Source organism: Misgurnus anguillicaudatus, chromosome 6 (genome assembly GCF_027580225.2).
Source record: "Misgurnus anguillicaudatus chromosome 6, ASM2758022v2, whole genome shotgun sequence".
In the NCBI taxonomy this organism is placed as follows: Eukaryota; Metazoa; Chordata; class Actinopteri; order Cypriniformes; family Cobitidae; genus Misgurnus; species Misgurnus anguillicaudatus.
Window position 1 is genome coordinate 7,564,093 of NC_073342.2, and position 266,361 is coordinate 7,830,453.

The 266,361-nt window shown below is 38.7% G+C and overlaps 18 protein-coding genes, 7 long non-coding RNA genes, 1 pseudogene and 5 gene segments (V, D, J or C); 15 read left to right on the top strand and 16 right to left on the bottom strand.

Moving 5' to 3' along the window:
• Positions 1-13,976: 13,976 nt before the first annotated feature.
• Positions 13,977-15,896, top strand: LOC129421197 (uncharacterized). Its single transcript, XR_012369937.1, has 3 exons — positions 13,977-14,043; positions 14,554-14,675; positions 14,834-15,896. It is a non-coding gene; the product is annotated as an uncharacterized lncRNA (long non-coding RNA).
• Positions 15,897-21,415: 5,519 nt separating this feature from the next.
• LOC129433508 (secretory phospholipase A2 receptor-like) lies at positions 21,416-24,507 on the bottom strand (annotated as a pseudogene).
• Positions 24,508-40,468: 15,961 nt separating this feature from the next.
• LOC129433515 (Ig kappa chain V region 3547-like) lies at positions 40,469-41,168 on the top strand. The segment is given in 2 exon segments: positions 40,469-40,691; positions 40,795-41,168. Coding segments are annotated over 2 exon segments (375 nt in total).
• Positions 41,169-41,991: 823 nt separating this feature from the next.
• On the bottom strand, positions 41,992-44,104 carry LOC141364427 (Ig lambda chain C region-like). The segment is given in 3 exon segments: positions 41,992-42,314; positions 43,631-43,682; positions 44,063-44,104. Coding segments are annotated over 3 exon segments (417 nt in total).
• Positions 44,105-44,209: 105 nt separating this feature from the next.
• LOC129433527 (Ig kappa chain V-III region PC 4050-like) lies at positions 44,210-44,684 on the top strand. The segment is given in 2 exon segments: positions 44,210-44,261; positions 44,365-44,684. Coding segments are annotated over 2 exon segments (372 nt in total).
• Positions 44,685-47,933: 3,249 nt separating this feature from the next.
• LOC129434453 (immunoglobulin kappa light chain-like) lies at positions 47,934-160,708 on the bottom strand. The gene is made up of 4 exons (XM_073868438.1): positions 160,660-160,708; positions 160,250-160,557; positions 49,699-49,750; positions 47,934-48,356 (listed from the first exon to the last, which is right to left on the bottom strand). Exons 1-4 carry the CDS (start codon positions 160,706-160,708, stop codon positions 48,034-48,036), a joined length of 732 nt encoding a protein of 243 aa, XP_073724539.1. The 3' UTR covers positions 47,934-48,033.
• LOC129433681 (Ig kappa chain V region 3547-like) lies at positions 59,029-59,745 on the top strand. The segment is given in 2 exon segments: positions 59,029-59,077; positions 59,181-59,745. Coding segments are annotated over 2 exon segments (372 nt in total).
• On the top strand, positions 80,232-81,297 carry LOC129433733 (uncharacterized). Its single transcript, XR_008640468.2, has 3 exons — positions 80,232-80,815; positions 80,913-81,099; positions 81,191-81,297. It is a non-coding gene; the product is annotated as an uncharacterized lncRNA (long non-coding RNA).
• Positions 97,948-101,137, top strand: LOC141364260 (uncharacterized). Its single transcript, XM_073868437.1, has 9 exons — positions 97,948-98,396; positions 99,074-99,175; positions 99,293-99,525; positions 99,602-99,780; positions 99,858-99,948; positions 100,037-100,384; positions 100,473-100,590; positions 100,703-100,794; positions 100,952-101,137. The coding sequence occupies exons 1-9, from the start codon at positions 98,147-98,149 to the stop codon at positions 101,129-101,131; spliced, it is 1,593 nt and encodes a 530-aa protein (XP_073724538.1). The 5' UTR covers positions 97,948-98,146; the 3' UTR covers positions 101,132-101,137.
• LOC141364261 (uncharacterized) lies at positions 108,253-110,819 on the bottom strand. Of its 2 annotated transcripts, none has more exons than XR_012369939.1 (5): positions 110,115-110,819; positions 109,753-109,808; positions 109,198-109,265; positions 108,487-108,530; positions 108,253-108,398 (listed from the first exon to the last, which is right to left on the bottom strand). It is a non-coding gene; the product is annotated as an uncharacterized lncRNA (long non-coding RNA). The 2 variants fall into 2 exon arrangements; XR_012369938.1 differs by having other exon boundaries at positions 109,908-110,819.
• LOC141364400 (uncharacterized) lies at positions 112,543-118,548 on the bottom strand. The gene is made up of 4 exons (XM_073869088.1): positions 118,059-118,548; positions 117,841-117,975; positions 113,879-114,041; positions 112,543-113,087 (listed from the first exon to the last, which is right to left on the bottom strand). The coding sequence occupies exons 1-4, from the start codon at positions 118,131-118,133 to the stop codon at positions 112,543-112,545; spliced, it is 918 nt and encodes a 305-aa protein (XP_073725189.1). The 5' UTR covers positions 118,134-118,548.
• On the top strand, positions 121,369-122,695 carry LOC141364263 (uncharacterized). Its single transcript, XR_012369941.1, has 3 exons — positions 121,369-121,887; positions 122,391-122,455; positions 122,584-122,695. It is a non-coding gene; the product is annotated as an uncharacterized lncRNA (long non-coding RNA).
• On the bottom strand, positions 132,800-133,777 carry LOC141364262 (uncharacterized). Its single transcript, XR_012369940.1, has 3 exons — positions 133,647-133,777; positions 133,328-133,534; positions 132,800-133,242 (listed from the first exon to the last, which is right to left on the bottom strand). It is a non-coding gene; the product is annotated as an uncharacterized lncRNA (long non-coding RNA).
• On the top strand, positions 152,543-156,900 carry LOC129413410 (uncharacterized). Of its 2 annotated transcripts, none has more exons than XR_008633928.2 (7): positions 152,543-152,668; positions 152,745-152,853; positions 153,548-153,602; positions 153,876-153,944; positions 154,085-154,122; positions 156,199-156,252; positions 156,589-156,900. It is a non-coding gene; the product is annotated as an uncharacterized lncRNA (long non-coding RNA). The 2 variants fall into 2 exon arrangements; XR_008633927.2 differs by having other exon boundaries at positions 152,785-152,853.
• Positions 160,709-172,172: 11,464 nt separating the features above from the next.
• LOC129433687 (histone H2B-like) lies at positions 172,173-172,637 on the bottom strand. The gene has a single exon (XM_073868259.1). The coding sequence runs from the start codon at positions 172,590-172,592 to the stop codon at positions 172,218-172,220; it is 375 nt and encodes a 124-aa protein (XP_073724360.1). The 5' UTR covers positions 172,593-172,637; the 3' UTR covers positions 172,173-172,217.
• A 2,667-nt stretch (positions 172,638-175,304) lies between these two features.
• Positions 175,305-175,616, bottom strand: LOC129433347 (histone H4). Its single transcript, XM_073869111.1, has one exon. It carries the CDS (start codon positions 175,614-175,616, stop codon positions 175,305-175,307), a length of 312 nt encoding a protein of 103 aa, XP_073725212.1.
• Positions 175,617-176,087: 471 nt separating this feature from the next.
• On the bottom strand, positions 176,088-176,821 carry LOC129433299 (histone H3). The gene has a single exon (XM_073868260.1). The coding sequence runs from the start codon at positions 176,799-176,801 to the stop codon at positions 176,391-176,393; it is 411 nt and encodes a 136-aa protein (XP_073724361.1). The 5' UTR covers positions 176,802-176,821; the 3' UTR covers positions 176,088-176,390.
• A 751-nt stretch (positions 176,822-177,572) lies between these two features.
• Positions 177,573-198,113, bottom strand: LOC129433320 (uncharacterized). Its single transcript, XM_055191920.2, has 2 exons — positions 197,713-198,113; positions 177,573-178,032 (listed from the first exon to the last, which is right to left on the bottom strand). Exons 1-2 carry the CDS (start codon positions 198,093-198,095, stop codon positions 177,621-177,623), a joined length of 795 nt encoding a protein of 264 aa, XP_055047895.2. The 5' UTR covers positions 198,096-198,113; the 3' UTR covers positions 177,573-177,620.
• LOC129433289 (histone H1-like) lies at positions 184,408-185,088 on the top strand. Its single transcript, XM_055191883.2, has one exon. The coding sequence runs from the start codon at positions 184,421-184,423 to the stop codon at positions 185,039-185,041; it is 621 nt and encodes a 206-aa protein (XP_055047858.2). The 5' UTR covers positions 184,408-184,420; the 3' UTR covers positions 185,042-185,088.
• LOC129433319 (histone H2A) lies at positions 185,776-186,219 on the top strand. The gene has a single exon (XM_055191918.2). It carries the CDS (start codon positions 185,786-185,788, stop codon positions 186,170-186,172), a length of 387 nt encoding a protein of 128 aa, XP_055047893.2. The 5' UTR covers positions 185,776-185,785; the 3' UTR covers positions 186,173-186,219.
• LOC141364265 (histone H3-like) lies at positions 187,094-187,833 on the top strand. Its single transcript, XM_073868440.1, has one exon. It carries the CDS (start codon positions 187,107-187,109, stop codon positions 187,515-187,517), a length of 411 nt encoding a protein of 136 aa, XP_073724541.1. The 5' UTR covers positions 187,094-187,106; the 3' UTR covers positions 187,518-187,833.
• LOC129433337 (histone H2B) lies at positions 189,464-189,910 on the top strand. Its single transcript, XM_073868442.1, has one exon. The coding sequence runs from the start codon at positions 189,490-189,492 to the stop codon at positions 189,862-189,864; it is 375 nt and encodes a 124-aa protein (XP_073724543.1). The 5' UTR covers positions 189,464-189,489; the 3' UTR covers positions 189,865-189,910.
• Positions 193,898-194,427, bottom strand: LOC141364266 (histone H2B-like). Its single transcript, XM_073868441.1, has one exon. The coding sequence runs from the start codon at positions 194,318-194,320 to the stop codon at positions 193,946-193,948; it is 375 nt and encodes a 124-aa protein (XP_073724542.1). The 5' UTR covers positions 194,321-194,427; the 3' UTR covers positions 193,898-193,945.
• On the bottom strand, positions 196,611-197,021 carry LOC141364159 (histone H3). Its single transcript, XM_073868261.1, has one exon. It carries the CDS (start codon positions 197,019-197,021, stop codon positions 196,611-196,613), a length of 411 nt encoding a protein of 136 aa, XP_073724362.1.
• A 601-nt stretch (positions 198,114-198,714) lies between the features above and the next one.
• Positions 198,715-199,364, bottom strand: LOC129433664 (histone H1-like). Its single transcript, XM_055192331.2, has one exon. It carries the CDS (start codon positions 199,327-199,329, stop codon positions 198,715-198,717), a length of 615 nt encoding a protein of 204 aa, XP_055048306.2. The 5' UTR covers positions 199,330-199,364.
• Positions 199,365-201,890: 2,526 nt separating this feature from the next.
• Positions 201,891-202,531, bottom strand: LOC141364160 (histone H2B-like). The gene has a single exon (XM_073868262.1). It carries the CDS (start codon positions 202,508-202,510, stop codon positions 202,136-202,138), a length of 375 nt encoding a protein of 124 aa, XP_073724363.1. The 5' UTR covers positions 202,511-202,531; the 3' UTR covers positions 201,891-202,135.
• An 850-nt stretch (positions 202,532-203,381) lies between these two features.
• LOC129433496 (histone H4-like) lies at positions 203,382-207,501 on the bottom strand. Its single transcript, XM_073869112.1, has 2 exons — positions 207,439-207,501; positions 203,382-203,702 (listed from the first exon to the last, which is right to left on the bottom strand). The coding sequence occupies exons 1-2, from the start codon at positions 207,499-207,501 to the stop codon at positions 203,382-203,384; spliced, it is 384 nt and encodes a 127-aa protein (XP_073725213.1).
• A 2,988-nt stretch (positions 207,502-210,489) lies between these two features.
• LOC129433693 (Ig kappa chain V-III region PC 3741/TEPC 111-like) lies at positions 210,490-210,953 on the top strand. The segment is given in 2 exon segments: positions 210,490-210,538; positions 210,643-210,953. Coding segments are annotated over 2 exon segments (360 nt in total).
• A 7,960-nt stretch (positions 210,954-218,913) lies between these two features.
• LOC129436744 (uncharacterized) lies at positions 218,914-222,822 on the top strand. The gene is made up of 5 exons (XR_012369942.1): positions 218,914-221,097; positions 221,393-221,485; positions 221,820-221,934; positions 222,420-222,652; positions 222,736-222,822. It is a non-coding gene; the product is annotated as an uncharacterized lncRNA (long non-coding RNA).
• Positions 222,823-223,434: 612 nt separating this feature from the next.
• On the top strand, positions 223,435-230,437 carry LOC141364268 (uncharacterized). Its single transcript, XM_073868445.1, has 9 exons — positions 223,435-223,622; positions 224,102-224,181; positions 224,265-224,399; positions 226,226-226,388; positions 227,176-227,683; positions 228,710-228,765; positions 229,420-229,487; positions 230,161-230,204; positions 230,292-230,437. Exons 2-9 carry the CDS (start codon positions 224,107-224,109, stop codon positions 230,356-230,358), a joined length of 1,116 nt encoding a protein of 371 aa, XP_073724546.1. The 5' UTR covers positions 223,435-223,622; positions 224,102-224,106; the 3' UTR covers positions 230,359-230,437.
• Positions 230,438-234,443: 4,006 nt separating this feature from the next.
• On the bottom strand, positions 234,444-241,304 carry LOC141364269 (uncharacterized). 2 transcript variants are annotated; one of them, XM_073868446.1, is made up of 17 exons: positions 241,211-241,304; positions 240,765-240,828; positions 240,439-240,586; positions 238,420-238,470; positions 237,860-238,240; positions 237,462-237,563; positions 237,112-237,344; positions 236,857-237,035; positions 236,686-236,776; positions 236,250-236,597; positions 236,044-236,161; positions 235,839-235,930; positions 235,567-235,681; positions 235,339-235,434; positions 235,068-235,235; positions 234,806-234,973; positions 234,444-234,700 (listed from the first exon to the last, which is right to left on the bottom strand). In XM_073868446.1, exons 1-17 carry the CDS (start codon positions 241,231-241,233, stop codon positions 234,492-234,494), a joined length of 2,586 nt encoding a protein of 861 aa, XP_073724547.1. In that variant the 5' UTR covers positions 241,234-241,304; the 3' UTR covers positions 234,444-234,491. The 2 variants fall into 2 exon arrangements, with proteins under 2 accessions (XP_073724547.1, XP_073724548.1); XM_073868447.1 differs by having other exon boundaries at positions 241,206-241,268.
• Between the last annotated feature and the right edge of the window lie 25,057 nt (positions 241,305-266,361).

Genomic DNA, 266,361 nt, shown 5'->3' on the forward strand with positions numbered 1-266,361 from the left:
AGAAATGTAAAGTCTAACTGAATGGTAGTGTTGCAACTACGTATGTTTTACGAATGGTAAATAAATGATGGTATATTGTAATGTGCTTAAAATGGTCCTGATAAGTATTGAAATTCTTGAGTAAAAACGTTGGCATGATTCAGTTATTGAAGGACACGTTTCATAGAGTTATACAGGTTATGCAAAGTAACTGACGTGTCTATGTAAAAATCACTAAGTTACAAATCACCAAATTTGTATCAGGTCATGCATACGGATTTAGCTTTTCATACTGATGCAAGTCACTTTTATTTTTACATAACATAATAAGTGTCACACTTTGTATGAACAAGATGTTTACAAGTCCAAATGACCGAATGTAGTGGTAACATTTCACACAAACGTTTATCACGAACTTTCTAAGAGCTGAAACCAGAACTTATCAAATAAGCAGGCTATAGATGGAAAGAAGGTGAAGAAAATTTAAAAGACCATGTTCAAATGTTTAAAGGTAGGTCGTGAAAAAAGTGAATGTTTTTTCAGGTGTACGAGGTGTCCCAGGAACTCGCATTGTTTTCAATCATCACCAAAGGTTATGATGTTGTCTAGATACAATAGAAAGTGTAGGCATGTGCCAAGACTCTTGTCGATCAGAAAGTCAGCAGCAATTTCAACAATTTCACGCACATTGATTTGGTCCTTCTTTGTCGCTACGGCAACACATACATCTATTACATATGCAGACATGAGGAGGATGTTAGCAATGTCAAACTCCTCCTCATCATCACATTCATACATAGCATCTAGGGCTTTTTTGATGAACACATTGATCGGTTCATCGGCGTTAACAGACACTTGAACCATCTTATCAAAAGATTTGTCCAGACTTTTCACGACATCCGTTTTTTTCTTGAGGTTGGTTACTCGCACGGCATCAGTTTCGCAGTAATTTTGCGGCAAGCACACATCAGCATTTGCAGATATTACAGCAATAAAAATATTAACAAGCTCACTCCTGCAGTGTTCTGAAAGCATTTCTTTAAAAACTGGAGGACCGCACACGTACGGCATCTTGCGTTTGTGATCACGCTCAAGTGACATTTGTTCTCTCCTTTCAAGAATCTGCAGCGTAGTAGACAACTTTACACGATGTATGTCCACAAGTCTCTCCTTGATTTTGTTAAGCTTCCGGTCGTGCTTGCACCGTCCTCAAAAATATCGTCTGCAACTCCTTGAATCCTGCACAGTTGAGCTATGCTGTGTTAAAAACTTTGCTTTAAACAATTTAATGGAGAATTCCTGAAAGTAGCCTTCAAATTTGCCGCTAAATGAACATGCCAGAGCGTCGTATCTGAGGTGTGAGAGCTCTAAGTTTCGGGCTCTGATTTGTAACCTAAAAATCCTGACCCGTCCCCTCTAAACACAGCAATTCACACGCCCCTCATCACATAGTCATCGGTGCGAGTTATGAAGCCATAGAATATTAAAGTGTTAGTGGGAAAGGTCTTTCCCCGTATTTTCTATATCATCCTCTCCGCTCTATGCACCCGTAGGAAAAGGAATTCTTGCTTCTTATGTGGAGCTCTGAAATTTTTCTTAACTTGTAAAACAGGTGAAATAAAATCAGTTTGATAATGTACACAGCTAATATGAGGGTTTTTAGTTTCAGCCCTTATAGTTATCTTTAAGCTGTTATTTTTTTATAAATGAATAAGATCTTACACTTTACATTAAATTGTGTCAACAACAACAAATAAAATGGTAAATAATATGTCTCACTATGTACTCTCTCTCCCAGTGCGATGGCTTAGATCGTAATGCATCTTGGAAACAGTAGCCAGTTAAAGGTGGTGTGTGTAGAATTTAGCGGTATCTAGTGGTGAGATTGTGAATTGCCACAGACAACTCACTCTTCAATTTTAAAACGCACATGGTAGCTGTCGCACGACAAACATGTCATCGTCTGAGACAACGTAGGGAAGAAACGTGCTCTTTAGACCAGTTTGTACGTTTAGGGCTACTGTAGAGATATGACGGTGACTTCCGTATAAGGGAACCCGCGGTGTATGGAGATGAAAATGGCTCGTTCTTAGGTAATAGAAACAATTCAGTTCATTATGTAAGGTCCTTATACACCACTGATAATATAGTTATGTATATTATTTAGCATTTTTGTCTTTTTTTAAAGTAGCACAATGCACCTTTAACATATACAGCGTTCGATTCGCCTTGTGAAAATGACTACATTTCCCATAATGCCCCTAGTGCACTAAAGGACACGGAAGTCACAATAATCAAACTGCCGGTGTAACATGATGGACTACGTGAGATCTTTGTTTTGCCTTGTGGAGCTGTATATAATAAAGCAAGGTATTTTTAATCTTAACTAACACATAGATTTCACTCGTTGTTCTACAACACTCGATTTACCAGATGGTTTGTTACTGTTTTCTGTGATGACATTTTTTGTTTTTATGGGGTAAGTGCTATTATATTCTCTGTCATTTAAAGGTAAACATAACGGTAAGCATGCCGGGTTTACAGTGAGCCAAGCAACATGTATAGGTAAGGGTTAAAAATCAACTAGATGTTGGAATCTTTAAAAAGTAAATTAATGCTCAGCCCCCCAAAAAGCTGACTGAAGTTCAGATGTTTTGAGTACAACACAATAAATCAACATTAGTTGGAAATGATAGCAAAGTGAATCTTTATACTGATTTATTATTCTTATATTATGGTGTAATAAAACCAACGTCGCTTTAAGAATATACCTAGTTGATTTTGTGCGGGTATTTCATATGTAAGGATCCTCAGTTAGCCTATGTCTTACTATTTTATTTGACTATTTTACAATAAAAAGTTTACTTGTGTTTTTATAAATTGAAGAAATCATGTACCTCGCTTTGTCACCACGGAAGAAGTACATGTTATTCTGGGTAAAGAGTAGTGTGAGTTTAATACACTTTATAAAAAAAAAAAAACACCGTTTACATAGCCGACAACTGATAACTGAGAACAACAGAGACAGAGAAATGAGTGCATCAAAGCATGTGATGAAGTTAGACTTTGTATGTTGTGTTCATTGAATGTATATAATTTGATTGTCTTGTATGGAGTAATTTGTCAAATATTATTAAATATTATATTAAATACAAAAGCACTAAAAGTTTAAGTGTTTTGGCTAAGGAGTGTGAGCATGTCTCAGGTACTTGTATTTTAGGTGCAATAATAAATACTAGACGAAAACTTGAGTTTTTGAGATTAAAATAAATGTAATTGATAAGTGCTTTATTCTTTAAGTTGATGAGTTCTTTCTGAAAGTCTGAAAACTATACTAAACCTAATATACTAATAACCTAAAGTTAAAAGTCTCAGTTTTTAGACAGGTAATGTTTTGTAATATGTGTCTTTTTGTCTTTACTTATGCTGTACTTATTAGTATGATGAAAGCAATGCAAGCTGCATTAATGCAGGCCCCTTGTATAAACACTGTCCTGCTATCGCAGGAGGACTGGACATGCTTTACGAGTTAAAAAACAAAATATCTCGGTCCTCACACGGGCACTGCCAAAACGATTTACGATTCGGAGTGGAAGCATCTCTCAGGAATGGAACTTCAAGGAAAGGACTACGATCTGTGTAAGTGGCAGAAGACCATATCTTTGTATTGAACAGTTTATTTGTAAAAACATAATTTCTGTTTTAAAAAATCAGGTCGTCTATACAAAATGCAGAATAGGACATTTAAAAATTACACATCAATTTTTACTCTCTAGAGAAAATCCTCCAAAATGTTCATCTTGGCGGAATTCATTGTTCTTTGTTCTTTTGGATTGTGTTTCGTCTGCCGCTGTGGGAGCCCTTTTTTATTATGTTGATACTTTTGAGCATGTTTTTTAATCTGTCGTATCCATACATAGTGCTAAGATTATTAGAGAAAGTTCATTTTAAACATCTTTTCTAATCTAACTTTATATAATTACACCTTATTCTCACCATGAATATAGCCTTATAAGCCAGGATGACGTTTAAAAGAAAAGAAAGAACACTTAATTTATTTGATCATTTCACATAAAAAATTGTGTTTAATGAAGCTAATCAATGAGAGGATTTCACAATATTTCAATGCCAGCATGGCAGATTATAACAATGTCACGCATTCTAAAATGGTGCATGTTAAAATTTCAATGCATGTTAAAAGTTAAAATTTTTCGGCGCCATGGCGAGATGATTCATGTCAATATGCCAATCACTCGCCGGAGTACTGAGCGAGCTGCACGGTGTATCCATGGTATCCATGTTTGTGATTTTCGTAACTGTGATTTTCCCGGCTTTTATTAGACATATCGGGGGCCCACCTTATATAAATTATGATGGGAGCATGGAATGTGTTTTAATGAAGACCACTTGTGTAAACACTGTTTTTATTGTTTTATCGTAGGAGGACATGATTTAACACGCCCCGGAGATAACCCCGGTCGTAAACATTATCGTAGGAGGACATGATTTAACGCACCCGGAGATAACCCCGGACATAAACATGTCAACGTGACGTGGGCGTACCGGTTAAAAGTTCAACGCGGCGTGGGCGGTCCGGTTAAAAGTTCAGCGCAGCGTGGGCGGTCGGTTCAAAAGTTCACGACGTGGGAGGTTCGGTTCAAAAGTTCACGACGTGGGAGGTCCGGTCAAAGGTTCACGACGTGGGAGGTCCGGTCAAAGGTCAGCCCCTCCCCGGAGGTCAAAGGTTCACGACGTGGGTGGTCCGGTCAAAGGTTAGCCCCTCCCCTAAGGTCAAAAGGTCACCCCCTCCCCTGAGGTCAAAAGGTCAGCCCCTCCCCTGAGGTCAAAAGGTCAGCCCCTCCCCTAAGGTCAAAGGGCACCATCAATCATTTTTGTGTGACAACATGTCCCTCATATTTACTACTCGTATCTATCAATTTCTGCTGTGTTAAAGCAGCTTCAAAATGGATGAATTTTATTATTATTGTATTACCGTTTAATTTTAACTGCTGATAATCACTCATATAGAGAAACATCAGTCAGCATCATTGACCACATTTGCTTAAACCCTCATAATGTGATTATAACGGGATTTTGGAAATAATGTGATTATACTTCATGTGTAAGATAAAAATAGGAATTATTACTCAGTCACAACTCCCATTCCCGTCCTGTGCCATCTGCATTCCAGTGCTTACTGATCAAAGACAGCTTCAGATGATCATACAACACAATAACACACAACACTGATCAGAAGTTCATCAGCACCTATGATGATAAATAAAAATTTTTTAACAACCATTCATCCAAACTGCTTATGCATATTGATGCCACACAGAGTCCAGGAGCTTAAAATTATTTTACCATATGGATCAGATTTTAGGTTTAATATCAAACTCATTTATTCTTTATTTGCTTTAAACCCCTCATTAAATAATGAAGCTGTTAAGAGCACAACATACACAGACTCCTTGACATCAAATGAGAATATAAGAGAGGAAATTATTTTTCTTTTGTTCTTGTAATTCAGTAGAAAACAGCACGACAGCAGATCTGATGATCTTTGAATAATTATGACTAGATGATGTTTGCAATGACAACATTTCTTTAATGAGTTCAGTGTTCATACCAATGACGAGAACAAAACTTCATACTTTATGAATTGTCTAGCACAATCCATTAGTAAACTATTCAATGTTAATGAGAATTCAAAAATGGTATGCAAATAACTTCATAACTGAATAATGCCTTCATTTAAGAGAAGTGAAACTGGTTTGTTTCAGTTCAGATGATTTAACAATCAAACAGTAACACTGGGAGTGTGAAGTGAAAATCACATTTACATTGTCAAGCAAAAATCCACCGAAACGCAAATTTATGAAAACAGTCTTTGAAAATTGTAAAAAGTTGGAAACGTCAATTGAAGCAGGGCATTCATGCCAGGTGCAAGTTTATATGACTTATTTTTGACCCTAAAGAAAAACAGAAGATTTGATCTTTTTGTAACTTGATGCGGTGGAGGATGAATGAAACATTCGATGGATGAATATAATCAACAAATAAACTTTAATTATAAACCAATAAACAGTAAATGCAAACACACACATAACATTTGACATTCGACCTCATACCACGCTACAGAGGTAATAGACTGCACATTCTTTTCCATGTATGTGGAATATTGTCAAAGTCATCATGCCTCACTAAAGTCATATCTCTGTGGAGGAACATCATGTAGAGGCCTGCATGCTAGCATACTTGAAGACTTCAACTCTACAGCTGGACAAGTTGAATTGCAAGTTCTGGGTTTGCTTGGTAAATTTCTGACTGGACCCTGGATGACCAAATTCTACACTGGTGCAGATGACCAAACTGATTACATTAAATGTATTGAAATTATCAAAGACACTGTGCAGAACCTGAAAGATCAACTATGCTCACCTGCTGAATTCATGACTTGCACAACAGACTTCTTTGGAAATCAGTTGAATGCTTCAGACAAAATCCTTGAGAAATTGCAACAACCACCAAAAGACACAGTCATGTTCACTCAAATGATGGAAAGCTGTCTGAGAGCAATAATTTAAGTACTTGAAAAACAGTATCTACATGGAGAGTGACGGAGAAAGTAAAACAAGAGACAGCCTCGGCAAGATCACATAACATGGATGGTGAAGAGCTGATGGGGATGTTTAGTGCGCTGAAGAAGAAACTTCAAATGCCACCATCTGCTACTTATCCTGTAAAATGTGAGAACGGCAAAACAACACTGTGGACTATTTGGACAGTTTAGACAAGGAGAAACAAGAGCTAGTCATCAGGAAAGCAGTGAAGCTGGGGGTCATACAAAGAAGAAAGAGAAGGAAGAAGCAAGGAGAGCTGTAAAAGGAATTGCACAAATGTCAAGCCACAAAAGAAAGGAAGAGAAGTGAACAAGAACGGAAAATGTTAAAGAAAAAGTTTGAAGAATTAAGTGTAGACAAGATCGAGGAAGCATTTCTAGAACTCCCAAAAGAAAAAAAATGAGCTTGATCAAGGAGTTGTTGTGTGGTAGAGGGGTGGGGCATTTATATGTCATGCGTGGGATTTGGGTGCTGGCAGGGTAATTTGTTAATGGGAAAACTCAAACTTTCCATGCTAAAAAAAAGAAATAGACTGTTGGGCCATGAGTGGAGAGGGGTATGAATTTGATGTACATGACACTGATGTGTCCATCCCTGCACTGTAAACCCGAATGCTCAAAGTAATTAATTCTATTTAGTACTGTTAACTTAAATCATTACAATTAGTTCAAATTAATTAACCTTGTTGAGTATTTAGAACTTTCAGATATTTATGAGTTTGTACAAATTAAACTTTTTAAGTTAGATGAATGCATGTTGTTTTTAATTTGCACTAACTGTCTCTTTAATGTACTCCAACTTAAAATCCCTCAGTTTAGAGATTTTGCGTCTGACGTCATCCGTGTTCACGTAAGCTGCTGGCGTTGAGTTCTTCTCCTCAAAAGATGATGGATCGGTCGCTTCATGGGGTGCTGTAAGTATCACCTCAATGTATCAATTCTAAAGGCCATTATGTTTACTTTTCATGTACATAATTGTGTTTAACAGTTAGATGTGATGTAGATATAATATTTTTAGATGCGTTGTCACATTGTTGCTGTCTTTTGTGAGTAATGGCATATTTGGCTAGGGAATTTAGTGACTGCAGTACTGGAAGATTCCAGTAGGGGGCGTTGACAGGTGACTAGGGTCAAGCACGCGTTCCTTTAGTATCATAGAACGTCTCGGTTACGGATGTAACCCTCGTTCCCTGAAGGAGGGAACGGAGACGTCACGTCGTGACCGACGAATTGGGAGCTCGCTTAGAGAGACCAATCTGCTTCGAATACTACTAAAACGCCAATGAACTTGGCATTGAGATATTTGCATAATGCTGGCGCCGCCCCGCCAGGTGCGTATATAAGGCGCACGTGCAAATAGGGAAATCAGCTTCTGTTCGCTGAGAAAGCCGGAAGGTGACCGGCCTAAACAGCAGGTGGCAGCACCTGTGGCGACGGGACGTGACGTCTCCGTTCCCTCCTTCAGGGAACGAGGGTTACATCCGTAACCGAGACGTTCCCTTTCAGTCGGTCACTACGACGTCACGTCGTGACCGACGAATTGGGAAACCCTACTAAAACGCCACTAGGGGCTGACCTCTTCCAGTGTCTGCTTAAAGCCCTCCGGTTCCACTTAAGGATAGGAGAATTAGGTTTCAAGGCAGAAGGCCGGGCACTAGATGTTCCTTTAACCCCACAGTAGTGCCAGCGACTGGGAAGCGCCCTAACTGAGCGGTATAGGGACGCTGCGGAAGCCACCGCCCCGTTAAGGGCTAATGGTGGACGTAGTCAACCGTAGTTGAGGTATAAATGACAGCCGTGGCTGTGTAAGCAAAGCAGTGCTCTGCTAAGGGAAACGTGGGCTGGTAGGATTAACCCCACGGAATAATACTCACAAAGGAACCCGTTGGGACACAATGTGGGGCCCTGGCCAAACACGTAGGTTCGTAAGAATACAACTAGTGAAAGGCTGACAGCCAATGCTCCGCAACAAAGGCTGTCAAGGCAGTGGAGAGAGCAAATCAAACCATTACGCATTTTTGCTCTGTTAGCCTTCCATACTGAAACTCAATTTGGAGCCTCAGTCGGAGGCTGCAAGCCGACTTGCGAGACTGCTCTCCGTGTCCTCCCTGGTGAGGACAGAACACGAGAGGATACAGGATCGGTACGAACATTGTAGAATCTAATGAACGTATTAGGTGTCGCCCAACCAGCAGCTCTACAGATGTCTGTTAGCGAGGAACCACGAGCTAATGACCAAGATGAGGCAACACTCCGAGTGGAGTGCGCTCTCAAATTAAAGGGGCAAGGAATGCCCTGCAAATTGTATGTCAGGGCGATAGTATCAACTATCCAATGAGACATCCTCTGCTTAGTGACAGCTTTCCCTTTCTGCTGGCCACCATAACAAACAAAGAGCTGGTCTGAGGTCCTGAAGCTTTGCGTGCGGTCCACGTAGAATCGCAGTGCGCGTACGGGGCACAACAAAGCCTCGGTTGGGTTTGCCTGCTCCAAAGGCAATGCTTGCAAGCTCACCACTTGATCTCTAAAGGGAGTAGTGGGAACTTTGGGCACGTAGCCTGGTCTGGGTCTCAAGGTCACGCTCGAGACAGAAGGACCAAACTGAAGGCACGAATCGTCAACAGAGAATGCATGTAAATCCCCTATTCTCTTCACCGAGGCCAATGCTAGTAGGGTCAGAGTCTTCATGGATAGAAGCTTCAGACTCGCAGACTGCAAAGGCTCGAACGGAGGACTCTGTAGCGCTTTCAGCACCATGGACAGGTCCCAGGGAGGAATAGAAGGAGGGCGCGAGGGGTTTAGCCTGCGAGCGCCTCTCAGGAATCTAATAACCAAATCATGCTGGCCCACTGATCTGCCGTTAATAAGTGAGTGATGCGCAGATATAGCGGCGATATCAACTTTAATAGTGGACGGTGACAGCCTACCATCTAACCTTTGTTGAAGATATAAAAGCACAATGTTAATAGGGCATTCTCTGGGGTCTTCGCGTTGCGAAGAGCACCAGGTGACGAAAAGGTTCCATTTTAACGCGTAAGCCCGTCTCGTGGACGGAGCTCGTGCCGCGTCAATAGTGTTAGATACCGCCTGGGGCAAATCACTTAAACCTTGCGCGCGCTCAACGACCAAACGTGGAGATTCCACAGGTCGGGGCGCGGGTGCCATAATGTGCCCCCTCCCTGAGAAAGAAGGTCCTTCCTCAGGGGAATCCGCCAGGGAGGGGCTGTCGCGAGGAGCATTAGTTCCGGAAACCAATTCCTGGTCGTCCAATATGGGGCGATCATTAAAAGGCTCTCCTCGTCCTGCCTGACTTTGCACAGTATCTGTGCTATTAAACTCACTGGGGGAAACGCATATTTGCGCATGCCCCGCGGCCAGCTGTGTGCCAACGCATCCACGCCGAGGCTGCCCTCGGTTAGTGAATAAAACAGGCGACAATGGGTATTGTTCGGTGACGCAAATAGGTCTATCTGCGCTCGACCGAATTTCCTCCAAATCAGCTGGACCGTCTGGGGGTGGAGTCGCCATTCGCCGGGGCGCGCCGCTCGGGAAAGCGCGTCTGCCGCTGTATTGAGCGAGCCCGGTATGTAAATGGCACGAAGGGACCTCAGATGCTTCTGACTCCAAAGGAGGAGACGACGAGCGAGATGCGACAGGTGACGAGAGCGCAAACCGCCTTGACGGTTGATATACGCTACGGTCGCAGTGTTGTCTGAGCGCACTAGTACATCCTTCCCTCGCAGCTCCTGAGCGAAGCGTACGAGTCCCAGATATACTGCCCATAACTCGCGGCAATTGATATGCCAATGCAACTGGGGTGCTGTCCACACCCCCGAAGCCGTGAGCTCGTCGTACGTGGCTCCCCAGCCCGTGTCGGAGGCATCTGTGTGCACAACAGCATGCCGGGAGACCTGTCTCATGGACACGCCGGCCCTGAGAAACGCGGGGTCTGACCACGGGGGGAATGTTATGCGACACGCAGGTGTAATGGTTACACGATGAATGCCAGCGCGCCACGCTCTCCTCGGGACTCGATCGTGAAGCCAACGCTGAAGCGGTCTCATATGGAGCAGCCCGAGCGGTGTCACGGCCGCTGCTGCTGCCATACGCCCCAGGAGTCTCTGAAATTGTTTCAGAGGGACCGCATTCTTCCCTCGGAATGAACCGAGGCAAGTCAGAATTGATTGGACGCGCTCTTCTGTTAAACGCGCCGATAAATCGATCGAGTCCAGTTCCATACCGAGAAAAGAGATCCTCTGCGTGGGGCAGAGTTTGCTCTTTTCCCAGTTGACCCGAAGACCCAAACGGGCGAGATGTTGAAGTGTTAGATCTCTGTGTTCGCACAGCGTCCGCCGAGAATGCGCTATTATAAGCCAATCGTCGAGGTAAGCCAGAATGCGAACACCGCTCTCTCTGAGGGGCTTTAACGCCGCCTCTACCACTTTCGTGAACACACGGGGAGAGAGAGACAGCCCGAACGGTAGTACTTTGTATTGGTATGCCCGCCCCTCGAACGCAAACCGGAGAAACGGTCGGTGACGAGGGAGAATGGACACATGAAAGTACGCGTCTTTCAGGTCTATCGCTGCAAACCAATCTTGGGGGCGTATTGCACTGAAAATTTGTTTCGGTGTAATCATCCTGAAAGACCTCTTCTGAAGAGATTTGTTCAGGACACGCAAATCCAAAATCGGTCGTAACCCGCCGCCTTTCTTGGGTACTATGAAATACGGGCTGTAAAAACCCGATCTCATCTCGGTAAGAGGGATCGGCTCGATCGCGTCCTTCGCCAGCAGGACTTCGACCTCTGCACGCAGTACATGTGCAACGGACGCTTTCACCGTGGTGAAACGTATGTCCGCAAATTTGGGAGTGTGCCGATTGAATTGAATTTCGTAACCGAGGCGGATCGTGCGTAAAACCCAACGAGACGGACTGGGAAGCTGAAGCCAAGCCCCCAGGGACCGTACGAGAGGAATTAACGGCACTACCGGTGTACCCGCGGCGGGGCAGCGAGGCGGGACAGGCGGGACTGCCGGTGCGTCTGCCGTGACAGCATAAGCATCTACAGTATGTGTGTGTGTGACACTGACCTGAGCCCGCTGAGGTAAACGGTCGTCCGGTCTCCTCAGCTGAGGACGCAGACTCCGAAGGGGTTGCTGGTGGTCCGGTCTCCGAAGGGGAGAGCTCGAACTCCTCAGAACACCCACTGGCGACAGAGGAGAGGGAGGAAGAGCATCTGACTGCCCGCTCACATCTCTCTCGATCCTCTGGAGACCTGGAGAAGGAATAGGAATGCACTCTTTTTGTGGTTTTGTGGGTGCCGGCTGAGAAGCCGGCGGAACAGAAACAAAACGAAACAAAAGATTCTCCACCCGGCCCTCTACCGGTGGAAGGAGCGGTGCCGTCACCGTCTCCCGTAGAGTGATCCCATCCAACTCCAGGTCGCCCGTCTCAGGGCCGCTTCGATTTCCGTTTGCCACGGGAAGCGGGTGGTGCGGGCGGGGCGGGCTGCCGACGGCTGTTCCCTCTCCGTGGTCTAGAAGACGTTCTAGCGGGGGGGGCGGAGGCAGCCGCCGGAGGGCGCCCTCGGCGAGGAGCAGACGGGGCCGCCGGCGCTGGGGGGCGAGATGCAGGTCGCTTGCGCCGGGGCATGATCTGAGCGATCGCTTCCGTCTGCTTCTGGGCGGCGGAGAACTGCTGGGCAAACGACTCCACCGACTCGCCGAACAGGCCTGCCTGGGATACGGGCGCATCCAAGAACTTGTTCTTTTCTGCATCCGTCATGTCAGCCAGACAGAGCCACAGATGGCGTTCCTGGACCACCATCGTGGACATCGCACGACCGATCGCCTGTGCCGTGACCTTCGTAGCACGGAGGGCCAGATCCGTAGCGGCCCGGAGCTCCGAAAGCACAGGCGAGTCGTGTCCTCCCTCGTGCAGATCTCTCAAGGCCTTGGCCTGGTGGACCTGCAGCAACGCCATAGCGTGCAGGGCTGAAGCCGCCTCTCCACATGCATGATAGGCAGCCCCCGTTAAACCGGAAGACTGTCTGCAAGCACGGGAGGGGAGGGCTGGGCGATCCTTCCAGGTGGAAGCGGTGGCCGGACACAATTGCATCACAACCGCCCGCTCCACGGGGGGGATTCCCGTATAGCCCTTAGCGGCTCCATCGGTGAGGGAGGTGAGGGGGGAGGGCTGAAACGGCCGTAAACGGGTAGAATACGGCGACCTCCAGGTCCTGGTCAGCTCCTCGTGCACCTCGGGGAAGAAAGGTACCGGCGGAGAGGGTTGTGAAACCCGGGCAGCTCCAAAGAACCAATCATCCAGGCGGGACGGCTCGGGCTGTGGGGGGTGAACCCACTCCAACCCGACGGTCTCCGCCGCTCGAGAGAGCACGGCCACCATCTCTGGATCGAAATCCGGCGTCACGACCCGTCCGGAAGGGGGGAGGACATCCAGATCCTCAGAGGTAGAGGGCCCACCCTCGGATGCTGCGGTCTCCGTGGACCCGGAGGGAGGCACGACAGATCCAACAGACATCGTAGAACACGACTCTGAAGTTTCCATCGGCGCATCAACCGGCTGTGGATGAGGAGGCTGAGAGGCAGAGGACGAATCCCCTGCCCGGTTCAGCACAGTGATGCGGAGATCATCCTTCGAGAGCTTCACAGCCGCACCGTGGCGGCGATCAGAGCTCGTCGGACGTGGGTTGCGTTTTTCCCGGAGGAAAGACAACCGTCTCCGCAAATCCACAAGGGACATGTTCTCGCAGTGAGAACACTTACCCCCAGCGAACGCTGCCTCAGCGTGCTCGATGCCCAAGCACGAAAGACAACGCTCGTGACCGTCCTTCGGACCCATATACTTCCCGCATCCAAGATCGCACGGACGAAAAGCCATCCTGAAAAGGACGCTAATGTCCGGATATACGAGAGAGTGGCTGCCTTTAACAAGGCACAAAGCTCTCTCGTATCACTCTTTTAGGGAAATTCACTCAGATGCTCAGTTGATGATGCGCACAGGGAAGGCAACGCACACACTAAACTCAAAACAAAAAAGATGCAGAGCCTGTGGAATACTGCGAAGCGTCCGCTGTGGTACTGCCAGTCCAACCAACTTCCGCAATCGATCCCAACAGAGTGAAGTAGCTTCTCAGTAGCAGATACTGCCGGCTTTCGAAGCGATAAAAAGCTGATTTCCCTATTTGCACGTGCGCCTTATATACGCACCTGGCGGGGCGGCGCCAGCATTATGCAAATATCTCAATGCCAAGTTCATTGGCGTTTTAGTAGTATTCGAAGCAGATTGGTCTCTCTAAGCGAGCTCCCAATTCGTCGGTCACGACGTGACGTCGTAGTGACCGACTGAAAGGGAACAATACACTGATCGAGGGAAACTCAGCGTGTTTCTTTGTCTCTATACCTGTTCCCTTATTGCAGGTAAAACCCCTAGAAAACCTATTATTTATTGCTTTAATGCTTCAGTGACTGTTGTGGGAATTATTATGAGTTTGTTTTATGCACTTTATTAGTTAAAAAGTAGCTAAACTGTGTTTAATGAAAAGTAGGTCACGCGTGGCGCACGTGAATCCCCCCCCCAATGTGACGATAACTTAATCGTGGTCAAAATGATTGTTTCTAATGATGTGTATATTAAGGTTATGGCAATGCAAGTTTTATATGTATTGATCAGGGTTTTTAAGTTTGGTCTAAAAGTAATAAACAGTGGTTAATGTGAATCGTTGTGCACATGGCAGTTTAACTCAATATCACGCAATGAGATGTAAATGAGACATATATGTATACTATTAATATGCATTATATTGCATTTGTCAATGTATGTGTTTTAATGAGAGAGAATTGTTGCGTTTGCTATCTGTTTATTTTTAGATCCTGCTTGCTATTACTGTTTGAATCATAGTGTTTAACCATGTAAATGTTTCTTTTCAGATTTCAAATAAGATGATAGACTGGGAGTGCAGGGTGTAAAAAGATTCATCGTTCAAGACTCCACCTCCTCAGACACCACACACTAGAACATAGACACTGCTCAAAAATAAGTCCACTTCCATGTATGTATCATGATTGCCCCTGCATGTTTCACACATTTAGTGAACTCAAAAGTCACCTGTGTAGAAGCCATGTAACGGATAATTCCTAATAAGTGATGTACTAAATTCTGGCAGCATCATTTTCATGTTCTTAATCTTTTTTGTTTCTGATTTTTTAGCTTGAAGATTCTGAAGTGCACATTGAGAAGGAGCCACTGGAGCAATATACGGTTGTGCGTTACAGCTCTAATGCCCAAATGCATAGTGACCCAGTGAATGTCTCTGTTGTTCTTGAGGACGAATTGGTCCACTCCCCACCCACAACCAACTTCCAGAGGCCTTTCTTGTCCTGTTTGGATTCCAGTATGCTTTTCACATACATATTCCAAAAGGACTTGCACAAACATTTGTATTTGTGCAAAAAACTTTTGCTTGGCATGGAAGGTGGGAAACTGTCTCCTAGCCTTCAAACCTTAAAGAACGAGTTGATGTGAAGCATAACTTGTACTACCTCAGCACACACAAAAGACAAAAAGAGTTACTTAAATGTTATCTTACTGATGTTACTTTGATTTTTTACTTATATCTTCTTAGTTCTTATTGACAAGTTATTGTATGAACAAACCGGTTCAGTTTAAGAAATTGTCATGTTTAATGCAACTGTGTGGTGTTAATATATAAAGTTGGCTGTTAAGCATTACTTGCTCATTTCTCATTTTATAAAATGCTGTTAAACAGTTTGAGCCTGTTAAAAGGTATGTTGTGTTGCTAAGAGAATTTAATTTTTGACTGAAAAATATTAAATGCTATTAAACAGTTATGTTACCTTGAACCCATTAAAAGGGTAACTTTACTTTTGTGGGTTGCTAAACAGACTTTAATTTTTGACTGCAGATTGTATCACATTTGTACATTTAAGAGAGATGTTTAATGCAACTGTCTCATGCTAGTTTAAATGTATGAAATGTGCTGTGGAGCAATCCTTTTGTGAAATAAATTGCCAAAATTTTATTACATATGTCATGTGTTTCTGTGAAATTGCTGAAGCATTTTGATAAAGATTTTAGAAGTTGATTTAACCTGATATAGAAAATAAATAATTTGCTTAGCAAGAACTCAAATAGAAAAGTATAGTAAATGACACATATGATTTGCAAGAACTAAAAATACACAAGTTTAGTAAATTAAATGTTTGAGTTGCAAGAACTCAAAATATAACTGTGTAGTAATTAAAATGTTTGATATGCAAAAACTCAAAATATAACTGTGTAGTAATTAAAATGTTTGATATGCAAAAACTCAAAATATAACTGTGTAGTAATTAAAATGTTTGATATGCAAAAACTCAAAATATAACTGTGTAGTAATTAAAATGTTTGATATGCAAAAACTCAAAATATAACTGTGTAGTAATTAAAATGTTTGATATGCAAAAACTCAAAATATAACTGTGTAGTAATTAAAATGTTTGTGTGAACTAACTTAGTACTTTCAGTTAGGTCCAATTAACATAAATGAGAACCAGAAACTCAAAACTTAGAAGTTCTGCATAATTAAAATCAGGATCATCAAAACTCTAAAGATTTGAGGCAACTGATTACCTCAAATTTTTTGAGTAATCCCAACTTATTCGGGTTTACAGTGTGCGATAGCAGCAGATGTCATCTTGGATGACTTGGTTGTACAATAGCCTGTTATCAACTCCAGTATATTTGTCATACCGATCATTAATTGTTATGAAAAAATAAGTATGAATGTATATTTGCATTTTAATGGTGTATAAATATGAATTCATAAAGTTGCCTTTGCTTGTATTGTGGGAATTTTTTATGAATATGAAAGAACGTTTATTAATTAGTTATTTTTAATTGTTTTCGGTGAGGTCTGATGTCCATTCCGATAAAACAGTAAATTTTCATGATTTAATTTGAAAGAACTATTAAAATTGTACCGTCTGTTAAAATTTCATTGTAAATATCTGATGAAATGAGAAAGTTACAAGAAAAAACATGTGAATAAATAGCTTACATTGACATCTATATATAAATTTTCCTTTTCATTTCTAATATTAAAATTATCATAACTTTCTCAATCCTCAACATATTTTTACAATCCATATATCTTTGTAAAGGGAAATGTCTGCTTTGTCTAGTCAAATTTTAAGCTTTGGGGTTTGAAAATTTTGTCATCATACCTACTCACAGCATTCCCACAGCTGTTCTGTTGCTCATGACGGTCAGGATTTCTCGTTTCTCAAACTGAGGGCTGCATCCTCGCATTTGCAGGCTGCATACGTCATAAAGACTGTCTTATTTCAGAAAAACTATCAACTATAAAGTTTACTATTATACTTAATTATTAGTAAATTGTTGTAATATGCATATGACCTTCGAATGCAATGACCAGTTTACTGAAATAAACCAGGCTTGGTGACGTATGCAGCCTGCATATGCGACCTCCAGAGGATGCAGCCTTCTGTTTGAGAAACGGCCGATGTTTGGATTTTGGGACAGAGAAAACTGTTTTGAGGATTCACAAACTGTTCACACTACACAGTACTCACACTACATTTTTTGGGAACTAACAGTACTTGAAGTTAAGTATGATTTGTCAGTACTCTTTCCACCCCTGGTGGCCAGTCTGCCAGAAAATGGCAAAAAGAAGAAAAGTTGTCCATTCAAGCAGGGTGCAAATTTGTATTTTCTGACCCTAAAGAAAAGATGATTTAATCTTAAATTCATCCGTTTTGGCTCATTCAATTAAAGCTCCACTGTGTAGAATTTTGAGTTAATTCTTAGCAAAAAGCCATCTGTTCTTTCAAAAGTATGTGCTCATTCATGTGTAATTACTACCACAAACTAATCAAAGTATTCTCGTAAGTGTAGAATCTGCTATTTAAAATACATACGGGCGAGTCGCTCGACTGGCTGAATCCATGTTGTGCCTCAATCTTTGAAATACATTAGCCGATGAGGGACATTCCTGAAATTCAAGCTCCGCCTTTCCCACTTTTAGACTACAGTCACGCTGACAATTATTCTTAGTTAAGGTTCTCTAAGCGAATTAACGCGTTTTAGACCATAAAACATTTTTTGTTACATACAGCAAACATCTCCTCACTCTCTGCTTGCTTCCTGTCCGCTGATCAAACTGTAAAAAACGCGATTTCTGTAGACAGCCCAGCCTCCACAAACTGCAATAATAACAAACTGGCCAAACCTACACCAGAAACCATAACAAAGTGTTCTAACCAATAAACACCAAGAAAGATTTGGGGGTTGGGTTTGGGCACGTTCATGAAAGCACGGAAGGGAGGTGGAGGGGGACGAGTTAACTACGCTCAGTTTGTTTGAAAACACATTTCAAAAATCAACACACAGATTCGCTTAGAGAACCTTTAATTGTAAATTGATGTAATATGCTTATGACCAGGCCCGTCGCGACAAGGCAAGCAAACTAAGCAATGCTTGGGGCCCCGGAATTTTCTGGGGCCCCAAGACAACGACTGGTTGAGAATAAATGCAATGACAAACTGTGCCCCTTTGATAGTCATTGTAGTAAAGTGCAATGACACTGTTATTATCGTAATCCCCCTCAAGGGGGCCCCCTCTCAGTACTAGTCGCTGACAACAGGCAGCCAGCAAACCACGTGATCTCTGCTGCCGCCGAAATACAAAACTTCGGCAGTCATCATGAAGCGGATTTATGCTTCTGGAAGCCAGAAAAGAAAAAACAAGATAGTGGTAAGTAATAATTTACATTGGATGAAATAGCTCTACTTGTCTTGTGCAAATGATGTAATTTTGCAGCAGGCAGGCAGTAGCAAAAATCTGTTTATGTTAGCTATACCTGCCTGATGGCAAATGCTGCTTGCGGAATATGGTTACATATACTGTAATATGTTTTTTAACGAGATAAGGAAGGCGCAGATCTGTTCCAAAATCGCTGATGAATTCCATGACGTTGCTGTAAGCTTTGTAATAATGAAAGTGCTAATGAAACAAACTATTGCACACCGTGATAATCTATTTAACAAAATAATGTATTTACCAAATGGGGTTAGGAAAACGACACGATAAATTCTGTGCATCAAACAAAGCTTGGGAAGTTTTTAAGCATTGGTAGTTGTGAAAGCAACCACATCCCTTATAAATATCAAAATATGGAAATGCTATTGCTAACATATCTTTTCGGTAACACTATATAATAACCATCATTAATAGATGGTAAATTGTTAGTTATTTAATCTTTAGTTATTGTCATTTAACTGTTAGCAAACCGATCGTTTTACTTAATAAATACTTTGTAAACCATCTATACGTTATTTACCAGAAAGAGGCAGAGGAACATTATTTTTTTATAGCTTATCTTAATGTGCTAGTGTCAGGATATACAGTAGTGACTGTATATGCAAATATGACATTAGTTACCAATGGATCTTAAACAGTTACTTTATTCTGTGTAGCAATGTTTACACTGTTACAAGTACAGTATCAGGACAACCCACATGTTTCACTGGTACTGTTTATTAACTATTTAACAAAGTATTATAGTCATTTGTTGCAACTTTGTCTATGTTTATGACAGTTTACAAACCAACTAAGTTAGTAACCCTTAACAAAGTGTTAGGAATATTTGGTCCGTCTATCTATGTAATGTTTATAGATGTTTTAAAAATGGTTTCTTAAAGATTTACAAGCATTTTTAATCATTACCCAATACCTAATATATTATATGATAGATATGTGTGTTACAATAAACTGTTAATTTACAGCACTACTAATAATTAGTCATTTAAATATAATTTCATTGTTTGTTAACAGTAAAAAGACTGTTTGCTAACAGCTAAATGACAATTAAAGATTAATTAACTATCAATTTACCATCTATTTATGATTGTTATTATAAAGTGTTACCATCTTTTCTTTCTCCCTCAAGGTGCTTTGCTTAAATTTCTCAGCGCGCAGGCTCTTCCTAAAGATACATCCACTGATGAAGGTAGAGTGAATTTCTCTCACTGAGCTGAGCTGTTTATAGTGACCTCTTTCAATATGCTAACAGTGAAATGGTGAAATGTACTTAACAGGTAATTTCAGATTTTTTTTTTCAATTATTTTCCCAGCTACGCCATCAACGTCATCTTCAGCATCAACAGATGCATCACTTCTCAGTGCTGATGTTTCCTCTATAGCACAAGGTACCACACGCTCTACAATTATAGCTGATATCATGCACAGCCCAGAGTTTAAACTGATAAGTGTGTGCTGTCATATTGTTAGAAAAAAACAGTGCAAATCACTATTGAATTCCCACCAAACTGTGTAAATAAACATTAAACCTTAAACTGTATGGCTATGCTGTGGTTCCTGTAGGCTTTGCGTGTGTGAGGGGGGCCTCCATGTCCATTTTGCTTGGGGCCCCCAAATTCCTTCAAACGGCCCTGCTTATGACTTGCTTATTTAAATCTAATGCCTGCTCATCATGAAAGCTCTTTACAAAATAATATCCCTCGGGGCTTTTGGTTCAAAGGCGTGCATGTTTGGAAAAATATTGATTGATTTTATATATTTACTTCAAATTTCTAAAGAGAGGAGTAATATTTATTCAATTTTTAGTCCAAACACGGAATAATATTAGCTGAAGTTGTTTTACTGATATTTCCAATAGTCTGTTCATAATTCATACGTGATTATATGATATTTTGTGTCAGTACACAGTGTCAGTACTACATTTATAAATGTTTTAATGTATAATATGCAATATTCGTGGGTCCTGAATCTGATAATGCCAAATGTCTTGTTACCAGTAAAAAGTAAGGGGGTGGGGGGGGGGGGCTCTAAGATTATCTTGTCCCAGGCCCAGCCAAGACTAGGTCAGCTGGCCTGCTGCTGCACGTTTGTGTCAAATCGAGATAATCGACTTCTAATATTTCAGCCCAGCATCGAAAGTTCCTGTTGAATTTTAGGTTTTGCTTCAGAAACTGCATTTTTTATTAATAGTGCCACATGGTGATTAACAGTAAAAATGACAAAAATGACCTCTTTGCAAAAGCAAAAACCACCAACAATCAAGAATGCATGATTGTATGATGTCATGGCTTTGCAATCAAAAAATGTTGTTATAATGGAAGTCAATGGGGCAAAAACAGCCACGAACAGTAAATGAGGGAGAAAAAAATTCTTATGCTGCACAAAAACTAACAATGTATCAGTGGGATGAAAAAAGATGTGGAGCACTGTTTGACGGCTAATATCTAACTCCTTATATCTTTCATTTACTGAATTACTGACACGTTTGCGAAATAAGTTAAGAAGTGCTAGCTTATTTTGTCCACTTTGAGTGTTGTTATTATTACAGTAATATCAGACAACAGTAAGATAGGTGGATCATACACAAGAAGGACATTACGTAGAAAAAAAATGACTTTAAGGATGCAGATCAAAAAGAAAACACTGGTCGTAGATAAGCTTGTTTTGAACTGATATTATCTAATACTATTTACATTAGTCAAACACATACAGGATGCAAACCAACCTTTATTTTATTTTACATAAAGGATATTTATTTTCAAACAGACATTTCTAAAGGAGATTACTGCAAAACACTGCAAAAAAGACAAGAACCTAAAGCCAAAAACGCAGAGATGGTAAAGCACACACATATCATCTGTTTCAGATATGTGATTATCTCATGTTATGAGAAATTAATTTCATTTTACTGATGTGAACTCATAAGAACATTATTAAACAAAATTACACATGCAAATGCTCTCTCTCAAATATATTTTACAAATTAATTTCCAATAATTCAGTAGTTACTAAAAGACAAAGAAAATAAATTGTAAACTAAAATGTGTCTGTATGCTATGGATTACCACAGAAAGTTATTTACCACTGAAACATTTTATTCCCAAAGATACTATATATAGTATAAAAAAACGTGGGTAATAAACCTTTAAATTGCCCCATTGCCAAACAATTCAAAACATGAAAACATATAAATAAATAAGGAAGATAATAGTTGTATATAACATTAAGTGACAGTTTCATGTGATTTCATTCTTCATATCTGGTGCAGAGGAAGTTGCGTAGTTCAGTTTGAGGAAGGCTGATCCAGCGCTGATCTCCTCCAGACTGAACTGCTCCAGATCTCACAGTGTCACAGCTCTTATCTACTGTACTGTTCACCCAATTCTGATAGCAAACCATCTGTCCATTCATCCAGAACCAAACGCCCAGAGCACAGGAGTGACGTAACCCCAACCACACCTCTGGAGTAGAGGCCTGTTTAACCAATCCTGACACCCAGCGCTGAATCTCCTCTGAATCAACCGAAACCAAATCCACGTGATTCTGTCTACAGTAACTCAGAGCATCAGACCAGCTCAGACTCTCATTGATCAATACCAGCTTATCTGAACACACAATAAACCACAATGACATCAGTCAAACACAAACATGAAGAAAAATACTGTGTATGAATCTGATTTAAATCTGATAATGAAGAAAGCTTTGACATTTTTACTCACTTTCATGACACACAAAAGTCTCAGAGTAACTGCAACGCACATCATTCCATTGACCCTGATTTTCTATTTGGACTTCTGTACACATTGAATAAGGACCACCATTGGGTTCACCAGTCATCCAGTATCTGAAGCCAGAGTTACTCTTATCTGACCACTCCCATGAGTCATTGAACAGACCGATCCAGACAGATATCTGACTGTCATTAATGATCTTCTGAATCTGTTCACTCTCATTCTGGTTCCTCACACTCACCAGATCAGTATGATTCTCTCTGCAGAAGATCTGAGAGTCATTCCACATTTTATTAGTAGTTTCATAGATGAATCCTTTGCTTGTCTCTTTTTAAGGAAGAAATAAAGAATATACATTATTTTCAATCATTGTTGCTACACTTAGAGTCAATCTTCAAACACACTTTTGTGTGTGGGGGGTTGGTATGTAGTTTACGGGGATAAGTGTATAATGACATGTAAACTGAACGTCTTAAGAAAGATACAAATGTGATGGTTGGGGTTAGGGACTGGGGTAGGTTAGAGAAATAGAATATACAGTTTGTACAGTATGAAGTTTATCAGGGTGTACAGTTTGTTTTACTAATTGAATTGAAAATGTGTGTGTTAACCATAAAGATAACTCTGCGGACCCTGTCCCGGGTCCAAAATGATTTATTATGACTTAATATAAAATATTCCTATATTTAGTGGTCTTTGATGAACCCAGTACCCTGAGATACTGTTTGAAAGCTTATAATCTCTACTTTCTGTATATATGCATCACTTTGACATATTTTACTGTAAGAAAGTTATTTACATTTGATTTACACTATCACCCCCCCCCCCCAATTTGCATATTATTTAATATTTGTATATTTCATTTTTTTCAAGTATGACAAACATGGGCAAGTCTTATATCAAATGAAAGCTCTCATTCTCAGGATTCTCATTTTTGTTCTATTATCATCACATATCCAACAATCGTCGAATGAATAATGAGGTAAAAAATCGTCTTTTGTAAACATACGTGAAACGTTAACGTGAACTGCCTCAGATAGCACAGATAGCCACAAATGCTACACCATCTTTTCTCTTAGGTCCTACTTTAAAAAAATAAGGTCCATTCACAGCATTTTCTTTGGTTGTGTGCATGAATAATCCCTTGTTATTTATTATATGTGCAAAACAAAACAAAAGTATTTTTATATGAAAAAATTTTTTCGCACCCTTCAGTAAAATAAGAATATCTTTTGAATGCGACATGCTAAAGAGATCATTCTTTTTTTTGGGGTGTTTATTGTCTGCTGCTGATAATAACCAGAACTATCTGCAGTCTGCTAGAGCACACAGAACCAGAGTTATTCACTTTCAAAGACAGTGTTTACAATACAAAAAAAAAAGAAAATTTGGTGTTTCATCATATGAAAAACAACCTAAATAACAATATTGGTCGCAAACAGCAGCTTTTTATGTAACTTCAAAGGGTTTTCTGTAAAATGATGGTGGAAATTGTATACAAAAAGGGTATTATTCCTCCCTTCAGTTGGAGTAAAATAACTTTTGCATAGATTATGATAGAGAAAAAAAATGTATTTTCCTCTGTAAGCTGACATTAGTGGGAATCAAACGAAACTGTCTGCAGGTTGCTGAAGCACTCAGGGCCAGAGTTATACACTTTTAAATACAGACTTTAAAAAAAATCAAAAACACAGGTGTAGTTTGTTGACGGTGACTCAAATGCAATTTCTCTTTCTTTACTGTCTGTTGTTGTTGTCATGAAAAGGTAACATATGATGCATGCTTTTATAGTGAAGGTTTGTTGTAAGGAGCTGCACTCACCATTGTAGCAGATGAAATCTGACTTCTGATCACAGTTCTGACGACACCATGTTCCATTTCTCATAAATACACAATTACCATCACCATTAATGCTACTGTTTATTACTAAGTTTGTATGGTTCACAGGGTCACCCATAGACCACTTCCATTTATATACACCTGTATTATTCAGTCCAGACAAGCACATTCTTGGTCACACTTTTATTCATCACACTTTTCTTTAGCTCATTCATGTCATTTATGTTGTCGACTGTGGCCAGATCTGTGTACTTCTCTCTGCAGTAACTTTGAGCTTCAGTCCAGGTCTTACTCAGGTCTATATAATGATAGCGGTGTTGAATACATTCAGATATTGAACAGAGAGCTATGAAAGAGAGAAATGGATTCTTTATTAAAACAGAGTCAAATCTTATTACATTTTAAACAAAATATAAACCACAAAAGCACATAATCACCAATAAGAAAAAGTCTGAAGTATAGCGTTTGTGCCATTTCTAAAGGATTAAACATATAAATAACTTGATTGATTTTTGAATTGTAAGGAACAAATTACTTTTACTTATTACATGGCTGTATAATTATACTTCATTCTGATTGGTCAGCCAGGACATTCTGAGTTTATTTATTCACCAACAACAATCACTAAACTGATAACAGATGCTCATCCAGGTACTGCGGGTCCTCTTGACTGGTATTAATTATATGATTTATCATGTAAACATAAACAAAAACCCTCCTAAAAAAATATATATATAATATTTAGCTCACATCACAAATTTGTAACTTACAGCCAAACAGAATATTAGTAAAAAATTTAAATAAAATTGAACCCTGATTACTCTGTTTAGTGTTTTATTTTAACAGTCAGTTTTTTGCCACAAATAAACAAAGTTTAGTAGTAGTACATTTTGAAAATATTTTAGCGAATAGATACAAAAATGTTATATTTAAATGTTTAATTTGATCATTTTTAAATGTCTCTAAAACTCTATCTGTTTGGTAACACTTTGCCGGTTTAAGTCTGATTATAAGTTATTGAACTGAACACTGAGATTAAATCACAATTAAACAGTATTGCATTAAAACTTCATCCCAGAGATACATCCCATTCCCACCCCAGTTACTCTTTCAGGCAGACGGTACACAGCCCTTAAAAATCAGCTTTTACCCAGTATGGCTATACAATCTTAAATGCCATGCAAGACTCATTGAAATCCTATAATTTGCATTCCCTATGAAATATTTACGTGGCGCCAAAGTGTAAATATCTGTGTATATACTTATCTTTTGTATTTTCCATTATGATTATTCTTATTATTATTGTATTGTGAGTGTGCACTCAATTTTATTGTACATCCCATTGTTAATGACAATATAGATTAAGGTTAAAAGTTTAATTTGAATAGGAATGAGAATGAAAGTTGTTCTTACTTTTGATGTTGTTGTGTTTCTCTCCTGAATCTGCTGTATCTCTGTCTGTATCTGTATATGTGATTATATGATATCTGCTCTTCAGCACATCACATCATTTGTTTATTTCTTTAGAAAGTTATTTTCATATTTCATTTCCTTATTTTTTGTGTATTGTCCACCTACCTTATTGTTATCTGTTGTTACTGTGAAAATAACAGCAGCCAAAGTGTAAAACAATGAGAGATCAGTTCTCACCTTATTTGCATATTGGTGTCAGCCAGGGTCAGTAAAATATAGTTAATAAAAGATAGATGAGGTTAATTCAGTGTATTTAATACATACATTTAAGGTGGGTTGCACCAACAAGGATTAGGCTTAAATCAAGGATGATTTGATCATTCTGTTGTACCAAACTTTATCTCTTGTTTAATTAAAAAAAAAAAATCAGGGCTACATTTTAATTCCCATTCTTATTCAGGTTTAAATTTTACAGTAAACCTAGATTATCTTTAATCCTGTTGATCCATTGCATTAAACTCTGATTTAAATCTCAATTGGGGATTAACTTTAAACTGAGCAAATGAGGAGGTTTAAATATACAAACATTTACAATTAAATTTGTTGCTAAATGATCAGAAACAGGTACCTTGTGTGTGGTGGCACGATTCAAAGATGTAGGCTATTTAGGCTTATTACAAATAAAATAGAGACATTTGGTGGCACGGTAACTTGGCTTGTCTGTTTTGAAGCGTCCAGTCCGGGATGTCGTCTTTATTTTACAGTCATTTAAAGAGTTCACACTTACAAATAAGTCAGATAGAATTAATGATATGCGTATTTGGCGTGCTGTCCGAGGAGAGGGCTCTGAGCTCGGCATTTGGCCCGAGCCCGGAGCACTCCTCAACAAAGAGAGGGCTCCGGGGTCTGTATTAGGCCCGAACCCAGAACAAACCCCCCCCCTATTTAGGTTAGAAAGTAACCAAGTAAGTGTGAGGAGACGGGGTGGTGGAGGGATGCTAAGAACTATCGAAGAACGTAGGTGAGTTGGCTGCATGTTTATATATACTTCCACTGATGCCGATCAGGTGGACGCCTGATTGCTGATTGTTGACAGCTGGTCGTAATTACTAGATCGATTGGCAGATTATTTGAACGTGCTCCTCTCTAACTTTGTTAATAAAACATCATTTAAAGAGTTCACACTTACAAATAAGTCAGATAGAATTAATGATATGCGTATTTGGCGTGCTGTCCGAGGAGAGGGCTCTGAGCTCGGCATTTGGCCCGAGCCCGGAGCACTCCTCAACAAAGAGAGGGCTCCGGGGTCTGTATTAGGCCCGAACCCAGAACACCCCCCAAAAATTGCAAACTAATGTCGGACAGCAGCCGGAGGTTGTATTGGTAGCCCCCCAAAAAACTTGCAGAAAGTGAAGTTGGAAAAATAAATTTTTTGTTGGAGGCAGAGCTCCTGCGGGAGCGGAGGAAACATCAGCGATGCAGCGGTAGAGAAATGATGTGAAATTAACCCCCCAAAAAAGTGAAGGGTAGGAGAAGGTATTTGCAAAATCGAGCGTGACTGTTCAACCGGGAGGGCTCTCGCAGCATCCGACGGGGCTTAATGCTCACAGCATCGGACGGGTAAGCCCCGCCAGCAGTTGAACAGGACACGCAGCGCGAGCGTGATTTGGGATCGAGTTTAGCCGTTCAACCGGGAGGGCTCTCGCAGCATCCGACGGGGCTTAATGCTCACAGCATCGGATGGGTAAGCCCCGCCAGCAGTTGAACAGGATGCACAGCGCGAGCATGATTTGGGATCGAGTTTAGCCGTTCGACCAGGAGGGCTCTCGCAGCTTCCGACGGAGCTAATGCTCACGGCATCGGATGGGTAAGCCCTGCCAGCAGTTGAACAGTAAGCTATTATGAACGGCACTAGCGTGATTGGGGATCGAGTTAAGCCGTTCGACCGGGAGGGCCCTCGCAGCATCCAACGGGAGCTTTGGAAGAAAATGCTCATGGCATCGGACGGATAGGCCCCGCCTGCAGTCGAAATGAGGGTGCCCACTGCATTCGGTCGGGAGGGTTCCACCAATGCTTCAAAGGGGGCTGGGACACGGGAAAAGCCCCTTGCCTCCTATTAATGGGGAACCCACGCCAACACGAATGGGAGCATCCGGCGACGTGCAAATCAGCACGAGTTGTGAGAATTAACGATTAATTGGTTAAGGCTTGTTACACGTGATGTGGAAGCGGCTGGATCTAAGCATGGGCCGGTAACCGTTTTCAAGGTATACTGACTGAGGTTTTAAAGGCTCGAGGTTTCAAAACCACTAACATTTCTGTGATACTATTTCTGAGGCATGAGGTGTGTTTATACAAAAATTATTAAATCATGTCATGTAATTGATTTGATGTTTACATTTAATATATATATATATATATATATATATATATATATATATATATATATATATATATATATATATATATATATATATTAGGCCTGGCAAACTCGACTCCTTTTAAGGATCCGGGTTATTGTGAGTCACTCACTAAAATGATCCGGGTTGTGTGAGTCACTTGAATCACTTGAGTCAGTATTGCTAAATCACCAAGGAAACTCAGTACAGACCCACTTGTAACCGGCTGATCCACGCGACTCGAGATTCTCCGAGCCGGAAACATTGCAGACTCGCAGACCATGGGACTCGCTCTACAGATCCACTAACCGGCTGATTCGCGTGGATCAGCCGGAGCCGGTTAGTGGATCTATAGAGGGACTGAAGTCTCCTCAAAAGCAAATCCACAACAAAAGCCTTTCACTTCTGAGATAACATGCTTATAGGTTTTAGGTTTGGTGTGTATGGTCGACCATTTAAAAAAATTGGCCAAATAATAATAGCATAATAATATAAAAAAAAAACTGTGTCCTGCTTATACAGCCCCCAGAGGCGGAGAGACAAATCGCGCTGATCAGCCGGTTACGGATCAGCCGGTTACGAGTTGAAAGATTCTCGAGTCAGAGCAGATCCGCGGGTCTCTTGAGTTTGCAATGTTTCCGGCTCTGAGTGAGAATCTCGGGTCAGTTCGCGGCTCGCATGGATCCGCAGGTCTCTCGAGTTTGCAATGTTTCCGGCTCTGAGTGAGAATCTCGGGTCAATTCGCGGATCCGCGGGTCTCTCGAGTTTGCAATGTTTCCGGCTCTGAGTGAGAATCTCGGGTCAGTTCGCGGCTCGCACGGATCCGCGGGTCTCTCGAGTTTGCAATGTTTCCGGCTCTGAGTGAGAATCTCGGGTCAATTCGCGGCTCGCGCGGATCCGCGGGTCTCTCGAGTTTGCAATGTTTCCGGCTCTGAGTGAGAATCTCAGGTCAGTTCTCGCGCAGATCAGCCGGTTACGAGTGGATCTGTAGTGCGAGCGAAGTCTCATCAGTAATGTTGAAAGAGGTTTGTGTGTGTGGTGGCGCTGTTTATGGTTTTACTTTGAATTGTAGTAGGACTCAACTGATCCGGGTAAATGACACTAGAGACTCGCGACTCATGAGTTAATTTAAAGATCCGGGTTAAAGATCCGAGTGAGTCGTGACTCAAACAGGTCTAATATATATATATTAAAGAATATTATAATTTAAGTGCTTTATTTTAACCTGGAATACACGTGTTGCTTAAAATAAAATGTATTGTCCAGTTGAAAAGTTGTTTGTATACACAGACATTTGAAAATAACATTTTAGTGTTGCTATGGCAATACCGCAACACTGAAATCGTGGTATTTTTGCTTGAGGTTATCATACTCTCAAAATCTCATACCGGCCCATGCCTAGCTGGATCTGTTGTAGATTTGAAAGTTTGATGACCAGCGGCCCAGGGTTTGAATTAGATTTTTGTGGAAGGCCTTTTTTTTTTTTACAGCTACGTCTATGCGGAAGGAATGGTTTGAAATAAGGGGGTCCACTGGGATGCCGGATTGAAGTAAAATAGATTGCCTGAATATTGTTGAGGATTTTAGTGGCTGCAGTAAATTTAGAAGCTGGGGGCCCTGTAGACATGAAACAGCGACCTTGATAAAACCGCCCTGAAACTTATTGAGGGAGCATTGTCGGTATACGATAGGATACACAGGGAGAGAAACCAGAATGGTGTAAAACAGACAGACCATTCAGTTATTTAAGGAAGGTCATCCATAACGGACCTCGTTGTGGCCTTAGCTGTTTAGGGAGATTTGATCTTCAAGCACGTAAATGATAACATAAGATAGAGGACATGCGGGATGAAAGGGTGGCCTTGCGGGATTATGCATAATACAACACAACGCATAATGTGGCCGAGTAGCGATAGCGGCTTGCATTTAGAACCATTTGGATTGTTTAAAAGTGTGGATGCGACCAGAATTATCCTGTCAATTTTATCTTTGGGTAGTGAGACTTGGAATTTTTACTGTTTAAAATGATGCCCAGAAATTCGATGGACATGGCTGGACCCCTGGTTTTATCTTGAGCGATTGGAATATCGAGCTCAGTGAAAACCCTTTGAATTGTGAGAAGGTCATATTAAGAAGTCATATTGCAGTTGAATGACGTAAGGAATTGCATAGTTGTTAAAGCGAATCCAGAAAATTGCTTATGGTAGCATATCAGAAGTCTTAGGCTGTTTTGCTACTAAAATACATTAACAGTGCCAACGTATGTAACTTTAAATGCAGGAGTGATGTCCACTTTGCCGGTTGAGCGTTGAACTGGCGTTTTTGATCAGTTATAACTTGGTCAATGCCATGATAGTGAAGAGAATTTCTTTGATGGCGTTTAACAGAAACCATGTCACTGCGATTTAAAATACAATCTGTATGAGATGACAGTAAATGCGTGTGCATATACTATAGCGCTTAGCCATTGTTGGGGACAAGTAGGGACGCTACTAACTTAACTACATGTTTTCTGTAGTTGGACGGTAGTTTAGATACTTTTAAAACGGTTTAGCTTTAGCAGTAGTGAAAAACATCTGCCAAGTAGCAGTGACCAAATGCAACATGTGTGTTGTGGTTCCACAATAACTTTTGCACTGAGTGCCGCAGTGTCTTTTGTAGTTCACAAATTTAGGTTGTTCATTACTGCTCTATTGTTACGTCACGCGGCTTTGCGGAGATCATCAGATAATTACGTACAGAAAGTGCAGAAGTAAAGTCGACAGTCATATTGTCCGTGGTAGAAGTGAGGCATGACGGCAGAACCTAAAGATGTAAAGATGAATTGCCCATGGCCATATTTGTTCAGGTTCATGTCTTTTTAAGAAACACAGTAAAGCAAACACGTTCGTAAGTAAATTGTGCAAACCAAAACATTTGTCTGTCTGCGTCAAAAACTTCAGGTAACTTAGCCTACATGCGAGTGAGTAATCACTGTTTTAAATTAATCCTTCCTGTTTAATACATGGTAACGTTGCATGTTTTAATAAACGCTGTTGAATATAACTGTCTATAGCAATACGATTGTCTATACATTTTAAGTTAAATGTTGACTTACATTTTGCCCATCGGTAATCTCTTCAATTCTAGGATAAACAGCACGGCAGCTTACTGTTGTCGAACATGTACTATTCGGAGTGCCCATGCTTATTTTAGCTTGTCGGATGCATCCGAAGGAAACTGTTCTGGATACAGTCTACCGGTGGCTTGGTAACCGTTGTATCAGTATGCGTGCTGTCAGGAATGTGCATACTCATTAACAACACGGTCTCAGTTCAGTGTAATGTTGAAGTAACTGGGAGCTGTAATGAAATGTCTTTATGGTAAATAGATTATGCAGTGGAATATTGTCTTATTTTGAGTCAGAGTGACTGTTAAGCACACCTGAAATCGAGTAACGTTAGATCATGCTGTTTGGAGACGCCATTGTTTTAAAAATGATTCAGTCCAATTTGGAGGAATGGTTCGACCTGTTCGCTTTAAACAAATCGTTCTCTTGAACTTAATCTTTTTAAGCAGGCATCATTAATTGTCACGAAAGGCTTTTTGTCTTTCAGCGTCACTGGGTTTAAACGCTGCTCGAGACTGGGCAATAAATACAGATGCTTTTTCGAAGCTTCAAATCAGTTACAGTAAATTAATTGTTTTGACAAAAAGATTCACCATTTCAACAAACTCGAAAAACACCTAAATATGGCGCCACCTGCTGGTGAAAACGTTGTAAAAGTGACGAGATTTTAGTCCAAACGTTTACACGTCATACACATCATTGCAAATATTTTCTAAAAATATGTTTAAGAAAAGATGTATTTAACTTAAGCAAAAACCCATAACTTTACTTGGTGGCTTAAAAAGATAATTAAAACGAACTCCCCTTTAATTATGCACATGTTGGTCATTAAATCTGTCTATAAAGCTGTCATGCGAAGCCGGGAGCGCACCAGGCTACCGCCACTTGACCGAGCCCGAGACTGCCTGAGGGAGGTGGCCTGAGCTCGATTGCAATAGAACTGTCTGTGGCACAGTCTGAGCGAACACAAGTATCTCGGAACCGATCGCGCAACCCGTCCGGGAAGCAAAGCAATCTGCGCATGCGCCTTGGTCGATGACATTGATCATAAGTTTTCACAACGCATGATCACCATGCCAACTGAGAAACTCTGCATTCAAAAACATATGCGCAGCCGTCGCTCCCCCGGCCTGCATGAGAACAAAAAACTTATTATACGAGCGCAATGGTGATGACGCGAGACTGCTCAAGTGAACCGGGGTTTGATTTACTCAAGTGACGGTAAAACCAGACCGATGCTGCGGGGGGCGCCGGTATTCAAATACGATCGCAGTCAGGATCGGACCGCAGCAAGCGAGCCTAGTACCCCAAGAAAAAAGCAGGTAGCGGAGGCAGCCTCACGCTTGTGGGGATAGGGTGGAAGAAGGGAGGTAAGGAAGAAAATAAGGCGTCCGGGCCTGTGACGGCAGCGGAGGCAGCCTCGCGCTACAGTCGGGCCACGGACAGAGGAGAGAATTATACAGATAGAGAAGCTTGTGCTGGCTGAGTCTGTGCCACTGATGGAGGCATGCTCACACAGAGTAAAGGAAGCTGTGGTGAGGGGTTCAGTGGAAATTTAGAGTTAATTCCCCTTTTTCCTTGTCATGGATTCAGCCGCTGCCAGGCCCTCCGGCCATGCTAAGAACTATCAAAGAACGTAGGTGAGTTGGCTGCATGTTTATATATGCTTCCACTGATGCCGATCAGGTGGACGCCTGATTGCTGATTGTTGACAGCTGGTCGTAATTACTAGATCGATTGGCAGATTATTTGAACGTGCTCCTCTCTAACTTTGTTAATAAAACATCATAACAAAGACATCTTTTGTAATTTCACGGAAAAGAGTCCAATTGCTCGAGAAAAACATTAAAGCACCAGTGACAGGTAACCAATATTTAATAATAATAATAATAATAATAATAATAATAATAATAATAATACGTTACATTTATATAGCGCTTTTCTGCAGCACTTAAAGCGCTTTACATATGAAAGGGGGATTCTCCTCAACCAGCACAAATGTGCAGCATCCACCTGGATAATGCGATGGCAGCCATATTGCACCAGAATGCCCAACACACACTAACTTATTAGTGGAGAGGAGACAGAGTGATATAACCAATTATTATATATGGGGATGATCAGTAGGTCAATGGGCAAGTTTGCCAGGACGCTGGGGCACACCCCTACTCTTTTTCGAATGACATCCTGGGATTTTTAACGACACAGAGAGTCAGGACCTCGGTTTAACATCTCATCCGAAAGACGGTGCTTTTTGACAGTATAGTGTCCCCATCACTATACTGGGGTGTTAGGACCCCCTGCTGGTCTCACTGACACTTCTACCAGCAGCAACCCGGTTTTCCCAGGTGGTCTCCCATCCAAGTACTGACCAGGCTCAGCCCTGCTTAGCTTCAGTGGGCAAGCTGTCTTGGGCTAAAGGGTGATATGGCTGCTGGCCACATCACCAGACCACATATCCAGCCACACTGCTCCATTAGTCAATACAATAGATTGTTTTAATGAAATGTCAAATAATTATTTCAAATGTATTAATTTATGATTTATTTAGAATTAACCCATTATATTACCGATATATGGTGGTGATTTATAATCATAAAATTACTTATGAGCTTTCCCAGCAAGCATTTCAACATTGATTCACCGTCGAATCAACAGCAAGGACAAGATTGAATCAACATTGAATTACCTTTTGATTTTGCAAATCTATTTATTGATTTTTAAGCATTTTATTAACCTTTTGCAACCATTTTAAAGGTGGGTCATATGCCTGCTGGGCTGTCTGCATAAACTGTTTATTTCCTTTTTTACTAACAATATCAATATTGTTGCTGTTTACTTACACCTGTATTCATGTCATAAATAATCACAATTCATAATGGAAGACACAATATACCACATGAAGGTTTAAATAAAGATTTCTTAATTTGTGTTTAAAATTAAGTAGTGCAACACAACTTGAATTAAAATAAAACTGGGATTAACAAACCCAAGATTTAGCTCTAAACTCTTAATATAACAAACTTATGCTAATGTATCTGGGATGTGTATGAAGAGCAAGCCTGGCATACCCAAAACTTCATTTTAGTTTTACATGTACTCTTTGTCTTTTCAATAATTCTTAAAATTAATTATGTAAATATACAAATATTTTTGTGCTATACAAATAATTATTATTGTATTTGAAAATTATTGTAATTAGAAAACACTTCTTCAGGTTGAAACTTTTAACATTACTCCTATTGTCTAATTTCTTGAGTATTGTATCACACATTTAAAGCCAAAAAATATGTTGTTTTAGCCAAAAACATACTTTTTACTCTGTGCTTTTTAATGTATTGTTTTCTCATTGTATTTTCCTATTTTCTTATCATTGTCCATTGGGGTTGGGGTTAGAATCACTTTCTGTTACATTTTTAGACATCCAAACCCCAACTCTACCCAGCACACATGTTGTTTGACTCAAACCAGGGGCGTAACTATCGGTAAGCAGGGTAAGCGTTGCTTACGGGTCCGGACCAATCAGGGGCCCGCCCGACTGGAAGAATTTGATTGACAGTCGGCGGGCCCTATCACATATTCGTAACTATCCGCTGTTCCCAGGCTTTCTCATGGGTTTTCAATAGGCTTGTTCGACTTCATGCGGCGCCACAAGAACCGGCAGCTGGATGACGTCAAAGTTCCGCGAAAGCGATTTAAAAGCAAACTCCTCCTTATGGTTTCGCGAATCACTCTCGCGGTAGTTTGACGTCACCCGGCTGTCAATTCTTATGGCGCATGAAGTCGAACAAGCCATCGCCCAATGAAATCAACGCTAGCGATAGAGCCCAACCAATCACAGCCCAGAGTTTTTGTGCACGTTTGAAATCGGCTGGTTTGTATCTTTTGGTTTCTTAGCACAAACAAGAAACGATAACACTTTAAATACCCAAACACTACACAAGACACCTAAAGCAAAGCACAGAGTGCAGCAATAAGTAAACACATGATTTTAAATGGTATGGATCGATCCTGCGTATGTAATGATTGAGCTGTGTTTTTGTCTGAAGTTTAGAGCTGCTGAGAACTGAAGCCCGGAAAATGCCGCTATAAATTATAATGTGGTTATAATGTAAGCCTATAGCCTATAATGTAAGTGAGCATCTTTTTTATGTATTTAGACCTAGATGTGTGTGTGTAGTCATAGCAGTGAGTAACAATATGTTATAACCCGCGTCCTGCGAGTGTCGAGCGTCGCCACGGTGCGGCTGTGAGGCTCTCAAAGGATGACCTCCGCATCAATGTGCTGAACCGGCCAGGGGATTCGTCCTCCGGCTCTCAGCCTCCTTGTCCACAGCCGGTAGAGGTTCCAATGGAGACTGCAGCGTCGTGTTCTGCGATGTCTGTAGAATCTGTTGTGCCTCCCTCCGGGTCCACAGCATCCGCAACATCCGAGGGTGGGCCCCCTCCGCAACATCCGAGGGTGGGCCCCCTCCCTCTGAAGTGGACCCCGATGTCCTTCCTCCTTCTGGTCGGGTTGCGACGCCGGAGTTCGATCCTGAGATGGTGGCCATGCTATCTCGAGCGGCGGAGACCATAGGGTTAGAGTGGGTTAACCCCCCTCAGCCCGAACCGTCCCGTCTGGATGATTGGTTCTTTGGAGCTGCCCGAGGTTCACAGCACTCTCCTACAGTGCCTTTCTTCCCCGAGGTGCATGAGGAGCTGACGAGAACTTGGAAGTCGCCGTTTTCTACCAGATTGCGGCCGTTTCCGCCCTCCCCCCTCACCTCCCTCACCAGCGGAGCCGCTAAGGATTATACAGGGTTCCCTCCCGTGGAGCGGGGGGTTGCGATGCAGCTGTGTCTGGCCACCACTCCCTCCTGGAAGGACCGCCCAACCCTCCCCTCCTGTGCTTGCAGACAGTCGTCCGGTTTAACGGGCGCTGCCCACCAGGCATGCGGAGAGGCGGCTTCAGCCCTGCACGCAATGGCGTTGCTGCAGGTTTGTCAAGCTAAGGCCTTGAGGGATCTGCACGTTAGAGGACACGAGTCGTCTGTCCTCTCGGAGCTCCGGGCTGCCACTGATCTGGCTTTCCGCGCTACGATGGTGACAGTGCAGGCAATTGGTCGTGCCATGTCCACGCTGGTGGTCCAAGAATGCCACCTATGGCTGTGTCTAGCGGACATGTCAGATGCGGAGAAAAACAAGTTCTTAGACGCTCCAGTGTCCCAGACCGGTCTCTTCGGCGAGTCGGTGGAGTCTTTCGCCCAGCAGTTCTCCGCCGCCCAGAAGCAGACGGAAGCGATCGCTCAGGCTTGGCTTCAGCTCCCCAGCCCGTCTCGTTGGGTTTTACGCACAGTCGGTTATGAAATACAATTCAACTGGCACACACCCAAATTCTCGGGCATTCGTTTCACCTCGGTGAAAGCGTCCGATGCACATGTACTGCATGCAGAAGTCGAAGTCCTGCTGGCGAAGGACGCGATTGAGCCGGTCCCTCCAACCGAGATGAGGTCAGGCTTTTACAGCCCATATTTCATAGTACCCAAAAAAGGCGGTGGTTTACAACCGATTTTGGATTTGCGCGTACTGAACAAATCTCTTCAGAAGAGATCTTTCAGGATGTTAACACCGAAGCAAATATTCAATTCAATTCGTCCCCAAGATTGGTTTGCAGCAATAGGCCTGAAATACTTTACTTTCATGTGTCCATTCTCCCTCGTCACAGGCCGTTTCTCCGCTTTGCGTTCAAGGGGCGGGCATATCAGTATAAAGTTTTACCATTCGGGCTGTCTCTCTCTCCCGTGTGTTCACGAAAGTAGTGGAAGCGGCGTTTAAGCCCCTGAGAGAGAGCTGTGTTCGCATATTGGCTTACCTCGACGATTGGCTTATAATAGCGAATTCTCGGTGGACCCTTTGCAAGCACAGAGACTTAACGCTTTGGCATCTCGTCCGTTTGCGTCTTCGGGTCAACTGGGAAAAGAGCAAACTCTGCCCCACGCAGAGGATCTCTTTTCTCAGGATGGAACTGGACTCGATTGATTTATCGGCGCGTTTAACAGAAGAGTGCATCCAGTAAATTCTGACTTGCCTCGGTTCATTTTGAGGGAAGAATGCGGTCCCGCTGAAACAATTTCAAAAGGCTCCGAGGGCATGTGGCAGCAGCCGCAGCTGTGACACCGCTCGGGCTGCTCCATATGAGACCGCTTCATGGTTGGCTTCATGATCAAGTCCCGAGGAGTGCGTGGCGCCGGCATCCATCGTCTAACCATTACACATGCGTATCGCCTAACATTCCCCCAGTGGTCAGACCCCGCGTTTCTCAGGGCCGGTGTGTCCATGAGACAGGTTTCTCTGCATTCTGTTGTCCACACAGATGCGTCCGACACAGGCTGGGGAGCCACGTACGACGGGCTTGCAGCTTCAGGGGTGTGGACAGCACCCCAGCTGCACTGGCATATCAATTGCTGCGAGTTGTGGGCTGTATATCTGGGACTTGTACACTTCGCTACGGAGCTGCGAGGGAAGAATGTACTAGTACGCTCCGACAACATTGCGACCATTGTGTATATCAACCGTCAAGGCGGTTTGCGCTCTCGTCACCTGTCGCATCTACATCGTCATCTCCTCCTTTGGAGTCAGATGCATCTGAGGTCCCTTCGTGCCATTAACATCCAAGGTTCGCTCAAAACAGCGGCAGATGCGCTTTCCCAAGCTGTGCGCCCCAGCGAATGGCGACTCCACCCCCAGACGGTTCAGCTAATTTGGAAGAAGTTCGGTCGTGCGCAGATAGATCTGTTTGCGTCGCCAGACAATACCCACTGTCGCCTATTCTATTCACTAAAGGAGGGCAGCCTCGGCGTGGATGCGTTGGCACACAGCTGGCCGCGGGAGATGCGCAAATAAGCATTCCCCCCAGTGAGCTTAATTGCACAGACGCTGTGCAAGGTCAGGCAGGACGAGAAGAGCCTTTTTCTGGTCGCACCTTACTGGACAACCAGGAATTGGTTTCCAGAACTGATGCTCCTCTCGACAGCCCCTCCCTGGCGGATTCCCCTGAGGAAGGACCTTCTTTCTCAGCGAGGGGGCACGTTATGGCACCCGCACCCCGACCTGTGGGATCTCCATGTATGGTCGTTGTTATGTGCGCGCAAGGTTTAGGTGATTTATCGCAAGCGGTATCTAACACCATCGCCGCAGCACAAGCGCCGTCCACAAGACAGGCTTACGCGCTTAAATGGAACCTATTCGTCACCTGGTGCTCTTCGCAACGCGAGGACCCCCGAGAATGCCCCATTAATATCGTGCATTCATATCTTCAACACCATTTGGAGCATAGGCTGTCACCCTCCACCATTAAAGTTGATATCGCCGCTATATCTGCTCCGTGCCCTCCCTCTATTCCTCCCTGGGACCTGTCCATGGTGCTGAAAGCTCTGCAGGGACCCCCGTTCGAACCTTTGCAGTCTGTGATCTTAAGTTTTTATCAATGAAAACTCTGACCCTGCTAGCATTGGCCTCCGTGAAGAGAGTAGGGCAGAGGTCCCCAACCACCGGGTCGCGACCCAGTACTGGGTCGTGGACAAGTTGCCACCGGGTCGCAAGAACGTCCCGAATTTTTTTTTTATAATAGCCACGTAATAGCTTAATCGGGTATTTTGTACTTTAAGTGCCGACTTCAAATAACATTGATCATTTCCACTTTTGTACAGAGCCTCTCTCTCTCTACCAACGCATCAGCGATCACATTGCTGTCATAGTTTGAGCATACAGTACTTCTAAAACACAATCGATCTAAGAATTGCGGAGGTATGACTTTATGAATCATTTGCAAATGTACGTCGCAATGATGTACATATGCGGAGACGTTCAACTGTGTGACAGGGCAAATGACTGAAAAGTAATTATTTTATTCTTCTTTAAAACAACTTCAGAATTATCCATCGATCGTAGCACTATGATCAAAATAAACTATTAGGCTAATAATATTTTAACGGCTACACTTTTAACGTAGGTTTGAAAGGAACCTAAACTTGTCAATCATCATTAATCATGGTAAACGTGAGTCTCCGTGCCTCTGTGCCCAGCCGAAATTCTTCTGGCATCTCTCCTCCTTCACTGCATTTTTCTTCTCTTCTGTTACTTGGAATTGGGTCTCAAGCCTGACCAAGATTCGAGCTGCCTTCGAGAACAGCAAGCCAAGTTCGTTTAGGTTCCATTAATTATTTAGACTAAATGGGCAGGCAAACTAGTAAAAACAATCAAAGTAAAAAACAATTCGCCAAAATATGGTTTTACACGTCTATAGAAAATATACTATAGCCTAAATAAAGCTTGTTAGGTTGTTATCTTTTCTTCCGTTTAAAACGTACATTTCGAAAAGGAGGATTTTCAGCACGTTTGAACAGCAACTCAGCGACCCCAACCCCCCCCCCCCCATCTCACCCCCCGGTCCGCGAAATATTTTTAAAGCTGAAACCGGTCCGTGGTGAAAAAAAGGTTGGAGACCCCTGGAGTAGGGGACCTACATGCATTCTCTGTTGACAATTCGTGTCTTCAGTTTGGTCCTGCTGTCTCGAGCGTAACACTCAGACCCAGACCAGGCTACGTGCACAAAGTTCCCACCACTCCCTTCAAAGATCAGGTGGTGAGCTTGCAAGCGCTGCCCCCGGAGGAGGCAGACCCAACCATGGCTTTGTTGTGGAGCTTGTGGACAAACAACAGACCTCAGAATAAAACATTACATAAGTGAATGTAGATAAGACAATGGATGTCCAGGTGTGATTCTGTATCCAAGTATCTGTGACACTTACATCAGATTACAATTCTGAAACCCAGTGGATCAGTAGGCATGAGATAGGACTGAATGTCATTGATCTAAACAAGTTTGATCTGTGATAGAGGAGTTCAGTAGAGATGTGTGAGATCTGAAAGTGTGAAGTTACACAGGTCTGAATGTGATGGAAACTGTTAGTAATGATCTGATGATGATGATGTGATGATGTTTGTTTGTGTACTGACACTATTGAGATTATGACAGTGCGTCTTGAAAAGGTTTAGTTGAAGGCTTGGGTCTCTGAAAACAAACATCTGAGACACACATAGGACAGATCATCTAAAATCAGTCAAAGTTTAATTCAGTGGTGGAAGCAGAATGGGACAGATGGGTGGGCATGAATTAAGTTGAGGTAGGCCTGAATCTTTGGGTGTCCCGAAATCAATAACGAATTTAGGGCTGGGTTTTCCGAAACCTTCTTAACGCTACGTCATTCTTATGTTACACTGTACCTTATCGCGGTGGTTTTCAAACTGGGGGCTGCGATCGGGGGCCCAGTTTTATAACATTTTATAAAATATATTTATTGCTCATGAATTCTGTGTAATTAAAACCTTAAAAAATAAGGATACTAACCAACAGCACAACTTTGTATAATTTAATGTTTTGTTTGATTATAATGTTAAGTTGGAGAACAGTTTGTTTGTCATAAATTTTCTTTGGGGGGCTGTGAATGAATGCACCATACACTGTGAAAAATGAAATGAAAAGGTCTGTTCAGGTAAACGATGTAAATGAAGTGAGAGTGAGTTTGCATTGTGTTGTCATGCTTCAGTGATGTGTGAGTGTTTATAGTGCTGTGAGTTTAACACTTCATGACTGAGATCAGAACAGAACAGAATCTTCATCATCACACAAACCAAAAGAACAACAATGACTTTCATCATCATCTTCATCTGGACACTTACAGTCTTTACTCAAGGTTTGTGTTGTAACATTTTTAACATCATCATTAATTCATTGAAGAGTGAAATATTGATGTGTTTCAGTGTTGTCTTATATTTCATTCTTGTTGTTTCTTTCAGTGTGTAGAGGACAGTACACTCTTACTCAGAGTCCATCAATAACAGTTCAACCAGGACAACAAGTTCAAATAAACTGTAAAGTCAGCAGTAATGTCTATTCAGATAGTTATGGGCCTCGACTCAGCTGGTACTTACAGAAACCTGGAGAAGCTCCTAAACTCCTCATATATCTTGCAACAAGCCGTCAGTCAGGAACTCCATCAAGATTCAGTGGCAGCGGATCAAACACAGATTTCACTTTGACCATCAGTGGAGTTCAGACTGAAGATTCAGGAGATTATTACTGTCAGAGTTATCACAGTAGTGGTGATGTGTTGACACAGTGATCAAGAGTGATACAAAAACCTCTGACAGTCAGACTGTACAGTGAATGAACTCATACACCTGACAGATACTGCAGATGATGATGCTGATAGTTTATTTCACTTACAGCTGATTTATTTTGTACTATAGTTTATTTAAATGAAAACTTTATAGATACTGATACATTTAATTATTTATTTATTTATTTATTCTGATAATTGTAAATCGTATCATTAATTAAAACAACTTCAACATGGATGATTTATATAATTATTGTCCTATAGTTTAATTTTACAATATTTAACTGATGCTGATTTATTTTTTACTATAGTTTATTTAAATGAAAACTTTATAGATACTGATACATTTAATTATTTATTTATTTATTTATTCTGATAATTGTAAATCGTATCATTAATTAAAACAACTTCAACATGGATGATTTATATAATTATTGTACTACAGTTTAATTTTACAACATTAAATGATGATAATCACTCATATAACATCAGTAAGAATCATTCATTCAACAACTGTAAGACAGATACTGAAGGAGTAACATGAGAATCAAACTAAACACACCAAACACTTCATGTTCAAGGTTCTTCATGCATTTCATTTGACTGACAGTTATGTAAATTTACTTCATCTGCAGGTGTTTTCATGCTTCATTGAGTCAGGTTTATTTATAAAATGTGAGCTTTCATATTCACAACAGACAAAATGAGTCAAAGACATAAAGATAGAATCTGATTTTATTTGATGAATTGTCACACAATCATGAGTGAATGAATAAAGCAGACATAGACTTGTGTTGTTTGTGAAAAGAGATGTGAGATGAGAGAGAGAAACACAGTTAGTCTTGATGTGAGACAGAGGAGAGAGTGAGTGGATCTACTGTGAACACTGATCTCTCCTCAATTCTCCAGTGACTTTATCACGCTGGTCTTTCTGTGTGAGCTCACAGCTGACTGAGATCACTGAGCTCCACTCCTGCTCAGAGAGAGTCAGACTGCTGCTCCAGCTGTACAGACCGTCCTTCTCCAGGAGAGCAACACTGCTGTACTGAGACCTGCTGCTGATCCCGTCCACCTTCCAGTTCAGACTCCAGTCTGAGGGGAAGCCCTTGTTGGCCACACACATCAGTGTTGCTGCTTGCTTTCTGGAAATCTCTTCACTGGACGGCGGCAGGACGCTCACTTTAGGGGGACTGTTGGCTGACAATCACATCAATAGTCAATAACTCACACAAGAATCTGTGTTAAACATAAAATATCTTGATAATAAATAATAAATATTTTGATTCATATAAATTTTCTCTTTTGAGGTAACAGCTCATGTTTACAGTGTTTGGCTTTAAATATTTGATTTCACTAAAATATTGTTTTTCAGGATTGAATGTTTTTTCTTGTAAACAATAATGATAACACTTTATTTTACAGTGCCTTACACATTAAATGTAATTGTTATAATAATAACAGTAAATTCTGCATAATTATATGCAACTAACCCTAAACCAAACCCGAATCCTGTACTAAGTAATTGTTGTTAATCATTATTACTTAGTACTTAAATGTTTAATTACACTGTAACAGTGACTTTGTAAAATAGTACAAATAACTGCAGTTATAACATATTTACAGTTTAATTATAATATGTAATATGTAAATAATATAAATATATTAAATCTAAATAATGTAAACATGTTGTACAGAATACAAGTTTGACATGTGCTTCTGTTAACACTTTTAACTTAAATTTTAGTTTTAGGTGAATATAAACGCATTCATATTACAGATAAAAAACAAAATATTTTAATTTGCCTAAATACACATGAACACATTTATAAACGAGTGCAGTTTAAAGAATTTACCTTACAGTTCACAATAAACTATTCATAAATATTAATGTTTTTGTAACTCAATTTACATTTGTTGCTCCATATAGTTAAAATCTCATAATAAACTCAATAATAAATTGAAGCTGCACTTTGTTAACAGAATGTTGAGTCTAAACAGGATAAGATTAGGGTCCAAATGAATGTTATAAAATTTGCAACAAATTTTGGAAACAGATTGAAAAATTTGACAAACTTTATGAACAAATGAATATTAGTCACACATTACATTATACCAAAACACTACAGTCAAAATTTTAAGGTAATCACAATATATTATTAATACGTAAATTATAATCAACAGCCTTTCGTGCATTAAAGGATTTTAACTGCACAACCGCCCAACGTGATGAGGAGTGCATTAAATCCTTTAATACATAGCAGGCCATTGATTTTAAGTTAAAACTAGTATTTCTCTTTACAGTGCAGTATTTGACTGAATGGCTACAAATATTTTCAGTTACTGTGCACTAAACAATTTTATTTTATACTTTCCAGCCAATCAGAATCAACAATTCCCACAGACCATGGAATAAACTTAAATAAAGTGAATTACATATATTCTGTAATATCTGATGTTTATATTTAGAAACAGTTATTTATTGTATTAAAATTATTATTGTATTATTTACTTACTGCCAACATCCAGTCTGGTGCCGCTGCCGAATGTGTACCACAGTGATACAAACTAATAGAGCGACTGTACAAAAACCTCTACACACTTGACTGAACACAAACTACAGCAGAATATACAAGACATCACACAACACAAACAACTATTGTCACAAATGCTAAGCACAAAACTATAAAATCTTTTCATGTTTGTTATCAATGTATTTTCTGCAGTTTTCACTCAATTTCTTTTAGTTTTCATTTTGTGTTGTGTGAACACTTTATAACTCTTCAACTGGCATACACACAAACCTGAAGCTTTAGACAAATTAATTCTGAACATTTTGGACATTTGTTTTTACTTTTATTCAAAACATATTTATATACAATTGCCTTATTCAGAATATTTCTTGCATGCAAGTCCACATTGAATAATGATAGTGTATTAGTCTGTACGAGCAGAAGTTTCCTGTCGTCTTCTTTGCATTGTGTTGTCATGCTTCAGTGATGTGTGAGTGTTTATAGTGCTGTGAGTTTAACACTTCATGACTGAGATCAGAACAGAACAGAATCTTCATCATCACACAAACCAAAAGAACAACAATGACTTTCATCATCATCATCTTCATCTGGACACTCACAGTCTTTACTCAAGGTTTGTGTTGTAACATTTTTATCATCATCATTAATTCATTGAAGAGTGAAATATTGATTTGTTTCAGTGTTGTCTTATATTTCATTCTTGTTGTATCTTTCAGTGTGTAGAGGACAGTACACTCTTACTCAGAGTCCATCAATAACAGTTCAACCAGGACAACAAGTTCAAATAAACTGTAAAGTCAGCAGTAGAGTGTATAATGGTAATGAGTTACACTGGTACTTACAGAAACCTGGAGAAGCTCCTAAACTCCTCATATATTGGGCCTCAAGCCGTCAGTCAGGAACTCCATCAAGATTCAGTGGCAGCGGATCAAACACAGATTTCACTTTGACCATCAGTGGAGTTCAGACTGAAGATTCAGGAGATTATTACTGTCAGAGTGCTCACTGTGCTAGTGGCTATGTGTTGACACAGTGATATAGAGTGATACAAAAACCTCTGTCAGTCAGACTCACAGTGACTGCACTCATACACCTGACAGTAGATGCAAAGTCAAAACTTTATGTAATGTGATTAATTACTTATGTACTTTTTATTTTTGTAATGCTTTATTCAAAAAAGTCGATGGGCCCTATCATACACCTGGCGCAATGCACAACGCAACTGTCTTTTGCTAGTTTTAACCCGGCGCAGTGATTATTTTCACGTTTAGCGCCACATTATTTAAATAGCATATGCATTTGCACCCAGTTGTGTGCCCATGGGTGTTCTGGTCTTAAAACGAGGTGTGTTCAAGCGCATTGTTGACGCATTACTATTTTGAGGCAACTAAAATAGACTATATTGAGCAACAAAAACCTGGTCTAAAGTCTTAAGTCAATGGTGCAATTTTAATTTTTGTTATTTAAAGAGCGCGTTCGTAATACGGGACGACAATGCGTGCTTGCTTATTACACACATGGATGCGTAGCCGAACACAATTAATTTTATAACATGAAAAATTAAAGGAATAAAATGTAAATGAGTATTATTGAGTCTCTTGGACATAAATGAGCACCAATTATGAGACATTAGAAGGCGTAAAGAGCTGCTTCACCTGCAGCCCGGTAAGTAATACATTTTTTTTCTTTAAACAACTGCAAATAATGCATGTATTTTTAAATGTTTTTTTAAATGCTACCCCACAGATTTATTGTATATGATGACTTTTTACCTGCGGATATGATGAGATGAGAAACATTTTTAAGTAATGCTTTAAAAAAATTCATGGTGCTGTCCGAGTGCTGAAACGGCTCTCCGCACATTTGTAAATTCTTTATCTCCTGTTTGTTACAAATAAAGTATTTTTAGAGCAAAAACCTTTTCTTACATACTGGTAAATTATATATTTTTTTTTTCTTGGCCCGCCACCACCCCCCCTCTTCGGAGGACAACTTTATTTTTTAATAAAGCAAATTATTTACACAATACATTATAATATAGACAATAGATTTTTATACAGTGCATTATTCGTCCTACCATAACCATTCAAGCAGTTTAGTGAAACCCTGGGTACATGGGGGGGGGGGGGGGATTGTAGCACCACATACCTAGTGTAACATGTAACATATACGACAAACAGATAACAGAGACAAGACAATTGACAGTTGCTACAAGAACATGTTATTGATGGTTGGTTGAGTATAATGATCTTGAGTAAGCTCTATACATTAATCTGAGGTTCACATTCGTTACTTTGAAAAGGGTTGGGGGAAAAAAAAAATGTTATGCATGAGCATGAATAGTGTGTTCCTATGAAAGACAATAAATAAACTTACATAACAGAAGATGGAAAATGGAGATATGTGAATGGTAATGTAAATGGTAATGTACGCGGCTTGTAGTTATGTTTTTGTGTTAAGAAATGTTAATAATGGGGACCAGATGTCTTCAAAAGCAGATATCTGCTTCCTTCTGTATGCATTATGTTTTTCGATTGAAATGTGTTCTGAAATTAAATTTATCCAATGATTGATGTTGCAAGATTTCTTGGATTTCCAGTTTTGAAGAACTACTTTCTTAGCGACAGCTAGAGAGATGAGCAATGGATTCCTGTATTTTTGTGAGATTTTGATTTCAGAGAGGTCGCCTATGAGACAGAGTTTTGGAGATAGTGGGATTCTGTGACTCAGGACAGTGGATAGTGTCTCAGTGACTGTAACCCAAAATGAATGAACTGGTTGGCATTGCCATATGGCGTGCAAATAGTCATCTATGCTGCCTGAAGTGCATTGTGAACAAATGTTGGTGTTGTGTAGGCCCATTTTGAACATTTTACTTTGGGTGATGTGAGTTCTGTGAATGACTTTATATTGTATAAGCTGCAGGTTTGTGTTATCGGTCATGAAAAATGTGTTCCTACAGATTTGTTCCCAGTACTCAGGGATTATGGTAAATTATTTTTTGATGATATTGGAGAGCCATACATTTACAGCAATTAAAAGCCTGCTTTTTTTACTTCCATGACTAAAAGAAAACGGGTTTTAAAGGTTTTAATAAAAAATAACAATTTCAATACAAGTGAAAAACAATACAATTGTTTAGCATTAACCTTAAACTGGGCGTCCTCTTCCTCCGCTTAGTTTTTCAGTTTACAAAGTCCGTCATCTAAATAAGGATTAGACATAACACCAGCGCAACTGGCTTTTAAAGGGGATGAGAGCTGAAACTCTCATTGGTTTATTGCACGTTACGCCCAAAACACACCCTTTTACTCATAAAAGAATAGGAACAACCCATTTAGACAATGCGCTGTGCGCTTTAGACCATGCGCTTAGATTGTTAAAATAGGTCCCATTATTTTACTGTTTAATTACTTAATTTATTTTATTGTATAATTCATAATATTTTTAAAACTTTTAATGTAGGAAATCAGTGTCATTGACCACATTTACATGCATCCTTATGATGTGATTATAATGGGATTTTGGCAATGTTGTGATTATAGTTTACCTCATGTTTAAGATTAAAAATTTAGTAATTTATTATTCTGTCACAACCTTCATTTCTGTCCTGTACCATTTGCATTCCTGTGCTCACTAATAGTGATCAAAGACTATTGGCAGAGTTGTTTATCCAGTACAGTAGGGGTTAAATGTGGTCTTCTGATTGTTCAGTTTGAAGCTATCATGTTTGGTTTCTTCTTCTTTCCCTCATCCTTCTTTGGTTTGTCTCCTTGATCTCTGCTCTTGGACTCGGCTCATTCTCTTTGCTCTTCTTCATTATGAGCTCTGGTGTTCAGGCCATTTGGACAAGATTTCAGTTCTCAATTGGTGACTCTCTTTCTTCTAAACTTTCTCTGTTCTCTATCCTATCAGGTAATATTTCAGACACATTAGAAACAGTTAGTTGTAGATGTATTATTTGCTATTTCATGCATTTATAGTGTAACCATATTAATTTGAATAATTTGAATCCAGTTTTGGTGCCAAAAACTTTTAATTGCATCTTAAATATTTCTTTAAAATGTTTCCTTCACTTCATGTTCAAGGTTCTTCATTTCATTTGACTGACAGTTATGTTAATGTACTTCATCTGCAGGTGTTTTCATGCTTCATTGAGTCAGGTTTATTTATAAAATATGAGCTTTCATATTCAAAACAGACAAAATGAGTCAAAGACATAAAGATAGAATCTGATTTTATTTGATGAATTGTCACACAATCATGAGTGAATGAATAAAGCAGACATAGACTTGTGTTGTTTGTGAAAAGAGATGTGAGATGAGAGAGAGAAACACAGTTAGTCTGTTAGTCTTGATGTGAGACAGAGGAGAGAGTGAGTGGATCTACTGTGAACACTGATCTCTCCTCAATTCTCCAGTGACTTTATCACGCTGGTCTTTCTGTGTGAGCTCACAGCTGACTGAGATCACTGAGCTCCACTCCTGCTCAGAGAGAGTCAGACTGCTGCTCCAGCTGTACAGACCGTCCTTCTCCAGGAGAGCAACACTGCTGTACTGAGACCTGCTGCTGATCCCGTCCACCTTCCAGTTCAGACTCCAGTCTGAGGGGAAGCCCTTGTTGGCCACACACATCAGTGTTGCTGCTTGCTTTGTGGAAATCTCTTCACTGGACGGCGGCAGGACGATCACTTTAGGGGGACTGATACCTGACAATCACATCAATAATCAATAACTCACACAAAAATCTGTGTTAAACATAAAATATCTTGATAATAAATAATAACTATTTGGTTCTCCTGAATAAGGTTATTTGATCATATGGCTGAATTATACGGCTAATATCATTTTTATCTTTTAAGATGAAAGTTCATATTCACATTATGGTGTTAAGTATTTTATGTCATTGAAATACTGTTTGTCAGGTTGAAATTATTAAACAATAATGATAACACTTTATTTTACAGTGCCTTACACATGTAATTCTTACAGTAAATTATGCATGATTACATTCAACTAACCCTAAACCAAACCCCAATCCTGTACTAAGTAAATGTTGTTAATCATTATTACTCAGTACTTAAATGTATAATTACACTGTAACAGTGACACAGTAAAATAAAGTAAAATTGTACAAATAACTGCAGTTATAACATATTTACAGTTTAATTATAATATGTAATATGTAAATAATATAAATATATAAAATCTAAATAATGTAAACATGTTGTACAGAATATACGTTTGACATGTGCTTCTGTAAACACTTTTTAACTTCATTCATATACAGATAAAACAACCAACATTTTTTTTTTATTTGATTAAATACACATGAACACATTTATAAACGAGTGCAGTTTAAAAAGTTTACCTTACAGTTCACCATAAACTATTAATAAATAATAATGTTTTTGTATCTCAATTTTTCCATTTGTTGTTTCCTTTAGTTAAAATCTCATAAAAAATTGAAGCTGTACTTTATTAACAAAATATTGAGTCTAAACAGAATAAGATTAGGTGTCGGGGTCCATATAAATATTACCAAATTTTGCAACAATTTTTTGAAACAGTTTGGAAAAGTTTTGGAAACTTTATGAACAAATGAATATTAGTCACACATTGCATTATACCAAAACACTACAGTCAAAATTATAAGGTGATCACAATATATTATTAATACGTAAGGGATAATCAACGGCCTGTTGTGCATTAAAGGATTTTAACTACACAACCGCCCGACGTGAAGAGGAGTGCAATAAATCCTTTAATACATAGCAGGTCATTGATTATCCCGCTTCTTCCAGGGTCATTTGTCAAGTTAAAGGTAAGTTAAAACTATTATTTCTCTTTACAGTGCAGTATTTGACCGAATGGCTAAAAATATTTTCAGTTACTAAACGATTTTATTTTATAATTTCCAGCCAATCAGAATCCCACAGATCATGGAATAAACTTAAATAAAGTGAATTACATTCATTGTTTCATACTTGATGTATATATTTAGAAACAGTTATTTACTGTATTAAAATTATTATTGTATTATTTACTTACTGCCAACATCCAGTCTGGTGCCGCTGCCGAATGTGTACCACAGTGATACAAACTAATAGAGCGACTGTACAAAAACCTCTACACACTTGACTGAACACAAACTACAGCAGAATATACAACACTAACATCACACAACACAAACAAATATTGTGAATATCTCTGAATGATTTTTATTTAAATAATAAACAAAAAACTATTTCAAAATCTTTTCATGTTTGTTGCTTGATCATTGTATTTTCTCCAGTTTTTGTGGACACTTTGTAACTCTTAAACATGCATACACATGCACTTTACACAAATTAATTTTGCACATTAATGTTTTACTTTTATTCAAAACTTTATAATTTCTTTATTGCTTAACATTTTAGTTTTTATTCAGAATATTTATTTTGTGCAAGTGTTACCCTCCTCAAGTCTGGTAAGCCTGAGGGAGTAAGTTGAATGTACCACACTGGCCAGCACTGTAAGGTAATAACAAGAGACACTGTGAAACCGGAGTACTGGCTGCAGTCATGGACAATGTTTAATTGACTCTCATAGAAATAGTGTTCATTAAAGTCAAATATAAAACACTTTACAAAACATGTGCATTTAAACAGTGACATAAATCACAAGTGCAAATGTCTTAATAAATGTGTTCAACATACTCCAAAATGTTAACTGTGAACATTTGCAGATCATTCAAAATGTATATCAAAATAAGAAAAACTTTGTTACAAAACCAACATTTAAATCATCATCATTTCAATGCATTAACAACATTAACATATTTCAATGAGAGTAGTTACATTTTAATCATAATCATTTTAATCTGAGTTTTTAACCAAATATCATATTGTTCACATCATAACAACATTCACAAGACTATGTTTTCATTTTCTAAACTGTCACAAATGAAGTTGCATTTTGTTTCACATTATCCTCGTGTTTTACATGTACGTCGCCATTTTGGCTCTGACTCACTCATGCTTACGCAGCCATTTTGGCTCGAGATACTTTCAGTTGCAAACGCCTTTTAAACTCACTCAAACTTTATCATCCGATAACAATCAACATTATAAACTCTTTTAAAACGTCCATGAACACTTTTCACATGTATATTTTATCATATTTCACTTTACATTCACCTATTCATACATCTTATGTCTAATACATAACCCAGTAATGCTCAATGTGTCTTAATAACAGTATTTCTCAGTCATCTAACAGAAATAAACACATACGTCTTTGAAGCACATTGTTTTACATTAGTGTAAACCAGTTTTTGAAACAGTTTTGCTCACCTGTAAGGTAATAACAAGAGACACTGTGAAACCGGAGTACTGGCTGCAGTCATGGACAATGTTTAATTGACTCTGACTCGCCCGGTTCATCACCTAGAAGCAATAGCGCTCAGCGCCCTCTACAGGCAGCAATTATAAACAGCAACAAAGCATTATTTTTTCTACTCAATGAAAAGATGAATGAAAATGATGAATTTACATCAATTTATATCAATAAAATGAACTGAAGAATATAATGAAAATGCTTTTAACACATAAATGCCACATGACATTTAAATTTTAAAGGGGGGGTGTCTTTTTTTCCCTTCCTCTCTACACATATACACATGCATTTTATTTTAAAACACATTCATTTTTTTCAACCCACTACACTCTCCCCTACTTTCTTAGATGGCTCCTGACATCTGAATTACTTCTGCTACTCTTTATTATTATAATTTCTTTCTTTGATCTCTTTTTTCAGACACTACCTCAGTAACTAGTAGGATACCACTGGCAGCAGGGATGAGGGGGCATATACTGGTGGTAAGGAGCATTTTCATGTGGGATGTATTGCGGTAAGTACCAAAGTGCATTTGCTTCTGCTCTCCAAGGTCGATATGATGGTTTGCCCAGTGTGTCATAGGTAAACATTTCTCTTGGTTTTCCCACTCTTTGTGTCCTTCTCCCATTTCCTTCTTCCATCGCTTCTCTTTCTAGTTCATTTTCTGCAACTCTGTCTATTTCTCCTTCACTCCTTTGTCTTTCCTCATCTTTATCTGGTGTCACAGACCTATGATTTGGGCCAGGGACACATGGAGTCTCAAAGATTTGTTCCAACTCCTCAACTTGATTTCTTTCGTCAGGATAGAATTCTGTTGCAGTTGAACGGAGGTAAGAACGGTTTAGGGTTGTCTGAGTCTCAGGTTCACCTTCTGTTGTTGGAACTGTCACAAATCTGTAGCAAGGTATGTTTGTACGAAGGTTATACTGGTAAGTATGTTCATCCTCCTCTGAAGCATCAGAGTCTGACTCATTCTCCAGCTGATTTCTCACTTGTTTTCTGTGTTTTCCTTTCCTTGTTTCCTTTGTTTCAGCAACAGGATCTTCCAAAGGTAAATCATTGACTGCGAGCAAGAGGTTGCGATGAAGCACACGAAGGGTCTTGGAACCAGTCTCAGATTGTATCTTGTACACTGGGCCATCACCGATGCGCTCTACGACCCGATGCACCTCCTTTTCCCAGTATGCACGTAACTTTCCCGGGCCACCTCTTTCCGAAAGGTTTCTGACCAACACCCGGTCTCCTGGTTGAAGAATGGCACCTCTTACTGCTCGGTCATAGTATTTCTTGCCCTTTGCTGAAGATTTTTGACTGTTCTCTTTTGCGATTTGATATGCTTGCCTCATTCTGTCTTCCCATTTCTTTGCAAAAGCTTGTTGATTTGAACTCTCTGTCTTGCGTTCCAGGTTAAACAGCAAGTCGACAGGCAATCGGGGTGATCTGCCATACAAAAGGAAGAATGGAGAATAGCCGGTCGCTTCATGCCTGGTACAATTATAAGCATGCACAATGTGAGGCAGGTAGTCCTTCCATTCTCTTTTTTTTTCCTCCTCCAGAGTCCTAAGCATTTGCAGAATTGTCCGATTTAGCCTCTCCACAGGATTACACTGAGGATGATATGGTGTGGTTCTCGAGTGAGCTATTCCTGACAGCTGTTGTAACCGCTGAAACAGGTGGTTCTCAAACTCTTTGCCTTGGTCGTGGTGGAGTTTTTCAGGATACCCAAACCGAGGAATGAAGTCCTGGAAAATCTTTTCCGCGGCGGTCTTACCGGACTTGTTTCTCGTTGGATACGCCTGTGCAAAGCGGGTGAAGTGATCTACCAGCAGAAGAATATACTCACAACCACCCTTGCTTGGCTCAAGATGTAAGCAGTCCACGCTCACAAGCTCAAACGGGGAACTAGTTGTAATGGATCCCATGGGTGCTCGTTGGTGGACATGTGGGTGCTTTTGTTTTATGCAGGCACACTTGGTTGTTACATACTCCTCGATCTCCTTCCTCATTGAGGGCCAATAGAAGCGTTCACGAGCAAGATGGAGCACTTTCTCCACTCCTACATGTCCCATTTCATTGTGCAAGTTTTTAAGTACTGTTGTTTTGAACTGCGGAGGGAGAACTAGTTGTCTGGTCTGTCCTATTTTACGGTACAAAATCCCATCCTCTAGCTCCAATTTGGTCCATTCAAAGAGAAGCCGCCTTGTTCCTTGGTTCATGTTTTTCTTGTCTTTTTCGTTTGGTGTCCAGCCCTGTTCTTTCAACTTGATTATCTCACCTATCGTTGGATCATCTCGTTGTGCAGATTTGATATCTTCAGGGGTCACTGTGGAGATGCTGCCCTCAGTGCACATTACCTCTTCCCTTGGACTGTTTAGCTCTAAGGCGGCAACCCATGGAACATCACTGTCAGCCACAGCTTTACTACCCTGCCAAACAGCAGACACAGTTTCAGGTGATAATGTTTGTGTGTCTTCACCCATGACTTCATTCAGTTTAAGAGGATGTCTTGACAGTGTATCGGCTTCAACATTTTATTTACCCGGCCTGTATCTAATGTCAAAGTGAAAGTATGATAACTCACCCACCCAGCGCTGCCCTACTGCATTCAACCTTGCTGTGCTGAGAACATATGTCAGTGGGTTGTTATCGGTGTAACCTGTGAATGTTGGAGCAGAGTAGAGAGAGTCTCTAAACTTGTCACAGATGGCCCATTTGAGTGCCAAAAATTCCAGTTTACCCGAGTGCAGGTGGTAGTTCTTTTCTGCCGGAGTAAGTGTGCGGGACCCATACCCAATGACACGGAGTTTGTTGTTCTGTTGCTGATAAAGTACAGCCCCTAACCCTTCGTTTGAAGCATCCGTGTGTAATACAAAGGGCAGTTCAAAATTTGGGTAAGCTAACACTGGTGGGTTTGTCAACATGTCCACAAATTTGGAAACAACACTTTGATGTTCTGCAGTCCAAACGATTGGGGTTCTGGAGTTAAGCTGCCCTTTTTCACTCTTCCTTAGTGCACCTCGATGACTGGGAGTCTGGGGGTTTTGTGTATTCTCACTTGTTCCAGGTGGTGTTTGGAGAAGCTCAAAAAGTGGCTTGGCCAGTCTTGAGAAGTCTTGGATGTATGACCTGTAATAGCTCAGGAATCCTAGCAGCGTCCGCACTTCTCCCACTGTGCGGGGTTCTTTATTCTTCAGGGCACGGACAGCCTCCAAGTCTGCTGGATCTATCTGGATTCCATCTCCCGACACCAAGCGACCAATGTATCGCACTTGACTTTTAAAGAGCTCACATTTTTTTGGTCGGAGTTTAATTCCATGAGCCCTCATTTTACAAAACACATTTCGGAGGTGGTCAACATGATCGCTAAAGGATTTTGAGTAGCACAGCACATCATCTAAATAGGGGGCGCAGCACTCATCTCTAAGACCCTCTAATACCCCTTCCATGCATCGCTGGAAAGCAGCTGGGGCATTTGTTAGGCCAAAGGGGATACGCACCCACTCATATAATCCCCATGGAGTGTTAAAGGCGGTGACATGTCTTGAGTCCTCACTCACAAATCCCTGATGGTATGCGCTTCCCTGATCCAGAATAGAAAACCATGAATTTCCCCCAAGGCTGTCTAACAGATCTTGAATCCTCGGGAGAGGGTGTCGATCAGGGATGGTCTTGTGGTTAAGAGCTCGAAAATCGACACACAAGCGTAAGCTACTGTCTTTCTTTCTAACGCATACCACTGGTGACGAATACGATGAGGACGACTTTTTGATCCAACCTCTGTTCAACAGATTTTGCACATAGTCTTTGACCTCCTTATAAAGGGGTTTTGGGATGGCATTATAACACCTCTGAACTGGTGTGTTATCTGATAGACGGATTTTCAGCTGCAGATCAGGAATACACCCGATGTCTCCCTCATCCTGAGCAAACACATCTGACTCCTCAAACAACATTTCCCTCACAATATCTTGTTCCTGTTTATTGAGGTGTTCAAGAGCAACAGGTGGGTGCCATTTTTCTCCTACCCCTTTCTCATGATGTTCTTTTCTTTTACAGACATCGTCCGCTGACGTGAGCTGAGATGAACACAAAAGTGCACGACTGATCTGTTTATCCGTCTGTTGAATGTTGGAGGACAGGCAAACTGGTCTGATTTCATTGATGGGTTCGATATTACCTAACACAAGTCTCTGAGGTAGGTAAATGTTATGGTTTGTGGAATTTTGAACTGGAATTTTCACTGTCTTTGAGGCACCAGGAGGCACATTTATAACAGCAGGAAATAACTCCAACCCTTCTGGGATGAAACGTTCTGACGCTGGTTCAAACATCATGGTCCCACCTTTGTGCCATGCTTTTACTCTGCATTTCACCTCTAAGACTTGACCACAGGCGATGGTGACCCCCAACTTCCCAGTCTTTACTGTACAGCTGGCAGTGCATTCTTGTGAGAAGTTAGAGTTCACTGTAGACACCAAGGTTTCAGTTACACCTTTTTGCATCTGCAAGGCCTCAGAGAGAAGATCAATTAGACTGATGTTATTTGCACAATCATTATTCTCCCTTATGATCTCCTCAATTACATTGAATCCAAGCAGTGGACAGTCCATGCTCCTTTGACTCACCAACAGGGGCACTTGGATGGCGATTTTGTTTTGGTTGCCACTTGATATCTGTAATGAAACCTCAACCCATCCATCAAAGGGTACAGCTGTCCCATTTACTGCAGTGACGTGAAGTTGGTTATCTGCTAGTAGAGATTCTAGTGGTTGGATTTCGATGTTTGGTAAGTGTTTTTTTAGCCACACCCGTCCAGCCATGCTGACCTGGGCTCCACTGTCCAAAAGCATTTGAGTCTGGACACCATTTAAATGGCAAGTTATCATGCAACGGCTGCCAATCAGCTGTGCAACACGTCTCTCTCCAATCTCTTTTGCTCTATTGGATGTGTTCTGTGTTACAGGTTGCTCACCTTTGGATGCACGGGAAGGAGGTTGGGACACAAGATCTTCTTCGGTCACTGGTGGTCCCTCCCCAGTGACCTCTTCTCTTTTAAAGCCCGACTTTTCATGAGACAACCCACAGCTCGGTGCCCTGCTTGACCGCACAAGAAACAGTGAGTACACATTTCAACATTTTGGGATATACACTGTTTGCATCTGCCCTTTGTCTCTGATTTTAATGGTTGTTGTGCACTTGCCGCGACTGTTTGGGTTTGCTGTTGGACACCAGGGCCCATTGACATGACTACTTTCTCTAGATTCTTTGTCAACGCAGATAGTTCATGAATGGCATCACGATTGGCTTTAACTTCTGCGTGAGTCAGGGGAGAACATTGCATATTCACATCATCCTGCTGTGTCACACTCGCAATTGTGACCTTAGATTTATATGTGTGACCTATTCGTTTTTGTCTTTCCGTTTCCTCACTAACAGACTGTGTAATCAGTTCTAGGATCTGATCATCTGAAGTTTCCTGTGTCACTATTGCTGTTTTGATGTCCCTCCGGACAAACATGTATTGTTCATTTAGACCCTGATATAGTGAATGTAGAAAAACACCTTGGACCAGTTTACGATCATACTGAAACTCAGATTCTGTCTGTTCTGAAGCAAACACTACCCTCTGCTTAAGCCCCATTAACCTATACATAAACTGTTGTGGGGATTCTTTGTCCTGTTGTTTTGCATTGCTTAGTTCCTGAAATAATTCAGTACTACTTTTGTCCCTAAGGTGAGCTCTAAGGAACCGTTTCAACTCAGCTACGGTAAGGCTGTCTTTTGTAATAAGCATCTCTTTGAAAGTACCAGGTTTGATAACTTTTAACACTGTTCGAATAACTTCTGACTCAGAGAAATTTTCTGCTATACCTTCATCAATTTGCTTACAAATGCTGTTGAAACTCAAGTCTGAATTGGAATCAGAGATTTGACCACCATAAATTTTGAATTCTCTACGTGGCAAATATGATGCAACATCAGAAAATTTAATCAGACCAGTCATTTGTTCAGACACTCTCGGCAGTGGAACAGTTTGTTCAGCTCGTGAATGTGATATCAGACCTGCCGTTTGTGCTACCTGCACCTTTGCAGCCGCTGATGTCGATGCAGAATGCGATACCAGTCCCAAAGTCTCTTCGTTTTCGGTGATATCTGAGGCAGAATCTTGTTCCGTAGCGGTCAACTCACGAACGAGGTCATGAAGGGTCAGCAAGCGGGCCATTCCTTGGTCCTCCAGACTCTGCAGTTGTTCTCCTCGCATGAAATCAACAATAAAGTCGTAGAGTTCCACTTCCGTTGCCTCCCCGTCTGGGACCCCCACTCCTTTCTCCTCTGCGCAACACAGGGCTACCTTGTAGAGGGCTTTGCAGTTCGAAGAGCTGACCAGCAGGTGGAGCTGCTTCTCGATCTCCCACCGTAGTTCCCGAAGAGTAGCCATGGCTAGACTGCTGGTGTCTGCCGTTCAACTCACTGGTCTGGGATGTATGACGTTTAACCACTGTGGTTCTTTACTGATCAGCACCCATCCACCAGGTGGCGCTGATCCCGGACGAGCCCCCAAATTGTTACCCTCCTCAAGTCTGGTAAGCCTGAGGGAGTAAGTTGAATGTACCACACTGGCCAGCACTGTAAGGTAATAACAAGAGACACTGTGAAACCGGAGTACTGGCTGCAGTCATGGACAATGTTTAATTGACTCTCATAGAAATAGTGTTCATTAAAGTCAAATATAAAACACTTTACAAAACATGTGCATTTAAACAGTGACATAAATCACAAGTGCAAATGTCTTAATAAATGTGTTCAACATACTCCAAAATGTTAACTGTGAACATTTGCAGATCATTCAAAATGTATATCAAAATGTGAAAAACTTTGTTACAAAACCAACATTTAAATCATCATCATTTCAATGCATTAACAACATTAACATATTTCAATGAGAGTAGTTACATTTTAATCATAATCATTTTAATCTGAGTTTTTAACCAAATATCATATTGTTCACATCATAACAACATTCACAAGACTATGTTTTCATTTTCTAAACTGTCACAAATGAAGTTGCATTTTGTTTCACATTATCCTCGTGTTTTACATGTACGTCGCCATTTTGGCTCTGACTCACTCATGCTTACGCAGCCATTTTGGCTCGAGATACTTTCAGTTGCAAACGCCTTTTAAACTCACTCAAACTTTATCATCCGATAACAATCAACATTATAAACTCTTTTAAAACATCCATGAACACTTTTCACATGTATATTTTATCATATTTCACTTTACATTCACCTATTCATACATCTTATGTCTAAAACATAACCCAGTAATGCTCAATGTGTCTTAATAACAGTATTTCTCAGTCATCTAACAGAAATAAACACATACGTCTTTGAAGCACAGTGTTTTACATTAGTGTAAACCAGTTTTTGAAACAGTTTTGCTCACCTGTAAGGTAATAACAAGAGACACTGTGAAACCGGAGTACTGGCTGCAGTCATGGACAATGTTTAATTGACTCTGACTCGCCCGGTTCATCACCTAGAAGCAATAGCGCTCAGCGCCCTCTACAGGCAGCAATTATAAACAGCAACAAAGCATTATTTTTTCTACTCAATGAAAAGATGAATGAAAATGATGAATTTACATCAATTTATATCAATAAAATGAACTGAAGAATATAATGAAAATGCTTTTAACACATAAATGCCACATGACATTTAAATTTTAAAGGGGGGGTGTTTTTTTTCCTTCCTCTCTACACATATACACATGCATTTTATTTTAAAACACATTCATTTTTTTCAACCCACTACACAAGTATACATTGAATAATGATAGTGTAGTAGTCTGTACGAGCAGAAGTTTCCTGTCGTCTTCTTTGCATTGTGTTGTCATGCTTCAGTGATGTGTGAGTGTTTATAGTGCTGTGAGTTTAACACTTCATGACTGAGATCAGAACAGAACAGAATCTTCATCATCACACAAACCAAAAGAACAACAATGACTTTCATCATCATCTTCATCTGGACACTCACAGTCTTTACTCAAGGTTTGTGTTGTAACATTTTCATCATCATCATTAATTCATTGAAGAGTAAAATATTGATTTGTTTCAGTGTTGTCTTATATTTCATTCTTGTTGTTTCTTTCAGTGTGTAGAGGACAGTACACTGTTACTCAGAGTCCATCAATAACAGTTCAACCAGGACAACAAGTTCAAATAAACTGTAAAGTCAGCAGTGCAGTGGCTAATGGTGATTACTTAGCCTGGTACTTACAGAAACCTGGAGAAGCTCCTAAACTCCTCATATATAGAGCAACAAGACTTCAGTCAGGAACTCCATCAAGATTCAGTGGCAGCGGATCAAACACAGATTTCACTTTGACCATCAGTGGAGTTCAGACTGAAGATTCAGGAGATTATTACTGTCAGAGTGAACACTATACCGGCAGTAGCTATGTGTTGACACAGTGATAAAGAGTGATACAAAAACCTCTTTCAGTCAGACTCACAGTGACTGCACTCATACACCTGACAGATACTGCAGATGATGATGGTCATAATTTATTTAACTTACAGCTGATTTGTATTATAGTATGTTTAAATAACAACATTACAGATAATTATACATTTAATATGTATATTTTTTATAGTTATAAATTGTATCATTAATTTATCTATTAATTTCTGCTGTGTTAAAGCAGCTTCAACATGGATGAATTTTATTATTATTGTACTACAGTTTAATTTTAACTGTTGATAATCACTCACATCAGTCAGTATCATTGACCACATTTGCTTGAACCCTCATAATGTGATTATAATGGGATTTTGAAAATATTGTGATTATACTTCATGTGTAAGGTTAAAAATGTAGGAATTATTACTCGGTCACAACCCCGTCTTGTACCATCTGCATTCCTGTGCTCACTGATCAAAGACAGCTTCAGATGATCATACAACACAATAACACACAACACTGATCAGAGGAAACACACAAAGTTCATCAGATAAATACAATTTTTTTAACAACCATTCATCCAAACTGCTTATGCATATTGATGACGGAGTGCAGGAGCTTAAAATTATTTTACCATATGATCAGATTTTAGGTTTAATATCAAAGTCATTTATTCTTTATTTGCTTTAAATCCCCCATTAAATAATGAAGCTGTTAAAGGCGGAGTCCACGATGTTTGAAAAACGGTTTGGAAAGGAGACGGGCCGACTACCAAAACACACTTATAGCCAATCAAATCAAATCAAATGCCGGGTTGCGTATGTGTGGGGCTGGTCTATCAACAGAAGGTCCAGATTCTATTGGGGTAGGGGCGTGTTTGTTTAGGTGATTTCAAATATCAACATTGGCTTTCAAACATCATGGACTCCGCCTTTAAGAGCACAACATACACAGACTGCTTGACATCAAATGAGAATATAAGAGAGCAAATTATTTTTCTTTTGTTCTTGTAATTCAGTAGAAAGCAGTACGACAGCAGATCTGCTGATCTTTGAATAATTATGACCCAACAGGTGATGTTTGCAATGACAACATTTCTTCAATGAGTTCAGTGTTCATACCAATGAAGAGAACAAAACTTCATACTTTATGAATTGTCTAGCACAATCCATTAGGAAACTATTCAATGTTTATGAGAATTCAAAAATGGTATGCAAATAACTTCATAACTGACTAATTCCTTCATTTAAGAGAAGTGAAACTGGTTTGTTTCAGTTCAGATGATTTAACAATCAAACAGTGACACTGGGAGTGTGAAGTGAAAATCACATTTACATTGTCAAGCAAAAATCCACCACAACGCCCATATTTATGAAAACGGAGGGTTACGCAGGTAACCCAGGTTCTGTGAATGAAGGTCAACACGCCACATTATGGTTCATCCTCTTTGAGAGGGTGAGCTGTTAGGAGACAGAATAGCAAATTAACCACTCCCCGCTACGTGCGTGCAATCAGCCTCAGTCTACATATACAGGTGCACGCACGCCGGCACTTTCTCTTTTTGCCATCAAGCATCATGCCACTCCCCGAGTGACCACGCAGTGTGGCGTGTTGACCTTCATTCACAGAACCTGGGTTACCTGCGTAACCCTCCGTTCTATTTCATATCGGTCAACACGCCACAGTATGGGTCAACAGTGTACCAAATAAAGGGAGTCACGAGGGGGAAGTAGCGGGGAACCATTCAATTCAATTCAATTTTTATTTATATAGCGCTTTTCACAATTTGTGATTGTTTCAAAGCAGCTTTACAATAATAGAAGCAGTGGAAAGCATAGAAAAACGACAGATAGCACAACATAATACACGATAGCAAAAGCAGCTAAATTTGCTGCGGCTATGAATCAACATTATAAGCGTGCGTATTGCTAATGTAACGTAAAGAAGAGGGTGCTAAGTTAAGCCCAAGAGGGCTGCCTCCCCGGGTTGAAAAACCCCCTAGGAGAAAAAAAACCCTAGGCTCAGCCGGGGAAGTAAAAAAAAAGTCTTAGGAGGGAAAAACCCTTGGGAGATATATTTATATATACATTGAAACGATTAAGGAGATTAGGCGGAGGTAAAGCGGGTTCTTCTGGTGGTCGTTGGTCATGCATCAGCAGGGCATCACATTGACGGTCTGCCGGTGAGTCAGAGGTGTGCCGACTTTCACATTTACCGGAACTGGGTCTGTTTGTCTCAGTGTCCTCGGAGACAAGGACGAGACATGAAGAAAGAAAAACAAAACCCAATTAGCGTAGGGGCCATTCATATGTATACACATGTACATATACACAAACATACATACATTATATATATATATATATATATATATATATATATATATATATATATACATATACACACACATGTACACATACGTATTGAAGATACAACGTCATCCCAGTGACAGACTCTGCACAGTTTGGTTTAGGGAGAACGAGAAAAATGCACGGGACGGCGAATGTTTTAGGAAATGGATGCAGTGACACCCTTTTAAGGACTGAAGTCCCGCCCCCGACTAGTGGGCTTAACACCACAAATCTATACCCACCGAGATTTATTGAAATCCGGACGAGCAAGGGAGTAAAGGGGAGACGGGGACGTGACTGCGCCAGCCATCTCCCTGATGCCTGTCTGGGCTTCACAGTACTCCCCTACTCGACTCAGAAACCTCAGGTGGAGGGCCGAGCAAGTGATAACATAATGCCATACATAATTTTCAATCACTCCTCTGCGCTTTGGCAATTAATGGCCCGATTCGGGGTTTTATTGGTCTAGTGTTGAAGTTTTGGCCTTGTATTGTGCTTTGTATGTGCACAAAGTAGCGTTTCTTTTCCTTATATGTAGCCTTTTCTATTTTATACGTGACATTTGTTTTTGAAAGTTTATGCCTCGGCTCATGGTTTGCTGCACATATGTAAACAAGTAAGGAGAGATTAAACATTTTCTTAAGTTTATTAATAGCATTTACCATGCTTTGAAATGTTGACGAAAATGAGGATTTAGTTTATTTATTTATCAGGTTGTGAGATGAGTACCATTACTAAAACATTATTATGTGAATGCCTTGTTAAAGAGAAAAGTTTTAAGTCTAGATTTAAAGGTATCTATTGTGTCTGATTCTCGGACAATGGTTGGTAAATCATTCCAGAGCTTAGGGGCTAAGTAGGAAAAGGATCTTCCACCTTTAGACACTTTTGATATTTTAGGGATAACTAAGAGACCAGAGTTTTGCGAACGCAGTGCACGTGATGGATTGTATTCTGATAGTAATTCTCTAAGATATGAGGGTGCTAGGCCATTTAAGGCTTTGTAGGTGGTAAGTGATATTTTAAATTGTATGCGATAATTAACTGGTAGCCAGTGTAAAGATGCTAGAATTGGACTTATGTGGTCATACTTCTTAGATCGAGTAAGCACTCTTGCAGAAGCGTTTTGAACTAGCTGCAGCTTGTTTATCTGATTTGCATGGCATCCCCCAAGTAGCGAGTTACAATAGTCTATTCTAGAGGTCATAAAAGCATGGATAAGCTTCTCTGCGTCAGATGTAGACAGTATATGGCGTATTTTTGAGATATTTCTAAGATGGAAGAATGCTGTGCGGCAGACGTTGCCGATATGACTATCGAAGGATAAATTGCTGTCGAACATCACACCTAAGTTCCTAACCGAGGAAGATGGTACCACAATGCAGCCATCTATGTGCAACTTGTAATCTGACATATTATGTTTGTAGCGATTCGGTTCAATAATAAGCATCTCTGTCTTATTGGAGTTGAGCTTAAGAAAGTTATGTGCCATCCAGTCACTAACATCGCTAATGCAGTCTGTTAGCTTAGAAAACGTGTGGGTTTCGCTGGGATGTGAGGAGATGTAAAGCTGGGTATCATCCGCATAGCAGTGAAAACTTATGTTATGTTTCCTGATAATGTCTCCTAGAGGTAACATATATAATGAGAACAGGATAGGACCTAAAACTGATCCCTGCGGTACACCCTATTTAACCAGGGAGTGATATGATTCTTCCTAATTTACATAAACAAAGTGATAGCGATTGGTTAGATACGACCTAAACCAGGCTAACGCCTGACCACTGATACCAACATAGTTTTCTAGTCTATTGAGTAAGATTGTGTGGTCTTTTGTGTCAAAGGCTGCGCTAAGGTCTAGTAATATAAGGATTGAGATTTCACCACGATCGGATGTTAACAGGAGGTCATTTGTAACTCTAAGCAGCGCTGTCTCTGTGCTATGGTGGGGCCTGAATCCTGATTGGAACTTTTCATACGTACTATTATTTGTCAAGAATGTGCGTAACTGGCTTGCCACTACTTTTTCTAATATTTTCGAAAGAAAAGGGAGATTTGAGATTGGTCTAAAGTTATTAAGCTCTCCCTGATCAAGCTGTGGTTTTTTAATCAGCGGTTTAATAACTGCTAGCTTGAAAGCTGTTGGAACGTATCCTATTTTTAGCGATGAGTTAAAGATATTTAGAACCGGGCTTGACACTACAGGGAATACCTCTTTAAGAAGTTTTGTGGGAACGGGGTCTAATATACAGGACGATGATTTGGATGATGTGACTAGTTTAGAGAGCTCATCTATTGTAGTAGGTTTAAATGAATCAAGATGTTCATATGGTAATCTAGTGTTTAGTGAACTAATGGGTAGAGTGATGGCTGCTTGGGTAGTTACGATGTTTTCCCTAATAGCCGTAATTTAGTTAGAAAAGAAGTTCATGAAATCGTTACTATTGTGTTGGAGTTTACTATTGGTTTCTGTTTGTTCTTTGTTTCTTGTCAGTTTTGCAACTGTGCTAAAGAGGAAACGAGGGTTGTTATGATTTTCTTTAATAAGCGTACTGAAATAGGTAGATCTGGCTGTTTTTATAGCCTGTCTGTAGTGTTTAACACTCTCTTTCCATGCTACACGCCATACCTCTAACTTTGTGCTTCTATAACTTCTTTCCATTTTTCTAGCTGCCTTTTTAAGAGCTGCGGTGTGATGATCATACCATGGAGCTGGCGGTTTTTCTTTGATTTTCTTTTTTCGAATGGGAGCAACGGCATCCAGTGTGTTAGAACAGACATTGTTCAGGTTTTCTATTACAGTATCTAGATCGTCACAGTTATTTGCTACATGTTTCATTTGGGACAGGTCTGGAAGAGTGCTAATAAAGCTATCTTTAGTGGTGGAAATTATAGTTCTGGCTAGTTGGTAGCATGTTGTGGATTGAGTGATTCTATCTAGAAGTACAGTGTATGACACAAGGTAATGGTCAGAAACTGCATCACTCTGAGGTGATATTTCGATGTCATTAATATTGAGTCCAAGTGACAGAATTAAGTCTAATGTGTGCTTACGAGTATGCGTGGGCCCTGACACGTTTTGTGTAATACCGAGAGAATTTAGAACATCCATAAATGCACGTCCTAATGCATCTTTTGAGTTATCCACATGAATATTAAAATCACCAACGATAAGAGCTTTATCTACAGTGACTACAAGCTCAGACAGGAAATTTGCTATTTCTTTAAGGAAATCTGCATGGTGGCCCGGAGGTCTATAGATTGTAGCTAAGACAAAAGAAAGCTGTTTGTTGTTACGATCAGTTATTTCCATATTTAATAACATTAGTTCAAATGAGTTAAATTTTAGTTCAGATTTCTGGTTAACTTTAAAAATGTTGTTGTATATTGTAGCTACACCACCCCCTCTCCTCTTTAATCGAGGTTCGTGTTTATAATAACAGTCTTGTGGGGTGGATTAGTTTAAACTAGTGTAGTCATCTGCTTTAAGCCAGGTTTCTGTTAAACAGAGTGCATCTAAGTTTTGGTCATGAATTATTTCATTAACAATAGGTTCTTTATTGGTAAGCGATCTAATGTTAAGAAGGCCGAATTTTAACATTCGAGGTTCATCTTGTAATGTATTGTTTTCTAATTTTATGTTGATCAAATTTGTACGTGATGTGGCAAGTGGTGCTCTGTATTTGCTTGTTCGGGGAACAGATACAGTTGAAATGTGTTGATGTTCTGGTAAGATCGACTCGAAGTGCTGGGATATATGTGATCTTGACAGATCATGCCAGCTAACAGACGGACAGTTAAGCTGATCCGTCTGTTTCTGGACCTGGGCCCTGGATAGTCATACTATATCAGAATTAAGACTATTAATCAGATTTCTGGTGAGTATAGCACTTCCTTCTGATGTCGGATGAAGACCATCTCGGGTTAGGAGGAATGGTCTACCCCAGAAATGCTTCCAATTGTCTATAAATCCTACATTATGCTGAGGGCACCACTTTGACATCCAGCCATTGAGAGACACTAATCTACTATGTGTTTCATCTCCCTGGTAGGCGGGGAGGGGACCAGAGCATATTACATTGTCTGACATTGTTTTTGCAAGTTCACACATCTCCTTAATAGTATCTTTGGTGATTTCTGACTGTCAGAGTCTGGTGTCATTTGTTCCGGCGTGAATAACAATCTTAGAAAACTTCCGTTTAGCATTAGCCAGCACTTTAAGTTTGGATCTAATGTCAGACGTTCTGGCTCCCGGTATACAGTCGACTATGGTGTTTGGTGCCACAATGTTAGTGTTCCTGAGTATAGAATCTCCAATGACCAGGGCACTTTTAACAGGTGTTTCAGCTAGTGTATTCCTTAGGGGATCGAATCTGTTAGAAAGTACCGTAACGTTATGGGTCTTAGATGGACGCCGTATATGACTATGCCGCCTGACAGTCACCCAGTAAGACCGCCGACTTGACTCTGATGTCGGAACCGAGCCATGTGTATTATGATAAACACTATGCGCGCTCGATACAGTATTTGTAATGTTTATATTAGCATCTGATGTCGGAACACTATGCGCGCTCGATACAGTATTTGTAATGTTTACATTATAGCCTCTGATGTCGGAACCGAGCCATTAGTCTTTTCGCTCTATACAGTATTTACAACAGTAACATTAGCGGTTTTGCTATCCTCAACTAGTGTTCGGATGCGCGATTCTAGTTCAGCAACCTTCTCAGTTAATCTTAATACTTCAATACACTTAGTGCATGTAAACCCATCTATGCTAACGGCAGAAGCTAAACTATACATGTAGCAAGTAGTACATGTTACAATAACAAGCGGAGTCTTACCGCTTTCATGCTGGGCGATGTCGTCTTTGTTTACCCGAACGCGCTCCGCGGAGCTGCATCGCATGGGGTGTTCGGTTGTGGTACGCCTCAGTCGCCTGCGAATGTCTGGGTCCAGGGTGATGTGGGGCATGCTGAATCTGCGAAGGCCGGGCAGCGGCTCCTCCACAGCTTCCCGATCGCTGTCATGTTGGGCAATGGCGTCTCCGTTCACTCGTTCACGGTCCGTGAAGCTGCATCGCGTGGAGCGCTCGTTTGTTGCATGCCTCGGTCGCTTGTGGACGTCCGGAGACATGGTGAAGTGGGCGCTGTAGCTCGCGTTGGATCTGCTCAAACCGATCAACTCCTCCACAGCTTCCCGCTCAGGCGAGGACAGGTCAGAAAAGCATATATCAGATGAATCCGCCATTAGATCGGAAAATGCTAGCTTCAGTCAGCAGCGTTTGTTGATGCTGCCGTTTGTTGATTCAGTAGAAAAATTACAAAAGACAGATATTCACTTCACACAGGTCTTTATTGAAAAGCAGATCAAACAAATCACCAGGTGTTGAACACCTTGTAGAAACTGAAAGTAAAAAGGCCACAGACAAAATCACAGTTGGCTCCCAGTCTGTAGGACAGAGGCAGCTACAGCAGAGGCCACATTGAGGCGGTAAAACCGTGCAAATGTCAGTGAAGACCTCCAGCCAGCTGCAGTACAGATGTCTTCCAAGGAAGCCCCCTTAAACAAGGCCCAAGAGGCCGCCATCCCCCGGGTGGAGTGAGCCACAACCCCTGTAGGTAGGGCCAGCCCCTTCTTACTATAGGCCAATTCAATAGTCTTCACCACCCAGCGAGCCAGGCGCTGTTTAGAGACTGCCTGACCACGGTTTGACCCCCATAACACAAAAACAGCTGATCTGTTTGTCTGACAGCCGCAGTGCGATCGACATAGGCCCGCAGTGCCCGGACAGGGCAAACAAGGTGCAACCTAGCAGTATCAGGAGAGTCATGGGGAGGAGGGTGAAAGGGATCCAGAATCAAAGGCCTTGAAACAAAAGATCGCAGGAGAACCTTGGGCAAAAAAGCCGGGTTTGGCAAGAGGGAGATGGGAGAACCGCTTTCCCCAAGCCGCAGACATGCAGGATGGACTGATAAGGCATGCAGTTCACTGACCCATCTAGCCGATGTGATGGCTAGGAGGAACACTGTCTTAAGTGTAAGGAACTCCAAATCCACCTCAGACAATGGTTCAAAGGGAGCCTGTGACACCGCTTCCAATACTACCTGTAGATCCCAGGAAGGGACCATACAGGAACGCAATGGACATAGCCTCCGTGCTCTTCTGAGGAACTGGCTAACAAGAGGCTGCGAGCCCACTGACAACCCATTCAAAGCATCATGGCCATTTTATATGGCCGCCACATATCCCCTTAAGGTAGACTCCTTCAGACCATCTTCTAAAAGAGACTGAAGAAAAGACAAGATAACAGGCACGCCACACGAGACTGGGTCCACACCACTGGGATGACACCAGCGAACAAACCTCTCCCACCTACCAGCATAGAGGGCCCTGGTGGAGGGTGCCCTTGCTGCCTGCAAGGTGGTTAAGACATTCTTGTCCAGATTGCCTGGCTGACTCCGTGTAATGGCCAAACATGCAGTCTGAGTAGGCCTGGGTTCGGGTGGCAGAGCTGTCCGCGACCCTGTGTTAACATATCCCGCCTGAGGGGAAGACACCACTGAGATCCCGCAAGCAGAGCCACCAGATCTGGCATCCATGACCGATTTGGCCAGTCTGGCACCACAAGCAGCACCCTGGCTTGCAACCTCCTTATCTTGGCCAGCACTGCTGGGAGTAACGGAAACGGAGGGAAGGCATAGAGAAGGACTCGAGGCCACTCGTTCGCTAGGGCATCTATCCCCAACGTCCCTTTGGGACCTGTCATGGAGTACCAGAGAGGGCAGTGCATCGTTTCCTGAGACGCAAACAGGTCTACTGATGCATGTCCATACCTCGCCCAAATCTCCTGCACAATGTCTGGGTGCAGCCGCCATTCTCCTGGCCTTGGCCCCCCCCTGGACAGAAGGTCTGCTGCCACATTGTCCTCTCCTGGCAGATAGACTGCCCGCAAGGACAGGTTGTGCGCATGAGCCCACCGAAGGAGTTTGTAAGCCCTCCGATGGAGGGACACCGAACGTATCCCCCCCTGGTGGTTGATGTACGACACCACCGTCGAACTGTCTGTCCGAACCAGGACATCCCTTGCCTGCAGACTTGGTCGGAAATGCACCAAGGCTCGACGCACAGCCTCGAGCTCCAGCAGATTTACGTGAGCCCCCTGCCACATGGGTTCCCACAGACCTTGGACTGGAGGCGTCCGTAGTCACGGTTTCTCTTGAACTCCGCTGGCCCAGAGGTACACCCTCCTGTAGGTCTAGGGCAGCCAGCCACCAGTGTATACCTGGAACACAACCTGCATTCAGCTGCAGAACACGTTGCCCGTCCTCGTAGGGGCTCACCTTGTTCATCGAGAACCACTGTTGTAGCGGCCTCATATGAAGCAAGCCTAGTGGGAAAACCTGAGCTGCTGCTGCCATTAGGCCAAGCAGCCTCCGACCAGACTTCACAGATGTTTGCTTTTCCCTTAGAAGTTGGGACAAGCTCTTCCTCAACACAAGCTGCCTCCAAGGGGACAGCCAGGCTCTCATTGTGGTGGAATTTAGCACCAGACCCAGGTACTCTACTGTGGTGCAGGGAACCAGCACACTCTTTTCCCTGTTTAACGCCAAGCCTAGCTTGAGGAGGTGTGCTAACACCACCCCTGTGTCGATCTCTGCCTGCTCCCTGGTTGGGGCACAAATCAACCAGTCGTCCAGATTTCAGTTCAGGATGTGAAGTCCCTGGCGCCGGAGCGGGATGAGAGCCGCATCCATGCATTTGGTGAAGGTGCGAAGCGCCAGAGACAGACCAAAAGGGAGAACATTGTACTGGTATGCTACCCCTTGAAAGAAAAACCGGAGGTACTTTCTGTGATGTCTGTGGATTGGGATGTGGAAGTAAGCATCCCGTAGGTCCACTGTTGTGAACAAATCTCCGTGCTGAACAAAAGTGAGGACTGTAGACAGACGCAGTATCCTGAAGGGAAGGCGCTGTAAGTGTCGATTGAACCTCCTCAGATTGAGAATGGGGCGCAAGCCCCCATCCTTCTTCGGAAGGAGGAAATAAGTGGAGTAATACCCCTGCCTTATCTTGTCTGAAGGCAGAAGTGTTACTGCCCCTTTTTCCAAGAGAACAGAAAATTCCTTTGACAGGGAATCGTGCTTGGCATTGCCCTTCAAGACAGTAGGGACAACCTTGTGAAAACATGGGGGTCTGGTTTTGAACTGCAGCCTGTACCCCGACTTCAGGGTGCTGAGCACCCAAGGGCAAGGAGTACACTGGCGCCAATGGGCAAGGTGTTGGGGTGTGAAATGTGATGTCGGAGGCTGGCAACCGTCAGCGACGCGATGCCCGTCCAGGTGGCCGACCGCTTGCAGGCCAGCCACCCCTTTGTTGGCGAAAGGGACGATAGGCAGTGTGGCTTGGGCCTGCTGTGTCAGTCTGAGCTGGTGCACGACGTGGACCATTCCAGGCCTGAGGAGCCGAACGAAACCAGGTGCTCGCTGACCCAGAGCGCCGTGCTCTGCCTGCCAAATGTACTGAGCGAGTCAGCTCCCTCGCTCTTCTTGACTGTTACAGAGCCCCTTCTGAAGGTGGCCCAAAGATCTCACCTGGCACCACCGGAGCCGCAACCACTGCCATGCAGTCCTGGTCTGTTATATTGGCCTGAGAGAGCCAGACCTGACGTCGTGCCTGGACCATCGAAGCCATGGACTGACCCAAAGCCTGAGCATGAGCACTGGTTCCTCGAAGCAGTATGTCCATAACTCGCAACATCTCTGTAATCTCACCCCCTGGGGCAGAGGATGCCATATCTTGCAGCAGCCCCTCCAAATACACCAGCAGAAGGGAGTTGGTGCATGACAGCCTGCCAGCCAATGCTGAGGCCTGATAAGCCTTCCGCAGTTGGGAATCAACAGCCCTGCAGCGCTTGTTTGGATGAACTGCATCCCTGCCAGCCTTAGCTGTTGCTCCTGCCAGCATCGCAAAGGTAAGGCCCCACCACAGGAGCCGCAGCCAGCCCCCAGGTTGCAGCCCCAGCCAAGGAAGCCAGCTGTGTTCTGGGCAGTGGGCTTGAGCTCGGGGCTTTCCAGGAAGAGTGCAGCTCCGCCATAAAATCAGGCAGGATTGGAAGCCCTTCAGACTTGCGTCGACGCGGACCTCTGTCAAAGACAGAAGCCCCCGTGGCGGAGGTCAGAGGTGGCAACTTAGCACGATCTGCAGCTCTCACAATCACAGCTCTGTCTGACGGATCTAAATGAGCTGGCTCAGAGTTCTGTGAGGTAACGTCACTAACCTCAGACTCAGAGTGAACACCAGGGTCATCAGAGACCTCATGGTCTGGAGTAAGGCTGTCATGGGAAACTAAGACACCTGAGGCTGCCAATGACAGCTCATCAGGGCTGAGACGCCGGCGCCTAGCCACCGGCTCGCTCCAACCTGCTGGCCCCCGAGCTCGCTCTCGGTCCTCCAGGAGGCCATGCAATGCACCTTGTACTTCCTCCAATTGACGCCGCAAACTCTGCACATCTTGTTCCACATGTTTGCGTTTGTGGGTGCGCTTTAACCCAGCAGCCTTCTGCACAGGGACTTCACCTTCGGCTTGCATCCCCTGGCCACTGGGGGGAATGCTCTCTTCCTCCGACATGTCACCAGCTCAGAGCTTGTGCGTGTGTTTAGGAGGGTTTCACTTAGGTAGCTTTTGTCCTCACAGACAAAGAGGCTCCCAGAAGCCTATAACTACTCAATAAGTATGTATAAAATCAAAAAACAATCTATCAATAAAGATATTTATTCAGGTAGCTTTTGTCCTCACGGACAAAGAGGCTCCAAAACGCATATAACTTCCAAATATGTATCAAAACAAAACAACTATCAATAAAAAAATATATATATATTTTTCAGGTAGCTTTTGTCCTCACAGACAAAGAAGCTCACAGAGGCATATAATACCAAATAAGTATGTATAGAAACAAAAAACAATCTATCAATAAAGATATCTATTCAGGTAACTTTTTTCAACTCAAAATCAAAAACCTGCTCCACACGGTGTACGAACTTACTGAACTAGAGCAAATGCACTACCGTCGCGCCACCAGATGCCACGTGAAAACGTGTGACACATTGGCTTAAATCCGCTATACTACGGCGGTTATATAACAATCAGTAATTGTAACAAAAACACGTTTTTAAGCAGCGACTTACTCCCTCTCAAGAGCAGAGGCCCTACTTTAGCAACAATCCAGATGAAAAAAAAAACACTCACGTCTCGCTTCAGCTACCGTCTTCAGGATGCCGGTGTGCGTGCACCTGTATATGTAGACTGAGGCTGATTGCACGCACGTAGCGGGGAGTGGTTAATTTGCTATTCTGTCTCCTAACAGCTCACCCTCTCAAAGAGGATGACCCATACTGTGGCGTGTTGACCGATATGAAATAGAACAGCCTTTGAGAGTCTTTGAGTCTTTGAAAATTTTAAAAAGTTGGAAACGTTGTCAATTAAAGCAGGGAGTTCATGCCAGGTGCAAGTTTATATGACTTTTTTTGACCCTAAAGAAAAACTGAAGATTTGATCTTATTGTCACTTGATGCGGTGGAGGATGAATGAAACATTCGATGGATGAATATAATCAACAAATAAACTGTAATTATAAACCAATAAACAGTAAATCCAAACACACACGTAACATTTGACAAAGGACAACAATGTGGAGAACAGACAGAGTATATATAGACAAGATAATGATGATTGATGGGAGCTGAGGACAAACACAGTACAGGTGAGGGAGTGAAAAGGATGATGAGAAAAGAAGTCCAAATAGATAATAAACAAAGAAACAGGCAGGCAGACAGACTGGGACTGTAACGGTCAAGGGGTGACTGAGAACGAACCCAAGCGCAGACAGATTGGAAAAACAATGACAACTTTATTATAACAAAACAGAAAAACAAATAAAAAACACATAAAACAAGATATCAAACACGCTCACTGACAGCTGTGCTGCCAATCATGCAGCCATTCGTTTAGTCTGTGCATCTTGGAACAAGGCCCTGAATGAGCTGAATTGCAACCTTCATCCTCTGGAAACAATCACTTCAAAGACAAAGAGTGCTCTGAAGGAGATTGAGAAATCAATGGGAATTACTGGGAAAATTAAGGAGAAGACTGCATTTGGGCCAACATTGTGGTTCAACAAAATAAGATAAGGTACATGGATGGCAAGGGTGACCCTCGTGGCTTTAAGGTCTTTCTGGATCACGACAATCTCCCTTTCGGCCTCATCGCATGCTACAGAGGTAATAAACTGCACATTCTTTTCCATATATGTGGAATATTGTCAAGTCATCATGCCACACTAAAGTCATATCTCTGTGGAGGAACATCATGTGGAGGCCTGCATGCTAGCATACTTAAAGACTTCAACTCTACAGCTGGACAGGTTGAAATGCAAGGGTTTGCTTGGTAAATTTCTGACTGGACCCTGGATGACCAAATTCTACACTGGTGCAGATGACCAAACTGATTACATTAAATGTATTGAAATGATCAAAGACACTGTGCAGAACCTGAAAGATCAACTATGCCTACCTGCTGAATTCCTGACTTGCACAACAGACCTCTTTGGAAATCAGTTGAATGCTTCAGACAAAATCCTTGAGAAATTGCAACAACCACCAAAAGACACAGTCATGTTCACTCAAATGATGGAAAGCTGTCTGAGAGCAATAATTTAAGTACTTGAAAAACAGTATCTACTTGGAGAGTGACGGAGAAAGTAAAACAAGAGACAGCCTCGGCAAGATCACATAACAGGGATGCTGAAGAGCTGATGGGGATGTTAACAGTAGTGCGTTGAAGAAGAAAGCTCCAAATGCCACCATCTGCTACTTGTCCTGTAAAATGTGAGAACGGCAAAACAACACTGTGGACTATTTGGACAGTTTAGACAAGGAAAAACAAGAGCTAGTCATCAGGAAAGCAGTGAAGCTGGGGGTCATACAAAGAAGAAAGAGGAGGAAGAAGCAAGGAGCTACAGGAGGAATTTCACAAACGTCAAGCCACAAAAGAAAGGAAGAAAAGTGAACAAGAATGGAAAGTGTTAGAGAAAAACTTTGAAGAATTAAATGTAGACAAGATCGAGGAAGCATTTCTAGAACTCCCAAAAGAAAAAAAATAAGCTTGATCAAGGAGTTGTTGTGTGGTAGAGGGGTGGGGCATTTATATGTCATGCGTGGGATTTGGGTGCCGGCAGGGTAATTTGTTAATGGGAAAACTCAAACTTTCCATGCTAAAAAAAAGAAATAGACTGTTGGGCCATGAGTGGAGAGGGGTATGAATTTGATGTACATGACACGGAAGTGTCCATCTATGCGATAGCAGCAGATGTCATCCTGGATGACTTGGTTGTACAATAGCCTGTTATCAACTCCAGTATATTTGTCATATCGATCATTAATTGCTATGAAAAAATAAGTATGAATGTATATTTGCATTTTAATTGCGTATAAAATGAATTCATAAAGTTGTCTTTGCTTGTATTGTGGGAATTTTTTATGAATATGAAAGAACGTTTATTAATTAGTTATTTTTAATTGTTTTCGGTCTGATGTCCATTCCGATAAAAACAGTAAATGTTCATGATTTCATTTGAAAGAACTATTAAAATTGTACCGTCTGTTAAAATTTCATTGCAAATATCTGATGAAATGAGAAAGTTACAAGAAAAAACATGTGAATAAATAGCTTCCATTGACATCTATATATAAATTTTCCTTTTCATTTCTAATATTAAAATTATCATAACTTTCTCAATCCTCAATGGATTTTTACAATCCATATATCTTTGTAAAGGGAAATGTCTGCTTTGTCTAGTCAAATTTTAAGCTTTGGGGTTTGAACATTTTGTCATCATACCTATTCACAGCATTCCCACAGCTGCTCTGTTGCTCATGACGGCCAGGATTTCTCCTTTCTCAAACTGAGAGCTGCATTCTCGCATTTGCAGGTTGCATACGTCATAAAGACTGTCTTATTTGAGGATCGAGTACATCAGTTGCAGCTGGGTATGATACATACAATTGTTTATGGGGATGTTCCCAAGTATTTTAGAAATTATTTTAATAGAGTAAATGAAGTTCACAGATATTCCACAAGGGGTAGTGCAACAGATTTTATACCACCAAGAGTCAAGACCAATCTGGGCAAACAGTCTTTTCTTTATGTTGGAGCTACCCTTTGGAACAGGTTACCTAGTACACTTAAGACAGTTAGAAGTATAGGCAGTTTTAAACAGGGTTTGAAGATGTGGCTTAGGTGCCAAACATAGGTATTATGTTTTTGTGGTATAATATTAATGGTTGTGTTAATGTATGATGAAATGATTGTTGTGAGATATGTTGCCACTTGTCTTTTCCTCTTTGCCCTTAGGGACCACAATGGAAATAAGTCTTTGGGCTTTATTGTGTTATCCCTGACTATTTATGTATTTTAATGTATGACTCGGAGTACTGTTTCATATTTTTATATTTAAGTGGTCAAATAAAATCAATCAATCAATCAATCAATCAATCAATCAATCAATCAATCAATCAATTTCAGAAAATTATCAACTATAAAGTTTACTATTATAATTAATTAATTGTAAATTGTTGTAATATGCGTATGACCCTCCGAATGCAATGCCCAGTAACTGAAATAAACCAGGCTTGGTGACGTATGCAGCCTGCATATGCGACCTCCAGAGGATGCAGCCTTCTGTTTGAGAAATGGCCGATGTTTGGATTTTGGGACAGAGAAAACTGTTTTGAGGGTTCACAAACTGTTCACACTACACAGTACTCACCCTACATTTTTTGGAAACTAACAGTACTTGAACTTAAGTATGATTTACTCTTTCCACCCCTGGTGGCCAGTCAGCCAGAAAATGGCAAAACGAAGAAAAGTTAGCCAGGTGAAAAAGAAATATATTTAAATAGTATTTTTTGGGACATACTTAATATATTTAAATGCTACTATACTAAATGCATATTAAATGTATTATATTGAACCCACTTCAAATATATTAAATGCATTTCGAGATATATTTAAAGTCTATTTTAATCTATTTGCATTATATTGAAATTGTGTTAAATTGGAACAACTTCAAATATATTTAGTGCAATTTAAGTGTACTTCTTTAAAATTCATTTGAAATGCACTTCCCATACACTTAAAAATACAGTTAGAATACATTTAAAGCTTAATTTAACTGTGCTTTAAGAACACTTTAATAGTACTTCAGCATATTAGAAATATACTAGCATTACATTAATAGAAATGTATTAGCATTACACTACTATTTTATTATAAAGCTGTTTTTAATATTTAAAATGTTATATTAAAATCATTAAAGATTAAGACACATACAAAGATTTTGAATACAGAACAATTTAATATACTTCATATTGTGTTGTGTACATTACAAAAATATCTAAAGTAAATTAATCAAGCACAGAGACATACATAATCTATTGACTGAACAGAAACAATATAAAACAAATATCAGAGAAATGCAATTACAGAGCTTCTTCTATCAAATTGTACAACATTAACATTAAATGTATTAAAGCTCACGTAACACACGCTGTTTCTGCATTTCTGATATCAATCTGGAGTACCTATAGAGTAGTATGACATCCTTTATATCTCTGAAGAGTCTTTAGTTTAATCCAGGGGTCTCAAACTCAAACTGGCTTGGGGCCATTTTTAAGACAGACAGTTCATCGGGGGGCCGCAGAGCTATTTAACGTTCAAAAAAGTACAATGTTTCTGTAAATGTCATGTTTAATTTCCATTATTTAATGTATAATAATACTTGAAAATATATAAGCAATGGTTTTATCTTTTTAATATACATTCTTTCATAAAAGTAGCCTAAGTAAATCTTTTCTTAATCTTATCTTAACAAAGACCTATTAAAACCTTGCACTAAACTAACATATTTTATTCCTGCATACATTTATAAACTAGTATAAAAATTACCACCAGTAAGTGTTTCTGTTTTAATTTATTTTGGATTGTTTTCAGTCATAGTATTGACTTCATTATGTTCTTTATTATTTCAGTTTTCATAAATTTTCTATTATATGTGGGAAAATATTAATAATTAATTAATTAGTCCATGTTATATAAGATATATTGGACAGAAAAAATTATAAATAATAGTACTGCTCTATGTGTAATTGAATAGAAAGCTACATAATAATATATTATACTTCATTATATATAGCAGTATACATAATTTTATCTTCTTTACATTTCTCCTCATCTTTTCTCTTTTCTTAACCTGGGCACTTTGATGGCTCTTTTCTTATCTGTAGTTTAAAATGTGTTGCATTACATCTACCGCTCTGCCTTCCTATGCAGTGTCTTCGTTAGATGCTGTGACGTGAGGTGAACTAAGCCCACGGCAGCTCGATCTTCTCTGAGTAACAGCTGATATCCACCCGGAAGTAACAAATCTTCTCTAGACAAACACTACAAAGTAGATTAACTGATCGCATGGTGACAATGGTATGATTGACGCGAGGTTCAGTTGAGGAATTAAAATCCGATCACGCATTCAGTGACACACTTCTTGTTGTGCCATTGTTGACTTTTGAAATTAAACAAGGCTGAGTGGCGTGATAAGCTGTTAGCAAGCTCTAGCGTCTCCCGCTGACTGACGGCTGGGCGGGGTTTTCCGGGGGAAGTTTTCCGGCGGAAGCCCATATAAAGAAGTGATACGTATCAAAAACCCCTGAAACGTCAGTTAGAACCGTAATCAAAAAAAATTAGCCGAAACTTGTACGAACCCTGGCGAAGTGCATTCGGCACAGAAATACTCTGAAACACGCCCAACTGCATTTTTGACACTTTGCCTACGTTTAGCATGAGGAAACAACTCTATAACTGTGTTAATAAGTCAGAATGATTGAAATACAATTAAACCCCCCCTTTAATGAAAAGTACACTATGAATATGCAATCACTAAATATGCATAAGCAATGATTATATAATAATCATAATGTAATTCTCTGCTTAAAAAGTTACTGAAAAAAAAGTGTTTAAGTGCAATTTAAAGGCGGAGTGCACAATGTCTGAAAAACACTTTGGAAAAGGGAATGGGGCGACCACCAAAACACACTTGGAGCCAACCAGCAGTAAGGAGAGTGTCTACTAACTGACATCCTTGCCAGGGTTGCGTATGTGTGTGGCGGGTCCATCAAAAGAAGGTCCAGTTTCTTTCGGGGTAGAGGCATGTTTGTTTAGGTAATTCCAAATGTCAACATTGGCTTTCAAAAATTGTGCACTCCGCCTTTAACCAACTTAAGATAAACCTATATAAAGCTGAACCAAAACACAAAACAGTTTAGATGTCACATGTTTAAGTGGAGGGTCACTTCTTCTTGCAATTCAGACACCGTAGTAATTGAAAACTGCTTTATCGCACGGTCTGTGAAAAGGAAACAGAATATACCAATTAACCAATAATGAATGAACATTTGGCAATCCATGTTTAAAATAAATTGGCATAGATATGCATGTATGGAAGTTTTGTTAACTTCTCAGTTTACCTTTTAAAGCTTTGACCGTGTCCTCATCAACCGTGTCAGTTTTATCTGTCACAGCACTCTACAAGTGGGAATGAAGATAGGATTAGAACAGGCTCATGATATAAAGCAACCTGTGTGTATTCAACCCAGTATCACGCTAAAGCGTGTAATAGACACGCTGGTCCACTAGAGGATGCGTGTCAATGTCACGCTTTGCCTCCTCTAGGCGTGAAAATGACACGCATTTATGAGGATGATAACCAATAGGGGGCGATAATTTCTTATTGCCAACAACTTCAACAAGAGAAGCGACACAGTGATATTGCGTTCTCTGGAGCTCCATGGTTAAGGCTTTCTTGGAAATTTGGTGATTAATGTTACTAAAATTGAGTAAATCCTGTGTTTATGTTAAGTCTTTGTTGCAACGTTAGCAATATAATATCACCGCTAATGCAACAGACAAGTCAGTGCACGCGTTTGGTCAGAATCCAATTGGCTCATATTTAGGACACAATTGTTTGTTCAGGTGCGGTCATTTAAGAAATCCTAAAGTTGGTGCAGCATAACATTTAAAGGCGCAAAAGAGGATGTTTCCGCCGACTGAGAATCCAAAGACCGTTACTGAGTTTTTTAAATAAGCGCATGCGCAAGAACAGCCTCCCTCCTTCACAGCTCATATCTAGGAAACGCCTTCCATAACTCGTGCACGAGTATTTGAACACGAGTGTTTGTTTACCACTGGCATATGCTGTGTCGCGTCAGTGGATTCATTATGTGAAAAGATATGATAATAAACACATAAGACGTAAAGTTAGATCAGTCGACGCTACTCCCATTTCAACTAGCGTGTAGCAGCCTGGTCACTTACAACTACAGTACAAGAACAACGTCGATATACCTGAATAACAGTACAACAATAATTATTCCACAAAGAAAGAATAATCACTGTTACCTGTCAAAGAGAATTTTTGCGACCTGCGCGTCTGACACCTCTCTGGTCCGTCCTTGCTCTCCAGTGTTGAAATGTTTCTCCAATAACGACTCTGGTTAGATTACGTTATTCTGACAATTTTCTCCTCTTCTCAGCGACTTAAAAACTCTTTCTTTTACGTCTTCCTTCGGGTTTCTTCTCTTCCATGGTGCAGATTCGAGGAGGAAAGCAGGAGCGAAAATGAAAACAAACCGAAACTTAAGACGGAGTTTCATGCGCTATGCGCATGCGTCACTCGTGTAACGTTACTGGAGCGCGCACGTCTCTCCCAAGAAACGTAATGGCAGTGATTGACAAGCCAGAGGGCCAATGACGATTGCGATGATTGCATCAACGATTGGCTGATGTTTATAAGGCCCTACCTTATGCACAGATGACATATATTAATTTTATTACTTTCAGTGCGCCTAATAAATAGTCTTTTATCATTTAGTAAAGACAGTTTCAGGTAACATTGCAAAAATGTATTAAACAAACATCCTCTTTTCCACCTTTAATTTGCGTGTGTGGACTATGGAGTTATCTATATTGGTTTTTACGTTACTAAGGTCAGAAACATTATTGGATGACTGTTTGATAATCAGCTAATGTATTAATCACAGAAAGCTGCAGTGACTGCATTATATTATGTTGCTAAACAGTTGTTCTAGCGTTTTTAAACCAGTAGTTTTATTAATTTCGCGCGGAATGCAGTTCGTGAAATAAGCTCTAAATGAAAAAATAACCGATTTAGGTAAATAATTGTGTTTATTGTAAATAAATTGCTCATCTAAACATACAAGGCGGAACCAATCGATCACAGAGAGCGATCGCTGCTGACACCGTCAGCAGCACTTACTTTCAGATTACAATAATATTTCACATTATTACATTCAGATTACAATAATATTTCACATTATAAGTGTTTTTATATCAAATAAATGCAGCCTTGGTGAGCAGAATAGATTTATTTAATTATTTAATATTATTTATATAATAAGGCTAGTTTGTGCAGTTACATCTATGTCAATTGAGCGTTAGAATGGATTAAAATTGATTTTGTTATGTTCTGTAATTGTTGTTAATAAATCTGTCAGAAGAAAGTGTGTAAAAGTTTGACTACAGTAACCATATCTAACCAAGCTTCAAGTACCAAGATAATTATTTCATTTATTTCTCTGAAGTCAGATCAACTGTTCATTTATGCAGTTTATGCTTTATTTATAGGTAGCATAACTGTTACCTTTTTTTTACAGTTCTGCATATATAATATGACAAACCTAGGAGACTTTGCTGTAAGAGAATTAATCATGTTTTTGTTTTCTTTTCTCAGGTCCGGTCAGTACCCACCACCCTTCCCTGTTCACCCACAGTTTATACTTTTTCTTAGAAAACCAACAGCTCTTTTAAGAGCCACTTCAATAATCAACTCACTCACTCACTCTCCTCAAGTAAGTATTGCTTTTTAATTTTTTTAATCTTGCCCTGCTTTGTACTTCTCAAAGTCTCTTTCACTCTCTTCCGTTTGTTTACTCTTATCTTTATTAGAAATGCCAGGCCAGGGGTCAACAACTAGAAAGTGTGTGGTCTGCCATACACAACTAAATGTAGCTTGCAAAACCTGCAACACATGCAAGGTAGAGCAGCCACATAAGCTTCGGGTAAAAAAGAACTGAAGAAATTTGATCAGAAGCGGGAGAGCTGGGTGCATGATGAAGATATGGAAGATATGCTGGTATGAAATTGCGATTATTGTTTTATATACATACATACATACAACATATATATGTTATTTTGCGTGTTTGTTATGTTTTGTATTTGTCAAGGCCTGGAAGAAAACCAAATGCTTGGGGGTCTGAGGTTTTGACACCCCATTGTCACTTGACTGAGACATCCATTACATGCTTGGAAAGATTAAAGAACCTATTCAAGGTAAGAAATAAAAAATAATATTAAAAATTACAGGTAAAAATGTGGTGCCTTCTCTCAACTAATGTAGTACTCAGATTGTGATTGATGCTTTTAGTTTACAACCGACGTGCGTGCGTGCGTGCGTGCGTGCGTGCGTGCGTGCGTGCGTGCGTGTGTGTGTGTGTGTGTGTGTGTGTGTGTGACACATTTGTCAAGTGTTGAATGCATGCTCGAAAGTGACCCATGCAATTTTGAGGGATAGTTCACCCAAATAAATAACATTGTCATTATTTTCTCATTCTGACATTGTTCTAAACCATCATGAATTCCCTTTGTCTATTGAATTCAAAAGATATTTTGATAATGTATGATGATGTTGCTCATTGAGTTCCATAGTAGTTAAAACAAATACTATGAAAGTCACTGAGTACTGTCAACTGCATCCTTGCCATACTTGCTCATCAAATTATCATCTTTAGCATTCAAAGGACTAAAGATACTCATATAGGTTTAAAATAATGAGTGAGTAAATGACGACAGTGTGAATTATTCTTTTAACCCATCTTAGTGAGTAGTAAACACACACACACACTGAACAGTGGGCAGCTATCACAGCAGCTACAACTGCTCTCAAGTGTTGGGAGAGGTTAAAAGCTAGCTAGCTTTATGTAGCTGATCATGTTTAAGTATCAATAAAATAACATTAATAACTCCATCTGCTTGGTTGTTAGTTTAATCTAAAATAAAATTAAATGCACACACCAGATGATCCAGTCCAGACACAGGACGACAGACGATATTAAACTAAGCTTGAACTAAGCTTGAACTCTGTGGATTAAAGGGTTGACATTTTATTCTACAAATGCTTGCAAATAGGGCTGCAGGATAAATTGCATGAAATTGTCCTGCACATCTCATCAGTGAAGTCAGTTCTTTGATTAGCAGTAAATCACCATCACCTGTTTTCAGATGGAGCAGCATTTACTACACAAAGCTGTGTTTCTCTGAAAAGCTAGGCAATATCCAGTTCATTGTCACAGGCAATTTGTCAACGATGATAAATGCAATATTGCGTAGCTTGTCAGTGTACTTCGCTTTGTGTGGTAAATGTTGCTCCATCTGAAAGCAGGTGATGGTGATTTACTACTAATCAAGGAACCAGTGTCTGCATCTAGAGACCAAACATTGGCACTGATGTATGTGTCACGGCTAGGGGCTGGCTGTTAAATACTAAAGCCACGCCCCTTCTCAACTTCCACCTCGAGGAGGTCCCCAAAGCCTAACCCAATGACCAGACAACACGAGAGCAGGTAAATATTAAAACAAACTTTATTTAAATATTTAAAATAACTCGGGGAATAGGGAAAGGGCAATTAAAACTAAACGTCCTGTCTGCCTTCCAGGCAGACCACAGCACAGGAAAGTGGCAAGGAGGGGAAAGAGGGCAACGGGGGTTCCAGGGGCTGGTGACCAAGGATATAGGGGGGGGGGGGAACGGGAGACACAGGCTCCTGCCAACTCCGCTACCCGTGGCGCCCTCCTCTTCTTTCCTGGAGGCAAAAGACAAAATAGTGTGATTTAGGGGTTAACTCTCTCTTCGCCCGTCGTACCTGTATCACGCTAGTCAGATGCTGCACTGCTCACTCTCCTTTCTACCTCTTCCCACAGGCAGCAACCGGGGACACAAAGACACGTTTAATCTGGACTTGGGTCGTCCTCACCCTGATGATTACAGTTCTAGGTATGTATGACTGTCCGCAGTTCGTCCTCCTGACATTCACTCTCGTTCTCTCTTTCTCCACAGGCAGCTTGGACACAACAACACGGTTAGTTCAACTTGGATGCTTCTCACCTCTCTGCTGTTTACAGCTCTGGGTATGTATGACTGTCCGCAGTTCGTTCTCCTGACGTTCACTCTCGTTCTCTCTTTCTCCACAGGCAGCTTGGACACAACACACGGTTAGTTCAACTTGGATGCTTCTCACCTCTCTGCTGTTCACAATTCTGGGTAAGTGCAGCTTTTCCTCAGCTCGCTATACGGTGTTCTATCGACAATGCGCGGGGGCGGCTTACGACAGCTGGCCGGCACAGAAGGGCAACGGCGATGATTTCCCCAGGGGGCGCCGGGGGCCAAAAACCCTCTCGGCGAATTCGCTGGTCAGCAGGGGGCGAACTGTCACACCGTCTCACCGGGCCGAGCGCTGCCCTATCCTCAATGCCCGTAGGTTGATCGAATGCCGGACAGGGGCGCCCCTTTGTAGAGACCAGGAAGTAAAATGTGCGGTTAAAAATCGGGCCCGGGCGGAAACCATCTTCAGGCGGAACCTTTCTCCGCTACTTTCGGTTCTGCCCCATCATAGTCACCCGGTGACATCTGTTAAGATATGTCAGTACAAGGTGTTTTTCTAATTAAAACGCTCAAACATGCATTTTACTTTGGGACTAGTATCAACTCTGACCAGGAAACCACCCCTAAAGGTGATAACACTGGTCCTATCAGAGTAACTTTACAATTGCATATATTTTATTATTTGTTTATAACATTAACTATTTTGATCATTATTGTTTATGATTTATAACAAGTTGTGTTGTATTGGTTTATGTCAAGTTGTCATAACAAAGATAACAAACAATGAGGTATGTAAAATAAAACGAAAGTTTCTAAGCAGTTGCACACATCTAAATGCTTTTTGGCATTCAGAAATAGACCCAGATAGATTTCAGCATAATAGGGATACTTGCACTGAATCACCAATTTCACATGTATTTTGTGTATTTTTAAAATACAAAATACTGTATTTGTATTTAAATACATTTTTCCACACAGTATTTTGTATTTGTATTTAAATACATTTTTCGACACAGTATTTTGTATTTGTATTTGAAATACATTTCCATGTATTTATGCCCATCTCTGAGTGTCAGTATATTTACTCAGAACTTTATCGGTAATGTTATCTCATAGCCCATGTGGGTTTAATAATCTGTCAGGTGTTCTAATCATTTTGGCCACCACTTTAAGTAATGAAAACAGCATTTCATGAATTTTGACGAGAGGTACCATCAATCAAATAACAGTTTTGTGTGTGTTTGGCAAATTCCATGAAATGCTGTTGTCATAACTTAAATCATGCCTGTGTTTGCCTATTTCTAAGACATCGTTTTGGTGGGCTCCAATTAGGGGTGCAATATATATTGACTCTGTACCTTTATCACAATATTTCATTGCATAATATCATAAAGAAAAACGGCATACTTTCTGTTGACTGTGTGGCTTAGTTGCGTTAGATTTAGAGCCCACTTGGAACTGCTAATGGTCATGTTTCATTGGGCAGTTGCCCAGTCACGTGCAAGTGTCCATGCAAGTATAAACTGTCTATTTGAGATTATAAAGCTGTGGAATAATAGGCTATTTTTTGTTGTGATTACTTTACTGTGATGGCGTTATTTCTTACTGACTGTACAAGACCTTTTGCGTCCAGTGCTCACCGTGTGCAGCCTTTATGAAAATAAGTTTTTATTATAAACTGTGACGAATTTACATAATAATTTCTACATTTTAAATGTTTCTCTGTTGTTAACAGATGGTGTGAAAGAAGGCTTTCCAGCTCTGACTACAGTGCGGCCAGACCAAAGGAAAGGTGTGTTGACAACGGACAGTTAAATGACTTTTAAGCTAAATGTGAATTGGTTGATGGGAAAAACGATCACAATCTAACTAGATTAATCAGCAATGGCCTTTAAATTCAGGAGGGGATATTTATGTAGTAGGATGAATCGCGTGCGATTATTAATGCAATATTTCCCCTCTTGTCAGTGAACTTACGGCTCTGTGTAGTAAATGTGCTCCATCTGAAAGCAGCTGATGGCCATTTACTACTAAACAACCGATGCGCGTTACAATCACATGCGATTAATTGTGCAGCACTAGTATGTAGTGTATTACAGTCTGTTGTGAATTAATGAACAGTACTTATCTGCAGTGTGGAAACTGTTGTACATGGTGGTTCTTGCACTCTATGGGAAAGTACGGATTTGATTTAAGGATTGTATATAAAAAAAAATTGACTATTACTCCCATTCCATTTTCTAAAATGTATTATTCAGAAATTCTGAATACCCACACAATGTGACAGGGAGACAGGATTTTTACCCTGTGAAGAGGGTTGCCAAATCCAGAGTTATTAAGGTTAAATGTAATACAACTCAAACAATACACAGGTTATATAATGTTCCAGTTGAAAGGGGATGATATAGTTTTGTTATTGATGTAATGGTCTTAAACTTATTGGTAAACACAGTAAATATTTGAAACTAAAAAAGTCCCACTATTTTTTAGGGCCAGAAATGGAAGCAGGTGGAGTGGGAGCCGTGCAAACTTTGGTATGTACAACGTCTCAGTCATGCCAATGAGAAGTGCCATGTTCACTGTTAATTTTAATCTGTTGTAGGGATGCACCGAATCCAGATTTTTTAGGTTCGGCCGAATCCCGAATCCACCGTTTAAGATTCGGCCGAATCCGAAACCGAATACCGAATCCTACTCGCATCCTTATTCCATTAACACAGTAAAACACATTAATGAATTATACAACGTCCACAGCAGTGTATTTTTCATTTCATTTAATTTTAACTACATTATGCCAGGATGACAAGTTGGAAAACTATTTTGACAATTACCCTATGCATAATGAAAGCGATGCGTTGCGACACGCTCTTTTTTCTAATAAGCAAGGAGCTCCACGCTGAAAACTATATTTAACTTTGAGTGAGAAGCTCCGCTCGTCAATGTCAGTTTTCACACGGCCGTCCAATTACAGTGGAGGAGGGGCGGGACATTACCACAGCAACCAACCGGCTCACAGCTGAAGCATCACAGCTACCCAGCGCTCGGCTGAAAAACAGCTGGCAGTTGGCGTCCTCAAGGCGTTTTCAGCCGTGTTTAAAAGTTTTGGTGTGTCCAGCCCCTAAGGCTCACCGAAAGGAAAAGCTCATCTCCACGTCAGCCCCCGATTTGTGTAATCAACGGCCGCGTGACGTCGACCAGCGTAGCGAAAGCCTAGGGTTCGGTTAGGTGGAAAAAAAATCTAGGATTCGGCCGAACCCGAACCCCGTCAAAAAGCCCAGTATTCGGCCGAATCCGAATCCGAATCCTGGATTCGGTGCATCCCTAATCTGTTGTCAGTATATCTAATTGCCACTAACTGTCCACAATTAACATGCAAAACAATTTAGGCAAATAATGAAATTAAGGTAGTATGCCCAAACTAAATGGCCTGCGTGAAGTCATAGTTCTGAGGATTTGTCAACCCATTAAAATCCTTGTAGAAGATAAGGTTTTAAAGTCTCATTCTAGTCAAGAATTGTATGAGTTAAAATGCATCTTTGAACATCATAATAAAAAAATAATATAATATAATAATATAAAAAAAGTTTTGCTTGTCACATTGTATGCGCAGATCTATGAATATGCTAATCTACTCAGTTGCACAGCTAAAACATCTGTATGTAGCATCTACTTACATGTATATGGTCAAAGACCAGTGGTCACCAATCCTGGTCCTGAAGGGACGGTGTCTCTGCAGATTTTAGCTCCAACCCTAATCAAACACACCTGAAGGACCAGGATTGGTGACCACTGTCTAGACGCATAACTGCTGAGCTTAGACTATATATACACATACATACATACATACATACATACATACATACATGTATTTATACTACTGATGCACGCGTTCAACTGTGTTGATGTGATTGGTTATATTATGTTTGTGACGTTGGAAACACAGGTGATTTTAAACTACGGGAATTAGACTGCGGAATATTTTCTCCATATATTTAAAGACAAAGTTGTTGAATAATGAATTTGCACATGGCTTGTCTTTAATTGTTAAAAACACCAAATTGAGACATAAACAATGTTAACATTGTGATTCATTTATCACATATGTTGTCTTAAAGTTAAATGTGAACTTCACATTCCTCTCTTTGGAGTTACCAGAACAAAATGCAATAAGTCAAGTGATGCTTTAACACAAAATTGATGTAAAAGAACCATGAAGGCTTTCTTTTGCATTGTTGACTTGCATATCCTACTGTGATTTAATAAAACCCCACCAAAACACAGCTTTAGGAAAACCGCTGAAGTTTTAATGTGTGTCTTAAAGGAAAACACCACCATTTTCAATATTTACTATGTAACTTAGACAAATGAATACATATCTTTTTTCAATGCGTGCACTTAATCTTTGTACAGTGCTTCTTGAATGCTTTAGCATTTAGCCTAGCGCCATTCATTCCTTAGGATCCAAACAGGGATGAATTTAGAAGCCACCAAACACTTCCATGTTTTCCATATTTAAAGACTCTTACATGAGTAGTTACACGAGTAAGTATGGTGGCACAAAACAAAACATGGAAAGTGTGGAAACCATGGAAGTGTTTGGTGGCTCCTAAATTGAACCCTGTTTGGATCCTAAGGAATGAATGGGGCTAGGCTAAATGCTAACACATTCAAGAAGCATTGTACAAAGATTAAGTGCACGCGTTGCAAAAAGATATGTATGTATTCATCTAAGTTGAGGTAAGAACAAAGTAAATATTGAAAAACTGTGGTGTTCTCCTTTAATGTGTCTACAGTTTATTTGCCCAACCAAACATGTAATTGCATTTTTTCTTTTTGTGTTACAGATAAAATTAGGAAATAAATTTAAATACCTCCATGTACTCCTTTCTAAACTATATACAACAATTGCCATGCTTTCATTGTGTCAAAGTGGCCATTGGAGGGGGTGGCGGATGGGGACACTTGTTAGTGCTTCGGCATCTTCTTGGGGACCTGATACAATAAGAAGCACTATTATTTTCTCTGTGTAACTTGTTTTTCTTTTGTTTTAAACAAACCATTGTTTCCTGGACCCTTTTATTGCTCCTCCTTTCACTTGCTTTTTTGCTCTTTTTTTGGATATTAATACTGAATATTGTTAAAACTGTTTTGCAACCAAATTATTGTCAATTTAACTGTTTTAATCGATGTTATATCCTACTGTGATGTAATGATGTTAAGTACAGTGAGTCTATTTACTTTACTTTTTTCAATAAACATTGAGGAATTCATTGGTTTCTTTATTTTCACACACACACTATTTATTAAAAAGTCTACTTGGTGAACATTCAAGACAACATAAAATGTATTTGCTCAGAGAATAAAAAACATCCATAGCTGCTGATCCTTGTATTATTTATAGGAAAACTGTTTAGTTTCTAGAAACAAGATATTTTGTTCTGCCTGTCTTGTGTTGTTAAAAAGCAAATCAATCATCCATTCTAATTGATCACATATTTTACCTACACATTTTATCTATCAAGCAATGGAAATGATGTGGTTTAGAGCACCTTAATTTTTAATGTTGATAGACAACTCTATACAAAGCTTTTTTTACTTGAAGATTGATGGTGGGAAATAAGTAATTGTTTATACATTTAATAATTTTGCAGATGCTTTTGTCCAAAGCGACTTACAAATGAGGTAGCATTAAGAGCAACACAAGAACAACAATACATAAGTGCACCAGAAATACTCTCAGTATATAAACCAACAATACATAAGGTGTTGAGTAATCACACCATCATTTAAATGTTGCCAAATGCATTGTGAACTTCTGAGCAATAGAAAAGTTTTAAAACATCAGTGTGTCATATAATAACTCTTTAAATTAGATGATGATTCTGAAAATAACCACTTACCCATATGTGCACAGCCCAAACAGACAGACATAAAATTAAGAGGATGGACACTGGAGTTCTGCAGTACATTACTTGAAGCTAATTGGGATGTGATCAGCCCCCCTCAACTGTTGCTGCTTTGAGGGCCATCTATAGGGCTTATTCGATCTACGTCATCAATGTTCGCGGCGGCCATATTGTTGACATAAAACTGTCAGTCTGTCAATTGACAAGCGAGGCAGCGTGGGTATTATGCATGGTATTATCGGTGTAATTTTTTTTAAAACCGCGCGATGGTGTGTGGTGTAATACACGGATGTTCTAACAACAGCAAAAATAAACCCCGGAATTAGTTTTTATGCGATACCGACTGTCAGAAAACATGAAAGGAGACAGAGGAGTTGAACCAGCGAAGGAGAGACTCCCAACAGCAAAGTCTGTCCCCATCATTTTACCACAGGTAACGTTAGGGATATATGCTCACAGCAAAGTCTGTCCCCATAATTTGATCACATATGGTTAGCTGTAAGCAGTGGCTGAAACTGCTCTTTCAAATAAGCTGCCATAAATTGAAACAGTTATTAACTTAGTATTAATAACTATATGAACATAATAATAGGTCTGGCATTGATACTAGGTAGGGAATTAAGGGCTGTTCACATAGTTTTGAAAATCGTTTTATATTAAAGAGAATAGCGGAGCTCACACCAAAACTATAACTAAACAGATACAATGAACGACATCATTGGGATCACTTTCTGAGCGATTTTTCCCACCTGATTAAGGATAAACCATTGATAGCATTAAAATCTATTTGAACTTCAAGTGCACGGCCACTTAAAATGACAGTGAAGCTCATTGCTGAGCTCTATAACATTAGATTACCTCCAGTTGCTGTGAAAATTGACTACGTAATGCTTTTTAATCTATTACATTAACTAACTGTTATGCCAAAAGGTAAGAGATTACACAAACTATTAGATTCACTGTTTAGAGTTACGCGAAACGCAGCGTGTTGAGTACATCTGCAAAAGTTTTTATTACAAGCAATATTAAAGGCAAGTGATTTGCGCGAGTGCCGTGAGCGAATTAGCATAAACGTATTGTTTGGTGATGTGGACGATGATATAGTAATCGTTATAGTTATAATGTGAACGGCCCTTCAGTGCTTGTATGATGAATGCGGACACTGTATGAACGATATAGTTATAAATATCCGGATAAGTTACGGCTGGCAATAAGGACGGATCTTTACTTAAGGCTATTGGGTCTATTTGATATTGTTCCACAATAATCAAGCTCATCTTCTCTTAATACGGACGAGATGAAGCCATTAGGCTACTGCTCCCCTCGACTCAAATCTACGTTCGGCTAGGGGCAGGACAGATGTCATGTCAACAAGATGGCCGCGGCTAGCGACTTCCAGTGTTTGCGAAAAGCCCTATAATGACACTGTTATGAGGCCCACAGTAGTGTTTGATTCAAATAAGAAAAAAATTCATTAAAGGGAAATTCCGCCCTAAAACGGAATTTAGGGTGTTTTTTCGTTGTTAACGAGTCAAACTTTCATTTAAAAGCATATTTATGACTGAAGAGCAACATTTAAGATATTTAAGATGTTCGTTTTCTGGTAAACTGGCCTTTGAATGGGAGTGAATAGGGCATGTCGCATGAGTGCACAAAATCTCTATTTTTACAACACTAAGAAGGCTCGACACAACGTGATACTTTACTCGAAGTATCACGTGGGTCTCTACACATGAACGCGAGCATTGAGAACATTGTTTGTGTACACAGATTTTAGTAAAAGCGAAAAGTTTGGAACAACTTACCGTGCTGTTAAACTGCGTCCCGCCGCCATATTGCCAGTCATGAGCAATCGATTTCAGAATGCGATTGAATGGACTCCATAGAACGCTACTTTTTCAACTACAGGGTCAATATTGTTTTTCACTTGAGACAAAACAACAAATTATCCGTGCATTTATATGGAACTATGCTTTAGGAGCTATCCATCTTTACTCTCCTTCCTCCTTATGTCGCATTCTGGGATCGATTGCTCATGACTGGCAATATGGCGGCGGGACGCAGTTTAACAGCACGGTAAGTTGTTCCAAACTTTTCGCTTTTACTAAAATCTGTGTACACAAACAATGTTCTCAATGCTCGCGTTCATGTGTAGAGACCCACGTGATACTTCGAGTAAAGTATCACGTTGTGTCGAGCCTTCTTAGTGTTGTAAAAATAGAGATTTTGTGCGCTCATGCGACGTGCCCTATTCACTCCCATTCAAAGGCCAGTTTACCAGAAAACGAACATCTTAAATATCTTAAATGTTGCTCTTCAGTCATAAATATGCTTTTAAATGAAAGTTTGACTCGTTAACAACGAAAAAACACTCTAAATTCCGTTTTAGGGCGGAATTTCCCTTTAAGGAACTGAATACTATGTCTGACAAATGCACTGGACCATTTCATGTCTTTGAAATGTGTGATACAAGGGCTGAGTGGGCAGAGTGAAATTAAAAATGTTGTCATAGGACTAAACCAAATATACAGTTGCTTTGCTTTGATATATTCACCTCTGAACTATAAAAATGATGCATATATGTGAGTCTCATCATTCAGAAAAGGAAAGGGACTACAATGATGAGACGAACTGTTTTACAAAGCCTTTGAACTCTTCCATCATGAGGAGTACTGTTTGGTGTGATCACTAATAGATAGCATCACAAAACGTGATACAAATTAAATTTCACTTTGCTGTCATGTATAATTTTTAATTCTGACAACACTACTGTGCTTCACTTCTGCATAACCCTAAATGCATACTCATGCTGGTATGCTGTTTTTTCCAGCAGGGAAATGATGTGTTTTGGTGCTGGTTTGCTGATGACCAGCATAATTCCCATGCTGGGTTGGTGCTGGTGGTCATTGCATACCAGCACCAATCCCATGCAGGTCATACCAGCAAGAACAGCATGCTATATGTTGTGTTTTGGTGCTGGTATGCTGGTGACCAGCTAAACAAGCACCAAACCAGCATGGGAATTATGCTGGTCTATGCTGTTTTTACCATTAGGGTTTAATATTCCAGACATGAAAAACACTATACAAATAATTTCCCTGTTGCAGTGTAATATAGACTGTTAAATATGTAGTTCTTAGGTTTGCAAACTAGGGTTGTAAATAGACCATTTCAAAAGATGTAAACAGTGGTCCAGAAGCACTTCCTGTTTCAGTTTTTTAACACTAGATAAATGTTGGGATAAATTACAACCAACAGAACATATAGAACTGAGTCAAAAAGTTAAACAAACATCTTAAAGATAATGATATAGCCTATGTGTGAAATAACAGTCACAAACTGAAACAGGAAGTGCCTCTGGACCAGTAGCCTATTGTTTACATCTTTTCAAAAGAACTATAGTATAAAGTGACTTTCTAACAGACATGCTATTGCCAAACAATAAAACATATTGTAAGAATTCAAACAAGTTCATGCTAGTTGCTAAGCTAACAGCCTGACCACAGACACATATAGGCCTAAGTAAGTTAAACGTATTGGGGGAAAAAGATACTGATATTGCTAAGAAATCATTTAAAATGTCATTATTTATAATTGTGTTTCAGATTGAAATTTAGGCACTAAATGTTAGGGGCTGGCTATTTATTTCTATCCATCCATCCATTGCTTATCTGTTTGGTTGGGCTACGCGGTGTAGCCTATGCTACACCAACCCAGTCTCCTGCTTCTGCGTATCTATACAACGAGTTAGCATTTTCGTTTGGCGTAGTATTTACACGCCAAAGTCACATTTTGCGTGCATATTGTACGCAAAACCTCTCCCGTTAACTTCCATTGATGTAGAATGCGTATGAATTGCACGCAGAACTGTAAATGGTTCACAACGTCATCATCATCATTGTCCCGCCCATTCAATCTTTTTTGAAAGATTGAACGATTATGCCGAAACAGAATATGCTACGTTTAGATCGCTTTTATTACAACTAGCTGTTGTACATTACATACTGTGACGAATCTTGAAACATCTAACATTATACACTGAGCTGTATCGGACGATTGTTTTTACAGTTTAATTCTAAACAATCCGTTTCAGACGCGGAAACAAAAGCTTTCCAGACGCTTTATTAATTCAAAGTTTAAACAGCTGTGCTGCTAGTAGTTAAATATGAAAGCTGTCTGGTTTGTTTAATTTGTTTACTGCTTTTTGGCTTGTGTTCTATATAATATATTAATAAAAATATTTATATATCTCCGTGCTGCTTCACTAATGTGATTGCTTTTGGAAGATTTAAAGTATAAACTTTATTAAATAATAATAATAAAACATCATTTTAGTACTTCGCTGCTTCAGGAACCGCCCACTCCCGCTTGGAAACCAATCAAATGTTAAAACATCTTTCGCGTCGTAATCATTGTCCCACCCCCGGTAGTTCGCTCAACAACATCGAGACGTGCGTGCGTTGTCGAAGATGCCAAACATCAACATACAAAAGTAACGTTAAGTATTTAGCAAAAATGAGTTATTGTTTATCCATATTATTGTAAATGCGACACTAATAACTTTCGACCTCTAATGTGTGTCAATGCTGTCTGCATCAAGCGTTATTGGCTGAAGAGAGCATGCGCAAGTATGCCTACAGTTGTCAGGCGAATAATGTCTTTTAAAAAACATTTTTCATATAATGTATTAGGGTAACATTTATTTTAACGGTCAGCAGTGCGTAAGGATTGGATGCAACATATGTTTGATTACGTTTTAATAATATCACTATACTTTATGTCCGTGCCAGACATCACATGTAGATCACAGATGTTTGTATTAATCAAATCAGTGTAACCAACTTGTTTTTATGTTGTCATTTTCCCCATTGTACTTTTGTTCAAGCAGAATGTCCAGGGGCTCTTTAGAAGCAGCACTTCTTCTTGGAGATGTGTTTCTTGATCAGATACAGGTAACATGAGCAGAGGCGCGGGAAGATATTTTCGGTAGGGGGTGCTGGGGTGCGGATGCGCGCGCGCGGGGGGGGGGTTATAGTTATAGAATTCTACAGTTGTTCACAAGCTTTTTATTCTGCAGACCACTCTACCTATGTTTTCTTTTAAAAACTCACTCGCAACTCCCATCCATAATGCATTTTTAAACATTACTTTATTAGTCTCATTGGGTGGGGAGAAAACTATGCCATATTATCAGAATATAATATATATACTATATAGGCCAAAGTAACAAATGTGTCCAAAAAGTCACACAAATTACAAAATGATTTGTAAAAGTTACAAAATGCAACGCGAGTCATGTGCGGAGTCTCCTCTGGCACGCATCACGCATGGGTCTGCTGTTCTGTATGATGAAGCTTAAGTGCAACATGGAGTTTGAGGATGTAAATAAAAAAAAAAAAAGGAGAATTAACTTTAAGCAAGTTTGGAGGAAAGTCGGAGGTATGGAACCAGTTAGCCTACATTCTCACTTGTGCCAGTAGTAGCCTACACCTCCTTTGTTTTCCTTTGCTTAAGTTTTTAATATTTATAAATTCTAACGTGGAAACTTTATTGACATCACTTGAGTTAAGCCAATTAGTGGACCTTTCAATTCACGGGTTTCATTTCATTCTATTTTTAAACGTAAATGTAATATTTTTGTCTTATTTTGTTTCAGTTTGCCATGCTGCACGGCGGTGTAATAATAAGATATTTTTAGACTTTAAAATTCAAACATCATATCCTAAATTGTTGGAATATATTCCACATGTATTAATTTGGATTTATAGATGTTTAATATTAAAATCGATGCTTGGGAATAATTTATATTAATTTTTTAAATACCCACCACTCTTAAATGCGCATGTTCCTTATTACACATCGAGGCTTTACAATTTAGTTCCTTTCATGTCGTTTTAATAATTTACTTCAATCATTTTTACTTTAAATGTTTACTTTAAATGTTCTTTTACATTTACATGTGCGTTAAACACCGCAAAACAATTCTGCTATATTTTTAAAAAGTTTTTGAAAAGATGACCTTTTTCTGATATGTGAGTCATTTGGACAAATAATAACGCTATAGTCCTGGGACTTTTGGGCTGTGTTATTGAAAAAAAAATCCCAAATTCTCTTCTGAGACATTGCCAAGCTGATAGATATGCTACAGATAGCCTAATAATTCGTTGTGGCTGAGTGTGCGTGCTTGTGTGCGGTTATGCTCATACCTATACGCAGCTTATGGGCTGAATCACATTCACGTTGTCAAAACAAATCTGATTTGCTAATACATACTGAAATAAATTAAATAATTTTAAAATTACTAAATTAATAATTCTCTCTTCATCACACAGCCCAAACATGATGACATACAAAATGTATTGGAACAGTAACAAACAACAATCAGAGACATTTGTAAGCTATCATTTTATGGTCATTGCAGTTTTAAATCTTTGCCACCAGGGGGTGCTGCGGTACCTGCAGCACCCTCACTTCCCGCGCCCATGAACATGAGTAATTGTGTCTTGAGTGATCATGTTTATTTTTGACTTCTTTTTCTGTCAGTAATGTAAGCAATACTACGGTCTTATAGGCCAATATATTATTTATGAAAGTCAAGTATATTCTACTTAAATGCTAAGTAAAAAAACAATTATAAACCCTTAAATGTACTATTTGAAATTTAGAAAGTGGAAAAAAGGCAAGTTAAGAGGTCTAAGGCCCATCCCACGACTGTAAAGTGGAGGCAAAGGGACAGAAATGGGAATAGGGTAAGGCCGCTTCGAGGAAAAACAACAATAAAGCCAAAACTGAAAAGAAAGGCTCCTAACCAAGGTGAGACATTTGTGAATTTACAATTGTCATTTAAATTTGCTTTTATTTTCATTTGTGCTATATGTTTCCTCCTAGTTTGATAAATGTTTAGATATGTGTAGTCTGTTTAATTTTTTATGTACACTCATTTAGTGGGCATGCACACCAAGGCGTTTATGCCGGCATATGAAGAGTTTCGTTGCAAAATGAGATAAATCCATTTTTTTACATTTTTGTCAAAACATGTTTATTATTATGTTATCATGTTATTATTTTGTTTTATGGTGCTACTTGGCTGTATTTTTTAAGTTATGAAGGTTTAAATCAAAACAAACCAACTGCAGTTGCATTGAAATTAATTGGAATGCACAACCAAAAAACAAGATTTCTGAACAATTAAAAAAACGGTGGTTATCTCGTTTTGCAACGAAACACTTAATATGTTTTCAATTGTTTTCAATGGAAGCGCGGGGCTTTTCAAAAAGACAGCAGCTGGTGGGTTTTGTCCATGCTCTGCAGTTTTTCCAAGAGTTGAAAAATATTCAACTTTTGGTGATAAGTTCAGCTTGTCAGTTCTCACTTGGCCATCCAATCACAGTAGAGGTCAACTAACTGGTGCATCATACAACGACTAATAAACAAACCAGAAGTATCGCAGCAACCAAGCGCTCAGCTGATAAAAAGCTGGCAGTTGGCGTCCGCCTGCCGTTTTTTAGCCGTTTTTAAAAGCTTTGGTGTGCACACCCTCATAGATGGTTTCATGTTTTGTCTTGAAAATAACTTCCGGTCTGTGTTTGTTTATTGGTCTGGCTCTAAACTGACTTCTGGAACAAATACCTTGTTTAAAATAAAAATGTTTCAGTTTCTAAAAGATGAGGGCAGACAGTGTGAAGGGGGTTAGGCAGCCAATCTGTAGTTAACATAAACATTAATTTTATTCAGTAACATTAGCTCAGTGTAATGGTTGATAAACTTCAGCTATGATTTGAACTAAGCTAATTTACTTGTTGTTTATTTTGCTTGTTATCAGAAAAAAATCTACATCTATAGGGAATCTGTTGTTATTAAAGGAACATGCCGACATTTTGGGATTTTAGCTTATTCACCATATCCCGCAGAGTTAGATAAGTGCATACGTACCCCTTTTATCTCCGTGCGTCCCTTAACTCTGCCTGACGCACCCTCCGCTGGCTTAGCTTAGCACAAAGACTGGAAGTAAATGGCTCCAGCTAGCAGACTGCTCCCAATAAGTGACAAAATAACACAAACATTTTCCTATTTATATGTTGTGATTTGTAGTCACATGTAAAAATAACAAGGTCATATGAGACACAGCCATCTTTTAACCATATACATACAGGGAACTATATTCTCAGAAGGCGAAGCACTGCTACTTGGTTGGAGTGATTTGCTCGCAGCACCCGTGAAGCCCCCTGGTGAGGAACAGAGAGTTCGGTCAGAGTTGTGCTAATCACTCTGACCAAGTAGCAGTGCTTCATCTTCTGAGAATATAGTTCCCAGTATGTATATTGTTAAAAGATGGCTGTGTCTCATATCACCTTGTTATTTATACACGCTGTGACTTTACAAAATCACAACATATAAAAAGGAAAATGTTTGCGTTATTTTGTCACTTATTGGGAGCAGTATGCTAGCTGGAGCCATTCACTTCCAGTCTTTCTGCTAAACTAAGCTAGCGGGGGCTGCGTCAGACAGAGTTACGGCACGCACGGAGATGAAAAAGGTATGTATGGACTTATCTAACTCTGGGGGATACGGTGAATAAGCTAAAATCCCAAAATGTCAACGTGTTCCTTTAAATTTATTAATTATGCAGAAGTCTACCAAAGGTTAAGTTTGGGCCACAATAGCGGTTTGTTTGTTATTGCTGCTGAAACTGTCCATAGAAACGGATATAAAGAACCCACAAATGCTTATTTTTCATATTTTATTTTGTTTAAAGCTCCTACCAGTTTGCCCATCCAAGAGGAATTTATCTATCAAGCAGGAACTGGGAACTTTTCACTATACAGTAGTTATGCGGAATGGCAGTGGATTAATAGAGTTTTAAGTACCATTCTGCCAGCTGCAACATACTTAAATGCATAATTTTATACATTTTTTATAAATCTCCATAAAACTGATTATATTGTTTACTCACTTGTGTACTGACTGGTTTCTTTTTCAATGAAGCCTCACTTATTGAAGAATTGGAGCAAATCCTTAATGATGAATGTGATCAGCCTGAAGAGGTGTCTTTGGCCATAACCTGGCAAAAGCGGCAATCCCTAAGCCATGAGAGATGGCAGATTGCAAGGGAGTCCATGGTTAGGAATCTTTTGGCAGCTGAATACGTTCAGGAATGTGTCTGCCAGCACTGTCTGTCTACTGAGGCTATTGTACGGTGCAGGGACTGTCTACCTAGGCAGTATCTATGCACCATTTGTGATGGAGATGTCCATCAGCATCTACCTCTCCATAACAGGGAGTCTATGGTCCATGGGTTTTTTAAGCCACTGTGTCCAACCACTGGAGTGAAGAGACATTCTGAGACATACGAGTTCTCTGAACAGGGTATGCTTTTCACTATCTTTTCAATTTCAGTTTGTACAATTTAAATGGCTGTTCATTGGTGTAACCATTATTAATACATTTAATAAATATATTAAAGGTATAGCGGAGGATTTTTTCGAATTTTAAAAAAGAACCGCCTTCTCCACGTTTTTAAAAAATGCAATTGCGAAACAATCCTGATTGACAACTAGGAGGACCAATAGTCTTAATGATCCACCCGGAAAAAGAAAATCCTCCGCAATACCTTTTGAAGGGGTCATGTCGTGAGGGTGTTGGCATTGCCACTTTGTAGGTGTGAGCAAAAATAGGTCATTGAAATTTGGCTTTCTTTATGATGTCATAAGGATATCTTATTAGAATAATACCGCCCCCTTAATGTAAACTATCCAACCACAGCACTGCCATTTAGTGCAAAGAGAAAGAAAGAGAGAAAAGATAATTCACAGCACAATTGAGTTTGAATTGCATCAAACCACCATAATTGTGATCAGTGTTTGCACTTCATCAGCTCATTTGCATTTTAAAAGACACACCCAAAACGAAACATTTTTGCTCAAACCTACAAAGTGGCAATGCTAACATTCTCACGACATGACCCCTTTAAGTTATATATTTAATTTACTTGTTTATGAATCCTTCACTGAGGAGTTTGCTATTAACATTGTTTTGCTTTTTAGTCCGATATCTTCCGCTGCTTTTGCCACAGAAAATCTGTGCCTGTTCAGAAAGTTCTTGCAGAGTAATCAGTGGAAAGCCTATTATCCTTATTAATTTAAATGGTAAGATGTAGTTTCTTTCTGTTTATGAAAACAACACATTAGGTTTATTACAGGAAAACTTGCATGTAATATCTGTGATTAGAAATTTATTAAGCTGTTGTGATCACATTTTAATAGGACGGTACAATCTCACCCTTCCATCACTGGAGTGTTTAAGCTGCGGGAAAACCTGGGCAGTGGGACTCAGTAATCTCCTCAAGTCTGGTTACTGGCCAGCCTCTATACATTTTGAGACTGTGTATGAGGCTGGCCTTTTTAGGTCTTTTCTGGACTTAAAACTTTTTGCTCCAGGTCTTTCACGTCAAGCATTCCTTGGAATGCTTGACCGAAGAACGGAGTACAATGGCAGGGTAAACACTGTTAAATCTATATTGTTAACATGTTAGCATGCATTAAAGTGATTGATTGGTTTGGTTATTTCAACAGAGTGGTAAAATATGTGGAGACACATTCCAGAAAAGCTTTCTGGAGTGGACCTTTGCCCAGCATGAGGTTGAGATGCTTTGTGGTGTCCAGCCTTTTAAATGTCCCGCCTGCAGTCCATCCATGCATGCAGTGTCAGTGGATGGTAACAGGAAACTGTACAGGTTCCATAATGCGAAAGGGTATGTTTTTTTTTCCACTTTTGGTACATTTTATTGTACTTCAATGTTTGTCATGTTTTCCTTTTTATAAAATTAAGGACAGAGAAGGGCTACTTCGATGGCGAATTTAAAATGAAAGATGGTGATGTTTCCTCCTTTGTGGAATATGTTCATGAAAAGACCAAGCATGTAATAACTCTTTACTCATTGTCATTTGTATATTCTAATCCAACTGCCATTATTGACGTAATAATCATTTGAATGCAATGTCTTGTAGGCCACAGGTAAAGGGGTTTGTGGCTCCTCTCAGTGGACAGCAGCCAAGGAGTCTGCAAAAAAGTCAACATCAAAGATTGATGAGGAAGGCCTTGAGATTGCTGTGTGCCGACATGGAGGACTTTTAAAAGCCCTAAACATGTTCAGAGGGGAAATTTTTGCCTATCCCCTGTTTCTTCAAAATGCCCTCTCAAAAGAAAATGTGACATTCTTCTGCTCAGATGTTGCCTGCAAGTACTGGCCATACCTAAAGAGAGTGGTTGGACACTGTCCGGAGCTAAGGCCTTTATTAAGTATGCACCCACTATTATCAGTTATGCATGCCAAAGCACATGAGTGGAGTTGTGAGGTAAGATTCTTTTGTTACATATTTTTGTGCTATGGACATGCACAACAGCCATTGTTTTTTTGTTTTGTTTTGTTGTTGTTGTTTGTAGATAAAATGGTCCGGGAAAAACCAAGAGGGAGCTGGTCTTACAATTGGAGAAGAGGTGGAGCAAGTCAACTCCTTCCTGTCAAGAGCTGCAATCTGCACTAAATACATGTCCAAAGCTGGTGAATATCTTTAAGTACTACTTTTAACCTATAGTTATTTCTAAATATTAATGAATTCTGACTAACATTGTTTATTTACTTTGACCAACTATCTACAACTCTATAATAAAAGCACGTTCAGACATGCTTACAGTTCTTGCTTCTGCATGGAACAAACGGAAATCTGAAAATCTGGCAAAATATTTGTCCCAGAGATACATTAAGGTATTTTACTGATGCAAATGTCAACCTATTATACAACCTATGTATTAAACAAAAAGAACAATTTTACATGCATTTGAGCAATTATGTCTATGGCATACATTGTTAAACTATAAACCTTTATTATCAAATTAATTTACAGTATTTGATATGTATTTAGACAGCCGAAAGGCTGAAAGTGGAAAGAGAGAGTTGTGCAAGTCTGCAGGCTGAGCTAAATATCAGTGATGATGAAATTCAGCAGTGGGTCAGTGACGTCCAACAGTGGGCTGCAGGTAATAAATACATTTTGAAGGACCTGTTTTATAGTTCTTATGCAATAACATTTTTTGATTTATAAAAGTTGTACACTGTCCAAGTCAAGTTGGCAGCTTGAATGCTGTTGTATTTATGTATGTTGTTGATTTATTAGATAACAACAAGAGAAGGCACAAAATGAGGAGAAGAATGAATGAAGACAAGTCAACCTTGGCAGCTGCCATTAAGGACTTCAATGAACAGTCAACCCACCAGCTTCCTTCCGTGGATGAACTGCTTGCAGCTGATAATTTCCAATGGCCATGGGAATGCCCTGACACTAGTAATTAACCTACTATTCTCAGTGTATTTGATAAATATAGCTTGATGTTAATGCAGTGTTTAAAATGGCATTTTAAGACCTTCAACAATTACAGGTAACGGCAACCTCTCAACCAAGAAGATGGTCTTTGACCGGTTCATGTTGCTTTCCCGACTGAAGGAGGAAGAGCAGATCATAGTGATGGAGGTCAAGCAACACTGGCAATCTTTAAAGGAGGCTGAAAGTTCACTGAGGGATCTTTCTCTAGAAATACAAAATAACAGTAAGTTGCCATAATAAAATTCAATAACCAATGCATTGCTTTATATTGAATAATAAGGACTGAATAGGGATTGATCATCTTTAATGTTTTCATTTCTTTTTTGTGTAGACTGTGACAGTGATCAAGAGAGCTCCAGTGGACTACTGTGCCTTCTCAAGAGAAAACTGGAAGACCTTCATTTTCTGCAAAATAATGCTAGGATGTTATACCGACAGTGTGTTCTGGGACAGGCTTCAGACAGCATTTTATTTGATAACATTTCTGATGAAGAAACTGAGGCAATAAACTACAGCTCAGATGACAGTGATGAGGGCTAAACCTGCACATGTAGAGTGATCAGACAAATATTACAGGGATAGTTCACCCAAAAACAAAAATTCTGTCATCATTTACTCACTCTCATGTTGTTAGAAACCTGTATAAATTTCTTTGTTCTGATGAACACGACTGAGGATGTTTTGGGCAGTGTTCGTGGTCGGGCCGTTCGTGGGCCCCATTCACTTCCATAGTTGGAAAAAAGAATTCTGTGGAGGTGAATGGGGCTCACGAACTGTTTGATTACAAACATTCCTCAAAATATCTTCAGTGGTGTTCAGCAGAACAAAGAAATTCATACAGGTTTGTAGCAACATGGGAGTGAGTGGGTGATGACAGAATTTAGAGTTTTTGGGTGAACTATCCCTTTAAATAACTATTTTATAAGCTGCTATTTTTCACTTTGAGAAACATATTAACATATGTGTTAAATATTTCCACATCCTAATGGGAAATAATAATAAAAAGCAGTACATATATGTTATGAATAGTATTTTTAAATCTCTTTAGTGTGTTTGAGACTCTTTACCTGTGTTTCACTGCAAGCATTTCATCCCAAGCATAGTACAACAAATGCACTGAATGCATGTTCTTTCCAACTGTAAGCTAAATAAAATACATGTATAGTCCCAGTCTTGTCTTTAACTCAGTTCAGGCAGGTTGTGCATGTAGTGTGCATGTGTCACAGATCAGCCAGGTTCCTCACCAGATCACTCACCTGAATTTTTATTCCGTAGCTGATCAGATTCACCCTTTAAAAGCCATCCACAGGCACACGTTCACTGTCCGGTCCCATCGCTTCATGCTGTTTGTATATTGTGTGGATTAACCTGACTCTCTCTCTCTCCCCTTTAGAGGATTCTATTTCATCGTCATCTGTGTTTAGGAGTACTTTGGATTCTCGGATTACATCGGCTGGCGCTGGAGTGTTCTTGTGTGCCTCTGGATACCTGGAGTGCCTCAACTCATCATTACACATTTAACATATCTCTCAATAAACTTTTAATTCTGTTTTACATCTGTCTCCGTTGTCTTCTGTCACTGACAGCAGAGAAATCTGCAGTATATTCTATTTTGACTAATACATACAATTCAGCTGAATAAATACTATAAAATAGTATTAAATAACATACATTAAAATTATGTAAAAATTGAATGTTAGGTAATAGAGCAAGTCCCTGTATATAGGTCCCTGTATATAGTTGTCTTGTCCCACCGCCTTCTATGATTAATACTTTGGGTTAGGATTAGAGTTGTCCTAATGTATAAAAAAGAAAATGTAAAACTTCACTCAGAAAGTGGCCGATTTTATTTATGTTTATAAATATAACAATAATTTAAAATAAGTATATTGGTTAAGAGATTTTTTTTATGGTGTATGCTATAATCAATTAATGTTTAATTAATATTGTTAAGACCAGTTCATTTGAATTATTACTGATTTATATTAGAGTTAATAAATTGTTAAATACAATGACACTCTTTCTTTGATCCTTTTGACTGGAAGAATGTGAAAGCATGAGATATGTATCACAAGCAGGACCCCATGCTGGATAAGGATGTTGGAGCTTCTCTTTTATCAAACCCATTCTCTGGCATCTTGAATCACTTTATCAAATTATTGATAAATCTTACCTTTGGCAGGTTGGACAGCTACACACATACATACATAGTCTTTTATAGAGTTTACTACAAGCTTTAGAATTGTTTTCATTATTTTGTGGAGGATTCAGAGTGAGTTTAAAACTGATAGGGACAGTTTCCCAGACAGGGTTTATCCTTGTCCCACACTAAAAAGCATGTTTAAGGTGCCTTAATTTAAAAACATCCAACATATATCAGTAGGCGATCATTGTTTTGTCTCAAGATGCCCACTAGTATTGTTTTTTGTAAGGTATGTTTTTAAACATAATATATGCTATGCTTATATAATACATAATCCCCTGTGGCCGGTTGCATAAAACTTTAAGACTAGTCTTAAAAGTTAGTCATGAATTTTTTCTTCAAGACTGATCATACCTGTTTTAAGTATGTTGCATAGAAAGGTAGATTGGTCTAATTTAAATCCAAATAATAAGACTAATTACTAACTTGCTAGTTAGTCAGAATCATTCCTAAGACGCAGTCTTAACGTCATGACTATGTTTATGTAACCGGCCACTGGTTTCACAGACAAGGTTTAAGGATAGTCCTAGACTAAAACACACGTTTGGCAGTGTCAACTGAAAACAACTCGCACTGACAGATCTTAAAATATCCCAGTGGCATTGATTTGTTCTTAAGATAAACGCCATCTTTTTTCTAAGACAATTGTTTATAAAAGATGCATCTTAATTTAACTAAGGCCTAGTCTTGGCTTTAGCTAAGCCTTGTCTTAGGCCAATATATCCTAATATAACTAGCCCTAGTCTTGGATTAATCTACACCTTGGCTGGGAAACGTGGCCCAGGGTGTTTATTGGACTCCAACCACTATTCCTGGAGGGCACATGTCCTGCAGATTTCAGCTACAACCCCAGTCAAACACACATGAACCTGCTAATCAAGTTGTTCAGGGCTACCTAAAAATTAGAGGCAGGCATGTTGGAGTAGAGCCCTGCAAGCCCGTCGGGGCCCGACGGAGCCCGACAGGCTAAGCCAATTTGGGCCGGGCCCGGGCGTTTATTTTTTTTTACAGACCGGGCTCGGGTCGGGCTCGGGCTTATTTTAACGTCTCTCCTCATATTGTGTGTGTTTGCGTGTGTAGCAGAGACAGCGCGCATCTGAGGCTTACATTAATGGGTTTATCCTTTAAACGTTACTTTTGCTACGTTTACTCCTTTCATTTACACACCACCGTTTTCGACCCTCATAAACGGATTCGTTCGCAAAAGCATCTTAAACGCATGGACGCAGGACATGCCGCTGTCTTCTGGTTTCCAAAGCGCTTACTTGAACATGAGTTTTGTTTCAGACGTCTATATTGAGTGCGCTTGCCAGCCGCGCGTCTATTAAAATAAACTTGAGGGCGCTTGCCGGCCGCGCGTCTATTATATTTTAAATAAACTTGAGCACGTCTTAATGCAAACGGGCTGGCCTCTAAAAGGAAAAGAATTTACAAAACGTATTTTTTTATCCAAGTCATAGATGAATTCTCTATGAATAGTCATTATTCATCGTTTATTGCAAGAGGAACAAAAATCTATTTGATGCAAGACTCACCATTTTTTAGAAATAGAAATATAGAGGAAAACACAAACACATTTGTTTCCTTTAGTTTTTGAATAAGTTTACTTTAGTAATATTATGGTCTTATGGTAGGGCTGCATGATTATGGCAAAAATTATAATTGTTTACTGCATTTGCACGGAATATGAAATTATATATTTGAAAAATACAGTAAATTGCAAGGCTGCAGAGAACAGTGCACTACTGCAGACTTATACTACTGAGGGTTTAAATATATTATTTTAATAGTCAGTCGTGAACTAAAGTGGGCCGGTCTAAGGCATGAAACTCCACGGCTGAAAATGAGTCCCACTCCGGCCCTGAGTGAACGTAGATGGAGTCTTATGTAAACGAACAGCTCATGTTAATGTGACAGGCGCTGTCAGTGACAGCGCATCATTTTCAAAGTAAACATTATTTTTATTCAAGTAAATGGAGGTTTGCAACGGAGGTTTTGCCAAAAATAGTAAACATCTATACCAACCAGCTATTATAAACGCTATATCAGATTGTTTTATGTATCCTTATAGATAATGTCTGTTTTATATGTATGTTTGAGTATTGTTAGGCTTGAATATTGTTGTAATGTTGTTGTTGTTTGTTTAAATTTATTTAGCTTATTACGAAAGATAGACCGTAATTTTAAACGCCATACGCGTTGTAAAGATTAATTTGAAGGCAGAATTGTAATGGGTAAAACATTATTTTCGAGTTTAATTTAAGTTTTCTTGCTACTTTAAAATGAATTTCGTTTCATATAATTTGTCTCTTAATTTTAATCGATGTTTTGTTGATAAGTTTTGTGAATATAAATGAATAAAAACAAAAATCAACGTCATATTAATATTTAATGCTCGTTTAGCCGATTGCGCTTTTTGCTATAGCGGAGGACGTGCACGGACCTCGCACACTTTTAAAAATTAACGTCATACTAATTTTTATTTATTAATTGCACACTGAACAGCGACAGGTAAGGGAAGATAAATTATTAAGTGTTTTTCTGAAGAATACAGTCAGTTCGTACAAAAATGTTCAAATGGACTATAAGATCATAAATATGAACTGTGAACAATGAACTATTAACTCCCTACATTAAAGCAATAAGCATTTCTGTAGGCTAAAGCTATACTTCACCTCTTATTACGCATCCGAGCGCGCATCAAAGAGCGCGCGCGTCAGAGAGAGCTTAAAAGTGATTGATATTGGTCTCGGGCCAGGTCGGGTTCGGGCTGAAAAAAATGCAGGCATTGTCGGGCTGGGGTCGGGTAGGGCTTGAACACTTCGGGCCAGGGCCGGGTTAGGGCTGGAGTTTTTGGCCCGTGCAGGGCTCTATGTTGGAGTAGGGTTGGAGCTAAAATATTTAGGACAGGTGACCTCCACTGCCTCAGTTTTTTTTATCTGAGACTGAAAACATATTACAGCATGGCAAATAAATAAAACTGCCTCCGAGACACTCTTTGGGGAGGTTTTCCAGACAGGGTTTACAGTCCCTTACAAAAAACCCACATGGATTTCACGTTTTTTTAATGTGAACAACATCAATTTCACATGTGAAATGTGTGTTTTTGGTCATTTTTGTGTGAATCCCATGTGACGTGCATGTGCATAATGTGGTGACAATTTTTTACATGTAATCACATGTGGACAACATGTCCCCTCATGTGATCCACTAATTTCACATGTGATCACATTGGTCTCACATGTGTTTCACGTGGGATTCACACTAAATATCCAAAAAATACACGTTTCACATGTGAAATTCATGTTACTTTTCTGTAAGGGTTAATCCAGGACTAGGCCTACAAACATACCTTACTATAACAGTAGTGGTTTGCATTTTGAGACAAAACAATGGCACTGATCTATGCTAAGATTTAATGATTTAAATTAAGGCAGCTCACACATACAGTTAAGTCTGGGCTATATAAGCCCTGTCTGGAAAACCGCCCTATTATGTTGCCCACTACTTTTGGTGCTGACATTACATAGGCCTACCCTACATCTTTACTCTATCTGCATTGCAAGGTCTTGTGTAGTGCAATTATCTGTGACATAGAAAGCTTTTCATTTTTCATCTGCATTTATTACCATACAATTCTCTTGAATCTTAACACACACACAAAAAAGTTTGCTCAAAAGGGATGTGTAGGCATCATTATTTGTTAAAAACATCTGTTTTGTATTATTAAAAGCATTGTTTGACTATACAAGGGTTATATTTGACAATTCTACTATGGTTTTACTAAATATCCATGAATGCAGAAGTGTTACTCAACTCACTCACTAGGTACATTTAGAAGGATGGTTTTCTATGTTATAGTGTGTAAATAGACTAATTCACTGTATGTATGTATGTATGTATATATATATATATATATGTATGTATATATATATATATATATATATATATATATATATATATATATGTATATATGTATATATATATATGTATATATGTATATATATATATGTATATATATGTATATATATATATATATATGTATATATATATATATATATATATATATATATATATATATATATATGTATATATATATATATATATATATATATATATATATATATATATATATATATATATATATATATTATACTGTATACACACACAAAAGGCTTGTATTAAACAGTTACTATGCAAGTCTACAAATGACTTCACACTTCCTTGAGACATTCGTAGTAGGTGGTTTTCCCATTGTTGCTGTTGGTTTCCTCTGGGCGCAGAAGTCTTCTCACTCCAAAAACATGCAAGTATGGTTATTCAGAAACTATTGGCTATTATTCTGTGTCATCATTGTGACAGACTGGTCACCTCTTCTGACCTTAGGTAGCTGAAATAAGCTCCAGCATCTAGATATTTAAAGGTATTGCGGAGGATTTTCTTTTTCCGTGTGGATCAAGAAGACTATTGGTCCTCCTAGTTGTCAATCAGGAGTGCTGCGCAATTGCATTTTTTTAAAAAGTGGAGAAGGCGGTTCTTTTCTAAAATTCGAGAAAATCCTCCGCTACACCTTTAAAATATAAAAACTTGGTGTTTTTTATAGTTAAAAGATGTAAATGAAAGACAAAGTTGCACATAGTAAAATTTTAAACCTTTATTTGTTTACTAGAAATAAAAACGGTGGAAAAAACCCATCATGTACCAGTAATGTACTGTAGTTAACACTGAGTGAGGGTAATTTGAACATGATCTTCAGGCTCCCAGGTGGGCGGCCATGTCTTCTTACTGGGAAAAAAATTGTAAAAAAAATTACAACAATTAATAACTAATAAGAGTACAGTGGTGAATTAAATTGGCATGTAGGTTTATTTACCAGGATGGACATGGCTGCCAATGCACCAAAACCTCCTTACGTCCCTGTGAATTAGGTAAGAAAACAGAGCCAATTACAAAAATAACTTTACAATCTCTACACATCATTACATCATCACTACATTTTCAAAGCATTTAACATAACTCAAAAATTTTGTCTCAAGATGCACACCAGTATTGTTTCTTTTAAGGTATGTTTGTTAAAACTACTTAATATATGCCTTAATATAACTATAATATAACTATAACCTATTTCTGGATTAATCTAAACTCTTTCCAGGACAGCAGCCCTACATGTTATATAGTTAGATTATGATATATTCACAGTACACCGTAAAAGCCATTATTATATCAATTTAAAATTCTTCACTGGTGTGTGCTCTTCAAACTCATGCTCTTTTGCACATACTGTAATGAGTCCAATGCCATGCACTTAGGACTAAGCAATTAAGAAGTCCATTCTAGATGTAAATTTAGCAATAAAGTACCCTTCACACTAGCATGCATTATATGTGGAGTTTTTAACATTACAACAGAGCCAGATATTTTATCCTAAGTTTATTATTACAGAAATTATGCTAAGAATGATCCAAAAACATAAATACTTTACTTTTTTATTAGGAATTATATAAATTAATTTACTGTACATAAAAAGGTCACCAGTATTATGGAACAAAACATTAACAGACTGTATATACTGATTAATTCAAACCTTTCTGACACGCCTTTTTGAAAAAGATTCCACAGGAAATACGTCCAGAGCCTCATGAAATTGACATTCTGAAATTGACAAAAGTAACATTTGGTTAGAAATTAATTGCTCAATTAGTAAATAAAGTGAATGGAGAATGTCTAAAAGTTCAAATGTAAAATAATCTTTAAACATTAAAAAACATTTAAATCTAAATAACAAATATAAACATCAATAGTATAAGAACTTTCCAAATGGATTACATGCAACAGTTAAAGGGATAGTTCACCCATTTCATCATTTACTCACCCTCAAAATATCTTCCTTTGTGTTCAGCAGAACAACGAATTTTATACAGGTTTGTAACAACATGAGGGTGAGTAAATGATGACAGAATTTTTGGGTGAACTATCCCTTAAGCAGTGCTAAGGAGCTAAACCACTGGTCTCAAACTCAGTACCTGGAGGGCCACAGCTCTACAGTTTTGCTCCAACTCTCATCAAACATACCTGATGCAATTAATCAAAGTCTTTTTCTTAATTGTTACCACTAACTATATTGTATAACATTAAATACCTGTGTCCATCTTTTTTCTCCGCTTTCTTTTTGCAACCATGTTGACAGCTGATTTGCTGTAAAGAAAGTAAAAAGTTTTTAGCATTAGTTCAAGTGTATGTCAAAGAACAGTTTTCACTGAGCCCAAGTTCAAATTTTTATTCTAATGGTTTTACCCAAAGTCCCTTTATGACAAGTCATGTCACTTTGATCATCAGTTCGGTCATTTCTAAAATGCCTCTCGGGCATGCAAGTGCAGCTCCTATCTCTTTAAATGGGAAAACTTTCAAATTTCATATTTGAAATCACTTATAAATCCGACAACAACTTTATAGTTTTATAACCTTTGTTTCTCGTGTTTAAAGGGAGTTAAAAATGCTTACTTTTCATTCTAGACAGTATACTACGCAAGGGGTTTTCAAACCTGTCCTAGAGGACCACTAATACTGCACATTTTGTATGTCTCCCGTTTGTGACACACCTCATTCAGATACATTACACACCCAGTTCAGGTGTTGCAGTCTCTACTAACAAGCTGAAGATTTGAATCAGGTGTGTCTGATGAGGAAGACACGCAAAATGTGCAGGACTACAGTAGGTGTCATCTAGAACAGGTTTAAAAACCCCTGCACTATACTGTCTGTTTCTATAGACGCACGTATGGTGAGACAATTACGCTTCTGGTTTCAGTTTTTTAATGGTCTGACTAGTTGCTAAAGTGAACTCTTGAACAAATACCTCTTTGATAATAACAAATGTTTTGGTTTCCTACGTAATCTACGTGTTGTTTATTTTGCTTGTTATATAAATAAACTACTTTAAAAGGACTTTGTTGTTATTTTTTCTTAGCGGAGTTTACCGGAAGTTACGTGTTGACCACGAAAGCTGCTTGTTTATGTTGTTACTGCTGAAACAGTCTATAGCAACAACAGCTTCTAACAACATCTGAAATTACATGATTACTTTTCTAATCAACAACTAGCATATTCAGAAAGCAGGATTAATTTGCCATATTGTGCATTACACTTTCATCTATTCTTAAGTAAATGGAGTGCAATGTTTTCCTATATCTATGTCTTTGCTTCACCTCTTCTTATACTCACCACACTGTAAAAAGTGAAACATTGGATCAACCCAACAAAATTGAAGCAACCATTCACAACAAAGATTTTACATTGACCTAATGTTCAGAAACCATTCAGTTCAAACTAATTTTTTGCATTTCATTCAAACTCTTTTCTGAATTTGGTGTAAATCAATATTTTAGATTGGCTTAAATTAAAAAAAAATTGGTTTTAAACAGACTTGATCTAAATTGAGTTTTCTTCAATCTAAAATATGTATTCATTGCAAATAATATGAAAGGCTTCATAATAGCCATAATCTAAAATTTTAAAATTCTCTCAATACATATACACACACATTAAAATGAGTCATAGAAACGTTCTTTTAAATATTTATTAAATCTTTTTTTTTAAATCATTGTTTTTACAGACTTTTTTGGCAAAACAAACAGACAGTTCAAGTAATCAGTTCATTTCAAGTTGAATTTCATATGTAGCAGCACAAAAATACATCAACACAAGAACAAGAACAAGAACAAACACCCAATGCAAATCAAACACAAAACATAGATACCTCCACACACAGCAAAGAACAAACAACGACACTATTACGATAGTGAAGACTGGGGTGAAGGCATTTCTGCCATCCGGTGTATGTTCTTCATAGCACGGAAATCAGTCAGTCAGAGTTCAGAGCACCAGGAACAAACAGCAGCTTCCCTAAAATTCAAATCCAAACATTAATCAGTTTTAAAGTTTCAAAGTGTAAATTAATTTCCCTCACATTCATTTCCGCCTTCGCAACTTTAAAACATATAAAATCCACGTTCATATTGGCATTGAGTGCCCGGAGCAGAGCCAGTATGACAAAGTTTCTCCGAGCGGGAAACTCAGCGTATCACATATTGAGGTAATTCGTTTAACGTTAATTGTCAGCAGAGAAATGCAAAATACTCAAGCCTTAGTCATGAATACAAATGTAAACGCTATACCGCTAATGTAAAAGGTTACGTTATAGTAATTTCTAATCTGCGTGTCTGTTTATTAAAATGATATGACGTTAACTTAAGTATTTAAATGCTGAATGAGTTTCCCCATTACATTATGCTAGGTCATGCTAGCCTGTAAACCTGGCTATAGTCTAGGTAAAACGGTGCCAGTCACCTTATAAAAACTGAACAAGTCACCTTATAAAAATTATAGTGTAGAGCTGAACGCAGACGTGTAATTATTGTTAATTCCTCCTTACCTGACAAACGTGTCCTGTTCGCGCTGTTAAGCAGATAACCGTCCATCACAACTTCTGCGTTCGGTCTCTCCCAGAACTCTCTCGCGTTTTCACCTGTGCGCATGCGCAAACCGTGCTTAATCTAATAAAGTCGTTTGATCGAATGTAAAATATTAATTTCATTGTTATGTTATAATATTATATTGTATCAATCTAAGAAAATAGTTTGATCGAATGTATCATTTGAATTTCATTGTTGTTATAATTTTATATTGTATCAATCTTAGAAAATAGTTTGATTGAATGTATAATTTAAATTTCATTGTTGTGTTATAATTTCATATTGTATCAATCTAAGAAAATATTTTGATTGAATGTATAATTTGAATTTCATTGTTATGTTATAATTTTATATTGTATCAATCTAAGAAAATAGATTGAAAGACACATACAAATTACAAAATGTAATTTTACTTAACAATCTAATAATTTTAGGCTATTGGAATGAAAAAAATTATATCAAATGAAAAACAGCAATGTTTTACTTTTTACAGTGCAATCTGCTTCCAATATGACTTCCTCATTTATATGTGCACCTGTTTCTATGTTATTTTCTCTTCTCTCCATTTCTCTCCTTTCCTCCATCTCAAGTGCTCTAATCTTTCTTTTCACCCTTTTTTCCTGTTCAGCGTTTTTTCTCTCAATCCCTGGTTCTCTCTCCCCACTCTGTTGTTCTTCAATCTGCTCTTCCTCCTCCAATATTTCCACATCTACTTTGTTCTCAAACAGAATGTCCTCTTCATCCTCTACAGTCCCTTTCAAGTCCTGACTTTCTGCCTCATCGCCCGTGACCTCTTGGTTTTTTGGTTCTCCCTCTTGAGTATCTGATTCTCCCTTCCCACTTTCTATCTGTTGTTCTTCCATCTGCTCTTCATCCTCCAATATTTCCACTTCTATATTGTTCTTCAATATAATGTCCTCTTCATCCTCTATGGTCTTGTTCAAGTCCTGACCTTCTGCCTTATCACCTTCTGTGACCTCAAGCTCTTTTTCTGGACTAAAACCTTAAAAAAACATTTTTGAAAAAAGCAGCATTAAATTCATATTACAGGGTTAGTTCACCCCAAAATTATAGTTTTATCATAAATCCTTTACCCTGTCGTTCTAAACCACCAAGTCCTTCGATTGTCTTCAAAACACATTTTTAGATATTTTTGATGAAAACTGGGAGGCTTGTGTCTGTATCATATGCTGCAGTTTGATTTTCACAATCAAGCCAAGAAAAGAATCAAAGGCATCGATAGAAAGGTCCATCAGTAGTTCAATAATACTATTATGAAGCAATTAGAAAACACTTTTATGTGCAAAGAAAAGCATGCTGCTGATGTGACCTGTGTACGTTGGCAACTAAGTTAGCAGGTGACGTCGTGAACGCGCACTGAACAACCAAGCAGGAGAACAAATTGTCGAATTTGTTTTGTTTTCTTGCACAAACAAGAAAACTTCATAATATTATTATTGAACGACTGATGGAACAAGGACCTTTTTGGCAATGTCTTTCATTCTTTTCTGGGCTTGATTGTGAAAATGAATCTGCAGTCTATGGGACAGTCACAAGTTTTCATCAAAATATCTAAAAATGTGTTTGGAAGACAATCGAAGGACTTGGTTGTTTAGAACGACACATGGGTAAGTGATTTATGATAAAATTGTAAGTTTGGGGTAAACTAACCCTTTAAAATACATAAAAAAACAACAAAAAAGTGCAGTTTAACAGAAATAGATACAGAGCTTACTGTATACATTAAAATATTAGAAAAACTTTTAAGTGCCAGTGCTTGCCAATAGGTTTTACCCTGTAAAATATGCTCAAATAGTATGAGCATTTTTTCAATCACTCCATGGCCCTCAGGTGGGAACTCAAATGGGCATTGGACCTCTGCTGTCCATTTTTGGGCCTTGGATGATTTTCCCAGTAAAAGAACTGGAAGGTAACCAAGGGCTTTAAGCTTTTCCATCTAAAATATAAGAATGTCAAACAGTAAACATGTTATTAAATGGTTCATATTAATTGTGAAAGTAACCGCTAAAAAATCTGCTAAGCCCCATGTCACTTTACGCCAACATGCTTTTTCTTGGTTAAACACAAAAACAGAGACATTTATAAATGTCCAGACTTTTATTTTCCATACAACCTTCAACAATATTTACAAATAAAACCTGAATTCTTGTCAACCATACATCCATAAATACAAGCAGACTTATTTCAAAATAGATAAATCAAAACTGTATATTTTGTTTTGACTTAAAGCGCATGTGCAGTAGTTTCTACTTTCTATAGCAACTACAGCTCTCAATTGCAGCTGCAATGATATATGATTTTACCAACTGCTAGTGATCTCTGCCCATTTAAATCTGGCACATCAATGGCAATAATATGAATTGGTTTTATCTGTACATGTATGGAAAACATCTTTATAGGAACACGCCCATATTTTGGGATTTTAGCTTTTTCACCGTATTCCCCAGAGTTAGATAAGTGCATACATACCTTTTTCATCCCCGTGCGTCCTGTAACTCTGTCTGACGCATCCACCGCTAGTTTAGCTTAGCACAAAGACTGGAAGTAAATGGCTCCAGCTAGCATACTGCTCCCAATAAGTGACAAAATAACACGAACATTTTCCTATAAATATGTTGTGATTTGTATAGTCACACTGTGTCCAAATAACAAGGTCATATGAGACACGGCCATCTTTTAAAGGTGCAGTGTGTAATTTTTAGGAGAATCTCTTGAGAGAAATGCAAAATAATATACAAAACTATATTATCAGTGGTTTATAAAGACCTTTAATAATAAACTGTATTGTTTTTGTTACCTTAGAATAAGACGTTTTTACCTACATACACTGAGGGTCCCCTTACATGGAAGTCGCCATTTTATGCCACCATGTGTCTACAGAAGCTCTTAATGGGCAAACTTTTTTACTAAGTTGTTTTAAATGATGACATGTTTGTCCTTTGGCAGCTACCGTACAGTAGCTTCTCTATGCGTTTCAAAGCAAGGGGTGAGCTGTGAATTGAGCTCTTGGTTGCAATTTGCAACCTTACCGCTAGATGCCGCTAAAATTTACACACTGCACCTTTAACAGTATACATACAGGGAACTATATTCTCAGAAGGCGAAGGACTGCTACGAGGGCGGCAGCACCCGAGAAGCCCTCTGGTGAGGAGCAGAGAGTTCGGTCAAAGTTGTCTCTCCGCCCAAGTAGCAGTGCTTCATCTTCTGAGAATATAGTTCCCAGTATGTATACTGTTAAAAGATGGCTGTGTATCATATCACCTTGTTATTTGTACACAGTGTGACTATACAAATCACAACATATTTATAGGAAAATGTTTGCATTATTTTGTCACTTATTGGGGCCAGTATGCTAGCTGGAGCCATTTACTTCCAGTCTTTTTGCTAAGCTAAGCTAGCGGTGGCTGCGTCAGACAGAGTTACAGGACGCACGGAGAGGAAAAAGGTATGTATGGACTTATCTAACTCTGGGGAATACGGTGAATAAGCTAAAATCCAAAATATGGCGTGTGCCTTTAAATAATATAGCCACTTGTACGGTAGCTGCCAAAGGACAAAAAATCTGGGCTATTGAAATTGATTGGGTTTCTTTTAGATATTTAAGAAACAAATGTACTACACACATACGCAAAGTTAAGTCACAGTTTTATCTTGATGAGACAACAAAAAATTTAAAAAATCCAGCTAAATTTTGGAAAACTATAAATTCATTAAAAACGGTACAAAACTCTTCATTTTCAGCACTTCCTAAAATTGTAAATGTTAATAACGTACAGATCACAGATAAAACAGATATAGTTGATCTTTTTAATAATCACTTTGCCACTGCTGGTCTCCATTTTAAATCAGAGCCAGAATCTCTTTCATCTCCAGGGTTTTTTCACCCCAATTTTGGGGGTTCGAACCTTTTTACTTTTGAACCTATTTCAAGGGATAAGGTTTTATTTGCTTTACAAAATATAGATTGTAAAAAATCAGCTGGTCCTGATGGGATTGCCCCTTTCCTTTTGAAACTTGTAGCTCATATTATTGTTGATCCAATAACTTATATTTTTAATTTATCTTTAGAACAAAACAGTATACCTCGATCTTGGAAGACAGCGCAAGTAATCCCACTTTTTAAAAATGGGGATCCAACAAATATGGACAATTATCGTCCTATTTCAAAACTTTCCTTATTGGCAAAAATCTTTGAGTCATTGGTTAGTGATCAATTAAAGCATTTTTTAACAGTAAATAATATTCTCATTTCATCTCAGTCAGGTTTCAGGAAAGGGCATAGTACCATCACAGCAGCCATAAAGGTAGTTGATGATATTATTAGTGCTATTGATTGTAAAAAGTCTTGTGCAGCCTTATTCATTGATCTCTCAAAAGCTTTTGACACGGTTAATCATGCCATCTTGTTAAAATGTTTATCTAAAATTGGAATGTCTGATAATGTTGTTAAATGGTTTAATAATTATTTGAATAGTAGATATCAATATGTTAATTGTGAAGGTATTATGTCTGGGGAGGCAAAACTAAGTGTTGGAGTTCCGCAAGGTTCCATATTAGGACCTTTGTTGTTTACAATCTACATAAATGGTATTTGTACAAATATAAATGCAGCTGTACATCTCTATGCGGATGATACTATCATATACAGTTTTGCTAAAACTCCATATGAGGCATTAAAGAAACTGCAGGATTCCTTTATAACTCTACAAAATAATTTACTTAAATTAAAATTAGTACTTAATTCCAAAAAGACAAAATTTATGTTGTTTACTCACTCCAGCAATGTACAGGATTTGCCACATATTATTACGCAAGAGGGTCAGAAAATTGAAAGAGTGTCATGTTATAATTACTTGGGTTTTTTATTGGATGATAAGCTTACATTTAAACCCCATGTAGATAACTTGGTAAAAAGATTGAGAGTTAAATTAGGTTTTTATTATAGGAATAAGGCTTGTTTTAATTTGAAAGTAAGAAAGGAACTCGTTGCTTCTACCTTTTTATCTGTCATAGACTATGGGGATATTTTGTACATGCATGCAACAAAGTCTGTTTTATGTTCACTGGATTCTATTTATCATTCTGCGTTACGTTTTGTTACTAAAGCAGATTATTTTACACATCATTGTAAGCTGTATAGTTTATCAGGTTGGCCTCCGCTTTCAATTCGTAGACAGCATCATTGGTTTACTTTTATTTATAAGGGAATAATTGGACTGTTGCCTTCTTATTTATCAGTCTTTTCTTTAGTAGAAAACAACAGATATAACCTTAGATCAAAAAGCAGTATTCTTTTTAATATACCTGTTGTTAAAACTGAATTTGGCAAAATTGCTTTCCGTTATAATGCTCCCTCAACCTGGAATGCTTTGCAGAAACAGATGAAACTAGGCACTATTATATCACTTAAGGATTTTAAATCATATATTTGTGAAACCTTCAGCTATATTTGTGAATGTATATAGATTGTTGTTTTTGTCTGTTATTATGTCATGATTGTTATTATGTCATTTTAAATTTTCTGGTATTAACTCTTGTTTTGTTAGATGTTGTGTTATGTCCTACTGGGATGTTATTAGATTTTAAGTGCTGCCTTTCTTGGCCAGGGATCATTTGAAAAAGAGACTATAGTCTCAATATGATTTCTCCTGGTTAAATAAAGTTTACTTGTATAAATGATTTTGGTTAACAACAAAGTGTGAGGTACTAAAATTAGGGTGTTGAAATTTACTTACCATGACAGCTAAATTGTCAAGGACTTTGGACTGATTCCGAGACTTAATAGTTGTTTTTGCCCACTGACTGGCTTGGGCTCGAAACTTTGCCAACCGCATGGATTGTCTGTTTTTAAAATCAAGCAGTTTTCCACACTACAGAAAGAGAAACAGAAATACATTGTGTATCAAAAGAAGCAATACAATGTAAAGAAAATGTGTGAATTACACACATTCACCTTGACACAGCGCCGGTTTCTGCAATTCATTTTGTTCTGGCAGTGGGGACATTGCCGAATAGTTGAACCTGGCATTTTGACTACAAGAAAAAGAACACAAAATGACTAAACTTGATATCATAACAGAAAAACTTACAAGCCACTTAAAACTACTTTGTTATCATCAAGACGATTTAAAGGTTGGCCAGTATAAACACAGTTTTAGTACGTGATGATGATTGTGTCAATAAAAATCCAAACATCTGTGATCTACACGTAATGCCTTGCACGGACATAAGTGGGATTAATTAAAACGTAATCAAACATATGATGTATCAATAAAAAGTAATCCTTACGCACAGCTGACCTTTAAACAAATTTTTACCCAAACAGATTTTTTTAAAAATATATTTTTTTAAGACTAAATCGCCTGACAACTGTAAGCATACTTGCGCATGCTCACTTCAGCCAATAACGTGTGATGCAAACAACATTAACGCACAAGGGCGGACGTTATTAGTATTGCATTTACAATAATTTGTATGAACAAGAACTAATTTTGCGAAATACTTAACATTACTTTTGTATCCTATCCTGATAATATGATTAGATTGGCAGCTTCTTCATCCACGCACGTGCTCTCCAGGTTGTACTGAACTACCGTGGCGTGTACCGTCCAATAAGGGGGCGGGACAATGATAAGGACGCGAAAGATGTTTTAACATTTGATTGGTTTCCAAGCGGGAGTGGGCGGTTCCTGAAGCAGCGAAGTACTAAAATGATGTATTTATTATTATTATTTAATAAAGTTTATACTTTAAATATTCCAAAAGCAATCACAACAGTGAAGCAGCACGGAGATATTTAAATATTTTTATTAATATATTATATAGAACACAAGCCAAAAAGCAGTAAACAAATTAAACAAACCAGACAGCTTTCATATTTAACTACAAGCAGCACAGCTGTTTAAACTTTGAATTAATAAACCGCCTGGAAGCTTTTGTTTCCGCGTCTGAAACGGATTGTTTAGAATTAAACTGTAAAAACAATCGTCCGATACAGCTCAGTGTATAATGTTAGATGTTTCAAGATTCGTCACAGTATGTAATGTACAACAGCTAGTTGTAATAAAAGGGATCTAAACGTAGCATATTCTGTTTCGGCATAATCGTGAATCTTTGTAAGATTGAATGGGCGGGACAATGATGATGATGACGTTGTGAACAATTTACAGTTCTGCGTGCAATTTATACGCATTCTACATCAATGGAAGTTAACGGGAGGGGTTTTGCGTACAATATGCACGCAAAATGTGACTTTGGCGTGTAAATACTACGCCAAACGAAAATGCAAACTCGTTGTATAGATACGCAGAAGCAGGAGACTGGGTTGGCTACACCCTCAAGTCGGACTGGTCACCATCACTGATTTACTAATAGAAACAACACTCCAGAGAAATTTTAGGGTCTCCAATTATCCTATTGTATTCATTTTCTTTGGGTTAAGTTTAGTATGTCTAACGTTTAGGTTTTAATACAGAAAACACAGCAAATAATAAAAATAACTTTATTTACAAAGCATTTTCCCGTGCTGACAAGCATTTAATCAAAGACCAAAAGCATTCACACATACTATACGTAAATATATGTATTTATAGTATACATAACTTAAAAGTTAATCATCTTTGAACTGTCTAGTGTTAATACCCTACTATTATCTAGAGCAAAGTTATGCAGCAGTGTAATGAAAAACTTGTATTAATTATAACAACTATGCCATAAATAATACAACACAACTGTATATACTAACTAATTAACAAGTTTTTATTATTTACCCTGTATTAAACTATCATATATTTTTAAGGCATAAATAAATAAAGCAGTTTTACATCTCATTTTCAAAACAGGGAAAAGTAAACAACGCTTTAGTAAACAATTTTGCAGGTACATATATGAAACAGTTTAATGGCATTGTAAAACATTTCCTTTCATTGAAAAGGTAACAACAGTATTAACTCATGCATCAAATATGGGTAGGCTATTGATCAGTCATTTTTGGAAAGTATTTCATCTAATGACATACAGTTAGTTTACTCCAAAACAGGGGCGTTGCACAAGACCTCGGGCCCTATGCATAGGCTGTTCTGATGGGCCCCCATGCCCCACCCCATAACATATTTCAGACATTTCAAGGGCCCTCTCTTCCTTTGGGGCCCTGGTAATCAGTACTGGTTTTACCCCCAGTCCGACACCCCTGCTCCAAAAGTATCCACAATCACTTTGAAAAAAACTTGATACAGTATAAAACTATATAACAATAATAGTAACATATGTAACACAGGCAAAATAGATTTGCACATTTTTCTACAGTAAATGTCATTATGTTGACAAGATGATATGGGCACAGTTTGGTGAAGTAACCACTGCAAGAGGATTGTGGCATTTGCAAGTTGTAGCAACACAGTTGACTGTAGGAGTAGTCTGTGAAACATCGGAGGTGGAGGGGAAACCTAATAGCTAACCTGCTGCTTGTAAACGGAGATATGGATTATCATACAAACACTTATTTAACAGTAGTTTTCCATCAATCTATGAGGCTAATGTTGCTTACACACTGCAGGAAACGGTTGTCTAAAATAAAAGCACTGTATCAGACATCCATTACATTTCCAAATAGTTTTATGTTTTCCATGAAACACACCTGCAGTTCAGTGTGACACACAGTCTAAATGCATACACCAGTTCAGAGTTCCAAATCCAAAATGTCATCTGAACTCTCATAACCCAGCTCTTCATGGTCCTCCAGTATCTCCTCGGGCTCATCCTCCAGCAGAGAAACAGCATTTGGTCCTAAAGCATGCCCAGCAAGCAATAGCCGTCATTTCAACGTCTCGTTTCAGTATAGACCCGATATAGCCGGGCTGTGCCTAGCCCATATCTAGCCCAAATAAACTTTAATTTGGTTACATGTGGTTTTTGACAAAATAATTTGTGAGATGTATGCTATTTCATCATGTAAGCAAAGTTAACAGCGATTACAAGGTATTTCGTTTCATTTCTATAAAGTGTTTTATGCATCGTCTGTACGTAGTCACAATTTAGCTCATAAATAGACCGACTACGAATAAACCAGGTTTAGCCCAGAAATAACCATGAATTTAATTACATGTTGTTTTTCCAAAATGATTTGTGAGATGTATGATATTTAATCATGTAAACAAAGTTCAAGCGATTAAGGTATTTTGTTTCATTTCTTTAAGGTGTTATATGCACCGTCTGTACTTAGCCACTATTTTGCTTACAAATAGACCGCCTACGAAGAACCCACGTTTAGCCCAGAAATAACCATTAATTTAATTACATGTGGTTTTTGCCAAATAACTTGTGAGATGTATGGTATTTCATTGTGTAAGCAAAGTTAACAGCGATTACAAGGTTTGTTTAATTTCTTTAAAGTGTTTTATGCACCGTCGTACATAGCCACTATTTAGCTCATAAATAGACCGACTACGAACAAACCATGTTTAGCCCAGAATAACCTTGAATTTAATAAAATGTTCTTTTTGCCAAAATAACTTGCAAGATGTATGATATTTCATCAGGCATGCAAAGACACCAGTGAATTCAAGATGTTTGGTTTTATTTATCTTATCTGAATATCTGCTGTCACGCATAACATTCATTATTGATATACAAAATCCAGTTACAACTCCGAACCGCTAGATGGCAGCTGCAGTACACAAACACGAGGCCAAATCTCGCGAGAAAGATTTCCGGTGTTTGAAAATCAACAACACCGACCAGCGAGCAGCCAAGGGGAAAGCAATCTTCCACACTCGTTTGGTCTTGTAAGTGTTTTTTATTATTTTATTTTACATGTGTTTAAAATGTATTTACTTTATTTGTTGTTGGAATCGCGACATTCTTGCGGGTAACTTTACGTTAAAGTAAGTAACCCATGTTTTATAAAACCTAAACAGTACAACCTGCAATGTAATAAAATAGTGGAGGTAAATGAGTCTATGTAACGTTACACTGAAGATTTACATAAGTGATTTGTAGGCTGCTTTTTAGTAACAGCAGTAACTTAGCTAAGTTATCACTGTGTTTCTTACAGTAATGTAGGCAGTTATGCTTTACAATTATGCATACAGAGATAGATTGTGGGGGAAAGCTATTTTTCCATATGGATTTAACTCACAGGCCTTCAGTTTGTTGGAAAAAAGATTTTTGTTGTGTTAGTGAGGGAAAACTTGCAGGTCAGTGGGCATTAGCCTTAAAGGTTGGTAAACACTTGTACACTGAAGCATACAATACTGTACAATTACTGACATATGCATGTGCTATTCAGGTGTCAAAGCTGTGCGAAACTGGAGGGAGAAACTTGAGAGACCGTGCCGGAAGAATGCTGGACAGGTAAATTCTATAAACATGCAATATTAATAAGACATTGTGGTGTCAACGCAGTCTTTCATGTGGTCACAAAAAAATCAAAAATATATGTAAGTCTGCAAATGTTAACGACATTATCTTTTGTATTTTAGAGTTCCATAAAATTCATTAATTTCAAAGTTCAACATGAATGGTGGTGGTCCACTGCAGAAGCAAGCATTTGAAAAAACATCAGTTCTTAGTTATTAAAGGTAAGTGTGTTTGTATGTAGTTTTAGGCTGAATGGTGTTTCACAAAATCATACATTTAATATGACATTAGGCTATGTGAGGTGTAATTGACGACAGTCCGGTACTGCCTTAATATTTTCTAAATATTAAAAGCCCCAGATTAAATTACTCTTTGCCGATACAACAGTTAACTCACCCATACAATATTGTTTAGATGTTTTATGTCCATAAGATTGTATTGTGAATATTTTATGCTTGGCATCTTAAAGGAATAGTCTACCCTTTTGCCATATTAAACTATGTTATTACCTCAACCTAGACGAATTAATACATACCTATCTTTTTTCAATGCGTGCACTGCACAGTGTGTTGTTAATGTGTTCGCATTTAGCCTAGCCCCATTCATTCCTATGGTACCCAACAAAGTTTTATTTTGTGGGACCATACTTACTGGTATAACTCCTCATGTAACATTCTTTAAAATAGGGAAAACACGGAAGTGTTTGGTGGCTTCCCTGTTTGGTACCATACGAATGAATGGGTCCAGGCCAAATGCCAACACATCCACGACGCGCTATACAGCGCACGCACCGAAAAAAGATAGATATGTATTAATTTGTCTAAGTTGAGGTAATAACATAGTTTAATATGGCAAAAGGGTAGACTATTCCTTTAAAGGGCAGGGTATTTGATTTTGAAAAATACTAACTTTAGCCTACACGCACCAACCAGAAGCACACTCCTATCTCATTATCCAGTAAGACTGACAAAGTGAATAACATTACCAAAATAACCAACATAAACAACTGTTTTTAATCCGAATTAAATGCAGCACGTTTAGAAATTTGAAAAGATAAATATCATTGCACTAATTCGTAAAGGAACACAAACTACATAAGCAACACGTTTCATTAGAATACAATCTGAATCCATCAAAATAGAATCACACTGCATACCTACCTTTCCAAAAGAAACACTGCAACGACCCTTTCAGACCTGTAGCTGTTTCCATCTTGCGGAAAAGCAGTGAAGTTACCAATGTTAATTTGGGTTTTTGCTCTTTGCTCATCCAGATGTTTTTTTTTTGTTGTTGTTTCAAAATGTTTTTCGTTTTGTAGCTCCTGTGTCAATTCAGCAGGAAAGTTTATTTGATTCTCCCTATTTTTACAGAGCGCGAACAGGGTGCGAAGCGGCACGCAAAACACGTTCACAGAAGAGGGGCAAAAATTTAATGCGTCCAATTAGGCATGGGCCGGAATGAGATTCTGGCTGATAACCATAAGCAAAAATACCACGGTGTTACGGTATTGCCATTGTGACACTAAAATGTGTTATTTTCAAATATCTGTGTATTAAAACATCGACTTTTCAACTGGACACAATACATTTTATTTTTAAACAACAAACAACATTTATGCCAGTTTAAAATAAAGCCTTTAAATGATAATATTCTTTCAGTTGTAAATGTAAACATGAATTCAATTACATGATATAATTCACTTTGTGTAAACACAGTTCATACATTGAAAACGGTATGTGGTTTTTAAAACCTTGACTCTGAAAATCTCAGTATACCTTTAAACCTGTAACTGGCCCATGTCCAAATATTGCATTCGGTCGGGGTTCAATGATTTGTTGAACGTTTTTTGGTCCTACGCCTTTTACAGATGACACAAATATATAAAAATACACATTCAGACAACTTAACATAGTGATTGCTATCAAGACTTGAGGAGACTTTCAACCAGCATAACTAAAATGTTTCTGGATCAAAATAGAAATTGGTACAATTAATAAGTTGAAGTGAACTGAAGATAGTTTGTTAATGTTTAGATGTTATTTCATTTTTAAAATTGTATTTTGTTATTTATGCTTTTATTTTGTTACTGTTTTTATTCTTTTTGTTAAAAGTAGTTTTTCTTCATTTTGTCTTATCTGAATTTCTATTGTATTAACAATATTTCTTGTAATAAATTGCATGATTACATGTTTATGAGAACCATTTTTAATGGATTAAAAAGAATTCTTTAGCCATTCTTTTGTTGTTTATTAGACACACACGTGTAGTCATTTAATAGCCGTCTATTTAACGGCTAGTCTATTCTTGGGCTATGATAGACGTCTACTAGATTTTCACTGACAGCCCAAAATTAGCCTTTTATTAGCCTAGACCCACATTCACCGTCTATTAGACGTATATATGTAGACGTTTAGTAGCCGTCTATTTGATGACTAGTCTATTCTTGGGCTATGATAGACGTCTACTAGATTTTCACTGACAGCCCAAAATTAGCCTTGTTTTAGCCTAGACGTCAGGGGGGTGTTTAGACGGCTACTAGACGTCTATTAGCCGCAAAATTGCTTGCTGGGTGTTCCCTATCAAAAGCTTTACTCGATGCTGCGCTGCTAAGCGCTATGGGGAAACGTCTTTATCGTTGACCAGCTGAATATAGTGTGCAAACACGTCAATGAAATTGACCCGGAGGTATATAGCCTCGGTTGATGACGACATCACAGCGCACCCAATGCGAGGCTATAAAATAGATGAGCAACAGCTGTGTCATCAGGTCTTTTTATTTTCAGACCAACTCTGAATGAGTGTGTGCTACACTGAAATGCAAATCTCTCTCTTACCTTTTGAACTTCACTTGAGATCTTTGTTAGGAGTTAGATTCCAACAAGATAGAGTGCAGACGTTCTCTCTTTCCGATTTTAAAGGAGTTTAAGTTAAAGGAAAATATGAGTAAGAAGAGTCACGAGCAGTCTAAGTCGTGTTTGTTTTTGCTTTATGGCGAAGGACGACACACACACTTAACTGTTTTGTGTGTTTGGGGAGGAGCATGCGGTCATGGCTTTGTACAGTCTGATGAGTGCGAGCATTGTGAATCATTCACAATATAAATGATTCGTGCTCGCCGTGATTGTTTCTGACCGCAACCTTAAATTAAGTTATATTTCTTTGCGTGATTCCGAAGCGCACTCCGGTGTTTCTTCGGGTTATGTGGGGGTAATTATAATAATGACGTTGATGATATCTCTCTCGGTTCTGCGGAGTTTCATAAACCAGCCTCCGAGCGTTTCTCGCGCGATGAAAGTCGGTCGAGGAGCTTCTCGAGGTGGTAACACGCGCCAGGTTGCAAATTGATTGGCCTCGCGAGCCAGAGAACCCCAAACAAAGCAAACTAGCGGATAGGTTTCTATAGTGACAAAGGGAGAGGACGAAACATGAGCCTCTCTTTCTTTGAGGATCTCCATGGTGAATTAAATAAATCATGGGAAAGACCATACTCATTGCGTGCTTCATGCCCACGGCGTCAATTTATGACTATCGTGGGTACGAAGACGCGCGGATATACCGAAATGCCACAGGTGGAAGAGACGCACGCGAATTATCTCTCACCTGGCTCGGCATCCTCATTAAAGAAGCCTACCCTGCCCACGAAACCGTGTAAATAACTTCAGCTCTCATGGGCAAAGCTTATCAAGCCGCAGGTCAGGCTGGTGCTGCGCTGCATACTATGGCAATATTACAGGCATACCAGGCTGATCTGTTAAAGGATTTGAGTGCAGGCGAGACGATAGACGAGACATTTGACGAGTTGCGTATGACTACAGATCTGTCTCTTCGTGTCATTAAATAAACGGCTCGCGCTATCGGCCGTACTATGTCTGCTCTGGTTAACACAGAGAGGCACTTATGGCTAAATCTGTCAGGCATAAATGAGAAGGATAAAACTTTTCTTTTAAATGCCCCTGTTTCCCCATTGGGTTTATTTGGTGACACGATTGACTCCGTTGTCACGAAATTCACTGAAGTTAAAAGCATGAGGGAATATTCCACTCTTTACAGTAGGGCTCGCCGGCGGGCGGGGCATATCATGTTACATCAGATCGCTCCGTCCCGTTGCCTTTACGAAGCCTCTCCACCTCCGCCGCCTCTGGGCATGCGGGGGGGGGGGGGGGGGGTTTCCAGCATAATGTTAAAGGCCCTCTGTCTTCAATGTTAAAGGCCCCCCGTGCAGGGTTTTTAGCATTCCCCTAAGAGGAAATAATAAAATTAATACCATTATCAGAGAGTCTGGCAGCGTGGAAACTACTGCCAGCCGTTTCTGCTTGGGTGATAAGCACAGTACACTTAGGATACATAATCCAATTTATTCGTCGTCCTCCGCACTTCGATGGCGTGATATTCACTTCCGTGAGACCGGAACGAACGCACGTACTGTTGCAAGAAATACAAACTCTACTGATGAAAGGGGCCATAGAACATGTTCCCCTTCCAGAGAGAAGGTCAGGCTTTTACAGCAGATACTTCTTGGTTCTTACAGTCTGCCTAGCTTTATCACCCCCGCACACACACAAAATGTATGGATGCAGCACTGGCTCCATTGAGACTCCGGGGCATCCGCATTTTAAATTACATGGATGATTGGCTAATACTAGCAAAATCGCGATAGGTGGCGCTCCAACACAAAAACATTGTGTTAGCACATCTACTTTTTCTAGGGTTGAGACTCAACGCCAAGAAAAGCGTTCTTTCTCATGCCCAGAGAATGACTTATTTAGGGATAGTCTGGGATTCGATTACGATGCGGGCACATTTGTCTCCCGCACGAATCGAGGCCATTCAGCATACCCTGAGCAGAGTCAGGCTAGGCCAGGATCTTACTGTGAAATAATATCAGAGGATATTAGGGTTTATGGCATCAGCATCCACTGTGATTCCTTTGGGGCTGTTGCATATGACGCCGTTTCAGAGCCGGAGGGTTTCATCCAAGGGCCAACCCTCAAAGGCTGATTAAAGTGATGCGCCACGGGCTTCATACACTAACTGTTGCCTTGGGTCCCACGCTATGAGCGACTTGTCATCGCAAACTGGTAATGACAGACGCCTCCCTGACGGGCTGGGGTGCGACCTTAGATGGTCGTCCAGCTCAAGGGGAATGGGAGGGTCATCAGCTCGGTTGGCACATCACTTGCCTAGAGCTGACGGCTGTATTTCTGGCCCTGAAATATTTTCTCCGCCAAATGAGAAGCTGTCATGTCCTAGTGCGGATGGACAACACAGCGACAGTCTCATACTTAAGTCACCAGGGAGGTCGGCGCTCGCGCAATCTGAACAAGATAGCGAGGCAGATTTTTCTCTGGGCTCAGGACAAGTTCCTGTCACTCAGAACAGTGTACATTCCAGAAAACCTATATGTAGGAGCAGATTTACTGTCCAGGCAGACATTATCGACTGGGGATTGGAAACCCCACCCAGACATAGTGTCTCAGATATGGACCTGATTTTACAGAGAGAAAGTGGACCTCTTGGCCTCTTTTCAGATAGCGCAATGTCTCCTTTACTTCTCTCTGAGTTCCCCAGCCCCCCTGGGTCTGGACGCAATGGCGCACACATGGCCGGACAAACGCCTTTATGCGTTTCCTCCAGTGGCGCTGCTCCCGCAGGTTCTAGCCAGAGTTCGCCAGCAAGGCTCTTGCCTCTTTCTGATAGCAACCGTTGGCTGAACAGAGTATGGTTTTTATAGGGATAATATCTCTCCTCAACGGCTCGCCATGGGCAAGTCCGGAGAGGAGGGGCGTTCTGTCTCATGATAATGCATCTCAGGCCCGACCTGTGGAATCTCCATGTTTGGCTCCTAAGGGTACCAACTGAGGGACACAGGTTTGTCGCCTGATGTTACTGACACTATTTTGAGTGCTAGGGCTCCTTCCACTAGAAAGAATTATGCCTTTAAATAGGGTGTCTTTGAAGCATGGTGCATGACACATAATGCAGATCCTGTTAACTGCCAGTTTGCTACAGTTCTGAGTTTTCTGCAGGAAAAGCTGTCAGCAGCTTATGCCCATCCACTCTCAGGTTTTATGTGGCCGCTTTTTCGGCTTGCCACGCTTTGGTGGACGGGGCGCCGCTCGGGAGGCATCCAACGATTGAGGCCTACAGCAAGAACTAAGATTCCTTCGTGGGACCTAGCTATAGTCCTTGAGGGTCTGTTTCAGACATCCTTTTGAACCTCTAGAGTCAGCGTCTGGTAGACTTCTGACACTAAAGATGGTTGTTCTAATGGCGTTAACTTCTTTAAAAAGAATTGGGGATATGCAGGCTCTGGCGATCTCGCCATCCTGTCTAGATTTTGCCCCAGGAATGGTGAAGTTGATTTTACATCCTTATCTTGATTACCTGCGTAAGGTTCCCTTTTCGACTGCACATCCGGTCATTCTTGAGACTTTCTGCCCTCCGCCGTTCACCACGCCGAAGCAGGAGTTATACCACAGATTGTGTCCAGTCCGTGCTCTTCAGACTTATGTCCACCGCACTAGCCAGTGGCGTAAGTCAGAGCAGTTGTTTGTCTGTTTTGGGGGCCGCAACAGAGGTGCTGCGGCCACCAGGCAGTCCATATCACATTGGGTTAGGGATGCCATTGCTCTTGCCTTTGAGGCGCGCTGTCAAGTCTCGCCAGCAGGTCTGAGAGCTCACTCCACCAGGGGAGTAGCCTCTTCTACTGCTTCAGTAAAAGGGGCCTCCTTGCAGAGCGTTTGTGATGCGGCAGGCTGGTCCTCTTCGCATACATTCATAAGATTTTATAGCTTGGATGCTCATGTCACTCCAGGATCTCCTGTCCTCGAGTCAACATCTCAAGCTGATGTCTATGCCATTTGTCCATAAAAGGGGTATCCCCCACTGCTACTTTTAGTAAGGGGTGCCTCCTTACAGAGCGTTTGTGATGCGGCGGGCTGGTCCTCTCTGCATACATTCATAACATTTTATAGCTTGGATGCTCATGTCACTCCAGGGTCTCATATCCTCGAGTCAACATCTCAAGCTGCTGTCTAAACCATTTTTCCATAAAGGGGTATTCCCCACTGCTATTTATTAGGAAGGGGTGCCTTCTTATAGATGTTTGTGAGGCGGCAGGAGCATCCTTTCCGCACACATCCACTAATTTTAGCTTGGTTGTTTATGTCTGAGATTTCTTTGCGGTCCTTGTGCACACACTTACACATCCGTAAGGGGTCCAGACATCTCCAAGCACGGCAGCGTGGGTATTGTCGTTCCCCATAGCGCTTAGCAGCGCAGCATCGAGTAAAGCTTTTGATAGGGAACGGAGGGGTTACTTGACTGTAACCTTGTTCCCTGAAAAAGCGGAACGAGATGCTGCGCTGTCTTGCCGTACAGTAAATGTACCAGGACTGGTCTTCAAACAAAAGATCTGATGACACAGCTGTTGCTCATCTATTTTATAGCCTCGCATTGGGTGCGCTGTGATGTCGTCATCAACCGAGGCTATATACCTCCGGGTCAATTTCATTGACGTGTTTGCACACTATATTCAGCTGGTCAACGATAAAGACGTTTCCCCATAGCGCTTAGCAGCGCAGCATCTCGTTCCGCTTTTTCAGGGAACAAGGTTACAGTCAAGTAACCCCTCCGTTCTTCACTCTCTATCCTGGAGAGCCGGTGTCCTGCAGAGCTTAGCTCCAACCTTAATCAAACACACGTACCTGTGATTTTCTAGAGATCATGAAGACATTGATTAGCTTTCAGGTGTGTTCGATTAAGGTTGGAGCTAAAGTCTGCAGGACACCGGCTCTCCAGGGTTGGGAGTGAAGAACACTGTCCCAAAGCCTGGCTGTAACTTGAGCAAACTTGGAACTTCTTCTCTACATCTGCAAGCCTTTTCTGAAGACGACACAGTAGCCAGCGATGACACTCTTAAACTGCCTAAAAGGAAAAAATTGAAGGGATGCATGAAAATACTTAGAGGTTTTACTTGAGGCTTATTTTGTACATTATGTTAATACTGCTTTCATTATGAAGGTCCAATTATATTCCTAAAGATTTCACATTAGTATTACTAATTACATTATACTATTAGGAAATAAATTTAAATACCTCCATGTACTCCTTTCTAAACTATATACAACAATTGCCATGCTTTCATTGTGTCTTGATTTTCTTTGTTTCTATTCTATGTAAAGAACTACAGATCATTAAGATCCAACCACAAGAAAACTATAACGTAACACTTCAGGATCTAAAAATGAGTGGGGTTTTATTGTCGTATTTGCTATTCAGTGTGTCTAATCATCTAGATTATCTGTGATTTTTATCACCAAATGACAAAGGAACTTGATTTCAGAATGTGAAACTAACATGTGTCTTGAGACTTTTGTAAACCTTATTTATAGAAACCAATGGCATGCATCATTGCAAGATGGTAATAAAAGGTAGCCTCTTACCACTGTTTTTGCCTGAAGACATTTCTGATATCATTTTCCTGATGTTCCTAGCCAGGCTTCTGAGATAGGTGCGGTGCAGTGGTGTCTCATCTCCCTCATCACAATGATCTTTGCTTCTTGAAGGTGCACTTTTGACATGTATACATCAAAAAAAATCTTCTTGGTGAGGGTGTTGCTGGATTCTGAAGTCACACAAATAACAACATCTTAAACACAATTTTGACTGGTATATTCTGAAAAGCAAGCAAAACAAAAGCAGTGCATGTACAGCCCATAATCTGGTGCAGGGTGCAAAATATTTGATTCAGAAAGTCGGCTATGAGAGGTTAAAAAGAAACACTCACACAGTAAAGATTGTCTCCCTTTATCTTTATATCTATATAAGAACAACTTCTTATGCTGCTTATGAGCCTTTAAATAATTCTCCTTATATCACATGTGGTGTAAGCCTGCTGAAGACCTAGTTTCAACATCACCCTAATGAAAAATAATGGACTAAATCTTCAGAGTAGCAGTAAAATTAAAATGAATATTTTAATTGTGTCATTCAATAATTTAAAAGTACAGACAAAAAATATTATGTTTGTTCTTTATCTGTTGTTTCTCTCAAAAGCACTTTTGGTGCAAAAGCACATTTGGTGCAATGAGGCACGACGCAAACTGGATGCTCCGCGGGTGTGCATTATTTTCAAATAATTCAAAGGACTGGAGTCAATTATTCCTCTTATACCACAGTTACCACAAACATTGCTCTGGTGCCTATTTTTAAGACATTTGACAAGCTAGGTGTGCAGTTATCAGAAATTAATGCATACCCACAGAACATTTCTCAGCCAATCAGAATACAGCATTCAACATACCCCTGGTATAACTGCAATCAACAAAAATGACTAAATGTTTTAGATGAGTTATCAACATACCAGTTATTATCACGAAATTTCGTGTTTTTTCGTAGTCGTATAACGAATTCCTGTTTTCGTGTGATTATCACGTATTGGTTACTCGACTGTTTTGTCCTATTTTCTTACCATTGTCGCTTCGGTTTAGGGTTAGATTTACATAAAATGACATCCCTAACCAAACCCAACTCTAACCCTAACGCCAGGCGACATATAAAAAAATAAATCAGGAAAAATAGTATAGATCAATATATTAAGTGACATTCTAATGCAAGCACCAAATCTAACCCTAAACCGAAGCGACAATGGTTTAAAAATAGGAAAAAACAGTCGAGTAACCAATACGTGATAATCACACGAAAACAGGAATTCGTTATACGACTACGAAAAAACACGAAATTTCGTGATAATAGCACGAAAAAAGAATCAAAAAAATACGTGACTATATCACGAAACTTTGTGAGACTGGGTAGGATTACAAAGGCTGGCTTTTCGATGAAGACTAAGAAACATTTGTTCAATTCATTTCTGAAGGTTATGTAGGTCATCACATCTGGTACCTACCAAATCCTAAAGCAAAAAAAAAAAAATAATAATACAAGTAAAGGATTATGATGTCTTTTAGGCTGTACATGTCCCAAATCAAATTAATGTCTCAAAGGAGTTTACAAGGACACAAGTTTATTGCGATTAAAACAGGATATACCTTTACTTAAATACTTATACATGGCAAAGATTCTCAGTTACAAAATTGATTATCACACTGCAATATTGTAAACCAATTTCAATAATGTCCATAAAATACATTACCATCAGTAGCCTTTTGTCTGACATCTTGTACCCACTGATTCACAATGTTCTCAGGACACCCCAGTTCACTGCTCAAATGTTCCCGTCTCTGAAAGAATGCCATAAAAATATGTTTGTCCTTGCAATCTTTAAAAGTGAGAAAAATCTTTGTGTCTAAATAACTCAGTCATAATATAAGACCTTGATGTATCTGCTGGATAATGCTGAAGGCCTTCTTGCTTCCGTTGGTTCCACCCAATAGCATGGACAGTTAGCATGTCATTCCTGGCTATTAACAAGACATGTATGTAATGAAGGAAGAAAGGTCCCATTAATGCTTGTCGTATTTCAATTAATCCAGAAACTGACAATTGAGTTTAAAATTTTTGAGAGAACTACATGCCAATTTTTTATGTACTTTGAACAGTTACAGCTTACTCTTATGCAATCTCAAAGTACTAGACAGAAAGAATAAAAAAGTGAAAAAATAAAGACAGGTTTCCTAAAATATTATAAATAGGCATCAATTAGATACTTGGTTGTGAGGCCACAACGAGACAGATAGCTGTTGACCATTTCGACCTCCTCAACTGCAGTTGTACCAGCACCTTCCTGATTTTTGCCAGATTATCTAACAAATGTGTGACACCTATATTACAACCATAAACAGTTACAGTGTATTAATAAGTAATACAAATACAGTTTCAAATGGTACGATAAAGAATATGCATTACCTGACACTTGGTTGAATGAGCCTTGGCATGCATGACAGAAAGGAAAGGTCTCATCTGCAGTAATGGTCTGAGGTTTTTCTGTTGCCATCTGCACAAAGAGTGAGCATTGTTGGGTGTACATGCCGGGCAGGTGAAGTGCTCTACACTGGATGTTTGCATGATCACAAGTGCAGAAATGTGCAGGTCTCACTGTAGGCAATAAACGGACTGAAAACAGAAGTTCAATAATTTGTGAGAAAGCATTAACAATGGGCACAGTAATATAGTTTAGAAAAAATGAGGCTGACAAATCACAAATAATCTGGTAGAACATGGATACCTGTAGCTGAAGCTTTGTATCTCTTCACTTCTGCTGCTTTTTAGTAGTGGACGTCCTTCAGCATTTTCTCCACCTATCGGACATTAAATGTACTCCCTTTAATGGCTGTTGCTTTGCCCTTGGGTTCCTTTGCCTTGCATAAAAGAAAGTGTGCCTTGTATGGTAATACTGAAATACAGCGAACTCTTGAGCAGTTCACACAATTATTAAACTCTAAATCACACACTTTAGAATTATCACAATACTGCAAGAACACAATCTCAACAAATATACTCACCTTGATTTGAGCATGTCTGCTATGAAAATAACACCCTCTGCTCTCCCTCTGTCTTGCTCAGCAGCCATTTTAACAATACTACATTGGTCAGACAAAGAGGCATAGGCTAAGTGTTTTGGACAGTGAGAGAGAGAGTAAAATGAATAAAATTACAATACTTGAAAACAGAGAAGTTTGCGAAAGAGTGAGTGAGTGACCCTTTTACTGTTTGTACACAATGATGACGTGGCAACGTATGAGCACGCAGTTTGGCAACGGAAGCATGGCAAGAATCAGCAGTGAAGCAACACAGACAGAGAAAGTTAGTTTAAAAAGTTGACTTATCTTCTACACAGTTACCAGATCTGTGTACTATAGTGGAGTGGATAGAAGACGTTAGAAGATGGCCAAATACTAAACGTATATTATATTAGTGCAACCAAATGCTACAACCAGACGTTTTGATGTGGGGAAATCATTTTAATAAACTTTCTGAGTTGCTTACACGTTAGAACCACTGGGAAATAACATCACTACCGTTGCCAAAATGCGCACGCAGGCTATTTGATCCCGTGGGCTGTAAAAGGGTCTATTGAAGTGGCTCTAACCTGTTAGCCCTCATTCCATTTTCCGAACCCCCCCACAAAAACTGTCATAGCCAAACTAAAATAGATACAGTTTATGAAGTCTTTGCACTAAAAGCATAAGTTTGGTCTCATTTGAAAGCAGACACTTGGAAGTTTATTAAGAGGTGAACATTAGTTACTGTCATAATGAAAAAAGATGTTATAGAGAGCTTAAATTATACTTTTTTATAAACTCCACCAAACATGTATGAAATATTGTTATGAAAATCTAAATGAAATTGGCCTTGGAGCAATCTAGAAATGCTCTGCAGTTAAAGCCACAGGTCTGACCATGTTCTGTTTTAAATCTGAAGATGATACCTCTAAAACTCTGTATTTTATGAAATGTTTTTTAGACCCATGTCATGTAAATTTATTTAGAGAAAACAGCAAAAATGCTAAGCTAATGTTTGTTTATTTATATCTCACAACATCCTTTCAGTTTATTGTCCTTCCTCCGTGTTTTAAACAGACTCATTAAATAAGCATCCGGATGAGTCATTAACAACTTTTAATCCGGGATATGGCTGTCTAAATGTTTATTTTATTATTATTATTATTAATAATTGCTCATAATTTCTATTTAGTGTTTTATTTCCTCCTTTTGTCTCAATTCACTTTCTTTTTATTAAAGTCCTTTCTTACAAAAAGAAACTTACCTTAAAGAAGCTTTACCAGTCAAAATTATTCCTAGAAACACATATCTCATATCTCCAGACAGCAGATGTTTACAGAACAGCTAGTACGTTAGCTTAGCATACCATCAAAACACTACAAATAAAAGCATTTATAATAAAACTCACATTATAACATCAAAAGTCGAGTGCTTAAACAATCATGCGTGATCTGATGTGGCTTTGGATCATAAAATAAGACCGAAAATAAACAATTTTATGTTATTTATGCTGTTAGCTTAGCATAGCATTATAATATACAGTACTGTTATGAAAATAACAGACATAGCGTTAAAAATACAGACAAACCATATATAATCTTAATCGTGTTTATTGTCTCCATGGTTTTAAAACATCAAAACATCTTTATTTGCATGTTATTATAAAAACAGCGATCGCTCGTTGCAGGTCACTGTTCAAGTTCACGTCTGACTGACAGCTGCTGCTGAGCTGAGCTATGATGTCTTATTCTTTCTATGAAAGTTTATGAAAGAGTTTCAGACTTTAGCGCCCTCCGGCTTCACGTATGAATGAAACAAACTTAGTGTGAATGCTTACAGGACTCCAGCTTGCTCATATCGCCATGTTTTGAATAAAAATGGGTGAAATATTACCCCCACTGCAGAAATTTGAAGTAAACATATAAAATTGAAGTAATATTTCTCCAAATATGCATACTTTAAATTAAAAGCCCCGATAGATGTTGTTTTATCGAGTGCTTTCATGACGATCACGGAGGAGTATTTTTATCAATGAGTGCGGCTGATGGGGTATATTTCAAATTAAAGGTATGTACCGTTTTTCATTTTCATAACGCCTGACAAAAATGAAGAAATTACTGTTACTAGGATTCTCAGATTAAAATAAAGGTCAAAAACTAAATCTTAAATCAAAACACTTTTTAATGATGTATAGTTGTTTAATGTAAGTACATTTAAACTAACTGTAGGGGCTAAATCTTTACTTACAGCCCCGCGGTGCTTGCTAGACTGGGCACTTTGTTGACGCGCATTTGTTGTCCATTCAAACGAAGAGAAATTCAGAGTTTATTCACGATTAATACTTTATTCTCATCATTGTTGCAATAATCCATAAAGGTACACATACATCCGTTAATGATGTCCAAACATACACTAGGTGACGAGGTTTCCCAGTATAACACACTTTGGGTAAAACATCAAAGCGGTCAAAAAGCTATGTGTGCTCCCCCTCCGTCAAGCAACACCTGGTAACCACATGAGCGTTCCTACCTATATTTCGTGAACCCAGTTAGGTTAGAGCGACACCTATTGTCCCAATTAAAAACAAACAATAAAACATAAGACCAGATGGCTCCTACATCCTGGCCCCTAATTGTGATGACTAACAGACAAACAATTCTGTTACATAACAAGGAAGGAGCCATACAGGGGAGATCACAATATACAAAATTTACCTCACACATAAGCACACCACAGGCTTTAAACAAGTGCTCAAACAATGAAGCTTTAAGGGCCGATCTATGATTCTTGCAGCAGACAAAGTTTTGTTACAGGTCTTTCAATAGTGTTTGTCTTTGTCTGCAGACGTACTGATCGCACAAGCCCCTTTTTATCACAAAAAGCCTCCAAGACTCTTCCAAGTGGCCAAGAACCACGTGGGGCAGCAGGGTCCATGATGATCACAATATCTCCAGCTTTAAGATTATTCCTCCTTTGATTCCATTTCTGTCGTTCCTGTAATAAAGGTAAATATTCACGTATCCATCTCTTCCAGAAGAGATCAGAGATATACTGGACCTGTTTCCATCTGCGTCTGCTGTACAGATCGTGTTGCTGAAACAGTCCAGGTGGTAAAGATGGATTTCCTTTCATGAGCAAAATATGGTTCGGAGTCAGGGGTTCGAGATCGTTTGGATCGTCAGACAGTTTGGTGATGGGTCGATCATTTAAGATGGCTTCAGCCTCACACATAACTGTATGGAGTCCATCATCGTCCAGCCTTTGCTGTCGAAGCACTGCGTTAAGGATTCTCCTCACCATGCGGATCACACGCTCCCAAACACCACCAAAATGTGACCCTGCTGGAGGATTAAAGCTCCACTTAATTCCCCTCTGCCGTAGCACTCCTTCGATACGTGCCTGATTTAAACCTGCCAGTGATTCCCTTAGTTCTCTCTCTGTTCCTATAAAGTTGGTCCCATTATCCGATTGAATATGGGAAACTTGACCCCTCCTGCATATAAATCGCCGTAGCACATTTATACATGCATCTGTATCCAAGGAGTTAGCTACTTCTAAATGGACCGCTCTGCTGGACAAACAGGTAAAAATCACACCGTAGCGTTTGACTGTACCCCGTCCTCTTTTCACATCTATCGGTCCGAAGTAGTCGACCCCCACGTTGGTAAATGGTGGATGATTGGGAAGGATCCTTTCCTTTGGCAGATCTGCCATTTTCTGTTCCATCATCTTGGCATTGTGTCTTCTACAGAAACAACATTCCGTTATTATTTTCCTCACAGCTGTATTAGCACCAGTAATCCAATACCGTCTCCTCAATGTGGACAAGACATGACTACGGCCACTATGACCGAGTTGTTGGTGGATGTGTTTCAAAATAAGTGTAGCTACATGCTGGTCTTTGGATAGGATCAGTGGATGTTTAGTTTCTTCTGGTAACGCACCCTTTGTCAACCGCCCTCCTACTCTTAGGAGGCGGCCGTCCAAGCGTGGATCCAACTTATAAAGGATGCTCTGTCTGTTCACGGCACCATTCTCTGATGACAATTTGGCAATTTCCTCAATAAATCTTTGATTTTGGCAGTATTGAATTATGGCATGTTCAGCCTCACACAGATCATCTAGCGACAGAGTTCTTCTTTCTGACACAATCTCACGCTGTCTTTGTGTGTTAGAAGCCTCAGATGCCCTTCTTTTGTAGCTTTTGTTCCGAAGTATCTCCTTTAACTTAAGGAACCAAGCTACTGCAACCTTCAGTCTCCTCCAATCTGAGAAGTGGGCAATAAGACGATTAGTACCAGTAGAGGAATCACTCACATTGACTACATTCACAGCAACTTCCCTTTTAACCTCAGAATCATTTGCTTCGATCACAGAATCCACTACGGTGTCTGGCCAGTCCTCTTCTGGTTTACAAAGAAACCCTGGACCGCCGATCCACCTGCTGTTTCCGATGAAGTCTCCAATCCTTAATCCTCTAGATGCGTCATCTGCTGGGTTTTCCTTGGAACTAATGTATCGCCACTGTGATGGTTTTGATGCTTCTCTTATAGAGGAGACCCTATTTGCCACAAATGTATGGAAACGCTTGTCTTCATTCTTTATGTATTTAAGGACGGACATACTATCCGTCCAAAAGACGGATTCTTGCAGTGCAATCCGCAACTCTGTTCGAAGCATCAGGTCAATACGGACAGCAATTACTGCGGCAGTGAGCTCCAAGCGAGGAATGGTAATTGCCTTTAAAGGTGTGACTCTAGCTTTACCCATCAGGAATCCCACATGGACATTATTTTTATTGTTTTGCATCCTGAGATAAGTAACAGTCCCATACCCAGTCTCACTAGCATCTGAAAAGTGGTGAAGTTGGGCATGTGTGATGTTTCCAAAACCCTTTGGTTTAATACACCTTTCCACCTTGAACTTGGATAGCATATCCAACTCCGCCATCCACCTCGTCCATTGATTCAGTATGTCAGAAGGAACAGTGTCGTCCCATCCAAAGTTTCTTCTGCAAAGCTCCTGCAACATGATCTTAGCAGGCAAAAGAACAGGTGCAAGAAAGCCAAGAGGGTCATACACTGAACTGGACACTGACAACATTCCACGTCTGGTGCACGCCGCTTGATGGATTTCCATTTTAAAGTTGAATGAATCTGTCTCTGCACACCACTGTAGGCCCAGAGCACGCTCAAGAGGAAGTTTGTACATGTCTAGATTTAGTTCATTCAGATCCTTTGCTCTATGTTCCTCTGGCAACGTTTGTAATACAATGCGGTTGTTGCTGACCCATTTTGTTAAAGTAAACCCTCCTCTTTGGCAGAGGGCAGTCAGATGTTTGACCATAAGTATGGCCTCTTCCTCGGACGCCACACTCTTTAAACAATCATCCACGTAAAAGTTTTCTTTAACTGTCTGGATCACCTCTGCTGAAAAGTCGGCCTGGTTATCATCCGCTGTTTTTCTTAGAGCATAGATGGCACAACTCGGGGATGATACAGCGCCGAACAAATGAACAGTCATACGAAATTCAGTTACGTGTTTGGTCAGATCTCCCTTTGGCCACCACAAAAAGCGCAGAAAGTCTCGATCCTCCTTTGTGACCTTGACTTGATGAAACATGGCTTGTATGTCGCCCATGATTGCCACTGGTTCTTGTCTAAATCTCAGGAGGACTCCCAACAGTGTACTATTGAGATTAGGACCTTGCAAAAGTTCTCGATTCAGGGAGGTTCCCTTAAATGTTGCAGCACAGTCAAACACCACTCGTATAGTTTTCTTCCTTGGGTGGTGTACCCCATGGTGAGGGATATACCACACGTTGCTGTTGCTGCCACTCAGCTGCTGGGTAGGTACCTCCTCTGCGTATCCTTTGTCGACCATCTCGCTGATACGTGAACTGTACTCCTGAAAAAAGAGCTCATTTTTCAGAAATTTCCTCCTTAAACTAAGTGCCCTTTGCTTTGCAACAGAGAAGTTGTTAGGCAGAGAAAATTCTTTCTTCCTAAAGGGCAAATTCAGGCAATAGTGGCCGTGTTCGAGAATTGAAGACCTTTCCATAATTTCCATGAATTTGATGTCTTCTCTTGATAGTCCCTTTTCCTCTGTAGCACTCTCGTTGAAGTCATGGTTATATTGGTTGTTAAGCATTTCTTCCAAATTACACACAGAAATCCTATTAACCATGGCTGTCATACACTCTGCACTGGAACTGTTGTTTCCTTGCAATGGGCCATTAATAACCCAGCCTAATGCTGTCCTCATGGCATATGGCCCATCTCCACTGCTGTTAACAACCTCCCAGGGCTCCAGCATTTTAGGCGCATTGCTTCCGATCAGCAGGTCCACGTTAGCCTTTATGCTAGGGATTTTAATCTTTGCTAGGTATGGCCACTTCGCCAAATCTCCCTCAGTCAATATATTGTCTGCATTTACAGGCATTTTACCTTGTGTAAGGGTTTCTGGAAGCCTATAAAAGAGGTGTTTGTCGATCCCGGAGACCTCCAAACCTGAGACTGAGTAAGCTGGTACCACTCTTTCTTGCCCCATGGTTTGTAAGAGAAAATGTGTACGTCTCCCCGCAAGGTTAAGCCTTTGCATAAGCTGCTCTGAACAAAATGTGGCCGAGCTTCCAGGATCAAGAAATGCATACGTTTGAATTATTTTATCTCCTTTAATGGACTTAACTTGGACTGGCAAGATGGGAAGCAAACAACGATCTCCTCCAGTGCCTGTCTGACCACATGTTTTTGGAGATGCTATTGGCGCTTGAGCCTCTGGTTCATTTAAAGTCTCAATGGACACATTGGCAGTCTCTCTCCTATTGATGTGAAGTAAAGTAGGGTGTCTTTGCCCACAAGTGCTACAAATCAAACGCCGTTCACAGTTCCGACTCCTGTGCCCGGAGCGTAAACAGCCAAAGCAAAGATCTTTATCCTTGAGAAAACTCAACTTGTCTTTGTGTCTCATCTGTTTGAACTGTTGACAATACTCCAAAGAGTGACCTTGAGTGCAATATACACAACCTCGAATCACTAGTGAATCATGTTCTTGTGGCGTATTCCTCCATTCCCTTTCACTTTCCGTTGATTCGATGGGTGCAGTAGTTGTAGCAAAACTGTTTCCTCTAAATCTATTTCCTTGATGTAACTTTGGTCTATTAATGACCTTAGATCCAGTTATTCCAGATGCTAAGTCGCTAATGTCGCCATACAAGGGATCGGATAGGATTCTGACCTGTCTTTCTATCAATTTCACCAGATCTACGAACGAGGCTCTACGTTCGGTTGTGTCTGATATGTCAAATGCAAGAGTTCTCCATCGCTCTCTGAGCTTAAATGGCAATTTCCCGACTACTGCCCTGATGTTGCTTGGCATATCTAGTTCCTGCATGTACTGTAGTTCCTCCATCATATTACAACAGCCGCGCAGAAAAAGAGAATAAGCCTGCAAAGCACTGACATCCTCAGTCTTTATAATAGGCCAGGACAAAGCCCTTTCCATGTATGCAGCAGCTATTTTGTACTTACAGCCAAAATGTTCTTGTAGCAGCTGTTTTGCTTTAGCATAGCCATACTCGGGTGTCATGTGAAGGCAGCTACGGACCAGCTCCCTTGGCTGGCCCCTAGTGAACTGCTCAAGGTAGTATAGACAGTCACTGTTACTTGCCTTCTCCTGCACTCCTTGTTCAAATGCTCTCATAAAGGATATATATTGCAGCGGATCTCCATCAAATAAGGGAATATCTCTGACTGGCAATGATGATAAACGCTGTTGTTGGACAAGGGCTGATGTAATTTCATTTTGCCTTTGCATAACTGTAAGAAGGTCTTCCGACTGCCTCAGGTCTGTTGGTTGAGTATCAAGTTCCCGAGTCGGCATTAATGCTTCCCTTTCCAGTGTAAGATGGCTTTGTCCTTTTGTCCACTCTTTAGGTCTAGTTACAAGATGTTGGTTAACTCTCTGTGGTATCCTTGTAATTGGTAATGGGTTGTTAGCTGGCGGTACCAACCGCTGCTGGAGTTCACTCTGAGGTATTACATTTATGGCATTTGCTGATGGCTTCGATCTGTTTCTAGCTTCTCTCTCCAAATAAGAATTCATTGCATTGGATACCTTCGAATGGCTGTCAGAGGCCTGGAGCACCGCCAGCTTAGCTGCAGACTCCGCAAGCATAGTTTCCAATTCCTGTCGTTCCTTTTGCCTCCTTATTTGCTGTTCTTGTTCCTCCAATGAATGCTTTTCTTTTAGCGCTGCCATACGGGCAAGCAGAGCTGCCTTGTCTGCCTCTGCTTGAATTCTTGCAGAGGAAGTGGTGCTTGATCTGCTGCTATATGCACTCTTTCTGCTTGAATGTTGACTGGCTACGTTTGAAATGCTATCCTCTGGATTAATACCATCATCAATAACATTGACATTAGTAACATTGATTACATTTTGTTCACAACCATCAATGACACTTTGTTCAACACTTGAAAGCCATAATTGCACCTTAGAGATAAATTCATCATTGTTCAACATTTTTGCTTTAAACCACACATCATGTTTCTCTTGTTCAACTTCTGGTAGCATTCTCATTACAGAAGTGTGGACACCTTTAACTTCATCACATAACTTAAGGAGATTATTAAAAGCACACTGAACTTGTGATTTCTCTCCCTTTTGTATGAGCTCTCTCATTTCTATTTTCAAATTACTTGCTTTATTTAATATAGCCTTTCTGTCCTTTTGCAATCGTTCAAGTTTTTCAGCAAAGGCTTTAGCAGTTAATTTAACAACACGTTTGTCTTTGTCCCTTTGCGCATCAGCGCCATTTACAACACTTTTGAGAACGGTTGGTGGCGGCCCGGAGGGCTTATCTGCAACGTCATGCGTCTCCATAACTCGTTTAAATGGCCGCAAAAGTTCGCAACACAGTAACGTTAGCAACGTGAGGTTTAATAGTCCGCCCCAACCCGACTATCACCAATGCATTGGATTTTTTGCCCCGAAATGTGTGCACACAAACCAAACAAATAAACCTGAATGGCCATTCAATATTGTAGCGCTACATACCTCGCGTCGGGCGCCATGAATTTCTGTCAGCTCTCGAAGTGCAGTGTTGATTTCAACTGTGCTGTTAGTAGATGGTCTTTGAATCCGTTGACTCCGGTGTAAACGCCGTCCTCCCGCTGTCCACGGCTCAGCTCGATGAACACGCCGTCCAATTGCTCAATACTTCGGCTATAATCCACTGCGACGTCCTCAGCGTAACTTAAACGAATGCGGCAGTAGCCTAAACTAATCCGTTATATCAATATCCTGAAGCATAAGCTTTTTGACTTGTGTAGGGGCTAAATCTTTACTTACAGCCCCGCGGTGCTTGCTAGACTGGGCACTTTGTTGACGCGCATTTGTTGTCCATTCAAACGAAGAGAAATTCAGAGTTTATTCACGATTAATACTTTATTCTCATCATTGTTGCAATAATCCATAAAGGTACACATACATCCGTTAATGATGTCCAAACATACACTAGGTGACGAGGTTTCCCAGTATAACACACTTTGGGTAAAACATCAAAGCGGTCAAAAAGCTATGTGTGCTCCCCCTCCGTCAAGCAACACCTGGTAACCACATGAGCGTTCCTACCTATATTTCGTGAACCCAGTTAGGTTAGAGCGACACCTATTGTCCCAATTAAAAACAAACAATAAAACATAAGACCAGATGGCTCCTACACTAACAGTAATTTAAATTATGTAAATAAATAGCTCTTCAGTACATCCACGCCCTCGCGCAGGTTAAGAGCCGTTGGTTATCTAAGAAAAAGTATAAACTGTGGGTGATGTTAACAGGGAAGGGTGGTGGGTACTGACCGGACCTGAGAAAAGAAAACAAAAACATGATTAATTCTCTTACAGCAAAGTCTGCTAGGTTTGTCATATTACATATGCAGAACTGTAAACAAAAAGGTAACAGTTATGCTACCTATAAATAAAGCATAAACTGCATAAATGAACAGTTGATCTGAATTCAGAGAAATAGATGAAATAATTATCTTGGTACTTGAAGCTTGGTTAGATATGGTTACTGTAGTCAAACTTTTACACACTTTCTTCTGACAGATTTATTAACAACAATTACAGAACATAACACAATCAATTTTAATCCCTTCTAACGATCAATCCCAGATAGCACACGTACGTCGCGGAGACGTCTGCTAAATATCGCTTCATCTTCTGTAGATCGGCCGCGAACATTGAAAAGTAAGACGTCTGCAATATCTCTGCAAGACGTCTTGGCGATGTCTTGAAACATTCGAAATTTTTACGAGCTGCATACATCTCCTGGAGATCTTGAATCCGAGCAAACGCAGACGAATCAGCTGACCGAAATGCTCAACTCATTTCATTGTTTACACTCATTTCTTGTTTAATTGTATTGAACACAAACAAAAAGATTGAAAAAAAAAACCCTCAGCTGCATATAATTTGCCAGTTTTTTAAGAGTTTTGCATTTAATTTGCATTCATAAAATATAATTATTATATACCCTACCTCATATCACGTGTAATATAACATGAAATCATACCCTTATTTGCGTTTAGTCCAGTTTCACTTGCATATTTTGCAGTTCTGACGAGACGCCTGCATATAAATTGCGTTCATGTTTTAAGTGCAGAATAAGACACATAAAGGTACTCAAAGTACCTTGTACACAGAAATAATCTTACTGGCAACATTTTAACAAATACACTGTAACAAATAATGGACAGCAGTCTCTGCACCGTTCTTTAACATATATCTATATAGATGAAGAAACCTTATACAATGTTAAAACACATTATACATGTATTCATTTGACCAGGTATTATCCAGCATCACAGCATGAATTGTTTCGACAAGTTTGTTTACCAAATTCAATTTATGAAACCTATGTGCTGAATGTTCATTACATCCAGAACTTAAAGCTATGACATTTACTACCTGCTCATTTAATCACTGCACAAGACCCAGAGCTGATCATGACACTTTACATTTTAGACTTTGCATGTTCTACATAAAGAAGTAATTCTTTAAAAATGAATGAATTTATAATAACCCTAAAAATGAAAGCATTAAAAACACTGTGATGTAGTAAGTGCTGAAAGTACCATGTGACACTATGAATATAATCACAAATAATGGAGACTGTTACACAAGACTTAGATGCAACTTTAATTACAATACAACATTCGGTACACCAGGGGATTTTAAATTGTGTGTCAGGAGGACCCACTTGTCCGTCACACAGTAGGTTAAGGTGTGTTGCACACCGTAATGATGCAACAACAGTTTGGCCAAATTAATAATTAACAATGACAATGGTTTTGAAAGAATATACCATAAAATATTTGGTATTGCAAATAAACTTATATTTACTTTACATTATGAAATATTATGAAAATAAAATGACTCCACTGAAAGAGAACAAATGTGTTTTACCCCATTAAAAAATGTATATTTAAAAATATTTTAGTGGGTCTAGAATAGATTACACTTGTCTAATAGGTTTTGAAATGAGAAGTTTGGAAACCCCAGCTTTACACAATACTAGTCTCAATTAAAGTTAAAGGAATAGTCTACCCTTTTGCCACACCAAACTATGTTATTACCTCAACTTAGACGAATTAATACATATCTATTGTGCACTGTACAGCGCGTCGTGAATGTGTTAGCATTTAGCCTAGCCCAATTCATTCCTATGGTACCAAACAGGGAAGCCACCAAACACTTTCGTGTTTTCCCTATTTTAAGACGGTTACATGAGGAGTTATACCAGTAAGTATGGTGCCACAAAATAAAACTTTTTTGGTACCATAGGAATGAAAGGGGCTAGGCTAAATGCTAACACATTCACAACGCGCTGCACGGTGCACGCACCGAAAAAAGATAGGTATGTATTAATTCATCTAGGTTGAGGTAATAACATAGTTTAACATTGGACTATCAACACCAAATTAATAATGCAATTACATGCAAACAAACCTGTCAACCGTCAATATATAACAGATACTACACACCTGTGTCCAATACATCAAGATTCTCCCAACATTTTAGGGCTAGCTTATTACCACAGTTCTGGCTATTCTTCATATTCTGTGTGGTGGTTAGTTTGCAACAGTGACAAAAATGAACTTTTCATTAACATTACCATTTGTTCACTTAAAGGATAATTCCGGTATTTAACCACGAACCACTCGGTGAGTAGCACAGTTATGAAAATGAACGTTAAGTGTTGTTTTAATGACATGTTTGTGCATGGCCATTGACTTCCATTCTGAAGCAGTCAAGAGACGCTTCTAAACGAGTCAAAAACTCAAGACACGACCCATTGTCAACATTTCTGTGTCCATCACTGTAGTTCATCCAAAACAAACCAGAAATGAGACTCAAAGTGTTAAATACCGGAATTATCCTTTAAGCTGACTTCCAAGAGCACAGTTATCTAACACAGTCTACTGTAAGTGTTTTTTAACATTAAATATAGATTAATTTTTTTGAGAGAGATACAAAGGACAAATGTCTCTGCTTGCTGCCTTCATCCGTGTGACCAATCAATGGTTGTGTTAAAAACATGATAATCAGGTGCTAACAATTAGGTGAAATATTGTGCAGTGTTACAGACAACTCTGATTTCTGATGTTATGTCATTAAATATCCTACCTCCGACCTCAATGCATTCCAGTCAATCACGTATCACATTTGCGTGTTTACCACATAATGAGACGCCAGGAGAAGGTTGTGCTCTTGTGCCAATTATGGCAGAAAACGGTTACTGGATAATTTAACATTCATGTTCATCTATATTACGTGCTGTTTAAAGTTTGTTTGCGGTTCATGTAAGGCTGTGAAAGGCTAGCCACCACCTTGTCTGCAATGTCAAATGACGCATCTCGTTGAGGTCGGTGTTGATCGATCTGGTCCAAGTTGAGAGGTCGGATACTCCACTTTGTTTCTTGTTCCTGACTTCTTACGGGTTTAAGGTCAATAATATCCAACATCCAAGTTGTCTCGAACACAGCATTAGTTCATAGACTCCAGTTCAGTTCTATCTGTAACAAAAGAACACAATGAGACCATCATCACATCAGACAAAGTATTTCATTTATATAAATTGCACCCAAAGAAAAACCAAAATATTAAAAACATGACAGATCAAAATCTTCATTTAAACCCAAAGGGGACTAGCCTGGTAATACCATTCTCTGCTACTTTGCTTGAGCGGAAGTACAAAGTCTGATGTAGTCAGGCTAAAAGGGGACATGGTCTTTAAATAAAACACCCAAAATGCCCCTCTTTTTAAGAGTTTTCAATATCTCCACCACAGTAAGAATTTTTTCTTTCTCAATACTTAAACATTAAAGGTCACGTTTTTCCTGATCCCATTTTTCAAACTTTAGTTAGTGTGTAATGTTGCTGTAATAGCATAAATAATACCTGTAAATGATAAAGCTCAAAGTTCACTGCCAGCCAGGCAATGTATTTTCTTTAACAGAATCCCCCTTCCAATACAGCGAACGGCCGGTTTGTACTACAGCCCTCTACTTCCCGGTTGAATGACGTCAAAGCAAGTGTGTTTGACTAAACTCCGTCCTGGCTAAGATAAGCTGCTATTGAATCACAACACACTAAACAAGCTACACAATCAGAACTTGTTACGTATTTCTGAAGGAGGGACTTCATAGGACAAAGAATACATCAGCCCGTTTTTAGGACAGTGAAAGGACTATATAGATATGTAGATTGTGTGAAAAATACCGCATGTGAAACATGTACACATGTTATATTGCGCACTGTAAACACAATAAAATCTTCAAAAAACACAGGAAAAACGGGACCTTTAAAGTTGTTCAGTATTATGGTTGTAATCAAGAAAATGACAATGCAATTTTATTTAAAGATCACATCCCCTTTGGGTTTAAATGCAGATTTTGATCTTTCATGCCATGAAGGCAATAACGCAGAAACATCTGCCCTTGTATTGTTTGATTAGAAAAACAGGTCTAAGCACCTAAAGCCGGGAGAGGATGGTGAGGGTGTTGATTGAACTAGATCTATTGACCCCTAGATAAAATAATTAATAAAAATAATGTTTTTTTCTTATCTGTCCTGTCCTATTTTGTACTGCAAAATAAACAAAAGCAAGTGACCATAGTATAAAGAGGATAAACTATGGGTAATAAGGTATTTAGCAAGGCTTACATTTAAACATTTTTGTTTTATCTCATAGACTATGTTTACACTGTCAGTTTAAATCTGATTTTTGTGTATATCCAATTTGAATGACTGACTGTACACACTGTGTATGACAACTCTTCGTGTTTGATTTGTGTGACCTGAGGCGCATTATCTTTTATCCAAAATAGCTGCATTGGTTTTTAGCAATGACGTTGCGTTGATGTGTTTGAAATAAATGTGCTTGAATTCATGCAGCAACAACCAGTTTTCATAAATGAAAAATAAAATATTGTCTTTTTATCCAATTCATCCAGGAAATCATTTGGTAATTAAAATAATGTACCCTAAAAAACCTTTCATTAGTAAGACCGCATTCATTACTTTACTAAATATGGGAAGAGACTCACAGGTGGAGGTAGAAGTTTGGTCTGCACTTTCCATAGCTGGTGCACAGGGATTGTGGTAGGCTAGTGACACAATTGAAGAAGACTAGTTAAAAATCTGCTTTACAACAGAGGTTGAATTAAACTTTTTCATTTTGACAGATAAGGCTGTAACAAATCTGTCATAATCAATTAGGACTAAAATTAGGGATGCACGATATATCGGCCGACATATCGTTATCGGCCGATAACTGCTTATTTTTAATATTATCGGTTATCGGTCTGATAGCAAAATTAGGCAGATAAATGAAAGCCGATAAATTATGGATTATTTTGGTTTGTTGAACCACTTCACTTGCTCATTGCTGGTCATGTGGAGTTTTGATTGGTGCTTTCTGTGACATAGCACGAAGATGACACATGTTGCGGGCTTAAGAAGAGTATGCTAGTCTAGCGCAAAGACAAGATGTCCGCAGTCTGGGAGTTTTTCATTGTGAAATTAATAGGAATATTTATCGGCCTATATATATATATCGGTTATCGGCCCCTAACTATAACGAGTTATCGGTTATCGGTATCGGCCAAAATTTCCATATCGGTGCATCCCTAACTAAAATATCAACAAAACACAAACTATCTGAATCTGTCTGAACTCTAACATTGAGGTCTGGATAGACAAAGTGAGTGTTTATCTGTGTAAAAGTCAGACCAACATTGAAGACTGATGCAGTTGTCATTAAGGCTGATTTTGTCAGACCTACCCCAATGCCTCTACACAAGTAGGCTATGCGGCACTTTTCATTTACACGTTTGCGTCGTTGTTCGCATCGATGTGCATTTACACTTGCAGAACGCTAGTAGCCAATGTCCATAGGCATTTACCAATGTAAAATACAACATCAAGGCAAAAGCTGAAAAAAATAAAAAGTGGCAGAAAAAACCCTTGTTGGGGGCCAATCACACCAAATGCGTTTTAAATACGTGGAAACACAAGGTGCACCTTTATTTGGTCACTTTATAAAAAACAGTGCAGTGCAGCGCAGCTTTTTATATTGCTAGGCAACCACCGAGGCAGCTGTCCTGTCAATCAAATATCTAAGCGTGAGCGCTCTTTTGCTCTTAACTTTCATATAAGCAGAAACTTTAAAAAGAGGACTCTTGCACTGACTTTGATCGAAGGTGAGAGGTGCATAAACACACAGGAGACAGTAAGTAACTGAAGTATGTTTGTTTCAAATAACTGTAAACATCCGTCCTACAACGGAAGGCCTGCCTCTCCCCATATTCAATTGGACAATGGAAAGACACAAATGACGTCGGGTGCTTTTCTGCTCTTAGCGCTCCTTCAAAAACGCATGTTGCAGTAGGGGGCAAAAATGCAAGGCGTTCAGTGCCATTAACGACGCACATAACGCTCAATGCTGCAGTTAAAAAAGATTTACCTCAAAGTAAAGACAACTGGATCTGAAGCGTAATGATGGTCTTCAGAAGGCCTCTCATGGTGGTCTTGATTCAGAGGTGTGAGAAGACTACCAAGCACCAGAGCCAGCAAACAGGTGGACCAAACATCAAGCCAGAATTCTGCATGAGTCAGGTAAGCAGAATAAAAGACGCTGTAAATAAACAATAATAAAAGATGGTCATTAATGACTTAATGCTTTGATATTCATGTTAATGCTTTGAAAATTATCTTATTTCTTTCAGAATTTTTGTCTTTTGATATTATTGCCTAATGCAACAAATGGAAAAAAGCATACTTTATGACAACCTTAGCAGCAGAACACCATGACTTTCTCCTGGGTAGACGAGAAAAAAAGTTTGGTATCAACACCCATCTAACAATTAAGGTAAAAGATAAAGTTTTATGATCCCTGCATTCAGGTTAGAGTATGGGGTAAGTTGACCGTTCTGTGGGTGTTTCTCAAATGCAAGGTTGCATCCTATGGAGGCTGCGTCCATCTTAGACATGTCATTCTGAGATTTCGAGGTTAGAATCCACCTCAAAAGCTAGAATGAGATGGTTTAGTTTGATGTCCAAGGCAATGTCATAATGGTTTCCGCCCCAGTGGTCATGGCATGAAAACTTTAAAGAGAGAAGTTGAAAATTAGCAATGCATCACCAAAAAAAAAAAATCCAATACTGTAGTACAGTGAATAAAAGTCATGTATCAACAGTCTTTACAACATGGACAGTTAAACCTTTTGTAATTTAATTAAAACAACAAAAGAGAAAACAAGCAGATTGAGATGTCCTTCAACGATGCTTGATGACGTGGCAGCCGAGACATGCAGCATTCTAGGACGCAGCCTTATTAAAAAAAAAAAAAAATGGACGCAGCCTTATTTATTTTTATTTTATATATGTATAATGTACCCCCTGACTGAACTTGTATTTCTTATTATTTAAAAAAAAATATATTAAAAATATTTTTAAAAGAACGCAGCTGTGCGTTTGAGAAACGACCGGAAACGACTTATATGTCGCGAGGCCATCACGTGACCACAATATTTACCAGAAGACCGTTACTTGCTCGAGTTCCCTCAACTTTTTTGTCGCAAATAACATTATTAATAACCTGTAAATAATAAAATTTGTACACATTACGTTCCTTTTCACGTTGTAATAGTATGTTTTTGGTTTAATAGTCGGCTTTAAGTTAGTTTTTCTGTCAGTTTGATCGTCAAAATCTTGGTAAGTAACTTATAGCTTGTCATTCCTGGTTTTAATTGTTAGAAATACGAATTAAAGAACAGATATAACTGATATAACTGAAACAATTAATAAATACAATTATTCAACCACTCCAATAGCACAACGTTAACGGTTTTGAGTGGTTTTTAGGAAAAGGTCTGACTGAAATGAACGTAATCCGTATAAGGGCCACTTTAACGTAACGTACAGGGCGGGAAAGGTTTGAGGCATTTAATAACTCTATTAAACTGGCTGGTTTATCCACACCAGTGCGTAACATGTAAAGTTAACGTTACAACGTGGCTTCGGGACTTTGCAGCGACCTGAATAGCATTGCATTGAATTTGATAAACGTTAATAAGCTTTTAATAGCGTATATAGAACATTAATATAAGACGATGAGTCTGTAGATCGACTAACTTACATCCATGCATTACATATTAACTTACCTTGACACTGAAACTGCCGTCAGCACTGTTGCTTCACCCGTTGGAACATCCTACTAGTTTAGGGAGTTAAAAATCGAGTTGGAAAAGAACAAAAAATCGTTCTACACGGGACCCAGAAGCTGCAAAAACCGATTGAGGTTACACTCTATTGAATGATCCCAACGTTGAGTGCAGGCAGCCCACACATCTCTCAGATGTGTTTGACTTCATGCTGATCTACGCGCAAACCGATCGTGACATCAAGTACCGCGAGTTCAAACCTTTTCCGGGGCTTTCCCAAACTCTCGCGGTACTTGATGTCATACCACGTGCTGTCTGCGCATCTCGGTGTTAAGTCAAACACACCTGAATGTATTTGTTGGCTGCACTCCCTTGCGCTCAGTGATGTAGGTGTAACGAAATAAATGTATTAAATTGATATTATATAAATAAATATTGTTATAAAAAATCTTTATAAAATGATTAGCTGTCATTAATAAATTAATATTTGATTTGAAACATCAGTATACGTAAATTTCCCTCAAGTTATGAAATGCCTAAATAAGATCAAAATGGTGAAAATACAACAATGTATATTTGACCAATTTAGCATTTATTAACTTTTGCCTTTTTAAATTGACTTCAGAAAGTTATCTACAGCCACACATCCACTGTATACCAAGTTATGATGATCAATTATGAGAATGCAAAAGGATTTATAGATCAGTAAACAATCAACAAAAAGGTAATGTCTTAATTAATATATTTCTGCTTTTGTTACTTATTCATGTATTTGAATTACATCATTCAAAATCAAATGTTAATAATTATAGGGTTTCAACTTGTTGCAGCTTTACAAAAAATGTAGAATTTGTAGGAGCATGGACAACTGAGTAACAAAGTCATATTATGCAGATGGGTGCTCATGGTGGCCTCCAAATAAATACATGGACAGGCTGCTAAAGAGGGTCAGGATGATGGAGATGCAAGAGCCAAAGACAGCACGGACCAAACACCAGGCCAGAATTCTGCATGAGTCAGGTAAGCAGAATCAGTTACACTGTATAAAATCATTAATTAATAGACAGTACAATTAATAACACATTATTTTTCATAGCTGTAAAAAACAAAAGAATGAAACAGTACCTGCATTTTAGTTTCCAGCCTTTTTCACAAAGTTGCCGACAACTGGAAGAATGTCCCAAATTGCTGAAAAAAGAAATTCAGTAAGTCCTTATAAAAGAGACAGTTTAAAAGGTAAAACGGCTTCATTTAACTTCAAAAATACCCCTAAATCCTTAAAGAACACGCCCACATTTTGGGAATTTAGCTTATTCACCATATCCCCCAGAGTTAGATAAGTCCATACATACCTTTCTCATCCCTGTGCGTGCTGTAACTCTGTCTGATGCAGCCCCCGCTAGCTTAGCTTAGCACAAAGACTGGAAGTGAATGGCTCCATCTAGCATACGGCTTCCAAACATGACAAAATAACGCAAACATTTTCCTATTATGTGTTGTGATTTGTATAGTCAAATTCACTACCAGTCTTTTGTTCTAAGCTAAGCTAGCGGGGGCTGCGTCAGACAGAGTTACAGCATGCACGGATATGAGAATGGTATGTATGGACTTATCTAACTATGGGGGATACTGTGAATAAGCTAAATTCCCAAAATGTGGGCATGTTCCTTTAAAAATCAGCACCCCTAGTTAATTTGGATGCTAAAACCTAAGGCAGGTTCAAGCCTAGGATTTAGTGTGTTTATTTGTTAATGTAAAAAATGCAGCTAACCAATCCCAGCTCCAGTGGGCAGGTTAAAGAGTATTTTTTATATGAGACAGAAAACAGAAACACATTTTTAATGGCATTTAAAGACAACATACCACTTCATAAAACTACATTTTCTGTTTAATCCATAGATTGAGTAATTTTCACTCTAGAGACCCTGGGGTGACCACCAAGGACGAATGAAAAGTAAGTGACCTACAAAACAAAAAACATTAATATTTTACGACTGTTTCAAGATAAGTACTCTGCATATCTATGGCAATATGCAGATTCTTGAGTAAGAATTTCTCTCAGACAATATAGACTCAGATGGCTTCATGGTTGACCATATTTGAAGTTTAACTATTTCTATCATGTTAAAGTTCTCACACAAAAATTGCTAGTCTAAGAATTCTACAAGAAACCTTGTTCCCCACAAAGGCTTGATGGGTTGTGCAACTTACCTGCTTCCCTTTACAGCTCCAGTGAGTGTCTCTAAGGTAGATCCTAATGCAGATGGATGGAATGTTGATCCGCCTAACATGCAAGGTAAAAGAGCATTTAATAGCATAGTGGATAAACAAATAGCTTTTTTTCATTTTCACAGCATTTTCAAAAACAACATAACACTTGCTATTACATTGTTATATATTACATGACAATGTCTAACTTTGATCCATACAAAACAGATTTTCTGTACCGAGAACTTTGGATGACCATCAAGACAGTAAGTTTTCAAAAATCTGACCTCAATTTTAGTAACCATTTAAGGATTGTTTTTCTTTTAGTTGATTTAAATAATACCCTAAAGTCCTCCGTTCATCTTCGGAAACACTGTTTAAGATGTTTTGGATGTGGTCCGGGAGCTTGCTGGCCCTCCATTAGGGATGTATGTGCGATATACTGTTCATGTCCAGTTAGGTGATAGAAACATCATCAAAGTAGTTCATGTGACATCAGTGGGTCAGTTAGAATTTGTTGAAGCATCAAAAATACATTTGGGTCCAAAAGTAGTGACTTGATTCGGCGTTGTCTTCTCTTTCGGGTCTGTTGTGAACCGTGTGCATGACACTGCTGCCGTACAACGCTGCTGGCGTGTTATCTGGTGCACCCAAGCTTTTTTTCGTTTACAGTCTGAGGGAGACCCTGTAAACAAAATCTTCGCAAACAACCTTCGCAAACAAAATCTTCGCAAACATTTCTGAGGATAACACGTCAGCAGCGCCATTGTGCACGCGCATTCGCAACAGACCCGGAAGAGAAGACAATGCTGAATAAATAGTTATTTTTGGACCAAAATGTATTAATGATGCTTCAACAAATTCTAACTGACCCACTGATGTCACATGAACTACTTTGATGATGTTTTAATAAACTTTCTGGAAATGAGACAGTATACAGCACATACATTTTTTGGAGGGTCAGAAAGCTCTCGGACTAAATCTAAAACATCTTACACTGTGTTCCGAAGATGAACGGAGGTCTTACAAGTTTGGAACAACATGAGGGTGAGTCATTAATTACATTATTTTCATTTTTGAGTGAACTATCCCTTTAAATGGAAAACACCACCGCTTTCCAAAATGTTACTATGTTTTTACCTTAGACGAATTTATACATACCCATCTTTTTTCAATGCGTGCACTTAATCTTTGTACAGCGTGTTGTGAATGTGTTAGCATTTAGCCTAACCCCATTCATTCCTTAGGATCCAAACAGGGATGAATTTAGAAGCCACCCAACCCTTTCTATTTTCCCTATTTAAAGACTCTTACATAAGTAGTTACACGAGTAAGTATGGTGGCACAAAATAAAACGTGGCAATTTTTTAAGCGGTTAAAAATGAGAACTATATTGTATGGCAAAAGAGCACTAAGTTTGCAGCACTTCGACCTCGGCGCACAGTAACATCATCACTCCTGATTACTCCACCTCTCGCTCAAACTCAAAAGAGGGGGAGTAGTCAGGAGTGATGATGTTACTGCGCTCTGAGGAATGAATGGGGCTAGGCTAAATGCTAACACATTCACGACGCGCTGTACAAATATTAAGTGCATGCATTGATAAAAGATAGGGATGTATTAATTTATCTAAGTTGAGGTAAGAACATAGTAAAATATTGAAAAACTGTGGTGTTTTCCTTTAAAAGCAGCACCCCTATTTATTTTGGGTGCTAAAAATATTTGCCACAGACAGTTTAAGGCCTAATGCTGCATTCACACCGCCAACAACCTAGTCACTGTGTATCAGCCATTTCTTTTAATGAGTTTATCAGAAGGCGTTCCCTATTCTGGTCTGCCCTAGTAAAAACTACAAACAAATGAGTAACAATCCTCTCAGTAAATGACAAAAGAGTGATGACACGAACTTCACTGCTTCACTCTCATTGGTAGTTGCTCCCAAAAGTCCTTCATCAAGTTGAACTTTCCTCAACGTTGTGGCATAGCTGGACATGCCCACTTCCTGTTGTCGATGGTCACAGTTGCTCATGTTGCTGAATGGGGCAAAGCTTCCATTGGAATGAACGAGATTGTTTTGCTAGTCGCTGGCGGTGTACAAGCAGCATTAGTGTGTGTCTTTAAAAATATATCAAATGCAAATTACCTGATCTAACATTCCCAGCTACAGAGGGCATCCTTTATTCAGTCCCTAATGCAGATGGTTGGAGTGTTGATCCACCTAACATGAGGGGTAAAAGAGTGTTTGTTAGCATAATGAGAAAGAAAACAGAAACACATTATTAGTGGCATTTAAAGACATAACTTAACACTTGTTAATACTACATTTTCTGTTCAATCCATAGAGCACTCGTTTTGAGTCCTGAGACCCTGGGGTGACCACCGTGAACAAATACAGAGTAAGTTACCTAAAAAAAACAATAATAATATTTATTTATAAAAAGTTCTTATAAAAAAGCATCATCATTTACTCAGATGAAGTGTTACCTTACCAACATGTTCAAGGAAGGTGCAGGTCTGATGATCCATCCAACATAAAAAAAACCCAGTAAATTTATACTTAGTTACATCTGTTGTAAAACAGACAAATGCAGTTATAAGAATTTTACCTAAACTACACACCTATTTGATTCTTAAGTTTAAATAAATCAAAATAATGCATTTAATAGTAAAAGCATTTTAAAAGCTACACTCCTAATTCTTCTCTAACTCTTCCTAACTCTTTGCTATTGCAGCTGCAAAAAGGCAGTCTTGACGGTTATAGGATGAATGCAAATAAAGACTGACCACCTGACTTCAGCGGTCCAGTCTCTTGTGGGAAGCAGGTGTTTGTTACCCCAAATACGGATGAAGAGTGACGAAGAGGATGATGACTTTTTTCTAAAACATCATCTGAAGATCTTGACAGGCTGGAGACAAAATTAACAGACTGAGGGTTTATACAAAGAATCTTACTCAGCCAATATTAAAGATAAGATATTTTTACAAAATGTTCTTTTCATTGTTTAGGATGATTTTATGTAGAAAACAATACATCACAAAAAAGACTTTAGCTGGGTTTACACAGGCAGTGCCTTACACACACACTAACCACAATTATAAACGCAACACTAACACAGATGAAGACAGATTTGTGAATAATATTTGAGAGAAATAGGCCTTTTGGGGACATAGAAAATATTTAAGTTCAGCTAATGAAATGATGGGGGCAAAAAAAATTTTTAACAAGTGCAATACAAATATCAACCATAATACTGATCGTTTTAAAAAAAAGTAAGTCACTATATCTTTCTAGAATCTTACACAAGACTCAGTTACATGAACGATCAAAATAAATTAACGTCAGACAGGTGGGCGAAATATCAATATTAAAGCATGAATAATTGTTATCAACCCAATTTCAATGTATTATTTAAATGATCCCACACAAAACAGTTTATAATTTAAATGCATTATTACTACATACCTTAAGCATGTGTTCCACGCCTTTCTTCTTCTTGGCGTTGCGAGGTCAAGCGGATGTTGTTATGTAGAATCACGACCTTGACGTCAAGACGCACATCCGTAATTTATTTAACAATGATAACACTTTCGGGTAATTTTATCTTCTAGATCCTAATTAAAGCTATAAAGAAAGAGCAGCCTATCACGATTATTTCCTGGTAAGTTTTTGAAATGTTTTATTTTAGAATGGAGATTAATAAAGCAGACGCGGAAAGGTTTTGATTATTTTAAATATGTTTATATGTTGTTGTTTTCGCATACTGTCATGTAAAAAATATATTTAAAGATAAATGAATGAAAGATTTCATTGTTTAATTTGAATAAATGTGTTTTATAAAATCAACAACTGCCTGTTTTAAGATCAATTGAAAATGCTGTTTTAATTACTTAATATCGATGACACAGCTTGCATGTGTAGATGTGTGTAGAAATAATTTGCTGTAGTTTAGGGCAATTCAATTTGTTAATGAGGGATCTTGTAATCTTACAAACATCTGGGAAAGAGCGGCTTACCGTCTTTCTAAGCTCTTCTAAAGATCTGGGAAAGAGCGGCTCCGCATCTTTTAAAACTCTTCTAAAGATCTGTGAAAGAGCGGCTTGCCGTTCTAACATCTTGTAAAGATCTGGGAAACGGCGGCTCGCCATCGTTCTAAATAACATACATCTTGTAAAGATCTGCTGGGTGTCTTGCAAACAGCTGGGTCGGACGTCTCGGCGACGCCTTCCAGATGAGCAAACGCCCTAAATAATACGTCTTCCAGACGAAAAACAAGACATCGCGCAGACATCTCCGCGACGTACGTGTGCTATCTGGGGGGGATGTATACTGCTTGTGGACCGCGTGCTAATTGCTAGAAGCTAGCGGGAGCTCCGGACCGTACAGTTATTAGAGGCTCGGGGGTTAACTTAGCCTCGTCAGAAAAGCCGGTGCGTAAGGCCCGGTCTCGGTTAGTTTGGCAAAAAAATTTTAGCTCTATCATCATAAATGTAGTATTTTGTGATAGAAGAGGACAACATGCAAAATATAACGTGACTTCTTACCTTTTGTGTTTGATACAAAGATCGCAAATCGAATCCAGTCTGTTTCAGATGTGTGAATGATCCATGAAAGTCCAGTAAAATACAATACAAATAAAAAACACATCCATTTTTGTCCAGAAATGCGTATAATCCGTGGGAGCTACATAGTCTGTTGTTTACATCAGATTTCGCATGAAGGTCTTATCGCCTACAATCTGATGACTATTTGCGTCGTAACACACTGTATATAAGAATACTCCGGGTTCCAATAACCACGCATTACAACTTTGTTTTTAAAAGTAGGCGGGAGTATAATCCATAATATCCAAATAGCGCTGTTATTTCAGTGAGACATGATAACAGCAGGGTATCAGCGAGCGAAGTGACTGACTGCTCTGTGCTCTCTCTAGCTCCCTGGTGGGTGGGGACCAGCGAGTGGGGTGGTGGGCGGGAAAATTCAAACTGAAGGTGACGAAACGGTTTGTGACGTCACAACGGAGCTGAGTTTGAACTCGCGCAATCTGAGACTCAAGGCAGAGGACATTCAGAAACGTGTATCTCACTCAAAACAGCATGGATGGATTTTTTTCCAAGTTTGTATGCGTGTGGGAGCATCAGAGACACAAAATAACTCCCCAAAACCCAGAAAAAGTGAGTTTTTCATAATATGGGCACTTTAATGTTGATCAAAAAACCAAAGACAAAGAGAAAATCACTTTTGTAGCTCTAAAAAAGAATTATATTTAATTCATTCAATAAAGACAGTGTTATCATTCACTATTCAGGAGTGGCTGGTGGTTAAAAAAAGTTAACTTCATCTCACGAATTTCCGTGGCATTCTCACGGATCTCCACATTTTTTCCGTGGCCCTGCTACGGACTGTCTTTTTCCGTGGCATTCTCACGGATTGGTTACTCAACTGTTTTGTCCTATTTTCTTACCATTGTCGCTTCAACTTGCATTCAAGATATTCATATTATCAGTATTTGTGCTCCCTATAGAAATTGAACCCATGACCTTCTGGGCTGCTATCACAATGCTTTACCAGTTGAGCTACAGGAACACATAGTTCACACATGCAGCACATTTAGTCATTTAGTCATAGACTCAATACTGAAAGAGACCTCGTATCACTGTTACATCTGTCAATGTGCTGTGTTTGCTGAAACAGTCAATACATCTTCTAAAAACTTTACATTTGTGTCTAACAGCTTCATTAATGAAAATGACATCAGTAATATTTGTGCAGGATTGTCCTGTATCATGATCTTCAATAGTTTTAATAGTTGATGAAAAGGTTCATGTAGCAGTAAATGTAAAATTAATCTTTTGTGATGTGAAGATGATCTCTGGAGACAGAGCTGATCTATTCTGAGTCTCTTCCTGACAATGTAAATGTGAACAAACCAGTTTCACTTTAGCTAAATGAAGGCATTAGTCAGTTATTAAATTATTTGCATACCATTTTGTAAATCTCATGAACATTTTACATTTTTCTAATGGATTGTGCTGGCCAATTCATAACAAAGTATGACGTTTTCTTTCCAGTGGAATAAACAGATTTTGTAAATAATAATTTCTTCTCTTTTATTCTCATTTGAAGTTGAGGAGTCTGAATATGGTTTGATGCATACGCAGTATAAACAGAGGGAGGTTAAAATAATCTGTGTTTATCTTATAATAAATAAATACATACCTGCCCTTAGCATGATTTCTGTTGAACATAAGATGATGTTGTGTTATTTGTGTGATCAGTGTTGTGTGTTATTGTGTTGTATGACCATCTGCAGTATCTGTCAGGTGTATGAGTTCAGTCACTGTGAGTCTGACTGTCAGAGGTTTTTGTATCACTCTTTATCACTGTGTGTACACTCTTGTACTACCTGGCCAATGTAAACTCTGACAGTAATAATCTCCTGAATCTTCAGTCTGAACTCCACTGATGGTCAAAGTGAAATCTGTGTTGGATCCGCTGCCACTGAATCTTGATGGAGTTCCTTTGTAACGGCTTGTTGCATCATATATGAGGAGTTTAGGAGCTTCTCCAGGTTTCTGTAAGTACCAGGCTAAGAAATCACTATTATACACTGCACTGCTGACTTTACAGTTTATTTGAACTTGTTGTCCTGGTTGAACTGTTATTGATGGACTCTGAGTAACAGTGTACTGTCCTCTACACACTGAAAGAAACAACAAGAATGAAATATAAGACAACACTGAAACAAATCAATATTTCACTCTTCAATGAATTAATGATGATGATAAAATGTTACAACACAAACCTTGAGTAAAGACTGTGAGTGTCCAGATGAAGATGATGATGAAAGTCATTGTTGTTCTTTTGGTTTGTGTGATGATGAAGATTCTGTTCTGATCTCAGTCATGAAGTGTTAAACTCACAGCACTATAAACACTCACACATCACTGAAGCATGACAACACAATGCAAACTCACTCTCACTTCATTTACATCATTTACCTGAACATACTTTTTCATTTCATTTTTCACAGTGTACGGTGTATTCATTCACAGCCCCCCAAAGAAAATTTATGACAAACAAACTGTTCTCCAACTTAACATTATAATCAAACAAAACATTAAATTATTGTTGGACTTTAAGGTGTCCATTGCATGTTCATAATTAGAGGAAAGACACGGTATTAAAATTTAAGTTATTTATTGATCAGATATGAAAAAGTTTTACAGCGCGCCGGGTCATCTCAAGCAATGAACAACCAGCTCAAAAGGTAACATGCATATTTATAAAATATATGACGTCGATCTTTCTTCAGAAAATCTCCTCTCCAACTGGTCTTTCTGTTTATCTGACTCCATTACCCCACCCAATCTGTTAGAGAAGAAATGATACACACACAAAGAACAAACACAGGAGGTTCTGTTCTTCAAGGTTAAGCTGCCATGTCTCCATTAGGTTATTCTGTATACAACCTTCATTTCATTGGTTAATACACATTTATCAAAGACAACATTTTATATTTATTACATCAATTATTCAATGATTAATACTGATTAAGTAGGAAATACATTGCATATTTTATCCTGTGAATATTAAAACATTGGTTAATAACATGGTTATTTGTCTGCTTTTCTTCTTTAAGCCTCGCTCTTTATCTCGACCGTTGCCACATTCCTCACTAATCCAACCACGACCTTGTAACTTTTGCAAACACAGAGGCTGCTTCCTCTCAGTAACTTTCCACTCTCTCAGACAAACACAAACAATCTTTTACTTCAGCATACTATAATGATTATTGAAAACACTTCTAAATACAATAATAATAAAACATATGACATTAAAATCCCACATTATACAAAGTAGTGCTGTTGGTTAGTAGCCTTATTTTTTAAGGTTTTAATTTCACAGAATTCATGATCAATTAATATATTTTATAAAATGTTATAAAACTGGGCCCCCCGATCGCAGCCCCCAGTTTGAAAACCACTGCGATAAGGTACAGTGTAACATAAGAATGACGTAGCGTTAAGAAGGTTTCGGAAAACCCAGCCCTGGATTCGGGATTGATTTCAGGACACCCAAAGATTCAGGCCCACCTCAACTTAATTCATGCCCACCCATCTGTCCCGTTCTGCTTCCACCACTGAATTAAACTTTGACTGATTTTAGATGATCTGTCCTATGTATTTCTGAGATGTTTGTTTTCAGAGACCCAAGCCTTCACCTAAACCTTTTCAAGACGCACTGTCATAATCTCAATAGTGTCAGAATAATCTCCGTACACAAACAAACATCATCACATCATCATCAGATCATTACTAACAGTTTCCATCACATTCAGACCTGTCTAACTTCACACTTTCAGGTCTCACACATCTCTACTGAACTCCTCTATCACAGATCAAATTGTGTAGATCAATGACAATCAGTCCTATCTCATGCCTACTGAACCATTGGGTTTCAGTATTGTAATCTGATGTAAATGTCACAGATACTTGGATACAGAATCACACCTGGACCTCCATTGTTTTATTTACATTCACTTATGTAATGTTTTCTTCTGAGGTCTGTTGTTAGTCCACGAGCTCCACCTTGTGGTTCCAATAAAATAACACACAAAGTATTTTCACTGCTCTTCATTTAAGCAGATCTTTCAAATAACAGTATCAGAAATGACTAATGACACAACTTTGCAATTTCACTTTTTTATTTATCACACTCATCTAGTAGAACATTTGTATATAACATGCAATACTTGTACATATGCGTGTTGCATAACTATTATAAACTGTTAAATAGAAGAAAGCAATCCAACTGCAGAGAATTTATAAAAAAGTGTCTCTTTATTCATAAACCCCATTAGAAGCTTCTGCTGCAGGCTTGTATTTTGACATCACACGTGATGCACATAAGTTTACATGACGCGGTGAACAAATATTTTGAAAGGACGAGCCACACAGCTTATGGGCTACATTTTTGTGTGCGCGCCCTCGAAAAATAAGTCACTGGCCTCCATGGCCGTAGCCAGGGTTTGAAAATTACTGAGGTCCAGGGTGGCGTGTTAAGAGTTAACAAATGCTATCCCAGGTGAAAAAAGTGCACATAAATAAAATACACTTTTTACACTTAGTAAATGTACTATTTTCGTGCACTCTTTTTGTGGCTTATATAACATTTGTTTTTGGTACTTCTTAAAATTAAGTTAAGAACATCTAAGTGTTATTTTGAGACATCATTTATTTCAATAAAAATCTAGTTGGTATTCTTACTTTTTCAGGTAAATTGAAGTACTGCTCAAGTAGAACTTTACTTTTAATAAGTACATTTGTAGCAAAACTTTACATAACTTACAAATGTACTTGCTAGTATTTAAGTGGTTTAAGTACATTGAAGCATACTTTATTTTTACCTGAGATCTAGAATATTCTGTCTTAACCTTTTTACACTTTGGGTACACACTCTGTTTTGGGGGATGGACTGGGACTTCTGGATTATTTATTACTTTTTCATGCAACAATGTTTATTTTTGTAATCATTTTAATAAGCAATATTTTACAACAAAAACGTTACAAGATTTTAAACAAGAACTTGTTTAGTGCTCTTATTGTTTTCAGCATGACTTTGTTAAAGGTTAACTTCTAAATTAAGTGAAATAACAGAATTCTTAATTCGTATGTTTTATTGAGATTAGCTTTACCGTTTTACGCTACGTGTTTTAACATATTTGGCATATTTTATTTAAACCCAATTCTTCTACATCTTTGTACCAAGAGTTATTTTCTGTTTTTCGATAGAATTGTTGATACTGTTGATACTCTTACAGACACAATCATGATGATTACTGCTTTTATCTTACCGAATGTAGTATCAGCAACCTGCTCGTGCTGAATGATGCGTCTTATTTGATAACTTTCAGTTTCCATGTTGCCAGATCAGTATGAAAAACAAGCAAAAATTGGCCTTAAAAAACAAAGTTCGTCCAAACCTTGTATTTCAGAAATAAATCAGATAAATCTCTAATACTAACCTACACCTAACAATCACTTTATAGATAATGTCAAAGTGTCACATTAATTGCTAAAACACTACGTCTAAAGAGGATTTTTAAAAAGGGGTCTAGCAACACTGCAAATTCTTCAGCCAATCTTCGTCATTTTACACTAATCTATACAGTACAGTGTCCAAACTTAATTATATATGCGGATTCGTTTTGAAAACTAATTGGTCATTCATAAAACTTCAAATTGTATTTTTTATATTAAAAAATTACCGAGGTCCGCACCTCTGTGACCTCATAGCTGGCTACGGCCATGCTGGCCTCTACTAGTTTTTAGCCAATTCTTAAAGATGGCTACAGAATCAGCAGATCTTGTTGCAACTTGCAGATCATTCCACAGATATGATACACATCCAGAGAAGGTACATGATAGCAATTTTTTTCCCTTTTTGGGATGGCACCACAATACGTCACTTGATGGCAGAGCGCAGGGATCTAGATGACACATAAGTCTGGGCCCATTTTTTGAAAATGTGAACTCGTGAAGTAATGTTTTAGTATGAATTCAATGCAAGCCTTTGTACATAAGGCCCCAGCTCCTCTTTGTCATGTGCTGTTGACAGGGCGAATCGTAATATCGGTGCTCTATTGATAATGGCTTTTTATAGTAGTTTCTACGCACTTAACTCAGATTCAACCTACTTAGAATTGATTAAAACTAACTAATTTCAGTTTTCCATCTCATAGTAATCAACTCAGAGTTCTTACTGAAGTGGGCCCCTGAAGTAATTTTTTCTTTTGTCAATTATTTATTGGTTACATAGACATTTTTATTTTTCATTGTTTGATGCATCATCTGTTGTTCATTACTTTGATGGCAGCGCAGTGAAGCAAGGGTTCTGTTGTTTGTTTGCGTGTGTTTTTGTTTAAGTGTTGATTTCAAACAACAACAACATTTTCCCAGAATCACTTTTATTTGTAAAAGGTTTGAGTCAAACAACATGAGTGCTGGGTAGAGTTGGGGTTTGGATGTCTAAAAATGTAACAGAAAGTGATTCTAACCCCAACCCCAATGGACAATGATAAGAAAATAGGAAAATACAATGAGAAAACAAAACATTCAAAAGCGCAGAGTAAAAAGTATTTTTTTGGCTAAAACAACATATTTTTGGCTTTAAATATGTCATAAAATACTCAAGAAATTAGACAATAGGAGTAATGTTAAAAGTTTCAACCTGAAGAAGTGTTTTCCAATTCAAATACAATAATAATTACCTGTACAGCACAGAAATATTTGTATATTTACATAATTAATTTTAAGAATTATTGAAAAGACAAAGAGTACATGTAAAACTAAAATGAAATTGTGGGCATGCCAGGCTTGCCCTTTATACACATTCCAGATACATTAGCATAAGTTTGTTATATTAAGAGTTTAGAGCTAGATCTCAGGTTTGTTAATCCCAGTTTTATTTTAATTTGAGTTGTGTTGCACTACTTAATTGTAAACACAATTTAAGAAATCTTTATTTAAACCATCATGTGGTATATTGTGTCTTCCATTATAAATTGTGATTATTTATGCCATGAATACGGTGTAACTAATCAGCATAGAATTCTAATGTTGTTCACAAGCTCTGTATTCTGCAGACCACTCTACCTATGTCTTCTTTTAAAAAAATTACTCGCCCCTCCCATCCATGAAGTAGCCTACAGCTGAGCTGACGGGGCATACAAACTATATAGCCTATTGCAACATAGAGATTATCTGCCCAGGACGTTATTTTCCGCTACTATCCTCGGGCCGGGCCGATATAAGCATATTTTTAATCATTATTAGTCCAATTGGGGAGAAAGCTATAATCAGAAATATTATATATAGACTATATTTAGGCCAAAGTAACAAATGTCTCCAAAAAGTTACACATTACAAATTACAAAATGATTTGTAAAAGTTACAAAATGCAACGCGAGTCAGGTGCGGAGTCTCCTCTGGCACACATCACGCACCGGGCATGCTGTGCGGTATGGTGGAGTTTGAAGATGTAAAGAAAAAAAGAAAAACAGGAGAATTCACTTTGAGTAAGTTTGGAGGAAAGTCGGAGGTATGGAACCAGTTTATGTACACATATGCATTCTCACTGGTCCCAGTAGTAGCCTACGCCTTTTTGTTGTCCTTTGGTTAAGTTTGTAATATTTCACTCTAACATAATAACTTTATTGACATTACTCGAGTTAAGGCGATTATAGTGGACCTTTCAATTCACGGGTTTCATTTAATTCTATTTTTACACGTAAATGTAATATTTGTGTCTTTAAGTTTTGTTTCACTATGCCATGCCTCCTGCGGTGTAAAAATAAGATATTTTCGACTTTAAAATTCCAAAATCATGTCCTAAATTGTCGGAATATATTCCAAATGGATTCATTTGAATTTATAGACGTTTAACATTAAAATCGATGCATGGGAATAATTTATATAATTTTTTTAAAATACCTTTTAAATGTCGCATGCATGTTCCTTATTGTAGGCTACATATATAATTTAGTTCGTTTTACGTCGTTTTAATAATTTAATTCAACCGTTTATACTTTCATTCAATAAAGCACATGTTCTGTAACATTTACAAGTGCGTTAAACACCGCAAAACAATTTGGCTATATTTTTAAATATTTTTGAAAAGATGACGAACTAGAAAATCGTTTACTGAATCTAGCTTAGCTTGGACGCATTCTTCCATCGGAAAATGTTTAAAATATCAAAATGGGCCAGCATATTTTGATTAAAATATATTCTAAAACCATGCTAAATTATTTTAAGAGTAGTAGACCTTCTTATATAGGCCAACCACACTCCACAGTTCATTCTTGTTGTGTATATGTGTTTCATTGTTGCATGCACTTTTTACGCATGCAAACTAAAATGTTATTTATATAGTGCGACCATTGTAAATCAATGCGAATCATTGTAAAAATGTATTAGCAATACATGCCTTAATAACTAGTCCTCGGGAATTTTGCGTTGTGTGATTGAAAAAAATCCAAAATTCTCTTTTGAGACATTGCGAAGCTGATAGATAAACTCATTCGGCGTTCAGTATGTGGCTGTGAGTGTACGTGCTTGTGTGTTATGCTAATGCCTATTACAGCATCGGCTGAATGCAATCACGTCGTCAAGACAGAATCTGATAGAATATGGCTAATACACGCTGAAATAAATTAAATCATTTTAAAATTACTAAAATTATCCCTCTCTTCATCACACACCCAAAACATGGCATACAAAATGTCTTTGTACAGAAACAAACCAAAATCAAGAGATATTTATAAGAAATAATTTTACTGTCATCGCAGTTTTAAATCTCTGCCACCAGGGGGTGCTGCAGCACCCCCAGCACCCCCACTTCCCGCGCCCCTGGCAAAAGGTTAATAAAATGCTTAAAAATCAATAAATAAATTTGCAAAATCAAAAGGTAATTCAATGTTGATTCAACCTTGTCCTTGACGTTGATTCGAATCAACGTTGAAATGCTTGCTGGGAAATGTAATAATTAATTTTAGGATTATAAATCACCACCATATATCAGTAATAATCTATTGTATTGACTAATGGAGCAGTGTGGCTGGATATATTTGTCACCGGTGCTGTTAATGTTTTTCTCGAGCGATTGGACTCTTTTCCGTGAAATTATAAAAGATGTCTTGTATTTACTGTAAAATAAAGACGACATCCCGGACTGGACACTTCGAAACAGACAAGCCAAGTTACCATGCCACCAAGTGTCTCTATTTTATTTGTAATAGGCTAAAATATGCTACATCTTTGAATCGTGCCACCAAAGTGCCTGTTTCTGATCATCTAGCAACAAATTTAATTGTAAATGTTTGTATATTTAAACCTCCTCATTTGCACAGTTTAAAGTTAATCCCCAATAGAGATTTAAATAAGAGTTTAATAAAATTGATCAACTGTATTAAATATAATCTAGATTTACTGTAAAATTTAAACCTGACTCAAAATGGGAATTAAAACGTAGCCCTGATTATGTTTAATTAAACAAGGGATAAAGTTTGGTACAACAGAATGATCAAATCATCATTGATTTAAACCAGATTTAAGCCTAATCCTTGTTGGTGCAACCCACCTTAAATGTATGTATTAAATACACTGAATTAACCTCATCTATCTTTTATTAACCCATTTGTGCCCAAATTTTTCTGAATGGTTTCATGCATATAATTGTGTTAATAGTGTCCTCTGTAAACATGTTCTGCATTTATTTTCCCCATTTTTATTTTTATTTTTTTGAAAATCGTATTTGAATGTGCGGCAACTATAGTTGCCGGTGGGCAAAAAGGTTGTATGCACCCCTTTAATGTCAAATTTTAATACATTTGGCATCTTACTCAAAATAATGGCTTTCAACAGATCAACCTTTATACATAAACACATTTATTATGTATAACAGTCAAATAACATTCGATGCGAACCCCCCCCCCCCAAATAAAAATGCATCAAGCTTATAATCTCTTGTTCAATTCAATTCAATTTTATTTATATTACGCTTTTCACAATTGTTAATTGTTGCAAAGCAGCTTTACATGAGTAGATGTAAAGGAGAACACAGAAAATCAATAGATAATATAAGAAGTAGAATATAGCAGCTAAAGATAAACCGTACAAGCGAGCGTATTAATAATGTAACGTATACAGTAAAGTGCTAAGTTAAGCCAAAGTTGGCTGACTCTCTCGGGGACGAAAACCCCCCTAGGAGAAAACCCTGTGGGAAAAACTCCTAGAAGGACAAAAACCCTTGGGAGAAATTAATATATATATTTATATATATAAACAGGGTAGGGATAGGAGGCGGGTAAGCGGATTAAACTGGTTCAGCCGGTGGTCGCGCATCGGCTGGGCATCACGTTGAAGGACAGCCAGTAGATCAGTGGTGTGATGACCTTCACAGCAACAGGAAATGGGTCTGTTTGTCTCATTGTCCTTGGGGTCAAGGATGAGACAGGGAGAGAGAAACAGAATTCTATTAGCGTAGGGGCCGGTCGCATGAAACGCAAGTGTCATGCAGTATTGTAGTTTAAAGCTCACGTAACACACGGTGTTTCTGCATTTCTGATATTAATCTGGAGTACCTATGGAGTAGTATGACATCCTTTATATCTCTGAAGAGTCTTTAGTTTAATCAGATTTATAAAAGAAAGATTAGCTTTACCGAATCTTTCCGATAACGTACGAAAAAATGAAGAAGGAGGAGTTATAACACGGGAGGAGCGAGTACGAGTCATACAACACTATACAACACTATACAACATATATTTTAACTTATGATTCACTACATGTTCGTGTCATTTATATAATATACACGCGCCTATTTCCAACATAAGACAGAAGTCTTACTTACCACGTGTAACTCGTCATGACCCGGTTCTGAAAATCCACCGAATAAAACACACGCAAAACTCCGCTGCTAATCCGGATAATAAACTATATCCATTGTTTCCATAAGGCTGGATGTCTTCTCCTTACATCCAAAAACACACTTCTTGTTGTGCCATTGTTGAGTTTTGAAATTAAACAAAGCTGAGTGGCGTGATAAGCTGTTAGCAAGCTCTAGCGTCTCCCGCTGACTGACGGCTGGGTGGGGTTTTCCGGGGGAAGTTTTCCGGCGGAAGCCCATATAAAAAAGTGATACGTATCGAAAACCCCTGAAACGTCAGTTAGAACCGTAATCGAAAAAAATTTGCCGAAACTTGTACGAATCCTGGCGAAGTGCATTCGGCACAGAAATACTCTGAAACACGCCCAACTGCATTTTTGACACTTTGCCTACGTTTAGCATGAGGAAACAACTCTATAACTGTGTTAATAAGTCAGAATGCTTGAAATACCATTAAACCCCCCCTTTAAAAATGCTCGGTTTCAGACAGGCTACCTATTGCAACAATAGTATATTACCCATATGAGGTATGTGAGTGCTTTGTTCTAGACAAAAAAACTATTGCGGGACAAGTACAATTACTGGACATTTTATGTGAATGCTTTGCTAAAGAAGAATGTCTTAAGTTTAGATTTACGAACGCGTGCTAAGTGATATAAACTGTGACTTGTTCAGGTTTTTTATTATTATTTTTATTTATTTATTTTCTCTGTTGCATTCAGTGCTTTCTTCCAGAAACAACGGACCATATGTCAGCTCCAAATCAGTTCATATCACTTAGGTCATATCACTTAGCACATCGTTCGTGGCTCGACTTGTCGAGTCTGTTCAAGATGTCTGCTGTCTGAATACACGTAATGTGCTGTCTTTATAAAGTAGCTTCTTATTAAACTGTTTGTACACTGACAAAGTTCTCAATGCTTCAGTTTGCATGTAAGGACCCTCATTATGCTACTGTGGTAGTGTGAGGCTATTTTGAGCCTTGCTAGTGGTATTAACTAGCAATTTACTTGTACTTACTCTTTGCCCCATATACTAGCGCTATATGCTAATCTGTTTTTATTGATAAAAAACTCTTTACATTCGATTATCATGAAAACGCATCACCATGTGTTAATTACCCCTAGGTTCATTTTTCACCTGAGTTGTCCTTTAATGAAAAAAATATGAAAATAAATCAATAAAATGGGCAACCAGTCTTTGGAAGAAGAGGAGATCTCGGTCTCCCTCTTTAAATGACCTGTATGAATGGATTTTATTCCATATCAAATTAAGGTCTAATGGACAGTAGAGATGTTAGTTAAAGGGTTTTAGGTATGATATTATGAAAGAAAAAAGCACTAAAAAGACCAATAACCTTGATTATTAACCTATTGACACAGTATACACCATTTCCCCATGATATATGTACTTACAAGGCATTTGCCCACCGGCAACTATAGTTGCCGCTTGGACTTTTGACAAAGTATATAAAAAACTATAGATCTCTTGTAAGATTTGTTTTGTTTGGATGACTCTAGAGACCTTCATGATTATGTAGATATATAAACGTCAACCAAAAATACTTGTTAGTAAAATGAAAATTACCTTTTTTTGGGAGGGTTTGCCTTTGCCATGTTTCTTGGAAGAAGAGGTAAGAAGTTGACAGCCTCATGTGACAGGAAGGAGATAAATACCTTTTCTTTCTTTTTTAAATCCTTTATTTGATTGTTAGCTTGCATGTCATTGAGAAATAAAACATGGATAACAACTAAAAAATTCTTAAAAAAGGAAAATGACAACTATGCACTGTGGCAACTATAGTTGCCGGTGGGCTGAATGAATGAAGCATATAATATCATTTCAGTTGTCATTGCTTTCATTATTCAATTTGCTTAAATAATACAGTCACAGTAAATTACTGAACTGTGTGTGTACAGAACAGTATTAAAGGGATAGAAATTAAATTCTGTCATCATTTACTCTCATGTTGTTCTTAACCTGTATGTTGTTAATATCATAGAGCTGTTGAATGCTTTAATGGTTTAGAAATGCTACACGGGTATTCACTATTTTTTGATAAACGCAAACCTGACCAGTCAAATGTCTTAAAATAAAACATCTGAATTATGTCTTATTGTGAGGTAACCATTGTATAAGCGGAATAATTGAGAAAGGCCCATTGAATTATTTCAAAATATTTATTCCAGAATAATGATTTCTATTGTGCTCTGACCAACACAACTCATCCACATTTATTCACTCAGCCCTTACAAACCACCTGAGATACATTGCACAATTTTGGGCTGTCCCAGACGAAAGATTACCATCGTGATACAATCGTGGCGATTTCTGTGACTCTTCGCTATATACATTTTTTAATTTTATACCATTCAGTTATGACAGAGACAATGTCATTTTTATGTCCAAACATATACAAGAAAATACTGGAGTTGCACACTTCAGTAGTAATTTAATTCAACTCAACTTTATTTATAACACTTTACAATTGTTCGTACCAAAGCAGCTTCATATGAAATAGCAAGTGATCGCAATCACCCAGTATTATAAAATGTATTCTAGTCAGTCCCTTACATACATTAAGAAAAAATGTGTCATTACAATATAATCAGATTGAAAGGGAAAAACAAACATTTACCGTTTCTATGTATTATCAACTGAAAACAAATCTTGCCTTTATACTCCAACATCAATCTGTGTGTCTGACAGAATTCATCTTCATAAAAGACCCTTTTTAATGTTTGTAAAACATCGGGAAGCCCGTTTAAGTTACCCGGCTTGAATTTTAATTTATGAAATCATATTTAAAGAAACAGCACTCATTTTAAACAGTCAATTAATTTGGATGCTCGTTTATCTGATAGAGTGGGTGGCTCTTAAAAGAGCCTTTGAGTGTTGAAAGCGTCAACGGATTTATTTGGAGCTGGTGTACTTGGTGACGGCCTTTGTTCCCTCAGACACGGCGTGTTTGGCGAGTTCACCGGGCAGCAGCAGACGCACGGCGGTCTGGATCTCTCTCGATGTGATGGTGGAGCGCTTGTTGTAGTGAGCGAGACGAGAGGACTCACCGGCGATACGCTCGAAAATATCATTGACGAAAGAGTTCATGATCCCCATGGCCTTAGAGGAAATCCCGGTGTCGGGATGAACCTGCTTCAGGACCTTGTAGACGTAGATAGCATAACTCTCCTTCCTGGACCTCTTGCGCTTCTTGCCGCCCTTTACGGCGGTTTTAGTAACGGCCTTCTTGGACCCCTTCTTCGGTGCGGACTTCGCTGGCTCAGGCATGATTTCTCAAGAAAGAACAACAAAGTGTGTAACGATCTTCTCTGGTGAAGAAGTATTTATTCTCTGTCCATGCTAATTTTCAAAGACAACCGGCTTACGGTGCTGATTGGTTGTCTTCATTGGACAAACACCATGAATGGATTTCATTGGTATGGCTAAGACGTGAGAGAGCCAATCAAAGTGGCTAAGACCGTAGCCCCACCCACAGCGTAATGTTTGAATTCAATGCACTCATGTATAGAGTGCCGAAGTAATGGCGTCACTTTGTAGGCTAAAACGCGGAAGTGAGGTAGCATTTTAGCACTACGGGTTCCCTCGCCCTGAAGTCTATGGGTTTTTTGAATGGGTTTTTGCTAAATCGCCTGAAATAAGGTCTGTGGTTAACAAAACCTCTAAATATTTTCACGTTTTGTTCTATGACATAAAATACACCAGTTATAATCTGCTTGTGATTTTTTTAAACTTTATTGTGCCTTAAAAACGGTGGTTGCTAACAAGTTGCTAATAGGGACTACATCCTTGGCGGGGAGTTTAGACGTCATCATGACAGGAAATCTGTCACTAGCCTTTCAGCCTCACGTTCTCAGAAGTTTACCTTTCAGTTAATATACATAGCGTTATATATTTAGTCTTTTCAAATTGTAGTTTTTCCAAATATTGTAGTACTGTGGAGAGACTGTAGTTTGACATGTTTTGTTTTGTCCGGAGACAAAGTTTACTTATTTTATGAAAATAAAGATGTTTACTATAAAACGTGCTGCAATGTTTCTGTGGATCAGTGATTGGAGCATTTTGTTAACTTTTGTTTAATTCCCAGAGAACGCGCTGATATCTATAGCTTGAATGCACTGTAAGTCCCTTGTCTAACAAATACCAAAAATTAAATGTTATACTATTGTAACTATACACCAGTCAGCTCACAGTAATGTGAGATACAATTTACTACACAGGCTCTCACATTGGGGCTTGTGGATTACCAGGTAAAAATATATAGAAAATGTGAACAAAATTAGTATATATTGTTTATTTAGAGAACATATATGGTTTAATTATAATATATTGTATTTAAGCATTGATGCTATTGGACAATTCTCTTTAAATTTAAAATATATAATTATATATAACTATTATATTAAATGTTTGGAATTTAACTGTGTTCTGTTTGTTCAGAGATTGTATAGTTATCTTAAAAATACATAGAACACTATTATAACTCCTCTATCTCTCCATAGTTTTACTTAATGAGACTTGATAAACCTTGTCCCTCATGCTGGCCCTTGCAATACCGGTAAGTAAACCAGCATCTAAGCTGCACTGTTATGTCCAGATTTATAGTGGTTCTCTCTCCTCGATCTATGGTTTTCTATCGTCTAAGTAAGAAAAAGTACATAAGATTGGAAATTGATACGGCAATAGCTAGTGCTTCTGAGATGTTTTTTTTTTTTCTGGCGAATTAGCAAATGGTATGCAAACATACAATCAAACATAATACAGTGAAATATAATTTTTAAAGTTTATTTGGGGCACAATGATAATATTAAGGTTTATATAAACTAACGAAATAATTAAACTAATAAATAAATAAAACATTAACAAAAAATCACGCGTAAACAAAATTTCTAACATTTTTGGAAATAACGAATGTGCAATATTTCTCATGAAAAAGTGGATAAGTGTCCATAAACAGCGCAGATCACAATGAGCGAGCGTGCTTTTTTAAATAAAGTTTGAGGAAGCTTGATGATGACGTTGATCCGCGACCGGTGCGCTGTAGTCCGTTTATAGCATACCGTTAGCATTTTATATCTGACGGCTTTATTTAGGCTTCAAAATGTATACATTTTCGTTTAACTTATAAAGATTATCTTGATAGACAAAACGTGTAAGGTTCATAACTCTTTGTTGAACACAGATCTTATTTTTTGCGATTTTCCAAAAGTCTATGGGAAAAATGAATGGCTTTTCGATCGAGGGAACCCATGCGCCGCTAACTTCCGGGTTGGCCTACAAAGTGACGTCATGACTTCGGCACTACTTTCCCGCTCTTTTTAAAATACAATTTCTCTGAAATATAGTTATTTTTGGAAATAGAATGCGCAAATTTAAGGCACACTTTAGTTATTTATTTTGCAGGAAATCGTTTATTAAAGGAATACACGCAAGATCTTGTTACGTAAAGGCTTAAAAGCAACGCTTTTGAGAACAATGTTTTCGTTAAAGAGATGGCGTTTGTTAATCCTTATGTTAGCTGTCAATTTAGTTAAATTAACAACTTGTATTTGGCGAGTCAATGAAGACGACTAAAAAAAAGAGACAATATACATTTCCAAGTAGCGCGCTATACAAGTTCTCATTTAGAAACCAAATAATAGTCCAGCGCAATGAGACCACCAAATTAAGGTACCTACAATAGGTGACCGTTATATTAATTTCTAATCTGGAGCTCGGAGTGAAAACGTCTAGGGAAATTCGTGATCAACACTCTAAAGAAGTCTGATAAACATTATAATAATTAATCGACATACGTAACTGGACAGGGGGGTTGAAACTGAGAACAAGGAAGTCTGATCGGGTCACATCGACTTTAGCTAAACTATTCAACCTAGGGATCAGCACGCATAAAACATTAATAATGGGCAGATTTCGCCTCTTAATGTGATAATGTGGGTGGCTCTTAAAAGAGCCGTTTGGGTTCGTGTGGAGTTTAGGCATTTAACCTCCGAAGCCGTACAAAGTGCGACCCTGACGCTTCAGAGCATAGACGACATCCATGGCGGTGACGGTCTTTCTCTTGGCGTGTTCAGTGTAGGTGACGGCGTCACGAATAACGTTCTCCAAAAACACCTTCAACACACCGCGAGTCTCCTCATAGATCAGACCGGAAATACGCTTGACACCACCACGACGAGCGAGACGACGAATGGCGGGTTTGGTGATTCCCTGGATGTTATCACGCAAAACCTTGCGATGACGCTTAGCGCCTCCTTTACCGAGTCCTTTACCGCCTTTGCCTCTTCCTGACATGATTTCAGTCTGATGATCAGTAAGTGTGAGAAGCACGACAGTGAAACAAAACTTTACAGTTGTCTACAGGACCTAGTGGAAACACACAAAAATGAAGGCGGTGCCTTGTGACGTGTCACAGTAAAAAGAGCTACATACAGTTTAAAGCTGAAATTTAGCTTTCGATTATTAACTGATCTAAACAGACATCTTTAAAAAAAACGTTATTGTTTATTCTAGAAAAGTATATGAATTATATGAAATCATATGTGCTTGCTGAGTGATTTTAAATAAGTGGGATGCATGCTTCTAATAAACGTGGTGCTTATAATGTAGTTATTCAAATATCAAATTGTCATTTTGTCGGTAAAAATAAACATATATTTATTTTTGAGGCACAGAATTTTAATTTTTAAACAATTTTAGTGATTAGTTTATAATCTTATATAGTCTTCCGTTTCCGATGCTTCTGCCATTATTTACCGGTTAGACAACATTTCCTCATTGAAAATCTGGAGAAAAGTAAATTGATGACGTTAAAAAATATGCACATATGCTACCTTCACAAATAAAAATCAGTGTTACGTTGAAAAGTTATTATTTGAAATCGTCACCATGCCTTCCCTAACACACTTTGATAGAGAAAATAGCATATATTAACAAATTTATAAAGAACACACCCTTAAACACACAAAAAAACCTTTGTAATTAAGTAAACAACAATGGGAAATTTCTCGTTCAGTGGAATTGTGGTGGCTCTTAAAAGAGCCTTTATTGTGGGGGACGCTATCAGGTTTAAGCGCGCTCTCCCCGAATGCGGCGAGCCAGTTGGATGTCTTTGGGCATGATGGTGACCCTCTTGGCGTGGATGGCGCACAGGTTGGTGTCCTCAAACAGACCAACCAAATAAGCTTCGCTGGACTCCTGCAGGGCCATGACGGCGGAGCTCTGGAAGCGCAGATCAGTCTTGAAGTCCTGGGCGATTTCTCTCACCAGACGCTGGAAAGGCAGCTTACGGATCAGCAGCTCAGTGGATTTCTGGTAGCGGCGGATTTCTCTCAGCGCTACGGTACCGGGCCTGTAACGATGAGGCTTCTTCACACCGCCGGTGGCTGGGGCGCTCTTACGGGCAGCTTTAGTAGCGAGCTGCTTCCTCGGCGCTTTGCCTCCGGTGGATTTACGAGCGGTCTGCTTTGTTCTTGCCATAATTACAAGGAAAATTCTTTGCCTTTCGACGACTCGACGTAGAATACACAACGTCTCTCGGCAGGGTGTTTTTAAAGACAAGTCGACCATGCGCTCAGAAGGTGGCGACAGTGTACTCGCAAATGATTGGCTAATCCTTGACGTCAAAGTATATTGCTAGCCAATGACTGCGCATCTCCTTTTTTCAAACAAGCGGTGTTTCCCGCTCGAAAACCTTCATAAAGCAGAAGTTTAAGCGGTTTTAATGCATCAAATATTAATTATAATAGTTCTATGTAAAATATCTTACTGTCCTGGAGAGATTAAGCTTAACCAATATAAAAATGCATTAGACAAAATTACCAGTATAACCTCATTCATCAGACGATTTTATTTGTTTTAATAGGCATACGTTGTATTATCATGTGTCAGCACTGCATGTAAACTTTAAAAGCTACAATGTTGTGGGTAACTAACACGGCATTGCACATTCAGGGGATTTTTAAGTTTTCTTACAGAATATAATCCTACATACTGTAAAGAACAATAACATGGCCTTACACTGATTTTTATATTTTTAAGACTAACGTTAAAGTGAAATCATCGACTTAAATGAAACGTTAGTATGATCAGCGATTCTCTCTTATCTGATCGACTCCGTTCAGTTTACATAGATCTACTGAACTGATTATTTGAATCAGATGTGTTAAGTAAAGGAGATATACAAAATATGCAGAGCAGTAAACATCTTAAATGAACTAAAACAAATTTCACTCTTTTATAGTTCAAGTGGGTGGCTCTTAAAAGAGCCTTTTGTTTAGTTTTGGAGAACTGGATATTTTACTTTGCTTTAGCGGGCTTCTCGGTCTTCTTTGGCAGCAACACAGCCTGGATGTTGGGCAACACACCGCCCTGAGCGATGGTCACGCGGCCCAAGAGTTTGTTCAACTCCTCGTCGTTACGGACTGCCAGCTGTAAATGGCGGGGAATGATGCGAGTCTTCTTGTTGTCACGAGCGGCGTTTCCAGCCAACTCCAGGATCTCAGCAGTAAGATACTCGAGCACAGCGGCGAGATAAACTGGAGCTCCAGCACCAACGCGCTGTGCATAGTTACCCTTGCGAAGAAGTCTGTGAACACGGCCGACGGGAAACTGAAGCCCGGCTCTGGATGAGCGAGTCTTAGCCTTTGCTCTGGCCTTGCCACCGGTTTTACCTCTGCCGCTCATTTTAGGTTGAAGAATTTGCTGTTTTCTCGTAGAAAAACGCAGATAATGTAACTCAATGCGTTTCAGTATTTAGGCATGCTTGCCGCTCGCCGATTGGTTAGAGTCTGTAGAAAGTTTAAACCAATCACTGAACTTCCCTCCAAAAGATAACGCCCACTCCTTTATTCTGTCTTGTCTTGTTTTACTGATGTTGTTTGTATTATAGATATATATTATATGATAATTAAACGACAAAATCTCAAAGCTCATGCAATATTTTCACAGCCCTACAGAAGCAGATCAAATGCTGATGTTAAAATCCATTTATCAGTCACACACATTCACAAACAAACTCAAACTGCAACTCTGATCTGTACACTGCTTTTTTCAAACTGCTTCTGTTAAAAATGTAAATTTATATACTTGAAATGTTCATATTTTAGTCAATTTTATAATGTAAATAGCCTGTTATATTCAGTGCTTTATCCATCTTATTTAATTCCACCTTAGTGTTTGTCATTGTGTTATTTTGTTGATTTTTTTCTAAAACTCATCCCAATAAAGCACCATTACATGAATTAAAATATATGTGGCAGACAAATTTTGTCTAAGACAACTTGCAGTGCATTACAAATTGTATTTAATATGGTTTTACTACAAACATCTTGGCTAGTTACTGTAGTAAAAGACATTTGTGGATACTGTGGTTTCACAACATATACTGTATTATGACACATAAACATGCTGTCTTTAATTGTATTTATACACATACAGATTGTTTGTTGTTAATAATTGCTGTTGTCTTAACGTTTTGTTACAATTAAAGATAACTTTAATAGCATGAGCCAATCATCTAGGCTGTTAGGAATAATATAATTAGTTTGGGTTACTGATCAAATTCGCCCCTTCACTGGGCTGCGTCTGAAAGCTCTAAAATGCTTCCTCAAAAGGCATCAAGGCACGTCCAAATCTCCTTTCTCTTGTCTCCTGAAATACTTTTATCAATAAGATTTTTGAAGCCAGCATGGTGTGTGTGAGGGGGGAATGTGATTAGTCGAGCATGGTCGAGTTTCCAAAAAAAAATATATATTTTTTTTTACATAATTGAAAGAAGGAAGTGCAACACTAAAATCTGTCTCAGGGGGAAACTGAGGGAATGATGCACCACCATTCAAAAACATGACTGGGGTTCTAACGATACAAAGCTTAATACAAATCGGTGAAGTGTCCCTTTAAAGACACACATTTTATTAAAATCCATTTCATTGTTCTAACCCATAAGACGGTAATTTTCGCCACCTACTGGTGTGTAATATAAAGAAATGGTTACAGAATACAAATCTGTACAAGTAATTTTTTTGTAAACAAACTGAAAATGAACAAGTCAGTTAGATGAATCCAAATTTCCACCACTAGAGTCAGCCCACGTTGCCCATCGGCCCACCGGTGAAACTATCAGTACTCCAGTTGGCTGATTCGTCCCTGGCCGTGCCCTTGTCAAACTGTGACTGGTACATATACTGTTTCAAATCTTTCCAGATAAGAAGGTATGGCCCTTAAGCAGAACAATGAATCTCCATTCTGACAGAAATGTGATTGGGGCAACACACCCATGTGGGGCCCAAAAAGGTTGCACCTGGGCTGATATGTGAGGCCCACCTGGGACCCAACTAATTTTATCCTCAGTTTCCATTGTGGCCCCACATCTGTTAGCGCAGATGGGCTGATGATGGGCACTTTATGGGCTCAATGTAGAGCCCATGTGGGTTTACAGGTAGCTCCCATTTGTGCTTATTAAAAAAGTATGTGTAATCCATCTATGGGCAAGTACACTGCTGCTAGGTTCTTTGCAGTTCAAGTAAGACAAGTAACACAACAAACAACAAATTCACTTAAAAGATGAATCTTTGCCAAAAACTCAGATAAACTCTATCTTTGACCTTTACCACTCCTCTAGCCCAGACCCAAGTCCCAAGGTATTCGGCAGGCCAGAACTAAGGCCTAACTCAGCCCTGGCAAGGCATGATTAAGCCCTGAGAGTGACAGTGCAAACGCAACAGGCCCTGGCACGTCCAATTGTGGCCCGGTAGTGCAAACATGACTATTTTGTTAGGCTTAAGGTCAAGAGAAGTAACAAGCAGTGTATACGTCATCTTAGATAAAAGTATCCGATGTTACTGTATAAAAGATTGAGTCAGAACTGAGACACGGAGAGAGGCTTGGGATGATATTTGAATACATGCTGTTGTATTTTCTGATTTTCTAAATTTTATTGGCTTGAGTGAAAAAAGTAATTTTGGTTTGGCACTTGGGATTTCAACCAGGCAAACTTAAAAGAGTTCAAATGTGCCACAAGAGGATAAAACATTGTGAATAAAGCCTACAAAAACTTCAAGAAAGGCTACAGGACAATTATAATGCCTCATTTAGGACAGTCAGACCACCTTTCTGTACTTTTAATCCCAGCATATCACACCATTACTAAGACTGTGTAATGCCCTTAATGACAAAATATGTTAGGACTCTATTAAGCCAAGTTCACACTACATGATTTTAAGACATATTTGCAAGTCGCCAACAGGTCGGGGGTGATCATGTACAAATCAGTGGGAGATTAGCAGGCGATTAGCGCTCACCAATCTGTATGTGTGAAAAAGCCAACAATTTATCAAAGAGTCTCGTACGACTTGACATCGCGTGATGTCACGTGTCACGAAGAGCTAAAGCCAATCAATTATACGTTTTAATATATATATATATATATATATATATATATATATATATATATATATATATATATATATATATATATATATATATATATGTCATTTCTCAAAGCCATTGTATTACAAAGTGAAGTGACATAATTGACTGTTCAATGCTGAGGTTCAATGAAATAGGATGCAAAAACACAAACCCAATGCTGTAAAACACTAAACATATTAGCTGTAAAATATGAATCATAATGTTTTTTACCTTTTTGCATTATTAAATGTATTATTAATTTTGCTAGACAATTTGTTTAATGAAACCGCACTCAGAAATGAATTCTAAACCCTTTAACATTTGACAAGTAAAACCCTTCTTGATCAATCTAATACATAGTAAAGTCAATCATTTGTAAACAATAACACGTCGTGCCCGCACATGTTGCTCATTCGCCATAACAGTATACATCTTAAAAAAATCAAGGTTTCTGTAAACCATTTCCTTTGTCATGACACATTTACAAATATTAAATGATCAGTGATGCGTCTCTTGTGTGTGAATGGCTCCACCGTTCATTAAATGCTGGGCGATACAAACCGGATCATAATATAAGTCCTTGAAATATACATTCATGTTTGGCAAAATATAAATGTGGATCAAGAAAGAAAGGTAATATGAGGTACTTTATTGCAACATGCAAATTGCTTTCATTTGTTACATTCCTGCACTGTTGGTTTTGTAAATTGAATAATAACACAACAAACTGATAATAATAAAACAATAAACACAATATATAAACAATGCAAACCACATTTTCTTTACTAATACAAGTAAAACAGGAAAACACAATAAAACAAATGTCCAAAACTGACCATAACTGTATTTAACCTGCTGTTTGCAGGGATACCTCCACATCAGTGTTTTTCTGAATGTGTTGCATCAACACAACCCGCTGGTGAGACAAAACAGTCCCGCTTCAGATTGCATTGCAATTTTGCTGTTTCCATAATATTGCGATGTGAAGTGTTCTCCATCAGTTGAAAAGCACCCATCCCATGATTCCTCCTTTACTGGTTGGCAAGAATGTCAAATTTATTCTCTACCACCCTTCGTACACTAGAGAGACGGTAGTTTAGGACCCTTTTACTGTGTCTTATCTGTCTGATTGGATATGGCTTCATGAGGTCATGTCTTAAGGGATTATTTTGTCTCAAAACATAGTTTAGAGACAAAATAAAATCATTGGGTGACAGGGTTGTTCTCAACCCGTGTAGTGTGACCTCCTGTTGTGGGTCATTCACATTGTGTCATGTGGTGTGAACAGCTTAACAACTTCAACACAACTTCTACAGTCATGTAGTGTGAACAGCTGGGACCAACATTTAAAAGTCATGAAGTCTGTACAAGCCTTTAAAAAGACCCCCCATGCTGCCTTTAATTCCAGAGACAAAGTCCTTTACAGTGTAGCCAGAGCAAATCTGTGCAGAGGCATCAAATGTGCAAAAGCAGAGTACAAAAGAGAGATGGAGGACCACTTAATGAACAATGACCCACAACGACTCTGGCGAGGGGATTCAGCACCTCACAAACTACAAAAGCAACACAGACCTTTGATGCCAATGTCTCCCTAGAAGAAGAACTCAACTGCTTTTTTTGCTTGTTTTGAGGTAAATTTGTCAGAGACCGTCACACCACACCCACCCGCCCCCATCAGACATGAGCACCCATTCAAAGTACATGAACATGAGGAGCGTCCCCAGGGCTGTTAATTCAAGGAAGGCTGCAGGACAGATAGAGTGACAGGAAAGGGACTTAAAGAATGTGCAGACAGGCCTGCTGCAGTTTTCACAAAGATCTTTCAAAGAGTTTTCACATATAGAGCCAATCGGTCCAAAGAAGATGCCAGCGCCAGCTGCCTTATGGCACTTCTCCAATTTAAACCATTGGTCAACTATGGCCTTTTTCACACAGACATTATGGAAAATACACAGAAAAAGCATCCAGGATTTGTCTAGGATTGATTGATATTTGGTTCATTCACACTGTCAATGATTTTTCAGAATTGGTGTGTGCAAGAGATCCTACAGACATTTTTTTGTCATTCTAATTTTGATTTTTAAACCATCTGGACTTCGATGATTAATAATTGCCCAAAATTGCCAGAGGTTAATCATTTTGATACATTTTAGAATTTTTGTTTGTTTTTTTCAAAATTTATATATTGACATAAATGTATGTATTTGTTTATTTTAAGATAAATGGATGGTCAAAAATGTTAGTTATAATGGTTTTCATTGGAGCATTTTTTGTCCCTATGATCACATGTCGGATTTTGGTAGCTTAGTTTGTTCTTAAAAACATGGGTTAATGTAAACATATTAAGATATAAAGGATACATAAATATAAATATTTGATATGTATGTTTCAGGCAGAAGTACTTTTAAAAGATTGACTTGTTTAAAGCGGAAAAACATTGATGTATGATATTTTTAGAGCAGTTTTTGGGAATGTGTCATTTTTTGGCCTCAGGAACCTTAGTTTTTTTAAAGATCTTTTAATGGTTAAATACTCAATGGCTATTGTACTTCACTTTATTTGCACAACCACCTCCACATATTTTATTTTAGTATGTGTTGTCTTAGACAACTCTTTTCAGACATGTATATTTATTTCATTTAATGTTTCTTGCACTAACTCTAAATGTGATTTGTGCTCTAATTTTGCTGTAGCAGCCAAAGGCAAAGGGAACACCGGATTTCCAAAAATAATGATTTATTTAGGATCAAAACCATAAAAATTACAAATTAAACTGGATAAAATCTGTGCCGAACAAACCAAAAAAATAAGACTTAACACAAGAGTCCTAACCTGAAAAAAAAGCAGATGAGTAATATACACAGACATGACTAGTTCATTACACACACACACACACAGGGATAACAAAAAACAAAACAAAAACAATTTACGTAAATTTAAATTAACCCATTTTCTCAAAAATATAAAACAAACACAAACATTTTAACCACTTTACTAGGACTGCATCACTGGTGTGTATTTCAACATCTCACTGTCACTGCAATGTTATGGTTTGCATACTTGTGACCACTTTTATAAATCGCCATTGCACTGTTCACCTTGCAGATTGAGTATAATAAACATATACACAAAGAAAATTATATCAACTTAACGTAGACAAAGAAACAAGAAGCCTCTGAATGTCGCGTGTGCTTCAAGATGATCAAAACAACTACTTTATTTAACGCTTTACAAGTCCTTCAGTGATGTTCATTTAATTCAAGCGATTTAATAAAGTGTTTGTTAAAAACACAGAAGACGCGCTCGACCTGTCACTAAATATTAAAAGAAAAAACTCATGAAAACCATAAGCAGCTTTATCCAGCGGCTGATGTTGGTCTTGGATCTTATATGAAGATGCCAAAATTACCTTTTGTTCACGCGTGTTTTAGTTTCAATATATAGCTATGGGCCTCTGCTCTGTGTTTACATTGTTCTCATCGCGCCAATGTGTTTTAATACTCCAGTTTTATTGTAAAAGTTAGAGGAGAAAACACACACGTAAGCTGCTCGTGGAGGCGCACAGACACTGAGCTGTACCGGTTGAGTCTATATGGTTCTCATGTGATGTATAAAAGCGCCGCGCGCTCTGCAGCTCCTCATTACTGATCTCTTGTGTTGATTTTGTGATACTACATTTACGTAGAGAAATGGCTGAAACCGCTCCAGTTGCTGCCGCCCCGCCGGCCAAAGCACCCAAGAAGAAATCCGCCGCTAAAGCCAAGAAAACCGGACCAAGTGTGGGTGACCTCATCGTCAAAGCCGTTTCGGCTTCCAAGGAGAGGAGCGGCGTCTCTCTCGCTGCCTTGAAGAAAGCGCTCGCCGCCGGTGGATACGACGTGGAGAAGAAAAACGCTCGCGTTAAGATCGCCATCAAGAACCTCGTGACTAAAGGCACTCTGGTCCAGACCAAGGGGACCGGCGCTTCCGGGTCTTTTAAATTGAACAAAAAGCAGGCAGAGACCAAGGCAAAACCGGCAAAGAAAGCCGCTCCTAAAGCAAAGAAGCCCGCAGCCAAGAAACCCGCCGCTGCCAAGAAGCCCAAGACTGCAGCGACAAAGAAGACCGCCGCTAAGAAATCACCCAAGAAAGCGGCGAAGAAACCAGCCGCCACCGCCGCTAAGAAGGCAACAAAGAGCCCCAAGAAAGCAAAGAAGCCAGCGGCTCCTAAGAAAGCAGCGAAGAGCCCCAAGAAAGCAAAGGCTGCTAAACCCAAGACGACAAAGCCCAAAGCAGCGAAGCCTAAAAAGGCAGCGCCCAAAAAGAAATAAAGTCAGACTTTATATTTTTTACTAAAAAGGCTCTTTTAAGAGCCACCCACCAGCACTTTAAAGAGCAATGTTTCAATATGTAATGTTTTTTGCAGTTCATTTTAAGAATTTGATTTATTAAAATAATCAGTACTTTATAAAATAGTGCTTCTACTAAGATTTTTTTTTTTAATTTTCACTTTAGTGCCATACAGATTTTGGAGCGTCTCTGCCATTAGAAAGTATTAGATTTTTAATTAACTTGAGTATTAAATATAAAGACGCTTTGTATTTATGAAGTGCAGTAGAGTTTACAGATGTAAGTAAAAGTTATTGCAGCATAATAACACTACAGTACACAGCAGTACAGATACTTTTCTTTTGTTCCCGAGTAAAGTAAAAATACTTCACTACGTCCCATCTTGGCTTGTTAACGTTTGTTCAGTTCCTTTCCGTTTCTGCCAGTTTAAACGTCTGTCCTCAGATAACACATACAGATATACACATATAAATGTATACATTATAATGAACTGTAAGTTGGATTAAAGCATCTGCCACATATATAAATATGAATATAAGCGGCAATTGTAAAACAAGGACAGGCAAAAAGATAGAAGGGGGCGGGCTTTAGCGTCTGGAGGGAAGTTCAGTGATTGGTTTGAACTTTTCACAGGCTTCAACCAATAGGCAACTAAAGCAGCTCTTAAATACTGGAAACAACAGCCTTGAATCACAACTTTTTGTGATTACAAAGGTGAAACGAAAATGAGCGGCAGAGGCAAAACCGGTGGCAAAGCCAGAGCAAAGGCTAAGACCCGTTCATCAAGAGCCGGGCTTCAGTTTCCCGTCGGCCGTGTTCACAGGCTTCTTCGCAAGGGTAATTACGGAGAACGCGTCGGTGCTGGAGCTCCAGTTTATCTCGCCGCTGTGCTCGAGTATCTTACTGCTGAGATCCTGGAGTTGGCTGGAAACGCCGCTCGTGACAACAAGAAGACTCGCATCATTCCCCGTCATTTACAACTGGCAGTGCGTAACGACGAGGAGCTGAACAAATTGTTGGGTGGTGTGACCATCGCTCAGGGCGGTGTGTTGCCCAACATCCAGGCTGTGTTGCTTCCGAAGAAGACCGAGAAACCCGCTAAAGCAAAGTAAACTACGGTTACTTCGCAACAACAAAAAAGGCTCTTTTAAGAGCCACCCACTTGAGCTTTAAAAGAGTGAACTTTTGTGAGGTTTTTGTATAAATCATTCATAAATGTTACATTATGCAAAACAAGTTGACTTAAGAAATATCAATATTATGCTTGAACTGATTTAAGCCAGAGTTTTCAAACTGGGGTCAGTGGATGTCCTGTTTCTTAGTACAAGCCTACTTTCAAGAGTTGTTAATTTCTATTTTTTTCTACTGTGCTTTTTTCTTGCTGTAATGATATATTCTTTGTAAAGTAGCTGTGGAACCGAATTTCTGCAATAAAATTGTATTGAAAATGTCTCTAGCAGGTTTATACATCCAGCGTTAAGTGCTATTTAAATTCGAGCAGTGTCTTTAAAAATATCACTTACTATTTATTTAACACAGATTAGATTCTTTGTTTCTTTGTTACATAAAAAGCGGGTTCCTCAAATAAACCTTTTCATATTTGGGGATTTTCGGCACCATTCATTTCGAAAACCCCTGGACTAAAAACATTGAAGGCTCTAAAATGCACAATGAACATTACATGGTGTTAAGGATATCTGAGATCACACCGCGATTATATTATTTGTGTATCAGGGGCGCTTTCATACTTGTTTTTTGCTAATGTTGCGCATTTTTATCAGAACAATCCACATTATTAATACCACATGACTTTAAACTTAAATATAAATGCTTAAATATGACTTTAACTAAACAAAGGATCTCGAGCGGGAACAAACCGCTTCTGCTCGTTTGAAAAGAGCCAATGACCAGTAGAGGTCACACATTAGCCAATCACATGTCAGTGTACTGTCTCCGCCCTATGAGCTCACGGTCTTTTAGTTTTTAAAAGCAGCTTGCTGAGTGTAGTTTTGTATTCACTTTTCTACGAAGAGTTTGACTTCAGTCATGGCAAGAACAAAGCAGACCGCTCGAAAATCCACCGGAGGCAAAGCTCCCAGGAAGCAGCTCGCTACCAAAGCTGCCCGTAAGAGCGCCCCAGCTACCGGCGGTGTGAAGAAGCCTCATCGTTACAGGCCCGGTACCGTAGCTCTGAGAGAAATCCGCCGTTACCAAAAATCCACTGAGCTGTTGATCCGTAAGCTGCCTTTCCAGCGTCTGGTGAGAGAAATCGCCCAGGACTTCAAGACTGATCTGCGCTTCCAGAGCTCCGCCGTCATGGCCCTGCAGGAGTCCAGCGAAGCTTATTTGGTTGGCCTGTTTGAGGACACGAACCTGTGCGCCATCCACGCCAAGCGTGTCACCATCATGCCCAAAGACATTCAGCTGGCTCGCCGCATTCGTGGTGAACGCGCTTAAACTCAACGTCACACACATTAACACAAAGGCTCTTTTAAGAGCCACCACAACTCCCACTGAACGAGAAATTTTCTTTACGTGTTTTTAAAAGTTACACTCTTTACCTCCTACACTTACATTTTAAAGAGAGGTTTATTAACTTTGAAACTCATTAACAGTAAGTAAATCGAGGTATTATGTGGTAAATTCGAAGTTGAGTTTCCCCTGGCTTAATCTGTAGTTACTTTTTGGTAATGCAAGCACTACAATCTACTGACTACATAACCACTAACTTGAGGGTTAGTGACGTCTAAGCACATCAAGAAAATAAAACCAGTTTATTTGTTCTCGTCCTCCGAGTTTACTGTAAAAGTTAAGGATTTATGGTTTTTGCTGGAGTATAAAAATGTTAAATATTCGTTTCTAGACAATTGCATATATGAACACTACCATACGTGAGTGCCTATTAAATATCCGATACACGACCAAAAAATAAAGTTATTTGCTTTACATTTGGTTTTACATCTTGTTAACAATGCTGCATCTGTAAAACAACACATTTACTGTGAACGAGCACGGCTGTATGTGCGAAAATCATAATTTGGTAAACGTAAAAAGTTTGAAATGTGAAGTCTATGTGGCAATAAATGATTGACATGGTAGCTCTTGCTGGCTCCGCCTTCATTTCTGTGTTTCCCTCAGGTCCTGTAGGCAACGGTAAAACTCTGTTTCACAGCACTCCATTATGCATTTCTGCTACGAGAAGTTGAAGTCATGTCAGGAAGAGGCAAAGGCGGTAAAGGACTCGGCAAAGGAGGCGCTAAGCGTCATCGCAAGGTTTTGCGTGATAACATCCAGGGAATCACCAAACCCGCTATCCGTCGTCTCGCTCGTCGTGGTGGTGTCAAGCGTATCTCCGGTCTGATCTATGAGGAGACTCGCGGTGTGTTGAAGGTGTTTTTGGAGAACGTTATTCGTGACGCCGTCACCTACACCGAACACGCCAAGAGAAAGACTGTCACCGCCATGGATGTCGTTTATGCTCTGAAGCGTCAGGGTCGCACTCTGTACGGTTTCGGAGGTTAAACGCTTAAACTCCACACAAACCCAAACGGCTCTTTTAAGAGCCACCCATCTTTTCATATAAAGAGTTAACGTGTCCGTTGTAGTATAGGCCAGTTTGTTTAAGATTAAGTTGCTTTTTAACACTCATCACAGTTTTCTTTGGTATTGTGTGTATTATGACCGGTTTGGTCGTGCTGTACTTTGTTTATTCGGACATTAGAAATAATGTTTAAACCAAGCATAAAGAACACAAAAGCCAAGTGTTATTATGTGAAGCCGGTTACAGAATTTCGCAACTGAAATAACAATCCAGCTCTAAAGTTTTCTTCGTAGTAATGCTACATGCTTGCATACATTATAGATCTTGCTTACAGACCCTAAATATCATAGTCTAACTTTGTTACGTAAGCTGTACATGCATGCTATCAGTTTATTATGTTAAGAGAAGGACGAGACAAGATTAGCATACTACAAACTTCATTACATGTTTTTGAACTAAAAGTGGTGCGTTCATTTGTTTTGTTCGAGTAAAAAAACGTGGTATAGAATTGTGCATAAAATCTTTTTCATGTTCATAGCAGGTGTCATGTCAGTCTTATGAAAACAACTAAATTGTAACCAAAAACTTTAAACTAAATAAAATAATAAGAAAGAGCATTGTGTACAAAATTGAGCGGGAAAGTAAAACAACCCTCAAACGCATCGGGCGATTCAAAGATGAGGCGGTGGGTGGGACTTAAGTTTTGAAGAAACTGATTGGCTCACTTAGTTTACAGCTACTCCAACGAAATTCATTCGTGTTTTTTGTCCAATCACATCCCGCAATTAGAAGGTACGTCTACGGTCTCTAAAAAAATAGCATGGGCAGTGTATATATGCGTCTTCACACACCCAAGTCATTATTCATCGTGTTATTGCAACAGTGATCATGCCTGAGCCAGCAAAGTCCGCACCTAAGAAGGGGTCCAAGAAGGCCGTTACTAAAACCGCCGGAAAGGGCGGTAAGAAGCGTAAGAGGTCCAGGAAGGAGAGCTATGCTATCTACGTCTACAAGGTCCTGAAGCAGGTTCATCCTGACACCGGGATTTCCTCTAAGGCCATGGGGATCATGAACTCTTTCGTCAATGATATTTTCGAGCGTATCGCCGGTGAGTCCTCTCGTCTCGCTCACTACAACAAGCGCTCCACCATCACATCGAGAGAGATCCAGACCGCCGTGCGTCTGCTGCTGCCTGGTGAACTCGCCAAACACGCCGTGTCTGAGGGAACAAAGGCCGTCACCAAGTACACCAGCTCCAAATAAATCTGTTGAAGCTTTCAACACCACAAAGGCTCTTTTAAGAGCCACCCACTTTATCGGTTAAAGAGCTTCCGTGTTTATTAAACATTTAGTTTTGTTCGCAAATCTTTAATATGAACTTTCTTTCCTGATAACTATAAAGAAGTTTTAATATGTAGACTTTAGTTGGAGTTGTGTAATAGTGTTTGTAATGTTATTGCATTTAGCAAACCTGAGCAGTGACAAATTTTCCTTTTTTTGTCTGGATCCACAACATGCGTGCACCTTTTAAGCATTAAAGAACTCAAGCTGCAGTCTACTAGTTATTTTAGTATTACAATGGTTAATGCTACATAATACTATAGTTATTATTCTTTGCCATATACTGAAACTTTACCAGGTCACTTCTGTGACACAATAAAACTCAGTGAAAATATGCTGTTGGTATTTAGATATAGACAGCGACATACAAACACTGAATGGGAAACAAATTCTTTTAAATTTTAACTGCAACATTGTTTACAACCTCAAGACAAAATACTAAGTGTAAACTATTTGTATGAGTAATAGTGATATATCTTTCTGCCATGAGCTTTACCAGATCATTTTGTTTGTCAGAGGATATTTGCATTGTTAAATACATTCATTTGTGATACTTTGAAACAAAAACACATATTTTATCTTATTTGCATGGTAAACTGTTTATTTAAAGAATACACACAGAATCTGTGACTTCTTCATTTGAATTGAAAGCAGGTTTTTATGGTAAAAGAATAAAACAATGATAAATGATCTCAGAAGTTTTACAGATTTAATGTAAAATATGCAAGAGAGAAAAAATCAAACAATCTAACTGCAGAAGTGTACACACCTTAAAACTAACACGTTTTGATTTTACCGGCCTATTAACATCATCATCTTGTCGTCTTGGCACATCTTGACTTCTTGTCATCTTAAATATTTTCAAAGTTATAGATCTGTGATATTTTGAGTTAATTCCTGTGCATTGATCTCTGCATACCACACAGATTTTCTTCTGCTTTGTATCTTTGTTATCCTGAACTGTGAAATCGATCAAAAAAGGTCCCCCCCATGCTAATGCTGTACCCTTTGAGATGAAAACCAAGTATTCTAATGTAAATGGCCACAATTTGGTCACTCTTTGTACTCATGTCCAAATGCTAATGCTGTACACCTATAACATATGAATACTGATGTAAATGGATCAATTCATTACAGTCACCAAAGGAGTACTTGATCAAATGATCATATTGATCTGATGAGGCTACAGTGCTCACACAAGTGATTGGATGAGGTGTAAACAGATGTCTTTAATTATCATAGACACCCCTTTGACATGAAGTCTCACTTTTGCTCCCGGAAGGATTGTTTACCAACAAAGAAGTATACCGGTTGAAGAAAATAGTCAGGAGACTGGTAATGCTAATGTTGAAAATGAAGAAGACTAACAGACTGATTTCTGATGTGATGTTTATATGTGGTTTGTTTTTGTTATTTTTTTTCTCGTTCTATGTGTAAGGTCAACAATGCAACCATGAATATTAATGGGGAAGATAAACACAAAAGGGCAGGAATATTTGAGTTGGTAAAGCAAAGGAAAATTGATGTAGTTATGTTACAAGAAAACACATAGTGACTTAAAAAATAACGCTGATTGGACAAGAGAGTTGGATGAGATGTCCATTCTGAGCCACAACAACTCACTTAGTGGTGTAGCAATTCGATTTGCAAAGGCCACTAGGTGTCAAAGGTTAGCTGCACAATCTTTAATAAATAAATAAAATAAATACTACATTATTATTAATGCAAAAAGTTTTTGAAATATGAAAACTACATCCTTATAGCTTTCTAATGATATGTAGGTTGTCAATGGTTTTGAAGATTCATAGATTTATTTAAAGAAGATTACAATTATGAATATTTAAGAATTCATATTTATTCCTACAGTAGTGACATTTAACAAAATGACTGTCACTTTACAATTTAAATCATCAGATGGTCTGGAATTATGAAAACAACATTCTTTGATCTTTCCAACAATATATAGTTTACAGGATATTTACAATAAATATGTAATAACATCTTGGGCCCACCTGTTGGCGGGGACATTTTAGAAAATTACTCTTACTACGTCGTCATTCGTCTACAAAAAATATAGAGAAGCACACATTAAAATGAACAACAACGATAGCTTCAGATAAAGATTAATGAGCACAGTTCTGAATTGAATCCTAAAAAATTTGTTTTGTAGAAAGAGATCCATGCACATATATAAAAAAAGTGTAGTCTTCTGTCATTTCATGTAAAGATGATGTCAGTTTATGTGGTGTGCCGTCTGTCGCTCTGCATGCTTTTCGCTCTTTTTATGTTTCTATTTGTCTCAAACTGACCATCTCTCCTGGTTTATGATCAGATTTGTCTGACTTTATAAAAGTTTCGCAAAAACTGCAGGCGAATCCTAAAGTCTCTACTTGCGACGTCCCGGATTCCCTGCGCGGCTGCTCTTGACCTTTTATGTCTTTGTTTTTAACCAACTTCAGACCTATCTTGATAATTGTATTTATCTGGCTTCAAGTTTATACACAGTAAAGAGTCACAGTCTCTGTGGTCTCTCTGATTTCACTACAAATTTGGGTGTGTTTCTTGATAGTAACCTAAAAATGAATAAACAGATCAATACTGTGGTAGGCTTTAGCTTCTCTCTTACATACGCCCATTTTATGTTCATTCTTGGCTTCCTGATCATTTCCGTATTAACTTCAAAATTCTGCTTTTGGTCTATAAATCCTTAAATAACCAAACACTTCTTTATCTGTTTGAACTTCTATACTTATAGGCTATAAATCTAGAGATCAAAATCTTCTTCTTATTCTCAGATCATTAATAATAAACAGATGGGACAGAGCTTTTGCCACTGCAGGCCCTAAATTCTGGAACAGCTTGCTGGTCCACATTAGAATCGCTTCATATCTTCAACTGCTTTTAAAACCTTGTTAAAATCCTACTTTTTCTCTGGATTTTAATATTGTGTGAAGTCTATAGACTGCTTTTATTGTTTAAAGGTACAATTTGTAAGATGTTTGCAGTAAAATATATAAAAACAAAAACACTAGGCTAGTGTTATATATTTCGTTCAGTTGATTACTAACAATATCTGTAATGTGTTAACTATTTGTAAATTATGAGAAAATTGCCATTCTAAACAGTGACACGGGGCAGTGCAGTCGCCTGTCAATGACGTTACTCTTTACCACCACCTTTACTGACATAGAAACCTCTCGAGAACTTTTTTTCTTTTGACTATAAACTATTCATACTTCAAATTACTATCATAAAAACATAATATAATATAAAATGTAGAGTGCCATAAAATGTTCACATCACTGGTAGACAGGCTCAAACTGATTTTATAATTCTCTGATTTATCTTCATAATTGCTTTTTTATCATTATTTAAATAACCAAAAATAATAAATTCAGAACAGGATTAGAATAGAATTATATTTTAAAAAAACAAGCCAGTAAACATAATAATATCTTAATGTCACAATGCAATCATATAATATCAAAACTGCATACTGTTGACACACACACACAATTTTAATGGACAGTAAGTAACTTTGGGTAAAAGCGTCTGCCAAATGCATAAATATATAGATATAAAACTCTGTCTTGTCAGTGGGTTTTACTGTATTAAAGAAGTGATCTGGTAAGAGTTAAATTATATGGCAAATAATAATTACTACAGTATTGTGTAACAATAACTATGGTAAACTGATGAACTGAAGTTGACTGCAGACAGCAACATGTGTTTCATGCTTAAAGGTGCTGCTTGATGTTGTCTAGGAACAGAGCTATGAAAACTGAATTTTTATCTGATTTAAGTATGAACACTTCCAAGTACAACACCATCTAAAAAGTTTATGCATCAAAATGTCTCTTGAAGGACAAGAATTTACATATTTTTATAAAGAAAAATTGGTTAGTTATGACAAAATAAGTTTTTTTTAAACATAGAAACTCTTTAAACGAGAAAGTGGGTGGCTCTTAAAAGAGCCTTTGTGGTGTTGAAAGCTTCAACAGATTTATTTGGAGCTGGTGTACTTGGTGACGGCCTTTGTTCCCTCAGACACGGCGTGTTTGGCGAGTTCACCGGGCAGCAGCAGACGCACGGCGGTCTGGATCTCTCTCGATGTGATGGTGGAGCGCTTGTTGTAGTGAGCGAGACGAGAGGACTCACCGGCGATACGCTCGAAAATATCGTTGACGAAAGAGTTCATGATGCCCATGGCCTTAGAGGAAATCCCGGTGTCAGGATGAACCTGCTTCAGGACCTTGTAGACGTAGATAGCATAGCTCTCCTTCCTGGACCTCTTGCGCTTCTTACCGCCCTTTACAGCGGTTTTAGTAACGGCCTTCTTGGATCCCTTCTTAGGCGCGGACTTCGCTGGCTCAGGCATGATCACTCAAGACGGAACGACAAAGTATTTAACAATCTGCAGTGGTGAAGAAGTATTTATTTTCTGTCCATGCTAATTTTCAAAGACTACAGGCTCACGGTGCTGATTGGGTGTCTTCATTGGACAAATACCCTGAATGGATCTCATTGATATGGCTAAGACGTGAGAGAGCCAATCAAAGTGGGTAAGACGGTAGCCCCACCCACAGCCTAATGTTTGAATTTAATGCTGCTTCACCCATTGTACAGCGGTTTTACTTTCCCGCTCTTTTTAAAAATAGTTCCTTTGGTAATTGAATGCGCAAATTTAAGACACTCTTTAGGTATTTATTTAGCAGGAAAACATTTATTAAACGAATACAAGCAAATATCACAATACAAGAAGTTTTTTGAGAAGAATCGCGTTTGTTTTAAAGCATGTTATTGTATTTATTCAGAATAATAATTGAACAAAGGGTTGCTGTGTGAAATTTAAACCAAACTGAATGCTCATTTATCTGATAAAGTGGCATAAAAATATAAATAATATTAATAATAATATTGTTGGTCGTTTTCGAAGCACTGCTTCGTGAGGCTTCGAAACATTTACGAATCTTTTGTTTCGAATCATTGGTTCGGAGCATGTTTCAAACTGGCCCAAGTCACGTGATTTTAGCAAACGAGGCTTCATTACGTCATCCGATGATTCACCACTAGAGGGAGTTGATCACATGACCAGTGTCTAATATGTTTAGGTGAACTCGGGTCAGTTTTTTATGAAAGTTCATGAAACATTCATCTTTCTGACTAATAACACTGCCATTTTGTCTACTTTTTGTTTATAGACAAAAATGTGAATAATTAAAAGGGTAATTAGTTTTAATGATTTGTTTACTCTAAATAAAACTAAAAACACAATACACTTTTAACTACGTCTTAAGTTAAAAAAAATGTAACATTTTAATTTAAATTTTGCTATTATTTTGTAAAAAAAAAAGGTATTTCGAACTGCTTCGAAAAACTGAATCAATTTTGGAAGCAATTGGTTCAGTTGATTCGAAGCTTCGAAAGCTTCGTTTCTCCCGTCACTAAGCAAAGCGCCACGAGACCACCAAATTAACCTAGCTGTATTTAGCGAGTTAGAATCAAACAATCCTCGTATCGCAAAGACAATTTCCAGAAACACAAAACAGTAATACTGCATAGATTTCTTCTCTTAATGTGATAATGTGGGTGGCTCTTAAAAGAGCCGTTTGGGATTGTGTAGAATTTAGGCATTTAAACTCCGAAACCGTACAGAGTGCGACCCTGTCGCTTCAGAGCATAGACGACATCCATTGCGGTGACGGTCTTTCTCTTGGCGTGTTCGGTGTATGTGACAGCGTCACGAATAAAGTTATCCAAAAACACCTTCAGCACACCGCGAGTCTCCTCATAAATCAGACCGGAGATACGCTTGACACCACCACGGCGAGCGAGACGACGGATGGCGGGTTTGGTGATTCCCTGAATGTTATCACGCAAAACCTTGCGATGACGCTTAGCGCCTCCTTTGCCGAGTCCTTTACCGCCTTTCCCTCTTCCTGACATGATTTCAGTCTGCAAAACAGAGAGTGAGAGAATTGTGGCAGTGAATCTGCCTACAGGACCTGATGGAAACACGCAGAAATGAAGGCGGCGATTTGTGACGCGTCATAGTAAAAGCACAGACCTACCTACATTGACCTAGCTACAACAGAATTTAAGTTTTATTCGATTATTAACTGTGATGATTAAACAACATTTAAACGTTTATTTTAGAAAATTATAGAGCAATTGCATAAAGATGTGCTTACTGAGTGGCTTTTAATTGAAATGAGTGATGTGCAATTATTTTAATAAACCTAGTGCATATAATGTAGATGTTATTAAAATATACTTTCTATCATTTTACCTTTAAAACATTAAATAAACGTTCCTAAGGCAATTAAGTTTATACATGTCTTAGTCTTGAGATGATCAGTAAATAATAGAACTGCATACTACCTTTCTAGAAAAATAAAGCTTGGGGGGGGAAATATCTGGGAAGTCAAACTTGGATCCAAAATTCAATGGCCACTGCTACCTTAACAAGTAGATGTGTATAATGTGGTATGAACACCATTTCAAATTGTTCGTCGTCCGCTCACTTTGAGATTATAGATTTTTAAAGAACACAACTAAAGAAACAGTAACGTGTAAGTGATTAAATAAACAAAATGAAATTCTCTCGTTCAGTGGAATTGTGGTGGCTCTTAAAAGAGCCTTTGTGTTGATGTGGGTGACGTTTGGGTTTAGGCGCGTTCACCACGAATGCGGCGAGCCAGCTGAATGTCTTTGGGCATGATGGTGACACGCTTGGCGTGGATGGCGCACAGGTTCGTGTCCTCGAACAGCCCGACGAGATAAGCTTCACTGGCCTCCTGCAGGGCCATGACGGCGGAGCTCTGGAAACGTAGATCCGTCTTGAAGTCTTGAGCAATTTCACGAACAAGACGCTGAAAGGGCAGCTTGCGGATCAGCAATTCAGTTGATTTCTGATAGCGACGGATTTCGCGCAGGGCGACTGTTCCAGGCCTGTAACGATGTGGTTTCTTCACACCGCCGGTGGCTGGGGCGCTCTTACGGGCAGCTTTCGTAGCGAGCTGCTTCCTGGGCGCTTTGCCTCCGGTGGATTTACGAGCGGTCTGCTTTGTTCTTGCCATAACTTCAGTAAAAGAGCCTCTGCGATACGAACTGTAGAAATGTTCTCTCCCAGCGGCTTTTAAAGACAGGTCGTCCATGAGCTCAGGAGGCGGGTATAGAGAGCTACCATGTGATTGGCTAATGGGTGACGTCTAAGTAGACAGCTGACCAACGACTTTGAACGTTTTTCAAACAGGCAGAGGCGGTTTGTTTCCCGCTCGAGATCGTTTGTCATGTTTAACCCCACATTAGCAGTTTTCCGAGCTGATTCTTCATTTGTCTAAAAAATTATAATGGTTACTTTTTTTTATTATTTAAAAATAAAACGGAAAACGACCATTTATATATAATTTACCACCAATTCAAACAGTCATTCTGAGAACGAATTTAGTTTTCCAACAAAATGTAACACTTGAACTATAACACTTGTATTTTGAATATTGATTTTATTAAGGTCATGTCACAACCTAAAATTATTTAATGAAATTAAATCTTGATTGATATTCAAGACTCTAAAGAAGTGATTTTCTGAGATTTCTCTATAGCAAAATAAGATAAAAGGTTATTATAGCTAAAAAAAGGTTAACATTAAACGCACAAATGCGTTTCTTAACCTATACTTCAAACATAGAGACCAAGATTTCACTCTTTTATAGTTCAAGTGGGTGGCTCTTAAAAGAGCCTGTTTCATTCTTGGTCAAACTGGTTTACTTTGCCTTAGCGGGCTTCTCGGTCTTCTTTGGCAACAACACAGCCTGGATGTTGGGCAACACACCGCCCTGAGCGATGGTCACGCGCCCCAAGAGTTTGTTCAACTCCTCGTCGTTACGCACTGCCAGCTGTAAATGGCGGGGAATGATGCGAGTCTTCTTGTTGTCACGAGCGGCGTTTCCAGCCAACTCCAAGATCTCAGCAGTAAGATACTCGAGCACAGCGGCGAGATAAACTGGAGCTCCAGCACCAACGCGCTCTGCATAGTTACCCTTGCGTAGAAGTCTGTGAACACGGCCGACGGGAAACTGAAGCCCGGCTCTGGATGAACGAGTCTTAGCCTTTGCTCTGGCCTTACCACCGGTTTTGCCTCTGCCGCTCATTTTCGTTTTATTCTTGTAACAACAACAATATGTGACTAGAGGCTGACGTTTCCAGTATTTAAGAGCTGCTTTATTTGCCTATTGGTTGAAGTCTGTGAAAAGTTCAAACCAATCACTGAACTTCCCTCCAAACGCCAAATCCCGCCCCCTTCTATCTTTCTGCCTGTCCTTGTTTTCATATTTATACTTTTGGCAGATGCTTTAATCCAACTTACAGTTATAATGTATACACTTATATGTGTATATCTGTTTGTTTTTACAAAATACAAGTATCTGTACTGTATCAGAGTTAATATGTTTATATGCTGCAATACCTTTTACTTACAGCTTTATACTCTACTGCACTTCATAAATACAAAGCGCTTTAATACTAAAGTAACACTAAAAATCTAGAGCTTTCTTATATGGCAGAGATGCTCCAAAATCTGCGTGGCACTAAGTAAAACTTTCAGAGACTTCTTATTAGAAGTACTATTTTATGAAGTATATTTTTATCAAATCAGAAGTTCTCGAAATTAACAGCCAGAAAACGACAGATATTGAAACATTGCTCTTTAAAGGGCTGGTGGATGGCTCTTAAAAGAGCCTTTTTAGTGGAAATAAAATTTTTACTGAAAATCTATTTCTTCTTAGGCGCTGCCTTTTTAGGCTTAGCTGCTTTGGGCTTTGTCGTCTTGGGTTTAGCAGCCTTTTTGGGGCTCTTCGCTGCTTTCTTAGGAGCCGCTGGCTTCTTTGCTTTCTTGGGGCTCTTTGTTGCCTTTTTAGCGGCGGTGGCGGCTGGTTTCTTCGCTGCTTTCTTAGGAGATTTCTTAGCGGCGGTCTTCTTTGTCGCTGCAGTCTTGGGCTTCTTGGCAGCGGCGGGTTTCTTGGCTGCGGGCTTCTTTGCTTTAGGAGCGGCTTTCTTCGCTGGTTTTGCCTTGGTCTCTGCTTGCTTTTTGTTGAGTTTGAAAGAGCCGGAAGCGCCGGTCCCTTTGGTCTGGACCAGAGTGCCTTTAGTGACCAGGTTCTTGATGGCGATCTTGACGCGGGAGTTGTTCTTCTCCACGTCGTAGCCACCGGCGGCGAGCGCTTTCTTCAGGGCAGCGAGAGAGACGCCGCTCCTCTCCTTGGAAGCCGAAACGGCTTTGACGATAAGGTCACCCACACTTGGTCCGGTTTTCTTGGCCTTTGCGGCGGATTTCTTCTTGGGCGCTTTGGCCGGCGCGGCGGCAACAGCTGGGGCGGTTTCTGCCATTTTCTCTGAGAGTATCTGTACTATCACACAATCAACAAGAGATCAGTAATGCGAGCAGCAAAGCGCGCGGCGCTTTTATACAGCACATGAGAACCATATAGACTCAACCGGGACAGCTGCGTGTCTGTGTACCTACACGAGCCGCTAACGCGTGTGTTTTCTTCTCTAACGTTTACAACAAAAACAGGAGATGTAAAATACAAAGGCGCGATATAAACAACATAAACACAGAGCAGAGGTCCAGCGCTATGTCTTAAAACTAAAATACGCCACGATTCAAAATATATTTTGCCAACTTTAGATCAAATCCACGACCAACCCCAGCCACCGGATAAAGTTGCATTTGTTTCTAATGTGATTTTTGTATTTTACATTTAATTAAAGGTTATAAGCGTCTTTTGTATTTGTAGCAGACACTTGGAAAATTATTTTCATTACATGAATAACATTAAAGGACTTGTGAATTGTTATATATAGTAGTTATTCTGGCCACCTTGAAGCACACGCATCATCCAGAGGCTTCCTGTTCATTTGTAATTTTATCTCTGATTTGTAGTTAAAACAAATTTAAAATAGTTTTTTTTTTTTTTTTGCTTTTGTTGCTGATTGAAAAGTGAACGTGTGAAGGAAGATGTATTAAAATGTCTTAAAAGCATTCAAACAATAACATAGTGGTAAAATGCTGACGTGCATGCACAAAAACTTTATGAAGTACAGTTTTTCAAAGACGTAAACCTTCATTGTATGATCTGTCATACTGTGTGCAGTTTTTCTATCTTCCTTATAAACTCATTTAAAGATCAATCAGTGTTAGGGTTAACTATTAAACTATTCTATTACAGTATTACTACTAACTATTCAACTATTAAAAACCTGTTGGATATCTTTCATCCAGTGTAAAGAATCAATATAATCAGCATTGACATACAGTATGTCTGAATTGTCTGTAACAGATTATAACATTATCCTCATAAATACCTCTTTGAAAAAAGCTATAAGATTTGAATACCATATAAAGCATATAAATCAGTTATTTTGATCAGTCCTCTTACAACCAAGTCCACTTTGTTACATATTATAAAAAATAGCAATTATACATTATGGTAATGATAATCACTCTACTTTTTATATGGCCATTATGAGTTATAGACTTATTTATTGAAAGTGGTGTGATCAAAATAATAGCAGTGTGAAGAAAAAAGGACCTATGTGACTAAAGAGTGGATGTTTGTTATAAAATATATCTGCCGCTGAATTTCTAAGTAAACTGGACTGTTCCATCATTGAGGAACAACACAATTTGATTAAAACAAGTTTATTTGAGAAGGGAAAAGTATAAAAAAATGCAGCAAAGTTTAAGAATCTCAGCTAAAATTATCTCAAAAACTTTATAATGGCAACCAAAACTCAAAGCACAAAATGATCTGTGACAGTCAGAAGACGTCTGATTGAAGCGAAGCTGTTTGCAAAAAGCCCCCATAAAGCACCAGTGTTAAAAAAAGACATGAGCAGAATCACATCAACTGGCCCGAAGAAACATTGGGTAACATTTTTGGTCTGATGAGAGTAAAATTGCTCTGATGGGGTCTATTGGTTATTGACAGAACCTCATGTGACCCCTGGGTACTGAATTTAAACCACAGTACACTGTAAATACAAAAATCATGGTATTGTGATGTTTTTCATACTACAGTGTTGGGCCTATTTATCGTACATAATGGAACATTGATCAATTTAAATACATCAGAATACTTAATGGCAAGTTCCTGTCTCATCTTAATATGAAAGATATTATCCAGGTAACTGTGGCCCTGTTACCTTTTGTTCCATTGTTTGAGTTGAAGGTCATTTGCTGACAAAGGCTCTGAGTCAAAGGTGAATAACAAGCCTAAGGTGTGAACCCATTTCTATGATAATTAAATGGTCTGAGTGAGACAGTGTAATGTTGATGGGATTAAGGGTTAGTGAAACTTCACGATTGGGGTGGCAGGATTACTTCTTTGCTTCAATGCTTTGTATAAAATGCAATGTAGGGCTATTGTAAGTCAGACTTGGTGACTGCAGCTCCTGAGCTCTATGCTCGGATTTGAAGATCGCTTTCTCCAATAAAGACTGCTGCTCGATGAAATCCAAGTCTACTGGTCTTTGCTAAAAAGTTTTACAACACTACCCCGTTGAAAATGTGTGGGGTGACATTAAAAATGCAGTTTCTGAAGCAAACCCTAAAAATTGACAGGAACTGTGGATCATGTGCTGAAATTTCAAGGCCAGAAGTTGATTGACTCGATTTGACACAGATGTGCAGCAGTTATCAACAACGGTTATGCAACTAAATATTACTAATTCAATAGTTAAGTGGATAAACTCCATTTATAACATGTCATCTCAAAATATTTATAATAAATGTAAAATATGTAGCCTTACATGCAATAGTATAAATTCCTGTTGTCAAAATGTTTTCATAAATAGTGTTAAAAAAAAGACGTTAATTTTAAATAAATAATATAAGGCAAACATTTATTTTAAATCAGAATTTACAGTGGGTTTACATTGTGGGTTTACGGTAATCAATGCAATGGAGGACTCCTGAACCATGTAATGAAAGCAACATTAACAATGAAAATTAAGGTTTGTTTTATGTAGTACTGCTCTGAAGTTACTGCCAGATATTGTAAAGCTAAAATAACTAGCACATCATACACACAAAAAGGGCTTAATTATAATGCGTGAAAAATAGAAAGCTCTTTAACCGATAAAGTGGGTGGCTCTTAAAAGAGTCTTTGTGGTGTTGAAAGCTTCAACAGATTTATTTGGAGCTGGTGTACTTGGTGACGGCCTTTGTTCCCTCAGACACGGCGTGTTTGGCGAGTTCACCGGGCAGCAGTAGACGCACGGCGGTCTGGATCTCTCTCGATGTGATGGTGGAGCGCTTGTTGTAGTGAGCGAGACGAGAGGACTCACCGGCGATACGCTCGAAAATATCATTGACGAAAGAGTTCATGATGCCCATGGCCTTAGAGGAAATCCCGGTGTCAGGATGAACCTGCTTTAGGACCTTGTAGACGTAGATAGCATAGCTCTCCTTCCTGGACCTCTTGCGCTTCTTGCCGCCCTTTCCTGCGGCTTTAGTAACGGCCTTCTTGGACCCCTTCTTAGGTGCAGACTTCGCTGGCTCAGGCATGATCACTTCAGAAACGAAACCAAAGACTGAACCACGTCACTTTTGTGAATGACTATTTATTTACTGTTCATGCTAATTTTCAAAGACCGCAGACTTAAAGTCTGTTTGGATGTCTTAATTGGACAAGCAACACGAATGGATTTCATTGGAATGGCTGTAATCTTTGCGAGCCAATCACAGTCTCTAAAACTGTAACCCCACCCATGGCCTCATTTGAAGTGAATATCCTTTGTGCGTTTATGTGTGGTTTTACTTTCCCGCTCATTTTTTTTAAATACAGTTTTTTAAGTATAATTGTTTGTTGGAAATAGAAAGCGCAAAATACTTTAAATATAAACGAAGGCACTGTTCGTTTTTCATTTTGCACGAAAGTGTTTATTTAATTATTACAAGCGATATCTCTTACGTATGCGTATAAAGGCAACTAATAACTTGCTAACACATTCTAAGATTAGACTCTACACAAGAGTGTTTCTTGATAAATGATTTGTATCTGTGATTGTAAACAAAGACTGAGCACAACTGGGACAGACTAGGCATGATAAGTCGTTATGATCAAATTACATTCATAATGTGTGCGAAAATTATTAGGAATCCGCAACTTTAGGGCACAGTTTTTGAGAACACTTTCGTTTTAGGCTTATACATATTTGTATTTTAGGAAAACTTTCAAATGTGTATGCAACGGCGTATATTGAACGTTTGCATGTAACGTGGCTGTGATTCCTTGAAATACAATAAGCATGAGCACATAAATACACAGGCAATTAACCAGTACAGAAAGAAAAATACCGATCAGATGTGAACTCTTTATGTGATAATGTGGGTGGCTCTAAAAAGAGCCGTTTGGGTTTGTGTGGAGTTTAAGCGTTTAACCTCCGAAACCGTACAGAGTGCGACCCTGACGCTTCAGAGCATAAACGACATCCATGGCGGTGACGGTCTTTCTCTTGGCGTGTTCAGTGTAGGTGACGGCGTCACGAATAACGTTCTCCAAAAACACCTTCAACACACCGCGAGTTTCCTCATAGATCAGACCAGAAATACGCTTAACACCACCACGACGAGCGAGACGACGAATGGCGGGTTTGGTGATTCCCTGGATGTTATCACGCAAAACTTTGCGATGCCGCTTCGCGCCTCCTTTACCGAGTCCTTTACCACCTTTGCCTCTTCCTGACATGATTTCAATCTGCAAAACAAACCGTGAAAACATTAGAGCGCTGAAACAAGACTTTCAAGTTGCCTACAGGACCTAGTGGAAACATGCATAAATGAAGGCGGTACTTTGTGACGCGTCACAGTAAAAGCACAGACCTGCCTACTTTTTTTTTTAGCTTAAACTGAATTATAGTTTTAATCTATTATTAACTGTTGTGATTAGACAACTTTTAACCATTTATTTTAGAATAGTTTATAGCAATTACATACAGCTGTGCTTGCGGAGTGATTTTTAATTTAAATGAGTGATGTGCATTCTTTTAATAAACCTAGTGCATATAAAGTAGATGTCATTAAAATATCCGATTTTCTATTATTTTACATTTAAAACATTAAATAAACATTTCTAAGGCAATTATGAAGCACGACAACACAATGCAAACTCACTCTCACTTAATTTACATAATTTACCGGAACAGACTTTTTCATTTCATTTTTCACCGTGTACGCTGCATTCATTCACAGCCCCCTAAAGAAAATTTATGACACAAAATGTTCTCCAACTTAACATTATAATCAAACAAAACATTAAATTATACAAAGTAGTGCTGTTGGTTAGTAGCCTTATTTTTAAGGTTTTAATTACACAGAATTTAATTACACATGATAAATTAATATATTTTATAAAATGTTATAAAACTGGGGCCTCCGATCGCGGCCCCCAGTTTGAAAACCACTGCGATAAGGTACAGTGTAACATATGGTTCAACCAACTCTGAGTTAAAACTTGAACTCTGAGTTGATTACTATGAGATGGAAAACTGAAATTAGTTAGTTTAAGTCGATTCTAAGTAGGTTGAATCTGAGTTAAGTGCGTACACAACCACTATGAAAAGCCATCATCAATAGAGCACCGATATTACGATTCACCATGTCAACAGCACGTGACAAAGAGGACCTGTGGCCTTATATACAAAGGCTTGCATTGAATCATACTAAAACATTACTTCACGAGTTCACATTTTCAAATAAGTCGGATAAAATTTGTCAACATATTTGGTCATACACCAAACATAGTTTTCGTCACGTGACAACGATATTTAGTACATTTTCGTTGACAAAAGCAGACTATATGTGGAGGCTGCAGACCTGGAGCCGGTAGATCTACGCCCCTGACAGTTTTACGCCCCTGTTGTTCCTCATGTGTCAAGTAGGGTGAGAGGGAAATACAACTAGGATACTAGTCTATTTAAACAACCGTTTATGAGCACTATTTATTAATATTACACATTTAAGTGAAAATTGTATAAACTTACAGTGTACACCGCAGTCTGCACACAACGAAACTACACACAGTAAAAAAATCCATATAGTCCAGGCAGGGGCGTAGCCAGTAATGGGCCAGGGCGGCACTGGCCCGCCCACTTAACTCCCTGGCCCGCCCAGGCAAGTTTCATCAAAATACACTTTTAGTTTATTTTTATTATTCAAATGTATTTAAGAAAATATATTAATATAAACCTGATTTATCTTTGACTGGTGTGTGTTTAATTTGCTTTCTAAATAAAATGGAATTGTTGAAGCAAGTTGTAGCAAGCCGCCGGAACGTAATTGGTTGCTTGGTTGCTAGGGGTTCTTCTGACAGGTAGACTCTGTGGGAAGCGGCAGGCTTAGGCAGCCAGCCAGCTAACTTTGCTAACTGCGTTTTTTAGCTAATATTATTAACATTGCCACAATAATGGCTAAAGTTTCTTTAATGTGTTATTTAAAAACGCAAGTGTTGAGGAAGAAGATACGCCACTGCCTCTATCTGCCGAGTCCTACCAGCGCAGTTCTTCAGACTCATTAACCCACAAGAAGGCTAGTCAGGCGCTGGTGGTGCCGGTTGCCGCTTGCTCCCTGGCGTCAGTTCCAGTGCTCTCTCCCGGTCAGCCTGACACAGCCCGATCTAACGGCAATTGATAAACCACCCTCACAACCAAATTTGAATCCATGACTCGATTACTCGCCTCAAAAACCTGTGCCTTTTGTTTTTTGAGAAAAAACTCTGTGACTCTTTGGAATATAATGAGATCATTTCTGTTTTCAACATTAAACGCAGGCGCTTGCATCTTGTTTTGTAGAATGAAAACAACAAAGGTAGGCCTGTTGTTTAACTCGTTTCCTTATTTTTGCTCCTGAAGTGATCTAATAATGTGTGTTGTGTATAGATGTACGCCTAAGGTTAACTTACATTGTTTAATTTAAATGAGTTTATTTATTTCAAACCGTGCTCTGCTGAGAGTTTTCATTTTTTCAATTTTCTGTTACGTTTAGCCTACTTTATTTCAGGTGAACTGTTTTTGCACTGCTGATTAGCCTGAATAAGACAGTTTATTGTCTATGCTGGCCTGGTTTGTTCAGCCTTTATTGAGCTCTGTGTTGGTTGAACATGTTTAGACAGTGTTTTATTATTTCCTTTGCCGAAAATTGCAAAGTAAAGGTGTCACTGCTTTGCAGTTTGTCTATTCTTTTTTTCTACTCTAAGGTTTAATTATTATTCAAGTCATTTTATTCTAATATAAACTATAGGCCCACTCACTTTTGCCCCGGCCCGCCCAAAATACAATTTCTGCCTACGCCCCTGAGTCCAGGTGTGGTCCTCTTGGTTTTTATTATTGGAGATAAAAATAAGGATCATGGGTTTAAATAGTAGCGTGTTTTCCTGTTATGTCCTATGGCATTTAAAATCGATTGGACCCGGAAGCGGCGCATGATGACGTCACACTTAACTATTTATATTTATTTATAAACTGTTTTTATATACAAGAGACTGACTGATATATGATGTTGTGAATTTATATTAAGTTACATTTAGATATTAACCATATTTAGGCCATTAGACATACAGTACTGTGTAATCATATGGATCCTAAATGAAATATCTGCTGTACAATCCACAATAGGCTTTATGCCCCGCTGCACTACTTCCTGAACTTCAGCCAGCTCCTTGTTTCCTGTCTGCCATTATTGGACAAACTGATTAATCCAGGCGTGACCGACCTCAGTAGTCACAACAATAATCAGACACACCTGGATTAATCAGTTTGTCCAATAATGGCAGACAGGAAACAAGGAGCTGGCTGAAGTTCAGGAATTAGTGCAGCTGGGCATAAAGCCTATTGGTCATCATACAGCTAACAAAACATGTCCTACATAGCATTTTATGAAGCACAATTTGTTACAAAACCGTTTGTGAACCCCTATTCTTTTTTCCTACTATGGAAATAAATGGGGTCCACAAACTGTTTGGTTACAAACATTTCTCAAAATATCTTCAATTGTGTTCATTAGAACAAAGACGAGTTTGTAACAACATGAGTGAGTAAATGATGACAGAATTTTCATTTTTGGGTGAACTATCGCTTTAAAAACAATGTGAATGACACCATGCAGAGCACAACTAACACACCTCTGGAAAAAGGACATCCATAATGAATCTGATCTGGTCACTGTGGGTGTGTGTGGGTGTGCTGTCCAGAATTGAAGTCAGGTGAGTGTAGATAACATCAATTTGCTCCTTATCTTCAATGAACAATGGCGCAGGCACTTTCTTGATTGGAAAAAGTGTCACGCCACTTTGATTTCTTTTGTCCATTGATGATGGATTGTGCAGAGAAAATTGAAAATTACATTAAAAACATTTCCATGTATGTGTAAGTTGTTTATTTTCTAGATAAGCTTTTGGTTTAGAATGCAGTTAAAGAATGCATTCTTGATGCATGTACCTGAATGTGGTTATCGGTTCCTCTTGCCACAATGAAGTCCACCAGAGCCTGGTTGGACAACATTCAGTTCCTCTCTGCAACAACATGTTGTGGCAAGTCATGTGTTAATCCTGGAAAACTCATGTAAAGAGGTCGTAATGTCCCTTCGGTCAGGCATCTTGCCTCCTCAGTGGGCAAACCTTTTCCCATGCCTTTTTAAAAAGAAAAAAATCGACTTTGTTGGCCCCCAATAGGACACCTCTTGTTGTGGACAATAAACAGGCTGCATTGATAATATAATGTATAATTAAAAATTACATACAAGTAATGTATAATGTATTAATAATTTAGTGACCTGTAATACCTCAGTTTGATCAATTATTTCTACTGACAAGGAAGGAACAAAGAATGAAACGTCAAACTGAGATGCAAAGAAACAAATTTTGAATTGATATTGCATCAATCGTTTATAAATAATAAATGTTGCATCATTACAATACAATCAACAACAATAACTTTAGCAGATTATTTAACATACCTCAATTCGTATCGCTTCAAGGTCTGCTGCTATATCATACGGTCTCCTGTTCTGATATATGACTAGGCTCATGTAATACAGCCTCCCCCTACTGGACGCATGAGGAACAACAGGGGCACAAAACTGTCAGGGGCGTAGATCTACCGGCTCCAGGTCTGCAGCCTCCCCCTACTTACTCTAGACAGCACCCCCTTACCTTCAGTTGCTTATACAGACTTATATATCATCTAAATCCCTGCGCTCTGCCAACAAGTGACGTCTTGTGGTGCCATCCCAAAAAGTGGGAAAAAATCACTATCAGGTATGATGACAAAATTTTCAAAAACCCCAAAACGCAAAATGTATCACATGACTAGACAGAGCAGACATTCCCATTTACAAAGATACCAGGATTGTAATATGTTGAGTGTTGAGAAAGTTATGATATTTTTAATATTAGAAATCAGAGGAAAAAGTTACATATGGATGTCTATGGAATGTGTGACCGAAATGCTGCATGTTTTTGCTTGTAACTTTCTGATTTTATCAGATATATGCATGAAATTTTAACAGAAGGTAGAATTTTGTTAGTACTTTCAAAATAAATTATAAACATTTACTGTTTTAGTCGGAATGGGCATCAAACTTTAGTTGGAATGTGCATCAGACCCATGGTAACCATGATTTTTAGAACGATTCCTGCAGTGGACGTTCTGACAGAAGTCTATTAATAGATACGTGACTACCAAATTTCTGCGGTTTATTTAAATATCCTCTCCACCATAGACTTAAAGTACAATGTTTCAGGACCAAGATAAAAGATATTTATTTTGGTCCATCTACCTTTTATGGTGGTGATGACGTCATGTAACCCGCGCCATACAGAAGGTTTCGAAGGTAATGTACTTTTGAATGTATTCTCAATATCATTATTGTTATTTTTACAGTGAAAGAAATGTATTTTGTATAGTGATGAAGTTTATGGCTCGCTTTTATGCGGATCAGGAAGCTTTTCCCGTCCAATTGAAAAGACCTTACGGCACGCCCCATTTCTTTCCGACCTTATGGCACGCCCATTGCTCCAGCCTGCAGCTACCTCTACATGCATCCAGGCGGAAACAGAATTTATGCCTCAGAAATTCGACGCGCGTGCACACGATGTCAGCATTGCTATATCACGTACATTCTCTCTGTTCCATATCTGTGTAATGATCTGCCAGTTGCAACAAGATCTGATGATTCTGTAGCCGTCTTTAAGAATTGGCTGAAAACCAGAAGAGGCCAGTGACTTCTGTTTTTGATGGCGCATGATGCGAAGCTCCTCACAACATGAATGTAACCCGTCAGCTGTGTGGCTCATCAGTTCAAAATATGTGTTCGCTGCATCATGTAATATGTGCATTACGCTTGATGTCAAATTACAAGCCTACAGCAGATATTTCGAATTGGGTTTATGATAAAAGAGACGCTTTTTTATAAATTCTCTGCACTTGGATGCTTTCTTCCATTTAACAGGTTATAATAGTTATGCAACACGCATACAGTATTGCACATGTTATATACAAATTTTCTACTAGATGAGTGTGATAAATAAAAAAGTTAAATTGCAAAGTATTTTTAACAGATGAAGAGTAGATGTCAGTAGATATGAAAATAAACAGTTTTAGTCAGGTGTTATTTGAAAGATCTGCTTAACTGAAGAGCAATGAAAATAATTTTGTGTGTTATTGTATTGGAACCACAAGGTGGAGCTCGTGGACAAACATCAGACGTCAGAAGAAAACATTACATAAGTGAATGTAGATAAGAGAATGGATATCCAGGATTTGATTCTGTATCCAAATATCTGTGACATTAACAGTAATACTGAAACCCAGTGATTGTTGATGTTACCCAAACACTCATCTATGATAACCTGTATGATCTTCAGTAGGCATGAGATAGGACTGATTGTTTTTAATCTACAAATGTTTGATCTGTGATAGAGGAGTTCAGTAGAGATGTGTGAGATCTGAAAGTGTGGCATTAGTTGAATGCTTGTGTCTCTGAAAACAAACATCTCAGACACACACAGGACAGATCATCTAAAATCAGCATGGAATGAACAGCATATATTGACAAAGATTTTTATTCAAAGTTTAATTTGTAATGCCTCTTTAATTAAGTTATTCAAATTTAAATTATAACATTTGTATTAAAATTGTGTTTCAGCTGACATATTTAAACGAATCACATTGTTTAAAATGTGGAATAAGATATGTTGTACAGTGTGTAGAGTCTGTGGACTGTGTGCATATTTTCCTGCAAAGTTTTCTTGTAAATACTGTTTGAATTAAAATGCATGTTTAATACTCACTGTAGGAAGAGGTCACTGACTATGTTCAAAAGAAAAAGTCTGTTCAGGTAAATGATGTAAATGAAGTGAGAGTGAGTTTGCATTGTGTTGTCATGCTTCAGTGATGTGTGAGTGTTTATAGTGCTGTGAGTTTAACACTTCATGACTGAGATCAGAACAGAACAGAATCTTCATCATCACACAAACCAAAAGAACAACAATGACTTTCATCATCATCTTCATCTGGACACTCACAGTCTTTACTCAAGGTTTGTGTTGTAACATTTTTATCATCATCATTAATTCATTGAAGAGTGAAATATTGATTTGTTTCAGTGTTGTCTTATATTTCATTTTTTGTTGTTTCTTTCAGTGTGTAGAGGACAGTACACTCTTACTCAGAGTCCATCAATAACAGTTCAACCAGGACAACAAGTTCAAATAAACTGTAAAGTCAGCAGTGCAGTGTATAATAGTAATTACTTACACTGGTACTTACAGAAACCTGGAGAAGCTCCTAAACTCCTCATATATAGAGCAACAAGACTTCACTCAGGAACTCCATCAAGATTCAGTGGCAGCGGATCAAACACAGATTTCACTTTGACCATCAGTGGAGTTCAGACTGAAGATTCAGGAGATTATTACTGTCAGAGTTATCACTGTAGTAGCACAGCAGTGTAGACACAGTGATAAAGAGTGATACAAAAACCTCTTTCAGTCAGACTGCACAGTGACTGAACTCATACACCTGACAGATACTGCAGATGATGATGATGCTGATAGTTTATTATACTTACAGATGATTTATTTGTACTATAGTATTTAAATAACAACATTATAGATAATTATACATTAATAAGTATAAAATAACAATCATTTTTATAGTTATAAATCGTTTCATTCATTTATTGTATATCTATCAATTTCTGCTGTGTTAAAACAGCTTCAACATGGATTAATTTTATTATTATTGTACTACAGTTTAATTCACAATATTTTAATTGATGATAATCACTCATATAGAGTATCGTCAGTAAGTATCATTGACCACATTTGCTTGAACTCTCATAATGTGATTATAAGTGGATTTTTGGAAATAATGCGATTATACTTCATGTGTAAGATTAAAAATGTAGGAATTTATTTACTCGGTCACAACCCCCATTTCCTGTCCTGTGCCATCTGCTTTCCTGTGCTCACTGATCAAAGACAGCTTCAGATGATCATACAACACAATAACACACAACACTGATCAGAGGAGACACACAAAGTTCATCAGTACTTATGATGATAAATGCAGACAATTTTAATAATCATTCATCCAAACTGCTTTTGATGCCACTGGGAGTGCACGAGTTTAAAATTATTTAACCATATGATCAGATTTTAGGTTTAATATCAAACTCATTTATTCTTTATTTGCTTTAAACCCCTCATTAAATAATGAAGCTGTTAAGAGCACAACATACACAGACTCCTTGACATCAAATGAGAATATAAGAGAGCAAATTATTTTTCTTTTGTTCTTGTAATTCAGTAGAAAACAGCACGACAGCAGATCTGATGGTCTTTGAATAATTATGACCCAACAGGTGATGTTTGCAATGACAACATTTCTTCAATGAGTTCAGTGTTCATACCAATGACGAGAACAAAACTTCATACTTTATGAATTGTCCAGCACAATCCATTAGGAAACGATTCAATGTTTATGAGAATTATAAAATGGTATGCAAATAACTTCATAACTGACTAATGCCTTCATTTATGAGAAGTGAAACTGGTTTGTTTCAGTTCAGATGATTTAACAATCAAACAGTGAGACTGGGAGTGAGAAGTGAAAATCACATTTACATTGTCAAGCAAAAATCCACCGCAACGCCCATATTTATGAAAACAGTCTTTGAGAGTCTTTGAGTATTTGAAAATTGTAAAAAGTTGGAAACGTTGTCAATTGAAGCAGGGCGTTCATGCCAGGTGCAAGTTTATATGACTTATTTTCAATTTGATCTTATTGTCACTTGATGCGTTGGAGGATGAAGGAAACAACGACGGATGAATATAATCAACAAATAAACTTTAATTATAAACCAATAAACAGTAAATCCAAACACACACGTAACATTTGACAACGGACAACAATGTGGAGAACAGACAGAGTATATATAGACAAGATAATGATGAATGATGGGAGGTGATGACAAACACAAACACAGTACAGGTGAGGGAGTGAAGAGAATGATGAGAAAAGAAGTCCAAATAGATAATAAACAAAGAAACATGCAGGCAGACAGACAGACAGACTGGGACTGTAACTGTCTAGGAGTGACTGAGAACGAACCCAAGCGCAGACAGATTGGAAAAACAATGACAACTTTATTATAACAAAACAGAAAAACAAATAAAAAACACATAAAACAAGATATCAAACACGCTCACTGACCGCTGTGCTGCCAATCATGCAGCCATTTGTTTAGTCTGTGCATCTTGGAACAAGGCCCTGAATGAGCTGAATTGCAACCTTCATCCTCTGGAAACAATCACTTCAAAGACAAAGAGTGCTCTGAAAGAGATTGAGAAATCAATGGGAATTACTGGGAAAATTAAGGAGAAGACTGCATTTGGGCCAACATTGTGGTTCAAATAAATAAGATAAGGTACATGGATGGCAAGGGTGACCCTCGTGGCTTTAAGGTCTTTCTGGATCACGACAATCTCCCTCTCGGCCTCATCGCATGCTACAGAGGTAATAGACTGCACAATCTTTTCCATATAAGTGGAATATTGTCAAGTCATCATGTCACACTAAAGTCATATCTCTGTGGAGGAACATCATGTGGAGGCCTGCATGCTAGCATACTTGAAGACTTCAACTCTACAGCTGGACAAGTTGAAATGCAAGTTCTGGGTTTGCTTGGTACATTTCTGACTGGACCCTGGATGACCAAATTCTACACTGGTGCAGATGACCAAACTGAGTACATTAAATGTATTGAAATGATCAAAGACACTGTGCAGAACCTGAAAGATCAACTACGCTCACCTGCTGAATTCCTGACTTGCACAACAGACCTCTTTGGAAATCAGTTGAATGCTTCAGACAAAATCCTTGAGAAATTGCATCAACCACCAAAAGACACAGTCATGTTCACACAAATGATGGAAAGCTGTCTGAGAGCAATAATTTAAGTACTTAAAAGACAGTATCAACAATACTTTGTTGATATATGGAGAGTGACGGAGAAAGTAAAACAAGAGACAGCCTCGGCAAGATCACATAACATGGATGGTGAAGAGCTGATGGGATGTTTAGTGCACTGAAGAAGAAACTTCAAATGCCACCATCTGCTACTTGTCCTGTAAAATGTGAGAACGGCAAAACAACACTGTGGACTATTTGGACAGTTTAGACAAGGAAAAACAAGAGCTAGTCATCAGGAAAGCAGTGAAGCTGGGGGTCATACAAAGAAGAAAGAGGAGGAAGAAGCAAGAAGAGCTACAAGAGGAATTGAATGAACGTCAAGCCACAAAAGAAAGGAAGAGAAGTGAACAAGAATGGAAAGTGTTAGAGAAAAACTTTGAAGAATTAAGTGTAGACAAGATCGAGGAAGCATTTCTAGAACTCCCAAAAGAAAAAAAAATGAGCTTGATCAAGGAGTTGTTGTGTGGTAGAGGGGTGGGGCATTTATATTTTATGGGTGGGATTTGGGTGCCGGCAGGCTAATTTGTTAATGGGAAAACTCAAACTTTCCATGATAAAAAAAAAGTAATAGACTGTTGGGCCATGAGTGGAGAGGGGTATGAATTTGATGTGCATGACACTGATGTGTCCATCTATGCGATAGCAGCAGATATCATCTTGGATGACTTGGTTGTACAATATCCTGTTATCAACTCCAGTATATTTGTCATACCAATCGTTTATTGTTATGAAAAAATAAGTATGAATGTATATTTGCATTTTAATGGTGTATAAATAGGAATTCATAAAGTTGTCTTTGCTTGTATTGTGGGAATTTTTTATGAATATGAAAGAACGCTTATTAATTAGTTATTTTTAATTGTTTTCGGTCTGATGTCCATACTGATAAAAACAGTAAATTTTCATGATTTCATTTGAAAGAACTATTAAAATTGTACTGTCTGTTAAAATTTCATTGTAAATATCTGATGAAATGAGAAAGTTACAAGAAAAAACATGTGAATAAATAGCTTCCATTGGCATCTATATATAAATTTTCCTTTTCATTTCTAATATTAAAATTATCATAACTTTCTCAATCCTCAATGGATTTTTGCAATCCATCTTTGTAAAAGGAAATGTCTGCTTTGTCTAGTCAAATTTAAAGCTTTGGGGTTTGAAAATTTTATCATCATACCTATTCACAGCATTCCCACACCTGTTCTGTTGCTCATGACGGCCAGGATTTCTCGTTTCTCAAACTGAGAGCTGCATCCTCGCATTTGCAGGCTGCATACGTCATAAAGACTGTCTTATTTCAGAAAATTATCAACTATAAAGTTTACTATTATACCTAATTATTAGTAAATTGTTGTAATATGCGTATGACCTCCGAATGCATTGCCCAGTTAACTGAAATAAACCAGGCTTGGTGAAGTATGCAGCCTGCATATGCGACCTCCAGAGGATGCAGCCTTCTGTTTGAGAAACGGACGATGTTTGGATTTTGGGACAGAGAAAACTGTTTTGAGGGTTCACAAACTGTTCACACTACACAGTACTCACACTACATTTTTTGGGAACTAACAGTACTTGAACTTAAGTATGATTTGTCAGTACTCTTTCCACCCCTGGTGGCCAGTCAGCCAGAAAATGGCAAAAAGAAGAAAAGTTGGCCATTGAAGCAGGGTGCAATTTTGTATTTTCTGACCCTAAAGAAAAGAAGATTTAATCATAAATTCATCCGTTTTGGCTCATTCAATTAAAGCTCCACTGTGTAGTTTTTTGAGTTATTTCTTAGCAAAAAGCCATGTGTTCTTTCAAGAGTATGTGCTCATTCATGTGTAATAACTACCACCAACTAATCAAAGTATTATTGTAAGTGTAGAATCTGCTATTTAAAATACATACGGGCGAGTCGCTCGACTGGCTGAATCCATGTTGTGCCTCCATCTTTGAAATACATTAGCCGATGAGGGACATTCCTGAAATTCAAGCTCCGCCTTTCCCACTTTTAGACTACACTCACGCTGGCAATTATTCTTAGTTAATTGTAAATTGATGTAATATGTTTATGACTTGCGAATGTAATGCTAAGCATGGTTATGCATAACACTTGTTAGTGTAAATGAGCATTTGGTTTAATGTGTTTGAACAGTCACATGCCGTCTCTCCGCCCATTTATGTAATCTGAGGTACTGAGATAAATGTTTTACATCTTTTCTGACCTCTAGCACGAACACACAGTGTACAGCGCTATTTTTAGCCTTTCATTGATAAAACTAACACGACTGATCTGCACGTCTTTCAGTTTCATTTAACAAGCATGTTAAAGTTCCCCTCAGTAATCTGGAGAGAAGCGGTCGAAAGTGGACAAAAGAGACGGATTTAAATACCAAGTGTAAACGTGTCTCTCTCGTCCACTTGTGATCCGATCGACGAAAACACATCTTAATACCAAGTGTAACAGCCCCTGGGATATTTTTCCTTGCGTCGATGAGTGTGTAGCTACATTTATTGTTGCATTTTGTATGTTATTTAAAGCGGACATATCATGAAAATCTGACTTTTTCCACGTTTAACATAAATCTGTGTGTTGTGGCGGATCACAGGCAAAGGACATTGCAAATTGTGATCTGTTCAATGAATTTTACTCTGTTTACTACATTATATTTATTATTGGCTGTATAATAGTTTACTAGCACAAGTTGCTTGAAATCCTGCCCACTTCTTTGCATTGTGTTGTCATGCTTCAGTGATGTGTGAGTGTTTATAGTGCTATGAGTTTAACACTTCATGACTGAGATCAGAACAGAACAGAATCTTCATCATCACACAAACCAAAAGAACAACAATGACTTTCATCTTCATCTTCATCTGGGGGCATATTACGGAAAAGTCCTACCTTTTAAATCTTATCTTAACTGTTTGGTAACCCTGGTAATTTCAGTTAGGACCTCATTTAAGACAAAAGCTATTACAGAATCCCAGCTAACAATTTTTGGTTCCCAAAACGTTCCCCTAACGTTAGTTATTGGTTCTCAAAACGTTCCCCTAACGTTAGTTTTTGGTTCCCATAACGTTATTTTCCAAGGTTTGTTTTTGGTTAGCCAGGAAAGTTTAACGTTAGGAAAACGTTAAAATAACCTAAAAATAACGTTCTATTTCAACCCAGTCTCACGGCAGTTCGTGACATAGTCACGTAATTTAATCTATTGATTCGTGTTCAAGGACACGATTTCCCCCTTTTTTTCGTGCTAGTCAGAACGACTTTCAATCTAATGTATTTCAATAGGAAGTATTTTTCGTGCCTGCACCACGTTTTTTTGTCCTATCCCAGCCAACATTGACATGTGGGCCCCACGTGGGTCCCATCTGGGCAGCATGGGTTACATGTGGGCATGGGCTTCACATGGGCAATATATGTGTGTCCCATGTCGGTTTCCTAGGTGGGCCACATATGGGTTTGCCCATGTGGGATAATAATGTGGGCCCCTCATGGCACCTATGTGGGCAAAACATTTTTATGCTTGAAATATATCTTTACACATTTACAATCTTAAAATAATAACTTTTGGTTGATTGTCACTTTTAAACAAATAGCAAATAAAAAACCAGACATGATTTCAACAGTATAAACCATATTATATAACCATGCAGTATTTTTTACAGTTAACTAACATTGATATGTGGGCCCCACTTGGGTCCCATATGGGCATCATGGGTTTCATGTGGCCATGGGCTAACATGGGCAATATATATGGGTCCCTTGTGGGTTGACTATGTGGGTCCCATGTGGGTTTCCCTACGTGGGCCCCATATAGGTTTGCCCATGTGGGATAATAATGTGGGGCCCTCATGGCACCTATGTGGGCAAAACATTTTATGCTTAAAATACATTTTATATACATTTAAACTCTTAAAATTATTACTTTTGGTTTATAGTCACTTTTATACAAAGAGCAAATAATATCACAGATAGCATATGATCAGTATAAAACATTTTAAATAAAAATCCATTATTGTTATGCATTTATTTGTGATATTTGTAATGTTTACCTGCCAATTATTAATTTTAATTTGCACAGCTGAGCATGAGTGAAAATAAGAAATGTCAGAAAGTTCATCAGTTTTATAAGTGTGTTAATTAAAGAAATGTTTCAAACATTCTGAAAGGAGTCTGATTAGAGGAGTCAGTTGTTTCATATAAGTAGACCTCATTACGATCTGCTCACTGCAACGACACATTACACTTGACAAAGTAGTCCTGCTTCAAATGTTTTTAATTGTGATTTCCATCACATAATATAATATCATATTTTAAATAATCTTTGCTAAAATAGGCAGACTTTTAAAATTACAACTATAAAGATGATAAACATTTAAACTACAAGAATTTCCGCTCAGGCGCAAGGATACGGTTTCTATCGGAGCAGCAGGAGTCTCTCACAACTGTTACACTTGCAATTTATCCTGAGTTGTGTTTTTAGAAAATGTAATACTACGGTACAAGTTCACGGACTGCACAGGGATGAATCAAAGCAAACGTGCAAGGACATTTAATGAGTTTGGCTGTGGATGCTTTGGAAGTTCTTCATAAAACGTTTGAGCAAAGATTAATTGAAGATCAGAAGACCATCTCCAGAAGAGTGAGCAATGTTTGTGTTGTTTTTGAGTTCGAAGTATTTTAAGAGTTTGACTTCTTTCAATGCTTATTTTAAGTGTTATGTTAAATTGTTAGTCATTACCTGCCTTAGCAGTTTTTAAATGTTCATGATTATTTTAGCATTGTATTGTTATAAATTGACAATAAAGTATTTTGATATATTGAACCTTTACAGTTTTTTAATTTGATTTCTCATATTGCACCTCCTTCATGTTTTGTGATGTTACAGATGAATGAACTGTTGAATATTTATGCTGAAATCTGATATTTACCGAACTGAAATTATTTGCTTTTATCGGTTTTCAATTTAAAACAAATATATCATTTAAGTAAATTACAATTAAGCATTAAAAGTATAATTATTTCATAATAAGGGACCAGTCCAGTACCCATTAAAAATCCATTCTGGGCCCTGATATGTAACGTGGGCTTCATTACTTGGGTGCAATATGGGCCCTATGTGTGTTGCCCACGTGGGCCCCACATAGGCCCCACTCAGTTTCTATATCAAATTCATGTGGGCAACCCAGGTGGGGCCACAGTGGAACCCATGGACAAACCCATGTACAGCTCACATTGGAAGCCCATATGGGGCCCATATAGGGCCCACATGGGCCCCATGTGTGTTGCCCAGCTGGGCCCCACATAAGCCCCACTCAGTTTCTATATCAAATTCATGTGTGCACCCACGTGGGGCCATAGTGGAACCCATGGACAAACCCATATAGGGCCCACATAGGAAGCCCATATGGGGCCCACATGGGCCCCACCTTGCAATGTTGGCTGGGATTATTTTTTCGTGTTTTCCAGCACGAATTTAATCTAATGTATTGCAATAGTATACGGTATACCCGGGAGCTGTATTGTTTTACTTTATTTGTCATTAATTTATTACACTTTAAGCGCTACTTTACTCAACATTTAATCAGGAGACGTTTATCCTTTTTTTATTTGTTTAATATTCTGCATGATGATCGCCATTGTAAACCATCGTCAGCAGTACATAATTGTTAATATACAAGACTGCAGAGTTTTGCTACTGCAATCGTTTCCAAATGTTGCCGTTTTTTCTGAGAAATATTGATTTTTTTCGATCGGTTTCGTGTGTCAAATACAAGATTAAATACTACAGTACCCATGAGCCTTATCGACATCTACTATGGTGAAGGCACCAGCTAAAACTACATGTGGGCCCGCTGCAGATTACAATATTTTCTCAACACATGAACACTAACGTGTGCTTGATAGTTCAACAATACGATGTTATGGCCATCAAATTTGATTGTTTCTACTTTGATTGTAAAAAAAAAGTCCGTTTCGGACGCCTGCATTTCCCAGAATCCTCTCTGCCTCCGTTGCTATGGAATCTGAGCCAGTCCTCTTTGCTATTGGGTGATTTCTTCTTCGGTACTCGTAATTGACTGGGATTCTCTCATTACGCGTAAATCACTGTCCAGGTAAGTTTAAAGTTCACTATTTGTTTAAATGTTATAATTGACGCATTTCTTTTGGCATTAGGCTGACATTGCCAACCCGTACGAAAATTAACCATGTTTTTGTGGTAAAAGTGTAGTAACCACGGTTTGTGTGTATCGATTATTTGCAAAATGGTTTTACTAAACCAAACATGGTTTACCTTTTTTTCAAATCCATGGTTATTTCTTAACTGTAGTAAAACAATGTTTAATTTTCGCAAGGGAAGTCTAACGTTTCGTGTTAGAGAAGTAAAGTCCCATTAAGAAGCTAACGTTAACCTAGTTTAAGTTCCCTGCTGAAAAAAACAGCAAGTCCAGCATAGTTGTGTTGTGTTTTGGTGCTGATTTGCTAGTGAACACCAGCTAAACCAGCATTAGCACCAGCTAAACCAGCATCAAACCAGCATTAGCACCAGCATCCCATGCTGGTCATATCAGCATATGTTGTGTTTTGGTGCTGGTATGCTGGTGACCACCAGCTAAACCAGCATAGACCAGCATAATTCCCATGCTGGTTTGATGCTGTTTTTTTCAGCAGGGTTATCAACATTAGGGTTACTTAACGTGGTCATTGCTTTATTGTGTGAGCTTAATATAGTCTAAAGTTTTAATATTTGTCTTATAATATTTGTAAGAAAATAGGAATCCCCACTATTGGGGTACACTATTTAAGCCTTATATTAGAGCTAATTTACATTACATAATAAACATTTTCTGTTCTCCCTGCAGATCCTGTCAATCGAATCACCTGTTACAACTTAGATTTAACGTTGCTTATTTTATAAACCCAAATGCAATTTTAAGACCAATCCATCCTCTCTTTCTTTATCATTTTCTGTCTATTTCTTGCAACCTATCTCTACATACTGCATCTGTTGTACCTGTCTGTCCAGCTGTGTGTTTGTCCTTCTGTCTTTGTCTGCTTTGCAATGGCCACCAGATATACCCCTGACAAACAGGATCCCCACTACCAAGTGGGGAGGCTCATGGCTCTTGAGCTGAACCATGACCACATTCTAGCTGAAGCCAAGGTTAGAGTTTTTATTTACCTGTTAGTTTATACTTAAACATAATGGATGTGGGACAACTTAAAATAAAAATGATAAATATGGAAAAGAGATGAGTGTTGAAGATTTCATACGGTATATTGTAATAGCAACTTATTTAGCAAGTAACATCCTATAATGCTCTGTGGCATGTTTTAATAAGGTAATATATTTTGGAAAAGAGAGGTTTCATCCTCTGAGTTTCAGAGACTTGGAGAATCTATGCCAAGGCTCATTTAAGTTATTCAATACTTACACTATGCTGTGTTTCCTTTTAGTTGTTGCATGTCTTTCACCTCCTGTACCTTTATTAGTCTTACAAGAAATATTCACTTTAACACACGGAGATCAGCTGTGGAGACGAAACGTTTATGCCCTAGAAGAGACCCTTCACAGACCTCTAACAGGATCTTTGTTGGCTGGGGCAAGGAGGGTGACGCCAAGCCTCAGCTACAGGGTATATCTAAATTTTTTCAGATTTGTAGGAATTGAAATGTAAATTGTGGACCAAATCAAATTACGGAATAACATTGTAATTGTATTTGAGTATCAACAGTTTAAATCATTTCAATATGACAAAACACATAAAAAATAGAGTATAACACTTAAGTATACTATCATGTCAAGTACTTGGTAATGTCTTTACCAAATGCTTAACAGAAATACATCTGATTTCATAAACAGTTCTGTATATAAGTTGAAAAAGATCATGTATGTAGTGATAGCCTAACCTGTTCTGTGTACTGTTGCAGTGAATTTTACAGGGTTGAGTGCTTCCTGTCATCCAGTGTGGAGATTTCACCTAACTGTACCCTCAGCAAAACTAAATCCTCATGAGGAATTTGGTAAATCGCATTGATTAATTTGAGCTTAATATTATTTAGTCAATAGTCAATGCTTGCTAAGAATTAATGCACAGTGCCCTGCTTTATGGTTTAAGATGCATGTTTTTGGGATTTGAGAAACTTGGATAACCAGATAAAAACACATTTAAGAGTAAAGTAAATCTAGGACCTTCTTGCTGTGAGGTGATAGTGCTAAATAAACATTGAGCCACTATGCAATCCTATACAAAAAAATCAAACCTAGAATCCAACTAAATCTTGAGTAGTTTGGTTTAGTGTATTATTTTTTTATGAGTTATTCATCTAAAATAATGTTAATTTCTTTTTCTTCCAGAGAGTGGTTCTGTGGGGGGACCCTGATGTATTACGTCACAAAAAACAGCCACTCCACAATAGGGAATGTGTAATTAATAGGTTTTTTAAAGGCATCCGTCCAACCAAAAACCAAGGTATGTTCTCACAAAAGCCCTAATTTTGATGTTTATATGTGTCTGCAGCCAGTAACAGGTAATCTAAACTAGTAATTTTCTTTCTTTTTGGCAGTGGGCAAGATGCCAGACCGCTGTTGTAAACGCACAAACGTAATAATGCTTTCAGGCAAACCAGTCATTTTAATTACCATCAATGGTAAAACCAATTCACAGTTTAGATTTCCATTTTAGATTTGATGTTTTTCACACTATGTTTTGATGTTTTCAATATTGTGGCATTGTGCTTACAATTGCAGTAGAGTCAAAGTGCATTGTATAGCACATCACAATCTGTTGCAAAGCAATTTGGTGAATTAGCAAATGATACTACTCGAGGAGTTAGGCAGAAGGAGTGCTATACTGGGATTATATAAACTTATAAGATGTCTGTTAAACATTCACAATGTGCAGAATGAATTAACTGTTATAAAATATAGTATGTGGTAAATGTTTTTTTTTCCAAGGGCGTTTTGACTTGCATCAGGAACTATATGTCTGTTAAACATGCAAACAGCAAAGGACCCCAGACCTGAAAGACCTTCTGAGGAGTGGATATTGACCAGCTTCAATAATCACCACCACACTTTACATACTGGACCTCCTGATCTCCTTTCAAGAACTCAAGGTCATCTCTCCAAGATTCTCCAGACAAGCCTTCGCAAAGCTGCTGGAGCATTGCACGAAGTGTGGAGGAAGAGTAAGTCTAAATGTTATCCTTTTATACAAAACTCCATAAGCAGACAATATCACAATTACTATTTCATTCTATATATCTTCCAGTCTGGATATATCAACGGCGTTGCACTGCAACGCAGCTTCTTGGAGTTTTCATACGCTTCATTTGAAGCAGACCAGCTCTGCTGTGGCAACCCAGTCTCCTGCTTCTGCGTATCTATACAACGAGTTTGCATTTTCGTTTGGCGTAGTATTTACACGCCAAAGTCACATTTTGCGTGCATATTGTACGCAAAACCCCTCCCGTTAACTTCCATTGATGTAGAATGCGTATGAATTGCACGCAGAACTGTAAATTGTTCACAACGTCATCATCATCATTGTCCCGCCCATTCAATCTTACGAAGATTTACGATTATGCCGAAACAGAATATGCTACGTTTAGATCCCTTTTATTACAACTAGCTGTTGTACATTACATACTGTGACGAATCTTGAAACATCTAACATTATACACTGAGCTGTATCGGACGATTGTTTTTACAGTTTAATTCTAAACAATCCGTTTCAGACGCGGAAACAAAAGCTTCCAGACGCTTTATTAATTCAAAGTTTAAACAGCTGTGCTGCTTGTAGTTAAATATGAAAGCTGTCTGGTTTGTTTAATTTGTTTACTGCTTTTTGGCTTGTGTTCTATATAATATATTAATAAAAATATTTAAATATCTCCGTGCTGCTTCACTGTTGTGATTGCTTTTGGAATATTTAAAGTATAAACTTTATTAATAATAATAAATACATCATTTTAGTACTTCGCTGCTTCAGGAACCGCCCACTCCCGCTTGGAAACCAATCAAATGTTAAAACATCTTTCGCGTCCTTATCATTGTCCCGCCCCCTTATTGGACGGTACACGGTAGTTCAGTACAACCTGGAGAGCACGTGCGTGGTTGAAGAAGCTGCCAATCATATTATCAGGATAGGATACAAAAGTAATGTTAAGTATTTCGCAAAATTAGTTCTTGTTCATACAAATTATTGTAAATGCAATACTAATAACGTCCGCCCTTGTGCGTTAATGTTGTTTGCATCACACGTTATTGGCTGAAGTGAGCATGCGCAAGTATGCTTACAGTTGTCAGGCGATTTAGTCTTAAAAAAAATATTTAAAAAAAAAAACTGTTTGGGTAAAAATTTGTTTAAAGGTCAGCTGTGCGTAAGGATTACTTTTTATTGATACATCATATGTTTGATTACGTTTTAATTAATCCCACTTATGTCCGTGCAAGGCATTACGTGTAGATCACAGATGTTTGGATTTTTATTGACACAATCATCATCACGTACTAAAACTGTGTTTATACTGGCCAACCTTTAAATCGTCTTGATGATAACAAAGTAGTTTTAAGTGGCTTGTAAGTTTTTCTGTTATGATATCAAGTTTAGTCATTTTGTGTTCTTTTTCTTGTAGTCAAAATGCCAGGTTCAACTATTCGGCAATGTCCCCACTGCCAGAACAAAATGAATTGCAGAAACCGGCGCTGTGTCAAGGTGATTGTGTGTAATTCACACATTTTCTTTACATTGTATTGCTTCTTTTGATACACAATGTATTTCTGTTTCTCTTTCTGTAGTGTGGAAAACTGCTTGATTTTAAAAACAGACAATCCGTGCGGTTGGCAAAGTTTCGAGCCCAAGCCAGTCAGTGGGCAAAAACAACTATTAAGTCTCGGAATCAGTCCAATGTCCTTGACAATTTAGCTGTCATGGTAAGTAAATTTCAACACCCTAATTTTAGTACCTCACACTTTGTTGTTAACCAAAATCATTTATACAAGTGGCTATATTATTTAAAGGCACACGCCATATTTTGGATTTTAGCTTATTCACCGTATTCCCCAGAGTAAGATAAGTCGATACATACCTTTTTCCTCTCCGTGCGTCCTGTAACTCTGTCTGACGCAGCCACCGCTAGCTTAGCTTAGCAAAAAGACTGGAAGTAAATGGCTCCAGCTAGCATACTGCTCCCAATAAGTGACAAAATAATGCAAACATTTTCCTATAAATATGTTGTGATTTGTATAGTCACACTGTGTACAAATAACAAGGTGATATGAGACACAGCCATCTTTTAACAGTATACATACTGGGAACTATATTCTCAGAAGATGAAGCACTGCTACTTGGGCGGAGTGATTTGCACAACTTTGACCGAACTCTCTGCTCCTCACCAGAGGGCTTCTCGGGTGCTGCCGCCCTCGTAGCAGTCCTTCGCCTTCTGAGAATATAGTTTCCTGTATGTATACTGTTAAAGGTGCAGTGTGTAAATTTTAGCGGCATCTAGCGGTAAGGTTGCAAATTGCAACCAAGAGCTCAATTCACAGCTCACCCCTTGCTTTGAAATGCATAGAGAAGCTACGGTAGCTGCCAAAGGACAAACATGTCATCATTTAAAACAACTTAGTAAAAAAGTTTGCCCATTAAGAGCTTCTGTAGACACATGGTGGCACAAAATGGCGACTTCCATGTAAGAGGACCCTCAGTGTATGTAGGTAAAAACGTCTTATTCTAAGGTAACAAAAACAATACAGTTTATTATTAAAGGTCTTTATAGACCACTGATAATATAGTTTTGTATATTATTTTGCATTTCTCTCAAGAGATTCTCCTAAAAATTACACACTGCACCTTTAAAAGATGGCCGTGTCTCATATGACCTTGTTATTTGGACACAGTGTGACTATACAAATCACAACATATTTATAGGAAAATGTTTGTGTTATTTTGTCACTTATTGGGAGCAGTATGCTAGCTGGAGCCATTTACTTCCAGTCTTTGTGCTAAGCTAAACTAGCGGTGGATGCGTCAGACAGAGTTACAGGACGCACGGGGATGAAAAAGGTGTGTATGGACCTATCCAACTCTGTGGGACACGGTGAACAAGCTAAAATCCCAAAATATGGGCGTGATCCTTTAAAGATGTTTTCCATACATGTACAGATAAAACCAATTCATATTATTGCCATTGATGTGCCAGATTTAAATGGGCAGAGATCATTAGCAGTTGGTAAAATCATATATCACTGCAGCTGCAATTGAGAGCTGTAGTTGCTATAGAAAGTAGAAACTACTGCACATGCGCTTTAACTAAGTCAAAACAAAATATACAGTTTTGAACTTAGTTTGCACTTATGACACAAATCATATGACCCAGATCATGTCAGATTTTATTGCAGTTTTGGAATATGTTATTTAAGTTTAAGTTTGGCAAGTAAATATCAGTTAAACTTGCATAACCAAGCTGCCTAAATTTATCTTCGGCAGAAGCCATGATTTATCTATTTTGAAATAAGTCTGCTTGTATTTATGGATGTATGGTTGACAAGAATTCAGGTTTTATTTGTAAATATTGTTGAAGGTTGTATGGAAAATAAAAGTCTGGACATTTTTAAATTTCTCTGTTTTTGTGTTTAACCAAGAAAAAGCATGTTGGCGTAAAGTGACATGGGGCTTAGCAGATTTTTTAGCGGTTACTTTCACAATTAATATGAACCATTTAATAACATGTTTACTGTTTGACATTCTTAAATTTTAGATGGAAAAGCTTAAAGCCCTTGGTTACCTTCCAGTTCTTTTACTGGGAAAATCATCCAAGGCCCAAAAATGGACAGCAGAGGTCCAATGCCCATTTGAGTTCCCACCTGAGGGCCATGGAGTGATTGAAAAAATGCTCATACTATTTGAGCATATTTTACAGGGTAAAACCTATTGGCAAGCACTGGCACAAGTTTTTCTAATATTTTAATGATTACAGTAAGCTCTGTATCTATTTCTGTTAAACTGCACTTTTTTGTTGTTTTTTATGTATTTTAAAGGGTTAGTTTACCCCAAACTTACAATTTTATCATAAATCAATTACCCATGTGTCGTTCTAAACAACCAAGTCCTTCGATTGTCTTCCAAACACATTTTTAGATATTTTGATGAAAACTTGTGACTGTCCCATAGACTGCAGTTTCATTTTCACAATCAAGCCCAGAAAAGAATGAAAGACATTGCCAAAAAGGTCCTTGTTCCATCAGTCGTTCAATAATAATATTATGAAGTTTTCTTGTTTGTGCAAGAAAACAAAACAAATTCGACAATTTGTTCTCCTGCTTGGTTGTTCAGTGCGCGTTCACGACGTCACCTGCTAACTTAGTTGCCAACGTACACAGGTCACATCAGCAGCATGCTTTTCTTTGCACATAAAAGTGTTTTCTAATTGCTTCATAATAGTATTATTGAACTACTGATGGACCTTTCTAGCGATGCCTTTGATTCTTTTCTTGGCTTGATTGTGAAAATCAAACTGCAGCCTATGATACAGACACAAGCCTCCCAGTTTTCATCAAAAATATCTAAAAATGTGTTTTGAAGACAATCGAAGGACTTGGTGGTTTAGAACGACAGGGTAAAGGATTTATGATAAAACTATAATTTTGGGGTGAACTAACCCTGTAATATGAATTTAATGCTGCTTTTTTCAAAAATGTTTTTTTTAAGGTTTTAGTCCAGAAAAAGAGCTTGAGGTCACAGAAGGTGATAAGGCAGAAGGTCAGGACTTGAACAAGACCATAGAGGATGAAGAGGACATTATATTGAAGAACAATATAGAAGTGGAAATATTGGAGGATGAAGAGCAGATGGAAGAACAACAGATAGAAAGTGGCAAGGGAGAATCAGATACTCAAGAGGGAGAACCAAAAAACCAAGAGGTCACGGGCGATGAGGCAGAAAGTCAGGACTTGAAAGGGACTGTAGAGGATGAAGAGGACATTCTGTTTGAGAACAAAGTAGATGTGGAAATATTGGAGGAGGAAGAGCAGATTGAAGAACAACAGAGTGGGGAGAGAGAACCAGGGATTGAGAGAAAAAACGCTGAACAGGAAAAAAGGGTGAAAAGAAAGATTAGAGCACTTGAGATGGAGGAAAGGAGAGAAATGGGGAGAAGAGAGAATAATATAGAAACAGGTGCACATATAAATGAGGAAGTCATATTGGAAGCAGATTGGTGAGTATAAGAAGAGGTGAAGCAAAGACATAGATATAGGAAAACATTGCACTCCATTTACTTAAGAATAGATGAAAGTGTAATGCACAATATGGCAAATTATACCTGCTTTCTGAATATGCTAGTTGTTGATTAGAAAAGTAATCATGTAATTTCAGATGTTGTTAGAAGCTGTTGTTGCTATAGACTGTTTCAGCAGTAACAACATAAACAAGCAGCTTTCGTGGTCAACACGTAACTTCCGGTAAACTCCGCTAAGAAAAAATAACAACAAAGGCCTTTTAAAGTAGTTTATTTATATAACAAGCAAAATAAACAACACTTAGATTACGTAGGAAACCAAAACATTTGTTATTATCAAAGAGGTATTTGTTCAAGAGTTCAGTTTAGCAACTAGTCAGACCATTAAAAAACTGAAACCAGAAGCGTAATTGTCTCACCATACGTGCGTCTATAGAAACAGACAGTATAGTACAGGGGTTTTTAAACCTGTTCTAGATGACACCTACTGTAGTCCTGCACATTTTGCGTGTCTTCCTCATCAGACACACCTGATTCAAATCTTCAGCTTGTTAGTAGAGACTGCAACACCTGAACTGGGTGTGTAATGTATCTGAATGAGGTGTGTCACAAACGGGAGACATACAAAATGTGCAGTATTAGTGGTCCTCTAGGACAGGTTTGAAAACCCCTTGCGTAGTATACTGTCTAGAATGAAAAGTAAGCATTTTTAACTCCCTTTAAACACGAGAAACAAAGGTTATAAAACTATAAAGTTGTTGTCAGATTTATAAGTGATTTCAAATATGAAATTTGAAAGTTTTCCCATTTAAAGAGATAGGAGCTGCACTTGCATGCCCGAGAGGCATTTTAGAAATGACCGAACTGATGATCAAAGTGACATGACTTGTCATAAAGGGACTTTGGGTAAAACCATTAGAATAAAAATTTGAACTTGGGCTCAGTGAAAACTGTTCTTTGACATACACTTGAACTAATGCTAAAAACTTTTTACTTTCTTTACAGCAAATCAGCTGTCAACATGGTTGCAAAAAGAAAGCGGAGAAAAAAGATGGACACAGGTATTTAATGTTATACAATATAGTTAGTGGTAACAATTAAGAAAAAGACTTTGATTAATTGCATCAGGTATGTTTGATGAGAGTTGGAGCAAAACTGTAGAGCTGTGGCCCTCCAGGTACTGAGTTTGAGACCAGTGGTTTAGCTCCTTAGCACTGCTTAAGGGATAGTTCACCCAAAAATTCTGTCATCATTTACTCACCCTCATGTTGTTACAAACCTGTATAAAATTCGTTGTTCTGCTGAACACAAAGGAAGATATTTTGAGAAATGTTTGTAACCAAACCATTTGTGGACCCCATTTACTAGTATTCTTTTTTCCTACTTTGGAAGTCAATGGGGTCCATGAACAGTTTGGTTACAAACATTTCTCAAAATATCTTCCTTTGTGTTCAGCAGAACAAATACATGCAAACAGGTTTGTAACAACACGAGGGTGAGTAAATGATGAAATGGGTGAACTATCCCTTTAACTGTTGCATGTAATCCATTTGGAAAGTTCTTATACTATTGATGTTTATATTTGTTATTTAGATTTAAATGTTTTTTAATGTTTAAAGATTATTTTACATTTGAACTTTTAGACATTCTCCATTCACTTTATTTACTAATTGAGCAATTCATTTCTAACCAAATGTTACTTTTGTCAATTTCAGAATGTCAATTTCATGAGGCTCTGGACGTATTTCCTGTGGAATCTTTTTCAAAAAGGCGTGTCAGAAAGGTTTGAATTAATCAGTATATACAGTCTGTTAATGTTTTGTTCCATAATACTGGTGACCTTTTTATGTACAGTAAATTAATTTATATAATTCCTAATAAAAAAGTAAAATATTTATGTTTTTGGATCATTCTTAGCATAATTTCTATAATAATAAACTTAGGATAAAATATCTGGCTCTGTTGTAATGTTAAAAACTCCACATATAATGCATGCTAGTGTGAAGGGTACTTTATTGCTAAATTTACATCTAGAATGGACTTCTTAATTGCTTAGTCCTAAGTGCATGGCATTGGACTCATTACAGTATGTGCAAAAGAGCATGAGTTTGAAGAGCACACGCCAGTGAAGAATTGTAAATTGATATAATAATGGCTTTTACGGTGTACTGTGAATATATCATAATCTAACTATATAACATGTAGGCCTGCTGTCCTGGAAAGAGTTTAGATTAATCCAGAAATAGGTTATAGTTATATTATAGTTATATTAAGGCATATATTAAGTAGTTTTAACAAACATACCTTAAAAGAAACAATACTGGTGTGCATCTTGAGACAAAATTTTTGAGTTATGTTAAATGCTTTGAAAATGTAGTGATGATGTAATGATGTGTAGGGATGGAAATTGTAAAGTTATTTTTGTAATTGGCTCTGTTTTCTTACCTAATTCACAGGGACGTAAAGAGGTTTTGGTGCATTGGCAGCCATGTCCATCCTGGTAAATAAACCTACATGCCAATTTAATTCACCACTGTACTCTTATTAGTTATTAATTGTTGTAATTTTTTTACAATTTTTTTCCCAGTAAGAAGACATGGCCGCCCACCTGGGAGCCTGAAGATCATGTTCAAATTACCCTCACTCAGTGTTAACTACAGTACATTACTGGTACATGATGGGTTTTTTCCACCGTTTTTATTTCTAGTAAACAAATAAAGGTTTAAAATTTTACTATGTGCAACTTTGTCTTTCATTTACATCTTTTAACTATAAAAAACACCAAGTTTTTATATTTTAAAGGTGTAGCGGAGGATTTTCTCGAATTTTAGAAAAGAACCGCCTTCTCCACTTTTTTGAAAAATGCAATTGCGCAACACTCCTGATTGACAACTAGGAGGACCAATAGTCTTCTTGATCCACACGGAAAAAGAAAATCCTCCACAATACCTTTAAATATCTAGATGCTGGAGCTTATTTCAGCTACCTAAGGTCAGAAGAGGTGACCAGTCTGTCACAATGATGACACAGAATAATAGCCAATAGTTTCTGAATAACCATACTTGCATGTTTTTGGAGTGAGAAGACTTCTGCGCCCAGAGGAAACCAACAGCAACAATGGGAAAACCACCTACTACGAATCTCTCAAGGAAGTGTGAAGTCATTTGTAGACTTGCATAGTAACTGTTTAATACAAGCCTTTTGTGTGTATATACAGTGAATTAGTCTATTTACACACTATAACATAGAAAACCATCCTTCTAAATGGACCTAGTGAGTGAGTTGAGTAACACTTCTGCATTCATGGATATTTAGTAAAACCATAGTAAAATTGTCAAATATAACCCTTGTATAGTCAAACAATGCTTTTAATAATACAAAACAGATGTTTTTAACAAATAATGGTGCCTACACATCCCTTTTGAGCAAACTTTTTTGTGTGTGTGTTAAGATTCAAGAGAATTGTATGGTAATAAATGCAGATGAAAAATGAAAAGCTTTCTATGTCACAGATAATTGCACTACACAAGACCTTGCAATGCAGATAGAGTAAAGATGTAGGGTAGGCCTATGTAATGTCAGCACCAAAAGTAGTGGGCAACATAATAGGGCGGTTTTCCAGACAGGGCTTATATAGCCCAGACTTAACTGTATGTGTGAGCTGCCTTAATTTAAATCATTAAATCTTAGCATAGATCAGTGCCATTGTTTTGTCTCAAAATGCAAACCACTACTGTTATAGTAAGGTATGTTTGTAGGCCTAGTCCTGGATTAACCCTTACAGAAAAGTAACATGAATTTCACATGTGAAACGTGTATTTTTTGGATATTTAGTGTGAATCCCACGTGAAACACATGTGAGACCAATGTGATCACATGTGAAATCAGTGGATCACATGATGGGACATGTTGTCCACATGTGATTACATGTAAAAAATTGTCACCACATTATGCACATGCACGTCACATGGGATTCACACAAAAATGACCAAAAACACACATTTCACATGTGAAATTGATGTTGTTCACATTAAAAAAACGTGAAATCCATGTGGGTTTTTTGTAAGGGACTGTAAACCCTGTCTGGAAAACTTCCCCAAAGAGTGTCTCGGAGGCAGTTTTATTTATTTGCCATGCTGTAATATGTTTTCAGTCTCAGATAAAAAAAACTGAGGCCATGGAGGTCACCTGTCCTAAATATTTTAGCTCCAACCCTACTCCAACATGCCTGCCTCTAATTTTTAGGTAGCCCTGAACAACTTGATTAGCAGGTTCATGTGTGTTTGACTGGGGTTGTAGCTGAAATCTGCAGGACATGTGCCCTCCAGGAATAGGGGTTGGAGTCCAATAAACACCCTGGGCCACGTTTCCCAGCCAAGGTTTAGATTAATCCAAGACTAGGGCTAGTTATATTAGGATATATTGGCCTGTTTTAAAGACAAGGCTTAGCTAAAGCCAAGACTAGGCCTTAGTTAAATTAAGATGCATCTTTTATAAACAATTGTCTTAGAAAAAGATGGCGTTTATCTTAAGACAAATCAATGCCACTGGGATATTTTAAGATCTGTCAGTGCAAGTTGTTTTCAGTTGAGACAGCCAAACATGTGTTTTAGTCTAGGACTATCCTTAAACCTTGTCTGTGAAACCAGTGGCCGGTTGCATAAACATAGTCATGACGTTAAGACTAACTAGCAATTAGTTAGTAATTAGTCTTATTATTTGGATTTAAATTAGACCAATCTACCTTTCTATGCAACATACTTAAAACAGGTATGATCAGTCTTGAAGAAAAAAATTCATGACTTACTTTTACGACTAGTCTAAAAGTTTTATGCAACCGGCCACAGGGGATTATGTATTATATTAGCATAGCATATATTATGTTTAAAAACATACCTTACAAAAAAACAATACTAGTGTGCATCTTGAGACAAAACAATGATCGCCTACTGATATATGTTCGAGCAAGATGTTTTTAAATTAAGGCACCTTAAACATGCTTTTTAGTGTGGGACAAGGATAAACCCTGTCTGGGAAACTGTCCCTATCAGTTTTAAACTCACTCTGAATCCTCCACAAAATAATGAAAACAATTCTAAAGCTTGTAGTAAACTCTATAAAAGACTATGTATGTATGTGTGTAGCTGTCCAACCTGCCAAAGGTAAGATTTATCAATAATTTCTAAGTGATTCAAGATGCCAGAGAATGGGTTTGATAAAAGAGAAGCTCCAACATCCTTATCCAGCGTGGGGTCCTGCTTGTGATACATATCTCATGCTTTCACATTCTTCCAGTCAAAAGGATCAAAGAAAGAGTGTCATTGTATTTAACAATTTAATAGCTCTAATATAAATCAGTATTAATTCAAATGAACTGGTCTTAACAATATTAATTAAACATTAATTGATTATAGCATACAACAGGAAAAATCTCTTAACCAATATACTTATTTTAAATTATTGTTATATTTATAAACATTGATAAAATCGGCCACTTTCAGAGTGAAGTTTTACATTTTCTTTGTTATACATTAGGACAACTCTAATCCTAACCCAAAGTATTATTCATAGAAGGCTAATTCAACATGTGGGACAAGACAACTATATACAGGGACCTATATACAGGGACTTGCTCTATTACCTAACATTCAATTTTTACATAATTTTAATGTATGTTATTTCATACTATTTTAAAGTATTTATTCAGCTGAATTGTATGTATTAGTCAAAATAGAATATACTGCAGAATTCTCTGCTGTCAGGGACAGAAGACAACGGAGACAGATGTAAAACAGAATTAAAAGTTTATTGAGAGATATGGTAAATGTGTAATGATGAGTTGAGGCACTCCAGGTATCCAGAGGCACACAAAAACACTCCAGCGCCAGCCGTTGTAATCCGAGAATCCAAAGTACTCCTAAACACAGATGACGATGAAATAGAATCCTCTAAAGGGCAGAGAGAGAGAGAGAGAGTCAGGTTAATCCACACAATATACAAACAGCATAAAGCGATGGGACCGGACAGTGAACGTGTGCCTGTGGATGGCTTTTACGGAATAAAAATTCAGGTGAGTGATCTGGTGAAGAACCTGGCTGATCTGTGACACATGCACACTACATGCACAACCTGCCTGAACTGAGTTAAAGACAAGACTGGGACTATACATGTATTTTATTTAGCTTACAGTTGGAAAGAACATGCATTCAGTGCATTTGTTGTACTATGCTTGGGATGAAATGCTTGCAGTGAAACACAGGTAAAGAGTCTCAAACACACTAAAGAGATTTAAAAATACTATTCATAACATATATGTACTGCTTTTTATTATTATTTCCCATTAGGATGTGGAAATATTTAACACATATGTTAATATGTTTCTCAAAGTGAAAAATAGCAGCTTATAAAATAGTTATTTTAAAGGAATAGTTCACCCAAAAACTCTCAATTCTGTCATCATTTACTCACTCTCATGTTGTTACAAACCTGTATAAATTTCTTTGTTCTGCTGAACACGACTGAAGATATTTTGAGGAATGTTTTTAATCAAACAGTTCGTGAGCCCCAGTCACTTCCATAGAATTCTTTTTTCCAACTATGGAAGTGAATGGGGCTCACGAACGGTTTTATTACGAACACCGCTCAAAACATCCCCAGTCGTGCTCATCAGAACAAAGAAATCCACACAGGTCTCCAACAACATGAGAGTGAGCAAACGACGACAGAACTCCTGTCTCCGGGCGAACTATGCTTGTAATATTTGTCTGATCACTCTACATGCACAGGTTTAGCCCTCATCACTGTCATCTGAGCTGTAGTTTATTGCCTCAGTTTCTTCATCGGAAATGTTATTAACTAAAATGCTGTCTGAAGCCTGTCCCAGAACACACTGTCGGTATAACATCCTAGCATTATTTTGCAGAAAATGAAGGTCTTCCAGTTTTCTCTTGAGAAGGCACAGTAGTCCACTGGAGCTCTCTTGATCACTGTCACAGTCTACACAAAAAAAAGAAATGAAAACATTAAAGATGATCAATCCCTATTCAGTCCTTATTATTCAATATATAAGCATGGTTATTGAATTTTATTATGGGTACTTACTGTTATTTTGTATTTCTAGAGAAAGATCCCTCAGTGAACTTTCAGCCTCCTTTAAAGATTGCCAGTGTTGCTTGACCTCCATCACTATGATCTGCTCTTCCTCCTTCAGTCGGGAAAGCAACATGAACCGGTCAAAGACCATCTTCTTGGTTGAGAGGTTGCCGTTACCTGTAATTGGTGAAGGTCTTAAAATGCCATTTTAAACACTGCATTAACATCAAGCTATATTTATCAAATACACTGAGAATAGTAGGTGAATTACTAGTGTCAGGGCATTCCCATGGCCATTGGAAATTATCAGCTGCGAGCAGTTCATCCACGGAAGGAAGCTGGTGGGTTGACTGTTCATTGAAGTCCTTAATGGCAGATGCCAAGGTTGACTTGTCTTCATTAATTCTTCTCCTCATTTTGTGCCTTCTCTTGTTGCTATCTAATGAATCAACAACATACATAAATATAACAGCATTCAAGTCCATTCCTTAGCGGGAATTAGTGAAGTACATTTTATACAGTACATAATCATTTTATCTGACCTGTCTGATGGTACAGATTATTTTTTCTCTGCTTTATGCTGAGATAAAGGCCTCGAATTCTGCCCTCAAGTCCAGCGTCATCTTTTGCACTTGATCCTACATCACAAATTAGCCTTGCAAATTAGATAAATTCTGCCAACTTGACTTGGACAGTGTACAACTTTTATAAATCAAAAAATGTTATTGCATTAGAACTATAAAACAGGTCCTTCAAAATGTATTTATTACCTGCAGCCCACTGCTGGACGTCACTGACCCACTGCTGAATTTCATCATCACTGATATTTAGCTCAGCCTGCAGACTTGCACAACTCTCTCTTTCCACTTTCAGCCTTTCGGCTGTCTAAATACATATCAAATACTATAAATTAATTTGATAATAAAGGTTTATAGTTTAACAATGTATGCCATAGACATAATTGCTCAAATGTACGTAAAATTGTTCTTTTTGTTTAATACATAGGTTGTATAATATGTTGACATTTGCATCAGTAAAATACCTTAATGTATCTCTGGGACAAATATTTTGCCAGATTTTCAGATTTCCGTTTGTTCCATGCAGAAGCAAGAACCGTAAGCATGTCTGAACGTGCTTTTTTTATAGAGTTGTAGATAGTTGGTCAAAGTAAATAAACAATGTTAGTCAGAATTCATTAATATTTAGAAATAACTATAGGTTAAAAGTAGTACTTAAAAGATATTCACCAGCTTTGGACATGTATTTAGTGCAGATTGCAGCTCTTGACAGGAAGGAGTTGACTTGCTCCACCTCTTCTCCAATTGTAAGACCAGCTCCCTCTTGGTTTTTCCCGGACCATTTTATCTACAAACAACAACAACAAAACAAAACAAAAAAACAATGGCTGTTGTGCATGTCCATAGCACAAAAATATGTAACAAAAGAATCTTACCTCACAACTCCACTCGTGTGCTTTGGCATGCATAACTGATAATAGTGGGTGCATACTTAATAAAGGCCTTAGCTCCGGACAATGTCCAACCACTCTCTTTAGGTATGGCCAGTACTTGCAGGCAACATCTGAGCAGAAGAACGTCACATTTTCTTTTGAGAGGGCATTTTGAAGAAACAGGGGATAGGCAAAAATTTCCCCTCTGAACATGTTTAGGGCTTTTAAAAGTCCTCCATGTCGGCACACAGCAATCTCAAGGCCTTCCTCATCAATCTTTGATGTTGACTTTTTTGCAGACTCCTTGGCTGCTGTCCACTGAGAGGAGCCACAAACCCCTTTACCTGTGGCCTACAAGACATTGCATTCAAATTATTATTATGTCAATAATGGCAGTTGGATTAGAATATACAAATGACAATGAGTAAAGAGTTATTACATGCTTGGTCTTTTCATGAACATATTCCACAAAGGAGGAAACATCACCATCTTTCATTATAAATTCGCCATCGAAGTAGCCCTTCTCTGTCCTTAATTTTATAAAAAAGGAAAACATGACAAACATTAAAGTACAATAAAATGTACCAAAAATGAAAAAAAAAACCCATACCCTTTCGCATTATGGAACCTGTACAGTTTCCTGTTACCATCCACTGACACTGCATGCATGGCTGGACTGCAGGCGGGACATTTAAAAGGCTGGACACCACAAAGCATCTCAACCTCATGCTGGGCAAAGGTCCACTCCAGAAAGCTTTTCTGGAATGTGTCTCCACATATTTTACCACTCTGTTGAAATAACCAAATAAATCAATCACTTTAATGCATGCTAACATGTTAACAAAATAGATTTAACAGTGTTTACCCTGCCATTGTACTCCGTTCTTCGGTCAAGCATTCCAAGGAATGCTTGACGTGAAAGACCTGGAGCAAAAAGTTTTAAGTCCAGAAAAGACCTAAAAAGGCCAGCCTCATACACAGTCTCAAAATGTATAGAGGCTGGCCAGTAACCAGACTTGAGGAGATTACTGAGTCCCACTGCCCAGGTTTTCCCGCAGCTTAAACACTCCAGTGATGGAAGGGTGAGATTGTACCGTCCTATTAAAATGTGATCACAACAGCTTTATACATTTCTAATCACAGATATTACATGCAAGTTTTCCTGTATTAAACCTAATGTGTTGTTTTCATAAACAGAAAGAAACTACATCTTACCATTTAAATTAATAAGGATAATAGGCTTGCCACTGATTACTCTGCAAGAACTTTCTGAACAGGCACAGATTTTCTGTGGCAAAAGCAGCGGAAGATATCGGACTAAAAAGCAAAACAATGTTAAAAGCAAACTCCTCAGCGAAGGATTCATAAACAAGTAAATTAAATATATAACTTAAAAGGTATTGCGGAGGATTTTCTTTTTCCGGGTGGATCATTAAGACTATTGGTCCTCTTAGTTGTCAATCAGGAGTGTTGTGCAATTGCATTTTTTAAAATTCCAGAAAATCCTCCGCTATACCTTTAATATATTTATTAAATGTATTAATAACGGTTTCACCAATGAACAGCCATTTAAATTGTACAAACTGAAATTGAAAAGATAGTGAAAAGCATACCCTGTTCAGAGAACTCGTATGTCTCAGAATGTCTCTTCACTCCAGTGGTTGGACACAGTGGCTTAAAAAACCCATGGACCATAGACTCCCTGTTATGGAGAGGTAGATGCTGATGGACATCTCCATCACAAATGGTGCATAGATACTGCCTAGGTAGACAGTCCCTGCACCGTACAATAGCCTCGGTAGACAGACAGTGCTGGCAGACACATTCCTGAACGTATTCAGCTGCCAAAAGATTCCTAACCATGGACTCCCTTGCAATCTGCCATCTCTCATGGCTTAGGGATTGCCGCTTTTGCCAGGTTATGGCCAAAGACACCTCTTCAGGCTGATCACATTCATCATTAAGGATTTGCTCCAATTCTTCAATAAGTGAGGCTTCATTGAAAAAGAAACCAGTCAGTACACAAGTGAGTAAACAATATAATGAATTTTATGGAGATTTATAAAAAATGTATAAAAATATGCAATTAAGTATGTTGCAGCTGGCAGAATGGTACTTAAAATTCTATTAATCCACTGCCATTCCACATAACTACTGTATAGTGAAAAGTTACCAGTTTCTGCTTGATAGATAAATTCCTCTTGGATGGGCAAACTGGTAGGAGCTTTAAACAAAATAAAATATGAAAAATAAGCATTTGTGGGTTCTTTATATCTGTTTCTATGGACAGTTTCAGCAACAATAACAAACAAACCGCTATTGTGGCCCAAACTTAACCTTCTGCAAATAATTAATAAAATTAAAGGAACACGTTGACATTTTGGGATTTTAGCTTATTCACCGTATTCCCCAGAGTTAGATAAGTCCATACATACCTTTTTCATCTCCGTGCGTGCCGTAACTCTGTCAGACGCAGCCCCCGCTAGCTTAGTTTAGCACAAAGACTGGAAGTGAATGGCTCCAGCTAGCATACTGCTCCAAATAAGTGACAAAATAACACAAACATTTTCCTTTTTATATGTTGTGATTTTGTAAAGTCACAGCGTGTATAAATAACAAGGTGATATGAGACACAGACATCTTTTAACAATATACATACTGGGAACTATATTCTCAGAAGGTGAAGCACTGCTACTTGGTCAGAGTAATTAGCACAACTCTGACCGAACTATCTGTTCCTCACCAGGGGGCTTCTCGGGTGCTGCGAGCAAATCACTCCAACCAAGTAGCGGTGCTTCGCCTTCTGAGAATATAGTTCCCTGTATGTATATGGTTAAAAGATGGCTGTGTCTCATATGACCTTGTTATTTTTACATGTGACTACAAATCACAACATAAACATAAATAGGAAAATGTTTGTGTTATTTTGTCACTTATTGGGAGCAGTCTGCTAGCTGGAGCCATTTACTTCCAGTCTTTGTGCTAAGCTAAGCCAGCGGTGGGTGCGTCAGGCAGAGTTACGGGACGCACGGAGATAAAAGGTGCACGTATGCACTTATCTAACTCCGTGGGATATGGTGAATAAGCTAAAATCCCAAAATGTCACCATGTTCCTTTAATAACAACAGATTCCCTATAGATGTAGATTTTTTTCTGATAACAAGCAAAATAAACAACAAGTAAATTAGCTTAGTTCAAATCATAGCTGAAGTTTATCAACCATTACACTGAGCTAATGTTACTGAATCAAATTAATGTTTATGTTAACTACAGATTGGCTGCCTAACCCCCCTTCACGCTGTCTGCCCTCATCTTTGAGAAACTGAAACATTTTTATTTTAAACAAGGTATTTGTTCCAGAAGTCAGTTTAGAGCCAGATCAATCAACAAACACAGATCGGAAGTTATTTTCAAGACAAAACATGAAACCATCTATGAGGGTGTGCACACCAAAGCTTTTAAACACGGCTAAAAAACGGCAGGCGGACGCCAACTGCCAGCTTTTTATCAGCTGAGCGCTTGGTTGCTGCGATACTTCTGGTTTGTTTATTAGTCGTTGTATGATGCACCAGTTGGTTGTTGTGATGTTTATCTCACTCCTCCTCTAGACCTCTACTGTGATTGGATGGCCAAGTGAGAACTGACAAGCTGAACTTATCACCAAAAGTTGAATATTTTTCAACTCTTGGAAAAACTGCCGAGCATGGACAAAACCCACCAGCTGCTGTCTTTTTGAAAAGCCCCGCGCTTCCATTGAAAACAATTGAAAACATATGAAGTGTTTCGTTGCAAAACGAGATAACCACCGTTTTTTTAATTGTTCAGAAATCTTGTTTTTTGGTTGTGCATTCCAATTCATTTCAATGCAACTGCAGTTGGTTTGTTTTGATTTAAACCTTCATAACTTAAACAATACAGCCAAGTAGCACCATAAAACAAAATAATAACATGATAACATAATAATAAACATGTTTTGACAAAAATGTAAAAAAATGGATTTATCTCATTTTGCAACGAAACTCTTCATATGCCAGCGTAAACGCCTTGGTGTGCATGCCCACTAAATGAGTGTACATAAAAAATTAAACAGACTACACATATCTAAACATTTATCAAACTAGGAGGAAACATATAGCACAAATGAAAATAAAAGCTAATTTAAATGATAATTGTAAATTCACAAATGTCTCACCTTGGTTAGGAGCCTTTCTTTTCAGTTTTGGCTTTATTGTTGTTTTTCCTCGAAGCGGCCTTACCCTATTCCCATCTCTGTCCCTTTGCCTCCACTTTACAGTCGTGGGATGGGCCTTAGACCTCTTAACTTGACTTTTTTCCACTTTCTAAATTTCAAATAGTACATTTAAGGGTTTATAATTGTTTTTTACTTAGCATTTAAGTAGTATATACTTGACTTTCATAAATAATATATTGGCCTATAAGACCGTAGTATTGCTTACATTACTGACAGAAAAAGTCAAAAATAAACATGATCACTCAAGACACAATTACTCATGTTACCTGTATCTGATCAAGAAACACATCTCCAAGAAGAAGTGCTGCTTCTAAAGAGCCCCTGGACATTCTGCTTGAACAAAAGTACAATGGGGAAAATGACAACATAAAAACAAGTTGGTTACACTGATTTGATTAATACGTGATCTACACGTGATGTCTGACATAAAGTATAGTGATATTATTAAAACGTAATCAAACATATGTTGCATCCAATCCTTACGCACTGCTGACCGTTAAAATAAATGTTACCCTAATACATTATATGAAAAATGTTTTTTAAAAGACATTATTCGCCTGACAACTGTAGGCATACTTGCGCATGCTCACTTCAGCCAATAACGCTTGATGCAGACAGCATTGACACACATTAGAGGTCGAAAGTTATTAGTATCGCATTTACAATAATATGGATAAACAATAACTCATTTTTGCTAAATACTTAACGTTACTTTTGTATGTTGATGTTTGGCATCTTCGACAACGCACGCACGTCTCGATGTTGTTGAGCGAACTACCGGGGGCGGGGCAATGATTACGACGCGAAAGATGTTTTAACATTTGATTGGTTTCCAAGCGGGAGTGGGCGGTTCCTGAAGCAGCGAAGTACTAAAATGATGTTTTATTATTATTATTTAATAAAGTTTATACTTTAAATCTTCCAAAAGCAATCACATTAGTGAAGCAGCACGGAGATATATAAATATTTTTATTAATATATTATATAGAACACAAGCCAAAAAGCAGTAAACAAATTAAACAAACCAGACAGCTTTCATATTTAACTACAAGCAGCACAGCTGTTTAAACTTTGAATTAATAAAGCGTCTGGAAGCTTTTGTTTCCGCGTCTGAAACGGATTGTTTAGAATTAAACTGTAAAAACAATCGTCCGATACAGCGTATAATGTTAGATGTTTCAAGATTCGTCACAGTATGTAATGTACAACAGCTAGTTGTAATGAAAGCGATCTAAACGTAGCATATTCTGTTTCGGCATAATCGTGAATCTTCATAAGATTGAATGGGCGGGACAATGATGATGATGACGTTGTGAACCATTTACAGTTCTGCGTGCAATTCATACGCATTCTACATCAATGGAAGTTAACGGGAGGGGTTTTGCGTACAATATGCACGCAAAATGTGACTTTGGCGTGTAAATACTACGCCAAACGAAAATGCAAACTCGTTGTATAGATACGCAGAAGCAGGAGACTGGGTTGGCTGTGGTGCTCCTTTCACCTGCCCAGCCTGAACGCTAGAATTGTTGGCTGCTTCAGCAGATGGAAACAGAAAGCTATATCGCTTTTGCTCAAACAGAAGGTGGTCTTTATTCCAGTATTTTTATTGGTTTATTTATTTACTTTAATTGATGGATTTCCTATTTTTCTTTCTTAGCTCTGGTGATCCTGTTTTTTGTGGCTGAAGACAGTGCGGTGTCTAGATTTGTCAACACCATACAAAAAGCACTGAAAATGCAAGTTTTAATCATAACTTGATAAAATAGTTGTTACACAAAAAATCTTGTTCGGAGTTGATTTCTACTTTTGCCTACCAAGTACTCCTAAATCAAATTAGGAATAAATGTCATATACTGTATTGTATGACACCATCACTTTAATTTGATTTGTTGTGTTTGTTGTGTGTTTCATAGACTGTGGCTTGCAAATATTGGCCATACTTGAAGAAAGTTGCTAGTGTCCTTCCTGATCTTCAGGAGCTGACCTCAATGAAACCTTTCCTTAATGTCATGCATGCTTGAGCCACGCTACAACGTGTGAGGTATGTATAATATTTTTGCTTCATAAGTACATGTGTAATGTACATTCATAAGAAATAGAAGTTAATGGCTTGACTACACTATTTAGATTCTGTTTGGCATAACCATTTCTTGTACAGGTTGTAAAAGCCCTTTGAAGACAAATGTGATATTGGGCTATATAAATAAAATTTATTTGAATTGAATTAGTCTTGAATTCTTAAATTAGGCTTCCACCATTTATTCACAGATTAAATGAAGTGGTAGGGAACAGGGACAACCACCGGTGAGTGGAGCAAGTGAACAGCTACCTTTCACGTTGTGCCCGTACAACCAAATATATGTCCAAAGCAGGTGATCAGAGTGTTTGTTATATTTTTGCATACTTTTTTATTTGGAGCATCATTCCCTCATTATTTTCTTTCAGCAGCACAGGTGGACATGCTTACATTGCATGCAATGGGCTGGAACCATAAAAAAGTATCTCTCTACATCAGGCACTTTCCACAATATATGTGAAAGTAAGTTTTTTTAATATATATATATATATATATATATATATATATATATATATATATAAATGTTTTGTGTGTCTTTTAGTTGTTGTGTGCATTTTGCCTGTTGTTAATTGTACAATGTACAACAATCCTGATTATTGAATAACAGACATCCAGCACGAGACTGCAAGGCTAGCAGAACTAAAAACAAAGCTACATCGCACAGATAAAGGGGCGTCACAAGGCTTTCTGATGTGAAAGAATGGGCAGCTGGTAAGCGAGACCAATATTCTTCCCACTACTATCTGAATTTTTCAGTTTGATATTAAACAAGTGCCAAAGATGGTAGGCTTATCATCTATTTCTTAACCTCCTAAGACAGGGGTGTCCAAAGTCGGTCCTGGAGGGCCTGTGTCCTGCAGAGTTTAGCTAAAACTTCCCTTAACACACCTGCCTCAAAGTATCTAGTCTGCCTAGTAAGACCTTGATTAGCTGGATCAGGTGTGTTTGATAAGAGTTGGAATAAAACTCTGCAGAGACACCGGCCCTCCAGGAGCAGGAGTGGACACCGCTGTCCTAAGACCTGGAGTGTCCACATACATGGACATCACATTTTTTGTTGTTTGCATCATAATACTTTATTCTGTGTAACTGGAACCTGGTACACAAACGTGAAAAATAACACTGCTTCATTTTCAAAAAAAAAAATATTTGGTTAATATATATATTGTTTTTTCCTAACCCCAAATAGCTGGAAGAAATCTAAAATGCAAGCCAAACCAAAGCTCGGGTCTTAGGAGGTTAAACAGTTGGTGACATCTCCTGCCACAAAAAACAAGCCAACTTCATCTCACCATCAGATGTTATTGCACATTTATGTTGTGTTTATGTTTATTATAGTTTCTTTGCAGGAACCATACATATCAAGTAAAGTTGTTTAAACCATTAAAATGGCTTTTATATACAAATTTATCCTCTGAAATGTTTGTGTGTTGTTTAAACAGTGAATTTGCTTTTATTATCACTTCTACAGAGACATCAGAAACATCTCATGCCAGTCAAGGCACCACACACAGAGAACTTCAGCAGTCATTTGAGGGGCTTTATCTTAGTGTGATGCTGCGCAAGCAAACTCTCTACTGTCAGAATGGTATAACTATTATAATTTAATAGCTTGATAAATTCAAGCTAATGTATGCATCCTACTTTCCAACAACAATTACATGGAATTAGCATTTAATTCTGAATTCTGTTCTTGAAATGTCTAGTCTGTAGGATTTATGTAGCTGTAACATTTTAGCTTCCTCCCCCAAATGGATCTTTCAGTTACCTCTTTGTCAATCTAAATTGTAATTTTCGCATAAAATTCAATTGCTGCTTTCCCTTTTGCTTGTAACATTTTTTCTTGGTGAACAGTTCACAAACCCCTGTACATGTCTTTCTAGACAGCAGCAAGCTTCGCCACCGCCTTCGAAGAAAGCTGGCAGAGGACAAAAAGCTCCTTCTTCAGGAGATACAGAAATACAATGATCTTGTACTAGACTCTGCCACAAACATCATTGACCTAGCTGTGGTGGAGCATTCCCTCACTGGAGAGAGCAGTGTGTCTCAGATATGACTGTGGGACCTTCATGGCAGTGGTATGTCAAGAATTTATTTACAGTTTTGCTTTATAGAGTATTCTGAACAAAAGCATGCAACATAGTCAGTGTTAAAATATTCATTTAATTTATTGGTGTTTGCTTATTATGTATCAGTTTGTAAAAAGTATGCATAATGCGATTATGCAATATTGTCTCAAATTAACATATAACTGTTATTGATTCTTAGCAAACATTTCAGTCAAGAAACGATTGAATGACCAAGTGATGTTGACAATGTGACTGCAAGAGGAAAGGGGCATTGTGGTGTTGGAGATGGCTCAACAATACACATGGTTGCAGAGCCAAGAACAAGATGGCTGAGGAGGGTAAGTTAAATAAAAATCCTGTCAATTCAAAGTATGAATAAAGAAGTCACCCTCAGTCTCCGAACTTGGATGGAGTAGAACGGTTATTGCTCTGTTTACCATGGACATTTGGCTTGTACATAATAAAATAGGCATTATAGTTGTTGTTTCCAACAAATACGGCTTTGCTAGACTGTGATTTAGGTAGTACTAGTTTAACACAGTTAAATATTTAACACAATGCCAGTTTCTTTAACTCACAAAAGTGTTAAAAGGGTTATTATATTACGACATTTTTTATTGTGTAAAATAAATGTTTGGTGTCCCCAGAGTACATATGTGAAGTTTTAGCTTAAAATACCCCACAGATAATTTATTATAGCATGTGAAAATTGCCACTTTGTAAGTGCGAGCAAAAACGTGCCATTTTGGAGTGTGTGCTTTAAAGGAAACAGCCAACATCTAAACCTGGGTTAAGAAAATAACACATAACAGAGAGATGGTGATAGAGAGAATAAAGTAAAAGATTGCAGATCTTCATCAGTGTTACTTTTTAACGCACTTTAATATTGGGACTATATAAATATAACCCAGCAGTGTTCGTTTAACTAGGGTTCAAGGACAACAAACACAAAAAGTTTATAAAAGTTAATTACAGTTAAAATCGAAGCATTAAAAATTAGTTTAAATAATTTAGTTTCACTAAATGATAGGCGACCAGCCCAAACGGAAGACTGAAATGTGTGGGTGGACTGTAATTGCATCTCTAACTGTACGTTCACAACGCTGATGGAGACTGCTAAAAAAACACTCTGGCTGCCCTGCAAACAACGCTATAGAAAAAGAGTAGCGGACACTCGAATACGTTCTACAGAATAATTTTCCACCTTCTGATTGGTTGCCGCCGAATGTTTTCTCTGACTTCCGGCCACATTAACGCTCTCGTCGGTGGCGGTGTGAACGTATAGTAAGGAAACTGGTATTATTAACTCTGTCAATTAACTCCAACTCTGAACAACAATTTACTCTGAATATGTTAAATTTGCTCTTTAGGTGTTCAATTCAACTCAGAAATGTTTAACACTGAAATTTTTACTGTCCAATTTTGTTGTGTACCGGTACTTAAGCACAACTATATTGAAGAAGAAAACGGTTAACCAAAAGGACCTATCAGACATTGGCTGAAACACAAAATGCTTTTTTCTGCTTTTGGTCTTTCTGCATTAAATTACCTCAGTGATCCATCATGTTGCCTCAGTTTATACAGAATCATCTAGCCGGTTACCATTGCAACAATGCACAGAAAAATGACAGCCATTCTTGTATGTAGATTTGAATGGGTGAAATTTTTTTACTCTATTGAAGTTCTTTGGCCTCAAAAAGCAAAATTAATATCAAGTTAGTTTGTCTTTAATGTAATCTCTTTTGTATTTTAGACAAGGGAAATGAAGGACTTTGCTGTCTCTTAAGAAGATCGTCAGTGGTGTCAGAAGGGTTGCAAGTCGTCCTTCAACAATACAAGACTGCATTAGGTCTTGAGGCCTCTGTCCTTCTACATGTTGAAGAAGAAGATCAAAGTGACCTCAGCAGTCCAGATACCAGCGAGGATGAAAACATAATTTAGGTATTTTATTTATTTATTTATTTGTATGTATGTTTGTTCTCAAAAATTGACCAGAGGCTGTTCCATCAAAGTGGATAAAGGAAAAGATTTTTGATAAGTCTCACTAATTTAAGTGGGAGTTCTGTTCCATTACTGTGGCTTAAGCCCAGTTCAGATCAAAGATTCACAACAAGACAAAGCTGTTTTAAAAGTTACAGGGGGAAGTTGCAGCAACATGAACTGGCTCGTCTCAGCTCTACTCAAGCCAGCTAATGGGGTTGCTGCATCACAGCTTGTCAATTCGCCAGCTGCTGGTTTTAGAAGGTTTCAACACACGGTCAGCTTGTAACAGAGTCAACTGGTCAAGTCACTATTCAACTAAGTCAACTATTGGCTGGTTCAAGTTTTGGACGAAAGAAAGTGGGGAACAATTTGTTTATTTGTTTGAGGAACAGCTGTGTCTGTTTGCCTAAAAACGTAAAATGTACTTAACTCTTCAGGGCACCTTATGTGCACTGTGCACGAGCACAATGCATACCTATTCTGGCTCGGTTAAAGTCAACATGGTCTTGTAATTGCTATATTACACTGACTTTCACTGTAGGCTCAAGCCATTTCACTGACAATGTTAATTTAAGCAAGGCTTTTTCAAGTGAGCACAGCTTTCCTTAGCTGCATTGATGGAATTTCCCCATTATTTTTACATGAATACACAAAAATGTGATATTAATAATGCTTTACACACCTAAAACAGCTGAACTTAACCTTCTTTTCCTACCTCTTGCTTTCCCAGATAGAAACTGCACAAAGGACTGCGTTTAAGGAAAAGGACTTGGCATATATCTGTGTAGTGTTAGTATGATAACTACATTAAAATCTGTATGCATCCTATATTGTTGAAATGTTCAACCTGTGTCTAGATTATCAAGCATGTTATTTAGCACGTTGATGCTCCTTAAATATGCACAAACATCTCAATATAGGTGCAACAATCGTATGATATTATCAGTTGTAATAATTGAACTGATGTTATATTTGGCTAGTGTATTCATAATTTGTGTATTTAAAGTTGCTAATGGGCATTGTTAGCCACATCACAAACTCAATGTTAAAACACTGCTTATTGTGCCTTATTGTGTTTATGTACTTGCATTGGTGCAGTAACATTGATGTAATGCAGTAAGGTCATTGGTGTGTTTTACAATGGCTTTGAACAGAGCTCAACCAATCCGAATAATCATTGATAATAAAGTAAAAGTTTTATAACGGGTAAGTTGATATGAAATATTGTAAGCACATTCATCAGGATGACTTTGCTGACCTTGTGACCTTTATTACCACATTAGTGTATTATAGGATATAACTGTTGTGCACCATTGAAGATAAACATCATAAATTCTTTCTTAAAGATGGATAATTTGTTGGCCATGTGTCTGTCACTATCAGTTCTGTTCTTATAAGCTTATTGTACATTAAGCACTATAGTATGCAAAAGAAAAATACACTACATTTATATTTTATGATTATACTTATATTGTGTATTACTACAACTTTATTCCCCTGTTCTGCTGGTTGTTTTCAAGTGAACTTCACAGTCTAGTGTTATTAAATTCAGACTTATGGCTTGATTGACAAATTTGCATTTCATGTATTTTCACTGCTTTTATTGTGAAAGACAAAAAATAAAGTGTTTCTAAACATGAGCATATTATGTTTTTACTTGTTCATACATTGTTAGTTAAAAACAAAATGTGATTATGCGTATTTATATGGGCGATCTTGGTTAATTTGACAACAGACTGCATTATATAATAAATGCATTACTTTAAAGCAGGGGTGGGCATTCCTGGTCCTGGAGGGCTACTGTCCTGCAAAGTTTAGCGCCAACCTTAATCAAACCTTTGATTACAGCCTTTGATTAGGGTTTTTCATGTGTGTTTGATTAAGGTTGGAGCTAAACTTTGCAGGACAGTAGCCCTCCAGGACCAGGAATGCGTACTCCTGCTTTAATGCATGCATTGGTCTCCAACAAGGTTGCCTTGTGAATTGTCAAAGCACACTCTACTAGCCTTAATTTTATTTTATTTATTAAACAGGACTATTTATTTATTACATATTTTTATATTAGCTTGGCTTCTTTTATGTACGTTAACATTTTAAACTATTATAAAACATTAACAAATAAAATAAAATAAAAATCAAGTAAAACCAAAAAAGTTTTTAGTAGACTATTTAAAAAAAAGTGGCCCTGCAGAATTGTTTTATCCATTGTGGTAGCCCTTGCTCACAAAAAGGTTGGGGACCCATGCTTTAAGGCAGGGGTCAACAATCCTGCTCCTGATGGCTCGGTGTCTCTGCAGAGTTTAGCCCCAACCCTAATCAAACACACCTGAAGGGCTGGAGCTAAACTCTGCAAAGACACTAGCCCTCCAGGAGCAAGACTGGTGACCCTTCCTTTAAGGCATATATTTTACTTATCTTCAAACCGCTTGCTTTTGCTTATATTTGGTGATGTAATGATTCTAGCAGAAAGTGTTCTAGCAGTGGTAGAGCTCAAACTAGATCATTAGGACCCACAGCTCTGCATATTTTGTATGTTTTCCTTAACTGACACACCCAGAACTCCCTTAATGAGCTGATGATCTAAATCAGTTTAGGGAGACATGCAAAATGTGCAGAGGAGTGGATCACCTGGGTTTCAGATCATCAGCTCTGAGATTATGGAGAGATCCAAAAACAGAAATTGGTTTGTCAGTTAAGGTAGACCTAGAAATTATGCAGAGCCGTGGGTCACCTGGGACAAGATTGAAAACCACTGGTTAAGGCAGACAACATAGATCTTGGATGTCATTATCCAAATAAGGTAATAATTCAGGCCATGTCAAATAGTTTCTTTTCAAAGGGTTCTGTGAAGCTATGCATGCAAAGTCATGTCCAAAAAATTATGAGAATTGAAACTTTGTCACATGACTAAACATATTGAAGAACTCAAACTAATTTGGGCACTATTTCTACATAAAATAACTAAATAAAAAAGAAGCTTTGTGTTTATTTGTGTATATAATAGGCCTTCGAAGTGCTCTCTGAAACTAGGCCAGGGACAGCTTGAATCAGTGAAAAAAAAATTTTTTTATCATAGAGCTATACCAAATGCATCTTTGGAAAGGTCTTGACCTGGGGAGTAACATATGTGAGTGTAAAGATTCTACATGGCTCATGCTTTCTAAATTCTGACCCTTAAACCTTAACATTTTACCATTGTTGAAAGCTTATAATCCAGCAACAAGAATGTTTACAGATGTGAGACCAATAGTTATACACAGTTCTGGACCTCACTTATCACATGAGTATAGTCACTAATGGATACCATCCAAAAGTGCAGTACAAATAGCCCATAAGCAATTTTCACCCATTTAACAATTAGACTTTTAAAATCTGACAACACTAATGTTTTCCCCACGCCCTAAAACCCCTAGGAGTACCATCAATTTTATATTACCACTTTCTAATTATGGTGAATATACCAATGTATTTAAAGACTACAATTCCCAGCAGAGACACGCCCTTGAACTTTTTACTAAGCATGCAAATCGGTGTCCATATTTGAAGTTCTTCAGACTTGAATTAGGGTTAGGGCTATACAATGTATTTATACTATGCGTTTCAATAACCTACTACAGGTAAAACATACATTATACTATATAGCGAGGACGTCAGTTTATTGGTGATATTGTAGAGCGTTCAGCCTTCTCCAATGTGCTTATAAACTACAACATCCAGAGTAACGCGCCATAGAGCTTCGTACAAAGCGTACAAATCAGCCATAATACTTGTAGTTCTTCCGGTTTTCAGAGCGTGAATATGGTTATACGGATTTACTATTAATAAATCATCGATATTTTAGTTTAAACAGCCGAAACATAAATTATTATTTTGTATTTACATGTTCAGGTTGAAAAACACGCAGTATGTCAGTTCATTCGGGGTAGTTTAGCTAGTAGACTACGAACTGAATTCAAGGTCAATGTCGGCGGGTGTTACTGTACACTTCAAATAGCGATCTTATATTAAACAGTAAATACTTTCAAAAGGTATGTCTACTCTCCAGACAAAGACTTTCAGTTCACAATAGTTGTTAACTAGTGACAAAAACGGTTTAATGCTAGTATATAATAGTGATCCAGTGGCCTATATTTATAAGTATTATCTCTAATTGGCATTTCAAAACCATCCACTTAAAACAACCTAAGGCAAAGTTATTTGTTCTACTTTTTCATAACCATGTCACCGTCATATTGTGTTTGGAATTAATATGATGTATGGAATAGTAAAAACAAAAAGGATTATCTTTTGCAATATTTGTGGTTCTTCACAAAGATACAGGTAAAAGAGACCAAACGCTTATTGATTGCTTAATTATTCACTAGAAGCTTAAAGAGTGATCAAACAAATGCATAATTGAGATGCACAACAAATTTAAATGATGCAGCCTTTGGCAAATTGACCACATGTAGGTGCAGAGAAATGCATGATATATAAAGGAATCCTCAATTGGAGTCTAAACACTGGTGGTGGTGGTGATGAAGAAGTGAATAGCAATGCTCAAGCTCCTGATGAACACGCACTGGAAGGATACCTAGGAGCTTAAAGCAATGAGGACTGTCTGCAGAAGGAAATGGGGTGAAAGAGAGTTGCATCGCTTTACCCTGAAATGACAACTGACTACAGCAGAGAGTAACATAAGATGAGAGTAAGATATGATTGGTTTAGGAAGTAACAACATAGAATAGCATAGTGCAGGGCTATTCAAATCTTACCCTGGAGGGCCAGAGCACTGCAGATTTTAGCTCCAACCCTGATCAAACACACCTGAGCAAGCTAATCAAGGTCTTCATGATCACTAGACAATCACAGGTGGTTAAGTTTGATTAGGGTTGGAGCTAAACTATGCAGTGCTCAGGTAAGGTGGCCTTTCTGTGTGCAGTTTACATGTTCTCCCTGTGTCAGCATGAATTTACTCCGGTTTCCTCCCAAAGGCCAAAAACATGCTAGTTAGGCAAATTGGAAATGTCAAATTGTCCCTCTCACCATGAAAATAGCCATAGATGCTGGAATGGCGTAAAGAATAAAGAAACTCCATGCGTCACATTTCTTGAATTTCTTGAAGATTTCCACCTTTTACCACTACAGAAGCACAATACGACTTCAAATGCAGCACAGAAAAATGTAATAAATAGTCAGAAAGCAAAATGGAATTTTAGTGTAATACAATTTTTATTTAATTATTTTAATTAATTTGGAGAGAATCCTTTGGCTGCCAGGGATGGGTCCAAATCTCATCACTAAAACAGAAGAGAAAGTGTGGAGCACAAATTATAACATGTCTTTTATAAATATAAGTTTCTTTTTTTGTCATTTGTGAAACAGTTCAGATAAGAAAATTATTGTAGCCAAATAAAAAAACAAACAAAGTTTGTGAATAAATAAATAAATAAATAATGCATGCATTAATTGATAAAGCAAGCAAACAGAAGATTACATACCATACTGGACAGGGCTCCCAGTCCACCAAAATGTCTGCTTTGCCCTATTAAGGAAACAACAAAACAAAAAAAGCAAACACATGAATTTCATTTTTAGCATGATGTTTAGATTATGTTTGGCTATAGGCATTAAGTTTAAGTAACACAGTGGGTCACTGTTGATATTTACAGCATCTGATCATGGATTTTTCTGTTCCTTCTTAGCCTGCAATTCAAAAAGACTAGAAAGTATCTACATAACAATTATGATATCAATGTTATTTATTACCCACAAGGAAGTATTTGAATCCTATATTAGACTCTGCATATGGTCTACACTATGCATTTCTTTTATGACTGTCTAACCTTTGTGACTGTTGTAAGTAGTTAGAGAAATAAGCAATAGAACTATAACAAATAACCAGGGGTAAAATAGCAATGTCAACACACTGATAAAAGCAGCAATGTTTACGTACACTTACTCCTTTTAAGCTTTTTCTTATCGGGCATAAGCTTTGGTCCACCTGTAGGATAGAAGATTACAGTCCAGTCATATATCCACTAAGAAAAAACTCATTAATAAAAAAAGACAAAATGCTTAGTTGTAATGTGTGTCTGGTACTAAACATGGGCATCAGAAACAAAAAAATGTCGGTGGGTCTAAAATATTTACTGGGGTAGATACCATTTTCTTGTATTCTGGTGCATTTTAATATTAAAAAAATGCTTTTATAACCTAAAAGCTTTGTTTAGCGTGTTGTGTTGTGGAAGTGCATCATGCAAAGTAGTAAAAACAAAAACAAAATGGAGTTTAATTTATAGGGACTCTAAATTAGACAAGCGAAACGGATTTGAGGAAGCAGCAACTAAAATGTGGAACGGAGTTGAATTTATTAAGGCATTACTCTAGTGCAGTGTTCTTCAACCCTGGTCCTGGAGGACCTCCTTCCAGAATGTTTTAGATGTCTACTTAATCAACACACCTGTTTTAACTTATCAGCTTGTTAGGAAGACATTCTGGAAGGAGGCCGATGAGTTGGTTCAGGTTTTTTAAATAAGGAGACATCTAAAACTTTCTGGAAGGGGATCCTCCAGGAGCAGGGTTGAAGAACACAGTTTTAGAACAGTTTTTTGTCACAAATTTTCTTTGGGGGGCCGCGAAGGAATGCACCGTACACAAGGGGGGCCGCACGCTGAAAAAGTTTGGGAACCCCTGCTCTAGTGGAATAGACTTGATTGCCGGTGCCCTGACAAGTGAAAAGACTAAAGGTATATTCACATAAGCGATTTTGTCGCTCGTCTCTTCAAGAGGTCGTTTGGGGGTGTTTCTAAATCTGGTTGTCATAAATAAATGAGTAACGTCCACTCCAGTAACTGATAAGAGACGGATTACATGAACTCCACTGCTTGGCTCTCACTGGTAGTTGCTCCAGAAAATCGCTCATCATTTGCACAAAGTTAAGCTGCATTCAGACTAGCAGTAGCAGTGTGACACGATTTCATTTATTTCAATGGAAGCTTGGTGACTTCTGGTGACCCGACTGACAATGGCCATTGGCTTCTGAATGGGTGTGTCAAATTTGAGACAAGGTTGAGAAAAGTTTAACTTTATACAAATGATGAGCTACTTTCTGAAGTGACTACCAATAAGAGCAAAGCAGTTGAGTTCCTGTCATCCATCTGTAGTCAGTTACTGGAGTGGATGTTAATCATTTGTTTATGACAACTAGATTTAGATACTCCCCTAACGACCTATTTGAAAGAGACGAGCGGCACATAGTAACAAAGTCACACGTAATATGTATGAGGCTTTAAACTTTTCTTAAATTTGTCTTCCGGCTGGACATCCCCAATCCGGTCACCAAAGGTCACTGTCGCTCGTGTCATCGAGCTGGCATTGAAATTAATGAGATCGCGTCGCTCTGCGCTAGTCACTGCTTGTCTGAATGCAGCTATATGCACTAAGATGCATTCTGGTCGATCGGATTACAAGTGGACTAGACTAAACACAGGTTTAAACAGTGTTCAAAACGTTTTGGGCTCATCCACTTTCGACCACATTCAGAGGTAGGCTTTCATTTTGTGAGCATGTAAAAGTTGTGCAAGCTTATTTCATCAATGGCTCTGAAATATCAGAGAAAGCTCTTACATAAACATGTACAAAACACTGTGCAGCATGTTTACTAACACCACAAGCAGCAGACTTTGACATAATATTAGTTTGCGTCAATTTAAACCCGCCAATTCTCCCGCTCACTTTTAAACGAAAGCAAAGGGTCTCGCTCAGTTTCTCACAGTAATTAGGATGAAGTGGTCGAAAGTGGACAAAACAGATCAAGTCAAGATTTATTTATATAGCACAGATTTAACACAAGTGTAGTGTGTTAATCCATCTGTAAACAGATACATGTAAATACCACCAATATTTACTCTACAAACATTATTTACATACCTGGCTTTTTCTTTTTGCGACAGAGTGCAAGATTTGTGACTGTGGCTGACCATGTGTAGACACCTGTGGGTTTGAAGAAAGAAAATTACCCATTAACCAAATAAACCTTTAACTTCTTATTTCAAATACTGGACAATCACAACATCACTGTGCTGCAGTACATGTATAAGTGTGAAGTACATGTATAGTTATTGTGATTTAAAGTTTTAAGTTAAGTGTTTATAAACAAGGACATTAAGGATCTACTGTATATATGATACTTAACATCTTCTGTTACTGTTTTTTTTTTTTTAAAATAGCCTTTTGTTATGGGTGATCTATAAGCAATGTAACTGTGTTTCAGCTGGTGCAAAGAGTTTGCTTTACTTTTAAAAATGTCTATAGTGTATTGCATGTACAAAAAATGAAGCATGACCAAAATCAAATCTACTTTATGGTTGATCTGAGTGGCAAAATATTCTGGTGCGGCTGAACAGATTTATACAACGTTACATGTCATCTTGTAAGTACAGATTAGTGCTGTCAATCTTCCTCTGTTATCCCATTCAAAGTACATTTCATAGTATTTTTAATATTCAAATTATCCCAATATATTGAAATCTTAAAAAGTAGCCTAGTCACAAGCCTGTAGTAAGCACATCTAATCATTCAATTGTGTCTTTATGAAACAAGAAAAACTATGACCGTGGCTGCGTCCGAAAACTCTAAATTGCTGCCTTCTGAGGCAGCTTTCCAAGGCAGCAAGACATCAAGGCATGTCCGAATTCAATGTTTGGTTTACTTCCTGTCTCCTGAGATACCTATGCGTGGACGTACATTAAGAATGTGATTGGTCGAGTCCGGTCGAGTTCGAAAAAATAAAATGGCGGCCAAGGACGCGACTGGACCACCAATTTAGTGTAAATAAGGGTATATTTGTACTTTTTACACCTTTTAATTGCATTTCTAGCGAGAAATTAGTATTGTAGTTTTCAAATATGTGATTAGTTATCACAAAGGCGCCCTCTGTTTAAATTTCAAACACGCTGCCTTAGAAGTGTGTCCGAAAGTCTTTCTCTGAGCTAGCTTCATGCCTCCGAAGTCATTTCCTCATGAGGCAGCGAGGCAACGAGTCACTGCCTTGAGTTTTCGGACGCAGCACATATTTAACACCTACAGCTACAAGTACAAGTGTAATAATTGACTCCAGTCCTTTGAATTATTTGAAAATAATGTACACCTGCGGTGTTATACTTCACTTTGCATCATGCCACATTACCACCTTGAATGTGCATTGTTTTTGAATATTCAACTGCCCGTCATCAATTATTCCTAACGTAAAAAAAACATAGGAATAGTAATTTTGCACTTAAGATTTTTTTGCATTTACAAATGACAATCCACATTGTGTGTTTTTTGATGTCTTGATGACACATGACAAAGACACCTATTTTAATGTCAGAAAACCCTATAACATGACATGTTTGAGTTCATTCTCGCAACTTGATTTCATGCGTCCTGCAATGTGACCATTTCACATGCACACAATGCAATGTTGATGCTGAAAATATATCAGCCTTAACCTGAATAAAGCTCTATGGGAAAACACTGGACAACAGGTAGCGTTAAGGTAACCCATATGTTAAATACTTGAAACCCAGATATAAATGGCAACTCTTAAAATCTGTCTTAATTACCTTGGCCCTTCGTAGTGCTCGCCTGCTCCAGCTGCCCTTCCATAGTGTTCGCTGCCTCCACCTGTCCCTCTGTAGTGGTCGCCTGCTCTCTTCCAGTTGTTTGGATTCTCCAGTGGGTCACAGGGTGTGAGGTGCAGTGTAACCAGCTGATCATAATGCCACTGGAATCCTGGGTCCAACCTGTGCAGGTTAAATCATATGGATGTTTTAAAACATAAGACTTTAAAGGGATAGTTGACCAAAAAATGAAAATTCTGTTATAATTTTTGATCCTCATGTTGTTCTAAACCTTTATGAATTGTATTTCTTCTGTTAAACACACTTTGTGTTCATTAGAAAAAAGAATCCATTTAACCATGGGATTGGGCTGTACCTCTTAAGTGTTTGAATCATATGGTCTAATTTTTCCAAATCAGATTTATTGGCACTTTAGATTAGAGCTGAGGTAATGATAGACTACTGGATGTATTAGATATGTGCAAATCTATATTTGATTGATTCTATAGGACCATAACAAATACAATATATCTTTTGATCAGGAAAAAACAGAGTGCTTATATATTATCAATTCAAAGAATAACACCAAGTGTGATGTTTGTTTAAAGAAAAATGTATGCTTATGCTTTCAAGTTAGCAGCAGTGTAAGTGTATGATGTCTCAAGCCAACATTTGATGGTTTCCTTTTTTGTGTTATTTCTGCTAATGGTCCATCTGCATTGTAAGCTCTACAATTCATACACAAGAGTATAATGAGATTCATTTTCATTTGATTCAGTAACTGAGTGACCTACAAAAGGACTTTACAAATTTCAATTGATGTGTGTCCCTACAAACAATTGTTTAAGTCAGTGTGCCTAAACATTAAAAATGATGTTGTATGTGGGCTGAAAACAAATAAAATATGGCTTCTACAAAAAAAAAACATTCCAAACATAATAATTCCTAAGTTAACATAGTATGTATTCAGGTATATGCTTGAACCAAGTTAACTATGGGTCCAACCAAATCCCATCCGCTTGTTTGTCTGACATCACACAGCACCGCTTCCGGGTCCAAAAGCTCTATCAGATGCTGAGGAAACAAAAATACTGATATACAATCACAATTCTAACCTCTCTCTCTATGTGGACATCCCAGATGATCGTTCAGTCATTACAAGGGTAGTGCTGTGAGCCTGGAGAATGTAGTGCACAGTGTGATTTTATAAAAGCTTAGCTTAAATGCATGAAATCAATAAACTACCATGTTGTAAATGTCTGTTTAGATTTCACTCAAAATCAGTGAAGGCGTGGACCTGGAAACAGTATTCCTTACGTCACAAATTACCAAGTGGATTGTAGGCCAGTGTGCTGCAAGCTATAAATAGAAATGGCCTTAAAAGTACCCCATGCACAACTACCCATGTCTTAATTAATATTCATGATATATCGATCAATCACATAATCATAGTAGTTTGCTATCAAAATAAATGCCATAATTCTTCATCCCCAAATCTTGTGCAAATGCTTTGAAACCTCACAATACTATGCAGGTAAAAGCAGTGGACTGTAGAAATTGTTTGAGTCAGTTTTCTTATAAGTTGTTGTTTGCCAAATCTTACAGAATGGTTTGATGGAGTGCTGTTTGACTGTGTCTAAGGTTAGATAAATATTGAAATACTTCAAATGTTTTGAAAAGATCCAGTGTTGTGCTAACAAACTTTGTGGTTATTTAAAAACAAAAACCTCTCCCAACGTTTTACTGTCAATGAGTTTAGGTGTTGATGACTGAATTTCAGTTTTATGGAGTGAGCTATCTTTTCAAAGGGAACATTTCACAAGACTTGGCGTCCCCACAGTATGTATGTAAAGTTTTAGCTTAAAATAGCATATAGATAATTTATTATAACATGTTAAAATAGCCACTTTGTAGGAGTGGAATCTTTTGACATCACAAGGGGAGCCAATGACCTATTTTTTCCACATGCTTGCAGAAAATGGTTTCCGTTACCGTGTTTTTTTTTTGTTTTTTTTTTTTACATTTTCTAGGTTGATAGAAGCACGGGGGACCCAATTATAGCACTTATACATGGAAAAAGTAAGATTTTTATGATATGTCCCCTTTAAGATTTTAATATTGATCAAATCTTTTGCCTACTCAACACAAGCTGTGAACTGTGACTTTACAAATACAGTGCATGCATCTCACCTTCACAAAGGTATTCATAAAAGGAACCGATCTTCTGAAGGTAGTCCTGGGCATAGGCGATAATCTCTCACACTTAATATTTTGCTTCTTGGTCTCTTTTTCACGAAGCAGAACTGGCTTGTATCCAGTAGCATGGAGTTTGTCAAGCTGCAATGACAACATTGTGTATTTACTGAATGGAATATTGGTTAATGTCATTCAGGATATTTTTACTTCATGGTGAGCTTAGCTTTTGTATAACCAAGTATGTGAAAACAGGAAAGAGTAATACATTAAAAGAAAACAGCAAAAACATAAATTACATCATAAGGTTATAATAGAACTTTCTGTAACGTTAGTAGGTTTGGCTGGTAACTATGGTAACTATTATGCAATTGGACAGTGACAATCTACTGTATAGATTTATTCAAAATAAAGTCCAAACGTTAATCATTAAATGGGTTGCTTTGGATGAACTACAGAATCTACAATAGTAGTATGAATGCAGTCTATTTGATAATTGTCATTCAGAGAATTCCCAAGTGTCACTTATATTTTGTTGTGGTAGATAATTTAGGACTGTGATGTGTTAAAGTGAAAATGTGTTTACTGAAGAGAATTGCCACAAAAAAAAATATATTAAAAGAGATATACAAGAATATGTAAGAAATTCTACTTACTAGGGCTGCACGATAAATCGCACATGATTGTCATGCGCATCTCGTCAGTAAAGCCGGTTCTTTGATTAGTAGTACACCAACATCACCTGCTTTCAGATGGAGCAGCATTTACTACACAAAGCCATAGTTACCTGACAACCAGGGCAATTTTGCATTAATTATCGCCTGCGATATGTATGCGATATGGCCCAGCTTGTCAGTGAACTATGGCTTTGTGTAGCAAACAATGGCTCTTAAAAGTGCCTTTGGGTTTATAAAATAAGCAACGTTAAATCTAAGTTGTAACAGGTGATTCGATTGACAGGATCTGCAGGGAGAACAGAAAATGTTTATTATGTAATGTAAATTAGCTCTAATATAATGCTTAAATAGTGTACCCCAATAGTGGGGATTCCTATTTTCTTACAAATATTATAAGACAAATATTAAAACTTTAGACTATATTAAGCTCACACAATAAAGCAATGACCACGTTAAGTAACCCTAATGTTGATAACCCTGCTGAAAAAAAAACAGCATCAAACCAGCATGGGAATTATGCTGGTCTATGCTGGTGGTCACCAGCATACCAGCACCAAAACACAACATATGCTGATATGACCAGCATGGGATGCTGGTGCTAATGCTGGTTTAGCTGGTGCTAATGCTGGTTTAGCTGGTGTTCACCAGCAAATCAGCACCAAAACACAACATATGCTGGACTTGCGGCCTTTTTCAGCAGGGAACTTAAACTAGGTTAACGTTAGCTTCTTAATGGGACTTTACTTCTCTAACACGAAACGTTAGACTTCCCTTGCGAAAATTAAACATTGTTTTACTACAGTTAAGAAATAACCATGGATTTGAAAAAAAGTTAAACCATGTTTGGTTTAGTAAAACCATTTTGCAAATAATCGATACACACAAACCGTGGTTACTACACTTTTACCACAAAAACATGGTTAATTTTCGTACGGGTATGGCAATGTCAGCCTAATGCCAAAAGAAAGGCGTCAATTATAACATTTAAACAAATAGTGAACTTTAAACTTACCTGGACAGTGATTTACGCGTAATGAGAGAATCCCAGTCAATTACGAGTACCGAAGAAGAAATCACCCAATAGCAAAGAGGACTGGCTCAGATTCCATAGCAACGGAGGCAGAGAGGATTCTGGGAAATGCAGGCGTCCGAAACGGACTTTTTTTACAATCAAAGTAGAAACAATCAAATTTGATGGCCATAATATCGTATTGTTGAACTATCAAGCACACGTTAGTGTTCATGTGTTGAGAAAATATTGTAATCTGCAGCGGGCCCACATGTAGTTTTAGCTGGTGCCTTCACCATAGTAGATGTCGATAAGGCTCATGGGTACTGTAGTATTTAATCTTGTATTTGACACACGAAACCGATCGAAAAAAATCAATATTTCTCAGAAAAAAACGGCAACATTTGGAAACGATTGCAGTAGCAAAACTCTGCAGTCTCGTAAATTAACAATTATGTACTGCTGACGATGGTTTACAATGGCGATCATCATGCAGAATATTAAACAAATAAAAAAGGATAAACGTCTCCTGATTAAATGTTGAGTAAAGTAGCGCTTAAAGTGTAATAAATTAATGACAAATAAAGTAAAACAATACAGCTCCCGGGTATATACTATTGCAATACATTAGATTAAATTCGTGCTGGAAAACACGAAAAAATAATAGGACAAAAAAACGTGGTGCAGGCACGAAAAATACTTCCTATTGAAATACATTAGATTGAAAGTCGTTCTGACTAGCACGAAAAAAAGGGGGAAATCGTGTCCATGAACACGAATCAATAGATTAAATTACGTGACTATGGCACGAACTGCCGTGAGACTGGGTTGCTCCAAATGCCACCATCTGCTACTTGTCCTGTAAAATGTGAGCACGGAAAAACAACATTGTGGACTATTTGGACAGTTTAGACAAGGAAAAACAAGAGCTAGTCATCAGGAAAACAGTGAAGCTGGGGGTCATACAAAGAAGAAAGAGGAGGAAGAAGCAAGGAGAGCTACAGACGGGAAAAGCACAAACGTCAAGCCACAAAAGAAAGGAAGAGAAGTGAACAAGAATGGAAAGTGTTAGAGAAAAACTTTGAAGAATTAAGTGTAGACAAGATCGAGGAAGCATTTCTAGAACTCCCAAAAGAAAAAAATGAGCTTGATCAAGTAGTTGTTGTGTGGTAGAGGGGTGGGCATTTATATGTCATGCGTGGGATTTGGGTGCCAGCAGGGTAACTTGTTAATGGGAAAACTAAAACTTTCCATGCTAAAAAAAGAAATAGACTGTTGGGCCATGAGTGGAGAGGGGTATGAATTTGATGTACATGACACTGATGTGTCCATCTCTGCGATAGCAGCAGATGTCATCTTGGTTGACTTGGTTGTACAATAGCCTGTTATCAACTCCAGTATATTTGTCATACCGATCGTTTATTGTAATGAAAAAATAAGTATGAATGTATATTTGCGTTTTAATGGTGTATAAATATGAATTCATAAAGTTGTCTTTGCTTGTATTGTGGGGAAAAAAATATGAATATGAAAGAACGCTTATTAATTTGATATTTTTAATTGTTTTCGGTGAGGTCTAATGTCCATTCCAATAAAAACAGTAAATGTTCATGATTTCATTTAAAAGAACTATTAAAATTGTACCGTCTGTTAAAATACCTTGCAAAATCTGATGAAATGAGAAAGCTACAAGAAAAAACATGTGAATAAATAGCTTCCATTGACATCTATATATAAGTTTTCTAATAGACAGAAAAATAGACATAAAAAAACTGCAGCTTCACACAAATTGTTTTAAAAGTCTGATCTGTTCAATGAGTTTTTACTCTGTTTAGTACATCATGTTTATTATTGGCTGTATATTAGTTTACTAGCACAAGTTGCTTGAAATCCTGCCCACTTCTTTGCATTGTGTTGTCATGCTTCAGTGATGTGTGAGTGTTTATAGTGCTGTGAGTTTAACACTTCATGACTGAGATCAGAACAGAACAGAATCTTCATCATCACACAAACCAAAAGAACAACAATGACTTTCATCATCATCTTCATCTGGACTCTCACAGTTTTTATTCTGGGTAAGAAATGATAATGAACTGGATTTCTTATTATTTCTGGTGTAGTTGTGTTTTGTACTATATGATTTGTACTAATGTTTTATAAACTAATTGTTTTTATTTTGTCTTTCATAGAATCGAGAGGAGTAACTCTGACTCAATCTAAAGAAAAAAGTGTTCAACAAGGACAAACAGCTACAATAGTGTGTCATATAGATGTAGGAATATATGGCAGCTACTTACACTGGTACTTACAGAGACCTGGAGAAACTCCTAAACTCCTCATAAATACTCTTCAGTCAGGAACTCCATCAAGATTCAGTGGCAGTGGATCAAACACAGATTTCACTTTGACCATCAGTGGAGTTCAGACTGAAGATTCAGGAGATTATTACTGTCAGAGTTTACACTATATCAACAGTAAATATGTGTACACACAGATACTGCAGATGATGATGCTGATAGTTTATTTCACTTACAGCTCATTTTTCCCTTTCAGTCGGTCACTACGACGTCACGTCGTGACCGACGAATTGGGAACCGCTTCGCGGGTGACCTATCTACTTCGAGAACTATCAAAAACGCCAATGAACTTGGCATGCAGGTATTTGCATAATGCCGGCGCCGCCCCGCCAGGTGCGTATATAAGGCGCAGGTGCATAATACCAAATCAGCTTTATTGCTTCGAAGCCGGCAGACATCTGCTCTCGAGAAGCTGTTAACTGATCTTCGTAGATCCTGTTCTGTGTGGGAAGAAAATATCTCAGCTTGCTGAAGTTGGTTGGGCAAAGACACCTCAGTGGAGGCTCGCAGTGTTTTTTCCACCCTTTCTCTCTCTCCCTGTCTCTTTAATTTAGGACTTGAGTTCGAGTGAGTGCGTTTGCCTCTCCCTGTGTGTTTCACCAGCTCGCACAAAAGAGTGATTTCCCTAAAAGAGCAGCACGTTTGAGCTTTGTGTCTTTTTAAAGACAGCCACTCATTCGTGTCACGGTCGGGGTCGTCTTTTTAAAGATGGATTTCCGTCCGTGCTCCGTTTCTGGATGCGGTGTGTTCATCGCCCCCCAGGATGGCCACAAGCGTTGTCTCTCGTGTCTGGGGCTCCAGCACGCAGAGGCAGCGTTGCGTGATAGTTCATGCCCCGTCTGCGAGGGCATGACTATAGCGGATTTGCGGAGACGGGTGTCGTTCCTCCGGCAACGGCCCCCGCCTTCCCAGTCTGGTGCTGCTAAGGGCGCAGCTACCAGATTGGCGAAGGATGACCTCCGTATAACGGTGCTGGGTCGGTCTGCTGGTTCGTCCAGTAGCTCCCAGCGCCCTGATCCGTTGCCAGCGGAGGTCCCGATGGAGACGAGCGGCCCGTGTTCTACGGTGTCCTCGCGCTCTGTCGAGCCTCCACCTGACGCGATGTCCACCGTAACGTCGGAGGGGGGGTTGTCAGCCTCAGACGTCGATCCGGATCCGCTCCCGCCTTCGGGCCAGGTTGCGGCTTCTGCGTTCGACCCTGAGATGGCAGCCATGCTCGCTCGGGCGGCGGAGGCGGTCGGCTTGGAGTGGACTAAACCTCCCCCACCTGAACCGTCCCGCCTCGATGATTGGGTCTTCGGGGGTGCCAGGGCTTCTCAGTCCTCGCCCCCGGTGCCTTTCTTCCCCGAGGTGCATGAAGAGCTGACGCGGTCGTGGAAAACCCCGTTTTCCGCCCGGAACCGGCCGTATCAGCCTTCATCTCTCACCTCTCTCGAGGGTGGAGATGCCAAGGGGTACACTGGTATCCCGTCAGTGGAGCGCCCGGTCGCGATGCACTTGTGTCCGGCCGGTGTCGCTTCCTCCTGGCGGGACCAGCCTACTCTCCCCTCACGGGCCTGTAAGCAGTCTTCGGCGCTGTCCGGTGCTGCTTACAAGGCTTGTGGGGAGGCAGCCTCTGCCCTGCATGCAATGGCATTGCTGCAGGTTCATCAGGCTAAGGCTCTGAGGGATCTGCACGCGGGAGGTCACGACTCGGCGGAGTTCTCTGAACTACGTGCGGCTACAGATCTGGCGCTTCGTGCGACCAAGGTCACCGCACGCGCCGTCGGGCGTGCGATGTCTACCCTGGTAGTCCAGGAACGCCATCTCTGGCTGTGTCTGGCGGACATGAAGGACGCTGATAAAACCCGGCTCCTGAATGCTCCGGTTTCCCAGACCGGCCTGTTCGGCGAGACGGTCGAGGAGTTTGCCCAGCAATTCTCCGCGGCCAAGAAGCAGACTGAGGCCATCGCTCAGATCATGCCACGTCGGAAGCGTCCTGCGCCTGCCCCATCCACGTCGGCGCCTCAGCCTGCTCCTCGCCGAGGGCGTCCTGCGGCGGCCGCCTCCGTTCCTCCCCGGGGCTCTTCTAAGAAGCGAGGAACCGGTCGTCAGCAGCCCGCCCCGCCCGCTCAGCCCGCTGCAAAGGGTGGTAAAAGAAGATCAAAGCGGCCCTGAGACGGGCGACCTAGAGATGGAGGGGATCGCTCTTCGGGAGATGGTGAAGGCACCACTCCCCCCACCGGAGGAGGGCCGGTTGGGGAATCTTTTGTTTCATTTTTCTGTTCCGCCGACTTTTCAGTCGGCACCCACAAATCCACAAAAAGAGCGAATTCCACTTCCATCTCTAGGTCTTCAGATGAGCTCCGGAGATACGAGAGGGCTCATAACCCCCCCTCGTTCTCCGACTCATCAGAGGAGAACGAGAGCGACGCACGGGCTCATAACCCCACCGCGCTCTCAGCCGGTAGGAGACAGCTACGGGCTCATAACCCATCGTCTCCCTCCTCCTTCGCCAGAGGGTGCATCGAGTGGTGTGAGGTGTCTTCAGCAGAGCCTCCCTTACTCAACCACCCAGCAACGGACTCAGGTGAGTGTTATCACACACAACACTGCTGTCTGTGCGGCCGTTACGCACACACCGGCGATCACCTCCGTTGCGCCCGCCGCGGGTACACCGATCGTGCCTTTAGTCCCTCTCGCACGGTATCTGGGGGCGTGGGAACAGCTTCCCAGCCCGTCGCGTTGGCTTTTACGCACGATTCGTCTCGGCTATGCGATCCAATTTGCCCGGCATCCCCCCAAATTCTCCGGCGTTCGTTTCACTACGGTGAGAGCTGCCGATGCGCACGTCCTCCGTGCGGAGATCGCTGTCTTATTGGCGAAAGACGCGATCCAGCCGGTCCCTCCAGCCGAGATGAGGTCGGGGTTTTACAGCCCTTACTTTATTGTACCCAAGAAAAGCGGCGGCTTGCGACCGATCTTGGACCTGCGTTCGCTGAACCGTGCACTTCACAGAATGCCGTTCAAAATGCTGACGCCCAAACGCATATTTCCATGCATTCGTCCAAACGATTGGTTCGCATCTATCGACCTGAAGGACGCGTACTTTCACGTATCGATTCTCCCCCGACACAGGCCGTTTCTCCGCTTTGCGTTCGAGGGGCGAGCATACCAGTACAAAGTCCTCCCATTCGGGCTCTCTCTGTCGCCCCGTGTATTCACCAAAGTAGTGGAGGGGGCTTTAAAACCCCTGAGAGAGAGAGGTGTGCGCATTCTCGCGTATCTGGACGATTGGCTAATAATAGCTCAAACTCGTCAGACGCTGTGCGATCACAGAGATTTAACTTTAAAACACCTCGCTCGTTTGGGTCTTCGGGTCAACTGGGAAAAGAGCAAGCTTTGCCCCGTGCACTGCATGAAAAGTGGAATTTTCGTCAGAATGTGGCACTGTAGATTGCTGTGAAACTCCAAGTTTACGACTGCGCACGACAATTTGCAGCCAACACCGAAAACTGCCGTAAGTTGTCAGAAGTTGACGTGGGTCTTGCTTGGAAGTTGTCCCCCCTTCCCCTAATTCTAGGGGAGGCTTTAACATGTAAATGAACATGCTGTAAGCTATACAAATGCAAATCAGGGTAGCAGCTGGGGGAGTTTTACTCAGGTAACATTCTGAGAGGTTTTAATCTTTGATTTTAAGAAAATCTTTGGTATCAGTAAAGCCAAATTACAGACTCTTAAATTTTAGTTTGAATTTATTTATTTTTAAAGTATGCTACACGGTTAACACATTGTCTTCATGATGTAAACATCACTTAATATTTTGAGTTATGGACATTTACTTAAAAATCTTAGTTCATTTAACTTTTAAGTGTATAAAATTAATCAAACTAAAACATTCAAGTGAATGAATTTTAGCAGTACATGTTGTA

Excerpts from the sequence above, each read along its gene's own strand:
- LOC141364260 (XM_073868437.1), top strand. The coding sequence starts at position 98,147 with ATGGTTAGGAATCTTTTGGCAGCTGAATACGTTCAGGAATGTGTCTGC. Across the intron at positions 99,526-99,601 it reads GAACGGAGTACAATGGCAGG|AGTGGTAAAATATGTGGAGA; the intron begins GTAAACACTGTT and ends TTATTTCAACAG. Across the intron at positions 100,795-100,951 it reads TGTCCCAGAGATACATTAAG|ACAGCCGAAAGGCTGAAAGT; the intron begins GTATTTTACTGA and ends ATATGTATTTAG.
- LOC141364400 (XM_073869088.1), bottom strand. The coding sequence starts at position 118,133 with ATGCCAGGTTCAACTATTCGGCAATGTCCCCACTGCCAGAACAAAATG. Across the intron at positions 114,042-117,840 it reads TTGACAATTTAGCTGTCATG|ATGGAAAAGCTTAAAGCCCT; the intron begins GTAAGTAAATTT and ends CTTATATTTTAG. Across the intron at positions 113,088-113,878 it reads ATTTGAGCATATTTTACAGG|GTTTTAGTCCAGAAAAAGAG; the intron begins GTAAAACCTATT and ends TGTTTTTTTAAG.
- LOC129434453 (XM_073868438.1), bottom strand. The coding sequence starts at position 160,708 with ATGACTTTCATCATCATCTTCATCTGGACACTCACAGTCTTTACTCAA. Across the intron at positions 160,558-160,659 it reads ACTCACAGTCTTTACTCAAG|TGTGTAGAGGACAGTACACT; the intron begins GTTTGTGTTGTA and ends TGTTTCTTTCAG. Across the intron at positions 48,357-49,698 it reads CACCAGACTGGATGTTGGCA|GTATCAGTCCCCCTAAAGTG; the intron begins GTAAGTAAATAA and ends TGTGATTGTCAG.
- LOC129433687 (XM_073868259.1), bottom strand. The coding sequence starts at position 172,592 with ATGCCTGAGCCAGCGAAGTCCGCACCGAAGAAGGGGTCCAAGAAGGCC.
- LOC129433347 (XM_073869111.1), bottom strand. The coding sequence starts at position 175,616 with ATGTCAGGAAGAGGCAAAGGCGGTAAAGGACTCGGTAAAGGAGGCGCT.
- LOC129433299 (XM_073868260.1), bottom strand. The coding sequence starts at position 176,801 with ATGGCAAGAACAAAGCAGACCGCTCGTAAATCCACCGGAGGCAAAGCG.
- LOC129433289 (XM_055191883.2), top strand. The coding sequence starts at position 184,421 with ATGGCTGAAACCGCTCCAGTTGCTGCCGCCCCGCCGGCCAAAGCACCC.
- LOC129433319 (XM_055191918.2), top strand. The coding sequence starts at position 185,786 with ATGAGCGGCAGAGGCAAAACCGGTGGCAAAGCCAGAGCAAAGGCTAAG.
- LOC141364265 (XM_073868440.1), top strand. The coding sequence starts at position 187,107 with ATGGCAAGAACAAAGCAGACCGCTCGAAAATCCACCGGAGGCAAAGCT.
- LOC129433337 (XM_073868442.1), top strand. The coding sequence starts at position 189,490 with ATGCCTGAGCCAGCAAAGTCCGCACCTAAGAAGGGGTCCAAGAAGGCC.
- LOC141364266 (XM_073868441.1), bottom strand. The coding sequence starts at position 194,320 with ATGCCTGAGCCAGCGAAGTCCGCGCCTAAGAAGGGATCCAAGAAGGCC.
- LOC141364159 (XM_073868261.1), bottom strand. The coding sequence starts at position 197,021 with ATGGCAAGAACAAAGCAGACCGCTCGTAAATCCACCGGAGGCAAAGCG.
- LOC129433320 (XM_055191920.2), bottom strand. The coding sequence starts at position 198,095 with ATGAGCGGCAGAGGCAAAACCGGTGGTAAGGCCAGAGCAAAGGCTAAG. Across the intron at positions 178,033-197,712 it reads GAGAAGCCCGCTAAGGCAAA|AAAACAGCAAATTCTTCAAC; the intron begins GTAAACCAGTTT and ends TTTTTCTACGAG.
- LOC129433664 (XM_055192331.2), bottom strand. The coding sequence starts at position 199,329 with ATGGCAGAAACCGCCCCAGCTGTTGCCGCCGCGCCGGCCAAAGCGCCC.
- LOC141364160 (XM_073868262.1), bottom strand. The coding sequence starts at position 202,510 with ATGCCTGAGCCAGCGAAGTCTGCACCTAAGAAGGGGTCCAAGAAGGCC.
- LOC129433496 (XM_073869112.1), bottom strand. The coding sequence starts at position 207,501 with ATGTTGTCCAACCAGGCTCTGGTGGACTTCATTGTGGCAAGAGGAACC. Across the intron at positions 203,703-207,438 it reads GAACCGATAACCACATTCAG|ATTGAAATCATGTCAGGAAG; the intron begins GTACATGCATCA and ends TTTGTTTTGCAG.
- LOC141364268 (XM_073868445.1), top strand. The coding sequence starts at position 224,107 with ATGCCAGGTTCAACTATTCGGCAATGTCCCCACTGCCAGAACAAAATG. Across the intron at positions 224,400-226,225 it reads TTGACAATTTAGCTGTCATG|ATGGAAAAGCTTAAAGCCCT; the intron begins GTAAGTAAATTT and ends CTTAAATTTTAG. Across the intron at positions 228,766-229,419 it reads GAGAAAAAAGATGGACACAG|AATGTCAATTTCATGAGGCT; the intron begins GTATTTAATGTT and ends TGTCAATTTCAG.
- LOC141364269 (XM_073868446.1), bottom strand. The coding sequence starts at position 241,233 with ATGCCAAACATCAACATACAAAA. Across the intron at positions 237,036-237,111 it reads GAACGGAGTACAATGGCAGG|AGTGGTAAAATATGTGGAGA; the intron begins GTAAACACTGTT and ends TTATTTCAACAG. Across the intron at positions 235,931-236,043 it reads TAAATACATGTCCAAAGCTG|CACGTTCAGACATGCTTACG; the intron begins GTGAATATCTTT and ends CTATAAAAAAAG.